Here is a 288,358-nt window from a genome sequence, read left to right on the forward strand (position 1 = left end):
CATATTTCTAATTATTTCTCCTCCTATAGGATATTATCTCCAACATCTGTCTGTCAGCTTGTTGTACTGTGCTGGCTTGCATGTTGCTATGATGCTGAAAGCTATGCCATCAGTATTTCTAATACTAGCAGGGTCACCTATGGTGGATAGGCTTCAGTGGAGCATATAGCTTATGGCAGACTAGGAAGAAAGGGCCTATGATCTACTTCTGTAAATTAGCCAATGAAAGTCCTGTGAATCACTACAGAATATTGTCTGATATAGTGCTAAATGATGAGCCTCCTAGGTTGGAAGGCATTCAAAGTACACAGTGGCCGCAACAATGGACTTGAGTATACCAATGATTGAGAACATTGTACAAGACCTGGCAACATTTTTATCTGTTGTACGTGGGTTTACCATGAGTCTGAGCTGACTTGACAGCAAGTACCAATAACAAGGATATTAGCCACTTTTGAGGGTAATGTGTAATCAGGTTGAGAAGCCAAACCTCAGGCCCTAGTTTATGCTCCTTCTGGTGAATTCAGAATGTGGGAATCAGAGGAGGATATGACATAAGGCAGAGAGCTCTTGCTTGACCTTTTTAAACTTTCCACCCCCTCTACATCCAGGGATTACGTTTTCCAACAATTGTCTCTTAAGGGCATAATTACTTAGCCCTCATTTGTGGAGGGAGTGGAGAGTGGCAGAGGGCATGCTCAGGGACTTGCTATTTTGTGTTTATTAGTTCTTGGTTGATCTCCATTCCACCTGGGCTTGTTATACTACCTCTATAATGATATTTGGCTAGTTTTGTAATTTTTTGGGCTCCTACTGGTGATAGGAGTGGACACAGACCAGATATTTATAGAAGAAAACTATGTTAAACATTGTATTTGTCAGGCAACAGTAAGGAGACAGAAACCACCCTATTATGTTAATAGTGTTATTCACTGGTGACGGTAGAGAATAATAATTTACCCAGCATAGAATGTAGTAGGACAGAATAGGACAACCAAAATGCTGCCCCACAATCCACACTTCTTCTGAGGTATCAGACCTTCTTCTACTCCAGGAGGCTTCAGCACAGATCCTTCTACCACACCTACTGATACTCAAATATTTTTCTCTTTTTTTTCTCATGGTTTTAAAAATTTTATTTTATTTATTTTATCAATATCTATTTTTCTCCTCTTTATCCTCTTCAAGGTTGTGCTGGGATGGAGAAGACAGTAGCTCGTATTAGTTTATCATCTTGCCAGAAACCAAAATCCTGCCACCTCAGTCTAGCACAATATTATATATTGAAGAAATATTCTGGGGGCCAAGTGAGTCTTAGAGATTTTATAATGATGGCTGTTTCATGAAGCTAATATTTTTCAACTTAGACCTAATTTGCTTAAGCCAACAAAATGTGTGAAAATTGTAACTTATGCACCAGTTAAATTAGCAAATGATTATTTGTCTAGCAAAATAATTCACCATAAAATTCTTCCAAATAACAAACTTCCCTGATGTATTTAAATGTGATATGATTCATCTAGTTTTCAGGAATATAGTTTTTAGAGTGTACTGTAAGGACCTGAATTTGGTTCTCAGCTTAGTCAGCTACTGAATAAATTCCTTCATTCCTTCTTTTCATTGTTCCTCCTTTGTTTTTTCATCCAGTCTATCATTTGTATGTTTGAGACAGATATAATGCTATTATGTCATCCTCTACACTCTGCTTTGTGATCCTGTTGCTTGAGCTCTGCAAACCACAGTTGTGCTCTGCTGTTGGGTTCTACTTTAGGGTCAGTCAGTAAAGTGGTACAGGAAGGAGACTGGAAAGTTAAAGGAGGAAGAAGGGATTTAATCCACCTCCTTAGAGGCCTGGATTAACCCTCTCCGCTCCCCTCCACTAAACTTGCAGATTTCCAGCACAGGCCAAGTAGCTCCTGATTCTCAGAGATCTGGCTGTCAGCTAGGTGTTATCTCCTCTCTAGCTTCTAAGTTTAAATAATTCCAACCTCTTCCTTGCTACCTTTGTGATACCGTAAACTGTGGCTGTTGAGTCAATTCCAACTCATAGCGACCCTATAGGACAGAGTAGAACTGCCCCATAGAGTTTCCAAGGAGCTGCTGGTAGATTCTCATTGCCAACCTTTTGGTTAGCAGCCATAGTTCTTAACCACTATGCCACCGAGGCTCCTGTGATAACTTAATGTTCTTTTTTTACACTTCCAGTTTTTCAGTTTGACACTGCTAAGATACTCAGTGTGATTTCTGTCTCCTGACTGAAACCTAACATATACAATGTTTAACATATTATTATTATTATCTTTTTTTTTTAATATTTGTTCTGTGTCGAACATTGTACTGGCCACTCTTAATGATGGTCAAGTCATTCATGTTCTTTGCATCAGTGTTTTTTTTTTTTAGAACATATTGATTACATTTTCACAAACTATTTTATAGTTATGCTTTTTTGTGTTTGTAGGGGTAGGTTATAAGTGGCAACGGGTCTGATGATACTGTGGAAACAGGAATACTTGACACGCATACAGTGTTCTAAAGATTTAAAGGTATCTCCATATATATTGGAGTCTCTGGTCAGCACCAAGCAGTTAATGTGTTCAGCTGCTAACTGAAAGGTAGAAGGTTTGAGACCACCCTGAGTCATCTCGGAAAGCCTGGTGGTCTACTTCCAAAAAAAAATTGAAAATTAGCTATTGAAAATCCTATAGAGCACAAGTCTACTTGACACACATGGGGTTGCCATGAGAATAAATTCTATGGCAACTGGTTGATTGGGGCTGTGTATATACTATATCTTGTGAAAGTGCAGGGCAGCAATTATCCATGTTACGTAGATGTGAAAACTAGAGATTTAGATAAGTTTTCTTCAAACTTTCTTTTTTAAGCCTTAAAGTCCTGTTCATTATTAAAATTACAACTTTAAAATCATTAAGCTTTTAAAATGCAAAAGCAGTATGAGACTAAAATCACACACATTCTCAAACTCCAGGATTTTTGTTTTTTTCTATAATACTGGAAAAATGGAAGTCATATATACAAGAAAAAATATAAATAAACACATGTATGACAGAAGATTGAAATAATTTTGGTGAGCCAATGATTTGTGTGTGTGTGTGTGTAATAAAATAGGAAACAGAGAAAAAAAATGGCAAATTCCAACTCTGTAAAAACACCAGTCTTGAAGGCTATGGCAATACCATTATCTATTCTGTCTTCTATTAAGGATGCATCCCTTTAATTCAACTGCAGTGCTAATACCATGGGTTTCCTCGTAACACAAAAGTACAAAATTTGACAGTCACTTACTGCCCATAAAATGTTCTACTTTCTAGGCTCACACCCAAAAACTAATTTTGGTTATATGTGGGTGTGACAAAATCTCCTAAAAGTAAATGTAAAAATCAAAACTTTTCTCCAAAATTATTTGGCAAATTGATTCTCTGGGGTGATGCAACATATTTATAACCTTGGCTATCCTTTTTCCCTGATAAATTGCTGCACATTTTTTTGTGGGCCCTCAGATTAAACATTTGAGACTTGTCTTCAAAATCAAGGTTTAGAAACGTAGAAATTAACCATGTTTTTCTTAGCTGCCATTGAGTTGGTGACCCATGTACAATAGAACAAAATGCTGCCCAGTCCTGTGTCATTCCCATGATTGGTTGTGAATCTGCCTGCTGTGATCCATTGGGTTTTCGTTGGCTGATTTTTGGAAGTAGATTTCCAGGCTTTTCTTCCTAAACAATGAACCATATTATTTATTTAGCATCAAAATTTTATTTCAAAGAGATAAATATTTCATAGCCTTTGTAAGAATAAATGCAGTAAGGCATCAACATGCTCCCAACTCTAGTTTTCTTTGTTTAAGCCATTTATTTTTGTTCGTGGAGAGTCTTGCTTTAAGAACTGAATATCTCTAAATATGCTTAAGTGTTTTCTTTAGCTAGTGATTCAGAAGGTCAGGGCCAGATGGAGCATTTGAGAGTGCTCAGAGGACATTCCAAACACTTCACCTCCCTTGCTCTTATGAAGGTGGCTTTTCAAATGATGTTTATTAAACATGGAGGACTAAGAAGAGAAAGAATGAGCCATTATTAACCAACCTTCCTTTGTCTCACGGTATATTTTTCAAGTGATATTTCTTTTAAATTGGTCAAATATTTTCAATAATCTGCATGAAGCTGGCTTTTTACTCTCCCTGCTCACCTTGTACTGTTTTGAATATTTTTTCCTACTTCACTGTGTAAGCCAGAATCTGATTTTAAAGTAGGACATTACTTTGACATAAATTACAGCATGCTAGAGTGCTTAATCTTCTTGGTCTGATTTTATTGCTATCCTGTATAAATAACACATAATAATTCTGTTTTATTAATATAGTGATCCATCTTTATTGCCCTGTGCTTGTTAATGAAGATTGAAAATGAAGGTCCTTAATTATAAATTAGAAGTGTTTAAACAACTGACAAAAGGATTCAAGTTTTCAAATATTAGATTTAGCTTTCTTTCACTGGATGTACTTATATATACAGTTCTGAATCCTCTTTGATGTTTTTGTTGTTTGAAGAGGTTTATATGTTCAGTCATATTCCTGGGTCTGCTTAGAAATAAAAAAATTCATGTGTTAGGCTAGTTAATCAGCACATATTCATTTCAGGGAAAGGATCTAAGGTGAGCTTTGCTGAGCCACTAGGATTCATTAATCTTATTTCATGGGTCAAGAAAACTTAAAACTGAAGCATTGAACACAGAAAGTAATTAGGAGTTTAGGTGGATCCCGTAAGGGCAGCATTTGAAAGGGAGAAGTCAAGAAAGATCCTGTGAACCTTTCTTCATTCATTTGTTGCCATTTACCTTCTTTTACTCTACAATGATAACGAACTACTTAAAGTTCTGGGAATGTACCAAACTTTCTTTCTCCTTGTGATCTTTACACATGTTCTTAACTCTCATGCTCACTGTGGTAGGCTAAATAATGCCCCCTAAAGATATGTCCATATCCTAATCCCCAGAATTTATGAATGTTACTTCATATAGCAAAGACTTTGCAGATGTGATAAATTTGAGGATCTGGAGATAGAGAGATCATCCTGAATTATCCAGGTGAACCTTAAAGCAATCACAAGTGTCTTTATAAGAGGGAAGCAGAGGGACATTTGACACACAGAGGAGAAGGCAGTATGACCATAGAGGCAACCTTAGGAGTCATGCGGCTACAAGCCAAGGAATGCTGGCAAGCACCAGAAGCTGGAAGAGGAACAATTACAAATACAGTCAGCCCTCTGTATCTGTGGGTTCCACATCCGTGGAGTCAATCAACTCTGGATCAAAAATATTCAATAATAATAATAAAAGAAGTTCCAAAAGGCAAAACTTGAATTTGCCACTTGCCGAGAACTATACTGAAGCCAAGCTGAAATACTGCATAGGGGCTTCATCTGGCCTTCTCTTAACTTCACAAGGGGAAAGAAGAATCAAGATCAACAGCCCAAGGCTGATTCCTATGAGGTGCAGGTCAGGCAAGCCTCCTTTCTCTGTCATCCTGCCATCTTACCAATTCCGACACCAACCATCCCTCCCAGGGCACTCTCTACTTCTCTCCTGCATTTGATAATTCATTTAAATGGTCACATAGAACTCACAGACAATATTCATGATTGCTTACTTGGACACAACACCAAGAGGGATCTATTGCTGGAGGACATCATGTTTGTTGAAGTAGAGGGCCAGCAAGGGAGGGGGATACCCTCAGTTGAGATGAACTGGTATAAGAGGCACAACAATGGACTTGAACATGCCAGTGATCATGAGGGTGATGTAGGACTGAGCAACATTTCATATTTTATATAATATCACCACGAGTCAGGAGTTGATTTGACAGCAGCTGTCTACCTATTTATAATTGCACTGTACCTTATAAATTCTTATGAGTATTAAAAGAGTTAATATGTGCATAGAAGATTATAACTTAGTGTTATATGATTGTTTATTTAAAAAAAAAATGTGGGAAGTTTATATTGGAGTTGCCAAGTGATTAGAAAGTGTTGGAAAGGCTGAGAGTACAAGGTTTCAAACCAAAACTTACAGGGGGTGGGACAGTGTCTGAGGCCCTGGTTAGAGTCTATGTTTCTCTTTTTCCAGCTCATTCTTGAACCTCAGGGCATCTAGATTCTTTTTGTTGTTAGTTGCCATCGAGTCAATTCTGACTCATGGTGATCCCATGTGTGTCAGAGTAAAATTGTGTTCCACAGGGTTTTTAAGGCTATGACCTTTTAGAAGCAGATTGCCAGGCCTGTCTTCCAAGGTGTCTCTGGGCAGATTTGAACTACCAACTTTTTGCCTAGTAGTTGAGCACTTAACAGTTTGCACCACCCAGGATGCCTCTACTTATCTCTGGGGCAATATTTCTCAAAAGAAAATCTTTTGACTTTCTGAATCAAAATCACTTGATTAGCTTGTTAAAATGTCAGTGTCCAGGCCCTGCTCAAAATTTCTTACAGGAGGGGCCTAGGAAACTGCATTTAAAAAAACACCACCGATATTCTTGATGCATAAAGTCTGAGAATCACACTTTGAGGTTCAATTCTCTGGACATATTTCCAGAAGCAGGGAAGGATGGGTGAAGTTTGAAAAAGACTCCTTGTTGATTCAGAAATGCTTTTTATCTCCCTACTGCTTTCAGTCAAATATTTATAGCTTTTATAACATTGCTTGCTTTGTGCCCAGTGTTTTGAAGTTTTCAAAAACGTAAGATATGAAGTGTGTCCTCAAGTGGGTTATGGTATACTTACATGAGAGATGAGTGTCAAGTATATTAAAAAATTGCATAACAGCTACAAGTGTAAGTTTACATATTGACTTTAAATATAATAACAATGTAAAAGAGAGGGATTAAGTGGGTTGGAGAAGTCCAGAAAGATATTGAAAAGTGAGTTGAGTAGATACGATTTATGCAGTGCTAAGAACATGAGTAAAGAAACAAAAGTGGATTTGAAGATGCAATATTTAGAGAAGAGTAAAGAGCCAGGATTGATCATCCATATTTAGGAACAGAAGGTAGTGGGTGGGAGTCAAGACACAAAACATTGTCTTCAATGATTCTCCATAATCTTGACAAACACAAAGGGAAGTCAAAATTTGATCAACTAGATTATATGGAATCTCTGGTAAGTCTTCCTTTCAGAGCAAAAATAAAACAAAAACTGGACTCTAGGCAGATTATGTCAGTACAGTAAATTTCCCATTCCCTCTAATAAAATATAATGTGCTTTCAAAAAGAAACAATCTTTGATGGTAGGAGGGAGAGGAGGGATGAGGATGGAAAAACACTAAGTAGACAATAGGTAAGTGGTAACTTAGGTCAAGGGCAAGAGCGTACACAGTACTGGGGAATCCAGCACAACTTATACAAGGCAAGGTCATGGAAGCTCCATAGACACATCCAAACTCCCTGAGGGATGAAATTCCTGGGCTGAGGGCTGTGGAAACCATGGTCTTGTGGAACATTTGTCTCAACTGGTATGGCATAATTTATAAAGAAAACGTTCTACATTCTACTTTGGTAAGTATTGCCTGGTGTCTTAAAAGCCTGTGAGCAGCTGTCTAAGATACTCCACTGGTCTCACTCCATCAGGAGCAAGGAAGAAGGAAGAAAACTAAAGATACAAGGAAAAGATTAATCCAAATGACTAATGGACCACATCTACCATGGCCTCCACCAGATCGAGTACAGTACAATTAGATAGTGCCCAGCTACCATGACTGACTGCTTTGACAGGGATCACATGGAAGGTCCTGATCAGAGCTGGAGAAAAATGTAGAACAAAATTCTAACTTACAAAAAAAGACCAGACTTACTGGCCTGACAGAGACTGGAGAAAGCCAGAGAGTAATGCCCTGGACACACTTTTAGCTTGGTAATGAAGTCATTCCTGAGGGTCACCCTTCAGTCAAAGATTAGACAGGCTCATAAAACAAGACAAAACGGGCACATCAGCCCAGGGGCAAGGACTAGAAGGAAGGAGGGGACAGGAAAGCTGGTAATAGGGAACCCAAGGTCAAGAAGTAAGTGTGTTGACATGTCGTGGTGTTGTTAAAATATACATATATATATATATATACACACACCCACCCACACATACAGTCTGCGCTTTCTTAGAGTATGTCACAACTAGTTGAAACAAGAGGCATTCCAAAACCAAACTAGTTGCCGTCGAGTCGATTCCAACTTATAGTGACCCTATAGGACAAAGTAGAACTGCCCCATAGAGTTTCCAAACAGTGCCTGGAGGATTAGAACTGCCAACCTTTTGGTTAGCAGCCATAGCACTCAACTACAATGCCACCAGGGTTGCCACAAGAGGCATTAGTAATTGCATAAAACCAAATAACCTAAATCAGTGTCATTTAGAGAAGGAGACAATTGCTAGTAGAAGGTAGGGATAGTAATTCCTTAAGAGATATAAGTTTGTGTTTCTGAGCGATATTTGTATTTGTTTGTGTGCGCATGTGCTGTAGGAAAAGAACTGGCTTGAAAGAAGATTTCTGAGGAGAAAGAGGAATTATAATAGTGGTCTGTATCCTAATGAGGAAATAGAGATAGAGATGATGGAGACATAGAGAGAGTGAGAAAGGGAGAGCAAGAGAGAACAATCAAGGTGAAGCTGGGGTAGTCAAGCTGCTAGGAACGTGTTCAAATAATAAAAGCAAAAAGAAGAAGAGAAAAAGGATAAAGACGTACTATCTTCTGCTCTTCAATTTACTTATGATTCAAAATCGTCTTGATGGCAGTGGGTTTGGTTTTAAGTTTATAAGTCTTTTTCTTTTAAAGGAGCCCTGGTGGCACAGTGGTTAAGTGTGTGGTGCTAACTGAAAGGTCAGAATTTTGAAACCACCAACTGCTCTTTGGGGAAAAGATGTGGCAGTCTGCTTCTGTAAAGATTTACAGCCTTGGAAACCCTATGAGGCAGGTTTACTCTGTCCTGTACGGTCACTATGCGTTGGAATCAATATGACGGCAATGGGATAAGCATTTTTCTTTTAAAATATAACATTTCTAAACCACTCAAGAACCTTGAAACGTATCTACTATTACCATGACAAATTGAGGTTCAGAGAGGATAGACAATTTGCCCAAAATCAAGGTGGCTAAGACAGGATGCCCCTACACATCTGTCAGTTTGTTATTCTGAAAACAAAAATCCTCACAACTGGACCAATAAACAATGTCATGATAAACAGAGAAACGATTGAAGTTGTCAAGGACTTCATTTTACTGGATCCACAATCAACACCCGTGGAAGCAGCATTAAGAAATCAGAAGACACATTGCATTGGGCAAATCTGTTGCAAAAGACCTCTTTAAAGTGTTGAAAAGCAAAGCTGTCACCTTGAAATCTAAGGTGCACCTGACTCAAGCCATGGTGTTTTCAGTTGCCTGATATGCATGCGAAAGCTGGAGGAGGAATAGGGAAGACTGAAGAAGAATTGACACCTTTGAACTGTGGTGTTGGCAAAGAATAGTGAACGTACCATGGACTGCCAAAGGAACAAACAAATCTGTCTTGGAGGAAGTACAAACAGAATGATCCTTAGAAGCAAGAATGGCAAGACATTTAGCATACTTTGGATATATTATTAGGAAGGATCAATCCCTGGAGAAGGACATTATGCTTGGTAGAGGGTCAAGGAAAAAGAGGAAGACCTTCCATAAGATGAATTGGCACAGTGGCTGCAACAATGGGCTCAAGCATAACGATTGTGAGGATTGTACAGAACTGAGCAGTGTTTTGTTCTGTTGCACGTAGGGCCACCATGAGTCGGAACTGACTCGACGACACCTAACAACATGATGGATGCAGTCTGAGAGCTATCTCTTTGTGAAGGTCATACAGTTTCCAGTCATCAACCAGTATTAAATCAGCTGAAAAAACTTTGACTTCAATTATTTATGTATTCTTCTAGTCTAAGGATCTCATGCCTGTTCGGCTTGCTTGATCTATTCCTTCAATTCTTGCTGTTCTCCTGATTCCAACTTTTGCTTGGGTTTTGGGATTTCTGCTTTGCTCTGACAGTCTCTATTCATCTCTCCCATCTCTCAGTTCTAATCCATTCTTTTTACAGTGACCAGAGAGATCCTTTAAAAGACAAATTCAGTCATGCCATTTTTATTTTTTTTTTCTACACAAAAGCCTTGCAGTGGCCTTCATGGCCTGGGAGATATCAACCTCCGCTAGCTCTTTGCCTTCATGTCCAGTCACTCTCTCTTTTTTTCTCTATGACCCAGTCATACTAGCCTTCCCCTCTATCCCCTAGATGACTCAAAGGCATTGAAGATATTTTTCCAGCTGCCTGAATCTGCTCTCCTCCAACTAACTTGTATTCACACTTCAGGTTACAGCATAAACATCTGGCCACTTTTGTAGGATACTTTACTCTGTGCCCCCAGACCAAGTTTAACCAAAACCAAACCCATTGCTGTTGAGTCCATTCTGATTCATAGCGACCCTATAGGACAGAGTAGAACTTCTCTCGAAGGGTTTTCAAGGCTGTAATCCTTATGGAACTGACTGCTACCTCTTTCTTCTGCAGAAAGGCTAGTAGGTTCAAACTGCTGACCTTTTGGCTAGCAGTTGAGCACTTTAATTGCTGCACCACCAAGGCTCCTTAGACCAAGCTTAACCCACCAAAGACCAAGCTTACTCACTGCTAAATGTCCATCACAGCACCCTGCACTTCTGCATATCACATTCCTTACTAGTCAATATCTGAGCTATCTGCTACATTGCAAGTTCTAAGGGTCTATCTTGTTCCCCACTTAGTCGTCACTAGATAAAGTCCATTGAGTGAGTGAATGAATGGATAACAAATTCAGCTGTTTGAAATGGCAGGTTCTCTTCACCCAAGGATCCAAGGCCAAATCCTGCTATTTTACGGGAGCCAAGAGAACTAAGAAAATCCTTTTTTTGTGGCACCATGCTTAGCTTTTGAGAATATTGTGTCTAAGGAATAAACAAACAAAACAAAACAAGATTGAGTTTAACAGTAAAGCTAAGCAACAGCTTTCTTTTCTACTTAACGTCTGCCCTTCCCTGTCAGCTTCTGTGGTGTCGACTTTGGCTCATGGCAACCCCGTGTGTGTCAAAGCAGAACTGTGCTCCGTAGTGTTTTCCAATGTTTGACTTTTCAGAAGTAGATCACCAGTCCATTCTTCTGAAGCACCTCTGGGTGGATTCAAACCTCCCACCTTTCAGTTAGCAGCCAAGAGCATTAAACTTTTGCATCACAAGGGGGCTAATAGAAAACCATAGGTTCAGTGAAGGGGGAGCTCCTGGATAATAAGCGTTTTAGAATTTGACGTTAAATCTGAAAATATATTTTTAAAATTTACTGGGGTTACACATATGCTGTTTACTGGATTAGGGTAGTAGCTTGAAGCACAGGCTTAGGAATGCAATAGACATGGATTCATGTCCTAATTTGAACACTTATCATCAAATGAACTTGATGAAATTACTTAAGCCTCAATGTTTATACAAGGTTAGTTAAGAAATTTTTGTAGACTCAGTCTGTTGGAACTGAATTAGGAGTTCGTATGTTTGAATGGATAGCTGTTTTACCTGGAAGTAAAAGATGTGAACTTGTGTGTCAAATGGAAAAGGACTACTTTTTCAAGGACTTAGGCTGTTCACGATAATGAGGGTGTTCAACACATGGCTGTTGATGGAAAGATGATAAACCAACAAGGAAGTGAGGACTTAAAAAAGAAAAAAAAAAAATAAGTGGAGACTTAGTTACTGCTAATTGAGAATAACACAATCATAATGAATACCATTTACTGAACACTTCATTTGGGCCAGGAAGAATTAATGACTACTAAATTGTACTTTCTTCAGTTCTAGTTAGAGAAAATACAGCAAACTAATTGATATAGTTATGTGGATACTATGTAAATCCTGCCTATAATCTTCATTTGTAAAACAAATATAATAATAGCTCTGCAGATTTGAACTGCCAACCCTTTGGTTAACAGCTGTAGCACTTAACCACTATGCCACCAGGGTTTCCCTCTATAGACAATTCATGGTGAATCAGAATAAAAATAAGATAGTATGTTTGAAATTGTTTTGTACCCTATGAAGAAAACAAAATGTCTGATTATTAGAAAGCTTGTGTCTACATGCTTCAACAACTTGAACAAATTTGTACTTAAAAAAACAAATCAACCAAACTGGTTGTTATTTGACATATGTAGACAAAACAATTGTCGATCTGACAATACTTCACATTTCAGCTGGTTGCTATGGCATTATGCTGACTGACAAGGAAAAGCGATTCTCTCTTCCACAATTTTCAGATCCCATAAAACATAAAAATATTTTTTAAAAAAGAGAGATCTAAAAATAGAGAAGAGTTTTCAAGTCTCTACTCAAGGCTTAGTCATAGAATGAACTTCAGGACATGCCTTTGGTGTGTCCAGCATAAGCTGATATTGAATATGCCCCATGCTGTTTGTCACTGGGAGATACCCTAATTTAGATTCTACCTCTGACCTTGTGGACAGATGTAGAATAGAAATAGCCATGGGACTGGCCAAAAAATGAACAATGGTGGTTTCTCTTTTAGTTACCAAGAACATAAATCAAGGATGATGCAATGTTACAATTGAAAATGCCTTTAAAACATCATTTATGCCAGTCTGCCCCAAGATACCAGTTAAAGTTAATGGAAGAGTTAGGACTATAATCTAGGTTTCCTAAAGCCAAGTTAAACACCTCCTACCCCCACTCTTTGCCCTTAATGGTACTGCACTATAAAAAATAAATGGAAATCATGTTGACTTTCGGCTACCTTCCCCTCCATTTGAATTCTGTATGAAAACAGAATGTAAAGTCTTCATAATCCTCAATAACTAGGCAGGTAATATGTCTAGATTAGTTTGCCTGAAGACACCGCATACCTTCCACACTTCCCAGGTTACTAGAAAGCTCCAGTTTCTTTCTGCCTAGTATGACATAATTGGAACTGTGCTTCAGCTACCCATTATGGTCTCTGACAAGTTCTTAAGAAGATCCCTTATTCAGTAAACAAAGAAACTGAAAGTAGAGTCTCCTGTAATCCCACCTAATGATAGGAAGGCTGATCACTCCCCATTTCAAAGCCCATTTATCTAGGACAGTTATTCTGAGTGGACGGATCACTTGGTTGACAAAAATGCTTATTTTCCTTTTATTCAACTTTTCCTGAGGCAATCAGGACATGAGTCATTCTTTATCTTTGTTAACAGAGGGAAGCATGAGCCCAATTTAAACATTGCAGTAGTGGCCAGTAGACTTACATAGCTAAGAAAAGAAAGAAAGAGACAAATGAAAAAAAAAAAAAAAAACACCCTTAATGTAGCATTGATGATGGCCAACTAGCTCTCTGAATGCTTTTGTGTGGAGAGAACTCCAAAACCACTTTAAATTGTGAACGTTTCAGTTAAGGCCAGCATTTTTTCGTTACTGACCATATTATAAGTATCAGGAAATAAGAGTTTATTTAAGTTCAAAGTTGACAAGTGTGTACCATGGCTATATATTATATAGAAAATTGACCACTTTCTTCTCTTATCGCCACAGATATAAAATTTATTTAAAATTACCATGGTGGTTGTCTCAGTTATCTAGCACTGCTGCAGCATAAATACCACAAGCGGTAGTTCCAAAGAACAGAAATTCATTCTCTGGCAGTTCAGGAAACCAGAAGTTCAAATTCAGGGTGTGGTTCTAGCGGGAAGTCCTTCTTTGTCAATTTCAGATTCTAGTAGCTTCTAGTACAGCAATCATTCTAGATGCATCTATTTCCTTTTTCTCTCTGTTTGTGTCTCTGAGTCTATATGCTGTTTTTATAACTCAGAAATGACTAGGTTTAGAAACCATGCCATACTGGTATGATTTAATTAATGTAACAAAGAAAATCCTATTTCCGAACAGTGTTATATCCAAGGATATAGGGGTTAGAATTCCAACACAATTTTGAAGGAACACAATTTAATCTATAACAGTGGTCAAGTCTGTTTCCAAAAAATTAAAATTTGCACAGTATTTTATAGCATGCCTCCCCAACACACAAACTAAACATGTATCTGTTTTAAAGGGATATGTCTATGTTACCTCAAAAGTCTTTACAAAACAATATTGAAGGTAGTTTCAGGGAGTTAAGTGGATTGCCTAAAGTACATAGGGAAATCAGATAGTCTAGGTCAAGAGTTCCTCCCAACATGTATATACAGCCTTTCTAAAAAATATTTTATTGTGTTTTTGGTGGAAGTTAACACAGGAAATTAGGTTCTCGTTTAACAATTTCTATGTACATCGTTCAGCGACATTGGTCACATTCTTCACAGTATATCAGCATTCTCGTTATTTCCATTTTAGTTGTTCTGTTTCCACAAAACTAGCTTCCCTGTCCCTTCCCTCTTGCCTTCTCATCTTTGGTCTAGGGTAAATGGTAACATTTGCTTTCATCTAGATGATTATTTTGAGAAGCAGAGTATTCACGAGTGATATTATTTATTTTATGGGCCAATCTGTCATTTGGCTGAAAGGTGACCTCTGGGAGTGGTTTGAGTTCCACATTTAAAGAGCATCTCAGGGGGATATATTGTTTCAGGGGTTTGTTTAGTCTCTATCAGTCTAGTAAGTAAGAATTTTGTTCTACATTTTTCTCTCATTCTATCCAGGACCATCTATTGAGTCCCTGGTTGGAAAGTTCTGTAGTGGCAGCTGGGCACCATCTAGTTCTTCTGGTCTCAGGGTAGGTGATGGAGTTGTTCGCATAGACTAGTGGTTCTGTAGACTAGTTTCTTCTTTGAGTCTTTGGTTTCCTTCTTTCTCTTTAGCTCCAGATGAGTAGAGACCAATAGTTGTATCTTCGATGGCTGCTTACAAGCTTTTAAGACCCCAGACACTACTCACCAAACAAGGATGTAGAATGTTGTCTTCATGAACTATTATATTATGCCACATTGTTGCAGGGCAAGGCTTCCCAGCTTGGGACCAAGTCCTGTTTAGGTTCTTGCCCTCTACTGACCAAGAATGACCAGGAGAGACTCAGAAGTTCCACATGAACAAAGGTTTATTAGTGACAGAAAAAAAAAAAAAAAAAGCAAAGGCTTACAAGGGAGGAACAGAAAGGGGCTTCTCCAGTTTCTCCCTGAATGGAGGTTTTCCTAGAGTTTATAAGGGGTTTTAGGTGGGAAGAATCTCATGTTTTATTCATTGCTTTTGGGGGAAAAAGGTGTGGCTTTCTGAGAAATAGAGGGGTTAAGAATTTAGGTGCGTGCACATCTGGAATCCAAGGTGGAGTCGTTTGGACAATGTCACGTCAGCACTGTGCAGTCTCAGCGGCCACTTGACAAGACTATCGGGTCACACCCATTCTCACTGCGCATGCCCCCGGGATCTGCTGTCCAGCCTTCTGTCCCTGTCTCAAGTTGACTGAGTTGTTCCACTAGACTGTGGTCCTAAACCCTCAAACCCAGTAAACAAATTCCGTGGAGTGTTTGGCTGTGTCTAGGAAGTATCCACAAGTGTGCCACCCATGTGCTTTATTTTATACTTGAAAATATATGCAGCACACATAACCTGTATGTACACATTTCTACAGTTAGTTATTCATGGAGCCCTGGTAGCATAGTGGAAACCCTGGTGGTGAAGTGGTTAAGTGCTATGGCTGCTAACCAAAGGGTTGGCAGTTCGAATCTGCCAGGTGCTCCTTGTAAACTCTATGGGGCAGTTCTACCCTGTCCTATAGGGTTGCTATGAGTTGGAATGGACTCAACGGCACTGGGTTTGGTTTGGTTTGGTTTTGGTGGCATAGTGGTTAAGAACTCAGCTGGTAACCAAGAGGTCAGCTGTTCGAATCCACCAGTTACTCCTTGGAAACCCTTTGGGGTAGTTCTACTCTGTCTTATAGGGTAGCTATGAGTCAGAATTGACTCAACAGCAATGAGTTTGTTCAACAGCTTTACAGTTGTTCATATATGCCTTCCTGTACATATTTATGCATACTCACATATCTATGTAACCAAGCACATATTTTTAGTTATTACTGTTGTTGAAATATTGTATATCTGTCAATGAATTTTTTTTACGAATTTCCACATAAATTATTCATTGACATTAGTTACATTTATCATAATTTGTCAGCATTCTCTTTGTGCCTATACCCTTCTATTTGTGCTCTAACACTTGTCTTTGCTATGGTTGTGCTGTGTTCACTACTTCCACACTCAGACCAACATTTACCATCACCAAAAGTAACAAGTTGCTAAGTTCTAAAGTGTACTTACCCTTCCCTCTCTCTTCTCCCTGGTAACCACCAACGAATATTGGTCTCTCTATATTTGTCTGTTCTTGTCTTCTTACAAAAGATGGAGCACAAAATATTTGTCCTTATATGCTTGACTTATTTCATTTTAGCATTGTGCCCTCCAGGTCCATCCATGTTATAATGTTTCATGAGTTCCTCACTATTCTTTATGGTTGCATACTATTCCACTGTGTGTATGTACTACAATTTGCTTATCCATTCATCTGTTGATGGGCACTTTGATTTTTTCCATTGTGAATAGAGCTGCAATGAACATAGGAGTGCATACATTTGTACGTGTCAGTAGTTTTAGGTCTCTAGGTTATACCTCTAAGGGTGGGATTGCTGGATCATAAGGTAGGTCTATTTCTAGTTTTTTTAAGAAATGCCAAACAATTCTCCATACTGGTTGTACCGTTTTACAGACCCACAAACATTGAGTAAGGGTTCCAGTCTCCCCACACCTTCACCAACATTTGTTGTTTTCTGTTTTTTTTAATCAGTGCCATTTTAGTAGGAGTGAGATGGTATAGCATAGTTGTTTTGATTTGCATCTCTGTAATGGCATTTCAACTGTAAACCCTGGTAGTGTAGTGGTTAATATCTACAGCTGCTAACCAAAAGGCTGGCAGTTCGAACCCACCAGGTGCTCCTTGGAAACTCTATGGAGCAGTTCTACTCTGTCCTATGGAGTTGCTATGAGTCAGAATCGACTCAATGGCAGCAGGTTTTTTTGGTGTAATGGCTAATGATGATAAGCATCTTTTCACGTGTTTGCTGGTTGCTTGGATACCCTCTTTGGTTAAGGTTCTGTTCATGTACTTTGCCCATTTTATAATTGGGTTATTTGTCTTTTAGTTGTTGAGTTGTCGAAGTTTTCTATACGTTTTGGAGATTAGACTCTTATCTCATAGGTCTTTTCCTAAAGTGTTTTCCCAGTCTGTAACTTCTCATTTTACTCATTTAATATCATCTTTTGATGAGCAGAAATTTATAATTTTTACAAGATCCCATTTATCTATTTGGTCTTCTTCTACTTATGCATTTGTTGCAATGCTTGTTATCCTATTTTTACAGAAGACTATATCCCATAGTTTTCTCCCAGGAATTTTATAGCTTTAGGTTTGATGTTTAGGTCTTGGTCATTTGAGTTAGTTCTTGTGTTTGGTGTGAGGTATGGATTCTGTTTCAGTTTTCTGCAGGTGGATATCCAGTTTTACCTGCACCATTTATTAAAGAGACTGTCTTTGACCTCTTGTCAAAATCAGCTGTATGTAGACATTTGGGTTTAGTCCTGAGTTCTCCATTTTACTCCAATGGTCCATGTGTCTATTGTTGAACAAGTACCAGGCTGTTTTGATTACCATGGCTATAGAGCATGTTTTAATATCAGAGAGTGTGAGGCCTCCTGGTTTGTTCTTTTTCTTCAATATTACTTTGGCTATTCAGAGTTTCTTTCCTTTCCATACGAAGTTGGCCATTAGTTTTCCATTTCAGTAAAGAAAGTTGTTGGTATTTGTATCAGGATTGCATTGAATATGTAGATTGCTTTAGGTAGTATTGACATTTTCACTATATTAAACCTTCTTATCCATGAGTATGAGGTGTCTTTCCATTTTTGTCGGTCTCTTATAGTTTCTTGTAGCACTGTTTTATAATTCTCATTGTATGAGTCTTTTATTATACACTGCTTTTTGGAAGACATTCACCAAACCCTGCCTTGCATTCTCCAGCCTAATTTTGAACAACTTCTGACTCCATTTTCTGGTATTTTTTTTCATGATGGCCAGGAGTCTACATAGTTTCTATTTCACACTGATTAAATTGTGTGTCACTTTTTAAAAGATTCATTCCTGAGTGCTTATTTTAGAAACAATTTTATATTGACTCATGTTGGGTACTCCATGACTTAATTAAAAAGCACCTTTCAGAGAATCCATGTTCAAAACATAAGCATTTTTGTTAATGTTTTGTGTAGCATGAAATACAAGCTTGTGGTACAGTTGTGGGCAACCTAGAAACTCCAGAGTTGACGTCAGCCAGAAGCAGGAATGAAAAGAAAAATTCCCTTATTTTCCTTCTTGGTGTCTATACTTAGGAGAATAATGTTGTTTTCCTTTTGTGGAGATTACAGTCTTATAGGAAAGACAAATATTAAATATGTGATTATAAACATGAGTTTCACAAAAGGCAACTATAGAGCTCTGTGGGAACATTTTCTATTGTGTTTGACCCATATATTCTGAATGGGTTCTTATTTCCTCTTTCTAAGCACAACAATATACATATTTCATGCAGATAGCCACTGCCTAGCCTCCATACTGGAAATGTTCAATAGATCATAGCTACCGTGTATATTGGTAGCTCTCATAGATGTTAATCTACATCTTATTGTTTTTAAGCCACAGTTTTCCTAACTTTCATTGGGGAAAACAATGGCTTGGGGGATAATATGGATTCTATAGACCTGGTTAAATTTCCAATTTCGCCATTTCATAGCTGTACAACTTTGGAAGAGCAGCTTAACTTCTCAAAGACTCAGGTTCTTCACATGTAAATCTAAGCTAATATTGATAATTACTTCACTTTTTTTTTCCTTTTGTTATGAAGATTATGTGAAATGCTGTGTGTTAAAATGCTTTCATATATAAACTACAAATATTAAATATTTTATCACCAGTTTTTACCATGTATCAAGAAACATGGTGATGCTAGCTTTGTACCGTTTCCAGTGTTGTTTTCTGATCTCTCCCTTGCTCTTTGTTCGCAATCAACTTATATTTCATGCTGGTCATAGCAGACGAATTTGGGGAAACATTTAAACTACAACCATGGGCAGAGATTGCACAGCAGAAAGAATGATTTCAGAAGGAGTGAGGCTGGAAGCTCTGAGTACATCGATCTTTAACATTGAACAGAATATGGAAAATTCGTACTACCTGTAGATTCATTAGGGGAGGAAATAAAAAGAGAGAAAGAGAATACCTCAAATTATCACTTGGAAGTCTGGATGGATCAGAGGGAATCTGAGAAATTAGAAGGAGAAATCCATTTGGTCTAACTTTGGTTTGAGCTGGACTCTTTGTCTTCTAAACATTTATTTTTTTGAGTAGTATTTGACCAAAAGAACTGACAAATCAAATACTTGGTCTGATGTGGCCATGATGAAGACAAATGTTCCTTGAAACATGTGGAATCTAAAATGAAAGTAAGGGGCTACAGAATTAATCCAATATATCACCTCTCTCCCATATGTCAGCTTTAAAGATTTGGTCCCTCAGAAACTAAAAAAGTGAGAGGCTGCCGAATTAATCCAGCGCATCATCACAGGGTCCCTGGGTATCTATTTGTAAATTCTTGCCTCCAAAAGTATAGGGGGCAAGTTAGTCATGTCAGAGTATTTACACATTGTACAAGTTTCACTTTAGCTCTTTCATTGGAAGTTTTCCATAAAATACAAGGACACAAGCTAAATTAACAGCAGCTTTATTCTGGAATGAAGTTTCTTCTAAAACTAAAAATAGGAAAAGTTCGGTTTCCATATTATAAAAATAAATTCCAACCCAATTGTTTTTATTTTTTCCTATTCAATTCAGTTACCATATTGTGTCCTTGGGCTGATAATGAGAGTTTTATATACATATATATGTTTTTGTTTTTGGTTGCTCTATCAAAAGAGATCCCCATGGGAGTGGAAAACGTAATGTCTCGTGGTTGTATATCCAAACCTGTATTTACTCCTGATGAGGCTGCTGTGTGTGGATTTGTTTGTTATAGAACATAGTTCCTCAAAAAAAAAAGTTTCTTTTTTTATTGATCAGCCAGTCAGCAGGCCATAATAACTAATTTTATAAATGGGTTAATTTATCCTTTGATTCATATTTATCTGAATTTCACAATTCAAATAAGAGAAAAACACATCCAACTTTTCTCAGGCTGGAGACACTGAGTGGGATATGAGATGTTACATAGTCATGAGACAGTTGGTCTGAATAATAAGTGAAAACCATAAAGCCTACAACATTTTGGCTTGAATAATAGATCATTAGGCACTTAGAAAAAAAAAAAAGGAACTGTAGACAGGATCTTGATGATAGAATTGGGCAAGACTCCTAACAATATATTTATGATACTTAATTCCTCTGAAAGTGAGAAACCAAAGCTTCCTTTCATCATATACATAATCCTAAGAACCATAGTTTCCTTTAATTTAGACCTAAAATTACAAAACTTAGCCATCCCTAATATTGGAAGTGGCAAATATTTCCACTAATGCAGAAAAATCACCTTGACTTGACAGTTCTGCAAACATACATTTGGGAGCAGAGGTTATTAGCTTTTTAACTCCTGGAACTAGAATGACAGCATAAATCCTCAGACGAACCTATACTGCAGTACACTCATTAATATACTCCAAAACTGGGTTGCTTAGTTATTGGGTGACAGTGCTATGATTTTCAGTGTTAAGGGGCAGTGGCGGCTGTCACAGAGAGCGGTAGGAGGCCGTGCAGTTGCTGTGTCTACACTTCTTTAACTTTTCACAATTATTTGAGTTAGCAGTTACACTGTCATACAAAAGAATCCCTGCCCTACTCTCATTTATTTAACAGATTTGAAGGGTATGTTGAGGTGAATTACCATCCCTTGGCACTGGGTTTTTTGATCAAATGGTCTCCTGGCATCTGGAGTTAACTTTCAAAGGGCAGGAGTTCAGTGCCCTGAGGGATTGAGTGGAAACCACATTGGTTTTAGTGGTGAGTGGTATTTGCCAAGAAAGAAAGGAGAGTGGAGAAGGATTCATGTCAGTACCTCATCTTGGTCTTAAAGTACCATAAAATATTCTTATTACTCAGCTGCCAATCCCAGTGGTAGGAAAGCAAACTGTTTGATTTTCCTTCAGGGGTAATCTAAAGTAAATGATATTTTAACCAGGACCATTTGGGATTGGATACAATAATATAAATCCATGAGGATTTTTTTGTGTTTGTTTTACTTTACTTTTCGATAGTTGTTGTAGCCCTACTGTAAATACTTGAGAACTTTGTCCTTACTATGCCCCCGTATGGTATTCATTAATAGCTCACCACATATTAGAAATAAAAACTTTTCTTTTTTGCCTATTTATTAATGACTTTTTTAAAATTTAATTGAGAGACTGTAATTACACATTGTCTTTAATACATATTTAGGTTGGCTAGACTATGTTAGGAAATAAATTAGTATCTGGACCCTGATAATCTATGTAATATAATATTATCCAGGCTCACAACAGGCACTCAAGAAATAGTTTTTTTTTATTATTGTTGTTCTTAATTTTTCTCTATATCTGATGAAATACCAGACATATTTCTTAGTTTCTGACTTCTTTAAATTTTCTTTAATTTTTTTGTGCTTTATTAGCATAAGTGGCCTTTGATGTTTCTTATTTCGGAAGCAGACATTTTTTTCTATGTGGACTTGACTGCCGTGTTCCCTCCTTCAATTTCTTAAAAGGTTGAAGACTTATCTTTTTTAATTTTTTTTTTGTCTTGTAATATTTAGATGAAAGAAGTGTTTATAAATCTTGAATCAAGGTACATGGTGTCCCGTAGGTAGCAGAAAGGAAATGATCTTAATGTTTTTCAGTCTGTTTCTTTTCCTGACAAGAACTAGCTGTCCCTTTGATGATCTTTTTTGTGTCCTCTGTAAAATGGGTTAAAGTACCTTCCTGCTGTAATATCTAAACCTCTAAGTACTGAGTATAAGATGGCAAGAACTAAGAGATAGAACCAATCTAAAGGTATTTATAAAAAACCTACTATGTGCCAGCACCTGTGAGTTAGTCATTGTTACAAGAGAAATGGAAGATTTCATCTTATCCTCAAGAACACAAAGGCTTACATTTAATGAAGTGCTGGGTTGAGTGATTCAGACTGTTGACACCACAGGAGCTCAGAGAAGAAAGACTGAAAATATCCCAAACCAGAATCATTGACTTGAGATGAGTAACTACAGTGCTTATTGACAACTTGTGTGAAGTCCAAATAATACAAATTGGCAACAAGATGAAAAAGCCGGCACAAGTACTCAGTGTTCACATGTAAAGAATAGACTAAATAGGTTGCTTGCATCAAGCTGTAATGTTGAAAATGCCACTTTTATTTGCTATGTATCATCACCTCTGAATTCTTTTTTATGTAAAATCCAAAGGTCACCTGACACACCAATAGGCAATTACTACTTCCTTCACCGTGCAAGTTAATGACTGATAAAGTCCGAATCATTGCAGTCAAGAATGCTCTGTTCTTTTTCTTTTACACTCTGGCACTTCCTTGGTGATATGCATACTATGTCAGGGGTAGAGAAATGAAGTTAGTAGGAGTGATTACACAGCTGCCTGCTATGAAGAAGAGTGAGTTTATTTACAGCACAGCACTCTGACTTGGCTCTAAGAAGATTGCATCAAATAAGATTATACATAATAGACATGGCAAAAACATAAGCTGTTGGTGGTCAGGCCTGATTATATCAAATAGAAACACTTGGAAAATAATGTTTTCAGGGTACCACAGACTCACCTTTGTAACAAGTGTGCACAGGACAGGAATCCTCACAGATCCTCAACTGCTGCTTAAATGCTAAGGGTTTGAGACAGAGGTATCCCGTGGCTTCACATGGAAAACGGTTATGTTAATTAAGATCTAGCTAAGTCTTCTAAGATAAATCAGAGCCTAAATGGAAATCATGTAATAAATTGATCCTTTCATTGTGATATCTTTACCAGAAATTTTGGAGGAACTTTTAGGCTCTGGATGTATAAATCAAGTTAGAAACAAATTGAAAAATAATACCCCAGTCTGAAAAATACATATTGAAAAAAAAAACCAAAAAAATTCACTGATAACAAAAAATTAGCATATAAGATTGTTGCTGTTTAGGTTAAATTTGCCATTTAGTTTTCCAAAACAATATGTTTAAGGCTTTAATGTAATTGCTTTTAAATGGATGGTTTGTGTATGTGGATATAACACCTGAACCTTAGTTGTAGCAGATAAATTCTATAAAAACCACTTGTTTGTTTGCCTGTTCTTTCTAGATTGTGAGCTTGACAGAAGCAAGGACTATCACCCATTTCTACCTGTATTTCCAGTACTGAGCACAATTCCCGGCACATGGTGTATGTTCAGGAGATGTTGGGTGAACTGAACTATGTATATACACATTTTTAGTGAGAGAATATTAGAATTTGTTCATTCATTCAACAGACACCTATTGAGAGCACATATTAGATAGCTAGAAAAGCTGAATATTTTATCGGTAAATATGGGAAGGGAGAGTCAATAATGACTTGTGGAAATACAGAAAATCAGTACGGGTACTAAAGTCTGGTGGCCCTATCTGCAAAGACTGTTTCATAGAATCCTGTTCATGTGAAAAAATACCAATTTCTTTTTTGCCAGTCCTGCATTCCTAACCACGTAGAAAAGGTTTATTTTAAAGTAAATGCTGAACAAAAGTATTTTCAAGCACAGGTTTTCTCAATAAGAAGGAAACAATAACCACCACAACAAAAAGGGATCGAGGCTTGACGTTTCTAAAGCATTAAGTTGTCTGAACAAAACAAGACCTGATATTCCATGTTGGCACAGCTCCATTTTTAATTAAGCTAGAAATGTAGAATAATGTAACAGTGTTAGAGGGTTAATGCAGTAATTCTTTTGTTCTCTTTTTATAGCAATAGGCAGGATTTTAAGACCCACTCAGATATAGTCTTCGATTCATTTTGGATTTGTCGTTTCAGCCACTTCTGCCACCTTGACCTATGTGTTTGAACTCTATGAGATTATTTTGCCATGTGGTCAGAATTCTTTGAACTTGAAAGGTCATAATACTGAAAATAAATTTGCAACCATTGATGAGAACCCTTCCATAAGGAAAAAAAAAAAAGGATCCAGGAAGTCGATGTGACCATCTATGTTGAGTGTTTAGTGTAATTATTCAAACAGATAGAGGAAGAATCTACTGAATTTTTGCTGAATTTTCCATTTGAAGATCTCAGCAATGTTATAGCATTGTCCTAAATATGTTCTAACCTATTAGGTTGTAATTCATTGCAGTGACTCAACCACATAAAAACCAAACCTGTTTCTGTCAAGTCCATTCCGACTCATAGCAACACCATAGGACAGAGTAAAATTGCCCCATAGAGTTTCCAAGCAGTGCCTGGCGGATTTGAACTGCCAACCCTTTGGTTAGCAGCCATAGGACTTAACCACTACACCACCAGGGTTTCTGTTTTCAGGAAAGGAGGTGTTTATTAGTTTTCTAGGACTGCTGTAACAAAATCCCACAAACTGGGTGGCTTATAAGCACAGAAATGTATTATCTCACAGGCAGCTGGATGATGCAAATGGTTAAGAGCTCAGCTGGGGAGACCTCATCAGGCACTAGAATTTAGAAGCAGAATTCTCCTTATTATTGCTCACCGCGACCCTACAGGGCAAAGTAGAATCGCCTCATAGGGTTTCCTAGGCTGAAATCTTTAGGGACACAGATCACCAAGTCTTTCCTCCCTCAGAGAGGCTAGTGGGTTTGATTTGCCCACCTTTCAGTTAGTAGCCAAGCACTTAATCATTGTACCACCAGGGCTCCTTTAGATAAGAATAACCAAAAAAAAAAAAAAAAAAACTCAAACCCATTGTCATCTAGTTGATTCTGACTCATAGTGACCCTATAGGATAGAGTAGAACTGCCCCATAGGGTTTCCAAGAAGTGGCTGGTATATTCAAATTGCTGACCTTTTGGCTAGCAGTCAAGCTCTTAACTACTGCGCTACCAGGGCTCCTGGGTAAGAATAAACCAAACCAAACCAAACCAAAACAAAACAAAACCCATTGCCGTTGATTTGATTAGGATTCATAGCGATCCTACAGGTAAGAATAGTGGAAAGTAAAAAGAAGGACCAGACCATTTGAGAGACACTACAGAAATTGACTTTTGCCATGATTTTTCAGCTGATTGGATATGGACATGACAGATAGAGAGAAGTCAAAATAATAACAGCAAGAGTGTAACTATTATTTAGTTAGCTATATGCCGGACACTGTGTTAAACCAGGAGGAACCCTGGTGTTGTAGTGGTTAAGTGCTACGGTTGCTAACCAAGAGGTCAGCAGTTTGAATCCACCAGGCGCTTCTTGGAAACGCTATGGGGCAGTTCTACTCTGTCCTATAGGGTTGCTATGAGTCAGAATCAACTCGACGGCAGTGAGGGTGGGTATATATATATATATATTCATGTGAATAGTTTAATATATATAATTTAATTATATATAATAATTACATTTATATATGTATGTATATATATTCCGACTCTTTTTTTAATGTATATATAATTTAATCCTCACCACAACCCATTATTATACACATTTTACCCAGAAGGAAACTGAGGCTCAAAGTGGTGATGCAACATGCCAAAGGTCATGATCAAAATCCACGGCCCATGTTTCCAACCATAGTGTTTCAAGTAAAGCTCTCCGATACCGTTTGTTAATGTTAAACACCCACTCAGGAAAACAGTAAACTTTTGTTGAATGTTTTCATATCTAATAAATTAAGTTTAGAATTTAGAAATCTCTTTTAAGACATTGGTATAGTTTATACATGCGTTTTACAAAATGAAACTTGTATGTCTATTTTTACATCCCTTAAAACATTTTCCAAGTATCAAAATATTTTTCAAGTATCATATTTCAGAGATGTGACAGAAGATAAACCTTATAATCAATAAAGTACTAAGAAATGCTGACTGACAATCTTTCTGGTTTATTTCTTTAATGCATGGAACAGTTTATGTCAGCTTTTTTCAAAGAAAGGAAGAGCAACAATAATGTAATTTCCTAAATTCCCTTACTTCTCCGAAAATGAAAGCCCAGTTCCAGATGACGAAGTTGAGCATGGTGAGATTTAGATTTTATCCAAATAAATTACATAAACTCACATTTATTTATTCTAATAAAGGAGAGGGATACCTGGATAACTGAAATCCACAGATAATTGAAAAACTGCATTTAGTAATATTTCCAAAACTCAATCCATACCAAAGTTTTTATTGGCATTATAACGAAGCAACAAAACCTTCTCCTTTAAATTTCTTCTCACTTCATGGGAAGGGAAATACCTAAATTAACATAGAAAAGAAGGTAAAAGACAGCTGGCTTCTATCAAGTGACAGGTCAGAGCCTGGGTGGTTGAAACATAGTATGTAAAACAAAACAAAACAAAAAACATAAATGAAAAGCTTTTAAACACAGTGAGTGGAAAGAGCTTGAACACATTGCAAATAAGAGAAAAGGACTTTAGTTGTATATTTTTGGGTAGAGGCTGAGCTTTATAATGCTTCAAATTGGAAAAAAAAATTCATACTGGCCTCATGTTGGTTTTTATCAGGCAATACAGTACTGTGAACAGAGTATAAGATGCATGACTGATTGTTCAGCAAGTTTTTTTTTTTTTTTAACATATCTACATCTCTGTGTGGGTATAAGAGGATAATGAAACCTATACTAAATTGGCAAATGGATATTATGCTTTATTCAGTAATCACAAATTGCAAGATTAGTTTACAACACTGAGTTTATTTGATATTATGTTTCATACCCCTAATGTTTTGTTTAATCATACAATGATCACTTGTTAAGCACCTACTACATCCCCAGGAGTTGAATGATGAATGAGACAGTTCTTGGACAACCGTCCTCAAACTGATATGTGATTCATCTTATGATAGGTAAGCAAACCATGCTAAACTTTGATTGAGGTCAATGACGGCTTTCTGAGCAGGTGATCTCTAAGGTCAATCTGAAAATAATAGGTTTAAAATCAATTGGCATTTAGATCAACTTGGTTATCCCACATTGTTTATACACTTTTCATTTGTTTGTTTTGCCAGGAGAGCTTCTTCAGATGAAAACTTAAATATCTTAACAATATAAAATCAGATAGTAGTGAATTCTTTTGACTGAAGCATGGGTAGGGTCCCGGACCTGTTTCTTCTCCGCTTTCCATCCACCTTTCTCTCTGTTCCTGTTTAAATTGGGGTGCATGTTCAGAGGTGTAGGGCAGGTAAGCAGCTCCCAGGGGCAATCTCTAAGTTTGTTCCCCGCCCTCGTCTGGTGTGCCCCCTTGGACTTATCCCCACTCTAACCGTCTCTCCGCCATGCCTCTATTTGTGTTGGGTTTAGGATGGAAGACTCTGAGCTAAAATAACTATCTACTTGATTATCTGAGCTAGCCTCACTTAAGATTTGTCTCTGGTTTCCTATCATCTGCATTGTGTGTGTTTTGTCACTTATTACTTCCTCTCAGTCCCTGGTAAGGACATGCAGATCCATGGCTCCTTTGGGCAGGGAGTTGTTCTCTACGTGGAGCGAAATTTTACATTGAATGATTGATTCATTCATTCATTGAACAAGCATTACTGAACAAGCTCTATGCTAGGTACTGTGCAAAATTTAGGGGTTGCAGAAACAGATAACTCTATTAAGGCTACAGAAACAAATAGCTCTATTAAAGCATAATTTAAGTGCCCTATATTCACCACTTTTATGTGTACAATTCAATAATTTTTAGTAAATTTACAGAGTTGTGTGATCACCATCAAAATTTAATTTTAGAACATTTTCATCACCCCAAAAAGATTTCTAATGACCATTTTCAGTAACTTCCATTCCGTCCCCCAGCCCAGGCGATCACTAACCTGATTTCTGTCTCTGTAGATTTTCTAGACTTTTACTTTAAATGGAGTCATACAATAGTAGTATTTTGCATTTGTCTTCTTTCACTTAGCATAATGTTTTTGAGGTTCTTCCATGTTGAAGCATGGATCAGTAGTCCATTCCTTTTTATTACTAAAAAATATTTTATCATATGAATATGCTACGTTTTGTTTATCCATTAGGATAATCTTATTTTGTAATTAAAAATAAGGTAAAGATTTTAATATGTTGTCTATAACAAGAATTTATTTTTACATGTTTAAGAAGAGAAGAAAATTGTTAAAAATTGTGTTTGCTGTGTAAATCAGGCTTTAGGGAGGCTTCTTGGGAAAAGTTTGAGGAAAGAGAAAAACCAGACAACAGCATGGAATTGTTACAAGACCATATGCTTGGACATGGAGAAGGAAAAGTGTGAGATTAGAGGACCCTGGTACCACTGAGGAAACCTGGTGGCACGGTGGTTAAAAGTTCTGTCACTAACCAAATGGTCAGCAGTTCAAATCCACCAGTGCTCCTTGGAAACCCTATGGGGCAGTTCTACTCTGTTCGATAGGGTTGCTATAAGTCAGAATCGACTTGACAGCAATGTTTTTTTTTTGGTTTGGCACCACTGAACATAACCTAGCAAGACTGGCTCAAAGCTAATGATGATAATAGGGATTCTACTTCCATAAGGAGCTCTATGATCCTGCTTTCAAGAGAAATAAGAATGTAGGGCAGAAAACAAAACAAAACAAATATATATACATATATATACATATATATATATATATATATATTCAGCCATTTAAAGTTTCTAAAAATTGTCCTAAGGGCATATAGCAATGCTACAGTGCAATGAATTACTTAATATGGTCCTTCTTCTAGCTATGCTTTTGTGACTCACACACAATAATTGGATGAAACTATGCAAATAAGGTATATGAAACCTGTAAGGGTTAGAGTTGTGTGTCAACTCGGCTAGGCCATGATTCCCAGTATTGTGTGGTTGTCCTCCATTTTATGTGCTGTGAATTCTAATCTCTACATTAGAGAGTTGATGAGGCAGGATTGGTGTGGGGTGTGTCTTGGGTTGTAGTGTTGCAGGAGGGCATGACTCAAGTTCCATTCTTACTCAAGTTACGCCCTTCCCTGGGGTGTGGCCTGTATTTAAGGCATATGTGTGTATGCCCTGACAGAGCTCTCTCTCTCTGCATCTGGATCCCACTCCCAGTTTGTGATCATCTAACCTCCAGTTCTTGTGACTTGAGATAGAAGCCTACCATCTGACCTGCTAATTCTGGGATTTGCCAGCCTCTACAGCCCCATGGGCCAGCAGCCTATCGTCTGACCTTATATGCCACCTTTCACAGCCTTGTGAGCCAACAGCATGTGGTCTGAACTGCCAGTTTGGGTTCTTCAGCCCCTGCATCCATGTGGGTCAGGAGAAGCCTATGCCTGACCCATGGATTTGGGACTTGCAAGCCTCCACAACCACATGGACCATTTCCTTGATACACCTCATGAGTTTTGTGAGATGTAGCGAATTAGGGAGCCCAAAGACAGGAGGGAGAATATTGACCAGAGGAGGAGTGATCGATGTTGGAGATGATGGAGTGGTACAGCAGTTTGCACAAGCTGGATGTTTGGGACATCTTTAATTTCTGCCTCATCGGGGCCAGCTCTGTGCTGATCCTTATAAAATAAATGAATCATTTAAGTGAAGAAATATTTATCAAAAAAAATCTAGTAAAATTTGGCAAGAATACTGAGAGTCTGCAGAAGATGAGCCACTCCCTTTTTCTTCCTCCCCCCACTCCAGCTCAACAGGACAGAAGCTCCACTACAGGTGGATGTGGCCAAGAAGACAGTGCTCCCTCTCCTTTCAGCTTCCAACAAAGAGAAATGGTAGCCTAAAGGAAGAGCAGGCCACCAGCATCTCTCATACCCACCAACTCCAAGCTGCAGAGGCTAAATTGCTGGTGAGTACAGCTAAGAGGTCAGAGGTTTCTTCCTCCACCCAGCGCACACTTACAGGGTGAATGCTCTAGCCAGTCATGGTAGGCCAATTATACTAAGGTACTTCCAACCCAGCTCATCCACGGAACATATTTTTAATGCCAGGAGAGGCAAACTGAAATGAACAGACGGTACTGCCCGAACCCAGTGCTCTGAGTAATGGCTTAGAGGTTTTGCCTAGGGGGAGAGGCAGTCCATAAGAACAAAAGCTCCAAAACTTTCACCAGATGTACTATGTAAAACAATGTGAATAAGTTCAGGACTAAACCCACTCTAAAGATAGGAATGGAGATTTAGATGGTAAACAATTAAGAGAGGATTGTTAGCTCTGTGAGAGCAATAAGCTAAAATGGAGGCCAGGTAGTTTACCAGAGACACATATAGAAAACAAGAACTAAAATGACAGTTATAAATCCAACTATTTCAATAACAACATCAAAGCAAATGGAATAAAAAAATCAATGAAAAGTCACAGTCAGGTAAAAATCAAGATCCAATTATAGGCTGCCTATAGAAGTCATAATATATATTCAAAGATACGCATAAGTTGAAAGTTAAAGGAAAGAAATGTGTCATGCAAATAGAAAATTTTAGAAAGGTAGAATGGCTATATTAGTATCAGACAAAATATACTTTAAAAGAAAAAAAATGGTATGAGAGCTAAAGAGAGTTTTTTATGCTGTTAAGAGGGTAAATCTACCAGTAATATATAACAATTATAAACATATATGCGTACATAAAGAGTCCCAGTTACACGAAGCAAAAACTGACAGACTTAAAAGGAGAAATAGACAATACAACAGTAGTAGATGAAGACTTCAATACTTTCCAAAGGGATGCAACTAGGCAGACAACAAGGTAATAAAAGGCTTGAACAACACTATAAACCAATAAGACCTAACAGACATATATAGAACAACAACAGCAGAATACAGATTCTGCTCAAATGCACATGGACATTCTCCAGGATGGACTATACATTAGGTCTCAATAAATTTAAAGGACTGGAATTGTACAAATCACATTCTCTGACTACAATGACCCACCACTGCCATCAAGTCGATTCCAACTCATAGCGACCGTATAGGACAGAGTAGAACTGCCCATAGAGTTTCCGAGGAGAGCCTGGTGGACTTGAGCTGCCGACCTCTTGGTTAGCAGCAGTAGCACTTAACCACTACGCCACCAGGGTTTCTGACTACAATGAAATGAAGTGAAATAAAAAAAAATGAGTTATGGAAAGAAATTTGGAAATTCACAATATGTGGAAATTAAACACATTCAAATAGGTCCAAGAAGTCACAAGGGAAACCAGAAAATATTTTGAGATAAAATAAAAATGGAGACAAAACATACCAAGATTTATGGGACACGCCTAAAGCAGCACTTAGAAGCTTTTATCTGTAAATGCCTACATTAAAAAAAAAAAAAAAACTCAAATTAATGACCTGTTCTTTCATTAAAAAAAAGAGAAAACTAAATCCAAGGCAAACAAAAGGAAAGAAGTAATAATCATTAGACTGGAAATTAATGAAATAGATATGGTAAAACAATGAAGAAATTCCACCAAACCAAAAGTCGGCTACTTGAAAGATCAGTAAAATTGACCAATCCTTAGCTAGCCTGACCAACCCCAAAAGAGAAAAAACTCAAATTACTAAAATCAGGAATGAAAAAGGGAACATTACGACCAACTTCATAGAAATAATTAAAAAATATATATTAAAAAAAAGCTACGATAGATTGTATGTCAACAAATTAGATAACTTAGATGAAATGGAGATATTCCTTGAAAGACACAAACTACTGAAACTTACTTAAGAAGAAATAGAAAATTTGAATAGATTTATAAGAAATAGAGAGTATGAATTAGTAAAAAAAAAAAAAAAAAACCCACCACCCCCTTCCCCCCAAAAAAGAAAAACTACACATTAAGAAAATCTCAGATCCAGATGGCTTCACTGGTGAATTATTCCACACATGTAAAATGTGTTATATCCATAAAAAAAAAAAAGAAAATTTTCTCCATAGAAAGTTGTTAGACAATGAAAAATTACAAAAAACCCCAATACCTGCTACAACATGGATAAACTTGAAAACATTATGATAAGGGAAAGAAGCTAGTCACAAAAGACCACATATTGTATGATTCGAATTGTATGCAATATTCAGGAAAGGCAGGCCCATAGAAACAGAAAGTAGTTTTGCCTAGGTATGGGATAGGGGGAGGGTGGTTTGGGGGAAATTGGGAGTGACTGCTAATAGGTATGGGATTTCTTTTTGGGGTGAGGAAAACGTTCTAAAATTGTGGTGATGGTTGCATAGCTTAGTGAATATACAAAAAAAAAAAAATCATTGAATGGTATACCTTAAATTGATGAATTTAAGGTAAGTTAATTACATCTCAATAAAGCTATTATTATTAAAAATAAATGATAATAAAAACAACAATGCCAATAATGATAATTAGTAAAAATGTTGGCTTGACTTGGACAGAACACAAAAATGGCCTAGGATTTTGTAGATAATCTCTGTTCTGAGTCAGGGAAGAGGGTGGTGGCTAAATGGTGAAGAAGGAGCAGTAGTGTTGAGCAAAGAGGCAAGAAAGAGCGACTTGCACCTGAGATAGATTCAGGGTGAAAGTCTTCTTCCAGTTTAGATCCAGCAGTGAAAGGTAAGTGCAGTAAGAAGTCGAAGATAAAAAGGAATGTATTAAGTAGTGAGAACGGTAAAATGGCATGTTGTTATTGGTTCTGTGAAGTTGATTCTGACTCATAACAACAGCACGTGACAGAGTAGAGCTGCCCCATGGGGTTTGCTAGAACGTAATCTTTACCGAAGCAGATCACCAGGTTTCTCTCCTGTCGAGCCGCTGGGTGGGTTTGAATTACCAACCTTTTGCTTAGTAGCCGCCAGGTGCCACCAGGGCAATGGTTAATAAAATATATTTGTATATGTTAAGGTAATAATTTCAGGCCAAATCTCAAAAAGTTTTACTTTTTTTTTCTAAATGCTCAATGAAATACTAAAGAGAAACATTATGGGTTGTATTAAATTTAATGACTCGAGAATGATGTTACTTTAGATTGTCTTTTATTATCCTATGTTGAACCCCGGATACTCTTATGCACTTATATAAAGAAAATAAAACACATTTTATAAGGTAATTTCCCACTTAAAACTTTTTCCTTCTTTCCTACCAAAAGGTTATTTTAATCAATTGTTCTCAGACTACTGCCTTAGATAGTTACAGAGATGTTTAACCATCTTGCATATTTGATAGAGTTGTTGTAATAACATATTTATTGTGGGAAGAGATCATATTTAATAAAAGAAATGATCTGATACTATATATAGTGCTCATTGCTTTCAGAAACCTCTAGAACATGTGCTGCCTCTGCGACAGTTTGCGATGGGAATACCAGATGTCAACTAATAAATCAATACAGAAGTTCCAAGAGCACATATTAAAAGATATTTCTATATTTTTCCACAAGCAACTACATTAATAATGAAATAAAACTGTGAAGATCATTCACTTAGGACTGGAAACAGTGAATTCCAAGATGGTCCCATGTGTGAATAATGCAGATGAAAGGGTATATAGGAAAGCCTCCACATGCTATTTTAACAAGTGTAAAATTCCTCCTCTTTGCACCTTTATTTGATAAAACAGAAATCATGGGAAATCTGATAAGCATGGTTAAAAATTCTCCCATAGCAGAATTACAATATTATTAGAAAATATTGTATATTCATTCAAAGAATCCTGTAGATTACCTCTGAATTTACGAAGGAGACTTTTCAATCAGGATAAAACTATGCATTAAGTCCCTATCTTTATTTATTTATTTAAACCATGGCGATCTATACCGCAAAGGTTAAAGATTTTAAATATTTAGCAAAATGTACCTTTTAACCTTCTCTCTCTCAGAAGGCAATCTAAACTCTATCCGAATCATTAAATTAATCCTTGGTGGCCCCAGCAGAATAAAGATTTCATTTCTTTAGCATGCAAATGGTGCTATTAATGTCTGGAAATGTACAACATAAAAGTCATTTTCTTGTCTAAGTGAATTTTGTTCTCAGACTTGCAATGTATTTCATATACAATCAATAGCAATTAAAAGCAGTGTAAAATTTAACCTGAAAGAAAATGCCAAACATTAGTTTTGTTTTTATGGATAAAAATTTGTTTAAAAAATTTTTTCGGAAAGATCATGAGGCATGTCACTTGGGCTGTGTTCTTTCAGCATCTTACAAGTTTAAAGGACTTGAGACCTTCAGGATAGAGCTTTCAATGGTTTTTGGAATGCAATATTGATGTCTATTCACTGATATTTCAAATCATAAACATATACCTAGCTCTGGAGGGTGTGTGTTTTAAATAAACTTTTAATTTTAGGATAGTTTTAGAGTTACAGAACTATTGCAAAGATGGTGAAGAGAGCTCCTGTATACTCTATGCCCCAAATCCCCTCTTATCAACAACTTCTATTACTATGGAAACCCAGGTGGCCTAGTAGTTAAGAGCTATGGCAGCTAACCAAAAGGTCGGCAGTTCGAATTCACCAGGTGCTCCTTGGAAGCCCTGTGGGGCAGTTCCACTCTGTCCTATAGGGTCGCTATGAGTCGGAATTGACTTGATGACAACGGGTTTGGTTTTTTGTTTTGGTTTACATTAATATGGTACATTTGTCACAGTTAATTAACCAATATTGATACATTATGATGGCAATGGGTTTGGGGTTTTTTGACTTTATACTTTATTCACATTTCTTCAGTTTTTTTCCAATGTCCTTTTTTTCTTTTCCAAGGTCATTTTCAGGATAAAACCAGCCAGTTGTCGTTGAGTCCACCCCTACTCATGGTGACCCCACGTGTGTCGGAGTAGAATTGTACTCCTTAGGGTTTCCAGTGTCTGATTTTTTGGAAGTAAATCCTTTCTTCCAAAGCACTTTTGGGTGGACTTAAGCCTCCAACCTTTTGGTTAAGTGTGTCTTGTGCTTGTTCCACAGGGACTCCGTGCACAGGTTATTACATTACACGCAGTTATCATATCTTCCTAGGCTGTGCACTTTGTTATAACAGTTTCTCAGACTTGTTTTTGAAGATCTTCATAGTTGTGAGGATTACTGGTAATGTGTTTTGTAAAATGACCCTCAGCTGAGTTCTGTCTGATATTTTTCTCATGATTACACCAGGGCTTGGGGAGGAAGACCACAGAGATAAAGTGCCAGTCTCATCACAGCATATCAAGGGTACATAATATCAATATGCTTATCACTGTTGACACTAACTTTGATCACCGAGCTTCAGGTGGAGTTTGTCAGATTTCTCCACTAAAGTTACTGTTTTCTCCCCTTCGCTTTCTGTACTGTACTCTTTGGAAGAAAATCACTATAAACAGTGCATGCTTAAGGAGTGTTGGAGTTTTGTTCCACTTCCTTAATAATCTACCTAGATTATTTGCAATTCTTTGCCCTGGATTTGTCTATTTCCCCCCATTTCTTTATTTACTCAATCATTTATGTATATCATTATGGACTTACAACTATTTTGTTTACACCTTGGGTTATACTCCAATACTAATTTATTTATTTATTTTCTTCCAAATAGTTCCAGCTTTGATCATTGGGAGCTCTTTTAGTTGACTGGACAATTTGCTAAAACCCCATCTGTCATGGATTGAATTGTGTGCCCCAAAAATATATGTATCAAATTTGCTAGGTCGTGATTCCCGCTATTGTGTGATTGTCTACCACTTTGTCATCTGATGTGATTTTCCTACGTGTTGTAAATCCTATCTCTCTGATGTTGATGGAGCCCTGATAGTGTAGTGGTTAAGAGCTCAGGCTGCTAATCAAAGCGTCAGCAGCTCAAACCCACCAGCCGTTCCTTGGAAGCCCTATGGGGCAGTTCTACTCTGTTCCATAGGTTAGTATGAGTCGGAATCGACTTGACTGCAATAGGCTTTTTCATGCTGTTGATGAGATCGGATTAGCGGCAATTATGTTAATGAGTCAGGACTCAATCTACAAGATTAGATTGTGTCTTGAGCCAATTTCTTCTGAGATGTAAAAGAGATAATAGAGAAGAGAGACAAGGGGACGTCGTAACACTAAAAAAGCAATGCTAGGAGCAGAGTGTGTTCTTTGGGCCTGAGGTTCTTGCACTGAGGAGCTCCTAGACCAAGGGAAGACTGAGGGCTAGGACCTTACGCCTGAGCCAATGGAGAGAGAAAGACTTCCTCTGGAGATAACGTCCTGAACTCGGACTTCTAGCCAACTAGACTGTTATAGAATAAACTTCTGTTTGTTGAAGCCATCCACTTGTGGTATTTTTGGTACAGAAGCACAAGATAACTAATATATATATATAGACATATATTTTAATTTGGACTCTTCAATATTTTCTAGCACCGCAAGATGCTCCAGACTCATATTGTATATTCCCTGCTCCATTCCTAGAATCAACCCTTTCCTCAAGGAGCTCTGCTTCTTTTTATTGGAGAATAGTGTTTGAAACCAAGATGGGGCTACTAGGTGTGCTAATTATTGTTGGTGTCTTGTTCTTCTAGGCTCCCTAAGCTGACAGAACAGGTAGATATATGTATGTATAGTAGCTCATGTATATACACATATCTATAAATATTTCTATATGCAGCCATCTGTATCTATATTACACTAAATGTGAGTTCATACTGATGTTTCTAACTCTAATCTATTGCCACATGAATCTTTCTAGCCTCCTCCCCTTGCTTATCCTCTGGCTTCAACCACTTGCCATCGATTTTCTGAATTGCTCAGTTTCAGTATACGTGTAGAATGTTTTTAGAATTGTTAAACCATATCATTGTGGGAAACATCAATAACTAGAGTATGGTACTTATGTATGGTTACTTTGGCCTTTAATTTTACAGATTCTGCTCATTTACAAAGTTACTTAGGTCAGCAACCTCCCTTCAGTGAGGTTGTTTTATACAATTATAATACTTTTAGATTTTGTCACATTCGGCATTGCATCCTGGGGTCCCTTGACACCCTAAAATATGCATTTTTAATTTACATACACCAAGATTCACTCTTTATGCTGTAAAATTTCATGGGTTTTGACAAATGCAACCTGTCATGCATTCATTAGTACGGTATATTATAGAATATTTGCACTGCCCTAAAAATGCCCTGTGTTTCACTTACTCAACCCTCTACCACCACGAACCTCTAAAAACCTCAGCTCTTTTACCTTTCTCTATAGTTTTATCTATTTCAAAATGTCATGTAATTAAAATTATGCATTATATAGTTTTTTTAGGTTGGCTTATTTGATTTAACAATATGCATTTCAGATTCACCCATGTCTTTTTGTGAGCTTGAAAACTGATAACCTTCTCTTGCTGCAGAGTATTCTATTACACGGCTGTACCAGAGTTTGCTTATTGCTTCCCCTAGTGTAGGTCGTCTTGGTTGTAACCAGCTTTTGATGATTATGCATAATACAGCTATAAACATCTGTGAGCAGGTTTTGAGTAGATATAGTTTCTCAAATCATTTGAAAAAGTAACTAGGAACATGACTATTGGAATTCATGGTTAAACTATGTTTAGCTGTATAAAAACTGCCGAACTGTCTTTCAAACTGGTTGTACCATTTTGTGTTCACATCACCAATGAATGAGAGTTCCTCTTGTCTCAAATTCTCGTCAGCAATTGGTATTATCAATTTTTTTTTTTTAATTCTAACCATTCTAATAGGTGTATAATGGTGTCTCATTGTTGATTTAATTCTCGTTTCCAAAATGAAAAGTGGTATTTTTTTTTCAGATTCTTATTTTCCTGGTGAGGTATTGAGATACTTTGCCTCTTTTTTTTTTAATTGAGCATTTTGTTTCCTTATTATTGTCATAAAATCTTTGCATATTCTGGATGCAGTCCTTTACTATATACTTGATTTATAAATATATTCCTCATTTGCTTTTCATATTTTCAAAAGTTTTTAATAAAGCCTATTTTTTCATGGATAATGCTTTTAGTGTTGTATCTAGAAACTCATCAGCAAACCTAAGGTCGTTTAATCTTTTTCTTAGAAATTTTTTGTATCTGTGATCCATTTGAGATTATTTTTCTGTAAGTTGTGAGGTTTGTATCTAAATTTATTATTTTTTGCATATGGATATCCAATATTTTCAATAGTATTTGTTGAAAAGACTCTCCTTTATGCCTTGAATTAATTTTATGCCTTTTCAAAAATAAGTTGACTATATTTGTATGGTTCTATTTTTTGTCTGTCTATTCTGTTTTATTGATCTATTTTTTTCACCAATGCCCTACTGTCCTGACTCTGTAGCCTAAGAAGTCTCCAAATCAGGTAAATTATGTCCTCCAACTTTGTTCTTCTTCTTCAGTGTTGTGTTGACTATTCTAGGCCCTTTGCCTTTTCATGTAGACTTTAATATAAATTTGTCAGTATCTACAAAATATCTTGTTGAGATTTTAATTTGAATTGCCTTGAATCTATAAATCAAGTTGAGTAATTGACATCTTAACAATATTGAGGCTTCCAGTACAAAAACATGTAATATCTCTTACTTATTTAGATCTTCTCTTTTAATCAGTAATTGTTTTATACATATAGTTCCTGTACCTATTCCTTCTAGATTTATACCTATGGATTTCATTTTTTTTTTGAGCTGATTATTATAAATGATATTTTTGTTATTTTAAATTCCAATTATTCATTCTGGAACTTAGGTAAGGAATTGGCTGTTTTATATTAACTCATATCCTGCAACCTCACTGTACTTGATTTTTAGTTCCAGAAGTTGTTTTGTGTGTGTGTGTGTGTGTGCTCAATCATTTTAGATTTTCTATATAGATACCCATGTTATCTGTGAATAGAGGCATCTTTTTATTTCCTTTTCTTGTCTTATTGCACTAGCTAGGACTTTGAGTCCTATACCGAATAGAAGTGAAGAGAGAATACAAACTTGTTCCTGATTATAGGTGGGGAGTAGGGGGAGAATCCAGTTTATCACAATTAAGCATGATATTACTGTAATTTTGTATAGATGTTCTCTATCAGGTTAAAGAAGTTACTTTGTATTCCCAATTTACCATGAGTTTTTATTATGAAGATATGTTGGATTCTTTCACTTGCTTTTAATGTGTCAATTGATATGTTCTTATGACTTTTTTCTTTAGCGTTGTCATGAGTTGAATTATATCCCTCTAAAATGTGTGTCAACTTGGTGAGGCCATGATTCCCAGTATTGTGTGGTTGCCCTCTATTTTGTGATCTAACTATCCTTCATTTTGTGATGTGCTGTAAATCCTAGCATCTATGCCTGTAGTTATGGCCCCATTTGGGAATGAGCTGTCCATCATGTTAATCAGTTAGGATTAGGTCATGTTAATGAGGATTAGGCTGGGATGTGATACCCTTACTCAGGTCACTGGCCTGATCTGAAGTAAGGGGAGTTTCTCTGGGGTGTGGCCTGCATTACCTTTTGTCTTACAAGAGATAAAAGAAGAGAGAAGAGAGCAAAGAAGAGGTCTGACTACCAATTAGAAAGAAGAGTCAGAAGTGGATTGCATCCTTTAGATCCGGTCACTGTTCTGAGAACCTCCTAAATCCAGAGGAAGGTTGATGCCAAAACACATGGAGATCTCCAAGGAAATTCAGGCCCACAGATGTTGAAAGGAGGCAAGGATTTTCCCCCAGAGCCGACACAGAGAGAATGCCTTCCCCTAGAGCTGGCACCATGAATTTGGACTTCTAGCCTCCTAAACTCTGGAAGACTAAATTTTTATTTGCTAAAACCATCCACCTGTGGTATTTCTGGTATATCAGCACTAGAAAAATAAGATAAGTGTGTTGATGTGGTAGACTGCATTGATTGTTTTTCAAATGTTGAGCTAGACTTGTACACATGAAACAAATAGCATTTGGTTGTGGTTATATTTCTTTTCATACTTTGTTGGTAATATTCCTTTGTTCTAATGTCTTTATCTGGTTCAGGTATTGGGGTAATGTTGATCTCATCAAATGAGTTATTAAGTACTCCCTCTGCTTCTATTTTCTGGATTGGTGTGGGAATATGCTATTATTTCACCCTAAAATGTTTGATGGAATTCACCAGGGAAATCATCTTGGCCTAGTGCTTGCTTTTTTGGAAGGTTATTAAATTTCTTTATTAGAAATGTGGCTATTTAAATAATACATTTCTCCTTGTATAAGTTTTGGTAGTTTACATTTTTCTAGCATTTCATCAATTAAACTAAGGTATTGTGGAGTTATTTATCATGTTTGTTTGTTGGTGTTGTTGTTAGGTACCATCAGACTCATAGTGACCATATGTACAACAGAACAAAACACGGCCTGGTCCTCTGTCATCCTCATGATTGTTGTTAGACTTGAGCCCATTGTTGTAGCCATTGTGTCAATCCATCTTATTGAGGGTCTTCCTCTTTTTTGCTGACCCGTTACTTCACCAAGCATGATGTCCTTCTCCAGGGACTGATCCCTCCTGATAACATGCCCAAAGTATGTGAGACAGAGTCTCGCCATCCTTGCTTTTAAGTAGCATTCTGGATATACTTCTTCCAAGACAGATTTGTTCATTCTTTTCGCAGTCCATGGTATATTCAGTACTCTTCACTAACACTGTAATTCAAAATTATTTGTTCTTCCTTATTTATTGTCCAGCTTTCTCGTGCATATGAGGTGACTGAAAATACCATGGCTTGGGTAGGCACACATTAGACTTTAAAAACATGTCTTTGCTTTTTAACACTTTAAAGAGGTCTTGTGCAGCACATTTGCCCAATGCAGTGTGTCTTTTGATTTCTTGACTGCTGCTTTCATGGGTGTTGATTGTGGAGCCAAGTAAAACAAAATCCTTCACAACTTCAATCTTTTCTCCATTTATCATGATATTGCTTATTGGTCCAGTTATGAGGATTTTTGTATTCCTCATGTTGAGGTGTAATTCTTATTGCAGACTGTAGTCTTTGATCTTTGTAAATAAGTGTTTGAAGTTCTCTTCACTTTAGGCAAGCAGTGTTGTGTCATTTGCATAACATAAGCTGTTAATGAGTCTTCCTCCAATTCTGATGCCCTGTTCTTCTTGACAGAGTCCAGCTTCTTGTATTATTTTTTCAGCATACAGGCTGAATAAGTATGGTGAAATGACACAGCCATAACACACACCTTTCTTGACTTTAAACCACGCAGTATCCCCTTGTTCTGTTTAAACAACTGCCTCTTGATCTATGTGCAGTTTCCTCATGAACACAATTAACTGTTCAGGAATTCCCATTCTTCACAATGTTATCCATAATTTGTGATCATTCACAAAGTCAAATGCCTTTGCTAGTCCATAAAAGACAGGTAATCATCTTTCTTATATTCTTTGCTTTCAGCCAGGATCCTCCTGACATCAGCAGTGACATCCCTCATTCCAGGTCCTCTTCTGAATTCAGCTTGAATTTCTGGCAGTTCCCTGTCAATGTAGTGCTGCAACAACTTTTGAGTTATCTTCCGCAAAATTTTACTTGTGTATGATATTAATGATATTGTTTGACAATTTCTGCATCCTGTTGGATCACCTTTCTTTTGAATGGGCATAAATATGGATCTCTTCCATTAGGTTGGCCAGGCAGCTGTCTTCCAAATTTCTTGGGTATAGACAGGTGAGCACTTCCTGCACTGCTTCTTTTGGTGGAAATATCTCAGTTGGTATTCCATCAATTTCTGAAGCCTTGTTTTTCACTAATATTTTCAGTGCATCTTGGATGTCTTTTTTCAGTATCATCGGTTCTTGATCATATACTACCTCCTGAAATGGTTGAAAATCATCCAATTTGTTTTGATGTAGTGACTCTGTGTATTCCTTCCATCTTCTTTTGATGCTCCCTGTCTTGTTCAGTATTTTGCCCATAGAATCCTTCACCACTGTAACTCGAGGCTTAAATTTTTTCTTCAGTTCATTCAGCTTGAGAAACACTGAGTGTGTGTTTCCCTTTTGGTTTTCTAACTCCATGTGTTTGCACGTTTCATTATAATATTTTAGTTTGTCTTTCTGAACTGCCCTTTGAAATCTTCTATTCAGCTCTACTACTTTATCATTTATTGCATTCATTTTAGCTACTCTTTCAAGAGCAATTTTCAGAGTATTTTCATTATTCTTTAATATCCATGAGATTAGAAGTTATGAACTTTTCTCATGTCTCATATTAGCAATTTGTGTCTTCTCTTTTTTTCTTGGTTTTTCTAGCCAGAGGTTGACAAGTTTTATTGATCAAAAATATCAAAGGACCAGTTTTTGGCTTGGTTGGTTTCCTCTATTGATTTTCTATTTCATTGAGTTCTGCCATAATTTTTTTATTATTTCTATCTTTTGCTTGCCTTAGGTTTAATTTGCTTCTACTTTCCGTAGTTCTCTAATGTAGAAGCATAGGTTATTAATTTTAAATATTTCTTCTTTTTTTAGTATATGCACTTAATTCTATATATTTTCCTATAAGCACTCTTCCACTGCATCTTTCAAATTTGTATTTTCATTTTCATTTAGTTTATTTTTTAAATTACTCTTCAGACTTTTTCTTTGACCAATATTTTATATAGAAGTGTGTTGTTTAATTTTTCAAATATTTATGAATTTTCTAGGTATCTTTGATTTATTTCTGTTTAATTAGATTGTAATTTGAGAACTCACTACTCTTCTGTGGTGGCTTTTGTGTTGCTGTCATGCTGGAAGCTTTGCCAATGATATTTCAAATTCAAGCAGGATTACCCATGGTGGGCAGGTTTCACTGGAGCTTCCAGACTAAGACAATTATGAAGAAGGACCTGTTAGTCTACTTCTGAAAAAATTGGCCTGTGAAAATCTTATGAATAACAGCAGAACATCGTCTGACATAGTGCCAGAAGAGGAGCCCCTCAGGTTGGAAGGCACTCAAAATATGAATAGGGAAAAGATGCCTCCCCAAAATAGAGTCAGCCTTAATGATTTGCACGGAGTCAAGCTTTCAGGACCTTCATTTGCTGATCTGGCATGACTTAAGATGAGAAGAAACAGATGCAATCATGCATTGCTAATCAGAACGTGGAATGTATGAAGTATGAAAATTAGAAATGATCAGAAATGAAATGGAACACATAAAGATCAATATCCTAGCTATTAGTGAGCTGAAGTGGACTGGTATTGGCCAATTTGACCAGTTAATAGGACTATTATTAAAATTTATGCACCAACTACTAAGGCAAAAGATAAAAATATTTGAAGACTTTTACCAACTTCTGCAGTTGAAATTGATCAAACTTGAAAAACAATTATCAAGATGCACTGATAATTATTAATGATTGGAGTGCAAAAGTTGGAAACAAAGAAGGACCTGTAGTTGGAAAATATGGCCTTGGTGACAAAAATTACATGGGAGATCACGATAGAATTTTACAATGCCAAAGACTTATTTATTTTTTGAACAACTTAAATGGCGACTATACACATGGGCTCACCAGATAGGAAAAACTAATGACCAGAGACCAAACAAGTTGTAGGATAACATCAAAAACATCATACATGAAGAAAGCAAAAGGTCATTAAAAATACAGGAAAGAAAGAAAAGGCTGAAATGGATGTCGGGAGACATTTTGAAACTTGCTCTTGAATATAGAGTAGCTAAAGTGAGTGGAAGAAATGAAGTAAAAAGCAGAACAGAAGATTTCAAAGGGAGACTTGAGAAGACAGAGTAAAGTGTTACAATGACATGTGCAAAGACCTGGAGTCAGAAAATCAAAAGGGAAAAACAGGTTCCAAATTTCTCAAGCTGAAACAAACAAAGAAAAAATTCAAGCCTTGAGTTGCAACGGTGAAGGATTCTATGGGCAAAATACTGAACAATGCAGGAGGCACCAAAAGAAGATGGAAAGAAAACAGAGTCACCATACAAAAAAAAATTAGTTGATTTTCAACCATTTCAGGAGGTAGCATATGATCAAGAACTGATTCTACTGAAGTCTAAGCTGCACTGAAGACATTGGTAAAAAACAAGGCTCCAGAAATAGAAGGAATGTCAATTGAGATATTTCAACAAACGGATGCAACACTGAAGTTGCTCACTCAACTATGCCAAGAAATTTGGAAGAGAGCCACCTGGCCAATTGACTGGAAGAGACCCACATTTATGCCCATTCCAAAGAAAGGTGTTCCAACAGAAAGTGGAAATTATTGAAAAATGTCATTAATATTACACACAATGCAAGTGAAATTTTACTGAAGCTAATCCAAAAACAGTTGCAGCAGCAGTACATTGACTGTCAGAAATTCAAGTTGGGTTCAGAAGGGAACATGGAATGAGGAACACCGTTGCTGATTTCAGAAGTATCTTGGCTGAAAGCATGGAATACCAGAAAGATGTTGGCCTGTGTTTTATTGACTACGCAAAGGCATTCAGCTACAAGGACCATAACAAATTACGTATAATATTGCAAAGAATGGGAACTCCCGAACTTTTAATTGTGATCATGTGGAACCCGTACATAGACCAAGAGGAAGCTATTCAAACAGAACAAGGGGAAGCTGCATGGTCCAAAATCAGGAAAGGTGTGTGTCAGGGTATATCCATTCACCATACTTATTCAATGAGTATACTGAGAAAATAATGCAAAAAGCTGGACTATATGAAGAAAAATATGGCATCAGGATTGGTAGAGGACTCATTAATGACCTGCAATATGCAGATTACACAACCTTGTTTGTTGAAGGCAAAGAAGCCTTGAAGAACATACTGATGAAGATCAGAGACAACAGCCTGCAGTATGGATTACACCTCAACATTAAGAAAGCCAAATCCTCATAACTGGACCAATCTGCAATATCAAGATAAACAGAGAAAAGATTGAAATTGTCAAGGATTTCATTTTACTTGGATCCACAATCAACACCCAGGAAGCAGCAGTCAAGAAATCAAATGATGTATTGCATAGGACAATGCTGCTGCTAAAGACCTCTTTAAAGTGTTGAAAAACAAGGATGTTACTTTGTGGCCTAAGGTGTGCCTGACCCAACCCATGGTATTTTCAGTCACTTATATGTATATGAAAGCTGGACAATGAATAAGTAAGACCGAAGAAGTATTGATGCCTTTGAATCAAGGTGTTGGCAAAGAATACTGAATATGCAATGGACTGCCAGAGAAATGAACAAGTCCGTTTGGAAGAAGTACAGGCAGAGTGACTTTCTAAGTGAGGATGGCGGAGAATCAGTCTCACATACTTTGGACATGTTATCAGGAGGGACCAGTCTCTTGAGAAGGACAGCATGCTTGGTAAAATAGAAGGTCAGTAAAAAAGAGGAAGATCCTTGATGAGGTGGATTGACACAGTGGCTGCAATAATGGTCTCAAACATAGCAACATTTATGAGAATGGCACAGGGCCTGACAGTGTTTCGTTTGATGTGCATAGATAGGGTTGCTAGGAGTTGGAAACCACTCAATGGCCCCTAACAACAACCACAATTTTCAGAGAATATACTTTGGATGATTTTTATTATTTTAGCTTTGTAAAATTATTTTTTATGGCACAGGATATGGTCTGTATTATTGAATATTCCATTTGATCTTGAAAAAAATGTGTTCTCCTGTAGTTGCAGGAGTAGTATATACATGTTGATTGATAGTGCTGTTCTGGTTAATTACATCTTTTTAGATTTTCTGCCTTCTTGATCTGTCAATTTCTGATGGCCCATTGAAGTCTTAAAACATAATTTCTCTTTTCAGTTCTATGAGTTTTGTCTCATATATTTTGTTCTTAATTATAGGGTCTCTAAATAAAAAAAATATATATATATTTTTTTATAAGTCATAGTTGATTCGGTGGCAACAGGTTTTTTTTTTTTTTTATTACTACGTACATACATGCTTAGGACTGTTATATCTTATTAGACAATTATCCCCTTTATCATTTTTTATCATTATGTAGTGCCCCCTCCTTTTCCCTAATACTTTTCCTGTTCTGAGGTTCTCTTTGTCTGAACTCATTATAGCTACTTAAGCTTTCTTTTGATTAGCATTAACATGGTACATTTTAATCCATCTCTTTATTTTTAACCTATGGATCTTTATGTTTAAAGTAGATTTCTTGACAAAAACAGTTGGCTCTTTTTTTTTATCAACTCTGAAATTTCTGCCTTTTAATTAGTGTATTTATACCATTCATATTTAAAGGGATTACTTACATATTTAGAGTAATTACTACCATATCTGTAATTGTTTCATTATATTCATTGAATTTGTTCTCCTGTATCTTCTTCCTCTTCTTCTCCTTCTTCTCCTTCTTCTTCTTGTATTTGAGCATACTTAAGGCAATTGTTTTATGGTCTTTATCTAGGAAGTCCAATGTCTTGGCTTTCTTAGGGGTGGTTTCTGTTTTTATTTTGTTCTTTAGAATGGGCCACTTCTCCCAGTCTCTCTGTGTGTCTGGTTATTTTTTGTGGAAAATAGGACATTTGAGTAATATAATGTGTAACTCTGGAAATCAGATTCTCTCCATTCCTCAGGGTTTGCTAGATTCCCTTCTTCCTTCTTTCCTTCATTCCTCTCTTTCTTTCATTGTTGGAGGTTGTAGTGGTCTATTGGTTTAGTATCTTTGCCAAACTAATTTTGCACAGCTGTGGTTACTTGATGTGTGCACTCACTCATGTCTCTGTTTCTTTAGCTTGTGTTCAGCTATTGTTCTGACTGAGGGTTCCTCAAACACCAGGAGTTAAAGGAAAAAAAAAAAAGAAAAACAATGGGGGAAAAAAAAGCTCTTGCAGTTATTGCAGATCGACTCTGCTGGGGCACTCCTTCAACACTTAACCAAACTGGACCTAGAGATCAGCCAAAGGTGAAAGTTTAGGCTTTTCTCAAATATGTTTGGAGCATTCATCTTTTCCTGGGCATGCATACAGTTTTCTAAATTCACTGGTATACAAAGGCACTTCTGAATATCTTAATTTCTCAAAAAAAAAAAAAAAAAAAAGAAAATTCTCTTCCCAACTCTTTGACCTTATCCCTAAGATTTTTATCATGTGCCTTAATCATCCTGTCTTGCCCCAGGAAGCTACAGACTTTTCAGTATGCCCATTTCTCCTCCTCCCTGCACTTTCTCCAAGAGGAATGAGACAGAGATATGTGTTCTGCTTCACTTCTATAGACAGCCATTGGACAGATTCGAACAGAGAAATGCGGTACTTTGTACATAAGGTATGGAACTACTCCTTTCAGAGCCCAAGAAAAGGGCCCCAATCAGAAATGTGGGCCACTGCTCAAACTGGCTACTGTGATAGGGTGGGGGAGAGGCAAGTCCAGTAACAAAAAGCCACAAAACTCTCCTACCATTTTCTTGGCATTGCCTCTTTCTTTATTCAGTGTTCATTTGATTTCGGTGAACTATTTACCAGAATTCAGGCAAGATTATTTCTGACAGTTCCTATGGTGGTTTTTGATGTTTCCATGGGGGAAGAGAATGTGGAGTTTCTTACTCTGCCGTCTTGTTGATGTTACTGAGAAAATCTTTTAACATTTCTTGCCGTGCATGCCAACTGGCAGTGAATTCCCTCAGGTTTTGTCTAAGAAAGTCTTCAGCTCTTTAATTTTGAAAGGTAATTTTGCTGCACATAGAATTTATTTTTCTTTCCATTCTAAATATTTTATTCACCAGATCTTATTATTTGCATGTTTTTTGGTGAGATTCATGCAGTAATTCTTACTCTTGTTCCTCTAAGTAAAGGTCCCCCCACCCTTTGGCTTCTTTCAAGATTTTCACTTTACCTTTTGCTTTCCATAGTTGGAAAATGATATGCCTAGATATTTATTTTTTTATATTTATTTTCCTTAATTTTCTCCAAGTTTCTTGGATCTGTGGTTTAATGTGCAACAATAATTTTGGAAAGATCTCAGCCATTACTACTTCAACTATTCCTTCTGCTCCATTCTCTCTTTTCCTTTTGGTGTTCTAGTTACTGGTACTTTATATCTTCCAAACATTTTCCAAAGTTCTTGGATATTCTGTTGTATTTTTTAAATTATTACTACTCTTTTTTTCTTTTTGCATTTTAGTTTGGGAAGTTTCTATTGACCTGTATTCATTGAGTCTCACTAACCCTTTCCTTGGTTGAATCAAGTCTCCTGATGAGCCCATTAGAAACATTAATCATTTCTCTCACAGTGTTTTTAATATCTAGTATTTTCTTTGGATTCTTTCTTAGTTTTTATCTCTCTGTTATCATTACTCATCTATCTTGCATGTTGTTTACTTTTTTCTATTAGAGTCCTAAACATATTAATCATTTTAAACTTGCTGTCCGATAATTTCAGCATCTTTTACATACCTGAGTCTAGTTTTGATGATTGCTTTGCCACATCAGAATGTATATTTTCCTGTCTTTCAGTGCACCTTGTAGTTTTTTTGCTGTTTGCCTTTTATTATTTTATTGTGTTTTAGGTGAAAGTTTACATAATAGATTATGTTCCCACTTAACAATTTTTATACAGCTTATTCCATGACATTGGTTACATTTTTCACAGTATATCAATGTTCTCATTATTTCCATTCTTTTTCTGTTTCATCTAGCTTCCCTGACCCTCCCTGTGTCTTCCTATACAAATATATGCATACATGCCTACCTATGTAACCACACTCACATATTTTTTGGTTATTATTGTTATTGCAAAATTGTATGTTATAGCCTATACCAAAATTTTCCCTAATCCTTACCTACTTCTTAGTGTCATCATTTACCTTGGACAAATTTTGCAGGCTTCACTCATATCAGGACTGCCTTTCCCATAACCAAAAATAACAAGTGCCTACTATCTAGAAAGTGATTTTCCCTCCTATTTCTGGCTTCCATCAAATAATGCATTGCTTTCAGTGTGTGTACCCATTTTGACTTCTTATAAAAATGAGACCATACAATATTTGTCCTTTTGTGATTAGCAAATTTTACTCAGCATAATGTCCTCCAGATTCATCAGTTCTGACTCATAGTGACCCTGTGCACAATAGAATGAAACACTGCCCAGTTCTGCACCATCCACACAATCATTGTTATGCATGAGCCCATTGTTGCAGCCACTGTGTCAATCCTTCTCGTTGAGGGTCTTCCTATTTTTCACTGACCCTCTACTTTACCAAGCATGATGTCCTTCTCCACAGGCTGATCCCTCCTTATAACATGTCCAAAGTAGGCGAGGCAAAGTTTCAACATCCTTTCTTCTAAGGAGAATTCTGGTTGTACTTCTTCCAAGACAGATTTGTTCTTCTGAAGTCCATGTTGTAGTCAATGATTTTTGCCAACACCATAATTCAAAAGCAACGATCCTTCTTCAGTCTTTCTTATTTATTATCCAGCTTTTGCATATACATGAGGTGATTGAAAGCACCATGGTTTGGGTCAAGTAAACCTTAGTCCTCAAAGTGACATCTTTGATTTTTAACACTTTAAAGAGGTATTTCTCAGCAGATTTGCCCAATGCCATACGTCGTTTGATTTCTTGACTGTTGCTTCCACAGGTTATTCTTTATAGTTGCATAGTATTCCATTGTATGTATGTACCACAGTTTGTTTATCCATTCATTTGTTGATGGACACTTAGTTTGTTCTCTTCTTTTTGCTGCTGTGAATAATGCTGCATTGAACAGAAGTGTGCATATGTCTATTTGTGTCCATGCTTTTATATCTCTAGGACACATACCTAAGAATGGAATTGATGGATCATATGGTATTTCTATTTCCAACTTTTCAAGGAAGCACCATACTGTTTCCCATAGTGGTTGTACCATTTAACAATCCCACCAGCAATGTATAAGAGTTCTAATCCCCCCACAAACTCTTCAGCATTTGTTGCTTTCTGTTTTTTCAATCATTACATATGGTATCTCATAGAAGTTTTGATTTGCATCTCTATGTCTGTCAGTTTGTTGTACTGTGGGAGCTTGTGTGTTGCTGTGTTGCCAGAACCTATGCCACTGGTATTCAAATAACAGCACAGTCACTCATGGCTGAGCTTCCAAGCTAAGACAGACTAGGAAGAAGGACCCAGTGGTCTACTTCTGAAAAGATTTAGCCAGTGAAAGCCTTATGAATAGCAGAGGCAATTGTTTTATATAGTGCAGGAAGATAGGCCCCTCAGGTTGGAAGGTACTCAAAAGCTGACTGGGGAGGAGCTGCCTCCTCAAAGTAGAGTTGAGCTTAATGACATGGGTGGAGTCAAGCTATCGAAACCCTCATTTGCTGCTGTGATATGACTCAATGAGAAGAAACAGCTGCAAACATCCATTAATATTTGGAAAGTGGAATGCACAAAGTATGAATCTAGGAAAATTGGAAGTTGTAAAAAATGAAATGGAACACATAAACTTTGATATCTTTGGCATTAGTGAGCTGGTATTGGCCATTTTGAATCAGGCAATCATATGGTCTACCATGCTGAGAACAACAACTTGAAGAGGAATGGCATTGCATTTATCTTCAAAAAGAATATTTCAAGATCTCTTCTGAAGTACAACACTGTCAGTGATAGGGTAATATCCATAAGCCTACAAGGAAGACCAGTTACTATGACTATTATTCAAATTTACACACTAACCACTAAGGCCAAAGATGAAGAAATTGAAGATTTTCACCAATTTCTGCAGTCTGAAATTGATCAAATATGCAATCAGTATTGCACTGATAATTACTGGTGATTGGAATGCAAAAGTTGGAAACGAAGAAGGATCAGTAGTTGGAAAATATAGCCTTGGTGATGGAAATAATGCCAGAGATTACATGATAGAAATTTGCAAGACCAATGACTTCTTCATTGCAAATACCTTTCTTCACCAACATAAATGGCACTTATGCACTTGCATCTGGCCAGATTCAGAATATACGAGAATCAAATTGACTACCTCTGTGGGAAGAGACAATGGAAAAGCTCAATATCATCAGTCAGAACAGACCAGGGGCTGAATGTGGAACAGACCATCAATTGCTCATATGCAAGTTCAAGTTGAAACTGAAGACAATTAGAACAAGTCGATGAGAGCCAAAGTATGACCTTGAGTATATCCCACCTGAATTTAGAAAACATCTCAAGAATAGATTTGACACTTAAACAGTAATGACCAAAGACTAGACAAGTTGTAGAATGACATCAAGGACATCGTACATGAAGAAAGCAAGAGGTCATTAAAGAGGGCAGGAGAGAAAGAAAAGACCAAAATGAATGCCAGAAGAGACTCCAAAGCTTGCTCTTGAACGTCAAGTAGCTAAAGCTAAAGGAAGAAATGATGAAGTAAAAGAGTTTAACAGAGGATTTCAAAGAGTGGCTCAAGAAGACAAAGTATTAAAATGACATGTGCAAAGACCTGGAAATGGAAAACCAAAAAGGAAGAACACCCTTGGCATTTCTCAAGATGAAAGAACTGAAGAAAAAATTCAAGCTTTGAGTTGCAATATTGAAGGATTCTATGGGAAAAATATTAAATGACTCAGGAAGCATCAAAACAAGGTGGAAAGAATACACAGAGTCACTATATCAAAAAGAATTGGTCAACCGTTTCAGGAGGAACCATATGAGCAGGAACCGATGGTACTGAAGGAAGAAGTCCAAGCTGCTCTGAAGGCATTGGCAAAAACTAAGGCTCCAGGAATTGATGGAATACCAACTGAGATGTTTCAACAAATGATGAAGTGCTGGAAGTGCTCACTATTCTATGCCAAGAAATATGGAAGACAGCTACCTGACCAGCCGACTGGAAGAGATCCATATATATGCGTATTCCAAGAAAGGTGATCCCATCGAATGCAGAAATTATCAAACAATATCATTAATATGACATGCAAGTAGAATTTTGCTGAAGATCATTCAAAATTGGCTGCAGCAGTATATCAACAGGGAACTGCTAGGAATTCAAGCCAGATTCAGAAGAGAAAGTGGAACCAGTGATGTCATTGCTGATGTCAGATGGATCCTGGCTGAAAGAAAGACGTTTGCTTGTGTTCTATTGACTACGCAAAGGCATTTAACTGTGTGGATCATAACAAATTATGGATAACATGGCAAAGAATGGAAATTCAAGAACACTTAATTGGGCTCATGAGGAACCTGTACATATATCAAGAGGCAGTCGTTTGAACAGAACAAGGGAATACTGGTTGGTTTAAAGTCAGGAAAGATGTGAGTCAGGGTTGTATTCTTTCACCATACCTATTCAATTTGTATGCTGACCAAATAATCCGAGAAGCTGAACTATATGAAGAACAGGGCATCAGGATTGAAGGAAGACTCATTAATGACCTGTGTTATACAGATGACACAACTTTGCTTACCGAAAGTGAGGACTTGAAGCACTTACTGATGAAGATCAAAGACCACAACCTTCAGTGTGGATTGCACCTCAACATAAAGAAACAAAAATCCTCACAACTGGACCAATAAGCAGCATCATGATAGACAGGGAAAAGACTGGAGTTGTCAAAGATTTCATTTTACTTGGATCCACAATGAACGCCCATGGACGCATCAGTCAAGGAATCAAATAACACATCACATTGGGCAAATCTGCTGCAAAAGACCTCTTCAAAATGTTGAAAAGCAAAGATGTCACCTTAAAGACTAAGTGCCCCTCACCCAAAGCATGGTTTTTTCAATATCCTCCTATGCATGTGAAAGCTGGATGATGAATAAAGAAGGCTGAAGAAGAATTGACACCTTTGAATTGTGATGTTGGAGAAGAATATTGAATATACCATGGACTGCCAAAAGAATGAACAAATCTGTCTTGGAAGAAGTACAACAAGAATGCTCTTTGGAGACAAGGAAGGTGAGACTACATCTCGCATACTTTGAACATGAAGTTGGGAGGGATCAGTCCCTGCAGAAGGACATCATGCTTGGTAAAGTAGAGAATCGGGGAAAAAGAGGAAGACCCTCAATGAGATGGATTGACACAGTGGTGGCAACAATGGGTTTAAGCACAAAAAAGATTTTGAAGATGGTGCAGGAGTGGGAAGTGTTTCATCCTGTTGTACATAGGGTCACTATAAGTCGGAACCAACTCAAGGGCACCTAACAACAACAATGACTAATGATCATGCAAAGGCATTGGACCGTGTGGATCATAACAAATTATGGATAACATTGTGAAGAATAGGAATTCCAGAACACTTAATCGTGCTCTTGAGTAACCTGTATATAGATCAAGGGGCAGTCACTTGAACAAAACAAGTGGATACTGCGTGGTTTAAAATCAGGAAAGGTGTGTGCCAGGGTCGTATCTTTCTCCATACTTGCTTCAATCTGTGTGCAGAACAAGTAATATGAGAAGCTGGAGTATATGAAGAAGGAAGCAACAGGATTGGAGGAAGATTCATTAACAACCTGTGGTATGTAGACGACGCAGTCTTCCTTGCTGAAAGTGAAGAATACTTGAAGCAATTAATGGTGAAGATCAAAGACTACAGCTTTCAGTATGGATTGTACCTCGACATTAAGAAAATAAAAGTCCTCACATCAGTTCCAATAAATAACACCATAATAAATGGAGAAAAGTTTGAAGCTGTCAAGGATTTAATTTTACTGGATCCACAATCAATACCCATGGAAGCAGCAATCCAGAAATCAAAAGATGCATTGCACTGGGCAAATACGCTACAAAAAGTCTTCTTTAAAGTATTAAAAAGCAAAGATGTCACTTTAAGGACTAAGGAGCACCTGACTCAAGCCATGGCGTTTTCAATTGCATCATAGGCATGTGAAAACTGGACCATGAATAAGGAAGACCTAAGAAGAGTCGACGCCTTTGAATTATGGTATTGGAGAAGAATATTGAATATACCATGTACTGCCAAAGGAACAAACAAATATGTCTTGGAAGAAGTACAGACAGAATGCTCCTTAGAATCAAGGATGGCAAGACTTTGCCTCACATAGTTTGGACATGTTATCAGGAGGAATCAGTCAATCATGCTTGTTAAAGTATCAGGGAAAAAGAGGAAGACTGTCAACAAGATGGATTGACACAGTGGCTGCAACAATGGGCTCAAGTATAACAACGATCATGAGGATGGCACAGGGCTGGGCAGTGTTTAGTTCTGTTTTACATAGGGTCACCATGACTTGAATTTTTATCAGGAAAGGGTGTTGGATTTATCAAATTTCTTTTCTGAGTTGACTGAGATGATCATGCTATTCTTTTCCTCTGTTTTATTTACGTGGTAAATTATGTCAGTTGATTTTCCAATGTTGAAATCTTCTTGTATCCCTGGTATAAAGTGCTCTGGTGGCCTAGTGGTTAAGAGCTTGGCTACTAACCAAAAAAGTTGGTAGTTTAAATTCACCAGCTGCTCCTTGGAAACCCCACGGGGCAAGTCTACTCTGTCCTATAGGGTTCTTATGAGTTGAAATCTATTAGAAGGCAATGGAGTTTTTTGGTTTTTGGTCATGATGTATTATTTTTTTGATATGCTCTTGAATTCTGTTGGCTAGAATTTTGTTGAGAAATTATATGTCTAGATTCATGAGGGATTGGTCTGTAATTTTCTTTTTTATTGATATCTTTGCCTGGCTTCTAAGAGCTATTGCTCTTGGAAGAGCTATTGCTGCTAACCAAAAGGTCAGCAGTTTGAATCCACCAGGCGCTCCTTGGAAACTCCATGGAGCAGTTCCACTCTGTCCTATAGGGTCCTTTTGAGTTGGAATAGACTTGACAACAATGGCTTTGGTTTTGCCTGGCTTTGGTATAAGGGTTATGCTGGCTTCATAGAATGAATTAGGGAGTATTCCTCCCTTTTCTATGGTTTGGAATAGTTTGAGTAGAACTGGCGTCAACTCTTCTCTGAATGTTTGCTAGTATTTTCCTGTGAAGCCGTCTGGGTTTGGGGCTTTTATTTGTTTGGAGTTTTTTTTTTTTTTTTTTAACGACATCTTCAATTCCTTCTTTTGTTATGGGTCTCTTCCAATTTCCTACCTCTAGTTGTGTTAGTTTAGGCAGGTAATGTGTTTCTAGAAATTTGTCTATTTCTTCTAGGTTTTCAAACTTATTTGAGTATAATTTTTCGTAATATTCTGTTACGATCCTTTTTATTTCAGGTGGTTCTGTTGTAATGTAATTCATCTCATTTCTTATTTTGGCTATTTGCATCTTCTCATTTTTTTCCTTTGTCAATTTGGCTAGTGGTTTGTTGATTTTATTGATCCTTTCCAAGATCCAACTTCTAGTCTTGTTAATTTTTTTTTATTGTTTTCTATTGCATTTATTTCTGTTCTTATCTTTACTATTTCCTTTCTTCTGTTGCCTGTGGGTTTCTTTTCCCACTCCTTTTCTATTGTTCATGTTATAGGGCTAAGTTATTGATGTCAGTCCTTTCTTCTTTTTTGATGTGTGCATTTATTATTATAAATTCTTCTCTGAGCACTACTTTTGCTGTGTCCCAAAGGTTGTGGTATGTTGTGTTTTCACGCTCGTTTGAATCTAAGAATTTTTTAGCCTCATTTTGAATTTCTTTGATTAGCCAGTAGTTTTTAAGTAAGGAGTTATTTAGTTTCCACATATTTGTTTCCTTGTTCTTTCTAATATTTCTATTTTTATAGCATTATAATCAGAGAAGATGCTTTGTATTATTTTGATGTTTTCAAATTTTTTGAGGCTTGCTTTGTGGCCCAATATATGGTCTATTCTGGGGAATAATTCATGTGCATTGGATAATAATGTGTACTGTGCCGCTGTTGGGTAGTATGTTGTGTTTCTGTCCATGAGGTTGAGTGGTTGATTGTGTTATTTAGATTTTCTGTATCTTTGTTGGGTTTCCTTCTAGTTGTTCTGTCCATCATCAAAAGTGATGTGTTAAAGTCTCCTATTATTATTGTAGAATTGTCTACTTCTCTTTTAATTCTGTTAGAGTTTGTTTTATGTATTTTGGAACTCTGTCATTAGGAGCATAAATATTTATTATAGTTATGTCCTTTTGGTGCATTGAACCCTTAATCATTATATGATGACCTTCCTTGTCTCTAATAATCCATTTTGACTTAAATTCTACCTTATCAGAGATTATTGTTGACACTCCTGCTTTCTTTTAGTTACTGTTTTAGTAATATTTTTTTCCCTATTCTTTCATTTTTAACCTATTTATAACTCTGTATCTGAGGTTGCGTTTCTTGTAGGCAACATATTGATGAGTCATGTTTTTTAACAATTTTGCCACTCTCTTTCTTGGCTGATGCATTTAAACCATTTACATTTAGTGTGATTATTGATAGATATGAATTTACTGCCTCATTTTGTTTGCTTTTTATTGTGATATTAATGGTTTCTTTGTTTTGCTTAATCTTCTGTGCTGAGTTCTTTTTGTTTATGGATTTTCTTTTCATTTCCTTTGTTGTTGATTTTATGTTTGCTGAGTCTTTTTGATTTTCTACTTTATTTTGGTGAGTAGACATATTAACTTTCTTTGTAGTTACTCTGAAATTTGCCTTTCTCTTCCAAAGTTTAAAAGTCTTTTATATCTTCTTATCACCTTGACTTCCTCTCCATATGCAAGTTCTACAAATTCACCATTTTTTCTCCCTTTTTGTTTTAAAGTTGTCATTGTTTACAGACTGACATCTTTGGTTCCCTGTTTTCAGTTTTGCAGCTTTCTTTTGCTTTTGAGAATTCTTTGTCTGGATTGGTATCTGGGTGATGCTGGGTGATATGTCTTCATCAGATGTTGTTGGTTCTTTGTCCTTTTAATCTTTCTTGTAAGGTTGGTCTGGTTTTTAAGAATTCCCTTAATTTCTGTTTATCTGGGAATGTTTTAGCTTTGACATTGTATTTGAAAGACAGTTTTGCTGGATATGTGATTCTTGGTTGACAATTCTTTTCTTCCAGTGTTTTATGTATGTCATCCCATTGCCTTCTTGCCTGCATGGCTTCTGTTGAGAAATCAGAGCTTAGTCTTTTTGGTGCCATTTGTAGATGTTTTTCATATTTTTTATGAGCTGCTCTCAGAATTTTTTCTTTGCCTTTGGTTTTGGAAAACTTGATTATGATATGTCTTGGAGACTTTCTATGAAATCTATCCTTTGTGGGGTTCGTTGAGCTTCTTGAATGGACCTTCTTGTCTTTCATGATATTAGGGCTGTTTCCTGCCAATAAATCAAGAATTCTTTTGGTGCTCTTTTTTTTTTTTTTAATCCTCTTGATCCAGTTATGCTTAAATTGTTCCTCTTTACAGAGTCCCACATATCTTTGAAGATTTTCTTCATTCTTTTTTCTGATTGTTTCTCAAACAAATTACTATTGATGGATTTTTCCTCTATTGTGCTCATTCTTTCTTTCATTGATTCAATTCTACTTCTATGTCCTTCTGTTGAGTTACCTATTTCTGATATTTCATTATTAATCTTATGGATTTCTAGTTGTTGTTTTTGTATGGCTTCTAATTGTCTGTTTATTTTGTCATTTTGTTCTTGTATTGGTTTCTTAAATTATTCTAGGGTTTTGTCTGTGTTTTCCTTGATCCTTTTGAGGATCCTATATATAAATCTTTTGATTTCCTTGTCAGGTAATTCTATTAATATTTTTTCCTCAGAAAGGTTTTCTTTATTTTGCTCACTTGTTTAAGCCATCTTATCCTGTTTCTTGATGCTATTTGTTATTGTCTGTGAGGCATTAAGTTTGGGGCTAGCAGCTAGTGTGTTTTCTGGAGGCTAGGGCAGAAAGTCTCTATATCTGCTCCGAGGGAGTGCTACCTAAATGGATGAGGTATGCCCACTGTGCATGCACAAATTGGCATCTCACTAGGTGGTGAGTCACCAAGGGGTTTCAGTGCAACTGCAGATGTCCTGCAGGAAATATTTGTGTGTGATGCATGCTGCGGCAGCCAAGTGGTTGTTAGATTAGGACAGTAGGATGTCCTGCTCATTGTTTGGCAGAGATGTAGCTGGTTCCTGTCAGGATGCGACTGGCATTGCTGGTGAGGTGATGTGTCTTTCTAGCTGGTCACCTGGTCATGGGTTCAGGGATCTTTCTTGGTGGTCAGTGGGCTGGGTGCTCTGTGTGCTCACCACTGGGTGCCAGGCAATTGGAGCAAGGGTGAATGGATCACCACCAGCAATGGGTGGGCAAGGTGGTGCAGGGGTGGTCAGAGAGAGCAAGTCTGAGCCTTTGAGTGCAGGTCCAAAGGGATGGAAGTATGCAGCATGGATGACCAGTGGGTGTGGCTGTGTAGGGATAGGCTGAGGGGGGCATAAGCCTCTGGTCACAGGTCCATTGGCATGGGAGTGTGTGAACCACAAATTACTGTGTGATGGTGGAGGAGGACTCACTTCAAGTCACCAGGAGAGTAGGGGAAATGAGTGGGGAGTGTGTTCCTCTAGTCTCTGGTATGGGCACCAGGATGCTCCCCACAGAATGCAGCCAGTAATCAGGACCCAGCCCCAATATTCAAGAAGAAGGGCTGTTCAGAGTCTAGTCAGGTGAAGGATCTCTAGCCACCACTCCAAGGATCCTCCACTCTACCAGTGCCACCTGGTGAATAGTAATAAAATATAATGATGGTGAGTAGTGGTGTCCCTATATTCTGACTCCTTACCTGCTTTATGGTCACCTGGATCCCTAGGGCTCTTGCCTACCTTCCTGTACTTTTCCTTCTTAGATCCAGTTTATGTTCTGTTCACCTTGCTTCCCTCTGGATTTGTCCACACAGTATCTCTGTCTCCTACTGGGGATTCTGTGAAGTTGCCTTCCTGTGCTTCTTACCTGAGAACACTGCTCACTTTGTCTCAAGATGATCAATCACACTGTGCTGGCTTGGCTGGTAGGGCTCCTAAGGTCTGCAAGTCTCCCCGTTCATTGTTTTGATTCAGTTTCTCCTTCCCTTCAGTGTTCAATCTAATTCTTCATCCTTTTGTTTGCTGTTCTGGGTGCCCATATTGTCATCTGTTTCTCTTTCACTTGGTTTCACAGTTCTTTGTTGCAGGGAGATGGCAAGGCGTGTGTGACTAAGCCACTGCCTTGTGCCATCCCCTGTTTGATTTGAAGTCCAGACATGCAGTACTAGGTAACAGGAACTGAACTACATAGACCTCTAGTGTGAAGATTTAAATTAATCTGGTGAGCATTGGGGTTTGTTTGATGTTTGCTTTAGCTATATGTCACAGGGTCTTTAAATTCCTCTATTATTTTTATTTTTTCTCTTGGCTTTGGGATCCACTAAGTTCCCCTTCTCAGATGAGTCTGTACCTTACAGCACTTTAAGCTGCAGTTCACTATTATTGTACTGGAGTTCTACTGATTAGGTAGTCAATGGGAGGGGGAGGGGGCATTCTAGAATCCTCAATTAAATCACAGTATTTTAGTGGACCTGAATTTCTTGTGCTGACCTTCACATGTGTTTCTTGTATTGATAGTCCCACCTGCTACTATAGGTGGGACAAGGTGGCTAGAAGTGGTTGCCATGAGAGAAATATCTTTACCATACGGTTCTGGGACAAGGCTCTGAAGTATTTCTTCTGGGAAAGCAGGTTCTGGTATGGAGAAGGTGCTTGCATATTTTACAATGATTATTTTTCTCCAGTCCCAGCCACATCCAGAAGGAGGCCTTTCTCAGACCTTCACTGTAAGAATCTGGTGGAGTTCCAGGCAGAAAAGCCCACAAAAGTGTGAGGATTCTTAAGCCTACAGCTCCTAAGGCTTTCTCAGGCTAGTCACATTCAGCCTTCAGTAATTCATCACAATTGGCATTTAAGCGTTCCTATCGGTCTTAGAAGAAATACAACCAAGTTGCTCCTTAGAAGTGAGGATGACAGGACTTTGGCTCACTTCCTTTCAACACATCATCAGGAAAGACTAATTACTAGAAAAGGACATTATGTTTAGTAAGCAGAGGGTCAGTGAAAATGAGGAAAACACTCAATGAGATGGATCGACACATAGTCACAACAATGGACTCAGATTCACCAGTGATCATGAAGACGGTGCAGGACCAGGAAATGTTTTGTGCTGTTATACATAAGGTCACCACAAGTCAGAGTCGACTCCACAACAACTGACAATGACAACAATAAGCAGTCTATGGCTGCAATAACTTCTTCTCTAAGTAAGCAGATCTAATCTATGACTCTCTGGATTTACCTGCCTCTACAGATTTTGGGGTACCTGTTTGCCCTGCAAATTACTTTTGATCGATCAAAGAAAAGTCATTGGTTTTTAGTGTGTCAGGATTTTGCTTGTTTCTTCCAAACATTTTACATGTTGGATCTGAAATAAGATGTCTCTGTTATGTTTTTAAAGCTGTTAAATTTCAGAAAATCATCAGAATTCTTTTTTTTTCCCCCTGAGTGCCTAATCAGTAAAAACTATAGCTTGGTAAAGCCCTTCAGCTTCAAATTTGTAATAAATTCTCACCTCGTATTATGATTGTAAGAAATTATTAACTCTTTCAGGATGAGGAAAGAAATTTCTTGCTCAGTGATTCCCCTAGACATCTAAAATGATTTCTTCAGTATTGCTGAGCTCCAATTTTGATTTCCGAGTTACATACATGTTAAATATCTACTGAACTGATTTGATTTCACTTTTACTAATGCATCCTTTTCAAATGAGACTAGATTCTGTGAGATGCAATTAAACATAGAAGTAATATTTCCAAGGAATTGTTAATTGAAACAATACATGAGGATTTCTTTGAATTAGAAAACATGTGTAAGGAATTTAATTTTTATCTGAAATTATAAGTGTTCAATAAACACATGATTAAAAAATATATCCCAATTGCCTCAATCCCTTGTATCTAGAACTGGCTTATCAAAATAAGGAGAAAATCTTTTTGGTTTCCCATGGTTCCTTTATCTTTCTTTTTAAGTACTGAGTTAACAAGGTTTGGAATTGGAATCCAAATGAAATAAAAGATGTGTCCTAAGTGACCCAAAAGCCTGATGGACTTTTAGGTTATGCTATGTTAATATAAAGACAATCCTCAACAATTTACCTGCAAAAAAAGAGGAAGTACCAAATTCTGTTGTATGGCATTCAAGGCATTCTAACATGTCTTCAATCTATTGCTCAGAACTATCTCCCTTTACATTTCCCCAGGTGATTTACAATAACAGACTTGTATGAACAAGTCAGTGCCCTCTTCTCACCCTAGAAAGCTCTCTATAAAACTCTTACACATCCTTCAAGACATAGATAATTTATATATTGATTCATTTAAGAAATAACTCATCATCTGTTAGATCAGAGGTTTCCAGTAGGTACAGGGAAAAACTGAGATGAAGATGCAATCCCAATCTTATGAGTTCACAGCTTAGCTTAGTAGGAGAGATAAAGAAGGAAGATAAATATTAGGATAGAGGTTAATGTAAAGTCTTCCCCAATCTCTATGATTGAGATAAATTATTTCTCTTTACTTATATGAACTTTATTTTACTTATTTATTTTGTATTATGATAAATTAGTTTCATAATATCTTAATTCAATATATCATAACATGCATGAAGATATAAACTATCTTACTCATTTCTTTACTTTCACAGGATCTATTACAATGCTTTTACCATTTTTTTGGCTGTTCAAATAAGTTTGTAAAATAAACCTTTAATATTTTACTAGTACATAAACTGATATTTCTTATCAAAATAACCTCTCTATAAGTAAGGACATTAAAATTTTTTGAAAGCCTTTATCTTTAGGACCACTTGATATAGCTTGTTGGTAGCTGTTTTATATTTAGAGCTATATTTCTCCTTTTAATGAAAGATTTTGATTTATGGCAGTATCATTAGAATTCCTGTAAAGAAAATGACATAGGATATACTCTAATGTAAAATACTCTTAAATAATATGACATAATTACAAAATGTAAAGACATTCGGTAAGCATTTCTCATGCTTTAAAATTTAATATACCTGAAAGAAAAAAAAAGATCAATCTGCAATGAATATTAAGAAAAAAAAATTTTAAAAAGTTAAAAATGAGTAGATATTATTCATACAATTAAGGTAATGAGATGAATGTTTAAAAAAGCTATTTCAAAGCATATGTTTAATGACTGATTTTAAGATACTATTAACATTAGTACAGATCAATGAGAGTTACAAAATAATGAGCTTACTAAATATATTTCATTTGTCTCACTTTTCATTTTAAAAGAAATAAAGCCCAATTGCCTTCATTGTATTGGTTGAGAAGAGTAAATTTTCTGTCAAATGTGAAATATACCTGTATAAATTAGCTGTGGCTATGAGATGATATTCAACAAAGAGAACAGTGCTGGCGTGGGTGGTGGTTACAAGGAACACATCAGAGTTGCTGTTTGAGGAACTGACTGTTAGTATGAAAGATTATTTTCACATAACATCATTTACTTGAATGATATCTTCATCCATGGTAGTAGATATGAGAGAGACAATTTTCTGAAGACATTTATATTTTAAATATGTGGATGTGATATCTTTATAGAATGAGAGAAGTAGTCTCATTTCTTCACCCATTGATTCACTCAGCATATAACTATTTAGTATATACATCTTTATGTGCAAAGCCCCGGTGGCATACTGGTTAAGAGCTCAGCTGCTAACCAAAAGGTCAGCAGTTTGAATCCACCAACTGCTCCTTGGAAACCCTATGGGGAAGTTCTACTCTGTTCTATAGGGTTGCTATGAGTCGGAATTGACTCAACGGCAACGGGTTTATGTGCAAGGCAAGATGTCTTGTGAGGCTAGGTATATGCAACTGTTACCTCCTTCCTCCTTCTGTTTCTCTCCTCTGTTCTCTTCCTTCCTTTGGAAAATGTGCAGTGGAGTATTTATTATAGAATTTTATCTGGATGTTTGGTTTACTTTTCCATTTTCTTTTGAGAATTGGAAATAACCAGGTACAGTGAAAGTTGTGGAGTGTCTCCCAGAATACTGGGAGAGGCACTCAAATTCAGGGCTGCCAGAAGGGTTGGTTGTTGGCAGCTCACAGTTGCATTCCTGTCAAGGATTGAATTGTGTCCCCCCTCCCAGAATAGAAGTCAACTTGGTTAGGCCATGATTCCCAGTATTATGTGGTTATCTTCCCTTTTGTGATTGTAATTTTATGTTGAGAGGATTAGGGTGGGATTGTAACACCACCCTTACTCGGGTCACCTCCCTGATCCAAGGTAAAGGGAATTTTCCTGGGGTTTGGCCTGCATCACCTTTTATCTCTCAAGAGATAAAAGGAAAGGGAAGCAAGCAGAGAATTGAGGACCTCATACCACCAAGGAAGCAGCACCAGGACACAGGGTCTCTGTGCTTGAGAAGCTCCTCGGCCAGGGGAAGATTAAGGACAAGGACCTTCTTCCAGAGTCGACAGAGAAAGAAAGCCTTCCCCTGGAACTGACACCCTGAATTTGGACTTGTAACTTACTAGACTGTGAGAAAATAAAATTTTCTTTGTTAAAGTCACCCACTTGTGGTATTTCTGTTATAGCAGCACTAGATGACTAGGACAATTACTCTCTCAGAATTACCATCAGCTAAAGTGTGTATGAGAGGCCCTGGTTGCACAGTGGTTAAGCACTCAGCTGCCAACCAAAAGGTCGGTGGTTCAAACCCACCATCTGCTCCATGGGGGAAAGGTGACAGCCTGCTTCCATAAAGATAACAGCCTTAGAAACTGTATGGAGCAGTTCTACTCTGTTTTATAGGGTCACCTATGAGTCAGAATCCACTTGACAGCAATGGGTTTTTGAGGGGTGTACCCTTTCCTCAGGAGCTGGCTATATTCAAAGTCAGGTTGGTGCAGGAAAGTAGGCCGGACCCCACTGCCTCAATTTGGGAAAACTCTGAAGTGCCTTCAGTGTCAGAGCTTCCTGTGAGATTGTTTGAGGGCCTGCAGCCTCTGCTGAAATTACACTGAACTTATCCCTCTGCCCAGGTCCACTTCCCTGCCTCCTTCCAGCTGTTGTTTACAAGTATACTAACTTGTAACATCCTGCACATCTCCTCCTCAGTTAGTTCCCAGGGAATTTAACCTAATAAAGTTAATACAGGAAGTTGCCTAGAAAGCAGGCTCTAAAATGGGATTTTGGAACTACATCACCTATCGGTCAACTGGCAGGGAGATCTCATTACTGGCAGTAGGTGGAAGCACCCTGGGGACGTTGTGGTGAGATAATTGTTAAGAATTTTACTGGTGGTGAATTGGACAGAAAGGAATGCATTAATAATTGCAATATTGCAAGTGTCTAAGAGGTATGAAAAAAGTAGTAATTACAAAGTCTATTGAATCAAATAGCTATATCTGGGTAATATTGACGTATTGGAGAAACACAGGCTGAGAGTAATTAGTTAACAATTGGGTGAAGGGTGAACGTTAGAAGGTTTCTTTGACAGCATATAGAAACTCTCGCCTCCTGAACCCAGAGGGCAGATGGAGATGAGGATGAAACCAAGGCATAGTTGTAAGGGTAGTGGAGCTCCAGAAAAGGCTGAATTCTGGACTCTGGAAAGTTTTCTGTAGAAGAGTTAGGGCTCTGATTGAGAAGAAATAGGACACTGAAACTCAGAATGGAGATATCTGAGATGATGCAGTTGAGACCTAGAAATCTAAAACACCTGATCTCTCCAGGGGTGTATAACTGGAACACTCTTGCCTGGTAAATTCAAGTAAGCTCCCTTGCCCAATGGGACATACATCACCCACTGACATTTTCCACCTCTCAGGTTTCTTGGGAAGCTGCTTTCTAACTTTTAGTGTGTACTTCCAGCAGGCGGGGACCCGTATAACTGTTTGAAATGGAAGAAATGGGCATGGGCCACAAACTACTGTTTTTGTAGGGTATTGTATGAGGTGGTGCGTCCTGGAGGTGTGATTGTGCGAAACTTTTGTCTCTTTTGGTTTTGTCTGGCAAGATAAGCCTTGTAAGTATATTTCTGGGATACTGCGTGTTATTTTTTTGGAGCCCTGTTGGCACAGTGGTTAAGGGTGTGGCTCCCAACCACAAAGTTGACAGTTTGAATCCACCAGTGGCTCCTCGGGAACCCTATGGGGCAGTTCTACTCTGTCTTATAGTGTCCGTGTGAGTTGGAATTGACAGGATGGCAATGGGTGGGTGTGTTATTTGGCAGTTGCATTCCTTGCAATGATTCCACGTTTCTGAGAATACCTGATTTTCTGGTGCCGGCACGAATTGCAGTACACCTAACATACCACTGATCCTACTTCCAGAGTTCACATGGACATACATAGTATGTATCAAAATCCATATTACCTACCAAAAATTCAGACATGCTCCATGATTCAGCATGCATTCCATTAATGAGAAAACATTATATGAACAAAAAATTAAAAGCAAAATATAAGTCAGTCATGAAAGGGTTAAAGAGGATGCAGAGACTTCTGTCTCAAAAGACAGCATATGCCCCACTTCAGCTAACAACTAACCAATAATCCATCCAAGGTAGTTCTAAGCCTGAAAATAGAGGAAAGGAACTATCTGCCGATAAAGCTACAGGATCTAGCCCAAAATACTGACAAGACCTTTAAGAGCACCCATGGAATGGATCTTGAAGCTGCTAGATCAAGGTGAAGGGTGGAATATAATGTTTGATAAACCAAAGTTTATTGATATGGAAATACTCTCTCAAGATAAGGATTTAAAGTATTTCATAGGATCTCTAGTGGTATTATCCTCTGAGGATAGCTCTTGGAAGTTAGGAAAAGTAATATCCTCAACTATATTAAGTAGAAATACACCTTAGAAAAAAAAAAAAGGGTTCAAAATATTGAGAGAAGTGGGTATTCTAAACCAAAAAAACCAAACCCGTTGTCGTCGAGTCGATTCCGACTCAGTGATCCTATAGGACAGAGTAGAACTGCCCCATATGTTTCCAAGGAGCGCCTGGTGAATTCAAACCACTGACCTTTTGGTTAGCAGCAGTAGCTCTTAACCACTATGCTACTAGATAAACTATGTAAGTCTGGGAAAATCCTTCAGCCAGCCATGACCCACAGGGCAGCCTAGAGGACATGCAATTTACCAACGTGATAAAGAATATGCTGGCGAGAATGTTACAAGCATGATTGTCAAAGTCAGTGGTAGCTCTTTCTGTAGGCCAGAGCTAAGGTTAAGTGGTTGATTACAAAACTGGGCTGCCTAGTAGCAATGGGCTTGATAGAATCTCACAATTAAAGAAGGGAGCATTAAATATCAAAAGCAGCATGAGTACCACTATTGTAATAATCGCCAATACTGGCATTCAGCCAGGGGACCTGACCCACAGAGAGCTATGAAGGTGTTTAATAGAACACAGTGTTCATACAGGCAAGATAGCTGGGCAGTCAACAGGATATTGCCTGATTTATACAATCAAAATAAACTAGAATGGATACCAGGAGAGGGAATGCAACCATCCTAATCAAAGGTCTGAGCCTTTGCTCAGTTTTCGGATCTGGAGTCCATTGACTGGAGAGGATGTGGCCCTGTGACGTAAAGCCCTGCAGCAGCAGGTATGTATGGTAGCTACCCCAAGTCCTTTCCCAAAGGGAACTTTGGCTATTTATTTACTCAAAGGAGAATGCCCATACATTTAGAGAACTATTGGGCAAAACATCCAAGTTGACACTGACAACTGGGGATCTAAAGTCCAGTGATGGCTCCCGGTTAGAGAGATGATAGGTATCAGTTGTGGCTACAGATGCAGAAACTGTAATTCATTAAACTAACTTTCTTGTAAGTTTTCTCAAATACAAAGGCACATCACTATCCTGACTGTGTGAAATTTTTGGTTGAAAGGAAGGGAACAATGTGGAGTGTCAGATGTGGACTGTAGGCGATGCTGTGGTGCACTCTCCAGATGCCACCTTCATAACGAAGGCACTACTCACCCAGCTTGCAGAAGTATTGGTTGCTAACATCTCACATCTGTGTCCCTTACTGGGACTTGCTCTTTTCTTAAGGAAAGTGTTTTTCACTCTCATTTTATTCCTGAAGCCAGCATGTAGATGTATCATTTTAGAGCTTACAATTAATCAGTTTAGAATCTACAATTGCAACCAGATGTTATCTGTTCCAGAACCTGTTGCTGAACTGTTGTTTCTGATGTGAACTAAGACAGAGGCCCTGGTGAAGTCAGTGAAAATCAGACAATCCAAAGAAATTATTTTGTTTATTTCTATAGCTGCTGCAGTTGGTGCTGAACTGCATAGCCATCTTGGATGATGTTGCCTGGCAACATATCGCTAACTGAAACTTTGAGGAAGACCTCCAAACCACTACAAGATGCTAGTCGTTCCAGAACCATACTGGCTTGTTTCATGGCACAGATTCATAATTAACACACACACATACACACCATTCAGTACAACCATTTCCCCATGATTTATTTATCTTGCTACATGATGGGCTTAGGACTGGACCAGATCACCTGTCTAGGCCCCTCTCCCAAAAAGGAAGGGGGAGAGATCTTAGTTATTTTCTTCCCAGTTGAGTTTTCACGGCTGATGCTAATTTTCTCACATAATACCCAGAAAAATTTAATTCTACTTGCTAAGATATTTGGAGTGAAGCAACTTCTATTAAAAACAATAAACTAAAATCTGTTGAACGTTTTCCCCAAAGTAAAGAATACTCACTGAGTATCACACGTTGTTGTTAGGTGCCGTGGAGTTGATTCCAATTCATAGCAACCCTATGTACAACAAAATGAAACACTGCCCTGTGCTGCACCATCCTTAACGATATTTACTAAGTTTGAGTCCATTGCCTTAGCCACTGTCAGTTCATTTTTTTGAGGGTCTTCCATTTTTATGCTGGCTCTACACTTTTCCAAGTATGATGTCCTTCTCAAGAGACTGGTTCCTCTTGATAACATGTCCAAAGTATGTGAGACAAAGTCTTTTCATCCTAGCTTCCAAGGAGCACTCTGCCTGTGCTTCTTCCAAGACATACTTGTTCATTCACATAGCTGTCCATAGCATGTTCAAGATTCTTCACCAACACCATAATTCAAAGGCATCAATTCTTCTTCAGTCTTCCTTATTCATTGTACAGCTTTCACATGCCTGTTAGTGATTGAAAATACCGTGGCTTGAGTCAGACACACCTCAGTCCTCAAACTGGCATCTTCGCTTTTCAACACTTTAATGAGGTCTTTTGCACAAGCAATACATCATTTGATTTCTTGCCTGCTGCTTCCATGAGTGTCGATTGTGGATCCAAGTAAAATGAAGCCCTTAACAACTTCAATATTTCCTCTAGTTATCATGTTGTTGCTTATTGGTCTAGTTGTAAGAGTTTTTGTATTCTTTATGTTGAGGTGTAATTCATACTGAAGGTTGTAGTCTTTAATCTTCATCAGAATGTGCTTCAAATCCTCTCGACTTTCAACAAGCAAGGTTGTGTAATCTGCATAACACAGATTGTTAATAAGTCATCCACCAATCTTCATGCCAGGTTCTTTTTCATATAGTCGTGCTTCTTGGATTATTTGCTCAGCATATATATTGAATAGGTATGGTGAAATGATACCACCTTGATGCACACCTTCCCTGACTTTAAACCAGGCTGTATCCCTTTGTTCTGTTTGATTAAGTGTTCTGGAATTACCATTCTTTGCAATGTTATCCATAATTTGTTACAATCCACACATGGAATGCCTCTGCATCGTCAATAAAACACAGGTAAACATCTTTCTAGTATTCTCTGCTTTCAGCCAAGATCCATCTGACATCAGCAATGATATCCCTCATTTCATGTCCTCTTCTAAATCTGGTTTGAATTTTTGGCAGTTTCTTGATATACTGTTGCAACTGCTTTTGAATTATCTTCAGTAAAATTTTAGTTTGTATGATACTAATAGGATTGTTGGATAATTTCTGTGTTCTATTGGATCACCTTTCTTGGGAATGGGTGCAAATATGGATCTCTTCCAGTTGGTTTGCCAGGTAGCTGTCTTCTAAATTTCTTGGCAACGTCAAGTGAGCAGCTTCAGCTTTGTATCCTGTTACTGAAACATCTCAGTTGGTATTTCATCAATTTCTAGCTTTGTTTTTCACCAATGCCTTTAGTGCAGCTCAGACTTGTTCCTTCAATACTGTTGTTTCTTGATCATATGCTACCTCCTGAAATGACTGAACCTCAACCAATTCTTTTTGGTACAGTAAATCTGTATATTCCCTCCATCTTCTTTTGATATTGTCTGAATCGGTCAATATTTTGCTGACAGAATCCTTCAAAATTGCAGCTAAAGCCTTAAATTTTTTCTGCAGTTCTTTCAGCTTGAGAAATGCTGAGTGTGTTCTTCCCTTTTGGTTCTTTAACTCTAAGTTTTTGCTGATTTCATTATAATGCTTTGTCTTCTCAAGCCACCCTTTGAAGTTTTCTGTTCAGCTCTTTTACTTCATCATTTCTTCCATTCATTTTAGCTATTCTACTTTCAAGATCAAGTTTCAGAGTCTCTCCTGACACCCATTTTGATCTTTTTTTTCCTGTCTTTTTAGTGATATTTTGCTTTCTTCATGTATGCTGTCCTTGGCCTTTCATCATTAGTGTTCAAAGCATCAAATCTATTCTTGAGATGGTCTTCAAATTCAGGTGGGATTTACTCAAGGTTTTAATTTGGTTCTTGTGAACTTGGTTTAATTTTCTTCAGTTTCAACTTGAACTTGCATATAAGAAATTGATGGTCTGTTTCACGGTCGGCCCCTGGCCTTGTTCTGACTGATGATATTGAGTTTTTCCATCATATCTTTCCACTGATGTAGTTGATTTGATTCCTGTGTTTTCAAACCTGTGAGGTCCATGAGTATAGTCACTGTTTACTTGTTGAAAAAAAGATATTTGCAATGAATAAATCATTGTTCTTGCAAAATTCTATCATATGATCTCCAATGGTGTTTCTGTCACCAAAGCTGTATTTTTCAAGTACAGATCATTCTTCTTTGCTTCCAACTATTTCCAGCATTCCAATAACCAGTAATTATCGAAGTGTTTTTGATTGCATGCTTGATCAATTTCAGACTGCAGAAGTTGATGAAAATCTTCAGTTTTCTCATCTTTGACATTACTGGTTGGTGCATACATAAACTTCAAAAATAGTTGTAGTAACTGGCCTCCCTTGTAATCATATGGATATTATCCTATCACTGACAGAGTTATACTTCAGGATAGACCTTGAAATGCTCTTTTTAACTATGAGCACACCACCATTCTTCTTTAATTTTTCATTCCTGGTATAGTAGACCATGTGATTGTAAAATTCAAAATGGTTAATACCAGTCCATTTCAGTTTGTTAATGCCTATGATATCATTCTTTATGTGTTGCTTTTCATTTTTGGTGACTTTTAATTTTTCTTGATTCATACTTCATGTATTCCATGCTCTCACTATTAATGGATGCTAGCAGCTGTTTCTTCTCATTTTGAGTCATGCCATATCTGCAAATGAAGGTCCCAAAAGCTTTAGTCCATCTAGGTCATTAAGGTTGATTTTTCTTTGAGGAGGCAGCTCTCCCTCAGTAGTATTTTTTAGTGTCTTCCAACCTGAAGGACTCATTCTCCAGAGCTATATCAGGCAATGTTCTGCTGCTATTCATAGTTTTCACTGCCTTCAGATCCTTCTTTCTAGTCCGTCTTAGTCTGAAAGCTCTGCTGAAACCCGTACATCGTGGATGACCCTGCTGGTTTTTGAAATACTGGTGGCATACCTTCCAGCATCACAGCAATGCACAAGCCACCACAGTACTGACAAACTGACAGATACCTGATGGGGATATCGCATAGCTGTTAATATGTTTTCTTTCTTTCAGTTTTGAAAGAACCTCTCATATGACCTGTTTGAATATCACGTAGCTGTTACATAAAAGCAGCCACATGAGAGATTCTTTCCAAAACAACAAAAAAAGTAGTAACAAGGAGGCTTATGTCTCTGTTATTAGAGCTAGAAGTTCTGGCAGCTTTAAATATCAAGTTTGTGCTAATCACACTAACAAAATGTTCAAGGTACTGCCTTACCAGCCATTATGTAATATATTTTAACTTTATTGTTGAGAAAGGAAAGACAAACCAGATATAAGAATTTAAATGTAGGTTAATCAATATTATGTTCTTATGTTGTGAAATTAACACAGGAAAATCCAGTCTAACAACTTGTTTCACTTAACTATTTCATTATTAAACACATTTACGGTCTAATATTCACCTAATGTTTACTACACAACACATCTTTTTTTTTTTTTTTTTTTTGAGTAGAATATAGTAGAAGCAAAGTAAATGGCCTTAAGTTTCCAATGGAAATGAAATATTTGAACTCTGTCTCTAAAGACAAATTAGGAGAGAAGCTCAAATTTAAATAATGTATTTTCCTCTGAAATACGTAGATTGGTTGTCTCACTTTGATAAATACATATTTCTAATTGCTTAAATCATATTTCAAACTGCCTGAATGAATACAGCCTCCTTGGAATATTTTAAATCCCTCAGTGCCTTTATTAGGTACCTATGTTGTAAAGTGTAAAACGATTATTTAATGAACTGTCTTTTCTGCTTGAGGTCCTAATATGATGTACCCCCCCTCCCAGCCACACTGACATGAAGGCAGTGTGTCATAGATAGAATATTCCTAAAAACTGTGATACAAAATAATTTAAAAATTTTAAGTTGCTAGCAGGTGATGAATGAGGCTCCAGATTCAAATAAAAAGACTTCGATTGCTGTTTTATCAGGGGTCCGTTTGTAGTCTATCTGACGGTGGGAATGGAACTTTAAAAAGTGTAGTCTGTAACCAGCAGGCAGCGTGTTACACTGGTTGCGTTAGGAGGTTCAGGACTTCTCTGTGGGTGAAGGTGACTTGGTTTGTTCATATACAAAATGAAAGCTCTTGATAAAAGGTCCAAAAAACCAAACCAAACCCAGTGCCGTGGAGTTGATTCCGACTCATAGCCACCCTATAGGACAGAGTAGAACTGCCCCATAGAGTTTCCAAGGAGCTCCTGGCAGATTCGAACTGCCAACCTCTTGGTTAGCAGGCATCGCACTTAACCACTAGGCCACCAGGGTTTCCAATAAAAGGTCAAAGACTATAAAATCTTTCATTCACTACAATGAAACTCAGAAAGAGCTGTGCGAGACATGCGAAAAACAAAAACCCATTAAGGAAAGGCAGAACAGTACACCACCATTCAAAGAGAGAGATACCATTTTCTAGTTGTGACTAAGCAGTGGGCTGCATTCTGCAGAGCGTATTGGGAGAAGAAAATCTCAGTAAATGCAACCAAAGGCCGTTGTTTATTGCATACAGCTCTCCCTTGTAATGTTTTGCAAGGATGAGAGTTTCTGGGAATGAAAAGAAATGTACAAAGGTGACTCAGAAGTTAGCCATTGATCCTTAGCCAGAATGAGGCTGTAGGGTGTTTAATGGGATATTAATAGGAAAAGAGAAGAAAATGGTGAGAAATCTATTCTCTGCAGGATATATTCCTAATGGTGCTGCCAATAATTCACTTTAAATATTTCTCCCTCTTTTTTGTTGCTCTCATGGGAGGATTAATCATCGTCATAGAACTGGTGGAATGTAGGTGGAAAGGGCATACAGAATGGATAAAGCACTTAATTCTGGTAAAATCTCTGGCACTATTCTTGACTTTTTTTTTTTCAACCAAATCAAACCAAAAACATTTCTGATTTACATACTAGCATCATGGCCAAGGAATCCCTAGGTGTACAAGGGGTTAATGTGCTTGTCCACTATCCAAAAGGTTGTTGGCTTGAGTCCGTCCAGAGGTGTCTCAGAAGAAATTCTTCCAAGAAATCAGCCACTGAAAACCCTGTGGAAGACAGTTCTATTCTGACGCACATGGGCTTGCCATGAATCAGTCGACTTAACAGCAATTGTTTTTTGTTTGGGTCACATCCAAACAATGAACAAGGCCCATTTTAGTTCAGAATAATTAATGATCTTTCATTATAACTACTTTCAGCTTAATTTTCTTTAAATATATATTTTTAAGTTTAAAGATCTAGAGCTAGAAATACAAAATTAGACCAGAATTGTACAAACTAACAAAATAAACAAATTTCTGGAATTATAGTGCATCTTATATCTTCCTTGATATAGCAGTTAATGAACTATTAAAAAAATTTCTAGCCAAGCAAAATATTTTATCAAATTCATTTTCTACTTTTAAAATATACATTTATTATTTTGGGCACATCAGGGAAAAGACAATTAAAAAAAAAGTCATTTAAAGTTTAAAAGGGTTTGTAATAGAGCACTGTTGGGTGCTGGAGGCAAAATGTCTTAACTGACATGTTGGAGAATCAGAAATGAAATAGGAAGAAAATTCCTGTTAAAGTAAAATTACAAATTTCTATTTCATAACACTATAAAGTATAAAGTTAACATGGTCCAGAATTGTCATTTAATTTTACCAAACAAATATCGATATCTGTAATGTGCCAAGCACTGTGCTAGTTACTTAGGATAAAACCATAAATAAACTATTTTCTGTCCTCGACTTGCTTATAGTGCAGCTGTGAAGTCAGGGACTCAATATAACAGTGTCCTAATGTCCATTGTATATTGGTAAATTTGCAAACTAACCCCAGTGCAAAAATAGGGCCAAAGAATGCTATACACATAGTTTTTGTTTTGAAGTCATGGCTCTTGAAAATCATGTATATGATTGCCAGTGGCTTGACGATCAGGCATAAGTAGGCAAGAAGACTATAGACAAAATGACAAGATAAAAAAAAAAAAAAGAGGACTATAGACAAAATGACAAGATAGGGACTGCCAAATTGCATCAGGGTTTTACAGCATGGCTTTATTATTTAAACAGTAGTAAAATTTCAGATTATTAGAAATACCTCTATGTAAAACTATACTCACCCCCAACAAAACCATGAAAAAATTTTAATTCTCTGATACTTTGTACTAATTCATGCTTCAGCTCCTCTCCATTAAAATAAAGATTGCATGTTGAACTCTGGTGGTCTTGCAGTCCATTTCCCCTCTGTCAGTGTGATTAAAAGTTGAACACACGTTATTTAGCCCCAGGCAACATCTTGCACAGGATCTTTGGCATTCAGTAGGAAATTATTTTGCAGTTAATGAACTACTAAAAAAAATTCTAGCCAAGCAAAATATTTTATCAAATTCATTTTCTACTTTTAAAATATACATTTATTATTTTGGGCACATCAGAGAAATGGCAATTAAAAAAAAAGTTATTTAAAGTTTTAAAGTGTTTGTAATAGAACACTGTTGGGCGGTGGAGGCAAGGGGAAGAGTCGAGTATTAAAACAGCACTGTTCCAAACAAGCATTAGCATACGCACCTCACTGCCAAACCCTCTCATGAAAGAGTCTGAATAGGCAGATGGCTTTGTATTTTGCTTAAAATATATGATGCATATTTTAATCGAACCCTGATGATATACATTGAGGCGGAGCATAATTAAAAAGGGAGTAACTTATTATTTTTTTTCAAATATAAATATTTTTGTTTGTTTTCAACTGTAAATGTCTTTCATGCTAATTGCAAAAACCCGAACAATATTAACATGCTCAGGTACGAAGGGAAAGTCAGCTCCTGTGGATGCCACAATTACCAGCTGGGTATCATTCACTCTGCTCCAGTCACCCTGGCCTCCTGCTCCTCCTGCTCCTCCTGGAATACTCTTAGCCTTTTCCAACTTCAGGGCTTTGTACTTGTAGTTCTCTTTGCTTGAGATTCTAATCCCTGGATACTTGGAGCTCTCACTCCTTCACTTCTTGCAGTTATCTTCTCAAGACCTTCTCATGACCACTCCAACTGAAATACCCATCTCTACCCCATCACTCAAGGAGCCCTGGTGGTGCAATGGTTAAGCACATGGCTGCTAACTGAAAAGTTGGTGGTTCAGATCCACCAGCCCTTGGTGAAAAAAAGACCTGGGGATCTGCTCCCATAAAGATTACAGTCTAGGAAACCCCGTGGGACAGTTCTACCCTCACATAGTGTTACTAGGAGTTGGAATAAACTCGACAGCATAGAACAAAAACAACCACCAATTACTCATTATTCTTCTTACCCTGCTTCATAAGGGGTGCATCTTCATAGCACTCATCACTACCAAATGGATAAGTAGCCTGTCCAAGTACACATAGCTAGTTAGTGACAAACCCAGGATTCTCACTCAAGTTAATTGACTTCAAGGTCAGTGCTGGTACCCATTGTGCTACACACTGTCCTTCCAGAATAGGCACTTAAGAAAGACTTGTCCGGTGGTTTTAATAAATATCCAGACACATTTCTACCTGCATATATTTTCATAGTATAAATTATATGGAGGCAGGATGAGAAGGCAGGAAGAGACAGGAACTTGTTGAATGGACACAAGAAACTCGGGGTAGAAAGGGGGAGTGTGCTGTCACGTTATAGGGATTGCAACTAATGTCATATAACAATATGTGTATAAATTTTTATATAAGGAATTGAGCTTAAAACTTTCACATAAACACAATAAAGAGAAAAAAGAAAAGAAAAAAGTATATATTTTGTTTATAATTATTATAAAATTATTTTATTTCTTTCATAAATAGAAAAAAAACTGTACTTTAACCTTAAAATCTATAAACTAAAAAAAAAATTCTATGCCTGTATGTGTGTATCTCTATCTCTATTCTATATTCTTACCTATATGCAGCAAAACCTGTGAAAGTTGGAACATGTATAAGGCTTAAACTTGTCAGAGGAGAAAAACTCAAATAGTTTCCACTGATAGAGAGTGATGGAGCCCTGGTTGCACAGTGGTTAAGAGCTTGACTAATAACCTTTAAAAGGTTGACAGTTTGAATCCACCAGCTGCTCTTTGGAAACTGTATGGGGTACTTCTACTCTGTCATATCGGGTTGCTATGAGTCAGACACAACTTGATGGCAACAGGTTTAGAAACCTTAAAGCTGCCTCATGGGATTTTCAGTGAGCAGGTGCTGGATTTGAACTGCTGATCTATTACCCACCACACCACCGGGTCTCCAACAGGTTTAGAGAGTGATAGAAAAGTGGTAAGACCGCTCACTTTCAAAGGAAGGAAATTGTTAAACCTGAAAAAACAAGGCCGTCCTGTCGAGTTCCAGGTCTCACAGACTTCACTGTATTTATCTATGCATCCTGGGATCTATGCATCCATCCACCAATCTGTCTATGCATCCACCCATTTATCTATCTATACAATTATTTTTATCAATTCATTATTATTGGGTACTTAAGTGGTGTTCATATTTTCACTAACCTTGTCATTGAAAAGACTTCTTGATTACCTATCTGATTATGTTCTCAGAGTAAATATCTAGACATGAGATTGCTAGATCAAAGTATAGGGACATTTTAAAGGCATTTAATCATTTTGAAAATTTTTGTCTAAAAATTTTGTACTGATGTGACATCCACCAGTAGGGCCCGAGAGTGTTTGTTGTTTTGCCCTGCCTTGGCCTTGTCCTTGCACTATGGCCAACACTCTGCCAGTTATTACTTGGTAGCAGGAAAGCAGTGAACTCTGCACTGATGCTAAACAAACAAACAAACAAACAAAACCAATCACTGTTTAGATGATTCCAACTCACAGTAACCCTATAGGGTAGGGGAGAACCGCCCCATAGAGTTTCCAAGGCTGTAATCGTTAAGGAAGTAGAGTCTCACATTTTTCTCCCATGGAGCAGCTGGTGGGTTTGAACCACCAAACTTCCTATTAGCAATTGAGCACTTTAGCCATTGTGCCACCAGGTCTCCTTTGGCAGTGATGCTACCTGGGTAAAATTCTAACCTTGGCATGCCTTTGCTTTCTTAGCTGAATTTTTTTAGATGTGTCATTTAACTCCCTTTCTTCTATTTTTGTTTTTCTGTTCCAAATAAGATTTTATTTGAAAACAGGGTTTAAAACTTACTCTAGTACAACATATAATTTTTTTCTTTCTTTTTGTTAATTGTACTTTAGACGAAGGTTTACAGAACAAACTACCTTCTCATTAAACAGTTAGTCCACATATTGTTTTATGTTATGACATTGGTTAACAACCCACGGCATGTCAGCACTCTCCCTTCTCAACCTTGGATTCCCTGTTACCAGATTTCCTATCCCCTCCTGCCTTCTAGTCCTTGCCCCTGGACTGGTAAACCCCTTTAGTCTCATTTTGTTTTATAGGCCTGTCTAACCTTTGGATGAAGGGCGAACCTCAGGAGTGACTTCATTACTGAAATAAAAGCATGTCCAGGGGCCATACTCCCAGAGTTTCTCTAGTCTCTGTCAGGTCAATAAATCTGGTCTTTTTTTGTGAGTTAGAATTTTGTTCTACATTTTTCTCCAGCTCTGTCTGGACCCTCTATTGTGATCCCTGTCAGAGCAGTCAGTGGTGGTAGACAGGCACCATTTCATTGTACCGAATTCAGTCTGGCGGAGGCCATGACAGTTGTGGTCTATTAGTCCTTTGGACTAATATTTCCCTCATGTCTTTAGTTTTCTTCATTCTCCCTTGCTCCTGAAGAGGTGAGACCAGTGGGGTATCTTAGATGGCTGCTCACAGGCTTTTAAGACCTCAGAAACTACTTGCCAAAGTAGAACGTAGAGCATTTTCTTTATAAACTCTGTTATGCTAATTGAGCTAGATGTTCCCTGAGACCATGGCCCCCACAGCCCTCCGCACAGCAATTTGGTCCTTCAGGGAGTTTGAATGTGTCTATGGAGCTTCCTTGACCTTGCCTTGTACAAGTTGCACTGGCTTCCCCAGTACTGGGTACTGTCTTACCCTTTACCAAAGTTACCACTTAACTATTGTCTATTTAGTATTTTCCATCCCCACATCTCCCCTCCCTCGTAACATCAAAGATTGTTTCTTTTTGTGTGTAAGCCTTTTCATGAATTTTTATACTAGTGGTTTTATACAATATTTGTCCTTTCGTAATTGCCTTATTTCACTCAGCATGATGCCCTCTAGATTCATCGTTGTTGTGAGATGCTTCAAAGATTCGTCATTGTTCTTTATCATTGTGTAGTACTCCATTGTGTGTATGTACCATAGTTTGTTTACCCATTCAGCTGTTGATGGGCACCTAGGTTGTTTCCATCTTTTTGCTATTGTGAACAATGCTGCAATGAACATGGGTGTGCATATGTCTATTCATGTCACAACTCATTTCTCTAGGACGTATTCCTAGGGGTGGGATTGCTGGATCATATGGTATTTCTATTTCTAGCATTCTAGGGAAGGACCACATCATTTTCCAAAATGGTTGTATCATTTTGTATTCCCACCAGCAGTGCATAAGAGTTCCAATCTCCCTGCAGTCTCTCCAAAATTTGTTATTTTCTGTATTTTTAATTTGTGTCAGTAATGCTAGGGTAAGATGGTATCTCATTGTGGTTTTGATTTCCATTTCTCTAATGGCTAGTGATCACCAACATTTCCTCATGTGTTTATTAGCCACTTTAATGGTCCTCTTTGGTGAAGTGTCTGTTCATTTCCTTTGCCCATTTCTTAATTGGGTTATTTGACTTTTTGTTGTAGAGATGTTGGATTTTCTTGTAGATTTGAGAGATTAGGCCTTTGTCAGATTTGTAATAGCTAAAATTTTTTCCCATTCTGTAGGTTCCCTTTTTACTCTTTTGGTGAAGTCTTTTGATGAACATAAGTGTTTAATTTTTAGAAGACCCCAGTTATCTAGCTTATTTTCTGGAGTTCGTGTGTTGTTAGTTGTCATGGATTGAATTATGTCCCCCCCAAAATGTGTGTATCAACTTGGTTAGGCCATGATTCCCAGTGTTGTATGGTTGTCCTCCATTTTGTGATTGTAATTTTGTTGAGAGGATCAGGTACCTCCCTGATCCAAGGTAAAGGAAGCTTCCCTGGGGTGTGGACTGTACCACCTTTTATCTCTCAGGAGATAAAAGGAAAGGGAAGCAAGCAGAGAGTTGGGGGCCTCATACCACCAAGAAAGGAGCACCAGGAGCAGAAAGCATCCTTTGGACCTGGGTTCCCTTCACCTGAGCAGCTCCTTGACGATGGGAAGATTGATGAGAAAGACCTTCCTCCAGAGCCGACAGAGAGAAAAAACCTTCCCCTGGAGCAGATGACCTTAATTTGGACTTGTAACCTACTAGACTGTGAGAGAATAAATTTCTCTTTGTTAAAGCCTCCCACTTGTGGTATTTCTGTTACAGCAGTACTAGATGACCAAGACCTTAGTTATGGTTTGTATCCTGTTAACGCTGTGTATTAGGGCCACTAGCATTGATCGTATTTTTTCTTCTATGAACTTCATAGTTTTTGGCTTTTTATTTAGGTCTTTTATCCAGTTCGAATTAGTTTTTGTGTACGGTATGAGGTATGGGTCCTGTTTCATTTTTTTCCTGATGGACATGCAGTTTTGCCAGCACCATTTGTTAAAAAAACTGTCTATTCTCCAATCAATGGACTTTGGGCCCTTATCGAAGAACAGGTGACTGTAGGTGAATGGATTTACATCTGGGTTCTCAATTCTGTTCCATTGGTCAGTGTATCTGTCATTTACCAGGCTGTTTTGACTACTGTAGATGGAAAGTAGGTTCTGAGGTCAGGTAGTGTGATTCCTCCTGCTTTATTCTTCTTCAATAGTGCTTTACTTATCTGGGGCTTCTTCCCTTTCCATATAGAGTTAATGATTAGTTTTTCTGTCCCTTTAAAAAATGTCGTTGGTGTTTGGATCAAAATTGCAGTGTATTTGTAAATTGCTTTGGATAGAATTGTCATTTTCACAATGTTGAGTCTATCTATCCATGAGCATGGTATGTATTTCCATTTATGTAGACCTCTTTTGGTTTCTTGCAGTAGTGTTTTGTAGTTTTCTTGGTATAGGTCTTTTATATCCTTGGTTAGATTTATTCCTAAGTATTTTATTTTTTTAGGAGCTATATTATAAATGGCACTGTTTTCCTGTTTTCCTTTTCATTGTTCTCTTTATCGGCATATAGGAATTCAACTGATTTTTGCATGTTTATCTTGTATCCTGCTGCTCTGCTGAACCATTCTATTCATTCCAGTAGTTGTCTCGTGGAGTTTTGGGGTTTTCTATGTACAGTATCATATCATTCATAAATAGGGACAGTTTTACTTCTTCATTACCAATTCGGATGCCCTTTATTTGTTTCTTGTCTTATTGCTCTAGCTAGGACTTCGAGCACATGGTTAATAGGAGTGGTGATAAAGGGCATCCTTGTCTTGTTCCTGTTCTCATGGGAAGTGTTTTCAGCCTCTCTTTATTAAGAATGATGTTGTCTGTTGGTTTTGTATAGATGTCTTTTATTATGTTGAGGAATTTCCCTTCTATACCTATTTTATTGAGAGTTTTTTTCAGGAATGGGTGTTGGACTTGGTCGAATGCCTTTTCTGCATCGATTGAGATGATCATGTGATTCTTTTATTTATGTGATAGACTACTTTGATTTATTTTCTAATGTTTAACCATCCTTTCATACTGGTATGAATCTCAATTGGTCATGGGGTATTATTTTTTTGATATGATGCTAAATTCTGTTTGTTAGAATTTTGATGAGAATTTTTGCATCTATGTTATGAGAGATATTTGTCTGTAATTTTCTTTTTTTGTGGTATGTTTGCTCATTTTGGTATCAGGGCTATGGTGGCTTCATAGAATGAATTCAAAAGAATCACTTCCTTTTCTACGTTGTGAAATAGCGTGGGTAGTACTGGTAAAAGCTCTTTTCTGAATGTTTAGTAAAATTTTCCAGTGAAGCCATCTGGGCCAAGGCTTTTTTTTGGTTGGGAGCTTTTTGTTTTTTTACCTTTTCAATTTGTTATATTTCTGTTGATATTTTTAACATCATTTTGTGTTAGTTTGGGTAGGTAGAGTTTCTAGAAATTTATCCATTTCCTCTAGGTTTTCGAATTTGTCGCAATATAGTTTTTCATAATACTCTGTTATGATCCTTTTTATTTCAGATGGATCTGTGGTAATGGTCCCTATTTCATTTCTTATTTGTGTCCTTTCCTGTTTTTCTTTTGTCAGTTTGGCCAGTGGTTTTTCAATTTTGCTGATCCTTTCAAATAACCAACTTTTGTTTTTTTGATTCTTTCTATTGTTTTTCTATTCTCTATTTCATTTATATCTCCTCTAATTTTTATTACTTTCTTCTGATGGCTGTGGGCTTGTTTTGCTGTTCTCTTTCTATTTGTTTGAGTTGCATAGCTCATGTTCTGATTTTGTCCCTTACTTCTTTTTGATGTGTGTATCTATTGCTATAAATTGACCTCTGAGCACTGCCTTTGCTGTGTCACAAAGGTTTTCATATAATGTGTTTTATTGTCATTTGATTCTAGGAATATTTTGATTCCATCTCTGATTTCTTCTATTACTCAGTGGTTTTTAAGCAGAGTGTTATTCAGTTCCCATGTAATTGATTTTTTTTTCCTTACTCTTCTGTTGTGAATTTCTACTTTGATGGTGTTGTGGTGTTGTGAGATAATACTTTGTATTATCTCAATATTTTGGATTTTGTTGAGGGTTGCTCTCTGCCCTAAGATGTGGTCTTTTCTGGAGAATGTCCCATGTGCATTTGCAAAGAATGTATACTTTGCAGCTATATTGAGTGGAGTGTTTTATATATGTCTATGATGTCAAGTTGGCTGATTATGCTCTTTAGCTCTTCTATGTCTTCGTTGAGTTTCTTTCTAGATGTTCTGTTTTTTCTACCAAAAGTAGTATGTTGAAGTCTCCTACTATTATTGTGGAACTGTCAGTTTCTCTTTTCAGTGCTGTTGGAGTTTGTTCTATGTACTTTGGAGCCCTTTTGTGGGGTACGTAGGTATTTATTATGGTTAAGTCTTCATGACGGATAGTCCCTTTAATCATTGTATAGTGCCCTTCTTTGTCTTTTATGGTGGATTTTGTTTTAAAGTATTTTTTGTCTAAGATCAGTATTGCTACTCCTGCTGTTTTTTCATAGCTGTTCACTTGATATATTTTTTTCCATCCTTTGATTTTTAATAAATTTACTTCTTCGTTTCTAAGGTGTGTCTCTTGTAGACAGCATAATGATGTATCCTTTTCTTTTTTAATCCATTCTGTTACTCTGTGTCTTTTTATGGGTGGATTTAGGCCATTTATGTTCGGTGTAATTGTTGATAGGTGTGAGCTTATTGCTGTCATTTGTAGTGCTTTTTTTTCTTTCAGTGCAGATGTTTTCTTTGTTCCTCTTCCTCCCCTATGCTGAATTCCTTTTGTTTGTGGTTTGTTGTTTTTTTCATTACTTTTGTTTTTGTATGTTTGTTTTCACTGAGATTTTATGGTTTTCTTCTTTATTTTGTTGAGTAGGTTAGTTAACTTTCTTTGTGGTTACTTTGAAATTTACCCTTATCTTCCTAGGTTTGAACCAGTCTGTTATTACTTGGTATCACCTTGCCTTCCTCTCCATTAGAAAGTTCTACACCTACGCTATTTATTCTCTTTCATTGTTCTGACCTTGTCATTTACAAATTAACCTCTCTGGTTCCCTGTTTTAAATCTTTTGGTTTTGAATAGTCCTTAAGAGTTCATTTCCTAGGTTGGTATTTGGCTAGTGTGATCTTGAGTCCTAGTTTCGGGCTGTGGTCTGACGTTGTTTGTTCTCAAACTGAAGGACTCTCTTTAATAATTCTTGTTAGTTTGGTTTGGTTTTTACATATTCCCTTAATTTCTGTTTATCTGGAAATGTCCTAATTTCACCATTATATCTGAGAGAATTTTGTTAGATATATTATTCTTAGTTCGCAATTTTTTTCTTTCAAGGTTTTATATATGTCATCGCATTGCCTTCTTGCCTGCACGATTTATGCTGAATAATCAGAGCTTAGTCTTACTGGGTTGCTATGAGTCAGAATCGACGACGGCAGTGGGTTTGGTTTTTGGGTTAGTCTTATTGTTTCTCCTCTGTATGTGACTTTTTGTTTTTCTCAAGGTGCTCTCAGGATTCTTTCTTTGTTTTTGGTTTCAGTCAGTGTGATTATGTTATGCCTTGGTGATTTTCTTTTGGGGTCTATCCTATATGGGGTTCATTGAGCTTTTTGGATGGTCAGCTTTCACCTTTCATGATATTAGGGAAGTTATCTGTCAGCACTTTTCCCCAATGATCTTCTCTGTGCTTTCTGTTTGCTCCTCTGTTCAGGAACTCCTATTACTCACAAATTTTTGCATTTGATTGTATCCCACATCATTCTCAAGATCTCTTAATTTTTCTTCATTCTTTTTTTCTGATGTACCTCAACTTTGTATCCAAGAACGTGTCTTCAATTTCACTGATCTTATGTTCCATGGTCTCAAACCTGCTCATCAACCCTTCTTTGAAATTGTCCATTTCTGAAATCTTGTTGTTTATCTTTTGGATTTCTAATTGTTGTTTTTGTATGATTTCTAGTAGTGAGTTTATTTTGACATTTTGTTTCTGTATTATTTTCCTGAATTCTTACATTTTTTTGTCTGTATTTTCCAGTCTTTTTCTGCTTTTTCCATGAATATGTCTTTTATTGTCATCTTTTTACTTCAACTGTTGGATAGCTCTGAATATTAGAGATTTGAATTCTCTATCATGTAGTTCTAATGCCTTTTACACTACTGGAAAGTTTTGTGGTATTTTTATTTTACATGCCTATTTTTTTTTTTTTAGTGGAACCATCCTGTTCTGTTTTTTTTTTTTTTTAATATGTTTTGATATTGTCTGCTGTCTTTGGGACATTCAGTAGCTATTGTCTTTGTTTACTGATTGTAAATTTGTTTGTTTCATCCTACCTTTTTGTTTTATTTGGTTATGCCTGAGCAGGCAGGCTGTGTGTTCTTTGTTGTTTGTTCATCTGTGGTCATGATATTTTTCAATTCCTTGTCCAGTGGGCAGGGCCAGTCTCTCAGCTATGGTGCAGCACGGCAGGTGTAGCTGAAGGAGAAGGGCTGGGATGGTTGTTTGTGGTATGTACTGAGGCCCCACATATCCGGTCACTGCAGGGCAAATTCTGGTATGCTGTGCCTGTGCTGCTTCAGGGTGTAATGTTCAGCACATAGTACAGGTAGGCATGAAGGAAGGGGAAGGTTATGATGTGTGGAGCTAACGTGGGTATGGGAAAAAACAGAGAGGAGAGAGAAACAGGAGACAAAGAAACAAACAAATTTAAAAAAAAGTCCTGAGGGAGCTTGCCATTGGCGTGGAGAAATGAGAAACCAAGAAATGAAGCAAACAAAAAGGAGAAATAAAAAAGGAGAGAAAAAATAAATAATTAAAAAAAAAAAATGCTTCCAGGGAATCTACTTGTGATAGGGAAGTGGCTTCCAGGCCTCAGGGCACAACCAGTATAGAAGGGGTGGAGATGGCACACAGCACCAGGTATTCAGGAGACAGGGAATGAAGGAAAGCAGAAAGAGATGAGAAACTGAGAAATGAAGAAGAACAAAAAGCAAAAAAAGGAAAAGAGAAAAGAAAGAAAGAAAGGCCCTCTGTTAACCCACTGGTGAGACTTCACAACCTGGGGATGTGACTCTCAAGCCAGGCAGTACAGCCTGGCTAGAAGGGGCAGAGATGGCACACAGCACCAGGTATTCAGGAGACAGGAAAAGAAGTTAAATAGAGAGAGATGAGAAACTAAGAAATGAAGAAAGATAGAAAGGAAAAAAAAAAGAAATGCCCCCAGGATCCCACCGATGTGGCTTCACAGACTGAGGAGGTGGCTCCCAAGCCTCACAGTACAGCCCAGCTAGAAGGGGCTCCCAAGCCTTGAAAAGAAAAAGAAAACAAACAAACAAACAAACTAAACAAAAAAGCCCCGAGGATTCCACCAGCATGACAGCGAAGACAAGAGAAGCAGTTCTTCAGCCGAGTGGCCCTTCACAGCCTGTCAAGAGGAAGCAAAGATGGCACATGGAGCCAGGTGTTCAAGGGAAAGGAGAGGGAGGTGGTCAGAGGCAGGCAAGGAACCAAAAGAAATAGAAAGAAGCAACATCAGCGACAATCAAATGGCACTGAAGGAGCCAGGGGAATGTGGGAGGGGGAAATCCAAGTGGCACTAAGTCGGTGTCTCCCAGGCCTCAGTCACTCAGCCAGTGCGAAGTGTCAGAGGACGAGCAGGGGGAAGAACAGCGGGGAATGGGAAAGTGCATATCACTGGTTATCAGGTATTCTGTCTCCTGCTGGGAGCTCTGTGAAGCTGCTTTCCCATACTCCCTGTCTGCCGATCTCCAACAGGAGTCCAAGACGCTGAATCTGTGCTGTGTTAGCTGAGAGGGGACCCATATCTCTGTTTTCTGTCAGTTTCTTATTCTATTCAGTGCTTGGTTGAATTCTTTATCTCTTCATTTGATGCTCAGGATTCCAAGATTGACATTTGTCTCTGTTTTACTTAGTTTTTTTGGGTCTTTGTTGTGGCGGATGGTGTGGTGCTTCTGTCTACAGTGCCATGTTGGCTCTGTCTCTACGTGTTTCTTTGAATATTTTTCCCTCTCCCCATTTCAGGATTCCAACTGCACATTTATTGAACCTCTTAAAATTGTTCCACGTCTCACTCATACTCTGTTCATTTTTTGTCTTTTTAACTCTTCATTTCTTTCTCTTTTTATGTTTTCAAGTTTACAATTTTTTACTCTATAATGTCTAATCTACTATTAATCACATCCAGTATATTTTTCATTTTGGACTTTTTTTTAATCTCTTAAAGTTCAGTTTTATTTTTAAGTATCTTTTCTGTTGCTGCTTACCATGTCCATACTTTCTCTACCTTCTTGAAAGTACTGAATATAGTTAGAAATTGCTTTATAAAATGTTCATGTGTTAATTCTATCCTTTGTGTCAATTTGGTGTCATTTCTATTGATTAATTTATCTCATCATTATGAGTCAATTTTATCTGCTTCTTTGCATGCTTTGTAATTTTTTTTGATTGGATACTAGTTATTTTGAATTTTACATTTATTGGTGCTGTATGTTTTAGATTCTTTTATATATACTTGAGTTTTATCCTGAGATGCTGTTAGGTTATTTTGAAACAGACTGATTTTATTCAACATTGACTTTTTAGCTTTGTTAGATGAAATCAAAATGGCCTTTACTCTAGTCCTTTAATCTTGCCCCACAAATGAAGCAATACCATGGGTACTCTTCATTGTATATCATGAGGTCTTTCCACTTCCTGTTTGGATATGTGCTATATATAGAAGTATGTTACCCCAGGTATTCTTTCCTCTGTTCTTTTCTTGTGACTCTTTTTCTCCTATTGCATAGTTTCTTCATATGCATTGATCAATATTCAACTGAAGAATCAAGTTTTCTCTGTGCAACCATATTCTCTCTAATTCTATGTTCTGCATATTCTGTCTGCCTTTCGTTTCCTGAATTCTCAGAAAATGTCTCTCAACTCAGGGAGACCACCAGGCTCTCTTTGTGTTCTTACTCACTACGTTGTGACCAGAGAATGCTCTCAACAGTCAGCTAGGGTAATTGGAAGTCTCAGCTTATTAGTTTCCCTTCTTACAATGGTATGTCCTGTACTATTACTGAAAGCCTTAAAACCATTGATTCAGGTATTTTGCCTGGTATTCTAGTGCTTAAGGTGGGGATTAAATCTTGTACTTATTATTCTGTCATGACTGATAGCTAATGCCACCGCAGATATAGCATTTTTTAGTTCCCAAACTTCCACTACATTCTTTTCCTAGTTTCCATGTTCACACTGAGATTCCCAATATGTTCATCCATCCTGTCCATCTTTTGCTATAAATCCTGTAACATATTTATTACGGTTCCTTTAAAATTCTTTTCTCCTACTGTCTACACCTGGGGCATCTGCTGGTGTGTGACTGTTGACTATATTTTCTCATGATTATGAGTCACATTTTTCTGCTTCTGTGCATGATCTAGTAATATTACATTGCAACCCAGACATTTGGGATGACATGTTGTAGTCACTCTGGATTTTATCATCTACTCTCAATTATGTTAAATTTTCTTCTGGCTGGCAGTTAAATTACTCATGGATCACCTTGCTTCTGTAGAGGATTGATTTTATGCTTTGAAAGGGCTTTTTTGTTATTTTTTTTTGTTTTTTTTCTTTAGACATAAGATTTAGTCCTTAATTCTTGGTCTTCTTTTAATATGTGGCCCCTCTGAATGTCAAAGTAAGCTTGAGGTGTTTATTGAACACCTATACCTTGGGAGGGCTACAATTTCAAATCATGTTTCCCTAATATCATATAGCTGCAGAAACCTGTACCCTCTTGCAACTTTTTACTGGGCTCTTCAGAGTCTCACCCAGGACATATGCAATTTAAGCAGCAGCCGAATAATTGAAAAGGATTTTTACGTAAAGTTAGGGGTGCCTCACTACGGTTCCTCTCTGTTCAGAATATTTAATTTTAATCTTTGCTAGCTCTGAACTCTGACTTCTGTCAAGTAAGACTGCTAATCTCTGTTTGAATTCTATTCTCCCAACATTGCTTTTAACTCGGAAAAGCCCTCAGGGGAAAAGCCAGTAAGTGTGATGCTCAGCTACTTTGTATTACTTTTTCCAAAGGTCATACCTTATCCAATTTTTGCTTGCTTTTATTTTCCCTAAATACCTTTAAACAATTGTGTTTTAAAAATATTTTTTGAGATATTATAATTGTATTGGTTTAGAGAATTAGTCTACTACAATCTATCCCACTATTTCTGCAATTAGAATTTTTGTTGCTGGTTTTTTAAAAAAAGTTAGCTGTTCTGGTAGGTAGGTAGTACCTCACTGCAGTTCCAATTTGTATTTCCATTATTATTATTGCTTTTTTTTTTTTTTTTTTAAGGCTAAATGACTTTTCACATAGGTTTTCCCATGTAAATACTCTTTTTTGTGTGAATGAGTTCATCTCATGCTAATTTATTCATTTTTTAAAAATTGATTTGTGGAATTTTGTTATAGATTCAGAATAAAAGCTTTTGGTGGTTATATGTGTTCCAAATATCCTTTCGATTTTGTGATTTACAGTCACATTCTCCTAATAATCTCTTTTGATTAAAGATATTCTTAATTTTTATGTAGAACAATTTTAAAAATATTTTAGAAATTATGCTTTATACATATTATACCAATTTATACTACCACCAAATGTGTATTCTATTTTCGTGAATACTTGCTAATACTGGATAATGACTTATTTATCCTATAAGAAATTGTACATAATATTCTTAATATATTTTTACTCAATAAATATTATTTAAGAACTTATTGTATGGCTTTTTTATTTTAGATTAATAGTCAATAGACTGTAAAGAATGAAAATGTTACTGTTCTCAATGATTTTGCATTCTAGTTCCAGGGTGACTTTGGGATGGAGTGAGAGAGCTAAAAATAAATCAACTAAGACATGTCACAGAGTGGTAAAAACTATGCAGGAAATTAAAATAGGGTTATGTAATATTCACTAAATAGTTGGCTGATTTATTTTGGGTAAACTAGAAATGCCTTTTTGAGAAGGTGATATTTAAACTGAAACTTAAAAACCAAGAAGGAGCCAGCCATAAGAAGAAGAAAGAACTATGAGGAGGAAGGAAAAGCTAGTGAAAAATACCTTATTCAACAATAAATTTTGTTTAAGAAACATGAGAGAAAAACAATGTGACTATGATAGAAAAAGTAATCAAGATCCAAATTTTGTAGCTGGCATTTTAAAGTCCGAGTATTTATATATGTATAAAACCCAGCAAACCCAGGGCCGTCGAGTCGATTCCAACTCATAGCGACCCTATAGGACAGAGTAGAACTGCCCCATAGAGTTTCCAAGGAGCGCCTGGTGGATTCGAACCGCTGAGCCTTTGGTTAGCAGCCATAGCACTTAACCACTATGCCACCAGGGTTTCCATATATATATATAAAACTCATTTATATATCAGGGAAGCACTGGAGGCATAGTGCTTAAGAGCTACATCTGCTAACCAAAATCCTCACAGTTCGATCCACCAAGCGCTCCTTCAAAACTTTATGGGGGCAGCTTTACTCTGTTCTGTAGAGTTGCTAGGAGTCAGAATTGACTTGACCGCAATGGGTTTATATATATACATATATATATTATGCATGTATATATGGAAACCCTGGTGGTGTAGCGGTTAAGTGGCTGCTAACCAAAGGGTCGGCAGTTTGAATCTGCCAGGTGCTCCTTGGAAACTTTATGGGGCAGTTCTACTCTATCCTATAGAGTTGCTATGAGTTGGAATCGACCCAACGGCACTGGGTTTGGTTTGGTATATATATATGAATATATGATAGTAAAGTTGCCCAGGATCAAGGGGTGAATCATACTTGGTCCAAATAAGGCATAGAAATCCAATTCCCAACTTCCAACTCCTCCTTAAATCTAGGCTTGTCAAAGCAAACTAGTTCTAGCCAATGAGACATAAGAAGAAGTCAGCTGGGGAGTGGGGCACTTTAGTAAATGTTTTTGATTTCTGATAAAAGGTAAGATTTGGACCTTACATTTCTTCATCACTGTTTCCTGCCTTTGAATTTCTGACAATGGGGAGGCCATCTTGAGGCCTTGAGCTGACAAGTTAGACAAAAATTAAAAACAACAATTTATTTATTCAATAAATATTGGTCTGAGGAATGGAAGAATGGAGTTTCCATCAGTTGAGATGAAATTCTGTAGTTGGCCAGACTTTCAATAATAGATGAGATGTTCAGTTTGAGGCATGTTGTATTTGTGACAGTCACTGGTCAGCCAAGCAGAGACGTCTAGTAAAGCAGTTGAAAACATTAGTATGAAGTTCAGGAGGGAAGTCGATCCTAGAGATATAAATTTTTGTTTCTTAGCATGTAGATAGCCTTGAGAGTCAAAGGTCTGTATAAAATCACTAGACAAGTGATGGAGAATAGACATGAAAAAGAAGGTAAAGAGCTGAGTCATGAAGCACTGTTAAACACAGAAAGGTCATACAGAAAAGGAGAGTTAGCAAGGGACACTGAAAAAGTAGCAAGGAGGCAGAAGGAAATAAAGAGAGTATTGTATCCTGAGAGTCAAGTGAAGAAAATTTATCAAGGAGAATGGGGTGATCAACTGAGTAAAATGCTACTGATGGGTTAAGTAAGATGACCACTGATAATTGACCAGTGGTTTTATTCACAATGAGAGTTGTTTTCATGGAGTGTTGAAGACAAAATCTGATTGGAGTGGATTTAAGAAAGAAGGAATAGAAAGAAACTCAAAGCAGGAAGAAGTTTGCTGTTAAGGAGGACAGAGAAATGGACAGTTACTTGGAAAATAATGTGGCATCAGAAGAGGTTATTGTTTTTTTAAGGTGGGAGATGTTATAACATTTATGTATGCAGATCCAGTGCTTCATTTGAGAGGAAAATTTACTGATGTAGGTAAAAGAGGGGAGACTTGCTGTGGTAATGTCCTTGAGTAGGTAAACGTCGAAGGAATCTAGTTCACAAATGTGGAAGAGAGCCGTGTGTATAGTTCCAGAGAGTGCATTCATTGATGAATTTATATGAGTGTGATTACAATGAAAAGTCATGAAATTTCAACCTGATGATGTTGGAAGTCAGGAACCAAGGAGAGCTGAGGGACAGTGAAAACCTAAGTTCAGTGGATTACAGTCCTTAGTCCTATAGAAATGAGATATTAAGCTGCAATGGCAGAGGATTGTTTTCCATAAGTGAATGCCTAAAATCAAGTTTGAGAATGAGGTTTGATTATCAATAATGACAAAGTTAAGGAAAAACCATGAGGTGGGGTAGCTAAGGAAGCAGTTTCCTCCAAGGAGAGTTGGTAAGGTTTAAAGCAATAAAGGGAAGGAACTATTATGAGAAGAGTTTGAGGGATTAGGGAATTTTGATGATGATGACCCTTGATTTGCAGAAAATATGGTAGTGAGATAAATAGGGAAGAGGTGGGAAATAGTATATCACTCTGAGAATGGATTTAAAGCAGCTGAATCTCTTCTGACTGTTGAATCCCTGACATACGTAACTTTAGACCTGTGTTATGTGATATTATTTGTTTAAGCATCTGATACTTGAGTTTCTCGTAACTTGTAGCCAAGCTGACCTTAATACAACAAATACTGGTTGGTTTTTAGTGGAAATCTGATTTAATTTGATTTGATTTTTGAAAAGACCATTCTAGCTACTTTTTGGACAATGGAATATATGCAGTAAAGGGTAGAGGTGAAATTACAACTGGCTAATAATTCATCAAAAGATACTCAAACTCTATCAATAAGTTGTACACCTGTAAAAATCTGAATTGCAAAAAAGTCATGTGATAGATATATTTACAACCAAAAACTAAATCACTCACATGATGGTGAGAACACAGAAACCAAAACCCGTTGCTGTCCAGTCACTTCCGACTCATAGTGACCCTAAAGAACAGAGTAGAACTGCCCCATAGGGTTTCCAAGGAGCGTCTGGTGGATTCAAACTGCAGACCTCTTGGTTAGCAGCCATAGCTCTTAACCACTACGCCACCAGGGTTTCCATATTTACAACAGAGACAAAAAAAAAAAAAAAAAGAGTAGCTGCGGAGGCTATTTATGTACAACTGAATGACTCATGGGGTTTAGTTCCTTGGTTTGGCTTGGTTTGGAGGTTTAGAGTCATGGCTTCATGGGACATCCCAGTTAATTGGCCAAATAACTTATTTAGTGCTTCTGTTCTACCTCCTAGTTAGTTGCATAGTGCCTGGGGATTAAAAGCTTGCACGTGTCCATTTAAGGCACAGCAATTGGTCTCTACTTGCCTGAAACAACAGAGGGAGAAGGAGAGTCAGACATAGGAAGCAGGAATGATGTGTGGCTAATTGCCTTCATGAACAACTGCCTCTTCTGCCATGAGACCAGAAGAGCTGGATGGTGCCAGCTATCATTACTGAGCATTTTGATAAAAATTTCTATGGAAGAATTCTGGCCAAAAGGGGGAAAATATAGAACAGAATTTCAAATTCTCATGGAATTCAGGCTTTCCAGAGCTATGGAGGCTGGATGAATCCCTGAAACTAATTCCTTGAGATAATTGTTAAACCTTAAACCAAAGATATCCCCTGAAATATCTTTAAAACCAAACAATAGTTTAGCTTAACTGGTAAAGAATGTCTGCCTTGAACAATATGCTCTTTTAAGATCTATCTATATGGAATCAAATTGACAACAACAACTTGAAAGATTAGACAGGAACCTTAGGGGGCAGTGAATATATGTTAATGGGGAAGGAACAACTCAAAAAAGGGGGATGAGAATGGTTGCACAACTAGAAGAATGTAGTCAATATTAATGAATTGTACAGGTAGAAACTATTGACTTGGTGTATGTTTTGCTGTGTATATTCTCAACAACAACAAAATAAAATAAATTATTAAAAACATGCTCAAACTCACTTTTAATATTTATTGATCATTTGCATTTGTTTTTATGTCAATTGCTTGGTCATGTCCTTTACTGGAGTGTTTACCTCTTTGTAAATACTGATTTGTAAGTTCCTTGTAAATTTACCTATGTTGATAACATCTTTAAAGTTAATCTTTATAATTTATTTACAGAAAAAGCAATATGGAAGAAATTATTTTGCAAATAGTTTTTCAAATAATATGTAGCATCATTTTATTCTTAGAAAGTATTTATTATTCCAAAATTATTTTTTAAATATCTCAATTTTATCATTATTTTTTATTGTGGTAAAAATATGTATATAATAAAATTTTTGCCATTTCAACACTTTTTTACATTACAATTTAGTGACAGCAGTTACATTCATCATGTGCAACCATCACCACTATCTCCATTTCTAAAATTTTCTGTCACGGTCAGCAGAAACTCTATGCTCCATAAGCAATAATTCTCTATTCCCACCCCCTTCTTCCCCTAGTAACCACTAATAAACTTAAAAAAAAAAAAAATTTTTTTTTTTTTAGATCTCCATAAATTTGCCAATTCTAGATATTTCATAGGAGCCCCTGTTCCCCCCACCAAAAAAATTTATTGCCATTGAGTCATTTTCAACTTACAGCGACCCTATAGGACAGAGTAGAACTGCCCCATAGGGTTTCTAGGGCTGTAGTATTTTACAGAAACAGACAACCAAATCTTTCTTCTGAGGAGTGGCTGGTGGGTTGAAACTGCCAACCTCTGGGTTAGCAGCTGAGTGCTTAACCATTGCTCCACTAGGGCTCCTTAATATTTCATACAAATGGGATCATGGAATATTTGTCCTTTTGTGATAGATACATATTTCACTTAGCATAATGTTTTCAACTTTCATCCACATTGAAGCATGTACCAGACTTCATTCTCTTTATGGCTGAGAAATATTCCATTGGATTTAAATACTACATTTTGTTTATCATTCATCTATTGATTGGTATTTAGGTTGTTTACACTTTTTGGCTATTGTTAATAGTGCTTTAATGAACACTGGAGTACAAGTATCTGTTTTTCTGCTTTCATTTCTTTTGGGTATATGCCTAAGAATGAAATTGCTGGGTCATATGGACAATCTGTGTTCACAGATTAGAAGATAATAGTGTTAAAACGTCAATACTACCTAAAGCCACCTACAGATCCAATGCAATCCCCATCAAAATTCTGCCAGCTTTCTTGCAGAAATGGAAAAGCCAATCCTCAAATTTATACGGAACTGCAAAGGGCCCCAAACAGCCAAAGCAGTACTGAAAAAAAAACAAAGAAGGAAAAGTTACATTTCTCAATTTTAATACACACTGTAAAATTACAGTAACAAAAAGTCTGGTACTGGCGAATGATAGCATATAGATCAATGGAATAGAAATGAAAGTAATCAACCTAAGTATCTATGGTCAACTGATTTTCAACAGGAGTGATTAGTCCTTTCAATGGGTAAAGGATAGCCTCTTTAATACATGGTACTGGGACAACAAAATTTCAATTATTTTTTAATATTTAAAAAAAATTAATTTTTTGGAATTCGTTTTGTTTGGAATCTTGATGATATTGACTTTTTTTCATGCCTTTAATCATTTCCACTTGTGTTTATTGACTACATAGTCAATCACCACTTTTCGTCTATTGCCTAGACAGGCCACCTAATGTGCTTTCTTCTTGGTTATCAGGGTGAACTAAGTAATTTAACATATATTCTCAGTAGCTTCCCAGTAAGCAGACTTGGGAGATTTCAGGGCTATTCCTTCTGGTCTGAAGTAAAGGTTCCTCCTGGGAAATTCTTCCCTTGTAAATATAGCTTTACTAGATGTGTATCTAGACTAATGTGAAATGAGTGCACTCTTGAGGGATTAAGGGAAGGAGAGAGCCTTGGGTGGAGGGCAAAGGATGGAGTATAGAATGGAAGAAACTCTTAGGCTCAAGGCTCAGGAGAAAAGTGCTGAAGACTAGAGTGTTCTTGAGCCAATATGAATCACAAATTGTCACTGTTTGCACATTGATTTTTTTTTTTTTAAAGGAATAAGGACTTTCAGTCTTATGGCTGGCAGTCAGGCTTCTTTTAGTGGCCATAAATCTCTCCCAAATGCTAAGAACCTGCTCAAATTTGGCAAGGCAGCTGAGTAAAAAGGTCATCTTCTTGCCTAATGGCAGATTCTGTAGTTTTTACCACACAATTCCCTTTATGGTCATAATTGTCCCTTGCAAAAATATAGTGTTACAGCAGAACCCATAAAACTGCTGCCTCTGGAATAAACAGGAAAGGGCACATTCTGATCTCAAAACAACTCATGCACCAATAGAGTTTAGCTTCCATTTAAAATGGAAAACAGCAATTCCATTAACAATGTAGTCGCTTTGATAGAGTGCCCATTTGACCTTTCGGAGCACAGATGAATCTGTTTGCACTTGTTTGGATAGGTATATCTTTTAGATTATATGTAGAGATCTGACTCTCATAGGTATTTACAGTTCCTGTAGGGAAGCTGTGCTGTCTCTTTTGGTTAGTCCAGGACTCATCACAGTTTTAAGTGCAAGGAGGAGCTTAATGATACATGTTTTCTGAAGATAAAAGCTGCTAGCATTTCAGTCCTGAAAAGAAGCAAAACAGAAAAAGAAAAATAAAGAGAGAATGGTGAAAATGGGCAAAGCTCTCAACCTGAAAGAGAATTTAAATTGACCTCCACACTTTGAAATCAGCCAGAACATGATGTGTGGGAAAAGAAAGAAGGAACAGTAGAAATCCACATATGAGAAACCATTTCTAAGTCAGGCAAGATTTTAATTGGTTATTTCACAGAAACAACAACCACAGCCTTCTGTTTTGATTGCGGGTATTGTAGCTCTTACATTCTGGGACTTGCAAAAGGAAATAAAAATCTGGAGGGGCAGGTTAGTTGGGCAGTGAGTCTTCCCAAGGAACCTGGCCTGTAGAGAAAAGAAAACCAAAAAAAAGAAAAATAAATAAAAAATAACCACTACCTTTAAGTCAATTCCGACTTCTAGCAACCCTATAGGGCAGAGCAGAGCTGCTCCGTAGTGTTTCCAGGAAGGAGCTACAGGATTTGAACTTCTGACCTTTTGGTTAGCAGCCAAATGCTTAACAGCAGTGCCACCGGGGCTCCACATAGAGAAAAGAGTAAATCTGTAGTTTCAGATAGGAGAGCCTGTTAGACCACGTGCAAAACAGAAGCTATCATCTAGCTTTTGAGTTTAAGCCTGTGGCCCAGTTGTACTTTGTTTTAGATGGACTATGACGTCAGATGGTATGCAATGATATGACAATACGAGGTCTAGGATGGACAGCCTGGATCCAAATCTATACCCTCAAATCTCTAATTGTGTGGGCAAGTTACTTATTTTTCAGTTCACTTTATCTGTAAAATGTGGCTAATGACGGTACTTACATTATGAAATTTATTGCATTTATAAGTGTAAAGCTCTTGTGTTAGTGCCTGGTACTGTGTAAGAACAAAAAAAACATTAGCTACTGGAAGTGGCTGTAGAAAGAATAATAAATGCCCACTCTTGAATGGTAGTGAGGTGACCAATTGTAGCCTTCTAAGAAACTCCCTTTTACTTTAGCCCGTTTGAAAGGGTTTCTCATGCCACTGAATAATTGCTGAGAAACATACTTTCTATAGGGTTGCTTGGAATCATAAACAATTTTATAGATGACCAATACATAGCACGTGCTTTGTTTATGAAGTGTTGTTATGTATTAATAAGAACCCATTTAATAAAAACTAGAATCTAAGAATAAGTCATGACTGGAAATAAACTGATTTGGTTTCATTGAAACCAGTTTTCTGAATATGGAAAGATAGTCCACATTCATCTCTTCATTAAGCTTCTTTTGCATTATCCAATAATTTATAAATTATGATTACATATTAATTTTTACAAAGTACAGAATGCTTATCAAAGACCGATCTAAACCATTGAAGCTCTCTCACCATGTCAAAGTCTGTTCATCTTTGCAAGCCCAGCGAAATGTGATCCTTTTCTTTCAAAAGTGATGCCACTGCCCCAACATGACCTTTGGCTGAGATTAGTGCGTTCATCCCCAAATTGAAAAAGATTCTCAAACATAAAATCAAAGGAATTTGGTAATATCCTTGATGTTAGTTTTGAAAACAAGAATTATGTTCTAACTTGGAAATTCTTTTATCTATGAGACAAAATGAACTGGGAACTTCATATTTCTCCTCCTCCCTCGTAGAACTGATGCTATAAGTTTCTTATGACTCTGCCTAAAGGTACCAATACATTTGGCAGATAAAGACCACCATAGATAATTGTAATTTTCTTTTATTTTAATTTTTTACCTGAAGAATTTCTTTTACTTCTTTCAAAGGAACTTTTTTTAATGATGTTGTTCTTGTTGTTAGGTGCTGTTGATAAATGTTCAGTTGTTATACTTGAGCCCATTGTTGCAGTCACTATGTCAATCCATCTCATTGACAATTTCCTCTTTTTCACTGACCCTCTACTTTACCAAGCCTGCTGTCCTTCTCCAGGGACTGGTCCCGTCCGTCCTGATAACATGTCCAAAGCACATGAGACAAAGTCTCTTCATTCTTATTTCCAAGGAGCACTCTGGCTATATTTCTTCCAAGACAGACTTGTTTGTTCTTCTGGCGTTCCATGGTATATTCAATATTCTTTAATGACACACAGAATAAAATTAGAAGGGAAATGAATCAGACCTAAGTTGCCTGGATTTCTTTCTTGGGAGAGCCACCCCAGGCCAAGTGATTCGGCGTGGCTTTGCCCACACACTATGGCCTCTGTGGACAGGTGTTTTAGGCCTGGGTTACCAAAAGTAGTCTATCTTTTCAATCATACTAATTGGGTTAGAGTAAGCTGGCAATTCTAATTGAGTCAGTCAAATCTTTCCTGGGATTGGGAACTTTTCTGTTGTAGTGGTTGCAAAATTTGTCTTTCTTTAATCTCCCTTATATCAAGAATTGTTTGTCCTAAGAAAGGAGGAGTTGGTTGAAACCATTATATTCATCCACACTGAGGGAGCCATTTGTGTTTCAAGACAATGAGGACAACATGCACAAAGAAGTATAACTTCTTGGGAAAGCTTTGACAGAGGATGAAGGGATTGAAGAGAGAGAGAGGAATATTAACATAATGACAAAACATAAGTTACCAGATCTAGAGAAGCCTTCAGCTAGCCCAATCTGGGAATTTTTGATTGTGTGAGCATATTATCTAGCTTTTTTGCATAAAGTGATCTCTGATGAATTTTAAATATTGCAACCAAAAGAATCCTAACAAATCTAGAACTTTTCCAAGGACTCATTTGTGGAAGATAATTCTTTTAAATATTGCATAAATTGTAAACCTCACACCATTGTATCTCACATTTGAGTAACTTTTGTGTCAATAAAAATTATAATAAAATAAATGTCATTAAAACATGGGACATTTCACATGGACTCAGACCAATTTTATATCCTTTTTAGTAACCAGTGGTAATGGGTGGGAGTTTATGGTTTTGATATTTAATTGTACTCTGTTTCTAACTTCAAAATGAGTGTGGCTTCATGTAATTCATAGAAATTGCAGAAATTCTGCCATTGTACAGATGATGAAATTGATGTTTAGGGGCCTTGTAGATATTTACTTGCATTATAGGGGCAGTTAATGCAAATCTGTTGATTATGATTCCAGAGAACTTTCTATCATTTTATGCTGTTCTAAAATTTTCCTGACTTCTTTCAGAAAATCATTAGGAAAGTCCTGATTCTAAATTTATCTGAACAAAATTAATGTCTTTTTTACATATATAACCAATATGCCATTTGGTGTACTATTTCCATGACCATGACCCATTTTTCAAATGTATTTTGTCTTCTTAAAGTCTGTTTTATTTCGAGTTGCAAAATGCAATGCCTACTATTGAGTATTTAATGTATACAGTAACAAATTTTATAAGATTTTTAGCTATAGGCCAAGTTATTGCCTCCTAAATGTTGTTGTTGTTGTTGTTGTTAGGTACCATCCAGTTTGATCCCATTCATACTGATCCTACGTATAACAGAAAGAAACACTTCCTGGTACTATGCCATTTTCACAATTGTTGTTGTGTTTGAGTTCATTGTTTCAGCCATTGTGTCAGTCCATCTCATTGAGAGCCTCCCTCTTTTTCGCTGACCTTCTACTTTACCAAGCATGATGTCCTTTTTCAGGGGCTGGTCCCTCCTGATAAGATGTCCAAAGTAAGTGGATGAGGTCTCACCATCCATGCTTCTAAGGAGCATTCTGGTTGTACTTCTTCCATGGTCTATTCAATATTCTTCACAAACACTATAATTCAAAGGCACCAATCCTTCTTCAGTCTTTCTTATTCACTGTCCAGCTTCCATGTGCATATGAGGTGATTGAAAATACCATGGCTTGGGTCAGGTGCACCTCAATCCTCAAAGTGCCATCTTTGCTTTCGAACACTTTAAAGAAGTCTTTTGGAACAGATTTGCCCAATGTAATGTGTTATTTGATTTCTTGATTGCTGCTACCAAAAGTGTTGATTGTGGATCCAAGTAAAATTAAATCCTTGACAACTTCAATATTTTCTTTTTATCATGGTGTTGATTATTGGTCCAATTATGAAGATTTTTGTTTCTTTTTGGTGAGGTGAATCTATACTGAAGGCCGTTGTCTTTGATCTTCATCATTAAGTGCTTCAAGTCCTCTTCACTTTCAACAAGCAAGGTTGTGTCATCTGCACATTGAAGGTTGTCAATGAGTCTTTTTCCAAACCTGATGCCACGGTCTTCTTCATATAGTCCAGCTTCTCGGATTATTTGTTCAGTATACAGATTGAATAAGTCTGGTGAAAGGATGTAACCCTGACTCACAAATTTCCTGATTTTAAACTACACAGTATCCCCTTATTCTGTTCGAATGACTGCCTCTTTCTATGTACAGATTCCACGTGAGCATAATTAAGTGTGCTGAAATTCCCATTCTTTGTATTGTTAACCATAATTTGTTGTAATTCCCACAGTCAAATACCTTTGCATAGTCAATGAAACACAGGTAAACATCTTTCTAGTATTTGTTGCTTTCAGCCGGATCCATCTGACATCAGCAAAAATACCCGTTGTTCCACGTCCTCTTCTGAATCCACTTGAATTTCTGGCAGTTTTCTGTCCATATACTGCTGTATCCATTTTTGAACGATCTTCAGCAAAATTTTACTTGTGTGTGATATTAATGGTATTGTTCGATAATTTCCACATTCTGTTGGATCGCTTTTTCCTTTTGGAATGGGCATGTATATGAATCACTTCCAGTTGGTTGGCCAGTTAGCTGTTTTTCAAATTTCATGGTATATGAAAGTGATGTTCCTAATTGCTCTTAATTGAGTAATACTAAGCATTGATACACACATAGTTTTTTAATACTTTACTGAACGTCATTTGGTTTCAGATAACACTAGGCATTTTCGCACATGTTATATCATTTAATTTATTTAATTTCCACACACACATGTACTGCACATCTATGAGACAGTTATTTTGGATGACAGAAACAAAATAATGAACTGGTAAGTGTCAGGGCTAGGTTTTGGCCAAAGAAATCATGACTTGAAGCTCAGACCTTTTTCCATTACAGCTCTAAAATATTATTGACTAGTTTGGGATAAAAAACTAGGTACACATAAAATAATAATAATATGAGGTAGTATAAATGGTAAATAAACTTTGTACACAATAATCTGATCCCCATTGGTGGAGATACTTTCTCCCCGTTTTGTTTTAAATAGAATTTATCTGTTCCTTATCTACAGTATTCATCATTTTATACATTGTATTTTTATTGTAGACATGGCCTGTATTGTCCTCTCTTTTTTATTAAATGGACTTCTGAAGAGTCCTTGAAGGTGAAGTCTGTAAGTGATTGATCTTTGTATCCTCTCAGTTTTTAGCCTATTGCTTTTTCTAGTGGAAACTCAATAGATATTAGTTGAGTAAATGGGAATAGGTAGGATAAAGGAAACTAATCTTTTAAAATAAATATGTTACTAAGTTGCACACACTGTAAACTAGGTGTTTTACATATGCTATATTATGTAAGCCTTGTCACACCTTTGTGAGATAAACAACTTTTTCTCCCTCTAGAGATAATTGAACAAAACTCAGAAAGGTTATATAATTTCATAAATGTCATTTATAAAAGTGGTGTTTGAACTCAAGGCTACCTAGTTTGGAAACTTGAAGTTCAAGTACCTGGTTTCAAAGCTTGATGTTCGAAAGGAATTCATCCAAAGGTGCAACGTTTTTGTCCGGATTTGTAAGGAGTGACCTAGTTATAAAGGTAGAATACTTAAGTTGAACTTTGAAGAATGTTTATAATTTTTATACCTAGGAAAGTATTAGGAAGATACATTTAAAAAAATCATATAACTTTCCTGTTCAAAACTCTCCAGTTGTTTTTCCTTTTGCTTGAAATAAAATCCAAAATCCTGACTCTGTTTTAAGAAGTTTTTCGTGACCTTTCCTTAGCCTTCTAGTTCAACCTAATCTCATCCCTCAACTTCAGTCACTCTTCTGGAGCCTCCTTTCTCTCCTCTAAACACAACAAATCCACTTCTGTCTGATTGCCCTCACACTAGCTTCCCCTTTCCCTGATGTGCTTTTCTGATCTTCTAGAGATCTGTCATTCAGACCTCAAAGCAAAGTGGTCATAAATCCAAAGCAGCTTCCTATTCACCTACATCCTATAAATCTGTTTTAATTTTCTGCTTAACACTTTACACTACTTGACATTATTTTCTTTCGTTAATTTGTTTACTTGAATGTGTTTATTTACTTCTATTTCCCCAGCAAGGAGCTCTGGTGGTGCAGTGGTTAAATGCTCAGCTGTTAATCAAAAGGTCAGGGGTTCGAACTCACCAGGCCCACCAAGGGAGAAAGATGTGGCAATCTGCTTCTGTAAAGGTTACAGCCTAGGAAACACTATGGAGCAGTTCTACTCTGTCCTAGAGGGTCGCTATGAATCAAAATTGACTCTATGACAACCAGTTTGGGTTTTGGTGGTTTTTATTCCCTCATCCCTTCTCAAAGGAATATAAACTCCTGAAAAATAGATCAATGTCTGTCTTGTTGATGGTTGCATTTCCCTTCCCAGCTCTCTGGTAATCACAAGCCCTCAGTAGATATCTGTTGAATAAATGAATGCGAATATACTAGCTTGGAGTGAATGCAGATTGGCAGAGCCCATAGTAATTGAACTTAAGCTCAAATGTAGCAGATTAAATATTTGAGAGTAGTTGGCTACAGTACAAAGTGCATTAAGGATGGCAGGATATAAAGTAGGATATTTTCATGTGGCCATTTTGATGCTGTAGTTTTTTGATTCATCTGCATCAAAATGGTTTTGGCAAAATATACGTGAGAGTGACAAAAACATCACCTGGTCAGTATTCATAGTCTTCTCTTCTGCCTGGAAAGGAAAAACCTGCATTTTCACTATTTGGCTTCTGAACTTGTGTTAATCAGATAATGGGAGTAGAGAATAATTGGAGGAAAGAAAAGGCATAATTGATTTACATAAGAAAGGTCATGCAGTGAGTCATGGGAAAAAAAAAGTCATCAGGAAGGCAAGGAGTGGGAGAAAGGGGGTTGATGTTCAGGGATAGAAAAGCGATTTAAAAAGTAGTAGCTGCCCTGCAAAGAGGGGTAGCGAGGAGTTAGATGGGTAAATAAGATTGGTTACGACATTTGAAGTGTTTTGTGGGATATGCTTCTCCAGTTTCAACCACCTCTTCAACGTATGCCAGCAAAGAATTGCATGAGTTTTCAAGGCTCCTGGAATTAGATTTGTGTTACTTCTAGATGTGACAGAGCTAAGATGGCCCTTTAAAATAGGAGTTAAAAACAGGGGTTCATTTGCATATACTTATTTTATTAGTTAGCCATGCTGCAACACATTGACACTGACTTCTTTGCTAATCCTTAATCTTGTTACTTAGTGAGCATTTCTTTTTACAACAAGGAAACAATCAGTATTAGGTCAGCAATTTAGGGGTTTGACATCTGATGCTTTTCCATTATAAAAATATATGTATGCCACTGATTATTAAAGGGAATGATAGAAATGTTATAGGGAATGTTCTGTGCAATTTGATAATGCTGAGATAAGTAATCATATTATGACCCAACTCTCAGTGTCCTTTCCCCATATGTGCCCTCTTTCTCTTATAGATATTCTCAATGAAATAACATGGGCCAATGCAGGAAGCTTACCAAAAACAGAGCTTCATATGTATATGTATATGTATATGTATATGTATATGTATATGTATATGTATATGTATATGTATATGTATATGTATATGTATATGTATATGTATATGTATATGTATATGTATATGTATATGTATATGTATATGTATATGTATATGTATATGTATATGTATATGTATATGTATATGTATATGTATATGTATATGTATATGTATATGTATATGTATATGTATATGTATATGTATATGTATATATTACCATTATTAGGCTGAATATCATCATATTTCAATCTGAAAAACATGTTCTTAAGTGGGAAACCAAAAATGGAGAGCTGGGCAAAACAAGGTGTATGTTAATATGCATAGAATAAACACTTCTGTTGATTAATGGTTTCTCTTGAGATAAGTGTGATAATATGACTACTGCTTATGTATGATTTGTCTACCAGATGGTGCAAACACACCCTTTTGCTCTTCAATTCATTTCTAGCCTCGTCCCATTCCTGACTTCAATCTTATTTGAATCTCTGCCTTCGGGGTGAGGGCTGTTTATAAAGCTGTGAAGTTTACAGAGTGAGGCAGAAGGATGAGGTAAAAATATAGGTTTTATAGACTTGAAATGGTAGAAATTTAACAGTTTCCTTTTTTGTTGTTGTTCACTTCAAAATTACCATATCAAAAACATTCAATGGAAATGGTCGTGTGGGAATTCCTTTGCTATCAATAAACTGCCATATCAATGTAGCCTCTCCAAGTGCCATGTTCCCAAGAGGAAGAGCTAGGTAAAGTTCAGAAACATTAGGATTAGATTTAAAAGTTACATTTGTGTTATATCCTGAGTGCTGAGTAAAAAAGTTGTTCATTTGGCCTTGTAGGAATAAGAACTAGTGAAATTAGTCAATTTTTCTCTTAATCCAATACTGATGGGGATAAAGTGGCAGTTTTAGACCTGTGTTCAGCAGAGAATGGCCCATAGTTAGTTTCTTGAGTATTAAAACATCACTGGGAAGAATAAATTGTGTTCCATTGCTAAATTAGGCACAGCTAAACAGATATCCAAACTATAGGCCTTCCAGGGCCTTCAGAGACTGCTAATATTCTACATAAAATTTTCCAGAGAAGAGTGTTTCCTCAGCTTGGGAACTACTCTTCTAAGACCACACTTTAATGAGTACTGAACTAGAGTGCAAATCATTTTGAGGATAAACATGCTGGAAGCTGAGAAAACAGTAAAAAGTTTATCTTAACAGCTCAGACGGAGATAGTTATATTCTTCCTTAGAAGTGGTGTAATGATAGATTGGGAAGGAATTTCTCAATGCTGAGGTATAAAAGAAGTGTTAAAAAAAGGTAGTATAAGCTGGACTTTCTTGAGGGTTTAACTATCCCAGACATAAGTCTATATTCCTATATCCCTGATCTTTCATTAGCCTATATTTCCTATTGTCAATTGAATATCTCCTTCTCCAATTAAATGTGACATATGCCAAACCCCTTAGAGCTAATTCTACCTACTCTCTTCCCTTTCTAACGTATTGTTCTTATACTCCAATCTCAGAAGCTCTAAAATCCTCAGGTTCATCTCTGACTCCTCCTTCTCACCACCTGAAAACTAACCAAAAACCCATCAATTTTACCTTGTAATTATGTTGTTAGTCTTTGCCTACTTCTCCATCTCCTCTTACTTCCTCTCGTGTATTATTTCCGAAGTTATTTTCTTCAAAACTAGTCTGACAGGGTTACCTCAACTACATGCTTGAAAAGTGTAGTTCCCTGCTACCTAAAAGAAAGAGTCATACTACTAAGTGGGGATTTACATGGTCTGGCCCAGACTCCACTCTTGCTGCTTCTGTCTCACCTGAGTTGAGGCTGTTTCTTGACACAGCATTGTCATGTCTGTATATCCATGCACATGTGGTCTCCTCTACCCAGACTGTCCATTTTTTCTTTCCTTATCTGGTGAAAGCTCACTCCTTCTTTGAAATTGTTCACTCACTCTTTGATATCAGTTATAAAAATCTTAAATATATCTGTTGTGCCTCCATGCTATTTATACAGACAAAGAAAAATAGTATTATCCCACCTTGTTTCCTCTGTTGAAGTCAGTTTTCTCTTCATGAGCACACTTTCTCTAATCTTCTAATGAATGTGTTGACTTGGAACTTTTCCAAGACTTTCTAAATATTGAAGGAGATTATTCCCATTGGTTCCCCTTCTGTTCCCCATTCTTCAAAATATATATACCACTTAGTTAAATGTAAATCCACTTTTTGGTCCTTTCTTACCTTTCTAAAAAAACAACCAACAACTGTTTATTTCTTTACTAATATTTACCACAAAATTCACTAATTTTTAATTCTGAAGGCAGCAAACCAATTCCAAGGTCACTTTTTAAATCTTTTTCTAAAAAAGGAGATGGCAATGTGCCAATAGTTTGGTGCAGTATCCAATTCTAATGAAAGATTAAACATTTTAGCCAGCAATTCCAGTGTCCTCTGGCTACTTTAAAAACATTTGGTTGAATGCCATCAGTTCTTGGTGATTTATTTATGTCTTGTTTGTCAACTTGTTCTAAAGTATCCTCTTGACTTATTTATTTATTGATCAATTCTTCTGGCCTATGCACTATGAAAGACAATAGGAAAGTAACAAACACCTAACTTGTGCCCAGCACAGTGCTTGGTAATATAAAAAATACAAAATATTTTAGGTACACATCTGAGAAATGCTGAAAGAGATCACTGATCCTACATAATCAAATATCATTTACTACTGAATCAACTTGCCATGCACCTCAATTAATCCTAGTCATGACCCTTCAAGGTGGGTACTATTATTCATGTTTTTCAACAGAGTGTACTAAAGTTTATAGAAAACCAGCTCAAGTGTACAGAACTAGTAAGATTCCATTATTAGGAAATGTTGGCAGACTATTCTGTGAGTTGGAAATTGTAGCAGTTTGATTGCTTTAATTTACATTCCTTTTCGCTATTTAAAAAAGAAAAAAAAGTAATATTTTGATTACTGAGAAATCAACAAAGTGCATTTAAGACATGATAGAAGCTTAAGTTATATTCACAGTGGCTGATTGGTCCCTCCCTCAGCACCCTCTTTTTTTAATCCTAATGTAGCCCTCTCAGCCAAATTTTAAATTGATAAACAATAAGGCCACTGCTCAAATCAGGCATCATTGGCTTTAGAACTTGTCACGTCTTAATTTCTGATTGGCAAGTGAATCACAGCCAAGTACTTATTAGGCTGTTAGGCTCCCTTCCAGTATAGTCCTCAATTATCTTTGTTATTGTACAGCAAAGAACATTTGCTCGATAAAGTAGCACTGATTTGGTTATTGTATGTCTCTGCATTCTCGTTAATCCAATTTTGCAATTTGCATTAGTTTTCTAGTTATTAGTGTGAATTCATGACAGCATGAATTACTGCTCTCTCCTAGAAGTCCCTGGAGCCCTGGTGGCACAGTGGTTAAGAGCTGGGCTGTTAGCCAAAAGGTCAGCAGTTCTAATCCCCCAGCAACTCCTTGGAAACCCTATGTGGCAGTTCTACTCTATCCTACACGGTCAATATGAATTGGAATCAACTCGATGGCAATTAACAACAACAACAACCAAGCAGTCCCTAACCCTTTGGAATATGCAGGACACTGGACAAATCTCCTGGCCCTGAAGTTTTTGCAGGCTAATACTATGAATGACTGAACTACAGCAAGCAAAGTGTGCTGATGTTTTAACTGGTGGAACTAATTAGTGAATAGGAATTCATTAACATTCTTAGTCATCAAAGCAGCCTTCTTTTCCTTCTCATCACTGAATGTAGTTTCAAAAATGTACCCTCCCATGTTTGTGGATTGTCATTTCTTCACTTTAGTCCTTTGGCCTTTTGGTAGTATATTCTACAATGATGCTAAACCCAGGCTCAGTTTTACTGTAAGACTTTAATTGTGGATTCTCTTGAGCCTTCTAACAAAGAGTTCCCGGTTGGGTGACCCACATGAACTCTCCAGCTTATAATTAAATACTTATTAAGAAATGTTCTTTTTATGTCTGTTCAGGAGACCTAAACAATCAAAAGGCCACATTCTTGGACTTTGGGGATGAGCTGCCTTTTCTGTTCATTGGACTTCCCTAAGCATCTGAACACAACATGTTACTGAGGACAAACCTGTGCAGGGGTCCTGGCCTCCCTTGAATACAACCCCAAGAAAAAAAGAAACAGTAATTAAGAAAATTCAAGGACTTTCTAATCAATTACTCTTCTTCTCAGCAGTGTACTGTTTCCACAAGACTGCCGAACCCTTGCTTCAAGGTTTGAGAGATATGTTTGGCACACAATACAGGAATTCATACAGAGAATGTAATGTTGTAGCTTGTAAGTCATATCCAAATGACAGGCTACTGGCAATATTTTATTTTATTTTTGAATCAAAAGGTTCTGTTAAAGAGTGGATTTTTAGAAGGGGATTGATGGAGAAAACAAAATGTTCCCTGGAGGAAAGTGATAATGATCAAAACGCCTATGTCTTTACACGTGAAAATGTCTTTGGGTTTAATCTCTTAGAAAACTGGAGTCCCATTTTTTTCATGCATATATCTTGAAGGAAGGGAAAGTATCCTCGTTAATTTATGAGCCTTAAGTCTTTCGTACTTTGATAACTGATGTCCTTGAGTGGTACAAATGGTTAACATACTCAACTGTTAACCAAATGATTGGAGATTCAAGTCCATCCAAAGACAGCTTGGAAGAAAGGCCTGAAGAGCTACTTCTGAAACATCAGCCATGGAAAATCCTATGGAGCACAGTTCTACTCTGATGCTCATGGGCTCACCGTGAGTGTGAGTCAACTTGACAGCAACTGTGTTTGTTAAATGATGATTTATGATCTTGTGTCTTTTGGTGTTGAGTATTAGACCCTTTCAGATGCCAATGGGAAGTGACCATTTCACCATCTCTGATCAAGTCTTATGATACTCAGTATTGTGAAAAGATGTCCTGGGAAGCAAAGCGTATGAATAATGATGTTTTATAGCTGCAATTATTCCGCGGTTGATTATTCATTACTCATAGTGTGAACTCTGAGTGAAATTTACATTCTTTTCCTATACTTAAGTGCTACTATCAATTTAGTATTATAAATTTCTGTTGGATGTAATCATGTCTCATTTCCAATATTGAATTGTCTTTAAATGAGTGATCATGTCTTTACCAAGCCATTTCTATTAATTACTAATATTTTCAAGCTTATGTAGTACCATAAATCTTGATCATTAAATGAAAAATCGTGGTTAAATCTGACTCATTAAATGAAAATTAATGTCTAAGTCTAACTCAATTTTTGATACTATCTTTCTAAATTCTATGTTTGCCCAATTCTCCATGAAACCAAATGCATCTACATGCTTGCTTCACATTTGTGTTTTAGTCTGTATCTTAGTTTATTCTATCCCAAATTGTTTCAGATTTGTACCTTGAATTTTTTCAAAAGGCTTTTAAAACAGTTTTATACTGAGTTCACTAAGGCCTGCTTGTCTTTTTCAAATTTTTCAAATTACTTTTCAAATCTCTCTTCCCAGGAAAATCTTAATAGCCTAATTTTCACTTCCTTTTCACAATATTTTGAATCAATTTTTTTGTTTGTTTGTTTTCAATACCAAAATGTGTTACACATTTGGCCATAAATAAATAAATAATTATATAAGACATTCATTATAAATGGGTAAAATTTTTTTTTTAATGTTTCTTCAATCATAAATTGCCTGGTTATTGTCCTTTTTTCATGTGTCCATTGGAGTTTTCATCATCTTATTAATTTATAAGAGATATTCATAAATTTGTTGTTATTCATAAATTTGTGTCATTAATCACTTGACACATAATCTTTTCTAGTTATTTGCCCTTTAATTTTGTTTATTTATATATTTTGATACACAAATTTTATTTGGTCAAATCTATTAGTCTTTTCTTTATATATATTTTTTACTTTTCTTTTAAACCAAGAATTTATTTATTAATCTCAAGGCTAAATTAATACTTAACCTATACTTTATTTCTTCACTTTCCTCTATTTGCCACATTAATAAATTTTATCCACTTTCTTCTAATACTCATTCTTCTTTTTATTTGTTACTAATAGCTTTACTGCTCTACCTCCAACCAGTCATTAACACAAATCAGAGGTGCTGGGGTATAATAGGCAGAGTGATGTCCCCCCCACCCCCACCAATATGTCCATATCCTAATCTCCAGAACATATGAATCTGCTATGCTACATGGGAAAGGAACTTTGAAGATGGAATTAAGGTTATAGACCTTAAAATAGGGAGATTATCTTGGGTTAACTGGATGGGTCCACTGTAATCACACAGGCCCTTAAAAGTGGAAGAGAAGGCAGAAAAGAGAAATATGTGATGGAAGAAGAGACTTAAGAGATTTGACGTGTAAGAAGGACATGACCTTCTCACATGACCACGCGGCTGAAAAATGTGGGTAGTGTCTAGAAGCTCGGAATAGTCCTCAGCTGATAGCCGGCAAGGCAACGCAGACCTCAGGCCAACAACCACAAAGACCTGAATCCTGCTAACAAGCTGAATAAGCAAGGAAAGGATTCTCCCCTGGAGCCAGGAAGTAACGCAGCCCTGCCAAACCTGCATTTTAGCCTGCCCGTGACCTTTGCCTCTTGGTCTGTACATAAGATAATATATTTACTTTTTTACGCCGCTAATTTGTAACAGCACCAATAAGACACTAATACATGAAGCCTATGGCTAATGTACTGAGCATATCTGGTTCAAATTCTGGATCCATCCTTTAAGACCTGAGTAACTATTGAGCTTTTGTCATGGATTGAATCGTGTCCCCCCCAAAATATATGTCAATTTGATTGGGTCATGAGTCCCAGTATTGTGTGGTTGTCTTCCACTTTGTAATTGTAATTTTATGCTGAAGAGGATTAGGGCAGGATTGTAACACCACCCTCACTCAGGTCACCTCACTGGATCCAATGTAAAGGGAGTTTCCCTGGGGTGGGGCCTGTACCACTTTTTATTTCTCAAGAGATAAAAGGAAACGGAAGCAAGCAGAGAGTCGGGGACCTCATACCACCAAGAAAGTAGCACCGGGAGCAGAGTGTGTCCTTTGCACCTGGGTCCCTACGCCTGAGGAGCTCCTCAACCAGGGGAAGTTTGAGGACAAGGAATCTTCCTCCAAGGCTGACAGAGAAAGCCTTCCCCTGGAGCTGATGTCCTGAATTTGGACTTGTAACTTACTAGACTGTGAGAGAGTAAATTTCTCTTTTTTAAAGCCATCCACTTGTGGTATTTCTGTTATAGCAATATTAGATAACTAAGACAGCTTTTTCACTATCTACCTCATAGAAACCGCAGAGTAGTTACGATAATGACAATAAAAATAATAACAATAGTAATAAAAATAATAGCAATGATAATAATAGTTTAACAGTATGTTTATATAGTACACGTGGCAATGCAATATTGTAAAAATAATAATCATAGGTAGCACTTATTGAGGGTTTAATATGTGCTAGACAATTTTCTAAGCACTTAATTTGGATTTTTTTTTTAATCCTAACAATATCTCTACCAGGTAGTGTAATAATTCCCATAAATTTTTTCACACACATAAAAGAGTTATTAAAAATAGCAGTGTGGCCCAGAACCTCCACCCTTAATCATCTTGCTCTAGCTGCTCCATTATTATTATTGTTATTGTTAACCACTATGTCACAGCTGATCATTTATTATCATTTTTTCTCTTGTAGTTATTATGTTATTATTTTATCCCAATAACAGCCCACAGATTATACAAAGGAAAATTATAGGAAGACCTACAGGTGGAGTATTGACCTGAAACAAAGATTGCCCCGAGCCTGCTCTGTGGTCTGATCAAGGAGCAAGTTCAGCTGCATACTGCCTGATTAGTTTTTGTTGAGTTGATTCCAACTCATACAAACCTGATGTGTGTCAGAGTAGAACTGTGCTCCATAGAGTTTTCAATGGCTGATATTTTCAATGGAGATCACCAGGCCTTTCTTCAGAGGTGCATCTGAGTGGCCTACAACCTCCAACCTTTTAGTTAACAGTCTACTGTGGTAATGAAACTTTTGTACCACCCAAGGACTGTAGACCTGGTCTAGGGACTCAAGAGATTTGCCTTCAGTACCCGAACCCATTGCTGTTGGGTCAGTTCTGTAGGACAGAGTAGGACTGCCCCATAGCGTTCCCAAGGAGCAGTGGGAGGATTTTGAACTGCTGACCTTTTTGTAAGCAGTCAAGTTCTTAACCACTACACCACCAGGGTTCCACCTTAAGTATCAGCAATTATAAATTGCTCTGTGAGTTTTCAATAGTTCATTCAACTTGCATTATCTTGTCCCATAACTAATCTCCCTAATACCATGAAATGTTTTTATCATAAAGATAAATCAAATCTATAGCTGTTAAAATTATGAAAATGTGATATAAATCACTCAAATATAAGGGTTTACAGCAGCGTAACTTTTTAAAGGATTCATTTTGGAAAAGGACGGAAAAAGCAGTCATTGGATTTTTCACTTACATCAAGGGTCTCTCTGTTTTGTTCATCAGTGTATTTGCTTTTATAACACATTTCCTCTGGTTTTCACAGTGTTTATCCATGGGACTCGTGGCTGACAAAGCAGAAGTGTGTGAGAAGTGAGACAGTGAGAAGCAGTGACCAGCTGTTCAATATTATGATACTGCTGAAACGAATAAATCTTTCTGTGGGAGACAAGAAATACCTTGCTCTAAAGCAGCAATGTGTGCAGAGAGGAGATACCCTGAGCGCTATGTGATGTGATGACAAGGACAGACTTGAAAGCCGCAATTGAATTCTCCACCAGGTAAGACCCCTGACCCCCACTAAGTAAATGCTGTACCCAGTTAGCTGTCAGCATCCCACAGGTGGTGCTTGCTTTTCACTCACTGAAAGGGCAGCAATCACATTTTATCCCCTGCTCTGAACAAAAAGGATAATTGGGAGCCCTTGGGACTGGTAAGAGAGGTGAAGGAAGAGAATATTCCAGTCAAACCTGGGATCCTGACATACCCGGGCCAAGGAAAAGCAACGTTATTCACTCTGTGCCACCTCCTCGCCATGTGCAGTACTCCTCTAGCTTTTCTATTAGGGTTTACGTTATTTGGCATTCTACCTACTCTGCTTATGGAATATGCTGTGAGTTGGAATCAACTTGGTAGCAGTGGGTGTTTCAGTCACAGGGCATGAGAACTCAACACCTCTCATGTAGAGATTTCAACATCTTCCTCATCAGCCTTCTGGCTTAACTTTACCAGCCACTATTCACTCATAAGCCACTGAGATGTTTCTTAAAAGCAGTTCTGAATGTGACCCTCTGCCCCAGCCCCCAAGTTGAAATCAAAGTCTCTTTATATCAGTCATTTTACTCTGAGGAAAATTCAATGTTCTTTAATACATCCTCAAAAGTCTTCATAGCCAACTCACTTATCCCTTGTTAACTTCTCCAGTCTCATCTTTCGCTGTAAACAATTTTCCACACTTTACCTTGTGTGCACTCTACTCCAGCCATGATGGACCAGGTTCTAGTCGTCAGTGTTTCCTGCTTCTTCTTGCTTCCGTGCGATTGCATTTGGTCTTCTCTCTGCTTGTAACGTTCTCCCACCACAACTCGCCCATACCTGATGATTGCCTCTTTATACTTCATCCCTCAGTTTAGGGGTTTCTTAAACTCTCAGATGGATTTAAATGCCCTTCAACTGTAGCTGCAGCAGTATATCAACAGGAAACTGCCAGAAATTCAGGCTGGATTCAGAAGAGGACGTGGAACCAGGGATATCATTGCTGATGTCAGATGGATGCTGGCTGAAAGCAGAGAAGAGCAGGAGGATGTTTACTTGTGTTTTATTGACTATGTAGAGGCATTTGATTGTGTGGATCATAAGAAATTATGGATAACATTTCAAAGAATGTGAATTCCAGAACACTTAATTGTGTTTCATGAGGAACATATACATAGATCAAGAGGCAGTTGTTCGGACAGAACAAGGGGATACTGCATAGTTTAAAGTCAGGAAAGATGTGTGTCAGCGTTGTATGCTTTCACCATACCTATTGAATCTGTATGCTGAGCAAATAATCCAAGAAGCTTGACTATATGAAGAAGAACAGGGCATCAGGATTGGAGAAAGACTCCTTAACAACCTGCATTATGCAGATGACACAACGTTGCTTGCTGAAAGTGAAGAGGACTTGAAGCACATTCTGATGAAGATTAAAGACTACAACTTTCAGTATGAATTACACCTCAGCATAAAGAAAACAAAAACTCTTACAACTAGACCAATAAGCAACAACATGATAATTGGAGGAAATATTGTAGTTGTCAAGGATTTCATTTTACTTGGATCCACAACCCACACCTATGGAAGCAGCAATCAAGAAATCAAAAGATACATTGCATTGGGCAAATCTGCTGCAAAGGACCTCTTTAAAGTGTTAAAAAGCAAAGACGTCACCTTGAAGACTAAGGTGCATCTGACCTAACCCATGGTATTTTCAGTCGCATCACATGCATGCAAAAGCTGGACAATGAATAAGGAAGACCAAAGAAAAATTGATGTCTTTGAATTGTAGTATTGGCGAAGAATACTGAATATACCATGGACTGCCAAAAGAACAAATAAATCTGTCTTGGACGAAGTGCAACGAGAATATTCTTTAGAAGCAAGAATGGCAAGACTGCGTCTTACACACTTTGGACATGTCGTCAGGAGGGATAAGTCCCTGGAATAGAACATCATGCTTGGTAAAGTACAGGGTGGGTGGAAAAGAGGAAGACCCTCAATGAGATGGATTGATACAGTGGTTGGAACAATTGGCTCAAGCACAACAACGATTGTGAACCTGGTACAGGACTGGGCAGTGTTTCTTTCTGTGGTACATAGGGTCTCTATGAGTCAGAACCAACTCGATGGCACCTGACAACAACAACAACAACTGTGTTTCCATTGTGCCCTGTATCTCTGCTATTTTTTTTTTAATAACTTTTATTAAACTTCAAGTGAACGTTTACAAATCCAATCAGTCTGTCACATATAAATTTACATACATCTCACTCCCTACTCCCACTTACTCTCCCCCTCTTGAGTCAGCCCTTTCAGTCTCTCCTTTCTTGACAATTTTGCCTGCTTCCCTCTCTCTCTATCCGCCCATCCCGCCTCCAGACAAGAGTTGCCAACACAATCTCAAGTGTCCACCTGATATAATTAGCTCACTCTTCATCAGCGTCTCTCTCCCACCCGCTGACCAGTCCTTTTCATGTCTGATGAGTTGTCTTCGGGGATGGTTCCTGTCCTGTGTCAACAGAAGGTCTGGGGAGCATGGCCGCCAGGATTCCTCCAGTCTCAGTCAGACCATTAAGTTTGGTCTTTTTATGAGAATTTGGGGTCTGCATCCCACTGATCTCCTGCTCCCTCAGGGGTCCTCTGCTGTGCTCCCTGTCAGGGCAGTCATCGACTGTGGCCGGGCACCAACTAGTTCTTCTGGTCTCAGGATGATGTAGGTCTCTGGTTCATGTGGCCCTTTCTGTCTCTTGGGCTCTTAGTTGTCGTGTGGCCTTGGTGTTCTTCATTCTCCTTTGCTCCAGGTGGGTTGAGACCAATTGCTGCATCTTAGATGGCCGCTTGTTAGCATTTAAGACCCCAGACTCCACATTTCAAAGTGGGATGCAGAATGATTTCATAATAGAATTATTTTGCCAATTGACTTAGAAGTCCCCGCAAACCATGTTCCCCAGACCCCCGCGCTTGCTCCGCTGACCTTTGAAGCATTCATTTTATCCCGGAAACGTCTTTGCTTTTGGTCCAGTCCAATTGAGCTGACCTTCCATGTATTGAGTGTTGTCTTTCCCTTCACCTAAAGCAGTTCTTATCTACTGATTAATCAATAAAAAACCCTCTCCCACCCTCCCTCCCTCCCCCCCTCGTAACCACAAAAGTGTGTGTTCTTCTCAGGTTTACTATTTCTCAAGATCTTATAATAGTGGTCTTATACAATATTTGTCCTTTTGCCTCTGACTAATTTCGCTCAGCATAATGCCTTCCAGGTTCCTCCATGTTATGAAATGTTTCAGAGATTCGTCACTGTTCTTTATCGATGCGTAGTATTCCATTGTGTGAATATATCACAATTTATTTACCCATTCATCCGTTGATGGACACCTTGGTTGCTTCCAACTTTTTGCTATTGTAAACAGAGCTGCAATAAACATGGGTGTGCATATATCTGTTTGTATGAAGGCTCTTGTATCTCTAGGGTATATTCCTAGGAGTGGGATTTCTGGGTTGTATGGTAGTTCTATTTCTAACTGTTTAAGATAACGCCAGATAGATTTCCAAAGTGGTTGTACCATTTTACATTCCCACCAGCAGTGTATGAGAGTTCCAATCTCTCCGCAGCCTCTCCAACATTTATTATTTTGTGTTTTTTGGATTAATGCCAGCCTTGTTGGAGTGAGATGGAATCTCATCATAGTTTTAATTTGCATTTCTCTAATGGCTAATGATCGAGAGCATTTTCTCATGTATCTGTTGGCTGCCTGAATCTCTTCTTTAGTGAAATGTGTGTTCATATCCTTTGCCCACTTCTTGATTGGGTTGTTTGTCTTTTTGTGGTTGAGTTTTGACAGAATCATGTAGATTTTAGAGATCAGGCGCTGGTCGGAGATGTCATAGCTGAAAATTCTTTCCCAATCTGTAGGTGGTCTTTTTACTCTTTTGGTGAAGTCTTTAGATGAGCATAGGTGTTTGATTTTTAGGAGCTCCCAGTTATCGGGTTTCTCTTCATCATTTTTGGTAATGTTTTGTATTCTGTTTATACCTTGTATTAGGGCTCCTAGGGTTGTCCCAATTTTTTCTTCCATGATCTTTATCGTTTTAGTCTTTATGTTTAGGTCTTTGATCCACTTGGAGTTAGTTTTTGTGCATGGTGTGAGGTATGGGTCCTGTTTCATTTTTTTGGAAATGGATATCCAGGTATGCCAGCACCATTTGTTAAAAAGGCTATCTTTTCCCCAGTTAATTGACACTGGTCCTTTGTCAAATATCAGCTGCTCATACATGGATGGATCTATGTCTGGGTTCTCAATTCTGTTCCATTGGTCTATGTGTCTGTTGTTGTAACAATACCAGGCTGTTTTGACTACTGTGGCTGTATAATAGGTTCTGAAGTCAGGTAAGGTGAGGCCTCCCACTTTCTTCTTCTTTTTCAGTAGTGCTTTGCTTATCCGGGGCTTCTTTCCCTTCCATATGAAATTGGTGATTTGTTTCTCTATCCCCTTAAAATATGACATTGGAATTTGGATCGGAAGTGCGTTAAATGTATAGATGGCTTTTGGTAGAATAGACATTTTTACTATGTTAAGTCTTCCTATCCATGAGCAAGGTATGTTTTTCCACTTAAGTATGTCCTTTTGAATTTCTTGTAGTAGAGCTTTGTAGTTTTCTTTGTATAGGTCTTTTACATCTTTGGTAAGATTTATTCCTAAGTATCTTATCTTCTTGGGGGCTACTGTGAATGGTATTGATTTGGTTATTTCCTCTTCGGTGTTCTTTTTGTTGATGTAGAGGAATCCAAGTGATTTTTGTATGTTTATTTTATAACCTGAGACTCTGCCAAACTCTTCTATTAGTTTCAGTAGTTTTCTGGAGGATTCCTTAGGGTTTTCTGTGTGTATAATCATGTCATCTGCAAATAGTGATAACTTTACTTCTTCCTTGCCAATCCGGATACCTTTTATTTCTTTGTCTAGCCTAATTGCCCTGGCTAAGACTTCCAACACGATGTTGAATAAGAGTGGTGATAAAGGGCATCCTTGTCTGGTTCCCATTCTCAAGGGAAATGCTTTCAGCTTCCCTCCATTTAGAGTGATATTGGCTGTTGGCTTTGCATAGATGCCCTTTATTATGTTGAGGAATTTTCCTTCAATTCCTATTTTGGTAAGAGTTTTTATCATGAATGGGTGTTGGACTTTGTCAAATGCCTTTTCTGCCTCAGTTGATAAGATCATGTGGTTTTTGTCTTTTGTTTTATTTATGTGATGGATTACATTAATGGTTTTTCTGATATTAAACCAGCCTTGCATACCTGGTATAAATCCCACTTGATCAGGGTGAATTATTTTTTTGATGTGTTGTTGGATTCTATTGGCTAGAATTTTGTTGAGGATTTTTGCATCAATGTTCATGAGGGATATAGGTCTATAATTTTCTTTTTTTGTAATGCCTTTACCTGGTTTTGGTATCAGGGAGATGGTGGCTTCATAGAATGAGTTGGGTAGTATTCCGTCATTTTCTATGCTTTGGAATACCTTTAGTAGTAGTGGTGTTAACTCTTCTCTGAAAGTTTGGTAGAACTCTGCAGTGAAGCCGTCCGGGCCAGGGCTTTTTTTTGTTGGGAGTTTTTTGATTACCGTTTCAATCTCTTTTTTTGTTATGGGTCTATTTAGTTGTTCTACTTCTGAATGTGTTAGTTTAGGTAGGTAGTGTTTTTCCAGGAATTCATCCATTTCTTCTAGGTTTTCAAATTTGTTAGAGTACAATTTTTCATAATAATCTGAAATGATTCTTTTAATTTCATTTGGTTCTGTTGTGATGTGGTCCTTCTCATTTCTTATTCGGGTTATTTGTTTCCTTTCCTGTATTTCTTTAGTCAGTCTAGCCAATGGTTTATCAATTTTGTTAATTTTTTCAAAGAACCAGCTTTTGGCTTTGTTAATTCTTTTGATTGTTTTTCTGTTCTCTAATTCATTTAGTTCAGCTATAATTTTTATTATTTGTTTTCTTCTGGTGCCTGATGGATTCTTTTGTTGCTCACTTTCTATTTGTTCAAGTTGTCAGGACAGTTCTCTGATTTTGGCTCTTTCTTCTTTTTGTATGTGTGCATTTATCAATATAAATTGGCCTCTGAGCACTGCTTTTGCTGTGTCCCAGAGGTTTTGAGAGGAAGTATTTTCATTCTCGTTGCTTTCTATGAATTTCCTTATTCCCTCCTTGATGTCTTCTATACCCCAGTCTTTTTTCAGGAGGGTATTGTTCATTTTCCAAGTATTTGATTTCTTTTCCCTAGTTTTTCTGTTATTGATCTCTAGTTTTATTGCCTTGTGGTCTGAGAAGATGCTTTGTAATATTTCGATGTTTTGGACTCTGCAAAGGTTTGTTTTGTGACCTAATATGTGGTCTATTCTAGAGAATGTTCCATGTGCACTAGAAAAAAAAGTATATTTTGCAGCAGTTGGGTGGAGAGTTCTGTATAAGTCAATGAGGTCAAGTTGGTTGATTGTTGTAATTAGATCTTCCGTGTCTCTATTGAGCTTCTTACTGGATGTCCTGTCCTTCTCCGAAAGTGGTGTGTTGAAGTCTCCTACTATAATTGTGGAGGTATCTATCTCGCTTTTCAATTCTGTTAAAATTTGATTTATGTATCTTGCAGCCCTGTCATTGGGTGCGTAAATATTTAATATGGTTATATCTTCCCGATCAATTGTCCCTTTTATCATTATATAGTGTCCTTCTTTATCCTTTTGGTGGATTTAAGTCTAAAGTCTATTTTGTCAGAAATTAATATTGCTACTCCTCTTCTTTTTTGCTTATTGTTTGCTTGATATACTTTTTTCCACCCTTTGAGTTTTAGTTTGTTTGTGTCTCTAAGTCTAAGGTGTGTCTCTTGTAGGCAGCATATAGATGGATCGTGTTTCTTTATCCAGTCTGTGACTCTCTGTCTCTTTATTGGTGCATTTAGTCCATTTACATTCAGGGTAATTATAGATAAATAAGTTTTTAGTGGTATCGTTTTGATGCCTTTTTATGTGAGTTGTTGACAATTTCATTTTTCCACATACTTTTTTGTGCTGAGGCGTTTTTCTTAGTAAATTGTGAGATCCTCATTTTCATAGTGCTTGACTTTATGTTAGTTGAGTCGTTATGTTTTTCTTGGTTTTTATCTTGAGTTATAGAGTTGTTATACCTTTTTGTGGTTACCTTATTATTTACCCCTATTTTTCTAAGTAAAAACCTAACTTGTATTGTTCTATATCGCCTTGTATCACTCTCCATATGGCAGTTCAATGTCTCCTGTATTTAGTCCCTCTTTTTGATTATTGTGATCTTTTACCTATTGACTTCCATGATTCCCTGTTATGTGTATTTTTATTATTATTTTTTTTAATTAATCTTAATTTGTTTGTTTTTGTGATTTCCCTATTTGAGTTGATATCAGGACGTTCTGTTTTGTGACCTTGTGTTGTGCTGGTACCTGATATTATTGGTCATCTGACCAAACAATCTCCTTTAGCATTTCTTGTAGCCTTGGTTTGGTTTTTGCAAATTCTCTAAACTTGTGTTTGTCTGTAAATATCTTAATTTCGCCTTCATATTTCAGAGAGAGTTTTGCTGGATATATGATCCTTGGTTGGCAGTTTTTCTCCTTCAGTGTTCTGTATATGTCGTCCCATTCCCTTCTTGCCTGCATGGTTTCTGCTGAGTAGTCAGAACATATTCTTATTGATTCTCCCTTGAAGGAAACCTTTCTTTTCTCCCTGGCTGCTTTTAAAATTTTCTGTTTATCTTTGGTTTTGGTGAGTTTGATGATAATATGTCTTGGTGTTTTTCTTTTTGTATCAGTCTTAAATGGGGTTCGATGAGCATCTTGGATAGCTATCCTTTCGTCTTTCATGATGTCAGGGAAGTTTTGTGTCAGGAGTTCTTCAACTATTTTCTCTGTGTTTTCTATCCCCCCTCCCTGTTCTGGGACTCCAATCACCCGCAGGTTATCCTTCTTGATAGAGTCCCACATAATTCTTAGGGTTTCTTCATTTTTTTTAAGTCTTTTATCTGATTTTTTTTCAGCTATGTTGGTGTTGATTCCCTGGTCCTTCAGATGTCCCAGTCTGCATTCTAATTGCTCGAGTCTGCTCCTCTGACTTCCTAGTGCGTTGTCTAATTCTGTTATTTTATTGTTAATCTTTTGGATTTCTACATGTTGTCTCTCTATGGATTCTTGCAACTTATTAATTTTTCCACTATGTTCTTGAATAATCTTTTTGAGTTCTTCAACAGTTTTATCAGTGTGTTCCATGGCTTTTTCTGCATTTATCCTAATTTCATTTGTGATATCATTAAGCATTCTGTAAATTAGTTTTTTATATTCTGTATCTGATAATTCCAAGATTGTATCTTCATTTGGGAAAGGTTTTGATTCTTTTGTTTGGGGGGTTGGAGAAGCTGTCACGGTCTGCTTCTTTAAGTGGTTTGATATGGATTGTTGTCTCCGAGCCATCACTGGGAAACTAGTTTTTCCAGAAAATCCGCTGCGTCCAGTCCAAATCCCTGCGGGACGGTTCCCTGGCTCGGATGCTGCTCTTTCTGCTCCAAGACCAGTCACTGCCTCCCGGGGACTTCTCCTACCGGCTGCGTCCCACGCCGCCCATGGAACCGGCTGGTCCCCCTCCCGGGGTTAGTTCAGGAGGGTGGAGCAGGTCTCTGTGCTTGTGCCGTACCTGACTGGTACGCTGGCTCCAGGCTCTGGAAACAATCGCTGCTTCCCCGTATTAGTTCGTTCTCCGTCTCTAAATCTGTGTTTGTTGTTCAGGGTTCATAGATTTTTATGTATGTGATCGATTCACTTGTTTTTCGGTGTCTTTGTTGTAAGAGGGATCCGAGGTAGCGTCTGCCTAGTCCGCCATCTTGGCTCCGCCCTATCTCTGCTATTTTAACACTTCTCACAGTGAATAGTATTTTTCTATTTTTTGTATCTTCCAGTACACTACAAGTTCTCTGAGAACATGGATTATCTCTTGTATACTGTTCAACCTCCGTTGCCAAACACAGTGCTGAGTACACTGGACAATGAACATCTCTTTTCGTTAAGTCTTTCTATTAACCTTTTACTTCATCACTGTCCAGTGTGTGGGGGAAGGATGCAGGTTGATTAGCCAAATCTGTAAGACAAAAAATTCCAAAGTCATGTTTAATTAGGCTCCAAGCTGCCTTGACACTATATACTATATACCAAAATGAAAAGCAAACCTGCTGCCTTTGAGATGATTCCGACTCATAGCGACCCTTAGGAGAGAATAGAACTGCCCCATAGGGTTTCCAAGGAGCAGCTGGTGGATTTGAACTGCTGACCTTTTGGTTAGCAGGTGAGCTCTAACCACTGCACAAATATTTGAAATCATGAATGGATGATTCTTTTTTGCAATGCTTTTCCAATTTACTATGTGTCTGCATGAACAGGAGCCTTGAAACTGCCTAATCTGATAGAAACTGTTAACATCGTATTATATAATTGTTATTTTTATTATAGTAATCTTTAGCAATTTAGTATAGGGTTTCTATGGGTTGGGATTGACGTGATGGCAATGGGCTTTAGTTTTAGAATTTAAAAAAAGGCTATAAAATCTGTAAACTTTTCCTTTTCCTTTATGTGTATATGTATCCATTGTGGATAGAAATATGTCCCCCAAAAAGATATGTTTAAGTCCTAACTCCTGTACCTGTGAATGTGAACTTGTTTTCAGATAAGCTTTTTAAAGATGTTTTTCAGTTAACATGAAGTCATATGAGAGCAGGGTGGATCCTAGTCCCATCTAAGTGATGTCTTATACAAAAGGACAACAGACACAGAGAGATAGACAGAGGAAGGGTAGCTATGTGGCCATGGAGGCAGACACAGACGCAAGTCAAGGAATGTCAAGGATTGCTAAGAGCACCAGAATTTAGGAGAGGCATGGAACAGTTTCTCTCTCAGAACTCTCAGAAGAAATCAACATGGCTGATACCCTGATTTGAACTTTTAGCCTCCACAATTGTAAAACAATAAACTTCTGTTCTTTAAAGCATCGATTTTGTGGTATTTTCTTACAGCAGCACTAGGAAACTAAAACAGCATATATTATGGAAGGCTCATGGTAAATTCACATGCACTGTGCCATTTAATCCTCACAAAACGTCCTTAATGTGGACAGTACAATTTTTGTTATCTCTATTTTATAGACAACTGAGGCAATGTGGTTACTGTTTAGCCTGTGTCGCCAGCCAGTAAGTGACAAACTAAAAAAAAAAAAACCCATAGCCCTCGAGCCTATTCCAAATCACAGAGATCCTGTAGGACAGAGTAGAGCTGCTCCATAGTGTTTCCAAGGAGCAGCTGGTGGATTCGAACTGGTGACCTTTTGGTTAACAGCCTATAGCTCGCCATAGTTTTTAACCACTAGACTAAACCCAAAAAAACCACACCCGTTCCTGAGGAGTTGATTCCAACTCATAGCTACCCTATAGAACAGAGTAGAACTGCCCCATATGGTTTCTAAGGAGTGCCTAGTAGATTCAAACTGCTGGCCTTGTGGTTATCAGCTGTAGCTCTTAACCACTACACTACCAGGGTATCCACAGCTAAACTAGGTACATTTAAATCTCTATGTTGTGTTTACTTTCCTTTCAATTTTGTCTTGTCAGAAGGCCTGAGTTAAAAATAATAATAATATAGACTGTAAATCCCATAACAGCTTGGATTATGTCTGTTTCCTTCAACACTGTATAGTCATCGTCCATCCTGAGTTTGGAATATAGTAGGTTCTTAATAATTTTTTACTAAGTGAATGAATGAACCTAGATTTGCAACCCTTTTCATTGCTTTTTAAGCCTTTCATCATTGCGAATGGCACGTAGGGAAAAGATGTGCTTCTCTATGTTTCTCACATGGGAGAGGGATGCTTTAAGGTGTAGGGGAGGAGACAGACTCAGAGTAGAATTCTGGCTCTGCAATTTATTAGCTATGTTCTTCAGGACCATTATTTCCATTCTGAATCTCAGCTCCATCCTCTGGAAGTTCTTTGATCTGGCTGGAGAAGAAAGAAAATATTACTTGCCTCTTTTGGTTTTTGTGGGAAATAATGAGGTAATGTATAAAAAGCATGTAGCACTGTCTAGCATTTAGTAGATGCTAGAGAAATATTAGGAGTTCACTTACCACTGTGATGGAGAGGCTTTAATTCATATCTATTTAGGTCAGCAATAGATCCAGTCATCTTTTTTAATAATTTTTTTTCTAAATAGTTATTACAGATTTATAATTCCAGGCTGTGTGATTTAGATGTGCCCCTGTTAGCTATTTCTAAGCAGTTTCCAGGTTTGCATACTCCTGGAGTTTATCTCGTTTGGCTATATAGGTTGACAATAAATTTTAAAAATTGTACCAATATAAGTAAGTCAACAATCTTTCAGGCTGGCGTATTTAGTTGTGAATTTTATTTTAGCTAGGAAAAATAAAGACAGTAGTAAAATGTTTAGTAAATCCATACCTGATTGGTGAAAGGATATTAGGAGTTAAGCCCTCGATTTTAATATATCTGGGCATTAAGCTACCTTTTGTATTTTGTGTGGTATGCTAATCCCAAGAGAAAGCATCACAGGAATTTTGATTTTATGAAACCCTCTCTAAATGTTTCTTTTAACCATGTGAGTGCTGAAATGTGAAGTTTTGCGATCCTTTCTAACTACTTGAATATTCAGAAAACGTTAGTTTTACTTTCAAACAGAAATGATTCTAGCCGTGTGTAGTGTTTACAGGGTTAAAAAAAGACAAATATTCTTTTTTTTTTTTTTAATTCCTTTGTGTTGCCATATCAATTAAGGTAGTTCCATTTGCTCCTTTTCTTCGAATGCCTTTTTATTTTTAAATGAATTGAAGAAAATGTGCTCTTCTTGGTAATTTCCTGCACCTTATTATTGCAGCATGTTAGGTTTTGGAGAGCCCTTTCCCTGGTGAAAATACGTGTACATTTCTGAAGCCCAGCACCGTCTACATCGGCTGTTCCCTGGAGAGTCTTTGCAGTCAGACTGCCCCTGGCTTTAATACTGGCTTGGACTTGTTAGCTAAACTAAAGTCACTGATCTGAGTCTCAGTTTCCTCATTGGTTAAAAGCAGCGATTAATATGCACCTAAATTTAACCAGTTTGTTATGTAGATCTCTGTGCATAGAGCAGGAGCTCTATAAATGTTAATCACTTCTCCACTTCCCTCTGTTGGGTATTCTTTTAACCATCTATGTGCTGCTGATGGTTTTATGTCTAGTAATAATACCACTTTGCATTTATGTACCACTTTCAATTTTGCAAAGCACTCTCCCTTGCTCTCTCTTTTAATCCTCATAACAAATCTGAGAGGTGGTAGCACAGTTATTACCATCTCTGCTTCGGACACTAGAAAATTCATTAAATTGTAAACCTCTTAGATGCAGTGGATTATATCTTTTGCTCCTTTCTTTGCCCCTGAGGCAGGGCCTTAAACAGAGCTTGGTAGGCCTTAAACCAGATGCTGTCAAGTTGATTGCAATTCTCGGAATCAGAACGCCAGGTCTTTTCTCCAAGGTGCCTCTGGGTGGGTTTGAAATTTTTAGCTTTCAGTTAGGGCTCAACCATTTAACCGTTTGTGTTATTCAGATACTCCTTGGCACACCTTACCGGTTATATAAACATTTTGTTCTGAACTTATTGGCAGGAAGAGAAGTAACTTGTCCAAGGTCACACAGAAAAGTAATGGCAAGGCCAGGACAGAGATCCTCTGACTTTCAGATTTTTTCACTTGACAAATGGTGAGCAACATTTTAAAATTTTTTCAAAAGGGTCAATTCAGGGAAAATACAAAGGTTTATGTGGCACATTATTTTTTTCCAATTAAAATCAAAATAGCTTTATTGAGTCTCAAGGAAAAATGTATTCCTTCTCCTTAAGTTACTTACTTCTGCAGTAGAAAAACGCCAATGAGAAATATTAGAGCTCCTTTTTCACCACTAAAATGTTAATATCTGGGCACATTTGAGATGGAGGTACCCAGAGGCAGCTTTCCAATCTTTTATCCCTTATATTTGGAGAGCACTTTAGAGTTCACAAAGTGCTTTCATAGGCATTCTCTAATTACACTTTTGAAACAATCCCAGAAAAAGGTATTATTACCAACCACGCTTTACAAGGTGAACACTGAAGTTGAGAGAAGGTAAATGACTAGCGTAAGGCCACACAGTACTTGATGCCCAAGGGTAGGTGTATTGCATTTCATACCATGTATACTGAACAGCTGCTCTCTTGGCTCTGTTCTAGGCACTGGGGGTAGATATAAAACAGAGCACACTCCCCCATAAAAGAATGTGAGTATCTCTCTCTCACCCTCAGCCCCTGCCCATGTTTTTTTGTTTGTTTTAATCCACCTGAGTACAGGAACCAGGAATGAACTAGTCCAATCAGGACATTACCTGAAGACTCTCTGCCCTCAGTTCTCTGCTTTGTATGAGCTGAGAGGCAGCTGTGGGATTTAATCTGTGAGCTACAAAGTGAAGCTCAAGGGTCTTCAAGCTGCTCTGCATGACCTAGCTGAGCGTGTGACGCTATGAAGTCAGATGTTTTTACTGATTTATGGAATGCCAATGATTCAGTAGAGTTTTGATTTGATAATTTAGAAATTAAATTTGTAGTATTATTCAAATAAAACAAGACCTTACACTTTTTAAATTAAATATGCATGTGATGATCTTTGTTTCTGGTATTTATCCATCCTGTATTTTTCATCTAATCCTCGTTTGATTTTGTTTACCTGCAACCAAAATTTTCAGTAAAATACATTTCTTTGACCTAAATGTGGGTAAGTGAACAGAAGCTTTTTTTTTTTTCTCCTCACCGTCTCTCTTTAGACATGGAGGGATTTGTGGAAATGTGCGAGGCAGGTGCATATTTGCATAAAGTGCTGAGCTGGGAAGTGTGAGAAGGGAGTGGGGATGGGGGGGGAGGTATTGGCTTCCTGATGAAGTAACTGTCTCATTGCACGCAATCTCACCCTGTGCTGTCCTTCTTTATCTCCCTTGTGTGGTTTCTCATTTGTTACAGCTCCATGAGGTAAGCATTAATCTTCAGGGTTTAAAAATGTATATATATATATTTTTTGCATCTACATCTGGTGCCTCCCTCATTTACATTTCTCAGTTTATCTGTTGAGTGACATCATTTTCCAGATTCCTTTGGAGAACACCAAACTGTCTATAGTTGTGATACTAATGACATCTTTTTTTTGGAGGGGGGTATAATGGATTGAATTATGTCTCCCCAAAATATGTGTCAACTTGACTAGGCTATGTGTGGTTGTCCTCCATTTTGTGATTTTCCTATGTTTTACAAATCATAACCTCTGACTGTGGTTAAAAGGATTAGGGTGAGATGTAACAGTCTTGCTCAGGTAACCTCCCTGATCCAATGTAAAGGGAGTTCCCTGAGGTTTGGCCTGTACCACCTTTTATCTTACAAGACATAAAACGAAAAGGAAGAAAGCGGAGAGTAGGGACCTCGCACCACCAAGAAAGCAGTGCTGGGAGCAGAGCGCTTCGTTTGGATCCTGAGGTTCCTGTGCTGAGATGCTCCCAGACCAAGGGAAGACTGATGACAAGGACCTTCCTCCAGAGCCAACAGAGAGAAAAAGCCTTCCCCTGGAGCTGGCGCCCTGCATTTGGACTCGTAACCTATTACACTATGAGAGAATAAATTTCTCTTCGTTAAAGCCATCCACTTGCGGTATTTCTGTTATAGCAGCACTAAATGACTAACATGGGGCATTATGGAAAATATGCATTGGCCTCACATGACTTACCACTCTTGAAGAAATCCAGAGCTGGCTTTATATTTGATTTTCTGATTTCTGTCTCAGCAGAAATAATCATTGACTTGTTTTAGATATGGTTGTGTCTGCTAGCTGATTGGTGAAGTCCACATTTAGGGGATTTGCTAGGTTTTTCTGTTTGTTCTGTGAGTAATGCTGCTGAAAGTGAAATCAGACCCTCCACAGCAGGTGCTATTTCAGTGGGTAAGTGGCTAGATTTAGTCTGTGGTTAGGGAGGTCACTTTAGACTTGAGTACATCTAATTTTTTCTTCTCGTATTTTCAAATATGCATTTCTAAAAATTGTTATACATTTCAGCACAAAAAGTAGAAGTGAAAAAATAAATCAATAAGGAGTCCATTTAATTGGAAATCTTCACAGTCTCTAATTTGCTACCATTGTGTCTCTTTTGTGTTTTTCATCTCTTTCCATATTCTCAGTGTGCTTCAAATAAAATTTTCCTCAATATATTTCTATTATTAAGAATCCAAATCCTGCAACTTTATTCTCAATTCTAGAAGGTATTTAGTATAACCGATGAAAAAACCTTATATTTTCCTTGCCCCAATGTGGTAACTCATCTTATTATCAAAGATAAAATTCAGTCCAATATTATTCACATTCAGCAAATATTTATGAAACACCTACTGCCTAAGGCACAATGCTCAGCCCTAAGAATACTAAGATGTGTTCTTAGAGTATGCAATAGTGTGTTAACTGGTTTCCTTGCATTTGGTCTCTATGTCTACAATCAATCCTCTACATTGAGAATTTCTTCATGAATTCATTTCTGATTTCTCATCAGATTTATTTCAACCTTTCTGCGTCTATAGCACTATATTTATTCTTGTTTTTGGATATATGCTATCATTAGATACATCTAGTGTGGCCATCCCTGTGTTCTCCTAGAGCTTTAAGTAAACTTCTAAGTGTAACATATATACAGAGAAGTACATGGGTCAAAAATATACTTCTCAATAAATTTTCACAAAGTGGACACATTTATATAACTACAATTCAGAGTAAAGAAATAGAACGTTACTCTCTCTCAATCACCACTCTCCTCACCAAAGGTAACACTACCTTGTCTCCTACTATCGTAGTTGAGTTTTAGTTTTTTGTGTCTGGATTCTTTAGTTCAATATTATTTTTGTGAGCATATTTATTATTAATAGTACATTTAGTAGTGCTGTTTTTGATATTTCATTGCACAAATAAACTAGAATTGATCTATTCATTCTACTGTTAATGAAAATTTGTTTTTGTTTGCTTCTTTTGCTTACTACTTTGAAACTATGGCCAGGAGCTGTGTGCATTCTGATGCATAGCTATCAGTAAGCATATATATGGATTTAGGCTTATTAATTGATCTTCCTTTTAGAATACAAAATTGCCAACATGGAATCAATAATTCCTTTTTACATTTTTTTTTTTTTTTTTAAAGAAGGATGTGTGGCATAAATATTTGAGCTTTGAAAGCAAAGAAACTTCTCTTGGAGTCCCTGGGTGGTGCAACCTGTTAAGTGCTTGATTAGCTGAAAGTTTTGGTGGTTTGAATCCATCCAGAGGTGTCTCGGAAGATAAGCCTGGTGATCAGTTTCTGAGAGGTCACAGCCTTGAAAACCCCATGGAGCAGCTTTGCTACATACATGCAGTTGCCATGAGTAGGAATCTACTTGAAGGCCTCTAACAACTAATAACAAACTCAAGCTTGTCTACTTCTCAATCCCAAACTCCCAGGCTTTTAAATAGGTCTCACATCCTATTACCACGAAGTGAGCAAACTTGTTAGTAGATAGTATTAGTTTAAAGAATATTTGGTCTCAGTTGAAAAAAGAAACATTCAGAAATATAAAAAAAAGGGAAATCACAAATATATTACAAGTACCCGGTGCCGTCGAGTCAATTCTGACTCATAGCGACCCTACGGGACAGAGTAGAACTGCCCCATAGAGTTCCCGAGGATCGCCTGTTGGATTTGAACTGCTGACCCTTTGGTTAGCAGCCGTGGCTTTTAACCACTACGCCAACCAGGTTTCCTATATTACAAGTAATATGAACTAAATTCATTCTTTCATATGAATTCCTAGAAAATTATATAAGCACCAATGCTTAGTGAACTGAAACTGGGTCTTAACAATGAACCCAGAAAAGACTAAAATGATTTCTTATAAAAAATAATATCACTATTGAGGACATTTAATATAGTGTTTTTTTTTTTTTTAGTAGAATTGTTCTAGAAAAAAATAAGTGAAATAGAAGATAAACTGAAGTAATTTTAAGAATGTATGTAAATAATCTCAAAAAAAATGGAGAATGGTAATATACTATGTAATAGGAGTCTCAAGAGAAGAACACAGACTAAAAAGGAATGAAAAAATAAGCAAGGATATAATAAAAGAAAACATTTCAGAACTAAAGTAAGTAAATAAATAAATTTCCAAGATTGTGAATTGAGAGAAATCAAAAGGACCTAGTATGGAGCGCCAAGTAAAATGTGTAAATGTAAACCACTACCAAAAGACATTAACAATTTTAACTGTCATTTTCGGTGCCAATAGGCAATAAAATAACACATCAAATGGATAACTACTGATTAAGTAATTTATTGATTTTTTTTTTTTTTGCTGAATAAAGCACTGAAAGATATAATCTAGAATCTTAAAAAGTGGAATTCCACACTTTTAGTTCAGCACCAATGTATTTTCTGTTTGCATTTTGTAACACCTAGTTCACTTAGTCTGTGTTCTTATTTCTTTCATTTGGATCATTATATTTTGTAGCAATACATATTATGCAGGTTATATCTTAATATGCCTAAAGACATAAAAAAAAAAAAAGGATCATAGGGTCAATGGTGAGCATTCAGAGCTTAAATAGTGCTGATATCCAGAAAGATAGATACAATTTTGTACCAATAACAGAATACCAACTAAATGTGGCTATTGTTTTTGAAAGGAAACAATTTAGACTTAATTAAACAACATCATCAAGGTGGAGAAAAGACTTATAAAAAATAAATTAGAATACCGGTAACCACTTGCCCTCAATTTCATTTCAACTCATGACAGCCCCACGTGTGTCAGAATAGAACTGCGCTCTGTAAACTTTTCAGTTGCTGATTTTTGGACATAGATTGTTAGAACTTTCTTCTGAGGCACTTCTGTATGGACTTGAATCTCTAACCTTTAGAATACAGGACACCAAAATTAAAGGAGAGCTTGACCTGAAAAATCCTAAGTGGTGTAACTGCTGAAGTATAGTAGGACATAAAAGAAAAAAAAAAAAAGGAAAATTAATGGATTCTACCTTCAAGATAATGATTTATGGGAATTGTTGGATGGTAAGAGAGACACTACAAAAGTATTCAGTGTTTCCTGTTATTTTAGTACTTTAAAACTTGTAATAATTTTAAGATAATTAATTATGATGTTAAGAAGGAAACAGTAAAATAAGAACATAAAATAGGATTATATAAGATGACACTCAAATAACAAGTAGAACAATAAATTTAAATGGTTTAAAATATCTATAAAAAGGTGAAAGATCTCAAATTAGATAGATGCAATATATAAAGTAAAAATTTTAAATAGTAAATGTATATATATGCATGTGTGTATACATATGTATGCATGTATTATGTGTGTGTATATACATGTATATATATGTATATATACATGTATATACATGTATATATATATATATATGTGTATATATATATATATACCTCAAACCAAACCCAACCCGTTGCTGTCAGGTAGATTCCAACTCATAGCGACCCTAAAGGACAGAGTAGAACTGCCCCATTAGGATTTCCAAGGAGTGCCTGGTGGATTCTAACTGCCGACCTTTTGGTTAGCAGCTGTAGCTCTTAACCCCTACACCATGCGGGCTTCCATTTTACACACATGCACACACACATGTATACACTTATGGGTCCTATAGGTTTAAAAATAAAGAAGGTATGCAGAATCCAGGTTTTCTTTTTGTAATTATTTTTCCAAGTATCGAAATTGTATCAACATTTCTCAGGTTGGAGGAAAATAAGTAGCTTCTTTTTTTTTATCTGATTAAAACACAATCCTAAATACAAAGTACTAAACTAAACTCACAGTTTTCTACCCTGAATTTATCATATTAAAAATTAAAAAAAGAGAGAAAAATAAACATTCAACTTATACTCGTAAAAAAGGTAAGTATACAAATAAAAACAAGATAATTTCAACATCTCTTTTCAGCATAATAGCCAAAGTAGACAAATTTGCCTGTAAATAGTGAGCAAAGTACCTGGCTAATCACCTTGACCTCAATTTGTGAAGTATACCCGTTGCCTTCGAGTCGATTCCTAGTCGTAGTGACTGTATGGGACAGAGTAGAACTGCCCCGTAGGGTTTCCTAGGCTGAAATCTTTAAGGGAGCAGATCACCAGGTCTTTTCTCCCACAGAGTGGCTGTGAGCAGCACAGCACTTAACCATTGCGTCATCAAGCCTCTTTTGCATAGTTTTAATACAACTGGACAATATGGTATTAATTTTTACTTAGATTTCCAGATTATAAATTGGGGGTGTTGCAAACCATATAAATTGGGGGAGGTTTAAATCAGATGACTTTGGCTGTGCAATAGATTAAATGTATGTCATGAGCCAAAGGCGTCGATTGTGATACAATGTTTAGTATGGTTAAGCTCATTAATATAGTCATTAATATCTTCTTAGGTAGTGATCATGTTCACAGTTGCTATGAATGAAAATTGCCAGCATAAGATTTATACTAACTCAATTGCATACTTTTCATATTATTATATCCATTTTATACATTTATTGTGAACATACCAGACAAATTCATCATGAGATAGAGTCTTGAAAGCTGTCTTTTCCCTTGTTTATAGATGTGTCAAAAATTCCAGGAGTATTCATGAAAATGAATGCAATAATATAGGAAATAGTAAGAAATCCATTTTATGCATCAGTTTCTTAAGTACTTTTTTGAATGTTTTTCATGCTCAGTTACGTCAATCTCAGAGCAACACGTATTATCGTTTGGTTTAAACATCTACTCAGAGTATTTCCCTGGTAACAAATGTATCTGACACTATCACAAATGAAATTTTTCTTTGGTTCATATTAACTTGCCATTTCCCCAGTGCTTTGTTTTAATATATTGAGAGTGGTTTTATATAGAATTCATGCCAATCTACCTAAACCATGATGAACTATAATCCAAAATTATAAACTACAAAATTTGGTAAAATATTTTCAAGTAATGATATGCTTTTAATCTTCACCTAGGAAGTAGGTTTGAAAGGTTATTTGTCATAGCAATTTTGAAACACCAGATATTGAAATTATCTTTCCTCTGTTTATGTTCTTTACAGTCAAAATATATCAGATTAATCATTTTCTTGATGAGTTTTCTTACATCTATTCTTAAGTAATACTTTTTCACTTGGTCACTTAATATATTTAAGTTCACTGTTAACCATTTTGAATAGTTTTAAAAATACATTTCATTTACTTAGTTATCAAGTGTTGCTATAACAGAAATACAAGTGGACGGTTTTAACAAACAGAACTTTGTTAAACACCTGATATACTCTCATAGTCTAGGAGGCTAGAAGTCTGAATTCAGGATGACAGCTTGAGGGGAAGACTTCTTCTCTCTGTAGGCTCTAGAGGAAAGTCCCTGTTATCAATCTTCCCTGGTCTAGGAGCTTCTCAGTGCAGGAACCCTGGGTCCAAAGGACGTGCTCTTCTCCTGGCCCTTGTTTCTTGGTAGTATGAGGTCCCCAGGCCTCTCTGCTTGCTTCTCTTTTTTGTATCTCAAAAGAAATTGGCTCAAGACAAAATCCCATCTTGTAGATTGAGTCCTGCCTCATTAACATAACTGCCTCTAATCCTGCCTCATTAACATTACAGAGGTAGGATTTACAACACACAGAATAATCATATCAGATGACAAAATGGTAGACAGTCACAGAACACTGGGAATCATGACCTAGCCAAGTTGACACATATTTTGGGGGGGCACAATTCAATCCATGAAAGTGATACACACTAGATTTAATCTTGATGTCTTTGCTTCCAAGTTTTGCATTCAGATATACTAGAAGTAGTGATTAAGAGCTATGGATGCTAACCAAAAAGTTGGCAGTTCAAATCCACCAGGTGTTCCGTGGAAAGTCTATGGGGCAGTTCTACTCTGTCTCGTAGGGTTGCTATGAGTCAGAATTGACTCAGTGGCAATGCGTTTGGTTTTTTGGTTTTATACTAGAACTTACTATGGGGAGTAAACCATTTTTTAAGATGATACATATACTTGATATAAATTAAGTACAATGCAATGGACCTGTAGAAAAACAGTAGAAAAAATGTTTCCCTCTGAGAATCAAACTAGTAAAATACAAAGAGTTTGGTTATAGGTTTTTGGTTATTATTATTTAAGGCAGGATACTTGAATATTTGCATAACACAGAAAATAATTTGGATATGGGGGGTGTTACAGTGAGTAATTCATAGCCAAGACCTCCTGGGAGAGGAGCCAGGAATCTGTATTTTTAACCATCTTCCTATGTGATTTTTATGTAAACAGTGGGAGTATGTACATGATTTAACTCTGATACTTATATTTTGCATATCTTTATGTGAAATTAGTTTTCCTGGAGTTTTAGGAAGCATCTTGGCTTAATTAGTGTCTTGTCTGAGTTCACAGAATTTTTTCTTTTTCCTTTTGCTTCTGCTATCCTATTCTGATCAGTTTTGCTCCCACAGTCCATAGCTATTTTATAATGTGGATTCCTATTCTGGAAGGAAATCTTGGTGAATCTGTTTGAGAGTATATAGGGGAGAGTATATAGCTCCAGCCCTCTCAGACCATCTTGCTGTGCATCCATTGAGTTCACTCACCTGTTATTGCAGGGGGAAAAAACTCTCATTTTAGCTACCTGTTGCTGTCCAGTCAATTGCAACTCATAATGACTGTATATATATATAAAAACAGTGACTGTACAGGACAGAGTAAAACTGCCCCATAGTGTTTCCAAGGCTGTAAATCTTTACAGAAGCAGACTGCCACATCTTTCTCCCCCATTTTTAGCTGCCCTTCTTAAATTGGCCTGCTTTATGTTCTAGGAAATAACTGTTGGCTATTTGAGGTTCTCTTCTTCTCATGTCTGTCAAAACATCTCATTACTTCTATTAGACCTCATGACAGTAATATGTACTTCTTGTGACTGTTGGAAATTCATCCCTATCTGCTGATAGATTGGGGTCCATAGGAATATCTTGTCATCCATCCTTCAGAATGGATTATACCTCAATATAAAACAAAAATCCTCACAACTGGACCAATAAGCAACATATGATAAATGGAGAAAATATTGAAATTGTCAAGGATTTCATTTTATTTGGATCCACAATCAACACCCATGGAAGCAGCAGTTAAGAAATCAAACAACATACTGCAACGGGCAAATCTGCTGCAAAAGACCTTTTCAAAAAGCACAGATGTCACTCTGAGGACTAAGATGTACCTGACCCAAGCCATGGAATTTTCAATTGCCTCATATCCATGTGAAAGCTGTACAATGAATAAGGAAGACTGAAAAATTGACACCTTTGAATCATGGTGTTGGCAAAGAATATTGAATATACCATGGACTGCCAAAAGAACGAACAAATCTGTCTTGGAAGAAGCACAACCTGAATGCTCTTTAGAAGCAAGGACGACGAGACGAGTCTTGGAAGGGACCAGTCCTTGGAGAAGGACACCATGTTTGGTAGAGGGTCAGTGAAAAAGAGGAAGACTCTTAGCAAGATGGATTGACACATGGCTGCAACAATGGGCTTGAGCATAACAACAATTATGAAGATAGCACAGGACTGGACAGTATTTCATTCTGTTTTATATAGGGTCGCTATGAGTGGGAACTGACTCTGTGGCACCTAACAACAACAACAATAGTTTTACCATAAATGCTATCCATATGTTTTTGATTTTGCTATCTAGTTACTTTACCCATTTTTATGTGAGAATTCAAAAAGGTACTAAGTTATGTAACTGTATTCTAAATGTATATTTTAAACAGCTCTACAGATTCTTCTTATATACTGCCACACTACTTCATGATATTTCATCTCCAGTGCCTCCCACCAACTAACCTCAGTCTGTGCGTATTTTAGTTTCAATATATGGGAGAGAAAGTTTGGGTAATTATTAGCCAGGAAAGGTTTTGTTGTCCTCAGATCTGATGTCCAACCATCATCTAGTTAGCAGTGAGTGGGATAGAAACTGCGTAGCATTTCTGTTCAGAGACTGAGCGTTATAGATCAACAGGGAAAAAAAGAAATGGCTGTCTGACATTTATTATGGCCTTTTATCGTGGTTTTCTCTGAAATGTTAAAACACGTGACTGAAAATGTAAAGAAGACTTATTTTTCATGCTCTTGCCTCTGCTTGAGTTCACCCCATGCTGTACTGTTCAGCTGACTGATTCCAACTTTTTTTCACACATCAGCCCTGATCCCTTCTAGAAACACTTCTCTGACTCAGCCTACTCCCTCAGTTTGAGTTAAATGTTTTCTCATTTATTCACTACCTTTTAACTTCATCTCGTGTCTTTATTTATATCAGACACTAAATTCCTTATTATAGAAACTGTGTCTTTACTCTCCAATCTTTAGCACCAAGCATGATGTCCTAATCTCAGGAACCTATGAATGTGTTATCTTATATGGTAAAGGTTACTTTGGACATGTGATTAAGTTAATGATCTTGAGATGAGAAGACTATCCTGGATTATCCAGATTGGTCCTAAATGTAATCTTAAGGATCCTTATAAGAAGGATAAAAGAAGGTTAGTGGGGATTTAGAGATGAGACAATGGAAAAATGAAGCTGGAGTTATGTAGGGGAAAGGCTACAAGTCAAAGGAATGCAGGCAGACTCCAGAAATTGGAAAAAAAAAAACACACACACACACAAAAAAACTATGAAACGGATTCTCCCCTGAAGCCTCTAGAAGGAATGTAGCCCTGCTGACACCCTGATGCTATACTTATGATCTCCAGAACTGTTAAGAATGAATCTTCATTGTCTTAAGTCACTTATTTTGTGGTAATTTGTTACAGGACCATAGGGAACAAATATATATTTTAGTACCTGCAAGTGGGGTGCTGCTGTAACAAATAATTATGAATGTTAAAGTGGTTTTGGATTTATGAAATGGAAAGAAGTCATAAAAAGTTTGAGGAGCATGATAGAGATTATGGCCTTGAAAAGACATTGATAGAAATATGAATGTCACAGGTGCTACTGGTAAGGTTCAGAAGGAAGTGAGAACCATGGTAGAAAATGTATATTCTCTTAGAGAATACCTACATAGTCATAAATAGAATGTTTGTAGAAACATGAATATTAAAGATGCTGTGATAAGGGCTCAAAAGAAATGAGGAACATCTTATGGGAAATGAGAGGGAAGGAGATTGTCTTGGTTTCCTAGAGCTACTGTAACAAGATACCATCAAGTGAACAGCTTTCAATAGTAGACATTTGTTGTCTCACAGTTCTGGAAGCTGGAAGTTCAAATCAGGGCTTTGGCTGTGTTGATCCATTCTGAGGGCTCTGACAGAGGAACTATTCCATGCCTCTCTTCTAGCTTCTGATGGCCCCTAGCAATCCTTGGTGTTCCTTGGCTTGTAGATGTATTTTCATGTGATGTCTCTGTGTTTTTGTGTCTCTTTTGTAAGACCCCATTCTCCTCCTGTATAACCTCATTAAACCTAATGATAACATCTTCAAAGAAAGACCCTACTTCCAAACAAGAGCACACTCATAGTTACAGAGGTTAGAACGTCAACAAATTCAATATATAACAAGGATCCCTATTATGTTAACACAGAATACATTGCTGAACTACATCCTGCAGCTTTATAGAAAGCAAAATTTGTAAAAGATGAACTTGGATATTTACCTGAGATGATTTTCAAGCAAAATGTGGAAATGACAGCTTTGTTTCTTCTTTATATTTTTAGTAAAATCAAGAGATAAGTTGAGGAAAAATTGTTAATCAACAGGGAAGCAGAATTTAGAAAATGAATTTAGAAAATTCTCAGCCTATCCAGATCTCAAAAGATATTAATATTAGGAGATTTACTGTCAGAAAATTGTGCTCTGGAGAGAAATCAAGGGTGAAGCTTGATAATCTTTCCCTAGTGTCTCAAAAGTATCCAAAAGTCAAAGTATTAAGTCAAACAGAGTGCTTTAAAAAAGATTAGGCATTTGATTTATAGGTCCTCTCAGCGAGAGAATAGAGATAGGATTATCCAGGAAAGATCTGTAGAGGAGCTTTTTGCCTAATTGGGTAAATCCCAGTGACATACAAAGAGACCCACAGAATTTTTGAGAATGTTATATCAGCAGAAACACTGCCAGCTTGGATGGAAAGGAACAGAGAGGATGAAACGAAAGGAAGTGGTCAGACACCCAAAATTCTACAGGCAGGAAACAGACTGATAAAACAACCTGGGTTTGAACATGTGCTACCCTTCATGACAAAGAGAGAATGATAGAAAAAGAGAGCAGCAGACCCAGAGTGCAGAGCTGTTAGCCTAGGTGGCAAAGCTATAAGCCCAGAAGGCAGAGGCCTGGATCGCAGAAGATCATTCACAGGCCTTTAAACCTAATGGAATTTGTCCAGTTGGATTTTGAAATTGTTTGGGACTGGTGAAGCTTTTTTACTTTCATTTTTCTTTCTTTTTTGCGTGATAATATATACAACTATTATCTTATTCCTGTCACTATTGTAATTTGGGAGTGAATAACTTGTTTACTAGTTTCAAAGGTCCACAGATGGAAAAAAAAATTTTGACCCAGCATGTATTATATCCAGAGCCTCATCTGTAACTAATTTAGACTATTTAAAGGATGAGATTTGGATCTTTTGGAAACCTTGGGATGGGCTGAATGTATTTTTCAAATGGAATGGGCATAGATATTTGGAGGCTAGAGGGCATATTATAGTAGGCTGAATGATGTCACCCTGCCCCCAAAAATGTCTACACCCTAATTCCTGGAACCTGTGAATATGTTACTTTATATGGCACAAAGGCCTTTGGGGATGCGATTAAATTGAGCATCTTGAGGTGGGGAGTTTATTCTGAATTATCTGGATAGATCCTAGTGTAATCACAGGGGCCCTTTTAAGAGGGAGACAAAAGGGTGAATGAAGGAGTAGAAGATACAAAGAGTGATGCAAAATGTAAGAATAACGCAAACAAAGGGTCACAAATCAAGGAATGCAAGCAGCCTCTAGAAACTGAAAAAGAGGAAGAAACAGATCCCTCCACTGAAGACTCCAGAAAACCAAAAAACCAAACCAAACTCATTGCCATCGACTCTATTCCAGCTCATAGCAACACTATAGGACAGAGTAGAACTGCTCCATAGAGTTTCCAAGGAGCACCTGGTGGATTTAAACTGCTGACATTTTGGTTAGCATCTATAGCACTTAACCACTTTGCCACTCCAGAGTGAACACCGAAATCTTGATTTTAGACTTTTGACTTCTGGAACTATAATAGAATAAGTTTGTGTTGTTTCATGACATTAAATTTGTAGTTATTTATTACAGAAGCAGTAAGAAACTAATGCATTGTTGTGTTTTGCTTGTTGCCTCTGATCAATATAATATACTTTTAGGCTATATAAAAAATAGCTGGTATTTGTTTCATGTTCATTTAGAGAATATATTCCCGGTCTTCATTTTAATAACTGCATTTTTCTTTGAGTTTTCACAAGATACTTAGGGATAGATTCTAGTCCCAGAAATATGATAGTTGCTATCAGATGTGTCTTTTCTGGTGGAATGTTTTGCCATAGGCAAGCTTTTATCTTCTTCCTCACTGTCACTGTGTGTTCTCAATGTCTGACCTTCAGCGGTTGAGACACTGAAGCATCTCTCAACATACATTAGACCACACATGGGCACTTAATCATGTAAACAGTGAAATCAGTGTCACTGCTAATCTCTCATCTAATGACAAATTTCTTAGCTGTGTGTACTTTGATGGTGGTGATGAAAGGAAATATTTTTTATTATTCTACAATGCACATTCCAACTTGAGGATCCCAACATGCACTGGTTGTAATTATAATAATAACAGTACAACCTTGTTTCTTTTTTTCTATCTTGACTGTAGAAACATTAGCTTTACTTTGGAATACAATGTCCCTCCAATTTCACCTTTTTTTTTTAGATTTTGTAATGTGGCATAAAAAAAAAAAAAAAAAAAAAGATGACGCACAAGTAATATTTTATCCATGAAAAGGACATGAGTTTTTCCTTTTTGCTTTTGTTATGTTATGGGCTATGTTAGATAATGGATTACAGTGAAACTCTCTTCACTGTGATTCATCAATCATGGTGGGGGGGCGACATCCACTCCTATCTTAATGATTGGTTTCTAAGTGACATGACCTTTTGTACCATGAAAAAAGAAGCTAGTTTCAAAGGTTCGAGAATTACATTTACCAAGAAGACAGAAAATGCACTTATTGTCAATGAGTAAATTAAGATGAAAAAAAGGATGTGGAATTGTTTAGGCTCCTTCCCTTTTGGAGAAATAAAGAGTAGAATGGTTTCTTATATGGTCACATAGCCACAGCCCTGGTACCTGTAGAAATATTAGGCAACAAATGCAGTTTGTGTTTTGGAAGACTCCATATTTATTAGAGCAACCAAACAGAGCTGCTTCTTTTAAACCACCAATCTTAGATCTGCGGCTTAACTCTGATAGAAAGATTTAGTTCTAAATCTGATTAACCAGTTACTCAGTTTAAATAATCAGATTATTGACCAAGTAGTTAAAACAAAGTAATTAAAATAAGAATTAGATAAATTCTTATTTTAATATGTTAATCTTCAAAGTTTAAAATGCTTTGATTATCACACATGGTAGACTCTCACATATCAAAGATGCTGATTGCTATTTTCTTAGCAAGGTTTTAAATTCTTCATGTTATTCATTTTTTCCATCCTATTAATGGATCCCCTTATTGGCCTCATTTTTATTTTCTTTTTTGCAAAGTTTAATATAGTCGGAGGTTATAATCCATATGTGTAAGACCCAGAAATGAGTCTTTTCAACTTTAGGTTCTAAAAAGACACTTAATTTTGAATTCTGGAAGATGACATTTCACTCATCTCCTAGACAACAAATTTATTTTCCAATAACTCCAATTTATCTTTGGACAACTCCTTGCTGCTTTGCCATCTCTTAGGTTATATTCCTGTTGTCAAACCAATGCTAATAGTCATATGCCTCCTGCTTACTATTTCAGCGAAGAACTACAAAAGGGAGAAATTAAATGGCTGGAAGAATAGGGATACAATCAGAGGAAACTACTTACCCACCCACACCTCTTCTAGTATCTGACCTCATTCTTGCAACCCCTTAGATTTCAACAAAGTTTCTTGATTAATTGTTGAAATACTGGGAAGATTATTATGTTAATTAGTCATTATTTTTTAAAAAAAGAAATTTGTTTCCCTTAGGCTTTCTAATTTATTCCTTTGAACAGATAATAATGTGCAATTATGCAGTATTTCTGATGAAATGAAAACCATGACCATCCTGATGAGGCCTCCTACAACTCTCCCAAGCTGACCCCTTTAAGAGCCTTGCTAGTTTTATATGAGAAAGCACACATTGGTCTCATTTACTCTCTGGAATGTTTCATTATCCTTGACAATTGGACCTACCAGTGATAGATGAATTTACTAGATTTAAAAATTTTCTAAATGCATTTTCCCTTTATGCAAATTTGGAGTCAAAACTACCCAAATCCTTTCACAAGAAACTAAAAATAAATTAAGCATTACTTCCTCTACTCTCCTAAAAAAGGGAATTTAAAATTCCTCCTAAGATGATAGGAGAAATAAATAACTCTTTGTTCTTAAGCTTATTCATACTGGGGCACTAAAAATGAAGAATTTTATTTTTGTATATTTAATGAAAAAATTCTTTAAATTAAAGCAAATATTCTCTCAGGCTCTTTAAGGTAGAGAAAGCTGGAGGGTATACCTGTTAAGGACTTTATCTTTGGTGTCAAACTGACTATAACTGATCCAGGCTCAACCTCTTCATTTGAGAAAGTTACTTCACCTCTGTTTCTTTTCCCAGAAACTCTAGATTATAAAAATTCCCACCTTATTGTGAGGATGAAATGAGACAAGTTATATAAAACACTTGGTGTAACGTCTGGCACAAAATAAGCACTCAATGTGTTAGATATATTTATTATTCATGATCACAATATTCATGGTCATAGACTGGCATTCCACATCTGTTATCAAAATGTAGATTATTCAGAGCAAAGAACCTGGTATGAGCTAACTCTTAGTTCTGTTCTATAAAAAAAAACTCATAAAATAGGAAAACAAACAACAAAAAAAATGAATTTCTGCATTATAAAAATGGATTGAACTCTCAAATTCCATTGTTTCATTACTTTCTCCAGTGCTTTTAAAATATGATTCAATTTACAGACATTCAACATAAAGAAAATTTTTCTGGAGCCCAACTGCTTTATTGAAGTGGAAGGCCTCTTTTGAAAACAGGTTGATGTTATTTTTCCACTTCTTTTAGTGGTGGTTACTCTGCTGAGTTCAAGGTAAACCTCCATGAAGAGTTCAAGTCAAATGGTTTTTTGTCATACTTTCATCATCCCATTTTGCCTGTCTTTAACATACAAGAAATTCTTGTTCATTCCCCCCATCCTCCACCACCATTAAAACAAGAAGGCTGATGGTTTGGAAGAAAATTAATAGAGCAGGTTTTCTTGATGGGGACAATAGTATATTTTCTTGTGTAGGAACACTCAGATGAATGTAACACCTAGTAGAAACTACAGTGTCTCTAATTTCTCCCACAACATTCTGTGTGCCTAGAATTGCATTTTAAAACATATAATCATTAAAATAAAAAAAGTTATTACTGATTAAAAGATATTTTCTTGAATATACATATCAAATTTTTATGTCTTTTTTTTTCTTTGAAAATGTCAATATTTGGGTAGGAGGTTTTGAAAATTACACAATTACAGGAAATTTATTCAAATTATTTTGTGTAATTTAACAACAAACTAAAAGAACAAAGGAAAACACATGCCGGAAATTCTTCTAGAGCTAAATTTTTAAAAAAAATTTTAATTTCTTTGTGAATTACTCTGATTAACATAATTTAATAAAGTAAGAGAATCACACATTTTTCACTGTCTGCTTTCAATATGACTTTTGACTATGACATTTCTGATTCATATTTAAGTATGCTCCTACGGTCTAGTGAAATACACCAAGTCACACATAAAGCATACATTTTAACAAATTATCGGAGGTCATGAGTTTACCTTCATATATCTAAATTTCACTATCTTCCATGCTCTTGATATCTTTACTACCATTATTAGTATTATTTATTAAGTGCAAGTGCCTATACTGTAAGAAATGTTTTATACAATTAACTTCATTTACTCTTCACAATAAGACTTTTTGTTAGGTAATTTTCCCATTCAAAAGATAATACCACTAAAACTAAAGCAGGTTAAATAACTTGCTTGAGGTTTTACGGATACTAAATGATGGAAACAGATTTTAAACCAAGTCTTTCTAATTGCAGAGCAATTTAATTATGATTCTAATATTCCAGTAATACTATTAGCCATTGAGGAGAGAGACAAGTCATATATAATTACTACTCTCTAAGTCTAATTGGGAAACCCTCGTGGCATAGCGGTTAACAGCTACAGCTGCTCTAATGGCCAGCAGTTCGAAGCCACCAGGCACTCCTTGGAAACCCTATGGGGCAGTCCTACTCTGCCCTATAAGTCAAATTGTATGATGTAGGTGATATAACAGCGAGATCAGAGAGTAGAACGAAAACTCAGGTTCACCTGGAGGCATTCAAAACATTTTCATAGATGGGGGTGACAGTTGAGGTGAGACCTGACGGATGAATGAGTATGTGCCAGGCAATTAATGGTTTCTGAAAAATTGTCCTAACTTTGAAATGGGCAAAAGAGATTGCTGGTTGTCCCTTCAATGGAGTGCTGAGTGATATCTATGGGTCAGGGCCAGGCAGCTTTGATTAACTTCCTATTGGCTAGGCTATTTTCAACTCTGTAGGGGGTAGAAGCTAACTTTCAGAAAATTAAGAGTAATACGAATGATTGTTATTCATATAAATAAAATGAACATTGTCCAGTAGAAATATAATTGATTTCTATCTAGTACAAATGATAAATGACAACCTTAAGTACTGCATTTCTTTGCCCTATGGGTTATTAACTAGTGCACCTGTTTGCAAATTCATTTCAGCTCTCCTGATTGACTACATTTTATATACACAAGTGTGAAGCCCATCTTGATTTAATAATATTTTTTAAAAGTATGCAAAGTACATAGTATGTAATAAATGCTCAATATATGATCATTGTTTTTCCTAATTATTCAAGGTTTGAAATACCTGCAATGTATTATTGCAGCCTGAGAAGAGAAATAGACATATGTTTGAAAAACTCATTTCCTGTTTCATAGTCATAATTAACAGTGATTTTAAAGATAATTTAAAAATAACAAAATACATATATGAATACTGTTTTGAAGGTTTCTAAACATCTATATAAAAACACTTCTGCCATAGTCATATTGAACTATTACATATTTTTGATTTTTTATTACTAAACCGATTGGAAATTAATTTTGTTTCTCTTTTCTTTCAGTTCCCAGGCACCAACCTAATTGATACTCTGTTTCTGCTTCAGTTGATTAGTTTTGCTGTTTATATGCAATTTGAGGTTTGAAGGGAAACAAGATAAGCAAATTGAGTGTCAATAAGTTTATCAACATATGGCTTTCCTGTCTGAATTGAACGCGGAATGAAAAAATCATTAAAACTCACTTCTGAAACCTACAAATAAACAGCTCAAAAATATTTAATAAGATGCTAACAGAAATTATCCAAATATAACTTTAGCCATTACAATCTTTATTAAACTGTAACAAACTAGTTTACACATTTTTCTTTCTAATAGAGGTCAAAAAACCTAAACCGAAACCCATGGCTGTGAAGTCGATTCCGACTCATAGTGGCCCTATAGGACAAAGTAGAATGGCCCCACAGGATTTTCAAGGAGTAGCTGGGGGGTTCAAACTGCTGATCTTTTGATTAGCAGCCAAATGCTTAACCACTGTACCACCATACATGAAACTAACTCCTAACTCCTAAAGGCAAGAAGAAGTGCTTGTATTCTCCTTGCTTACCTGCTACCAAGTGTTTTGTTTTGTTTCTTTCTCGCTCTTCTTTGAATTCTATGCTCCACAACCTTTCCGCAATTTTCGTTTCTGTTGTCACACACCCATCCCCCCCAAAAGAAGAAAGTTTTTTATGTATGGAGCACTGATGGCACAGTGGTTCAGAGCTTGGCTGCTAACCAAAACTTTGGCAGTTTGAATCCACCAGCTGCTCCTTGGAAACCGTATGGGACAGTTCTCCTCTGTCTATAGGGTCTCTGTGAGTCAGAACCAACTTGACAACACATAACAACAATATTAACAGATAAAATACACCAATTTTATATATATACATTGCATTGTGTATATATATTATACATATATATAATGCACAGTATAATATTATGTACCTACTCCTCACTTATTGACTATCTTGTTATCCTACATTTGGTGTTTACTACAATAGTAAAAAATCTACTATCCTACTATTTTGCATAGTAACCGACATACATCTGGTAATAAGATCGCTAAGGTGAAAGGTGAGAGTAACCTTGGTTGTGATGGTTAAGCTTATTTGTCAACTTGGTTTGGCTATGATTATCAGTGGTTCGGCAGTTGTGTAATGATATAGTCATCCTCCATTTTGTGATCCGATGTGGCCACCCTCCATTTTCACATAATGCTGATTTATATATGTATATATTTTGTATATATATATATATATATACACACACACACATATTACATATATATATATTCATGTTCTGTGTGGTTATTTTTGATGACTTTAAATATCCATATCAATGACTTTTCCATTGCCCTGGCCTCTCAGTTACTTAATCTCCTAAATTTCAATGAACTTTTTTACCATTCCACTTCAGTAACCCAATAATGCCTTTAAGCTCATTATCAAACAACCAATAAGATACAACCAAACAAAACCCTTCTACTTCTAAGACATAAACTCTGAATTTCCTTTCTAAGGAGTTTGATTTAAAAATAATCTCATTTGCTCTCTATGTACTTTTATCCCTTTATTTTGTAAAATACTGCCCATTCATAGCTAGAAAAAATTCATTTGAACTTGTTAAAAGACTTCACTATGCATTTATTCAGTCTGATCTCATGTGGGCTCTTAAACTGCTCAGCAATCCCTTAATGTATCTATAGTCTCCTTTGAAGCTATTCCAAATCTTTTCCAATTGCATCTAGCTCCTAAGGTACTTTGTTAACTCTTGGCTTTAATAGCAGACATTACGTATTATGTCACTCAAAATCTTAAGACCATCTGGGAGTGGTTCCTCAAACCTCATTTTTTCCCATCATTTCATGTTTCTTCACTTATTTTTTTATTTTTTTCATTCTACCATCTAGGATGGAGCCCTGGTAGTGCAGCAGTTGGGTGTTCAGCTGCTAACAAAAAGGTCGGCAGTTCAAATTCACCAGCTACTCCTTGGAAACCGTATGGGACAGTTCTACTCTGCCCTATAGGCTCACTATGAGTAGGAATCAACTCGACGGCAACAAGTTTTTTGTTTTACTATCTAAGATGAAGAAGTATCATGTCTTTACTGCCATGTCTTCTCAATTTGTATGTTCATTCTATCACTCCCTTCTTCCTCCTAATCTACCTTGATTATTTTCTAACCATTTTGAATTTTTCTTTCCTTCTACCTTTCTCTCTCCCTCTTACCTACAAATACAGTTATCATTTCTATTCTAAATCAAAGGCAAAAACACCACTTTTGTACATATTACTACTCAATGAATTCATTGGAAGGGTTATACCATCTCTGTATCTCAACAAGAACATTTTATAGTGTTGTAACTTTCATGCTTACTTTAATATTACTTCAAAATAAATATTAGTGTTATGACTCAATATAAATCAAAGAAATGGGAAAATCTCTCTCTTTTTTTTATCGACTCCTGAGTTTTACTTTTCACACCAAATTTGGAATGATGTATGGGATAAGATTGGTGAATCATTCATTTATGGAATATATTCCCCTGAGCCTTTCAATTAAGAAAACAAAATTTTCAAATCTCAGCCCTAGTATCTTGATAATTTAGCATCATTTTTCTCATGCTAGTCACACATACTTTTGAAAAGTTCACTTGACTGTTTTCCTAGATCTTTGTCTATTTTCTCTTCTCCGCATCCTTTAGCAACTCCTCTTTTTCTTTCCCTCTCTAAACATCCACAAAGTCCTGTCTCTAGGTTTCTTTCTTCTTATTTCCCTTGGTGATTTCAGTGACTCCCACAGTGTTCATTTCCTTCAGAGAAAAATGACCAACATATGTATAACTCAGACTCAATCTTTTCTTCTAGTTCTTTTGAGATATAGGGTAAACGCAATTGGCTGGCTCACCGCAAACTGAACGTTTTCAAAACTGCACATTTTACCACCCTCCCTGTCTTAGTTTCCTAATGCTGCTGTAACAGAAATACAATAAATTGATGACTTTAAAGAACAGAAAATTATTTGCTTACAGTTCTGGAGGCTAAAAGTCTAAATGATGGTTTTGGCCATGTCAGTTTCTTCTGCGGATCTCTCTCCTAATCCTGGCATCTGCTGGTGATCTTTGCTGCCTTTGTTTGCAGTTGATCTGCACATCAAATCTATTTTCCCTTGTGTGTGTGTCTCTGTGTCTAATCTGTTTTTACAACTCAGAAGTGATTAGATTTAGAATCCACCCTCCTTGAGTATGGTCTAATTAACATAACAAAGAAAGCATTATTTCTGGACAGAGTTTCATCCAGAGGTAGAGCGGTTAGAATTCTGTCTTAGTCTAGTGCTTCTATAACAGAAATACTACAAGTGGATGGCTTTAACAAACAGAAGTGTATTCTCTCACAGTCTAGTAGGCTAGGAGTCTCAAATCAGGGTGCCAGCTCCAGGGGAAAGCTTTCTCTCTCTGTCAGCTCTGGAGGAAGTTTCTTGTCATTGATCTTCCCCCGTCATGGAATTTCTCAGCGCAGGGATCTTGGGTCCAAAAGACACGCTATTCTCCTGGCTCTTGTTTCTTAGTAGTATGAAATACCCCATCTGTCTGTTCACTTCTCTCTTTTATATCTCAAAAGAGATTGATTTAAAACACAACCTAATCTTGTATATTGAGTCCTGTCTCATTAATGTAATTGCCTCTAATCCTGCCTCATTAGCATCATAGAGGTAGGGTTTACAACACATAGGAAAATCAAATCAGGTGACAAAATGGTGGACAATCACACAGTACTGGGGATCACAGCCTAGCCAAGTTGGCAGATATTTTGGGGGGACACAATTCAGTCCATGACAGATTTCAGCACATATTTTGGAGGGATACAATTTAATTCACCATACTCTCCAACACTGTTCCTCTTTCTACCATTTTCACCTCAGTTAGAAGAGCAAAATATTCTTCCAGTGCAAGAAGTCTCCAGGCCATCTTTGATTTCAACATCCTCTAAGTGCTGCATCAAGACTCTTACCTAGATGCTGTAGGCTTTACATGGGGATGACAACGTGACTCTCTCCAAAAAGCTTAGATATTTTTTAGTTAAACTATAATACAGAAATTCTAGACTAGGACCTAGAAGATAATCTTAAAATAATTTTATTCCCAGGACTTACTGAAAGTGTTAAAAACATTTAAAGAAAACAAGAAAAAGTGATGTCAATTCAGGCGGATGGGTCAGCAGGGCAAGGACATAAGAGAAGGGAGACATAAGAATTTCCAGCCATCTCCCTAGAAGATATTGGTCCAACTTTAAAACCCAAGTATCCAAAACTTATTTCTCTGTAGTGGTGACTGGTGAATTAAACTATCAGCGCTCAATGATGCCAGTCATTTCATCATAATAACGCTAGTTATCTATGAGTTCTAATTCTCCTTTCATCAAGTCACTTTCTATATTTGGACTTTCTATGTAGTTTTACTTAGAGATTCAGATAGAGCAATTGTTCAGTCTAAATGATAGACATATTTTTTCACTATAAATTATAGTATTGGCCTTCTGTGTTTTATATCATGAGTCTGGTGAATATTGGTACATTTCAGAGTGATTAGTCAACTTTTTATTTTGATTTTTATTGAAATGCAATGTATTTACTGAAAACAGCACAGAAACTGAAAATGCCCATGTATCCGGAATCCTAATCAAGAAACAGAAATGATCAGGCCCCCAGAAGCCACCCGTTCAAAGCTTTTGAAACCTCTTACCTAGACAAGTATAATAGACTTCAAAGCTTCTCTTCATTGACACTTTCTAAAGCATAGTTCTTATCACAGAATTCTTCTGATTAGACACTCAATGGCTTCCCCACTGACTAACTTCTAACATACTTAGAGGTCCTTATCTACTTTTCCAGCTCTAAATTCCACCACTTACCTATCTAAACTGAATAACTTGTCAGACTTAAAGACTCATCAGGAAAGCAAAGCAATGAAATTACATAAATATAGAGAAACAGGGACAGCCACCATACCAGTGATTCTTGACCAATGTTGCAGTTTGGAAATTTCAGAGAAACGTTCACAAATATACACATCTGGCCTGATGTAGCTTTTTGACTATTCTCATTCTCTCACATCTGACAGCCAGTCTGCTAGCCAAGTATGTTAGCTCTACCTCCAAAATATACCGAAAAGCCAGCCACACTTTACACGTTCACAGCTGGCACCCCAGCTAATATCATTTCTCACATGGAACATCGCAATAGTCTCCTAGCTGGAGCTCTAATTTACCCTTTCCACACTTCAGTCTTCTTAACACAGCAGCCTGAGTGATCCCGTGAAAATGTGTGATTCAAATCATGTCTCTTTTATGTTCTAAAAACCCTCCAGTATTTTTCGATCTCAGAGTAAAATCCAACATCCTTACAATAGCTTTTAAGTCCCAAGACTTACACTGTCCAGTACTGTTGTCACTACCCACTGAGCACTTCAAAGTTGTATCATCTAAATTGAGATAGGCTATAAGTATAAAATACACACTGGATTCTGAAGACTTAGTATTAAAAAAAAAAGTAAAATATCCCAATAATAATTTTTATTAATTACATATTACAATGAAAATAATTTGGATATGTTGTGCCCAATATGTAATGTAATGACAATGTGATTACTAAAATTAACTTCACGTATTTCTTTTTTCCTTCTTTTTTTTTTTTTAAGTGGTTACTAGAAGATGTAAAATTACATATGTGACTTGCATTGTTAATTGTACCAGACAGCACTACTATAAACAACTAGCCTCCATTAACTATCTGACCTCCGTCTGCTGCTACTTCTTTACCATTTCCTACCTTTCTCTGTTGCTTCCTTTCCTTGCACATTCCAGTCAAGGTCCTGCCGCAAAGTCTTTGCATTTTAATTTTCATTCTGTCTGGAAGGTTCTTCCTCCTAACATTTCATGGTAAAACAAAACAATACAAAACAAAAAGCCCATTGCCGTCGAGTTGATTTCAACTCATAGTGATCCTAGAAGACAGAGTAGAACTGCCCTATAGAGTTTCCAAGGAGCACCTGGTGGATTCGAACTGCAGACATTTTGGTTAGCAGCCGTAGCCCTTAACCACCACTCCACCAGAGTTTCCACATTTCATGGTATCTTCCTTCATTTTTTAGTCCTGTTCTCTAATGTTATCTTTTCAGTGAAACCTCTCTGGCCATTTACTCTAAGATTGAAATCCACGGAGCTTTCCACTTCCCTTTGGTACTTTATTTTTGTTTTTCCCATCAGTTCCAATCCTTATGTAACACAGAGTCATGTGATAGAGCAGACTGAATATTGGAGAAACTCTTTCAGTTTTGGTGTGCAGCAGAGGCAGCTTCTGTGGGCCAAAGCAAATAATATTCTAAATAGATTTCCAAAAGACAAATATACAATGTGTTATGTACTGCCTTAAGTTAAGGGTTGAACAGAAAGGTGGTATTAAGGATTGGGAAGAGAAAAGATGTCACAAAATAAAATATAAAGTGCCAGAGGGTTGTAACTTTTTAAAAACTAGGACTCATTTGCCTCGTAAAGTATGGGTAGAAGAGGAAGTGTCTTTGGGCAGCTTCCTTAAAATCTCTCATCCTCATTTTCCATAGATGTGAAGTGTATCTACATCGTGTAGCTGCTGTGAGGAGAAAATCATATAATCCACGTAGAGTACTATGTCTGATCCATAGTAACCATTCCATCAAAGTTTACTTTTATTATTACACATATTATTGTCATTCATCTAATGGATGGATTCATTCCTGATTCTTCACCATCTTTAATGAGTGTATCAAATAACTAAGTTTTACTTCTACCATTACATCCCTTTAGCAGTGATGCTACAATGCTATCATGAAGGAGAAACCACTCTTCACAAAAAGTTCCTGTTTTGCAATAGCCCTTCACAAAAAGTTCTGTTTATACAGAGTCCTTACCTCCTAGGAGTCTGCAATCTAATCAAAGAAGTAATATTTATCCACATGAAACAACTTAATACCAATATTAAGGGCCATCTTGCTAAGGGTGGGCTCCATTAGAGCAATGATCATTTTTTATGTAACAATGACAAGAAAAGAATAAGGAGGAGGGGGAGGAGGAGAAAGAAGAGAAAGATAACTTTATGGAGTGTTTACTATATGTCAAAGAAGTGCTGAACATTTTACATTTATTTATCATATTTAGCCCTCATGGCAAAATGCATAGGAAGGCACTATGGCCCTCCCATTTTATATATAATAAACTTGGGTCTTGGGGACATTAAGTATCTTGCCCAAGATCTTGTGCCCAAAATCAAACCCATTGTCATCGAGTCGGTTCCAACTCATTGCATCCTCCTAGGGCAGAGTAGAACTGCCCCATAGGGTTTCCAAGGCTGTAAATCTTTAAGGAAGCAGACTGCCACATCTTTCTCCCTCAGAGTGGCTGGTGGGTTCAAACTGCTGACCTTTGGGGTTTGTAACCAAGTAGGTTTAACTGTTAGTGTGCTTAACCACTTTGCCACCAGTGCTCCTCAGGTCACATGCTAGAAGTGAAAAAGTCCAGATGTAAACTCAGTCTTTCTGACTGCAGGAGTCCGGACTCTGACTTAGACAGCTTAGCTGTTCATGACTGTACTCAGAGGGACTAGCATTATGCCTGGAATTTAGAGAATCAAAAAACTTATTGAAAGAATGAATCAATGGATTAATGAATATAGTGTGAGGTAGTGGCTACACATGCTTATAGGAATGCTGAGAATAGAGAGATGCTTTTATTTAACAGTTTACTCAATGTACGTTTATTTACCAAACCTCTACCATATATGAGGCATGGTAATAAAACTTGGAAACTGAAGGAAGGATGAAATATGATTTGTGCCTTCATGAAATTCATACTCAATAAAGAGAATAAATAATTTTGTTATACTGCCATAAGCTCTGTAACAGAAATTCTCCAAGTGCTGTAGTAAGATGACTGAAAAGGGGATCTGTCTTGTCTATGTTAGGGTGGATAGCGAAAAGTCATTAGAATGTCTCACAAATGAAATGTTTCCCAAGTAGAGGCAAAGAAAGAGACATCCTAGGCAGAGAAGACAGTGCATTCAGGCACTGGGAGTTGGGAAAGAGTATAACTGCTTTGGAAAATTGATCATATCTGAGTGTCTGGTGTACAAGTAGGGTAGGAAAATGGGAGGTTAGGAGTAACCTGACATGCAGCTGGTCCACTTGCGTTATGCAGTGGAAGATAGCTTGGAAAAGGAAAGTCAACACATGGAAACAGGTAAAACCTCAGGACACAAGTCATAAATATCCTAGTAGACTTCCTAGGAGGTAGAAATGGAGGCCAAGATCTCACCATCTCATACAGCTGTTATCAGCAAGCTTTGGACCAGTTACTAACCTTGCTAGAGGAGAGATAGGTGTGCCCTCATCATATGGTTAAAATTCCACAGCCCAAGGGCCAAGGGCCAGGACCCCTCTCCCTGTATACTGGTCCTGTTAAGTTCTTTTGTGCTGCCTCAGAGCCCCCAGGCAATAAGGGGATAGTGAATATGTGACTAGATATTTTCTAATAAACATTGTTCCAGGCTTGGTGAATGTACTGCATTGTCGTGTACTCTCAAATGACCAACAGCTGATGAAGCTAGAAAGCAAGTTGGAAGCAGGTTGGAGACATTTAATGAGGGACATTAAATGTCTACTAAGGATTAAAAATGTAGCTTAGCTGCAGCGGAGAGATAGTGATGCGGTGTGAGAAATAAATGTAAGCCTGAATTGTGAGGCAGCAGGGACTATAAACAAACCTTTCTAATACCCACCTCCATCCTTTTCTGAGATAATTCGTCCTTCACCTCCAGTTGCTACTAAGCTTCCGACAGAAAAATGTACTTTGCAAGAAAACAAAACACATTTTCAGTAAAGGACTGAATATGTTTTCCACAGCTACTGGTGATGCAATGGTTAAGTACTCCGCTGCTAACAGAATTTATGACAATTCGAACCCACACAGAGGTTGTGCAGGAGTAAGACCTGGCAATCTTCTCCTGTAAAGATTGTGGCCTATAAAGCCCTAAGGGGCAGTTCTACTCTGTCACGTGGGGTCACTATGAGTTAGAATTAAGTTGATGGCACTCAACAACAATATTCTCATAGTAGAAGATATCTATATCTATCTATCTCCACCCATCCATCCATCCATCCATCCACCCATCCATCCATCCATCTATCATCTATAGAGACTAAAATCAATGATAAACAAAAGGGAAGAAATCTGATCTTGAAACTTCAGTCATTAGATGGGGACTTTTTAGGAAGAGGAATTTCAAATTCTTGAAAATACTTAAAATAGCATTAAAACCAAAGAAACCACTGTACTCATATATTGCCCTATCTTCTTTTAGGAAGTCCAAATTGTGGATATGGGCCTTGACATTAAATAACCCTCCTTTCACTTAGTGGAAGAGGCTCTCTTGCTTCTTTTCAAGCCTCATGAGTTTATTTTTGCTTGAAATCATAGCTCCCTAGAAACATCACTCAAGCAATTAATCCCTCATTTATTTCTAACTTTATATTTGTTCTAATAATTTCTCATGTTCCAGTCTTGCCTATCTAAAGCAGACAGACAAATAAATAAACAAGCGGACAAACACAATCATGAACCAACCTATTTCACAAATCCTGCTGCTTTCTCCTCCACCAGGGCAACAAAGCTACTCTTTCAGTTATCTATCTCTATTTCCTCTTCTCCCAACCATGCCTTCACATAGTTATCTGCTTTCAGCCCTAAAAACTCTACTACAACTTCTCTAATCCAAGCCACTTCTCACCTACCAGATGCAACATCTAAAGAACATACTCTATATTTTATTATTGATCAATTTATATATTTAAAACTTTAAAGCATTTCTTACTTGACAATATTTCTTACCTCTCCACAGGTTTTGCTTCTTCAGCCTGTCCCTGGAAATCTGGTCCTCCTCACGGTTCTTCCTTGTTGTTGTCCTCTTAATCTACGCATTATAACTGGGTGGTCACAACTACTTTCATGGTTTCGTCTTTCAAGCTAGCAAGTTCTACACTTAAATATCCACATAAAATCTTTCTCCTGAGTGTAAGTCAGACATTTTCAACGGTTTACTGGACCTGAAATTGAACTATGTGGGAAACTTTGAAAAGATGATTTAATTTCTTTAAATTTTCTCATTCATAGAATGAAATAATAATAACAATAGAAATTTTCTGGAGGAGAAAATTAAATAAAAATGTATAGTGCAATACCTGGAAGTTGATGTTGGCATCATTTCAGTATTATTTCACATCCGGTTTTATTTTATTTACTGATCAATTTCCTACAAAATCTTTTGCTTCCTTAAGTCCATATTTCTGTCAAGAGTGGCATCATCCATATAGTTGTTCAAATCAATGACTTGGCAATCTTGTGGTTTTCTTGCTCTCTATTACCTTCCTCATCTTGTTGGTCACCAATTTTGTTGACATATTTAGGATCCATCTGTCTCTATTCTCACCACCATCACCTTAATTCAATCACTCATCATTTCTCCCTGGGAAAGAAATGCATTTTAGTTGCCTCCAAATTAGTCTTTTGTTATTGACTTGATTAAATGTATTCTCCACGTTGCTGTCAGAGCTCTTTATAAAATACAAATGTGTTCATTTTCTCCTCTGTTTAAATACTTCTTTGACTCATACTAATGTTTTTGATAAAGTTCTGGCTTGGCAAGCCCCACAGTACCCTTTAGAACCTAAACCCAGCCTACTTTTCTGATCCTCTCCCCCATAACATAAAAACCAAATCCATTGCCTTTGAGTCAATTCCAACTCTTGATGACCCCATGTGTTACAGAGTAGAACTGCTCCATAGGGTTCTCTAGGCTGCAATCTTTATGGAAGTGGATAGCCAGGCCTTTCTTTTTTGGTGCCACTGGGTGGCTTCAAAGTGTCAACTTTCAGGTTAGTAGATGAGTGCGAACAACTTCTGTCCCCCATAACATATCCTGTTTTTTATGTAATGCTCCCTCTTGCTAGAATTTCTATCAACGCCTCTTTGCTTAAATATATTTTTTCCTGGATGTCCCTTGGATATCATTCAGTTTGAGCTGGGAACAACACCCATTATACACTGTTTTTACGTCTATTGTAACACTTAACACTCTGTGGTATCCTTGAAAATAATATGTGATGAAACAACATGAGAAAAGGTGTAGAATTGAAGTGACACCCTGTGTTTCAGGGATAATGGGAAAAACAATCTAGGTGGGGAAGGCTGGCTGTGTTGGGAAGTTCTCGTGCCTGGGTCTATGCTTGGTTATATGCCTGGCTCAATCTATTAATTTTGGGTAATCTGAAACAAAATTTCAGTCCCTTGAAACAGAAAAAAAAAAAAAAAATTTCTGGTAAATTGGGTACCTAGATGGTAAGATCATCATTACATCAGACTGATTTATATTAAAGGAGATTTTATAAGTAATTCTTTCTTTTCTATTCCTTTAACGAGGGGAAAGTATATTGAAGACACTTTCATATATGACACATGGAATAGAAGGGTTTAATTTTTTAATTCAAAATATTCCTTGGAAACATATAATAGCTTCTTGCAAGTTTTTAAATAATTTATGGTGTGAGGACTCAGATCTCTTGACAGAAATATTAAGTTGCCCCCTGCTTTTTGTATTTCCTTTCAACTGGATTATGTAAACCACTTAACATATATTGGCCTTATTTTATAATAGATTTTGCTTAAAATAAAAACACTGCAATATTTTTGCAGTAATTGGTATATGTCTGGTAGTTTCCAAAGGTTGGCTTAAATAAAAAATCACTGCAGACCTTCATATGAAGGTCCCTTTTTATAATTCATGTTAAACCATTTGTTGTGGAATCAATTCTGACTCATGGCAACCCTATGGGTGTCAAAGTAGAACTTTGCTTCGTAGGGTTTTCAGTGGCTGATTTTTTGGAAGTAATTGGCAAGGCACCTCTGGGTGGGTTAGAACTGCCAACCTTTTTGATAGTAGCCAAGTACTTAACCATTTGCACCATTTAGGGACTTCTAATACTTCGTGTTAAGAAAATGTAAACTGGGTTTCTTTTCTATTGCACTCAGTTTTATCTCTCTATAGGAAAAAAATTGGGATAATGCAGGGCCTTATAACAACTGATAATACTGCCACTCTTATGTATTTTCCCAAAAGGGTACAAATAGAGTTTTCTTCCTTGTGTGGCATGGTAGTCCATTATCAGTCTGCTCCCTGAAATTCCTCTCTGGAAATAAGTGGAATACATGCAGGTCAGACTCACATAGAGAAGGGCACACTGTCCGTGCCAGCACAACAAAAATTTGAAGACCCAGGTCTTGGAGAGTAGGCCCGGTAATGTGTATTCCTGAGTTGAAGGATATAAACTGATGTGCTATTTTGGCATGGCTATGAATGTAACAGTCAGGTAGCCCACCTCTCCCTCATTTCTTTGTCTCTCTCCCACGGGACATTTTTTCTCCACATAGACTCTGGGAAATCTGAGCATGAGAACAAGACTCGTAGGAATACAAAGAGGCAATGGCAAGCTGCCTTTATTTAGTTGAGATTCGTAGCGCAACTCATCAGTTGCTCAGGGAGTGAAAAATGGCAAAAGCAAGCTTTAACTGAACCCATTCTTTGGACTATGACCAGAGTTTCTGATCTGTTAGTCACTAGATTGAAAGACTAAATGCTGATGGATAATCCTAACTATAAAACCTATTATTTTCAGACCCTTTTTCCATCCCACTACCATATCCCAGAGGAAACAAGATCCTGGAAGTTTCTCACATACATTTCTTATTCATAATCATTACACATGTGTGGAAAAACAGAAAATTAGTTTTAAGTAGCATTTTCGTCAGAAAAACTGTATTAAAGAACAAAGTTATTTGAGACAAAAATCTTTGCATCACAAGGCAGAAGGAAAAAAAAATCAGTAGATATGCTATAATTAGATTTCTCTGGAAACCAGAAATAGTCTTCATAATTTTAATTTAGAACTATGGCCAAGTGTCATTTACTTAATGCTTTTAGAGAATATTTCTTGAAGATATCTCCTTTGCTTTCAGAAAAAGGACAAATGCATATCTTGAAGGTTAAGGCTTGGGGTCAATTACAGTTATGAGTATTTTGCTATTTGTTTAAATGTTTTTAATTGGAAAGTAGTAATTAGCTCAGTTTTCATTCTTGGTAAATGCTCCTTATTATGTCTCTTAATATTCTCCATGTGATCGTGCATATCTTTGGTAGTTTCTTGGTGGAAAATTACTGTAATTTGTTTTTGCACACTGTCCTTTCTGTGTTTGTGGTGTGTGTGAGTGTGCGTGTGCACGTGCGTATGCATGTATATGACTAAATGGTGGAACTTCTGTGTGTTTATAGATTTTTTTTTTTCATAGAAAATTCAACTCTAATGCAAATAACCTGAATGTGAGAAAATGGGTATTAAGAAGCTCAGCTTCCTGTGGGGCGGTCCTTAGTATCACTGCACCTACAGGAGGCATAAGTTTTTTCAGCTCTCTCTTGGCACTGTTCTGGCTACTGTCAAACCTGACCCTTCCATTTCTTTTTATTGAATAAGTACAGGATGGTCTTTGACTCCTCTCAGGACAAAGGGATTGGGCTTATGATTTGTATTATTTGTAAATGAAATATTTGTATTGGTTTTATTTGTACTCAGACGTAAATCTCAACCACAAAATCAAAGTACCGGTGAAACAGTGCTTGGAAAATACACATTTTAATATTTATCTTTCATATCGAATGTCCATGAAAACATAGCATTGTGGGTAGGACAGGGTAAGAAAACAGATATGGAAGAAATGATGGGGCCAAGCAGAGCAGAAGGAAGGGTGATGCCAGGAAATGGGAGATCTTCTTTCTGGGTTAAAAGCAAACTTCAAATCTCTGGGCATTTGTTTCTTCACCTGTTATATTATGAGACTGAATGAGATTCATTTCAAAGTTCATTCCAGATGTAAATAATTAAAAAAAATAATTTACATTCAAATGTACTTCTACTCATAGATTTTTATTTGCAATCGAGTGGTTTATATAATGGCATCCACTTCAGAAACTCTTATTAAATCAATATGATAATTAAGAGATTTATTCAATAAGGATTTATTCCATGTTTACTATATGCTAACTATTAAGAAAGATACAAGATTTAACAGATGAATCACACTCCCTCTGCCCATGAAACTAACTCAGAAAAGCCAAAGAGATGTGCTTACTATTGTACACTCTGAAAAGTGCTTAATGGAAATACACAAATAAAGCCATGGGCTTTTATTTAAGGAAAGGGTGAGATTTTCTGGGGTAGGAACTTAAAAGCTTCACAGAGAAAATGATATTTGAGTTGTGCCATAAAGAATGAGAAGGCACAGGACAGATAAGCAAATGAAGAACTGTATTTGAAATAGCATGAACAAATACATTGGACAGTTTATGTACATGACAGGAAACCACAAGGAGTCTTCTTCCATTACTCTCATTTTGATTCACAGGGCAATCATTGCTTGCTTTCCATGTTCTAGGGAGTGTAGTTAGCTTTGGAGAGGGAAAAACGTTGAAAGTGCTGTCTACTGGGGAGTATAAACAGGCAATTCCAGTAAAAGATATTAAATATGATGGACAGGAGTCTAGGGTGCTATAAGAATACAGTGATGGAAATCTTACCCAGTTCAAGAGGAGACAACACTTGGCTCTGCCTTAAAAAATTAGTAAAATAAGTATGTCAAAGGTGAAAGGCATGAAGGAGCTAAGAAACAGAGGTGACAAAGAGCAGGGTAAGAAGGGTAGAGGACTGCCAGGAGGTCATTATTGTTGGAATATAAAGGTAAAAATAGAGAATATGAAAAGTGAGGCTAAAGTAAATGAAAGAGGCAGATTATAGAAGTTCTATGAACTACAAGGTAGCATTTGGAACGTACCCTCTCGGCTTTGACGAAGCTATTGGAAGCTTTTAAACTAGGGTATGACTTGGTCAGATCTGCATTTTAGCAGTGTGGAAGATAGATAGGAGGGAGAGAGACCAGAGCTGGAAAGATCGTTAGATCACTGCAATGCTCAAACAAGAGGTGAGGAAGAACAAAATATAAAGTGAAAGTAGAGGAAAAGAAGAGATTAATTAGATTTGCATTAATTATATTACACTTAAGAATAAAATCAGAAGAATTTTGCAAGCAAGTATACGACGAGTTTTAAGAAAAAAGGAGATGACGATGACTCATCATCGCCATTTTAATCCCTCCGCATTTGCACGACCCCTTAAACTTAAAGAAACCTAGGGCTCAGTCCCTGGGACTCTCTTTCTGTCATTCTCTTTTTTATAAGTAGACCGGGTAGGTAGGTAGGTAAATAGGAGCCCTGGTGGCGCAGTAGTTAAAGCACATGGCTGCTAACTGAAGGGTCAGCGGTCAGAACCCACCAGAACCTCGGCAGGAAAAAGATGTGGCAGTCTGCTTCCATAAAGATTTACAGCTTGGGAAACCCTATAGGGCAGTTCTACTTTGTCCTGTAGGGTTGCTATGAGTTGGAATCAACTTGACAGCAATCGGTTTGGTTCTGGTTAGGTAGGTAGATAAACCAATCCCTGGATGGTGTAAATGGTTAATACACTGAAATGTTGGAGGTTCAAGTCTACCCAGAGGTGCCTCTGAAGAAAGGTCTGGCAAACTACTTCCAAAAAATCAGCCCTTGAAAACCCGATGGAGCACAGTTCTTAACTCTGACCCACATGGGGCTGCTGTGAGTCAGAATTGATTTGATAACAGCTGGTTTTTTTGGATAGATTGATAGATAGCCACTCTCTTGGTGACTTCATCAAGTCCCGTTCTTTAAATGCTGCCAGTCAGGCACCATCCAACAGAATTTTGTGTGATGATGGAAATGCCCTATATCTGCACTGTGTCATACAATAGTCACCACCCTTATGTGCTAATTGTCACACTGAACACTTGAAATATGGCTGGTGTGATTAAGTTTTTATTTTATTTCAATTAATTTAAATTTAATGTGTCTAATGGCTACCATGGAAACCCTGGTGGTGTAGTCGTTAAGTGCTACAGCTGCTAACCAAAAGGTCGGCAATTCGAATCTGCCAGGCGCTCCTTGGAAACTCTATAGGGCAGTCCTACTCTGTCCTATAGAGTAGCTATGAGTCAGAATCGACTCGATGGCAACGGGTTTTTTTGTTTGTTTGTTTTTAGTGGCCATCATATTTGGCAGCAAAATGCCAGCTACTCGACATATGTATCCAGCTTGGGTCTTCCTCCTTAACAGCAGACTATATTTGCCTGTCCACTCAATACCTCCACAAGGGTGTCTAATCGAAATCTCAACTTAGCAGTTTAATATCCAACTCCTGATCGTTCCCTGAAAACTGTTCCTCCTAATGTCTTTCTCATTTCGGTAAAGAATAACTCAACTTTCGAGCTCTCCTTGAGTTCTCACCCTTTCTAGTTGCCTGTCAGATAATTAAATCAATTAAGTCAATGACATACAATCAGAATCTCACCAATTCCTTTCCACTTGCCTACTTAGTACAACTTAAGTATAATTGTGTACTTAGTCCAGAATAATATCAGCTCTTGTCAGGATTATTGCAATAGCTTCCTGACTGACCCCTCTGCTTTGATCTTTGTGTTTTGTGAAAGTCTGTTAAAATAAATAGGTCATATAGTGTTATTTTCCTGCTCAGAATTCTCCCCCTGAGTAAAACCTAAAATCCTTACAATAGTCTACACAACCTGGCCCTTTATTTCCTCTGTTATCTTCTATTCTCTCCCTCATGCTCACTCTGCTCTAGTCATTGGATTTCCTTGCTGTTACTTGAATATGCCAGGCACGTATTCAAGGCAGAGCTTTGCATATACACACTTTCCTCATCCGTTGGATGTCTGCACAGCTTGCTTATTATCTCCTATATGGCATGTTCAAACACTATTGTAAAAGTAAGATTTTCCCTGACCACATTGTTTAAAATTTCATTACCCCCCCAAGCTTGCACTCTTAATCACCTCCTCCCCTCTTTATTGTTCTCTACAGTACTTAGCACCATCTGGCACAACACATATTTTATCTGTTTTATTTATTGTCTGTGGTCTCCCTACCTAGAATATAAGCCTCCCGTGGGTGAGGATTTTTATCTGTTTTATTCATTGATACAGTTCCAGTAGTTAGAACACCATCTGAAACCTGAAATCTGGTAGGTGGTCAATAATATTTTTATTGATAAAATGACTAAGTGGTTTTCAGATTTATAATTCCTGTTGAATGGTGGTATCACTAGAATACAGGGATATAGGAAGAACTGGCATGATGCATAGTAGGAACTTAATAATTATTTGTTGAATGGAATTTTTAAATGAATCCATAAGAAGCAGTATGGGATGTTTAGTCCTTTGTGGTAAGAAGTGAAATAAATGGGGTGAAGATCAGTCTGGTATGAGAGGGTTAGTGTAGCAAAAGATAAGGCTTAGAAGGGGGAACCATTAATGATTTTAAGGTGTGAAATGACACCTGTGGATTCTGACAAAGCAATAAACTGTGTTTGCATTGCCTCTTTTGACACCCAAACTAATCTCTGCCATCTCAGGTCCAGTTCAGGTCCTCATCCTTTCTTACCTGAACTATTGCAATAAGCTTCCAACTGATCACTGTGTCTCCAATTTTTATTCCTTAAATCCATCCATCATCTTGCCACATATTGATTTTCTAAAGCGTATATTGGCTTATATAGTGTTGACTTTCTGCCCTCCTGACATTTCTCATCTTTATATATAAACCTGCAGCCAGCTGGCTGTGATTCTTCAGGGGCAACTAACAATATACTGAGGAAAGTTGTTATTATGGGGTAAGGGTTAGAGTCTCATATAGAGTCCAGGACTTCTCTTTACTTATCAATATGTGTTAAAAATAGGTATTTATTTGTGAGGTTCACCTCCTTCAAAAATATCCTGCCATAGTTGCTATTCTTTAAAAGTACTTCAAGTGTAGACCCTTGCCAAAAGTCACCCATATTCTCGAATGAATTTTGCTTTATGATCACAAATGCTTGGCATTTTGAAGCTGGGCTTTGGGGGATAGGTATGAGGCATATCCCTAGCACATGCATAATGGGCACCTTCACCTGCTCCAGTGGTAAGGTGTTTCTGCCTCAGCCCTGTAATTAATGAGAAGGCATTTTCTGTGGTGAACATCAGTAATTTGGCAATGACAGAAACATATGCCTTGTTTGATGAACCTGAAAGTGAGAGGATGTAAGAGCAAATTTTCTAGAACGCTTATTCCAGTTGACAGTCTTCCCCTGGTGACATTAATGAAGCTTTAAATATGTTGATATAAATAAAGATATAGCCAGAAGCAAGGCCAAGGCAACTTGAAGAACCTGTGAACTCGGCTGTATTACTATCCCAGGGGCAGATGAAGCAATGATGGAAATTACCAACCTCCTTAGACAATCAGCTAAAGAAAAAAAAAAAAAATCCAACATCTGCTGTCTCAACCAAACAACCCTGATATCCAGAAGAGAGCCAGGCGAATCAACTTGTGAAGATACCAGTTGCCTAAATCAGAAATCTGGGAGTCAAGCTCATTTTCTCTCTTACCTTGCATATGCAGTCGTTTCAAAATTTTGTAAATTTTACTTTTAAATATTTCTCAACTCTTATGCTGCTTCCTTTCCCTCTCCCTAATTGCCTACACTTGACACACATTTAATAGTCTTCTAACTGGTCTTCTTGCTTTAACCATTTTCCTCCTTTGAATCCAGCCACTAAAATGGTAACAGAGAGAGACTTGGCATAAAAATTACTCAGGGGCAACACACTGACGTCTGGATCAAAATAATGACTAATGTTTAATTGGTGCTTATGTATCAGGCACTATTCAAGTAATTCACACATGCTATTTTATCTAAATAATAAGTCTCTGAGGTAGGATTATTATCCCCAACAACACATAAGGGAACTGAGTCACAGAGCAGTTAAATAACTTATTCATATTCTCAAATCTCTTAAATAGAAGCACTTAGATCTAAATCCAGGTAGTTTGTCAGCAGAACACGTGCTTTTAATCACTATGTGATAATTTTTTCTTAGGATGGCACATGGGTGATCAGGCACTTCCTACCTATCTTAGTAATCCCTTGCACACCATCATACTCACCCTATATCTCAGCCACCTTCATTTACAATTTCTGGAGTATTCCACTCATGCCTTAATCTACATGTCTATCTGTATATTGGGATACTAAGTTATGTAATCAGCTTCTCCTCTTCTTTTCTACCTGGCTTGCCCTTTGTTGTCAGGTCAATTCTGACTCATAGTGACCCTGTAGAACAGAGTACAACTGTCTCACAGGGTTTCCAATGCTATAAATCTTTACGGAAGCAGGCTGCCACATCTTTCTCCTGCAGAGCAGCTGGTGAGTTCCAAAGAAAGGCCAATCTTTTGGTTAGCAGCTAGGGCTTCTTTCCACCTGGCTTATATATTATCAAATGTTATCTCCAGGAGGAAACCCCCTTTTTACCCTTCCTGCAGACTGAATTCATAGTTTGGTGTCCTGTTACTTACATTGTGGTCCTGGGCCCTCTAAGAATTGAATAATTGCTTTAAAAAAAACAATTCTGAGACTAATCTTAGATCCATTGGAGAAAGGTCCCCAAGAATCATATTTTTAAACTCACTCTCCAGGTAATGCTGTTTCACTTTCATATTTGAGAGTCACGTGTCTAGTGATTTATGTGTTTGGGCTCTAGAATTAGGCAGATAAGAGTTCAAATCCGTTCAGTCACTTACTATGTGACCATGAGTTGGTTGCTTAAACTGGCTTAACCTTCCTTTCTTTAGCTATAAAATGCAGCTATGAACAATGGCTAGTCCTAGGATTACAGGGAAAACAAAAGAAAATCAATGTAATAGGCTTTGCAGAGGGCGTGGCACTTAGTAAAAGCTCAGATAATGCTGGCTGTTGTTACAGTTGCCTCTGTTTGCTTAAGTAGCACTTTGCTAATGCCATTAATAGGAGAATTCTTAAACTGTTTGACAATTATGGGTTACTTGTTTATCTCTCACATTGGACTGAATAGAAGTGTCTTTCAGTTCTGTTCTCCCAACACCCAGCACAGTCGCTCACATACTATAAGGGTATAATATATGTTAAATGAATGCATGATTAGATAATTTCTGAATGTCCCACTTTTTTTTGTTTTGTTTTGTCATAGTTTTCTTTTTTTGTGTGTGCTTTAAGTGAAAGTTTACAGTTCAAGTTAGTTTCTCATACAAAAATTTATACACGCATTGTTATGTGACCCTAGTTGTTCTCCCTGTAATGTAACAGCACATTCCTCCTTTCTATTCCAGATTTCCTGTATCCATTCAACCAGCTCCTGTCCCTTTCTGCCTTCTCATCTCACCTCTGGACAGAGCTGCCCATTTAGTCTTATGTATCTAATTGAGCTAAGAAGTACTCTCTTCACTAGTATCATTTTATGTCTTATAGTTCAGTCTAATCTTTGTCTGAAGAGTTGCCTTTGTGGATGGTTTCCATTCTTGGCTAACATAAAGTCCAGGGGCCATGTCTTCTGGGGTGCCTCCAGTCTCAGTCAGACCATAAAGTCTGGTCTTTTTACTAGAATTTGAGTTCTGCAGCCTACTTTTCTCCTGCTCCATTAGGGAGAGTCTGTTCTGTTCCCTGTCAGGGTGTCATTGGCGGTAGCCAGGTACTATCTAGTTCTTCTGGTCTCAATCCGATGGAGTCTCTGGTTTATGTGGCCCTTTCTGTCTCTTGGGCTCATGTTTTCCTTGTGTCTTTGGTGTTCTTCATTCTCCTTTGCTTCAAGTGGGTTGGAACCAATTGATGTATCTTAGATGATTGCTCACTAGCTTTTAAGATCCCAGACACCATTCACCAAAGTGGGATGCAGAATATTTTCTTAATAAACTTTGTTATGCCAAATGACCTAGATATCCCCTGAAACCATGGTCCCCAGACCCCTCCCCTGCTACTCTGTCCCTCCAACTGTTTGGTTGTACTGAGGAAACTTCTTAGGTTTTTGTTTAGTCCAGCTGTGCTGACCTCCCCTGTATTGTGTGCTGTCCTTCCCTTCCCTAAGATAATTCTTATTTTTATCTAGTTAGTAAATACCCCTTTCCCTCCCTCCCCAGCCTCCTGACCATCAAAGAATATTTTCTTCTTTGTTTAAACCATTTCTTGAGTCCTTATAATAGTGGTCTCATACAATAATTGTCCTTGTCCCCCAAAAGGAGGGGGATTCCTGGATCGTGTGATACTTCTATTTCTAGCTTTTTCAGGGAGTGCCAAATCAGTTTCCAAAGTGGTTGTACCATTTTACATTCCCACCAGCAGTATATAAGTGTTCCAGTCTTTCCATGACCTCTCCAACATTTATTATTTTGTGTTTTTTGGATTAATGCTAGCCTTGTTGGGATGAGATAGTATCTCATGGTAGTTTTGATTTGTGGTTCTCTAATGGCTAATGATAATGAGCATTTCCTCATGGATCTGGTAGCCACCTGAATGTCTTCTTTGGTGAAGTGCCTGTTCATGTGCTTTGCCTTTTTTTTAATTGGGTTATTTGTCTTTTTGTTGTTAAGGTTTTGCAGTATCCTATAGATATTAGAGATTAGACACTGATCAGATTTATTGTAGCTAATCTATAGGTTGTCTTTTTACTCTTTTGATGAAGTCTTTTGCTGAGCATAAATATTTGATTTTTAGGACCTACCAGTTGCCTAGTTTCTCTTCTGGTGTTTGTGCATTTTTAGGAATGTTTTGTACTTTGTTTATGCCACATATTAGGGCTCCTAGCATTGTCCCTATTTTTCTTCCATGATCTTTATCATTTTAGATTTCAAATTTAGGTTTTTGATCCATTCTGAGTTAATTTTTGTGCATGGTGCAAGGTATGGGTCTTGGTTCATTTTTTTTTTGTCAGTAGGTATCCAGTTATGCCAGCACCATTTGTTAGAGATTGTCTTTCACCCAATTAACAGACTTTGAGCCTTTGTCAAATATCGGCTGCTCATAGGTGATTTTCCATCTGGATTCTCAATTCTGTTCTATTGATCTATGTATCTGTTGTTGCATCAGTACCAGGCTGTTTTGACTACTACGTTGGTATAACAGTTCTAAAATCAGGCAGTGTGAGGCCTCCCACTTTGTTCTTCTTCTTCAGTAACACTTTACTTATCTGGGGCCTTTTCCCTTTTCATATGAAGTTGGTGATTTGTTTCTCCATCTCATTAAAAGATACCACAGGAATTTGAATCTGAATTGCATTATATCTTTAGACTGTTTTGGGTAGAATAGACATTTTCACAATGTTGAGTCTTCCTATCCATGGTCAAGGTTTATTTTGCCACTTAGGTAGGTCTATTTTGGTTTCTTGCAGTGGTGTCTTGTAGTTTTCTTTGTATAGGTCTTTTACGTCTTTGATTAGATTTATTCCTAAATATTTTATCTTCTTGGGGGCTATTGTAAATGGTATTGATTTGATGATTTGCTCTTCGAAGTTCTCTTTATTGTTGTAGAAAAAGCCATCTGATTTTTTATGTTTATCTTGTATCTTCATACTTTGATGAAATCCTCCATTAGTTCCAGTAGTTTTCCTGCTGATTCTTTGAGGTTTTCTGTGTATAAGATCATATTATCTGCAAATAGGGATACTTTTACTTCTTCTTCCTTACCAGTTTGATGCCCTTTATTTCTTTTTCTAGCCTCATTGCTCTGGCTAGGACATCCAGCACAGTGTTGAATAAGAGTGGTGATAAAAGGCATCCTTGTTTTCTTCCTGTTCTCAAGAGGAATGGTTTCAGACTGTCTCCATTTAGGATGATGTTGGCTGTTGGCTTTGTATAAATGGCCCTTATTATGTTGAGGAATTTCCCTTCTATTCCTATTTTGCTGAGAGTTTTTTTTTTTTTAATCATGAATGACTGTTGGACTTTGTGAAATGCCTTTTCTGCATCAATTGATAATATCATGTGGTTCTTGTCTTTTGTTTTATTTTTGTGATGAATTACATTGTTTTTCTAATATTGAACCATCCCTGCATACCTGGCATGAATCTTGTTTGGTTATGGTGAATTATTTTTTTGATATGTTGTTGAATTCTATTGGCTAGAATTTTGTTGAGGATATTTGCATCTATGGTCATGAGGGATATTGGACTGTAATTTTCTTTTTTTGTGGTATCTTTACCTGGTTTTGATATCAGGGTTATGCAGGCTTCATGGAACGAGCTTGGGAATATTCTATCCTTTTCTATGCTCTGATATACCTTTAGTAGTAGTGGTGTTAACTATTCTCTGAAAGTTTGGTAGAATTCTCCACAGAAATCATCAGGGTCAGGGCTTTATTTGTTGGAAGTTTTTAAATTACCTTTTCAATCTCTTCTTTTGTTATAGGTTTATTTAGTTGTTCTACCTCTGTTTGTGTTAGTTTAGGTAGGTAATGTGATTCTAGAAATTTGTCCATTTCCCCTAGGTTTTTTAGAGTATAATTTGTTTAGAGTACAATTTTTTGTAGTAATCTGTTATGATTCTTTTAATTACAGTTGAGACTGTCGTGATATTGCCCATCTCATTTCTTATTTGTGTTATCTGCTTCCTCTCCTCTTTTTCTTTTGTCAGTTGGCCAATGGTTTACCAATTTTGTTGATCTTTTCAAAGAACTAGCTTTTGGTCTTGTTAATGCTTCCAATTACTTTTCTATTTCATTTAATTCTGCTCTAATTTTTATTATTTGTTTTCTTCTGGTGCCCGAGGGCTTCTTTTGCTGCTTTCTTTCTATTTTTTTTTTTTTTTTGAGTTGTAGGGTTAATATTTTGATTTTGGCCTTTTCTTCTTTTTGGATGTGTGCATTTATTGCTATAAATTGACCTCTGAACACTGCTTTTGCTGTATCCCAAATGTTCTGGTGGGATGTACGTTCATTCTCATTTGATTCTGTGAATTTCTTTATTCCATCTTTAATATCTTCTATAGTCCAGTAGTTTTTGAGCAAGATGTTGTTAAGTTTCCATGTGTTTGATTTTTATTTTCCTTGCTTTTTCTGTTATTGATTTCTACTTTTATAGCTTTATGGTCAGAACATATTCTTTGTAATATTTCGATGCTTCGGATTCTGTTAAGTCATGCTTTATGGACTAATCTGCGGTCTATTCTGGAGAATGCTCCATGTGTGTTGGAAAAGAAAGTATACTTGGCTGCTGTTGGGTGGAGCGTGCTGTATATGTCTATGAGATCAGGTTGGTTGATTGTGGCATTTAGATCGTCCATGTCTTTATTGAGCTTCTTTCACTGAAAGTTGTGTCCTGAAGTCTCCTACTATTTTTGTGGAGTTGTCTATCTCTCTTTTCAATGCTGTTAGTTTTTTTTATGTATTTTGGAGCCCTGTTATTGTGTGCATAAATATTTTTATGGTTATGTCCTCCTGGTGTATTGCCCCTTTAATCACTATATAGTGTCCTTCCTTATCCTTTGTGGTGGAGTTAACTTTAAAGTCTAATTTGTCAGAGATTAATATTGGCACTCCTCCACTTTTTTGATAGTTGTTTGCTTGACATATTTTATTTTTTTGCATCTTTTGAGTTTTAGTTTGTGTCTTTACGCCTAAGGTATATCTTTTGTAAGTAGTGTACAGATGGATTGTGTTTTTCATTCTTCCACTCTCCGTCTCTTTATTGCTGCATTTAGCCCATTTACATTCAGCTTAATTATTGATAGGTATGAGTTTAGTGCTGACATTTTGATGTCTTTTCTTTATGTTGTTGATAATTTCTTTGTTCTACTTAATTTTCTGTGCTGAGTTGTTTTCTTTATGTATTTTCTTTTCATCTTTTTCATTGTTGTTGATTTTGTATTTGCTGAGTCTTTATGTTTTTCTTGTTTTTTTATTTTGATGTGTAAGATTGTTAGTTTCCTTTGTGGTTACCTTAATATTTACCCCATTTTGTAAGTTTAAACTAATCTTTTATTTGTTTACATTGCCTTGACTTCCTCTCCATATGAAAGATCTATGACTACATATTTTAGTCCCTTTTTTTTTTTGATTTAATGTCATCTTTTACATAATGACATCTCAGTTTTGAGCATTTTAGCTTTGATTTATTTCTGTGATTCCTCTATCTGGGTTGGTATGTGTTTGCTCTGTCCTGTGTTCTAGTCTTAGGTTGTTATCTGATGTTATTGATTTTCTGACCAGAGTACTCCCTTTAGTATTTCATTTAATTTTGGTTTGGTTTTTTCAAATTCCCTAAACTTCTTTATCTGGAAATGCTTTAATTTTGCCATCATATTTAAGAGATGGTTTTGCTACATATATGATTCTTGTCTGGCAATTTTTTTTTTTTTTCCCTCAAAGCTTTATATATGTCATCCTGTTGCCTTCTTGCCTGCATGGTTTCTACTGAGTAGTCTGAACTTAGTCTTATTGGCTCTCCTTTGTAGGGTGACTTTTCTTTTATCCCTAGTGGCTGTTAAAATTCTCTCTTTATCTTTGATTATTTGTCTAGGTGACTTTCTTTTGGGATCTACCTTGTGTGGGGTTCAGTGAGCAACTTGGATAGATATCTTCTCATCTTTCATGATATCAGGGGAGTTTTCTGCCACAAACCTTCAACAATTCTCTCTGTATTTTCTGTTATGCGTCCCCCCCCCATTCTGGTACTCTAATTGCTCATAGGTTATTCCTTTTGACAGTGTCTCACATAATCCTTAGGCTTTCTTCATTTCTTAAGATTCTTTTATCTGATTTTTTCCTCAGATCAATTGATGCCAAGTGCTTTATCTTCAGTCTTACTAATTCTGACTTCCATTGCCTCAATTCTGCTTCTATGACTTTCTACTGAGTTAATTAATTCTGAAATTTTATTGTTAATCTTCTGGATTTCTGTTTGCAGTCTCTCTATGAATTCTTGCAGCCTGTTAAATTTGTCATCGTGCTCGTCTCTAATCTTCTTAAGTTCCTTTTTTGCTTTATCTGTGTGTTCCTTGGCTTGTTCTGCATTTTGCCAGATCTCCTTCCTGATCTATTGAAGAGTTCTGTATATAAATCTTTTGTATTCTACCTCCAGTAATTCCAGGATGTTCTTGTCTTCTGGGAGATTTCTTGATTGTTTGTTTTGGGAGCTGGTCGAAACCATCATGGCCTGCCTCTTTATGTGATTTGATATTGACTGTTGTCTCCGAGCCATCAACAATTTATTATATTTATTTATTTTACATTTGCTTACTGTGACCTAGCTTCTTGTTTCATTTTGTTTTGATATGCCCAAATAGGCTGCTTGTGTGAGCTATTTTGATTATTGGTGCCTTTGAAGCTCTAGCATCTGGTCACCAGGAGGTTAGATTTTTTACTAGGCATGTGAGCCCAGGAGTTAGTTTACTTTTCTTGTATGAATTCAGCTCTGGTGTCCAGATAGTCAGTCGCCAAGTGTGTGGTGCAGGCTCTTACCTAGAGTCCTAGATGGTCAGGGGTTATTGGAGTAGACATAGGTATCTGGCTGCAGTAGGGGGTCATGCACTGAGCAAGGCAGGGGGCTGATGGCTGCCTCTGAGTGTCTGGGACGAAAGCATGTCTCTAATCCCTAGAGTGCGTAGGTGGGTGGCTTTTACAGCCAGGCTATGGGCACCCAATGCTGTTGCCTGTAAAGACTGGGAGGGACCATTTATTCTTGGACCCCTGTTGCAGGTGGCTATATGGTATGGGTGGAACCACCAGTCCTCAGGTCTCTGATATGGGTAGATGAGGACCCTGCATAATGGGCACAACAGTGTCGAATGTTATGAACCTACCACTCCACCATATAGCTGATGCAGTGAAGTTAGGCTTCAGGTTTATACCCTGTTTTACTGTGCTGATCAGGGCCTATGCTGTTGAAATAGGCCCACACAGGTCTATGAAGGGGTGAAAGGCATTTGAAGTCTGTGAACCTCTTATGTCTGTGCCTAGACAAAGAAGCAGTACCTACCCTGAGTTCCCACCTTAGGGGAGCTGGCAGATTATTTTTTCCTGTTTGTTAATTTGTTCCCTTTCCCAGACCAGAAGAATGGCAGAGAAAGCATAATGGGCCCTACTTCTGTCCCAGGGGAAGTGGCAATTCACAATCGCTGAAGCTGGCCTGGGACCTGGTGAGGAGCAGGGAGGGAGCAGAGAGAGTGGTTCTTCCCAAATGGTGTGTTTTTTAATCCACGAGAGGTTAGATCCATGTACTTATCTTTTGCTGATTGAGGGCTGCTTCTCCCTGGTTCTGGAGGGTTGAGCAGACTCTCCACTGCTAGGTCTCTCTCGATGTGGGAAATGCATCCTGAACCCCACTGCTTGGCTCACTGCACCTGTCAGCCTATCCAGCCTGCAGGATGCCAATTCCCGCTGGGTCAGGTCTGGCAGTTCCTTGATGCTTCTGAACCATCTCTCCCTCCCCTGCTACTCAGTCTGATTCCTCAAGTTTGCCTTTGATGTTCAGGACTCCCAGATTGACACATATAATCAACTCACTTGTTTTTTCAGGTCTTTGTTGTAAGAAGGACCCCTGGAAGCATCTGGCTACTCCACCATCTTGGCCCTGTCTCCTGAATGTTCCCTTTTAGTTAAAAAAAAAAAAAAAAAATTTCAAATTTAAATTTAAAATAGAGTCATGGAATAAAGGGAACCCAATCATTTGTATATTAATAGTTCATTTAAAAATTATTGTTGCTGAACCCTGGTGACATAGTGGTTAAGAGTTATGGCTGCTAAGCAAAAGGTCAGCAGTTCAAATCCACCAGGCACTTCTTGAAAAACAAATGGGCAGTCCTACTTTGTCCTATAGGGTCACTATGACTCAGAATCAACCAGATAGCAACACGTTTGGTTTTCATTTAAAAATATGTTATCTGAATTTTGTTTTAAAGCAGCTTTAAAATAAGATATATTCATGGAAAAAAATCTTGAAACTTTACCAAAATTTTCTTTCACTTAACATATATTTATGGAAAGTCTATTAAGTACTTGGTAATCTTGTAGGTACTGGAGACACAGTAGTTTAAAAATTAGGAAAAAAAAAATCCCTTCTCTCATGGAGCTTAAACACTGGTGTGTGTGTGTGTTGTAAGGGACAGACAATAGATAGGTAGATGATAGACAGATAGATGAAAGAGAGATAAATAATATACTATATTTGTTTTCTGTTACTGTATAACAAATTACTACACACTTAGCAGCTTACAACATGCATTTATTTTATCTTAGTGTCCATGGGTTAGAAAGTTGGGCAGAGCCTTATTGGGTCCTGTGTAAGACGGGCAACCAGGTTGCATTCCTTACTGGAACTCAGGGTCCTCTTCTAAGTTCTCATTATTGTTGACAGAGTACAGTTACTTGAGATTATAGTACTGAGGTCTCCCTTTTCTTGGTGGTTCTCACCTAGGGTCACTCTCAGCTATTAGAGACTCCCATGCCCTCTGGTCTTTTAAAAGGCTTACGTCTTCAAGGCCATCAAAAGAATCTTTTGCTCTAGTCTGCTAAAAAAGAGTCTTATATAATAAAACCTAATCAAGGGAATGACTATCCCTTCATTTTTGCCGTTTCTATTGGTGAAAAGCACATCACAGGTTCTGCCCATATTCAAGAGTAAGCAGTTTATGTAATAGCATGAGTCATTGAGGGTCATCTTAAAATTCTGCTTTTCACATGGGTGTGTTAGTGATGCAAACTATGGAGAAAAATTAAAGTGGGGAAGAGAGACAGGGTATGTCAAGGTTGGGGGTGGAGTAGGTGCAGTATGAATGTGAGTTGCAGGGAGGAAAAATTCTCTTTGTTATTTTGGCTAGAGTATTTTGTATATTGTCTTAATTGCTTCTAACATAAATGATATACCATTAATAGGGAGTAAAGAACTGGTTAAATATGGGAGCATTGAGTAAAATTGAGATTTAATAAGAACAATTATATGGCAATCTTCTCCATGCAGACAAATCTGAGAGCAGAAAAGAAGTAGCTCACACAATAAAATAGACATCTTAGAAATCAGTGTCCCACAAAAGGAGAAAAGTACAAGTGAGCACTTTTCTCCTCAGGGATTTCTATTCATTGGTTAAGAATGTGGCTTTCTTCTTTTATTACTTGCAATTCATCTTGGAAAGTTCTTTATTCCCAAGAGGAACCATGTTTTACTCATGCCCACTCGCTGTGGGATTGGTCCCTATGATGTGGTTATTTTTAGTCAATAATTTATACTCCTAATTTGTTCCCAAGTATTATCACCCACAAATCTTCACAAGCTGTATTTATATCCGAATCAAATGAGAATCTTAAAAGTCATCCCTTTCAGAAGATTTAACTTGTTTCCTTAATAAGTTTCCTTTCTTGTCTAGATAGAAAGAAACTTGATATAATAAGAGATGTCTAAGCCATACGTGTTGTTGTTAGCTGTCAATGAGTCGATTTTGACTCATGGTTACAACATGTACTACAGAGTAGAACTGCCACATAAGGTTTTCTAGCCTTTAAAACCTTGTGGGAGCAGATCCCGTTGCTGAAACCTGTTGCCGTGTGGGAGCAGATAGCCAGGTCTTTTTCCCACAAAGCCTCTGGGTGGGTTTGAACCGCCAACCTTTTGATTAGCTGCAGAGCACTTAACTATTGTGCCACCAGGGCTCTTTGAGCCATATGTACCATGCTGCAAACATCATCAACAGCCAAAACAGCACCAACCAACATGGGGCATTCTCCCCCAGGCACACTGGAGACTTTCATCTTTCCACAGGAGCAGTGAATGTTGTCCCTACTCTTGTTTTTCTTGTTCTTTGGCAACAGAGATATTTTGATCTCTGCGGGAGGATTTTCATGGAGTGAGTGGGAGGTGGACAAAAGAAGGTAGAATTAAAACCAGTAAATTTTGTTACCAATCATCAGCACTACTGGATGACTTGGTGAAAAAAAAAAAAAAAGAAAGATTAAAAACAAACAAAACAAAATAAAAGTTTAGATAGGAAGAAGTTTTGAATTTATTTTCAGCTTTTAAATATTTAATGCCTATCCACATTATGGAAGCCCTGGTGGTGTAGTGGTTAAGAGCTGTGGCTGCTAACCAAAAGGTAGGCAGTTCGAATCTACCAGGTGCTCTTTGAAAACTCTATGGGGCAGTTCTAATCCATCCTATAGGGCTGCTATCAGCTTGAATTGACTCTATGGCAATGGGTTTGGTTTTGGTTTTTGGTATCCACATTATAAAAGATAAAATTAAGGAAATAATACTATTTTGTACAATTCTGTAAGGAGCCATAGTGGTGCAATGATTAAGTGATCACCTGCCATTCTAAAGATTGGCTGTTCAAAACCACTCAGCAGCTGTACAAGAGAAAGGTGTGGCAATCTGCTCCCATAAAGGTTACAGCCTAGAACACTCTATGGGGCAGTTCTACTCTGTCCTAGAGGGTCATTATGAGTTGGAATTGACTCTACGGCAGTGGATTTGCTTCTTTTTTTCACATTCAGTTACAGACCCAATGTAGATTTTCACATCTTTTAGAGTACGTCAACAGTTGATGTTTGATTTGATAAGTATTGTCTGATCACCAGATTTTTAAGAAAATAATGTGTGCCATCTAAGTTTGTTTGTCAACCACTCCCTCCCCTCCACGATGAGGTATTTTCTTAAGAGAGCTACGCGGACCACACAGAGGGAGGGAGCAGTTGGCAAACAAATGTAGAAGGCACATGCTATTTGTGTAAAAATATGGTTCTGAGAAGAACACATATTTTGTGGTTACGAGGGAGGGGAGGAAGGGAGGGTGGGAGAGGGTTATTTACTGATTAGTTAGTAAATAAGAACTACTTTAGGTGAAGGGAAGGACAATACTCAATACACGGAAAGTCAGCTCAACTGGACTGGACAAAAAGCAAAGAAGTTTCCGGGATAAACTGAATGCTTCAAAGGTCAGCGGAGCAAGGGCGGGGGTTTGGGGACCATGGCTTAAGGGGACTTCTAAGTCAATTGGCAAAATAATTCTATTATGAAAACATTCTGCATCCCACTTTGAAATGTGGCGTCTGTGGTCTTAAATGCTAACAAGCAGCCATCTAAGATGCATCAATTGGTCTCAACCCACCTGGATCAAATGAGAATGAAGAATACCAAGGCCACACTATAACTATGAGCCCAAGAGACAGAAAAGGCCACATGAATCAGAGACTTACATCATCCTGAGACCAGAAGAACTAGATGGTGCCTGGCCACAACCAGTGAGTGCCCTGACAGGGAGCACAACAGAGAACCCCTGAGGGAGCAGGAGATCAGTGGGATGTAGACCCCAAATTCTCATAAAAAGACCAGACTTAATGGTCTGACTGAGAATATAGGAATCCCGGCAGTCATGGTCCCCAAACCTTCTGTTGGCCCAGGACAGGAACCATTCCCGAAGACAACTCATCAGACATGGAAGGGACTGGACAATGGGTTAGAGAGAGATGCTGATGAAGAGTGAGCTACTTGTATCAGGTGGACACTTGAGACTGTGTTGGCATCTCCTGTCCGGAGGGGAGATGGGAGGGTAGAGAGGGTTAGAGACTGGCAAAATTGTCACTAAAGGAGAGACTGGAAGGGCTGACTCATTAGGGCGAGAGTAAGTGGAAGTGTGGAGTAAGGTGTATATAAGCTTGTATGTGACAGACTGACTTGATTTGTAAACGTTCACTTAAAGCTCAATAAAAATTATTTTAAAAAATCCATATAAAATTCGTTATATAAACAATCTTTTTTTATATATTTTTTTCACATAATAATACTGTTTTAAATTACTTACCATTGCACACATACGCACAAACTGATACCTCCGGTAAAGACAGTAAAGCTTAGGGCCGCACCGGCACATTAAATACCACTGAGTAACCCAGTTTTAGAAGAACAATAAAAGAGTCTAACCAGGGCATCAGTTTAATGATCAAATTGTTGACAGTGTCTAAGCAAAACTTAGGTATTTTGAACATAACCCTTATTGTGATATCAGTTTTTTACTTGAGCATTTATCTGTCGTGTTACTATCGTGGATAGACTTCTGGCTTAAATGTATCGACCATTTGTATTCAGCAAGGAAAAATACACACGCACGAAAGCTTTCAAAAGCAGAGTTTTGTTCAGTTCTCTAATTCTTTCTCACACAGGGAGTCAGGTAGAATTTACCAACCCAATTTGATTTGGATGGTTTCTCAGCCTACTTCTCTCTCATTCTTTTCTTTTCTCCCTTGTCCCATTTTCTGTCTGTTCTTCACTTCTATCTCACAGTGTCATCATCAAGCTCTGTTTTTATCCCATGATCTCTTTTGCCATTTTAATAAATCCTGTTTCACTGGTTTCTTCTTTGTTCATGGTTTTATCGTCATCTAATTCTTCTTTTCCTGCCTGTTTGCATTTTTCCTATTTATAGCATCATTTGCATCGAGTTGTGTCTTCAGATTTTCTTTAGTTCTTTCTGCTTTGGCTATTTGTTTGCCAAAAGAAAATTCTTCATTTGGTATTTACTAGTTTCTTGTTTCTTTACTTCAAAATAATCAAGAACGTAGTTTTGTGGCCATAAAAATGTAGATATTCATAAAGTTTAACTCATATCTTTAACTAGAGTCAGTCCTTCAGGCAATCTTACAGACCTGGTGGTCTATTAGACATCCCAAACATAACAGCAGAAGAGATCTTGGGTTTTCTGTGCTATGTTAAAGCCTTCTATTTAGGGCCTCAGGAGTAAATCCTAAATGCCCATCGCCTATCAAATTACAGCTTTCACCATGAACGTCTACTGCGTTTACTCATTTTGTATAATGGGGTTTGGTTTTGGCTTCTAGACCGAACACTCATTTGTCCATTAGACTTGTAACCCAGAATCAGAATTCTATCCAATTTGGTAAAAAGACAGATTTTCCTGAGTGATCGTTTTGAATTCATACCCCCAAGAGCTAAATCCCTTTCCTCAAGTCATGGCAGGAATCTGGACAGACAGACCACTCACAACCATGAAGCTACCAGTGTCATCATTCTTAGAGATTTTTACTTCATGTTCAACCTGTGAAGTCAGATTCAGCTTGGAGCAAACAAGAGTTTGCCATGATACCTAGACACCCTGATTCAGTCGGTACCATGCAGGAGCCAGGCCCTCCGCAAACTTTTCTCCCTAGTCTGCAACTTTCACATTTTTAGCTAAATTTTTCTAGATTGACCTGACATTGAGACCCTTGTCTTATTTACTGACTTCTTGGTTTGGAATCATCTCATCAGAGAAAAAACAGTAGGGACATCAGCTCGGCTTTTTCACATTGTTAATTAATGGCAATACATAGGTTCCATGATGATATTTTGTTAGGCCACACTTTGATTTAAACCTTAATTGTCAATGGTCATGTTGAGGATTTGGAGACTATAAAGTACTATTTGAATGAGGTCTTACCTCACTATTTGTTTATTTTATATAAACACAGAATATGTATATGTGTGTGTCTGCATGTAGGCATATGTCTGTATCTTCATATGTGTATGTGTGTATATATTTTATCTACATACCTATACCTTCATATTACCTTCAAGCCAGTTTTAATATAAGACCATGTTGTTGAAAGAGTAACTTTTTTCTTCAGTTTTCCAAAATATTAGTCAGCTTTATACTATTCTTCAACGGGGTTATGATTCTAAATGTATGATAGTATATCTTTAATTAGAGTCTGTATTCAAACTACTGGTGATGTCGCAGCAAAATGACATAAAATCAAGGACATTATTTTTCTCTTCAAACATAGGAGAACACTTTTGAGCATTAGTTAATGAACGATTAAAAGAAATCTTTTATTTAATATGTCTTATTCAGGGAAATGGAATGTTTTGCCTTGAATGTTAAATATGTGAGTAATTGGGAAAAATGATCAATTCCAGTAAATAATGGAGTAACTCTTCAAGTTGTTTGCTTCTGGAAACAGCTATGTTGTCTTTAATCCTCTTAGTATTTCCACCTATACCTACTTCATGTTAAATCTATTCACAGAAGCTAGAAATAGAAATGGGTAACAATAGACCATCCTTCATATTCTTCTGCTAGCACAGTGTGGTTTCCTGCATTTTAGTTTGGGGAAAGATATGCATTTACATGTCTCTTATGTTAGATTTACTAGACAGCAATTTGTCAGACTCTTAATACTTAATAAATTTTAAAAATTTCTTAAATTTATGCAATATTTCACTTATGTGCTATTCAACTTTTTTCCTAGCCTTGTTTCTGGGATGATACCACCTTGTGATTGCTTGCCCACTGTGATGTTTCTACTTCCAAGTATTTGTAGCTATCCAAGTTTCTCTCTCAGCCAATCTGTAAATATTTTCTTCTTTTATCTTAATGTCTTAGTTAAGTACTTTATTCCTTTAATCAGATATCATCTACGCTTAGTTTTTCTTGATATTTTTTGAATATATTACAACTTTAATGGCCTATGGCCATAAATTCAGTTAATCTGTGGATATCTTTGCTAGAATGTAAGCTTCATGGCTTCGGGAACCTTTTCTTCTTTTGCTCACTGACAAATGGTAAGCACTTTAGGAGAGGAAAAAATTTTTTGAATGAGTATATCTTGTCCCATTAATGTGTTGACCCTAGGGCTTAATAAATTAATTGTAGTTTAAAAATCCTTAACCTTTGCTACTTGTTTTTAATCTGTTTTATATATTTAAAAAAACTCAATTTATATGTGGATCTCATAGGAATCTCTAGTAAGCCTCACAAATAGGGAAGTGTTTATTCATATTCTCAATAAATTTTTATTCAGCACCAACCATATGGCACTATGTGCCACGTATTTTGCTGAGTTCAAGGGGTTCGGCTAGAAAAACCAGGAACGGTCACTACTCTCATGGAGCCTAGAGACTAGTAAAGAAAACAGTCATTGGCCAAATCATTATTAAAGCAATAATTAGATGTGTACAAGTTTGATTTGTGCTATGCAGATTGAGCACAAGTCAATGCCATGCCACACTCCTCCTTATTCTAAACAGGAACAGGCTAGGCTAAACCCATTTTTGTCATACAGAGGCAGGTGTTTGACAATAAGCTCACTTATGTATGCCTTGTAGGTTCTTATACAATCTTATAGGTCTCGTTTGTAACACTAATTACAAATATAATTATACATCAATCATTAATTGTACATTTAGTTGACTAATAGCTATCTCTCCAAAATATTAGCTCCAAGAGGGCAAGAGCTACGTAGATCATATTCAGTTCTGACTCCCAGTGTCTGACATAGTGTGTTATACTCAGAAGATGCTTTATAAATATTTGTTGCAGAAATGAGTAAGCCATATTCATCATCTAAAACAATCCTGTGATATGTGACCACAGATTGAGGCTTTATTGTCCCTGCTTTTTCAGGAACATATTGCTGAGCTTGTGTCTACTAGCCAGGCTGCTTTCTATGGTATAGTTGAATCTGTGGGAGAGAAGTGTTAAATTATCCAATTTATTTGTTCAGCTGGTATTGTGTACTTACTAGATATGATACAGGTTCTAAAAGCTGTTGTGAATAAGAAATAAACAGAAAACAAAGGATTCTTAAAAGCCATAGCTCCTAAGCTTTGGTGGTTACTGTGGGTGGGGTGGGGTTGAATTAAACTTTTTGCCATCTTAGGTATTAGAAAGTGAGAGGGCACTGACAATGGCTTAGAAGAGCAGATCTCTCTTTTTTTTAGTCTCAGGATCCATTTACCTCCTTAAAAATTATTGAGAACACCAAAGTGTTTTTGTTTATATGGGTTATATTTACAGATATTTTATGTATTAGAAATTAAAACACAATTAAAATATTAATTCATTTAAAAATAGCAATAACAAACCCATTGCACGCTGATATAAATAACATTTTTATGAAAAATAGCTGTATTTTCCAAAACAAAATAAAATAATCAGGTGAGTGCCATCGTTTCACATGTTTGCAAATTTCTTTAATGTCTGGTTTAATAAAAGACAACTGGATATTCACAGAGTAAGAAAGGCAGAATGAAACTTTGTAGTTTAAATACAAGGCATGAGCCATTTTATGACTGGGGGACGAGGTGTAAATTTTAGGTGCTGATGCTGTTTGTTTCTGGCCTCCATCACTCAGTATTCCTAGCTCCAAAAAAGTACATCCTAATTTGTACGCTACTTTCCATGTTTCTGTTTTCTGCTTGGAGTTGCATACACAGAAGTAAATATTCTCTCTGATATCTGGATTGTTGGCAAAATATCATGGTTCTACTCTCCTGGGAAATTCCCCATTTTCCCTTTGCAGCATTTTATTTCCTTCCTTAATGTCCTGTCTTTCAGTTCTTGACACAAACAACAGCAACATTTGCCCCCAAGTCCTGTTGTTTTGGCCTGTTCTATATGAGGCTGGGGGAACCTGGTGATGCATTGGTTAAGAACTACGGTGAGCTACCACTGCTAACCAAAAGGTCAGCAGTTCAAATCCACCAGCTGCTCCATGGAAACCGTTTGGGACAGATCTACTCTGTCCTGTAGGGTCGCTATGAGTTGGAATCAATGCAAAGGCAATGGTATGAGGCTGGCTCATTAGACACAATAGCTGTATTAAGTTTAAAACACATTTCCTTTTAGACTGATGAAAATCACTATCTTAAATTAGCAAAAGTTTAAACATCTTCCCAAGTTGAAAGGAAGAGACACTGGTGGTTCAGGGGACACCAGTAGTTTAGTGGTAGAATTCTTGCTTTCCATATGGGAGACCCGAGTTTCATTCCCAGCCAGTATACCTCATGTGCAGATGCCACGTGACTGTCACTGGAGGCTTGCGTGTTGCTATGATGCTGAACAGGTTTCAGCACTGTTTCCAAACTAAGACAAACCAGGAAGAAAGACTTGGCAATCTGCTGAAAATCAGCCAATAAAATCCCTGTGGATCACAGCTGTCTGATCTGCAAGCCGTCGTGGGAATATTGCAGGACAAAGCAGTGTTTTGTTCCCCTGTGCATGGGTCACCAGCAGTCAGTGGCTGACTTGACATAGGTAACAACAACAACAACAACATTATGTGATTCAATATAAAAACCTACTGGCTATGTACATGTATATGTTCTACAGGGCTCCTACGAGTAGGAATTGACTCAATGGCAACAGGTTTTTTTTTTTTTTTGGTACGTATATATGATGGCATGGAAGGGCAAAAAGCAAATAATGTATTTTATCAACACATTGTTTCATTTACTCTGCTTAATTATTTTAATTAAGTAAAATTAATGTTTTGTAGGTGAATTTCCATATTGAATCTAATTAATCTGTTGGTTCATGTGCTTATTATATAGGAATCAAACTGCATTGTTTTTCTACTCCCATTGTGGTTAACATATCCAAATTTTGTGTTATCTGAAAATAACATGAATGGTTTTCACCTCTCTTCCAAAGAACAAATAAGAAGGTTACATCATTATATTTCAGCTCATCCCTGTTATGTCCTAACTACTGCTTCTTTTATCTAGATTCAATTTAATTATTACTTTTCTGAGACCTCTCACCATGTGCAACTCATTCTGCATACAGCAGTGAAAAACCGATTCTTAAATCATCATTTAGACCCTGGTGTTTTCTTTCTCAGAAGCCTGAGATTTTCTTTTGATGCCTAATTGTCATTAGAAAGCCCTCTACCTAAAGTTTCCTTCCTTCTTAGCTTCTGGTCTCCTGCTGGTACATTCAAGGTACATTCCAGGCAAGAGTCTTCTGACTTCAGTCTCACAGTGTATATGCTTACATCTCTGCCTTTCTCTCACCCATTGCTTTAAATTTTATCCTGAGATCTTTGTTTAAATGCTTAAAGTTGTTTTCCTCCAGAGGGTTATTAAGTTACATTACAAATATTAAAAAAAAAAAAGACTCTCTGCCAAATGTGTTTAACTTCCAGCAGAACTTAGTAGATTTTTAGAGAGATCTGGAGTCCTTTTCCAGCCAAATCCATTAATTCTCTTAAAATCTAAAATGGTTGCTCTCTTGAATTTATTTGCCTTTCTTTCGTATTTTGTTTACATATGTCTTTGTTCACATTTTCCCAATATAGTTCATCTCTATACCAATTAGAGAATAATAATACTTACTTTTTTTAGAAACACTTCTATGAAACATTGTTTTCTAAACATTATCTTTAATTAGCATGGCTTCTGTGACAGAACTATTATCTAAATAAGGTGATATAGGACACCTAGCCTCACCCTGTACTATAGTGAAGAGTGTAATTTGAAATGTGTGGGTGAGCAAGCATGATTTTGGTGTCAAAATAGGAAGCACTTTGCGGACCGTCGTCTAAATATATAAATGCAGGAATACCTAATTAAGAACTGTTGGATGGCTGCACATACACACTGCTTCCCTTCTTGAATCCGGTCAGGTGTAGTTGTATACCTGTCCTGTTCTGCTACATGCCAGGAGAAGGAGAGAAATCTGAGAAAAAGGAGAAACCTGATTTCTTAGTGTCCTGTGAGACCTGGCTGGGACTGGAGCCCCCTGAGCTTCCTAATGCTGGAAGTGTTCTTGCTGACCTAGTTTCACCCAGGATTGTTCAACCTACTCAGATGGGTAGTAGGACAGGAAATAAGAGTAATAACAGTGAAAAGAACAACAGTAAGAATTATAACATATAGGTATCCAGAGATCTTTGCTATGTTTGAAGTTATTTCCCCCCAGGATTATAAAGTCATATTACAAATAAAAAATAATAATTTAAGATTTTCTGTCCAAATGTATTTAATGTCCAGGAAAACTATAAACACACAATATATATAATTATATATTATATACCCAATCTCTCTATTTCTATCTCTGTGTCTGTCTGTACACAATATCTTATTGATCCTGTTTCTCTAGGGAACCCTAAGACACTCTTAGTCTCTGAACTTCTTTTACCTTATTGAAAATCTTATTCTCTCTGATCATGCTTTTGCTGACAAAAAAAGAAACAAATAGGAGAAGTGTATGGGGAGATGTTACTCTCACTCTCATGTAGTCATGTTTTTTTATTTTATTTTTAAGTATATTGTAGTTTGTGATAGAAATACACAGTGACCATGAAATTTATTGTCCAATCCTAGACTCTTGAATCTCAAAGGAGATGTGGAAAACCTGCCAACAGGTGCCAACTGATTTACAACAGGAACTGTCACCAGGGAACTGTTGTATGTGGTCACCTTCTGTCTAAGCCATTGTTAGATAACTGTATAATATTAAAAAATTTTCAGGACACAATTCAAACAGCTGAACATATTATTTGTCTATTACATGAAATATATATAATGAAAAACCAAAACATTTTCAAAATTACAAATTGTGCATTTTATTACCCAATTAATTAGATAACACAGAAATAATTGATAGTCAAGCTTTTTTCAATCCCACTAGTAATATTTACTAAAAATTACATTTAGCATTTTACATTAGCAAGTTAGATTAAAAAATTATTGACCATTATCTTCACCTCATTACACAAAGTGAGACAAAATAAAATTTCTAAAAGAAATAAACCAAAATACCAATTACTAACAGTATATGATTTTCATACCTTTAAAATATTGCTTATTAATATTTAGCTTTTATACCTCATTAATACACTCATTGGATTGTCAATTTTCTGCTTGGAACTCTTCAGTTTTTTTGGATTGCCTATAGAAAGTATTGTCTCATTACTCTGGCATCCAGAGCATTCTAAAAACTTTTCTTTTTTGTGCTATCCAATATGTTAGCCACCACAACTGGCAATTTGAATTTAAAATGAAATTAATTTAAATTAAAATTAATTCCCCCATAGCAAGTGCCTATGTGGCTTGTTGTTGTTAGTTGTCATCAAGTCAATTCCAACACATGGTGATCCCTTGTGTGATTTTCAAGGCCATGACTTTCTGAAAGTAGATTGCCAGGCCTGTCTTCCAAGGCACCTCTGGGTGAGTTTGAACTGCCAATCTTTTGGTTAATAGTTGAGGGCTTAACCATTTGTACCACCCAGCTAATGGGTACCATATTGGACATTGCAAACATAGAATATTTCTATCGTCACAGAAAGTTTTGTTAAATAGCCCTACTTCATAGTCTTTCTAGTCTTATTATCTATAGCTCTTCTCCACCAAAGTTTCTGTTCAGGGCCAATTAGACTAATTTCATTTCCACTAAATACGTCATACTTTCTTTTTTTAGCCTTTTACTCAGTTTAATACTATGACTTAGAACACCCCCACTACTTCAGGAATTTACATATTCATTCATGCACAAAATTTGTGTTTTGTGGTACCAGGAAGTTTGTTAGGTATTGGAGAAACAAAGACAAGAAGCATAGTCCTTGACTTCCAAGAGGTCACATAGCCGCTAAAATAGAGGTAGGTGCAGTGTTCTATGGGAGTAGGTGAATATTCCTATTAGAAATTAGAAGAGAATTAAACTAGGCTTTCTGAAAAAGGTGCAAAAAATATAAGCTCAAAAGTATAGCAGGAGTTAAAAAAAATAGAATGGAGAAAGTAGAGAGATTTGAGAGTATGAACCAATTGGGAGTTGTACATTGTTTGCTACGGCTCAACTTTAGCATGCAGGGGGATCACACAGAGCTCAAACGCCAAGCTGAGCATGTTGGACTTTATTTGAAAACCTAAAAAGCCCCTGAAATATGGAATGCAGGGAGGTGACAGGATCAGTTTATGTTTTTGCAAAGATCATCCTAGAAACAGAGAGGAAAGGAATCGGAGGAGAAAGGCTTTGAGAAGCTCTTTTCAATAATCTAGGAAGGAAATAATAAGGGCCTAAATTAAAATGGCACTGGGTTTTCTGGGTTAAATTAAAATAGTGGCTGTTGGGTAGGAGAGAAGGCTTTGAGAGATTAAAAACACATACTTAACTGGTAATGGTTGTGTATTGGAATGAGAGTCTGTTTTCAAACTTCTATCCATTTTGAAAGATCCAATTCAGATGTCATCTTCATATTCTAGCCTTCCACATCTGGGAATCTTGGCCTTTCAATTCCTAGGGCATTTATTTACTCATTTTTAGTATTAGTTAGTTACCACTACTGAGCTCCATGAGGGCAGAGGCTAAGGTATACGTTTTAGCATCCCCCATGGTACCATCCACTGGAAACCCTGATGGCATAGTGGTTAAGAGCCATGGCTGCTAAAAAATATCAGCAGTTCGAATCCACCAGATGCTCCTTGGAAACTGTACGGGACAGTTCTATATTGTCCTTTAGGGTAGCTATGATTTGGAATCGACTTGACGGCAATAGGTTTTTTTTTTTTTTGGTTATGGTACATAAGCCAGTTCTTTGTCTTAAGGGCTACTTTATTAATATTTGATCACTGATAGATTATTTCTGAATAATAAAAAAAGAGTAATATTTTTAAGCAAGTGCCTAAATGAATGGTAGTAACAAAGGGAGGTGATGAAGGAGGTGACGGAAGCAGAGTGGCAAGTTTGGTGCTTTCATAGCACATTGTGCTTCTTGGCCAAACTTTTCACAATTGTAGTTAAATAATAAATTGTGTAATTGTTTGTTAAGCCTAGGTCTTCCCAAGGCTTTAGCAACCCATTGCTGTTGAGTCCATCCCTTCTCATATCGACCCTGTAGTACAATGCTTTATTACAGTATATAAGTTTTGGGAGAATAAGAATCACATTTGTCCTGCTTATTGTTGGATTCTAAAGCCTAGGCTGGTGTCTGAATCAGAGCTCGTGTTTAGTAAGTATTCAGGAAATGAATGCACATGAAATTTACAGATGGAAGGGAGGTCACCATTTATGGACCACTTATTGTTTGTCAAAGGAGCCCTGGTGGTGCAGTGGTTAAAGCAATTGACTGCTAACTGAAAGGTCAGTAGTTCAAAGCCACCAGTGGCTCGAGGGAGAAAGATGTGCAAATCTGCTTCAATAAAGATTTATAGCCTTGGAAAACCTATAGGGCAGTTCTGAGTCATAATCAACTCCACAACAGTGGGTTTAGGTTTATTATTTGCAGGCATTGTCCTACGTGTTTTTATAGCTCTAAAAACATTATCTGTTTCATTTCTCAAAATACTTGTAGGTATTAGTCATATCAGAAAAATAGATATTATTATCACCTTTTTATAATTGAGAAAACCCTGGCTCAGAGACCAGGGGTGACTTATAGGACGGTCAATTAATAGCTGTCCTGGAATTTGAAGACAAATCCCTCTGTTTCCAAACTATGGATTTTTGCCATAATAAATTGCCCTTTATCTTCTTTACGTAAATTCCTTTTGGGAAAGGATAGTTGAAATGCCTGAGTATCACTGAGCATCAGATCTGCATAGTGGACTAGTGTTCAGATTAAGAACCACATACTCAGTGCCTCTAAGGTACCAGGTATGATCAGGAACAACTGAAATGAATAATAGATGGACCCTTTCTTGAAAAATCTCATACTAGTGACGGAGACAAATGCTTAAGCAGATAATTTTGATTAAATAAAAAATACATGTGCACGAGCACACAAACACATATTCAAAGGGCTGTGGGCATACGCAAAGAGGTGAGCTTATCCTAATCTTATGCGTTAAGAAATCTGCCATGTCCTTTATTGAAATGTGAAATACGAATTTAAATCTTAAAGAATAAGTAAGAATTATTTGGTAAAGAAGGGGAAAGTCAACCAGAGAAATAACTCAGCTTAAAATAGTATGAGTATTTAGTAAAAAACAAGTACAGTTGTTTAATATTCCATAGCATTAATGAATATTAAAACAAGAAGTGAGATGAGACAAAGTTAGGGAAGTTGATTAGGTTTTTTATTCCAAATCACAATGCTTGAACTAAATAATTTACTCAGTGGGAAATAGCCATTTTACTCAAGGTATTGAAATAGTTGTATTTGTGTTTTATCTGATTGACTCAGGTTGCAATTTAGAGAAAGGACTTGAAGGATGTAAGATTGGGAAAAGGGAGCAGTAAATACCCAAGCTAAAACCATGGTGATTGTCATGGTAAAGGTTGTGTGTCAATTTGGCTGGACCATGATTCTCAGTGATTTGGGAGTTATGTAATGATGTAGTTTGGCAGTTATGAAATGATGTAGTTATCCTTCATTTTGTGATATAATGTAATCACTTCCATGATGTGATCAATCAGTTGTAAGGAGAGTTTCCTCAGGGCTGTGGCCTCTATCCAATATATACGAAAGGTATGGCAAAGTTCTCTGGCTTTTCTCTCTCTGGATCCTGCATTTGGTTCATTATCATCTTACCTCCATTTCTTGAGATTTGTCAGCTCCTGTGGCCTGTGAGCTAGCAGCCTACCATCTCACCTGCTGATCTTGTTCTCATCAGTCCCCTCAGCCTGTAATTCAGCAACCTGCCTTCTGACCTGCTGATCTTGGGTTTGTCACCCTTTGCAGCTACATGACTCAGGAGAAGCCTCCAGCCTAATGCCTGACCCACAGACAAGGGAATTCCCAATCTCTATAACCACATGACCCATTTTCTTGAGATAAATCTGTGTGTGTGTGTGTGTGAGTGTGTGTGTATGTATGCTTAACTTGTTTCCCTTCTCTAGAGACCCTAGCTTAAGACAGTAATAGAGATGGAAAAGAGGAGCTGAATACAAGAAATCAGAGGCAAATTTAGCAGTTTGTGAAAAAAGAATATTAATGACATGAGAGACAGAGGAGTCTAGAAAAGTTTCCATGTTCCAATTTTAAGGGATGGAGTTGATAGTGGTGCCTTAACAGAAATACGGAACCAATATTGTATAGCTTTATCTATCTTAAAAACACAACCAAACAAAACACATAAATTCTCCCTTGACTTCATTTCCTTTTCTAGCTACCACTTCATTTCTCTGCTACTTCTGATTATAAAAATTCTTGAAAGTATCGTCTAGTACTACCGACTCCATTTCCTCTCACTTTGCCTCCTCAGCTCCTCTAATAAGGTACGTGTCCTCATCCATTTTGATGAGACAGTCCCTGTGTAGGTTACAAATGACTTTCAAGTTGTCCAAATCAAATGTTCTCATCACTAATCTTATTTTACTCAGAACATCATTAGACCTGTTATTCATTCCCTCCTTCTTAAAACACTTTTTCTTTTTTAATCTTCACTTCTGTGGTATTATACTACTCTGGTTTCTCTTTTCAGTCACCTTTGCTAGCTCCTCATCCTCTTCTTGACACTAAACCTTGGAGTAAACCAGTGCTCCATTTCCTCTCCCTTTATATCAACACGAAATCCCTAGTAGATCTCATCCTGTCACCCAGCTTTAAATACAAGTCATATGCAGTAACTTTTAAATATATACCTTCTGTATTGAGCTTTTCCTTGAATTCTAAACTGGACTATTTCAAATTCCTAACTGATGCCTCCACCGGCTTGTCAATAATGATCTCAAACATTGTCAAAACAGAATTCTTCGCCACTCATCCATCCCTCATATAAATGATAGAAGATAGGAACTGTGATCATTAGGTTTAACAAAATAGATGGTCTATTTTCTCATGACTTTGCCCAGATCAGTTTCAGAGAAGTAGAGACAGCTGAAAATAGAGTGAAGAGACCGGAAAAATAAATAGAAGGAAAAACAGGGAGAAAGTAAGAATAGTACTTTTTCAAGAAAATTGACTGAGAAGGAGGAGATATGGAATGTCAGCAAGGGAGGGACTCTGGATCAAGAAATGACATAAGGTGCTGAGAGAGACATGAGGGAAGGTAAATAATAGAGAGAAGGATCATGAGGCTATAAGAAGAATGAAGCAAAGAACCAAGGAAGGGAAAAGGGAGTGGGACTAAGAACATAGACGGAGAGTTGGTCTTAAAAGAAAGATAAATGAAACATAGTTGCATCTAGTTCATGTTGGTAGTTCATGCTGATGCTTTCAATTTTCTTGATTAATTGGGTGGCAAGCCTTCTGAAAAAGAGAGTTGAAGACTGAAAGACTGGTTGCAGAGAGTGATGAAGTCTTGGGTTTTTTTTTTTTTTTTTTTTAAAGAGAATAAGGTAAAGATCTGACCAAAAATGATAACGATATTTTAATGTGTTCTTGATCGAGACTCATTGATGTTGGACATCATCCACAAAATTGTATGACAGTCTCTGAAAGAGCTTAGTGTGCTGGGTACAGGGATGGATGAGAGGAATTTGGAAATTGGTTAAAGACTAGGAAATTCTTAGGAGGTTCTTTCATAAAAACAGAGACTTGAGAATATTGGCAGAAAATAGGTGATTACCACAAAAAAAGAAAATTACAGACCAATATCTCTAATGAATATAGATGCAAAAAATTCTCAACAAAACTCTACCCAATAGAATTCAGGACCATACCAAAAAAATAATACACCATGACCAAGTAGGATTCATATCAGGTAAGCAAGGATGGTTCAACATTAGAAAATAAATCAACATAACCCATCATGTAAATAAAGGGAAAGAAAAGAATTACATGACCATCTCAATCAGCAAAGAAAAGGCATTCAACAAAACCCAACACCCATTCCTGATAAAAACTCTCAATAAAATAGGCACAGAAGGGAAATTTCTCAACATAATAAAGGGCATCTATGCAAAACCAACAGCCAACATTGTTCTCAATGGAGAGAGGCTAAAAACACTCCCCTTGAGAACAGGAACAAGACAAGGATGCCCTTTATCACCACTCCTATTTAACATTGTGTTGGAAGTCTTAGCTAGAGCGATAAGGCAAGAAACAGAAATAAACGGTATCCAAATTGGTAATGAAGAAGTTAAACTGTCCCTATTTGTGGATGATGTGATACTAAGAAAATCCGAAAGACTCCGTGAGAAAACTACTAGAACTAATAGAAAGTTTCAGCAGATTAGCAGGATCTGAGATAAACACACAAAAATCAGTGGGATTCCTATACACCAATAAGGAGGACGATGAAAACGAAATCAGGAAAATAATACTATTTATAATAGTCCCTAAAAAAATAAAATACTTGGGAATAAATCTTACCAGGGATGTAAAAGACCTATGTAAAGAAAACTACAAAACACTACTGCAAGAAACTAAAAGAGATCTATGTAAATGGAAAAACATACCATGCTCACGGATAGGTAGACTCAACATTGTGAAAATGACAATTCTACCCAAAGCAATCTACAAATACAATGCAATACTGATCCATACACCAATAACATTCTTTAAAAAGATGGAAAAAGGGGGGGGGGCCAAGATGGCGGACTAGGTGGACGCTCCCGCGGATCCCTCTTGCAACAAAGACTCGGAAAAACAAGGGAATCGATCACATACATAACAATCTATGAACTCTGAACAACAAGCACAGACTTAGAGACGGAGGACGAACAAATACGGGCAGACAGCGACTGTTTTCAGAACTAGGAGCCAACGCACCAGCTGACTACTTGGAAAATCTAGTTTCCCAGTGATGGCTCGGAGACAGCAGTCCATATCAAACCACATAAAGAAACAGACCATGACAGCTTCTCCAACCCCCCAAACAAAAGAATCAAAATCTTTCCCAAATGAAGATACAATCCTGGAATTATCAGATACAGAATATAAAAAACTAATTTACAAAATGCTTAAAGATATCACGAATGAAATTAGGATAAATGCAGAAAAAGCCAAGGAACACACTGATAAAACTGTTGAAGAACTCAAAAAGATTATTCAAGAACATAGTGGAAAAATTAACAAGTTGCAAGAATCCATAGAGAGACAGCATGTAGAAATCCAAAAGATTAACAATAAAATTACAGAATTTGACAACGCAATAGAAAGTCAGAGGAGCAGACTCGAGCAATTAGAATGTAGACTGGGACTTCTGGAGGACCAGGGAAACAACACCAACATAGCTGGAAAAAAATCAGATAAAAGAATTAAAAAAAAAATGAAGAAACCCTAAGAATCATGTGGGACTCTATCAAGAAGGATAACTTGCGAGTGATTGGAGTCCCAGAACAGGGAGGGGGGACAGAAAACACAGAGAAAATAGTTGAAGAACTCCTGACACAAAACTTCCCTGACATCATGAAAGAAGAAAGGATATCTATCCAAGATGCTCATCGAACCCCATTTAAGATTGATCCAAAAAGAAAAACACCAAGACATATCATCATCAAACTTGCCAAAACCAAAGACAAACAGAAAATTTTAAAAGCAGCCAGGGAGAAAAGAAAGGTTTCCTTCAAGGGAGAATCAATAAGAATAAGTTCAGACTACTCAGCAGAAACTATGCAGGCAAGAAGGGAATGGGACGACATATACAGAGCACTAAACGAGAAAAACTGCCAACCAAGGATCATATATCCAGCAAAACTCTCTCTGAAATATGAAGGAGAAATTAAGATATTTACAGATAAACACAAGTTTAGAGAATTTGCAAAAACTAAACCAAGACTGCAAGAAATGCTAAAGGAGATTGTTTGGCCTGATGACCAATAATATCAGGTACCAGCACAATACAAGGTCACAAAACAGAACGTCCTGATATCAACGCAACTCAAACAGGGAAAGCACAAAAACAAACAAATTAAGACTAATTCTAAAAAATAAATAAATAAACAAAATAATACACACAACAGGAAATCATGGAAATCAATAGCTAAACGATCAAAATAACCAAAAAGAGGGACTAAATATAGGAGGCATTGAACTGCCAGATGGAGAGTGATACAAGGCGAAATAGAAGGATACAAGTTAGGGTTTTACTTAGAAAAATAGGGGTAAATAAAAAGGTAACCACAAAAAGGAATATCAATTCCATAACTCAAGAAAAAAGCCAAGAAAAACGTAACGACTCAATAAACACAAAGTTAAACATTATGAAAATGAGGATCTCACAAGCTACTAAGAAAAACGTCTCAGCACAAAAAAGCATGTGGAAAAATGAAATGGCCAACAACACACATAAAAAGGCATCAAAATGACAGCACTAAAAACTTACTTATCTATAATTACGCTGAATGTAAATGGACTAAATGCACCAATAAAGAGACAGAGAGTCACGGACTGGATAAAAAAACACGATCCATCTATATGCTGCCTACAAGAGACACACCTTAGACTTAGAGACACAAACAAACTAAAACTCAAAGGATGGAAAAAAGTATATCAAGCAAACAATAAGCAAAAAAGAAGAGGAGTAGCAATATTAATTTCTGACAAAATAGACTTTAGACTTAAATCCGCCACAAAGGATAAAGAAGGACACTATATAATGATAAAAGGGACAATTGATCAGGAAGACATAACCATATTAAATATTTACGCACCTAATGACAGGGCTGCAAGATACATAAATCAAATTTTAACAGAATTGAAAAGTGAGATAGACACCTCCACATATATAGTAGGAGACTTCAACACACCGCTTTCGGAGAAGGACAGGACATCCAGTAAGAAGCTCAATAGAGACACGGAAGACCTACTTACAACAATCAACCAACTTGACCTCATTGACTTATACAGAACTCTCCACCCAACTGCTGCAAAATATACTTTTTTTTCTAGCGCACATGGAACATTCTCTAGAATAGACCACATATTAGGGCATAAAACAAATCTTTGCAGAATCCAAAACATCGAAATATTACAAAGCATCTTCTCAGACCACAAGGCAATGAAGCTAGAAATCAATAACAGAAAAACTAGGGAAAAGAAATCAAATACTTGGAAAATGAACAATACCCTCCTGAAAAAAGACTGGGTTATAGAAGACATCAAGGAGGGAATAAGGAAATTCTTAGAAAGCAACGAGAATGAAAATACTTCCTATCAAAACCTCTGGGACACAGCAAAAGCAGTGCTCAGAGGCCAATTTATATCGATAAATGCACACATACAAAAAGAAGAAAGAGACAAAATCAGAGAACTGTCCCGACAACTTGAGCAAATAGAAAGTGAACAACAAAAGAATCCATCAGGCACCCGAAGAAAACAAATAATAAAAATTAGAGCTGAACTAAATGAATTAGAGAACAGAAAAACAATTGAAAGAATTAACAAAGCCAAAAGCTGGTTCTTTGAAAAAATTAACAAAATTGATAAACCATTGGCTAGACTGACTAAAGAAAAACAGGAAAGGAAACAAATAACCCGAATAAGAAACGAGAAGGACCACATCACAACAGAACCAAATGAAATCAAAAGAATCATATCAGATTACTACATAAAATTGTACTCTAACAAATTTGAAAACCTAGAAGAAATGGATAAATTCTTGGAACAACACTACTTACCTAAACTAACACATACAGAAGTAGAACAACTAAATAGACCCATAACAAAAAAAGAGATTGAAATGGTAATCAAAAAACTCCCAACAAAAAAAAGTCCTGGCCCAGATGGCTTCACTGCAGAGTTCTACCAAACCTTCAGAGAAGACTTAACACCATTACTATTGAAGGTATTTCAAAGTATAGAAAAAGACGGAATACTACCCAACTCATTCTATGAAGCCACCATCTCCCTGATACCAAAACCAGGTAAAGACATTACAAAAAAAGAAAATTTTAGACCTATATCCCTCATGAACATAGATGCAAAAATCCTTAATAAAATTCTAGCCAATAGAATCCAACAACACATCAAAAAAATAATTCACCCTGATTAAGTGGGATTTATACCAGGTATGCAAGGCTGGTTTAATATCAGAAAAACCATTAATGTAATCCATCACATAAATAAAACAAAAGACAAAAACCACATGATCTTATCAATTGATGCAGAAAAGGCATTTGACAAAGTCCAACACCCATTTATGATAAAAACTCTCACCAAAATAGGAATTGAAGGAAAATTCCTCAACATAATAAAGGGCATATATGCAAAGCCAACGGCCAATATCACTCTAAATGGAGAGAACCTGAAAGCATTTCCCTTGAGAACGGGAACCAGACAAGGATGCCCTTTATCACCGCTCTTATTCAACATCGTACTTGAAGTCCTAGCCAGGGCAATTAGGCTAGACAAAGAAATAAAGGGTATTCAGATTGGTAAGGAGGAAGTAAAGCTATCACTATTTGCAGATGACATGATCGTATACATGGAAAACCCTAAGAAATCCTCCAGAAAACTACTGAAACTAATAGAAGAGTTTGGAAGAGTCTCAGGATATAAAATAAACATACAAAAATCACTTGGATTCCTCTACATCAACAAAAAGAACACCGAAGAGGAAATAACCAAATCAATACCATTCACAGTAGCCCCCAAGAAGATAAAATACTTAGGAATAAATCTTACCAAGGAAGTAAAAGACCTATACAAAGAAAACTATAAAACTCTGCTACAAGAAATTCAAAAGGACACGCTCAAATGGAAAAACATACCCTGCTCATGGATAGGAAGACTCAACATAGTAAAAATGTCTGTTCTACCAAAAGCCATTTATACATACAACGCACTTCCAATCCAAATACCAATGTCATACTTTAAGGGAATAGAGAAACAAATCACTAACTTCATATGGAAAGGAAAGAATCCCCGGATAAGCAAAACATTACTGAAAAAGAAGAAGAAAGTGGGAGGCCTCACCCTACCTGATTTCAGAACCTATTATATAGCTACAGTAGTCAAAACAGCCTGGTACTGGTACAACAACAGGCACATAGACCAATGGAACAGAATTGAGAATCCAGATATAAATCCATCCACGTATGAGCAGCTGATATTTGACAAAGGACCAGTGTCAGTCAATTGGGGAAATAATAGTCTTTTTAACAAATGGTGCTGGCATACCTGGATATCCATTTGCAAAAGAATGAAACAGGACCCATACCTCACACCATGCACAAAAACTAACTCCAAGTGGATCAAAGACCTAAACATAAAGACTAAAACGATAAAAATCTTGGAAGAAAAAATAGGATCTACCCTAGGAGCCCTAATACAGGGCATAAACAGAATACAAAACATTACCAAAAATGATGAAGAGAAACCCGATAACTGGGAGCTCCTAAAAATCAAACACCTATGCTCATCTAAAGACTTCACCAAAAGAGTAAAAAGACCACCTACAGACTGGGAAAGAATATTCAGCTATGACATCTCAGACCAGCGCCTGATCTCTAAAATCTACATGATTCTGTCAAAACTCAACCACAAAAAGACAAACAACCCAATCAAGAAGTGGGCAAAAGATATGAACACACATTTCACTAAAGAAGATATTCAGGCAGCCAACAGATACATGAGAAAATGCTCTCGATCATTAGTCATTAGAGAAATGCAAATTAAAACTACGATGAGATTCCATCTGACACCAACTAGACTGGCATTAATTCAAAAATCACAAAATAATAAATGTTGGAGAGGCTGCGGAGAGACTGGAACTCTCATACACTGCTGGTGGGATTGTAAAATGGTACAACCACTGTGGAAATCCATCTGGCGTTATCTTAAACAGTTAGAAATAGAACTACCATACAAACCAGAAATCCCACTCCTCGGAATATACCCTAAAAATACAAGACCCTTCACACAAACAGATATATGCACACCCATGTTTATTGCAGCTCTGTTTACAATAGCAAAAAGCTGGAAGCAACCAAGATGTCCATCAACGGACGAATGGGTAAATAAATTGTGGTATATTCACACAATGGAATACTACGCATCCATAAAGAACAGTGACGAATCTCTGAAACATTTCATAACATGGAGGAATCTGGAAGGCATTATGCTGAGCGAAATGAGTCAGTTGCAAAAGGACAAATATTGTATAAGACCACTATTATAAGATCTTGAGGAATAGAAAAAACGGAAAAGAACACATACTTTTGTGGTTACAAAGGGGGGAGGGAGGGAGGGAGGGAGGGAGAGGGCTTTTTATTGATCAATCTGTAGATGGGAACTGCTTTGGGTGAAGGGAAAGACAACACTCAAAACAAGGAAGGTCAGCCTAATTGGACAGGATTAAAAGTAAAGAGGTTTCCGAGATAAAATGAAAGCTTCAAAGGATAGCGAAGCAGGGGCTGGGGTCTGGGGAACTTGGTTTGAGAGGACTTCTAAATCAATGGGCAAAACAATTCTATTATGAAAACACTCTGCATCCCACTTTGAATTGTGCCACCTGGGGTCCTAAATGCCAACAAGCAGCCATCTAAAATACATTAATTGGTCTCAACCCACCGGGAGCAAAGGCAAAGGAAGAACACCAAGGTCACACGACAACTAAGAACCCAAGAGACAGAAAGGGCCACTTGAACCAGAGACCTGCAATATCCTGAGACCAGAAGAACAAGTTGGTGCCCGGCCACAATCGATGTCTGCCCTGTCAGGGAGCACAAGAGACAACTCCTGAGGGAGCAGGAGACCAATGGGATACAGACCCCAAATTCTCATTAAAAGACCACACCTAATGGTATGATTCCGACTAGAGGAATCCCAGAGACAATGCTCCCCAGAACTTCTGATGGCACAGGACAGGAACCAACCCCGAAGACAAATCATCAGGCATGAAAAGGACTGGTCAGTGGGGGGGAGAGAGATACTGATGAAGAGCGAGCTAATTAAATCAGGTGGACACGGGAGAGTGTGTTGGCAACTCTTGACTGGAGGGGGGATGGGAAGATAGAGAGAGATGGAAGAAGGTAAAATTGGCACGAAATGAGAGACTGTAAGGGCTGACTCAATAGGGGGAGAGCAAGTGGGAGAAGGGAGTAAGATGTATGTAAACCTACATGTGACAGACTGATTGGAATGGTAAATGTTCACTTGAAGCTTAATAAAAATTTAAAAAAAAAAAAAAAAAAAAGATGGAAAAACTTACGATTAACATTATATGGAAAGGGAAGAGGCCCCAGATAAGTAAAGCACTACTAAAGAAGAAGAATAAAGTAGGACTCACACTACTTGATCCCAGAACCTACTATACAGCTATGGCTGTCAAAACAGCCTGGTACTGGTATGACAGATACATTGACAAATGGAACAGAATTGAAAACCCAGATGTAGATCCATCACCTACGGTCACCTGATCTTCGGCAAGGGCCCAAAGTCCATCAAATGGGAAAAGACAGTGTTTTTAACAAATGGTGTTGGCAAAACTGGATGTCCATCTGCAAAAAAATGAAACAGGACCCATACCTAACACCATATATAAAAACTAACTCAAAATGGATCAAAGACCTAAATATAAAGCCAAAAACTATGAAGTTCATAGAAAAAGTAGGATCAATGCTAGAAGTGCTAACACACAGCATTAACAGGATACAAATCACAACCAACAACACACAAGCTCCAGAGCATAAGCTAGATAACTGGGATCTTCTAAAAATTAAACATTTATGCTCATTAAAAGACTTCACCGAAAGAGTAAAAAGAGAACCTACAGACTGGGAAAAAAAATTTGGCTATTAAAAATCAGACAAAGGTCTAAACTCTAAAATCCACAAGAAAATCCAACATCTCTACAACAAAAAGACAAATAATCCAATTAAGAAATGGGCAAAGGAAATGGACAGACACTTCACCAAAGAAGACATTCAAACGGCCACCAGACCCATGAGGAAATGCTCACCAACTCTATGCCATCAGAGAAATGCAAATCAAAATCACAATGAGATACCAGCTCACCCCAGCATTACTGGCATGAATCAATAAAACAGAAAATAACAAATGTTGCAGAGGCTGTGGGGAGATCAGAACTCTTATGCACTTCTGGTGAGAATGCAAAATGATACAACCATTTTGGAAAATGATATGGTGCTTCCTTAGAAAGCTAGACATAGAAATACCATATGATCCAGCAATCCAACTCCTAGGAATATATCCTAGAGAAATGAGAGTTGTCAGATATATGTACACCCATGTTCATTGCAGCATTGTTCACAATGGCAAAATGATGGAAACAACCTCGATGCCCATCAACAGATGAATGGATAGACAAACTGTGGTACATACACACAATGGAGTATTATGCAACACTAAAGAACAACAATGAATCTGTGAAGCATCACGTAACATGGATGCATCTGGAGGACATTATGCTGAGTGAAATAAGTCAATCACAAAAAGACAAATATTGTATGAGACTACTACTGTAAAAATTCATGAAAAGTTTTACATGCAAAAAGAAAACAATCTTTTATGGTTACAAGGGAGGGGAGGGGTGGGGATAGAAAAACACTTAATACACAATAGATAAGCAGTAACTTTGGTGAAGGGTAAACCAAAAAAAAAAAACCAAACCCAGTGCCATCGAGTCAATTCCAACTCATAGTGACCCTATAGGACAGAATAGAACTGCCTCAGGATTTCCAAGAAGCACCTGGTGGATTTGAACTGCCGACCCTTTGGTTAGCAGCCATAGCACATAACCACTACACCACCAGGGTTTCCTTGGTGAAGGGTAAGACAGTGCAAAATACTGGTGAAGCCAGCACAGCCTCTACAAGGCAGGGCCATGGTAGCTCCATAGACACTTCCAAAGTCCCTGAGGAACCAAATTGCTGGGCTGAGGGCTGTGGGGACCATGGTCTCAGGGAACATATAGCTCAACTGACATAAGAGAGTTTATAAAGAAAATGTTCTACATTCTACTTTGGTGAGTGGCGTCTGGGGTCTTAAAAGCCTGTGAGAAGCCATCTAAGATACTCCACTGGTCTTACCCTTCGGGAGCAAGGAAGAATGAAGAAAACTAAAGACAAGAGAAAGATTAGTCCAAAGGACTAATGGACCACATCTGCCACGGCCTCCATCAGACTGAAGCCAGTACGACTAGATGGTGCCTGGCTAGTACCACTGACTGCTCTGACAGGGATCACAATAGAGGGTCCAGACAGAGCTGGAGAAAAATGTAAAACACGATTCTAACCCAAAAAGAAAGACCAGACTTGCTGACCTGAGACTGGAGAAACGCTGACAGTATTGGCCCCTAGGCACCTTTTCAGCTCAGAAATGAGGCCCCTCCTGAGGTTTACCCTTCAGCTGAAGATTGAACGGGCCCACGGAACAAAACGAAACTACAGGGGTGCACCAGCCTTGGGGCGGGGACTGTAAGGTAGGAGGAAACAGGAAAGCTGGTAATAGGGAAACCAGGGTTGAGAAAAGACAGTGTTGACATGTGGTCGGGTTGTTAACCAATGTCATACAATGACATACTGTCTGATGAGAAACTAGTTTGTTCTGTAAACCTTCACCTAAAGTTCAATTAAAAAAAAGTTTAGGTGATCAATCATGTGGTCAAAATTAGAAAAGCTAGGCTAGGCCAATAAAAAAAAAGTAATTATTGGTAGTATTTATTATGGCAAATTTGAATCAAACGTTTAAAATATAAACTGAAAAATTCATATGGGGTATGGTTATTTTTTTATTTTTAAGATGTAAAGAGCATGTTTCTTTTATGATAATATATATCCAGGTTAACGTACACCACCACTTAGAGGCAGGCACTATGTATATTGTGTAAACTGTGCACTACATGCAGGCACCTGGCTCCAAGGATCAATGGAAACTAAAACCTAGCCTGCACTCTGCACCGGAGTTGCAATTGCCTTTACAATTGGTAAAGGTGCCATGACAGTCAGTATTGGCCATAACCAGAGGTAATCACTGTTAATGTTTTAGGGATATCTTCTAGACATTACTCTATGGCTATATGCATGCACAATTTTCCACAAATGGGATTATATCGTGCGTACTGTTTTATAAGCCCTTTTAACACTCAGAAAATATGTATTTAAAGTACTTTCCATGTCGATGGGTATATTTACGGTAGTTAATTTTGGAAGGCATTGCATGGTACTGTATTTATTTAATGGAGTTCCTAATGATGGATATTTGAATTCTCAAGAAAATTATTCCATTATCAACTCCCACCAATAGCATATGACAGTGTCCAAATCTTCTCAATCTTATCCAAAATATAAGTATTGTTAACTTTGATAATTTTGACCATTCTTATAAACAAAAAAGGAATATCTTGATGTTGTTTTTAAGTGTTTGATTATTTGATATATTGGACATATCCATTTGTATTTCTTTTCCAGCAAATTTCTATTAATTACTGACAATCAGTTAAGTGCAGAGATGAAGCTCACAAATTCTGATGTCAGCCTATCTAGGTTTGAAAACCAGTCCTGCTACTTAATAGTTTTGATATCTTGGTTGTTACTTAGCATTTCAATCTCCTAAGTTTTTTTTTTCTGAGTATTAGATGACTTAATATAAGTAAAATACTTAGAAAATTTTCTGAAAGAGAGTAAATGTCAGATAAGTGCTAACTATTATTACTGTTCAAATCACTTTTTTTTTTCTTCTGAGGATAGTAGTATAGTTAAGATCGTGGGTTCTGTAATTTGTAATTCTGTAAGATTGAATTTGGACACTGATTCTCCAATTACTGGCCATGTAACTCTGAGCAAGTTACTCAAAGTTTCAGTTTATTTGTTTGTAAAATTGGAATCTTCCTAAGGTGGTTTTGAGAATTAGTGGATTAATTCTTGGAGAATTGAGAAGTAACTGGCACAGAGTAAATACTCAATTAATAGCAGCTACTGTTAATATTACAATTATTGACATTTAATTTTGTGTCAGTTATACACATTTCAATCTCTTTCCTAGCAGATTTGTTAGAATTCCCACAGAAAACACATGGCGCAGTCAAATCAGGATATTTTGATTGAAAAAATGTATGGGGAAGGAGAACCATAAAAGCTGCCTAGGGTGAAGAGAAAAGGAGAGGGAGAGGTTTCTCCTGAGAGCTACCATAATGTAGTTAGTGGGTTTGAGAAAAACAGTGACCCTTGAATGAGCAGCAGAATAAGTTCAGATGACTACTGAAGGAAGAATAGGAAAATAAAAACCTGACGCCACTCTCTTCCCTCCCTTATATCATCAGCTGGAGCTCTCCATTGACTGAGCCTGAAGAAAATTCCAGGACACTAGCAACCACTGTTTAGGATGATTCCATTGGTTCCCAGTGATCCACTATTTAGGTAGCAATTTAGAAAAATGTGTAAAGTAGATCTCGAGGGGGAAAATCTATAGTGTTACATTTTTCTTTGTTCCTGTTGTCTTTGGGTTTCTTGTTGTCTTTCCCAAATATATTTAATTTTTCTTTAATCAAACTGGTTAATCTTCCTTAAAATTTCTAATGTTGATGGCATATCCAAGATTATATTTAAAAAAATCCCTATTTCTATTTCTGTAATTTTATAATTTCCTTTCTTAAATTTAAATATCTGATCCACCTAGAACATGTTGAACATTGTTTTGATTTTGTTTCTCAAATATCTAACTATTTATCTGAATACAGTTTATTATTCATTTTGGGGGATATCCTCTGACTGGATGTTTTATTGTGACTGAGTGAGAACACAAAAGACAGAAGCTAGAACTAAGCATTAATTTTTTAAATTGTACTTGGTGATTGGTGAGGAAAAGATGTTAATAGAAGAATAGAGAATCTATGGAGACAAGAAGTATTAGAAAATTAAGGTGAGATAAGTAATCATTTAGGCTTTCAGAAATGCTCTTTCCTCCCACCCTCTGTACTCCTTGCCTTTTTCTGCTGCTGGGCTTTGTCTTGTCCTTTTAGGTATACTTCAAATGTCAACTCTTTTGGGGTGTGGTTTCCTTCATTTCTCTCTAGTCAGTCTCTCCCTTGTGCTGCCAAGTGCTTTGTACACTTTTATTTTTATTTTTTTGCACATATAACACTTTAATGGTTGCATAGATGTTTGGCTTCCTGGCTAAAATTTGCCTTGAATGCATGGGCACATCATATGCTTTGATTTTCCAGTGTCCAAATCGTGGTTTGAAATGTCCACAGATAATGCCACAAATGTGTGTTAAATAGTAAATAAGACTGACCTAGGTGTTAATTGATGATAACTAACAACAACAGGACCTAACTAGTAGTCCCTGGCTGGTGCCAGTTGTTAACTCGTGTACTGCTAACCAAAAAGGAAAGGTTGAAGGTTCAAGTCCACCCGGAGATGCCTGGGAAGAAAGGCCTGGTGATCTACTTCTAAAAAATTAGCCACTGAAAACTCCATGGAGAATAGTTTGACTCTAAAACACCTGGGTCACCATGAGTTGGAGCTGGCTCCATGGCAACTGAGTTGAAGTTGACTCCATGACAACTGGTAGTGCAGGGGCTAATTGAGTACATGGATATTCTCCAGGGCTGAGAGGCACATCCCGTGGGGAAAGTTAGGTTTAGTGGTGAGACATTTTATAAAGCAGAAGTTAATTGGGAAAATGGGAATCTGCCAAGCAGGTTTGGAATTAATAGGAGGATCTGGCCTTGGGAGGGTACCTAGGTGTGTGGAGGAGTGAAGGTCGGCAGCAGGGTGTTCGCTGAGGTGTGACAGTCCAATGATCATGGGACTCAGTGAAGAGAGGGTCTGTGCAAGGTCAGAAGGGAAACGGCCTTCTGAAGGAAAAAAAAGAGAGCCTTATTTTCCTTCCCCAAATTCTGCCATTGCCATTTTATATAAAGGCCTTACTCATTTTGAAAGTTTAAAATTGTTTCCAAATGCGATTTCATTTGCAGTAGACATGCAATTATAATGGCTGCCATTGCTAGGATGAGTGGGTGGGCAGGGTTGTCCAACTGGGGGAAAAGGGAGAGCCATGGGAAGGACGCTCACCAAGCAGGAGAAGTGCAGAGCCAGACTAGTGGCTTCCAGTGTGTGTTCTCATTTGCTGGCCATTTCAATGTGTCCTTTGACTTCCTTTTTAAATATATCTGAAATTGGTCTCTGCCTAACAAGTTGCTCTTAGTCTATTAAAAAATAAAATGGCATTAATTCATAAAATACTGCCCTGTCAATAAATGTTTATTTTCAATGATGATTTTTACACTATCAGGGATTAAAAAAAAAAAAAAAAACCAGGGATTAAGATTACTAAAATAAACCAAATCATGCTGACAAAGAGCTCCCCTTACATATAAATTTATTGTGCTTATTTATTTATTTTTTTTATTGTACATATAGTCTTTTATCCCATTCATTTCACTCTATTTGTTGGAAATATGTATTGAATTTTAAGTGGAAAGAGTAAGTATGTTTTTCATCAACAGAATCCAAAAGTGTATCTATGCTTTCTATAATGGAAATCTCTTTGAGTCGGAATTGACTGGACAGCAACAGGCTTGGTTTTTGGTATATTGAAAATGGACCGTGCACAAAATCCACAAATTGCCATCCATATTCTTCAGATATAGAATCAGTTTATAGGCTTTATTACCCCCTTCTCCAACGCACACAATTTGGTATTCAGTTTCTTCTATGCTAGGAGCTACTGTGGTGCAATGGGTTTCCTTTTTTGGTGCCTTTCCGGCCGTGGGGTATTTAGGTCTCCAAAAAGGACTGGTCTGGCTGCAATCTGCAACAGAACTGGCCGCTTGCTATTTCCAGAAGTGGCTTGCAAGAATTGGTCGGTTTGTTATTCACCTCTATGCTGATTGACTGGGAGTGGGGCTCTGCCCAGTAGTTGACCATTACGGGGATTGGCTGAGGGCCCTCCCAGTGACTGATAAAAACCCTGGAATGCCTAGGCTTAGATGGGGCTTTCTGATAGAGGAGAACTAGGAAGACAGCGCGTCCTTAGGACATGGGTCCTTGCCCTGAGAACCTGGTGGAAAAGCTGTAATACAAGTCAAGGGCTGTAGACTGAGAGAAATGGTAGTATGCATATTGGAGCCGAACGGCAGAGAAACCGTGGCAGTGTTTTGAGCGGCAGGAGCTGCTAGACCAGCAGATGATGGCGGCGGGCAAAGTCGGCCCACAGAGCGGAGCTGGGTACCTTTTGGCAGGAGTTTTCCAACGGAGAAAGGACTTGGGCATACACCATACCAGGGTTGCCCGGTGAAAGAATTTTGCCTCTAGAGCTGTGGTAATGCTGGCTTAACCCTGGCGCTGGCCCAGGGTTGTCCCAAAGCTACTGGTAGAGAGATGGACCAGCAAGCACAGGGGGCCATCCCTGGCCAAGAAAAACCACGGAGAGAGAAAGAGAACGAATGCAACCTTGCCGCCTGTGGCCTGACCTGACAACACACCTGCTGAGAGAGAGACAGAGAGAGAGGGACACCGGGTTCCAAGGTGTGCCTGCTCAGTGACACAGAAATGGAGATGGGTAATTTGTAAAGAAGGAGGGAGTGTCCTTCTATACATTAGTAGGTTCCCACCCTAAGACCCTAAGGGAGGTACTCATAGAGGCGGAGGAGGCCCTGTTCACCTCAAATCTGTTACAGTTATTTACTGTTTTCTTTCTATAAATAATTATAATGGCTTTCAGTTGCCGACACTGTGTGTCTCGTGTGTACAACCCAGTCGGATTGGGTTGTAGAGCCCTCATCCCAGTAATCTATTGCTGCTTCTGATTTCGAGGCAAAAGTTCGGCTACATAATTCTGTCAACGGCAATACTAATACTGAACATTTTAATAATAGTCAATCCTTTCACAGCCCTTATTAGGTACTAGGCATTTTTTTTCCATGCTCTGTGTATACATTATTTAGTCCTCACTTCTATTCTATGAAATATGTATAATTATTATCCTTATTTAAAAAGTGAGGAAACTGAGGCATAGAGAGACTAAGTGACTCATGAAAGGTCACATAGCTAGTAAGAAGAGAGGAACTTGAACTCAGGTGGTCTGGCTTCAGATTCCAATGTTATACTGCTCCCAAGATGCACATGTAATCCAAATTATGATGGCACAAACCCTCATGTGTTGGAAAGTACTGCCAGTACAGTATTTTCCAGATGGTCCTGAGAGTCTGCCCAAGAATTCTCAGTTGTGCTGACAATTGAGGATAGCTCTTCTCCATTGATGGTAGCCTAATTACCCCCACTCTGCTCTTCTTTATGTGTGTGGTAAGCTTCCCCTCTTATTTCCCACAGCGCATATGGGTTAAGCCCAGACCATAGCTTTAATATTTTATTAAAGGTTAAAGGATAAGTACCATATAAATTAATTTTTAACCACTGCAGCGGCTCTCTACTATGTTCTGCTCCTTGTCTTATTTCTGACCCAACTTCCTGTGGCCTTGAGAAGCAAAATCTATCAATAGAGTTGTTCAGGCTGCCTCTCATTTAATTGGTGCTGGTTGCTTGAGCTGCTGACAAGTTTTTTTTTTTTTTTGAATGGTCATTTATATAGTGAATTAGGGAGGGCTTATCTTTTTTTTTTTTTTTTTTTATCATATGTGGTTACAGCCACACCGTCTTAACCTGAAAGTTCTTACATTTTCGATTTTGCAACTTTCCTGTACATTATTCTTTTTTAAAAAATTTTTATTGTGCTTTAAGTGAAAGTTCACAAATCAAGTCAGTCTCTCATACAAAAACTTATATACGCCTTACTATATACTCCTACTTGCTCTCCCCCTAATGAGACAATACACTCCTCTCCACACTGTGTTTCCATGTCCATTTAGCCAGCTCCTGTCCCCCTCGGCCTTCACTTCTTCCCCCTAGACAAGTGCTGCCCACACAGTTTCATGCATCTACTTGATCCAAGAGGCTCAGTCCTCACCGGTATCATTTTCTGCCTTATAGTCCAGTCCAAACCCCGTCTGAAGAGTTGGCTTTGGGAATGGTTCCTGTCTTGGGCTAACAGAAGGTCTGGGGACCGTGACCTCTGGGGTCCTTCTAGTTTCAGTCAGACCATTAAGTCTAGTCTTTTTACTGAATTTGAGGTCTGGACCCCACTGTTCTGCTCTTTCAGGGATTCTCTGTTGTGTTTCCTGTCAAGGTAGTTATCCATTGTAGCAAGGCACCATCTACTTCTCCTGGTCTCAGGTTGATGTGGTCTCTTGATTTATGTGGCCCTTTCTGTCTCTGGGGCTCATAATTACCTTGTTCTTCATTCTCCTTTGCTCCATGTGGATTGAGGCCAATTGATGCATCTTAGCTGGCTGCTTGCTGGTGTTTAAGACCCCAGACACCACTCTCCAAAATGGAACGCAAAATGTTTTCTTAATAGATTTTATTATGCCAATTGACCTAGAAGTCCCCTGAAACCATGGTCCCCAAACCCCTGCCCTGCTACATTGGCCTTTGAAGCATTCGGTTTATTCAGGAAACTTCTTTGCTTTTGGTTGAGGCTAGTTGTGCAGACCTCTCCTGTATTGTGTGTTGTCTTTCCCTTCACCTAAATTAGTCTTTGTCTACTATCTAATTAGTGGTTCCCCTTTCTCTCCCCCCTCCTTGTAACCATCAAAGAATATTTTCTTCTCTGTTTAAACTGTTTTTTTGAGTTCTTATAAAAGTAGTCTCATACAATATTTGTCCTTTTGCAACTGACTAATTTCACTCAGCATACTGCCTTCCAGATTCCTCCATGTTATGAAATGTTTCACAGATTCATCACTGTTCATTATCGATGCATAGTATTCTATTGTGTGAATATACCATAATTTATTATCTATTCATCTATCTTTTTTATTCATCTATCCCTGGGCACCTTGGTTGCTTCCATCTTTTTGCTGTTGTAAACAGTGCTGCAATAAACATGGGTATGCATGTATCCGTTCCTGTAAAGGCTCTTATTTCTCTAGGATATATTCCAAGGAGTGGAATTGCTAGATTGTATGGGAATTCTATTTCTAGCTTTTTAAGGAAGTGCCAGATTAATTTCCAAAGTGGGTGTACCATGTTACAGTCCCACCAGCAATGTATAAGTGTTCCAGTCTCTCCACAAACTCTCCAACATTTATTATTTTGTGTTTTTTGGGTTAATGCCAGCCTTGTTGGAGTGAGATGAAATCTCATTGTAGTTTTGATTTGCGTTTCTCTAATGGCCAATAATCATGAGCATTTCCTCATGTAACTGTTTAATGGCCAATAATCATGAGCATTTCCTCATGTATCTGTTAGCTATCTGAATGTCTTCAGTGAACTGCCTGTTCATATCCTTGCCCATTTTTTAATTGGGTTATTTGTCTTTTTGTTGTTGAGTTTTTGTAGTATCATATAGATTTTAGAGATCAGGTGCTGATTGGAAATGTTATAGCCAAAAACTTTTTCCCAAACTGTAGGTAATCTTTTTACTCTTTTGGTGAAGTCTTTGGATGAGCATAGGTGTTTGACTTTTAGGAGCTCCCAGTTATCTAATATCTCTTCTGTTGTTTGTGCATTTCTAGTAATGTTTTGCATACTGTTTATGCCATGTGTTAGGGCTCCTAGCATTGTCCCTATTTTTTCTCCCATGGTCTTTATCGTTTTAGATTTTATATATAGGTCTTTGATCCATTTTGAGTTGGTTTTGTGCATGGTGTGAGGTATGGGTCTTGTTTCATCTTTTTGCAGATGGATATCCAGTTATGCCAGCACCATTTGTTAAAGAGACTGTCTTTTCCCCATTTAACAGACTTTGGGGCTTTGTCAAACGTCAGCCGTTCATATATAGATGGATTTATGTCTGTATTCTCCATTCTGTTCCGTTGGTCTATGTATCTGTTGTTGTACCAGTACCAGGTTGTTTTGACTACTGTGGTGTATAATATGTTCTAAAGTTAGGTAGTGTGAGGTCTCCCACTTTGTTCTTTTTCAGTAATGCTTTACTTATCCAGGGCCTCTTTCCCTTCCATATGAAGTTGGTGACTTTTTTCTCCATTTCATTAAAAAATGTCACTGGTATTTGGATGAGGATCGCATTGTATCTATATATTGATTTGGGCAAAATAGACATTTTTACAATGTTAAGTCTTCCTATCCACGAGCAAGGTATGTTTTTCCACTTAAATCTCTTTTGGTTTCTTGCATAGTGTCTTAAGTTTTCTTTGTATATATCTTTTATATCTCTGGTTAGATTTATTCCTAAGTATTTTCTTGTGGGCTATTGTAAATGGTATTGATTTGGTGATTTCCTCTTTGATGCTGTCTTTGTTGGTGTAGAAGAATCCAGCTGATTTATGTATGTTTATCTTGTATCCTGATACTCTGCTAAACTCTTCTATTAGTTTCAGTAGTTTTCTTCAGGTTTTTTTGTATATAGATAAGATCATATCATCTGCCACCTTACAACGCCAACAGCCCACATTATCCTAAACGGAGAGAGACTGAAAGCATTCCCCTTGAGAACAGGAACCAGACAAGGATGCCCTTTGTCATCACTCTTATTCAACATTGTGCTGGAGGTCCTAGCCAGAACTATTAGGATAGATAAAGAAATAAAGGGCACTCGCATCAGCAAAGAAGAAGTAAAAGTATCTCTGTGGCAGATGATATGAAATGCCCTTTATAATGTTTAGGAATTTTCCTTCTAATCCTATTTTGCTGAGGGTTTTTAATCATGAATAGGTGTTGAACTTTGTCAAATGCCTTTTCTGCATCAATTGATAAGATCATGTGGTTCTTCTCTTTTGTTTTATTTATGTGATAGATTACATTGGTTGTTTTCCTAATGTTGAACTGTATCTGCATACCTGGTACGAATCCCACTTGGTCGTGGTGAATTATTTTTTTGATATGTTGTTGAATTCTATTGGCTAAAATTTTGTTGAGGATTTTTGCATCTAAGTTTATAAGGGATATTCTTCTAAAATTTTATTTTTTTGTGGAGTATACCTGGTTTTGACATCAGGGTTATGCTGGCTTCATAGAATGGGTTTGGGAGTATTGCATCTTTTCTATGCTCTGAAATACCTTTAGTACTAGTGGTGTTAACTCTTCTCTGAAAGTTTCGTAGAATTCTCCTGTGAAGCCATCAGGGCCAGGGCTTTTCTTTGTTGGGAGTTTTTTGAATACCTTTTCAATCTCTTTTTTTTGTTATGGGTCTACTTAGTTGTTCTACTTCTGATTGTGTTAGTTTAGGTAGGTATTGTGTTTCTAGAAAATTTTCTGTTTCCTCTAGGTTTTCAAATTTGTTAGAGTACAACCTTAGATAGTACTCTGTTATGATTCTTTTAATTTCAGTTGGGTCTGTTGTGATATCTCCCATCTTTTTCTTATTCAGGTTATTTGCTTCGTCTCCTGTTTTTCTTTTGTCAGTCTGGTCAATGGTTTATTGATTGTTAATCTTTTCAGACAACCAGCTTTTTGTCTTGTTAATGCTTTCAATTGTTCTTCTGTTTCCTATTTCATTTAATTCTGCTCTAATTTTTATTATTTGCTTTTTTTGGGTGCCCGAAGGTTTCTTTTGTTGCTGTTTTTATTTGTTCAAGTTGTAGGGATAATTCTTTGATTTTAGCCCTTTGTTCTTTTTGTATGTGTACATTTCTTGATATAAATTGACCTCTGAGCACTGCTTGTGCTGTGTCCCAAAGGTTTTGATAGGAAGTGTTTTCATTCTCATTGGATTTTATGAATTTCTTTATTATGTCCTTAATTTGTTCTATAATCCAATCATTTTTGAGTAAAGTGTTGTTCAGTTTCCATGTGTTTGATTTGTTTTCTCTGATTTTTCTGTTATTAACTTCTAGTTTTATGGCTTTATGATCAGAGAAGATGCTTTGTAATTTTTCAGTGTTTTGGATTCTGTTAAGGCTTGTTTTATGGCCTAATATGTGGTCTATTCTAGAGAAAGTTCCATGTGCATTAGAAAAGAAAGTACACTTGGCTGCTGTCGAGTGGAGTGTTCTGTGTATGTCTATGAGGTCAAGTTGGTTAATTGTGGCATTTAGCTCTTCTGCATCTTTATTGAGCTTCTGTCTGGATATTCCGTTCTTCACTGCAAGTGGCGTGTTGAAGTCTTCTGCCATTATTGTGGTGCTGTCTATCTCACTTTTCAGTGCTGTTAGAGTTTGTTTTATGTATCTTGAAGCCCTGTTGTTGAGTGCATAAATATTTAATATGGTAATATACTACTGGTATATTGTCCCTTTAATCATTATATAGTGTCCTTCCTTATCCTATGTGGTAGATTTAAGTTTGAAGTCTGTTTTGTCAGCAATTAGTATAGCAACTCCAACTCTTTTTTGATTGTTGTTTGCTTGATATATGTTTTTCCATCCTTTGAGCTTTAGTTTGTTTGCATCTTTAAGTCTAAGGTATGTCTCTTATAGGCAGCATATAGAAAGATAGTGTTTTTTTAATCCATTCTGCAACTCTCTGACTCTTTATTTGTGCATTTAGTCCATTTAGTCCATTCAGAGTGATTATAGATAGGTATGAGTATAGTGCTGTCATTTTGATGCTTTTTTGTGTGTGTTGTTGACAATTTCATTTTTCTAGTTATTTTTTTGAGCTGAGTGGTTTTTCTTTGTAAGTTGTGTGTTCCTCTTTTTCATTGTAGTTGATTTTGTTTTTGCTGAGTCTTTACGTTTTTCCTGTTTTTTATTTTGATGTGTAGGATTGTTAGTCTTCTTTGTGGTTACCTTAATATTTACTCCTATTTTTCTAACTTTAAACTTAACTGGTATCTCCCTATATCGCTTCGACTTCCTTTTAATATGGAAGATCTATGCCTCCTGTATTTAGTCCCTCTTTATTTATTTAATGTTGTCATCTTTTACGTAATGACATCACTGATTCTCTATTTTGAGCATATCTTTTTCTTCTTGATTTATTTTTGTGATTTCCCTATCTGGATTCATATCTGGTTGCTCTGTCCTGTGTTCTAGTGTTGGGGTGATATCTGGTATTATTGATTTTCTAACCAGAGAAGTCCCTTTATTATTTCTTATAGTTTTAGTTTGGTTTTTGCAAATTCCCTAAGCTTCTGTTTTTTTTTTTTTTTTTCTGTTTATCTGGAAATGTCTTAATTTTGCCTTTGTATTTGGGAGGCAGTTTTTGCTGGATATATGATTCTTGCCTGGCCATTTTTCTCTTTTAATGCTTTACATATGTTATCCCATCGCCTTCTTGCCCGCATGGTTTCTGTTGAGTAGTCTGAGCTTACTCTTATTGATTCTCCTTTGTAGATGACTTTTCACTTATCCCTGGCCGCTCTTAAAATTTTCTCTTTCTCTTTGTTTTTGGCAAGTTTTATTATAGTGTGTCTTGTTGACTTTCTTTTAGGATCTACCTTTTATGTGGTTTGATGAGCATCTTGGATAGATATTCTTTCATCTTTCACAACGTCAGGGAATTTTTCTGCCAACAAATTTTCAACAGTTCCCTCTTTAATTTCTTTTATCCCTCCCTGTTCCGGTATTTCAATGACTCACAAGTTATTCTTCTCGATAGAGTTCCGCATGATTCTTAGGGTTTCTTCATTTTTTCTTAAATTCTTTTATCTGATTTTTCTTCTAATATATTGTTGCCAAGTGTTTTACCTTCAGTCTCACTAATTTTGCCTTCCACTTCCTCAATTCTCCTCCTTTTTTATATGAGTTGTCTAATTCTGTAATTTTATTGTTAATCTTCTGAATTTCTGATTGCTGTCTTTATGGATTTTTGCAACTTATTAATTTTTTCATTATGTTCTTGAATAACCTTTTTAATTTCTTCAGCTGCTGTATCTGTGTGTTCCTTGGCTTGTTCTGCGTTTTTCCTGATCTCATTCCTGATTTCTTGAAGAGTTCTGTACATTAATCTTTTGTATTCTACATCTGATAATTCCAGGAATACATCTTCATCTGGGAGAGTCCTTGATTCTTTGATTTGTGAGTTTGTTGAATCAATCATGGTCCGCTGCTTTATGTGATTTGATATCGATTGTTGTCTTTGCACCATCTATAAGTTATTGTATTAATTTATTTTATGTTTGTTAACTGTGTCCTAGTTTCTTGCTGTTTTGTTTTCATTTACCCAAATAGCCTACTAGAGTGAGCTAACTTGATTATTGGAGCCTTTGAAGCACTGATGTCTTGTTACCAGATGGCTAGAGCTGTTACCAGACATATAAGCCTAGGAGTCCATTCACTATTCTTGTACAGATTTAGCTCAGGTGTCCTGATAGTCAGTCACCTACTGTGGGGTATAGGTTCTCACCTACTATCTTAGAGGAGTAGTGGTGATTGGTGTCAGTACAGGATGTCACACTCTGAGGAAGGCAGGGTGCTGACAACCTTCCCCTGAGTTTCTGTGAGGAAGAACATCCCAGTTCTCTAGAGCACTCTGGTGGGTGGGCTCTGCAGTCTTAACATAGGTACCCAGTGCTTTTACCTGTAAGAATTGGTAGGCACCACTAACCCTTGGAGCCCTGTAGCAGGTTGCTAGGTGGTGTGGTTGGGGCTCCAGTCCTGAGGCCCCTGCTGTGGGTAGGTGAAGGCCTTGTTTAATAGGCAGAGTGGTATCAGATGTCTGAAACCTGCCTTTCCACCGCATAGCTGAAACAGTTACAGTCAGGCCTGAAACAGATTTGTCCTTGCAATATAATAGCCAGATCCTATCTGGTGTAGTCGAGCCACCTAGATCCTTGCAGGGGTGAAATACAGAGTCTGTAGATTATTTGTACCTGGAGTAGAGCCTTTTCTGCTCTGAGGTTCCAGTTTATGGGAGTCAGCAGAGTAGTTTTCCCCCATTTGTTAATTTATTCCTTCTCCAAGGCCAGGAGAATGGCTCAGAGAATGCAGCAGGACCTATCTCAGGCCTGGGGAAATCAACTGTTAATGAAGGCAGCTGGGGCAGAAAGAGGAGGGATCAGATAGATAGGAAAGAGTTCTTTCAAAAGGAGGAGCTATTAGATCTGCATGGTAAATTAGACAAAATCACTTATCTTGTGCCGGAAGCGCTATTTTATCTCAGATTTCAGAGGCTTGTGTAGCCTGTGCATGCTGGCTGGGTCCCCGCCGAGATCACCCCAGGGGTTAGGGTTGAATCCCATGCTTGCCTTCTTTCACTGAAGCTGTCTGGTCCTTAATACCATGACCAGCCCTGCCACCACCACACCAGAGGATCAGAGATGCTGGCGCTTCAGTTTCCTTCTTTTGTTGAAGCTGCTGCTTCCTGAACACCGTGGCTCACCCCACTGCAGACATACCACAGGGTCAGTGGTGAGCCACTTTGCTTGCCTTCTGTTGCTGAAGTAGCTGTGTTTTTGAGAACTACCATCAGCCCACTGCAGTCACACCCAGGAATTGGGCTGAAGCGCTTCTGTAGGCTTGGCAACTCCTCACTGTTTCTGCACCGTCTCTCCCTCTGCCGTCACTCAGTCCAATTTCTTAACTTTGCCCTTGATACTCACGATTCCTAGCTTGTCATGTATATAATCAATTCACTTGTTTTTTTGGGTCTTTGTTGTAAGAGGGATCACCGGAAGCATCTGACTACTCTGCCATCTTGACCCCACCCACCCTGCACATGATTCTTATAGGATGTTTTTATAAGCACAAATCTTTGGAGTTAGCAATCTTACTATTTTTCTAAGGAAAAAAAAATGGCTGTTTATTGTTGCTGTTTTGTTTTTGTCTCTTTTTGCCTCATTCATTTTTAACATAAAAAAAGTAAGCATTGAGTGTAAAGTGTTGGAACTTGGAATTGAATCCACATCTGGTAATTTATCAACTATGTGGCCTTTGGCAAGTACTTTGAGACTATTTCATTGAATGTAAAATAATAAAAAAAGTTATACAATATATTTTAAAGGTATACTCCAAGAAAACCCAACTTAGAGCGAACATATTTATAAAGGCAATTGTTTCCATAAAACTAAATGTAAAAATCAAGACAGAATCTCGGATATACATTATTCAACAAATGTTATCTACTGCCTACCTCTCCCTGCAAATGCTTAAATTGTATGACTTTTCACCTCAATGAACATACAATCCAAACTCCTAGACCATGCCACTCAGTAAGTCATGCATCATGTCTGCTTACTTTCCTCTACTTGATTTCTTTTTACTTGAACTCTTGCTCATCTGCTCTACCCACATGAGCTTTTGTTCTGTTCTTTCAAGATACCACACTCTTTCCTCTCTTACAGCTGTTGCAATAAACTGTCCTTTCTACCTGGAATATTCTTCCTCAGATGTATGGATGTCCCTTTCTTTTTACTCTAATTTTAGCTCAAATATCACCTTCTAAGAAAGCCCTTCCCTGAGCACTAACACTGTCATTTCACTGAAGATCTCAATGGCTTGTTTTTGTTTCTCCATAGTACTTACCACTACCTGAAATTATCTTATTTGCATGCTTTGCATTGTCTGTCTCCCACAACTAGAATGTATGTTTCTTGAGTGTCTGGATTAGAATGTATGTTTCTTGAGCGTGTGGATTATGTCTTCCTTTTTTCACTGTTATATCCTAGTACAGTTTGTCATACTGTGGTGGCTTGCTTGTTGTGGCTACAACACCAGTATTTCAAAAAGGAGCACGGTCACCTACAGTGGACAAGTTTCAGCTGAGCTTTCAGACTAAGACAGACTAGGAAGAAGGACTTGGCAGTCTACTCCTAAAAAAATTAGCCAGTAGAAACCTTATTGATAGCAGCGGAGCATTGTCTAATATAGTGGTGGAAGATGAACCCCTCAGATGAGAAAAAAAAAAAAAGGCGCAGCAAAAAAGAGGAAAACCCTCGTGAGATGGATTTACACACTGGCTGTAATAATGGGCTCAAGCATAACAACTGTGAGGCTGGCTCAGGACCTGGCAGTGTTTTGTTCTGTTGTACATAGTGTCTCCAAGAGTTGGAACTGACTCGATTGGCACCTAACAATAACAACAGCATCCTGGTGCATAGAGTAGGACCTGACACATGGTAAACCCTCAATAAATATTTGGTAAATATTGCTGAACAGATTAGAAATAACTAAAATTGTATTATTCTGTGAAATTATTATTGACTTAAAATGTTGACTCTTGGTTTGATGGGAGAATTATGCAGACCCACTAAGATATTGTCCCAGAGAAAGTGATTACAGAAATAGATTCCTAAAATGGAGTGAATTAAGTATAAGATGAGTGCTTGCAAAGGATCATCAACATCCACCTTCATCAACTCTATGTCTACATTCAGTAGAATTAGGATTTGTCAGAGATCAGAAAGCCCTACATTCTGTTCCTCCTTCTTGAAGACGGTGAACAAAAAATGAAGTATACATTGATTTGAAATTATATTTGGAATTGTAGTTTTAGGAAGTATATCTTAATGGGGTTCCCATTTATTCCCAGCCAAAGTACTTCTATGATTTATACCAGTAATGTTACAGCAAAATATCAAAAACAGATTTCAAAATATCAATACTAATAAGAAACTGACATGTGTAAGTGAGAAATGTTAAGCATGAAAGGAAGTACAATGGGCTAACACAATGTAGCCAGATCTCCTTCACCTAACAGATAGTGAAGTCTCACACTCAAAAATTCTGACTTTATAGGACTGGTTGGGGCCTGGCCACTGGTATTTTTGGTAAGCTTTCCAAACTCTTCAAATGAGCTACCTTGATTGAGAAACACTAAATTATACCAACCTCCTCCAAGTTCAAAATATGAATCAGAGACCCAGGAAATGTCTTTACATAATGTTTTCTGTGCTTTTTTTATTGATTTTTGTATTGGATTTTTTCAAGATTTTTAAAAATCACAAAGTTAGGTCCAGTTATAGAAACCTGATGATAAAAATTAGACATTTTTTAAGCCTCTTCGATTACATTACAAATTTCTGACTTTTCATTTAATCAATATGTGAACATAGTAAAGAATGTCCTTTCTTTTTCTTCATATTCTTTTAAGAGTTTAATATAAAAAGCTTTTCACAGAAACTTATCAATAAGGAATAATTAGATAAAAGTAATAATTTTTCTAAAGGTTTATGTTCTGAAGTAAAAAACTCATAAGTTTTCCATTTTTGCACATACATGCCAAAGATGATTTTTTATTCACAATGCTATAAATAATTTTAGTTCTTTAATAGAGATTAATGCATAAAAATACCTTTTTTTAAATGACATTTTAAAACTCTCCCCACTAGAATTCAGGTGATGTTTTTAAAACCAATGAGGGCTCCTCTGAATAATATTATTTTTTTTCATGCCTAAAGTGAGGTTCTTAGAATGTTTTAAAAATAGAACCTGATATGACCCTTAATTTTCTCCCTTGTGCTCTAGTGCTTAGCAGTAGAATGCATTGTTTCATTAAAAAAAAGGTGATAGTAATTGACCATCTACATGTGGTGGAGGACTAGCCACTAGGAATGATAGTCATGAAAAATATAGCTAGGATTCCTGCTCTCCTGAGCCTTATAGTTAAATCCAGTGTGTCTCAAACTTCGTAGTTCATACAAGTCACCTGCATCTTATGAAAATCCAGTTTCTGATTCAGTAGGTCTGGTGCATCTTAGTTTCCTAGTGCTGCCATAACAAAAAAATATCACAGGTGGGTGGTTTTAAAAAACAAGAATTTATTGTCTCACACTTCTGGAGTTTAAAATCTAAATCAAGGTCTTGGCAGTGCTAATTCCTTCTGTGGGCCTCTCTCCTAGTTTCTGGAGGCTACGGGCAGTACTTGGTGTTCCTTTGCTGCTTATAGATGTCATCCGCCTCGATTGTCACATGGCATCTCTCCCTGTGTGACTCTGTGTATATTCCACACTTTTAGTAAGACACCACTCAGCAGTGATTAGGTTTTGGACCCACCCTACTCTAGTATGCTCTCATTATCCTAACAAATGGAAACCCCTATTCTAAACAGCGTCATATTTATATATACAGGGGTTAGGACTTTCACATGTATTTTCTGGAACACAGTTCAATCCATAACATAGGGAATGACTGAGACTGAGCATTTCTAATAAGCTCCCAGCCGACCCTAATGCTGCTGGTCTGTGGACCACATTTTAAATAGCAAAGGTTTTGCCCTTCCTTGGTCACTTTAGGTGTTAGCAGTTCCTATTGTTTCATTAATACAGACCTACAGATTTGCTGTTGTTATTAGGTACCATCGAGTCAGTTCAGACTCATAGTGATCTCATGTACGACAGAACGAAATACTGCTTGATGCTGCACCATTCTCACAATTTTTGCTATGTTGAGCCCATTGTTGCAGCCACTGTGTCATTCTACCTTGTTGAGGGTTTTTCTCCTTTTTTTCCCCCTCTCTTTTTTTTCATTGTGCGTTAAGTGAAAGTTTACAATTCAGGTCAGTTTCTTATACAAAAACTTACAAACACATTGTTTTGTGACCCCAGTTGCTCTCCCTACAATGTGACAGCACACTCCTCCTCTCTACCCTGTATTTCTTGTGTCCATTCAACCAGCTCCTGTCCCCCTCTGCTTTCTTATCTCACCTCCACACAGGAGCTGCTCACTTAGTCTCATGTGCTTACTTGAGCTAAGAAGCATACTCCTCACCAGTATCATTTTATGTTTTATAGTCCAATCTAATCTTTGTCTGAAGAGTTGGCCTCAGAATGGTTTTAGTTTTGTGCTAATAGAGAGTCTGGGGGCCATGTCTTCTGGGGCCCCTCCAGTCTCAGTCAGACCGTTAAATCTTGTCTTTTTACTAGAATTTGAGATTTGCATCCCACTTTTCCCCTGCTCCATCAGGGATTCTTTGTTGTGTTCCCTGTCAGGGCAGTCGTTGGTGGTAGCGGGGCACCGTCTGATGCGGCCTCTGGTTTATGTGGCCCTTTCTGTCTCTTAGGCTCTTATTTTCTTTTTGTCGTTGGTGTTCTTCATTCTCCTTTGCTCCAGGTGGGTTGAGACCAATTGATACATCTTAGACAGGTGCTTACCAGCTTTTAAGACCCCAGACGCACTCACTCATAACTTTATCATGCCAGTTGACCTAGATGTCCCCTAAAACCATGGTCCCCAGACCCCCGCCCCTGCTACTCTGTCCCTCAAAGGATTTGGTTGTCTTCAAGAAACTTAGCTTTTGGTTTTATGCAGTTGTGCTGACTTCCCCTCTCTTGTGTGTTGACTCTCCTTTTTGTTGACCCCTAGTTTACGCTGGTGGTGTGGTGCCTAAAAACTTGGGCTGTTAACAAAAAGGTTAGCAGTATGAATCCACCAGATGCTCCTTGGAAACCCTACAGGGCAGTTCTGCTCTGCCCTATAGAGTCACTATGAGTCGAAATTGACTCAACAGCAAAGGGTTTGTTTTTTTCTTTCTTTTACCAAACATAATGTCCTTCTCCAGACACTGCTCCATACTGAAACATATCCGAAGTATGTGAGATGAAGTCTTGCCATTCTTGTTTCTAAGGAGCATTCTGGCTATACTTATCCCACAACAGGTTTGTTTGTTCTTTTGGCAGTCCATGGTATATTCAATGTTCTTCACCAGCACCATAATTCAAAAGCATCAGTTCTTCTTCAGTCTTCCTTATTCATTCGTTGTCCAACTTTCACATGCATGTGAGGTGACTGAAAATACCATGGCTTGGGTCAAGCACATCTGAGTCCTAAAAGCAATATCTTTGCTTTTTAACACTTTAGAGAGGTTCTTTGTAGCGGATTTGCTTAATGCAGTATGTTATTTTATTTCTTGACTGCTGCTTCTATGGGCATTGATTGTGGATCCAAATAAAATGAAATCCTTGACAATATCAATTTTTTCTCTGTTTGTCATGGTGTTGCTTATTGGTCTAGTTGTGAGGATTTTTGTTTTCTTTATCTTAAAATGTAATCCATACTGAAGACTGTGGTTCTTTGATCTTCATCAGCAAGTGCTTCAAGTCCTCTTCACTTTCAGCAAGTAAGGTTGTGTCATCTGCATAATGCGGGTTGTTAATGAGTCTTCCTTCAATCCTGATGCCACACTTCTCTTCATGTAGTCCAGCTTCTAAATTCATTTCCTCAGCATACAGATTGAGTAAATATGGTGAAAGGATACAACCCTGACGCACACTTTTCCTGATTTTAAACCATGCAGTATCCCCTTGTTCTGCCCAAACCACTGCCTCTTGATCTTTTGTACACAGGTTCCTCATGAGCACAATTAAGTGTTCTGGAATTCCCATTCTTCAAAATGTTATCCATAATTTGTTATGATCCACATAGTCGATTGCCTTTGCATAGTCAGTAGAACACAGGTAAACATCTTTCTGGTATTCTTTGCTTTCAGCCAGATCCACGTGACATCAACAATGATTTCCCTCAATCCAGTTTGAATTTCTGGCAGTTCCCTGTCAATATACTGCTGCAACCATTTTTGAATTATCTTCAACATAATTTTACTTGCTTATGAGATTGATGATATTTTTCCATACTTTCTGCCTTCCTTTGGATCACCTTTCTTTGGAATAGGCATGTATATAGATCTCTTCCAGTTAGTTGGCCAGATAGCTGTCTTCCAAATTTCTTGGCATGAAGAGTGAGCACTTCCAGTGCTGCATCTGTTTGTTGAAACTTGTTTTATGACAGTGCCTTCAATGCAGCTTGGACCTTTTCTTTCACTACCATTGATTCTTGATCATATGCTACCTCCTGAAATGGTTGAACATTTACCAGTTATTTTTGGTATAGTGACTCTGTGTGTTCCTTCTATCTTCTTTTGATGCTTCCTGAATTGTTCAATATTTTGTCCATAAAACCCTTCAAAATTACACCTCAAGGCTTGAATTTTTTCTTCAGGTCTTTATGCTTGAGAAATGTGTAGTGTATTCTTCCCTTTTGGTTTTCTAACTTCATGTCTTTGCACATTACATTATAATACTTTGTCTTCTTGAGCCATCCTTTGAAATCTTCTGTTCAGCTTTTACTTCATCACTTCTTCCTCTTGCTTTAGCTACTCTACGTTTCATTCTCTTCTAACATCCTTTTTTGGTCTTTTTTTCTTTTCTGTCTTTTTATGACTTTTTTTTTTTCATGTATAATATCCTTGATGTCATCCCACAACTCTGGTCTTCAGTATTTGTGTTCAATAATGTTCACTGCGTCGCATCTAATCTTGAGATTGTCTGTATCCCAGCTATTCAAGTGGGATGAAAATGTGCTATTTAAATCATTCTTTTTTTTTTTTTTTTAAATCTTTGGCATAATTTTGAGTATAGCTGTGCTCTCTAATGCAATCATAATGTTCTTGAAGGCTGGAACCAAGTTTTTTATTTCCTTATATGTAGTAATGCTTACTGTAGTACTGGGATCAGAGAAATTACTCAAAGAATACTTAATAGGTGATATTGAATGATTTAGGTTTAACTTGTATAATGGCTGAAGGGAGGATTACACAAATTCTCTAAGAACCTATTGATGATAAAATGGATTTGGAGATGATAACCTTTGTAGATTGAAAAGGCTGCTGACTCCCACTCTACATTTCACTCTTGAGAGTCAATCTCCTTTTGACTTCCTGCATGCATTTCAAGTACATGATATGCTCAGCAAGCGGCAGCAGTTTCTGCACTACAGAAACCCCTCTCACCATCACAAAACAGCTCTCAGAAAAAGTGCTTTATGGATAGGAAGGTTTGTGGAGATGAACCAATGGTGTGCCTAATCTGTAGGAAATATTTGTAAGAAAATGTAGGTTTTGATTATTCCCACAGTGCCTCTTCCAATCTGAAGTGGGCACTGGGGGCTTCCTTTGGTTATTTTAATTAACCCTAAGAAGTGCATACAGATACCAAAGGAGTTAGAAAGCCCAGTCTTCCATGCGTGTATTTCACAGGTCTGTAAGATATGGCAGCTGGCTTTCAGATTTCAAATAATTTCACTCCAGGGCTTTGGTTATTTGTTACAGTAATGCCAGTGTGTATATGAACATGTACTTACTTATTACGTAAATACCCACCAAACACTACTCATTTTTATTTATTAATTTTTTTGAGAAATGCCTTCTCTCAAGTTGACCTTATAGAAATGTATTCCTACGTGTTAAACTGCCTTCTCAGGGCACTGATTCTAACATGCTCATGAAGAAATTTCCATCATTTTGCAAAGAGCCCATTTTCTTTGGTGACATGGAGCCATTCTGAACCGCTTCAGACATGCAGCTGCCTGATGCGTTGAGACAGTCACTGTCACCTGAGGAGTGCTGCTTTTTATTTCTCTAGCATGAGTGACTCAATGTGACAATGGCAATTAGTGCTCAATGCTGAATGAATTATAGACAAAGCACAGAAAGCCAAAACCCAAGAAGCAAGGTGCTGTTTGAAGGATGGTGACGTTTATTCTAAAACGGTATTTGTTTGTTTTTAATCACAGATGAGTAACACCAACAGAATCTTCTCATACACGTTGCCTGCAAGAGCGTGGTTTTGAGCGTTGAGTCAATGCTCAACACGTTATTTAGATTGCAAATTATCTTGCTACCTCAGCAGACTGCAGAATCCACGGAAAGCTTCTCAGCATTTAATTAAACAGGACAAAAGAAAGTCCCCATAATAACAGTGTGACACTGGCAGAGAAAAATTGTGAATACAAAGGGAGAAATCATCAGTAATTAACCTCAGTCGGAGACTACAGAGCAAGAGGGAAGCACATGCAAATAAAACTAACTTTGCTCCTCTTGAATGGTTTCATCATGTTCAATTTAGCTGTAAATCCACACAAACAGTGGTCCAGTTGCAAGGACAAAAAAAAAAAAAAAAAAGTTCCACGTAGCTATTCCCCAAATCTCAGTAGGTCAAAGGAGTTTCACAACTAGTGTGAGCTTTTCCCCTGCTTAGTGGTTAGCTTTTTACAGTAATACTTTAAATGATTATTCCTTGCTGAGATATTGTGGGGGAGAATGAGATCATGGATATGGTGATTTGGGACTGAGGAAGGGAGGGAATTCTGCCTAAGTCAATCTACAAAGTGAAATCTGTTAGCATCCTGGAAAACCATAACCTCTTCCCTGGAGAACTCTTTTTTTTTTTAATTCTAGGTTATATACTATCTTCTTTAATGATACCTTCCCCTGAGTTTGTATATCCTTAGCATTTTGAACCATCTCTCTTATTTAGCATGTCTTACATCACCTTATGAGTAGAGTCTGGATCTTTCTTATGTTACTTATCCTTGTATTCCAGCACCAATACCTTCTTAACAAAGGCTTTTGAATTTTAAGTGATGAGTTTTTCACCCCTATGCTGTTATATACATGCTGTGTTAGATTAAATGCCCTCCAGTTGATTCTGACTCATAATGACCCTATGTATAACAAAACAAAACCCTGCCCCGTCCTATGCCATCTTCACAGTCATTGCTATGTCGAGCCGATTATTGCAGCCACTGTGTCATTCCATCCTATTGAGGGTCTTCCTCTTTTTCACTGACCCTCTTCCTTACCGAGCATGATGTCCCTCTCCATGCACTGATCCCTCCTGATAACATGTCCAAAGTAGAAGAGGCAAAGCCTCACCAACCTTGCTTCCAAGGAGCGCTCTGGCTGTACTCCCAAGACAGACTTCTTCGTTCTTCTATACACTATAAATGCAAAAATAATTGGAGTTATTTTACACAATACAGTAATATTAATTGAATCTTATGGTGAGTCAATTTCCAAAAGACACTTGCCCTAAACACCACAAACATAGACTGAGGTTTCAAAAGAGCCATCTTGAATGCCATGAATTGAAGAAATGCTTGCTCTCTAGGCACTTATAACACCTATACATTGCTGTGTGGATTGTAAGAGTTCAGTAAATAGGGATTAATTGTAATGGAGATTTGCTTTATGCTGTCTGATTAATAATTATTGTAAGTGTAAAGATAATGCATAGTAATGAGTTTTGCATTTATGACTTTGAGATTTGTGTTGTTAGCTGCCGTTGAGCCGGTTCTGACTCATAGCGACCCTATGCACAACAGAACGAAACACTGCCCGGTCCTGAGCCATCCTTACAATCGTTGTTATGCTTGAGCTCATTGTTGCAACCATTGTGTCAATCCACCTCGTTGAGGGTCTTCCTCTTTTCTGCTGACTCTGTACTCTGCCAAGCATGGTGTCCTTCTCCAGGGACTGATCCCTCCTGACTACATGTCCAAAGTATGTCAGACGCAGTCTCGCCATCCTTGCTTCTAAGGAGCATTCTGGTTGTACTTCTTCTAAGACAGATTTGTTCATTCTTTTGGCAGTCCATGGTATATTCAATATTCTTCACCAACACCACAATTCAAAGGTGTCAACTCATCCTCGGTCTTCCTTATTCACTGTCCAGCTTTCACATGCATAGGATGCAATTGAAAATACCATGGCTTGGGTCAGGCGCACCTTAGTCTTCAGGGTGACATCTTTGCTCTTCAACACTTTGAAGAGGTCCTTTGCAGCAGATTTGCCCAATGCAGTGCATCTTTTGATTTCTTGACTGCTGCTTCCATGGCTGTTGATTGTGGATCCAAGTAAAATGAAATCCTTGACAACTTCAATCTTTTCCCCATTTATCATGATGTTGCTCATTGGTCCAGTTGTGAGGATTTTTGTTTTCTTTATGTTGAGTTGTAATCCATACCGAAGGCTGTAGTCTTCGATCTTCATTAGTAAGTGCTTCAAGTCCTCTTCACTTTCAGCAAGCAAGGTTGTGTCGTCTGCATAATGCAGGTTGTTAATGGGTCTTCCTCCAATCCTGATGCCCCATTCTTCTTCATACAGTGCAGCTTCTCGTATTATTTGTTCAGCATACAGATTAAATAGGTATGGTGAAAGTACAACCCTGACGCACAGCTTTCCTGACTTTAAACCAATCAGTATCCCCTTGTTCTGTCTGAACAACTGCCTCTTGATCTATGTAAAGGTTCCTCATGAGCACAATTAAGCATTCTGTAATTCCCATTCTTCGCAGTGTTATCCATAGTTTGTTATGATCCACACAGTCAAAGCCCTTTGCATAGTCAATAAAACACAGGTAAACATCCTTCTGGTATTCTCTACTTTCAGCCAGGATCCATCTGACATCAGCAATGATATCCTTGGTTCCACATCATCTTCTGAAACCGGCCTGAATTTCTGGCAGTTCCCTGTTGATACACTGCTGCAGCCGTTTTTGAATGATCTTCAGCAGAATTTTGCTTGCGTGTGATATTAATGATATTGTTCTATAATTTCCACATTCGGTTGGATCACCTTTCTTGGGAATAGGCATAAATATGGACCTCTTCCAATCAGTTGGCCAGGAAGCTGTCTTCCGTATTTCTTGGCATAGACAACTGAGCATCTCCAGCGCTGCATCTGTTTGTTGAAACATCTCGATAGATATTCCATCAATTCCTGAAGCCTTGTTTTTCGCCAATGCCTTCAGAGCAGCTTGGACTTCTTCCTTCAGTACCATTGGTTCCTAATCATATGCCACCTCTTGAAATGGTTAAATATCAACTAATTCTTTTTGGTATAATGACTCTGTGTATTCCTTCCATCTTCTTTTGATGCTTTGTGCATCATTTAATATTTTCCCCATGGAATCCTTCACTATTGCAACTCGAGGCTTGAATTTTTTCTTCAGTTCTTTCAGCTTGAGAAACACTGAGCATGTTCTTCCCTTTGGTTTTCTATCTCCAGCTCTTTGCACATGTCAACTTTACTTTGTCTTCTTGAGAGGCCCTTTGAAATCTTCTGTTCAGTTCTTTACTTCATCAATTCTTCCTTTTGCTTTAGCTGCTCAGCGCTCAAGAGCAAGTTTCAGAGCCTCCTCTGACATCTGCCTTGGTCTTTTCTTTCTTTCCTGTCTTTTCAACGACTTCTTGCTTTCTTCATGGATGATGTCCTCCCACAACTCATCTGATCTTCGGTCACTAGTGTTCAATGAGTCAAATCTGTTCTTGAGATGGTCTCTAAATTCAGGTGGGATATATTCCAGGTCATATTTTGGCTCTCGTGGACTTGCTCTGATTTTCTTCAGTTTCAGCTTGAACTTGCATATGAACAATTGATGGTCTGTTCCACAGTCGGCGGCCCTTGGCCTTGTTCTGACTGATGATATTGAGATTTTCCATTGTCTCTTTCCACAGATGTAGTCAATTTGATTTCTGTGTGTTCCATTTGGCAAGGTCCACGTGTATAGTCACCATTTATGTTGGTGAAAGAAGGTATTTGCAATGAAGAAGTCGTTGGTCTTGCAAAATTCTATCATTCGATCTCCGGTGTTGTTTCTATCACCAAGGCCATATTTTCCAACTACTGATCCTTCCTCTTTGTTTCCAACTTCCGCATTCCAACTCCCAGTAATTATCAATATGTATCTTGATTGCATGTTCGATCAATTTCAGACTGCAGCAGCTGATAGAAATCTTCTATTTCTTCATCTTTGGCCCTAGTGGTTGGTGTGTAAATTTGAATAATAGTCGTATTAACTGGTCTTCCTTGTAGGCGTATGGATATTATCCTATCACTGACAGCATTGTACTTCAGGATAGATCTTGAAATGTTCTTTTTGACGGTGAATGCAACACCATTCCTCTTTGAGTTGTCATTCCCAGCATAGTAGACTATATGATTGTCCGATTCAAAATGTCCAATTCCAGTCCATTTCAGCTCACTAATGCCTAGGATATGAATGTTTATGCGTTCCATTTCATTTTTGACGATTTCCAATTTTCCTAGATTCATACTTCGAACATTCCAGGTTCCGATTATTAATGGGTATTTGCAGCTGTTTCTTCTCATTTTGAGTGGTGCCACATCGGCAAATGAAGGTCCCAAAAGCTTTACTCCATCCACGTCATTAAGGTCGACTCTACTTTGAGGAGGCAGCTCTTCCCCAGTCATCTTTTGAGTGCCTTCCAACCTGGGGGGCTCATCTTCCAGCACTATATCAGACAATGTTCCGCTGCTATTCATAAGGTTTTCACTGGCTAATGCTTTTCAGAAGTAGACTGCTGGGTCCTTCTTCCTAGTCTGTCTTAGTCTGGAAGCTCAGCTGAAAACTGTCCTCCATGGGTGACCCTGCTGGTATCTGAATACCGGTGGCATAACTTCTAGCATCACAGCAACACACAAGCCCCCACAATACGACAGACTGACAGACACGTGGGGGAGTTTGGGATTTAGCAAGGTTAAATTTACTAAATGTTGCTACAAATCGCAGAACGGATACCCATAGAACATTATCAGTTACACAGCTTTATATGGTATTTTATTCATGGCATTTATATATATATTTAATTTATATTGGTCTCTATCCCTGTACTTAAGTAAATCCAACTTTTGAAACTTGTGAAATGATTTATTCACCCTAAAGTCCTGGGCAATGCAGAGTTACCTCTGTTTTCAAGCTAAAATACAAATCATATAAGAAATTGGTTTTATTTATATGCCTCAATGTGAGTGATACACAAGTAGCGCTTTGTATTTTCTTGACCATAAAATAGCAGCTGTCATTTTCTGTAAATTAACTCCCAGTTTATAATCCTGATGCCATTTCCTCAATGATTTCAGATTTTTTTTTTTTTAACGAGTTACCAATTTATGGTTGGAATGGTGTCTGTTGTTGAATAAGTGCGCTTATTATTTAAATAGAAGACACATTGTCAGCGTTTACAGTGATTCAAAGTATTTTTTTTAAGTGGGGTGTTATTTTGAAAATAATTTCCTTCACCATTGTTAAACTGTTATTTTGAGAATTAAGGGGAATTTGGTCTAATGATTGTTTAAACAAATTCTTGTGCTAATAGCATTCAACCATTGTAAATATCAGCTCTGAATGACATTACATATTTTAGTAAAAATAACCCCCTGGTAATTGATTCTTGATGCTTATTCTTTAATTTATTGTGAATTGGGATTAGTCTCAGTTGCTTAATTTCCCTGCCTCTGTGCATTTGCTCAAATTCTTCTCTCCACCTGGAATACGCTTCTTCCCTAAGTCTGCCTATTTAAATCCTTACTGTTTTTTTTTTTTTTTACATTTCAGCTTCATTATCATCCAGCTTAGTGTGTGCCAACTTAGTGCCATACCTTTGCAGGCATGTACTAAATATTCAGAGACTTTTTCTCTTTGAGGAAGGATTTGTAGTCCGGTCCATAGTAATTTCTCATTCCGGTAGTCTCCTTCAGCAATTGCATTAAATAATTCACTTAATAATGCCAGTTAAGTAAATGTGTGTAGGTGGGGTTTGGGAAGGGGAGAGGTCAGAAAGATTATCAATAGAGGATGATGCCACATTCCAGTCTTCAACCATATTCTCTTCTCCAATTATAGCCCATTACATTTGAAGCAAGTGTCCTGAATGAGTGAGTTCACCACACTCTTAGAGGTTTTCTCAATCAACTACCTCTAAGAGTATGAGATCTCACCATCATGTGAATTCAGGCAACATGACCCCTACAGACAGATGTATGCTTGATGTGGTGTTCAACAAATAAAATCCACCTCAACTTTGAAGGGAAACCTGACCAATGAGTTTTCATGAAAGACTCAATCTTCAACAAGGGATCTTCTTAAATAATTTTGTAGGAATTTTTTAATCTATACAATTTTCCTCTTACTGCTTTTATATCCTAACCTTCACCTTAAACGTGACTCCATTGTGTCCTATGATAAAGATTTTTTGCCTATCTATTTTCTCTGTTAGATTATTGCAGTTGTTTGGGTTAACATTTCCAATTCTCACACTCTTCATCTCCACATTATACTTCCTTACACTTGCAATGGCTTCAGTGGCCAGGGTTTAGTTCCTCACCCTTTGATACTGGTCTTTTGACACCAGCAGAGACTTTGTAATTTGATACAACCAAGAACTTTAAATATGCTTCCAAGGTTTGGCTTTCCTTCTGTGATCTTATGGTTCACCATGAGAAGTGCAGAGTTCAGGTAGCTGCTGTTCTAAGGAGAATAAAGAAATACCTGGAGTAGTCCTGCACCCAACCTACAGCCTGGAACTGAATCATTGATCCCAGCCAAGTCCATCAGACCTATAGCCAATCAATTCTGGTATGCCATTGAACTTTTGAGGTTTTTGTTACAAGCACAAACCGATTAACACAGCCAATACATTTACTGAGGGCAGGTACCTGGTTATTCTCATGGTTGTATCTCTTATGGTCGCCAGCATGCATTTACTCAACAATTATTTATTTAAATATTATTTGTCAGATGCTGTGCCAGCAGCTGCATTTATTACATAAATATTAAGATGAAGTTCTTTAACAACTCCCTTTATTAGGCTACCAATTAATAGGCCTGTATTTTTTATCTCTATAAGGTGAATGCATTTGCTCAACCTGAGTAATCTTTTAATAAAGAGACTTTCTTTTTTTCCATTTTACCTGCGATGTAATATCATCTGTGCATCTGAAAGCCAATTTTGGATATACCCTTAGATAAAAACAGTGAACTGGTTTTATGGGGTCAACATCAAAAATACATATATCTGGTTACTTCATTTATAATAATAATTTTTGCCTTTTATTTGATGCCTAATAAGAGTATTGGTTGAAGAACTGAGTTTCATATATTGACATACAGAGCTAGGGGTGGTGGAGTTGTGTATCTTGCTCCTTAATCTGCGAATGCCACCTACACTGATTTTTTTTTAATTCCTCCAACATATTTCATCTCTGACACTGTGATTTCACCCAGTTTCTTTCTTTTTCCTGGTTGATTGGAAGAAGGAGTTGAGGGAGAGAGCGGAGTCTAGAATTACTTCAGGTATTACATTGCAATTTAATTATAATGCATTGTCTTTCATTTCTCTGCCTTTGTATATATTGTTCACTTTGTGGGAAATACTTTTTCTGACTCCCTTCTTCTGGCTAATTTTTACTTCTTTATTAACTATAAAACTAAACCAAATCAAAACTGTTGCTATCAAGTTGATTCTGACTCATAGACACCCTATTCTCCATAGGGTTTCCAAGGAGTGGCTAGTAAATTTGAACTGATGACCATTTGGCTAGCAGCCAGGCTCTTAACCACTGTACCACCAAGGCTTGGTACTTATTTATTATCTCAAATGCATATTATCATACATTATACTATTGCATTGTATTGTCATAAATGCATACTACGATATCTATTCAATTTCATTAATTTACTAGTCAATTTAAGAAGCTCAGTGGCACAACACTTAAGTGTTTGGCTGCTAACAGAAAGATCTGCGGTTCAAACCCACCAAGGGGCTCTTCCGGAGAAAGACCTGGCCATCCGCGCCCATAAGGGTTACAGCCTAGAAAACCCTATCGGTCAGTTTTACTCTGTCACGTAGGGTAATTATGAGTTGAAAATCAACTGGGCAGCACCTAACAACAAAAACATTTGTCAATTTAACACTAATTTCAAATGGTAAATCATTGTGACTTTATGAGATACTGTTATTTATATTTTTAAAAATTTAACTTCATTATAATATTTTAAAGCACCACTCTACATTAGTATACAAATGCTTTAATTTGTTTAGCAATCATAGATGCCTAAAATAATCTAAATAGAAACTTCATGTAAGTATATGAACTTTTAATAGATTCCAATAAACTTCTGCAAGCTATATGAATTTTTTTATTAGTTTATTTACTTATAATCCCACTGGCTTACAAATAATTTATAATTATAAATAATTTAAATTATAATATAAAATATAATTTAAATTATAAATAATTTATGTCACATGTCTGTCAGTTTGTCATATTGTGGTGGCTTGCGTGTTGCCATGATACTGGAAGCTTTGCCACCAATATTTCAAATACCAGCAGGGTCACCCTTGGTGGACAGGTTCCAGCTGAGCTTCCAGACTAAGTCGAGGAAGAAGGACCTGGGAGTCTACTTCTGAAAGAATTGGCCAGTGAAAACCTTATGAACAGCAACAGGACTTTGTCTGATACAGTGCCAGAAGAGTCCCTCAGGTTGGAAGGCACTCAAACTATGACTGGGGAGGAACTGCCCTCACAAAATATAGTTGACCTTAATGACGTGGATGGAGTCAAGCTCTCAAGACCTTTATTTGCTGATGTGGCTTGACTCAAGATAAGAAATGGCTGCAAACATTCATTATTAATCATAATGTGAAATGTATGAAGCATGAATCTAGGAAAATTGGAAGTCATCGAAAAAGAAATGGAATGAATAAAGATCAATATCCTAGGCATCAGTGAGCTGAAATGGACTGGTATTAATGATTTGAATCAGACAATCATATGGCCTACTAAAGTGGGAATGACAACTTAAACAGAAGTGGCATAGTGTTCATCATCAAAAAGAACATTTCATGATCTACACTGAAACACAACACTGTGGGTGACAGGATAATATCCATACACCTACAAGGAAGACTGGTTAATATGACTATTATCCAAATTTATGCACTGACTACTAAGGCTGAAGATGAAGAAATTGAAGATTTCTTTTATCAACTCCTGCAGTCTGAAATTGATTGAACATACAATCAAGATGCATTGATAATTAATGGCAATTAGAATGCAAAAGTTGGAAGTGAAGAAGGATTGGGAGTTGGAAAATATGGCCTTGGTGATAGAAATGACTCCAGATATCGTATGACAGAATTTGCAAGGCCAACGACCTCTTCATTGCAAATATCTTTTCAGCAACATAAATGGTGACTGTGCACATGGGCCTGGCCAGATAGAATACACAGAAATTAAATTGACTACATTTGTGGCATGAGACAATGGAAAAGCTCAATATCATCAGTCAGAACATGGCCGGGTTCTGACTGTGGAACAGACCATCAATTGCTCATACGCAAGTTCAAGTTGAAGTTGAAGAAAATTAGAACAAGTTCAAGGGAGCCGAAGTATGAACTTGAGTGTATACAACCTGAATTTAGAGACCATCTCAAGAATAGATTTGACATATTGAACACTGATGACTAAAGACAGATATTCTTGGAATGACATCAAGGACATCATACATGAAGAAAACAAAAGGTCATTAAAAAGACAGGAAAGAAAGAAAAGATGAAAGTGGATGTCAGAAAACACTCTGAAACTTGTTCTTGAACATAGAGTAGCTAAAATGAAAAGGACAAATGATGAAATAAGAGAGCTAAACACAAGATTTCAAAGGGTGGCTCGAGAAGACAAAGTAAAGTATTATGAAGACATGCACAAAAACCTGAAGTTAGAAAACCAGAAGGGAAGAACATACTTGACATTTCTCAGTTAGAAAGAACTGAAGGAAAAATTCAAGCCTCAAGTTGCAGTATTGAAGTATTCTATGGGGAAAATATTAAATGACCCAGGAAGTACCAAAAGAAGATGGACCAAAGAGAATTGGCTGACATTCAACCATTTCAGGAGGTAGCATATGATCAAGAACCAATGGAACTGAAGGAAGAAGTCCAAGCTGTACTGAAGGCATTGACAAAAAATAAGGCTTCAGTGATTGACTGAATACCAATTGAGATGGTTTCAACAAACTGAAGCAGTGCTGGAACTGCTGACTCATCTATGCCACGAAATTTGGAAGACAGCTACCTGGCCAACTGACTGGAAGAGATCCATATTTGTACCCATTCCAAAGAAAGGTTATCCAACACAACGCAGACATTATCGAACAATATTAATATCACACACTAGTAAAATTCTGCTGAAGATCTTTCAAAAGTGGTTGCAGCGGTACATTGACCAGGAGCTACTAGAAATACAGGCTGGATTCAGAAGAGGACATGGAATGAGGGATATCCTTGCCAATATCAGATGAATCATGGCTAAAAGCAGAGAATATCTGTATTTTAATGTATTTTATTGACTGTCCAAAGGCATTTGAGTGTGTGGGTCATAACAAATTACAGATAACATTGTGAAGAATGGGAGTTTCAGAACACTTGATTGTGCTCATGAGGAACCTATACTTAGACCAAGAGACAGTCATTGGAACAGAACAAGGGGATACTGCATGGTTGAAAATCAAGAAAGGTGTGTGTCACAGGTGTATCCTTTCACCATACTTATTCAATCTCTATGCTGAGGAAATAATTTGAGAAGCTATATGAAGAAAAACATGGCATCAGGATTGGAGGAAGACTCGTTAACAACCTGTGATATCCAGATGACACAACCTTGCTTACCAAAAGTGAAGAGGACTTGAAGCACCTACTGAGGAAGATCAAGAACTGTAGCCTTCAGTATAGATTACACCTCAACATAAAGTAAACAAAAATCCTCTTAACCGGACCAATAAACAACATCCTGCTAAATGGAAAAAATATTGAAGTTCTCAGGAATTTCATTTTACTTGAATCCACAATCAATGCTCATGGAAGTGGCAGTTAAGAAATCAGATGATGCATTGCATTGGGCATTTCTGCTGCAGAAGATATCTTTAAAGTGTTAAAAAGCAAAGATGTCACTTTAGCAACTAAGGTGAACCTGACCCAAACTGTGGTGTTTTCTATCACCTCATATTCATGTGAAAGCTGGACAATGAATAAGGAAAACTGAAGAAGAATTGAAGCCTTTGAATTATGGTATTGGCAAAGAATATTGAATATATCATGGACTGCCAGAAGAACAAAAAAATCTGTCTTGGAAGAAGCACAGCCAGAATGCTCCTTAGAAGCCAGGGTGACAAGACTGTCTCAATTACTTTGGACATGTTGCCGTGAGGGACCAGTTCCTGGAGAAGTGTATCATGCTTGATAAAGTTCAGGATCAGAGAAAAAGAGGAAGACCCTCAATGATATGGATTGACACAGAGGCTACAACAGTGGGCTCAAGCATAACAACAAATGTGAGTATGGTGTAGGACAGAACAATGTTTTGTTCTGTTGTGCATAGGGTCACTATGAGTCAGAATGACTTGATGGCACCTAACTACAACAATATAAATAATTTATAATCCCATGGACATCCAGAAGAATGAACAGATCTGTCTTGAAAGAAGTACTGACTTGATGGCACCTAACAACAACGACAATTATTATCATTACAATTTTAAAGCACAATTTAGTCACCTTGCATATAATATCCCATTTAACATTAAAACAATTTTATGGGATAAATACAGTCACTATTTTCATTTCGCAGTGAAAAACTGGGGCACGGAGAGTTAAAAAATCCATTCAAGGTCAAACAGTGGCAAAGTAAGACTCTGACAGGACCCTGTTGAATCTCAGCTTCACTCCTAGACACTGCCATCTTCCTCATGTCACTTTTTCTATGGGCTTAAACTTTTAGAAACAAAAGATAAGAACCCTAGAGTACTACTTCAACTTCTGACTGATCACATAAATACCCTAAGGCAATGAGGAACAGAGCCAGCTAGCTGCCACAATGGAAGGAAACAAGAGAGAAATTACACAGGGAAGAATAACACCTCAAAATTTTAGGCAACCATGTTAGAATTACTGAGTAACTATTTACTTTCAGTGTTTTTCCTTAGCGGGGACATGGCAACACTTACAAAGTTCATCCTAATGAATTTCCTTTTCCAAATGTGGCTACAGAGGATTGAGATATTCATCAGTGAAGGAAAGTAAAAGATACTGCCTCTTTATATGTAAATTTATTAAAAATATTTACATTTGTATATGTAGATGTTTAGCAATCGAATTTCTGAACAAGTTAAACTCTAATATTCTCTGAACATTGAATTTTCCTATGGATTCTAAATCACTGGTTTAGATAACACAATATTTTATCTAATGTCAACATAATGTTCAGCTAATAGTTTCTGAAACCATCTTGTTTTCTCAAAGGCATTAGTAGTTGGGTGTGGAGGGAAGGAAAGCATACATCTTCTGTACTAGGACTATGGATATTTCTGCAAAAGATTATTTGTTTCATTTCAAAGTTATATTGGAATCCCAAGGGAATCTCACTGCACAGTGAGATCTGCTAAGGGCTTCAGTTCCATAAGATTTGTAATATTCTCTTCTTAGTGAGAGGAGAACACCCAGCTGTTCTGGCAGATGTTTGGACATGACTATGGCACTAGAGAAGGCCTGGTGGCGAAGTGGTTAACAGCTCATCTGCTAACCAAAAGGTGGGCAGTTCAAATCCACCAACTGCTCCTTGGAAACCCTGTGGTACAGTTCTGCTCTATCCTATAGAGTTGTTATGAGTTGGAGTCAACTTGATGGATAGGCTTTTTATGGCACTAGAATGTCTTTGGTAATCTCCTTCAGAAGAGAGTGCTCCTTAAATTGTTGAAGGATATAATCCAATATTTATGACATCCTGCCCTTGATTCTAACTCACATTCACGTAAGTCAACAGGTTGGGAAAGGCAATAGTGACCAAGGTTTCCCAGCCTACCCACGGGCTAAGATCTTCAGCTGCTTGTTCACTGGTAGAGAGGAGATTTGTCCAACATTTACAAACACTACTTATTGTCTCTCCCCTGTATATTTATATTATATGAGCTCTGGAAAGAATCTGGAAGATGGCCTATTGGTACAGTGGCTAAAGCACTCACCTCTAATTGAAAGGCTGGGAGTTTGAAACCACCAGCTGCTCCACAGGAGAAAGATGTAGTGGTCTGCTTCCGTAAAGATTTACAGCCTTGGAAACACTGTGGGTCAGTTCTTCTCTGTCCTACAGGGTTGCTATGATTCAGGATTGACTCGATGGCAATGCCTTTGGATTTGGGGGGAAAGAATCTGGAAAATGGGCAGTCCACTCTAAGGATCAATGTCCCCACCATGAGGCCAATAAGAGTTCCTTTTCAGCACACCAAGTTTGAGACCTGGTAGGAACCATCTTTGCAAAGATTTAAGGTATCTGAGAATTGAAGGGAAGTCAAGATCGTTAGGCATAGTCTACTCCCCTTCATTCCTTCACTCCCCAGTGGTAGAAATAAAGGTGACATTAGGTCAGATGCTAAGACAGGAGGAAGCCAAGGCTCTGCATTTTCCTTGAAATTTTCATTTTGTTTTGAATTCAAAATGTTGTGTTCCCAGTTTGGGTACAAATACTTAGAAGTAATTGTTTGGAATGATATTGCTCAATTTAGCAAGCTGAAACATGTTTTCTAAATCCCTAGAGAAACCAATGCAATCCCACCATGGCACGTATTACAAAGATTCTTTTGGCATTGAGATTTCTCAGTAGCATCTTTCATTTGTTTCTAAGGTGGAAAAAAAAAATTAAACCAAAATTTTGCCTTTAAGTGTATATGGTATTATTCTGCTAATGCTTTTTCATCTGTGGTCTTTTTGACCTAAAAAGAATAAAGCAATATCACAAGAGAAAATATTAACATAAGGTAGGTAAAGCATATAAAATTAGGGAATAGAATATACCAGATACCAAAGAGAAGATATTTTGAGCAAGATTTCTGATATCTGATGAAAAGACTGGCTCTGTGGAGAGGGTGGGGTGTGGGGAATTGAACAAAAATCTGTAAGTTTACAGAGAAAGAAGAAATTCTCAGAAAGATGTTCAAATTGAGGGAGACTAACCAGAAACCAGTTGCCATCAAGTTGCTTCTGATTCGTGGCAACCCCACGTGTGTAGAGTAGAACTGTGCTTCATGGGGTTTTCAGGGCTGTGACCTTTTAGAAGCAGATCGCCAGGACCTTCCTCTGAGGTGTCTATGGGTAGGTTTGTGCCGCCAACTTCCCTATTAGCAGTCGAGCAGCTAACTTTGCATCACCCCGGACTTCTTGAGGGAGAGTTAAACAAACAAACAAAAAAACATTACCATAGAGTCAATTCTGACTCGTAGGAACCCTAACTACTAAATTCTAAGAGGTGTGGTTATTACCAATTGCTGTCATCTACCCATGATAATAGAAATAGGAACTCATTCGTTCTGGCTGGCTACCACTGCCTGAAAGATACAGAGAGTAAAAACATTGTGGTGAGGATGTAGAGAGCCAGACCATGCTTGTGACAACACTTTGCAGATTGTCCCATATTACCTTGTCTTTGCTGAAAGGGGCTTACTTAGGTCAGGCTCTGAAGAATTAATCTGAGGTCTCAAGATGAAATGTCCCACCCAGCTTAGTTTATATCCTTTCAGATGATAAAAATTAACGTGCGTCCAGATGACCTGACAAGATAGACATACTCCAACAGAGTTAATCCTTTACAGATCTGATAGGGATTTCTTCTTGATGTCCACAGGCCTGCTGGTTTCTGGAACTTGACTTCGAGAAACAGAAGCAGCCTATGCCAGTAAAAGAGAACTTTTAGATGAGCTCTAGAAACTCCAGCTACTTATTCCAGCATATTTTGTCAAATAATGCTTTTCATTTTCATCAATTCCAGGGACCACTGGCAGAGAAGAAGGTGGAACCCATTCCACTAAGGCAGTGGTTCTCACACTTCAGTGTGCATCTAAATCACCTGGAGAGCTTGTTGACACACAGATCTCTAGACTCTACTTCCAGAGTTTTTGATTCTGTAGGTCTGAGATGAGGCCAGAGGTTTTTTTCCCCAGATGATTCTGATACTGCTAGTCTGGGGACTACACTTTGGGAACCACTGCAGTGGGGCATGTAGAATTTGTTCTTAACCCCACCCCACCACCGAAACAAAACAAAACAAAACATTGCAACTCATAGCAGCCCTGTAGAATTAATATAAATAGAATTTGTTCTTAGAGATCCCAGAAGTGCTTTTGCTGGTGTCATGCAATTTAGTTACCTGTAAGGGAAAGTGAGGTTCAGAGATTAAGGTTGGAATATGTGTGTCATCTGGGAACGAGGGGCACCCAGGCCTCTTATGGCTGGTCCTTCAGGCAGGATCACTTCCAGCAGTTTGCCTACATGAGGAATCTACCTTTAATACCAGCCTTAAGTATTCTATATACTTTTTATAGGAGATGATTGAGAAGTCATCTCAGTCACTGTCTAGATTCACAAACACTTGGCAGCGGTGGTAGTGGGGAGAATGAAAAGGCAAAAATGTCTGGTTTTAAGGGTGAGCCATTTCAGGCTCCAGGCAGCCCCTCTGCCGGGTTGAGTGCAAATGGGAAACAGTGGCAACATTTACACTTGTAGTTTACTTGACTTTTTCTAAATTCCCTTCCCTTTCCTTGTCTCCTCTCCTATTCCCTCCTTTCTTTCTCTCTTATATACATGTGCAAAGTGAGCAGGACATTGTAGGAACTATATACTTACAGGAAGGCAGACACAAAAAATAGGAAAAAATACTATGTTTATAATGTGCATCTGCCAAACACTAGTGTAAGACAGTATGCTCTAAAAGTAAACACTTGATCTTCTCACTCGGAAAGATTTGCTCCTTTATAGCATTCCACTAGGAGTACATCCTTATCCCCCTTCCCCGCAAAATCTTCCTCTTCTAAGTAGGTAACCATTTAGCTTCTAATGTGAAGTAGCTAATAACCATCTCTTCCTTTTCAAAAGACTGAAATCACTGTTGAAGGCATGGTTAATTTTTAATGGGCTTTCTTGAAAAGTTAGACTTTTAAAAACTCAAGGCAGAAACTAAAATGGATGTTATCCCACGGATGGATGACACCAGTTGAAATGTATTTTTTTTTTTTTTCTTCAAGGTGATTGATGTAATTTTCTATTAAAGTGACCTTTGCTAGAAATGTTTTCCCTGTAATGATTTCCTGTCCTTTTGGCTCAGCAGCCAGAACAGAAAAACTGGCATGAGCCTGTTTCAGCTACTTGATGTTGAAATGGGAAGCCAACTCTGAAGTGAACGTAGCTGAGATACCATGTTGATAGCTGATCCCAAACCAGCCTTCCAATTCCCAGCACCATAGCCCTCCTTGGTCATCTAATACTTACATCTACTGCCCAAGGAAAAGGGCCTGTATCTTTAATGCGACCCCATTTCCTTTTTGTATAGTGAAGCATCTGCGATCATGGGGTTACACCCTTAGAATTTCAAATGAATGCATTAATGTAACTACCCCTAGTTGTTGTTATTGTTGCTGTTGTTAGCTACCTTTGAGTCAGTAAGGACTCATGGCAACTCCATGCGCAACAGAACGAAATGCTGCCTGGTTCTGCACCATCCCACAATCGTTTGCTGATCGGACTGCTGTGATCTATAGGATTTTCATCGGCTGATTTTGGGAAGTAGATAGCCAGACCTTTCTTTTTAGCTTGCCTGATTTGGAACCTCTGCTGAAGCCCGTTCAGCATCATAGCAAGCTTCCACTGACACATGTGTGATGGCTATGCATGAGGCGCCTTGACTGGGCATCAAACTTGGGTATTCCCCATGGAAGACAAGAATTCTACCACTGAACCACCATTGGCCCCGGGTACCAGGTGTAGGGGCATAAATACGTGCAGGATGACTTAAAGAAGGACTAGGAAAGAGGAGGCTGAGAACTGGATAGGGAAGTGCAGTGTTGGAGGATGGAGTAGATGTATACATACAACTTGGAATAGTGGTATTCTGTTCTTGGGTGTGTGGGTGAGGGATCAGGATGTGTGTGTGTGTGTGTGTGTGTGTGTGGTAGGACGTAAGTCAGCTCTTCCTCCTTTTCTAGTTGCAAACATTCTTTGTTCAGTCTTTTCCCGTCTTAGCCTCTGTTTCCTGCTGCCTTCTCCTCTGCATCATATTCCGTCACCTCCTGTCTGGAGTACAGCACTAGCTCTAGTATAGAAATCCCTCAGTGTATTACTGATTGCACCTCCGAATTAGAGGCTTCAATCCCTTTGGTAATCCACAAGTCACACTACTTTTCTGACCCATGTCTCTAGTACCATAGGATCACACACACTGAAAACCCAGCAGTATTTCCTGGCTTTTCAGGCTGACTTAAGTTTTAATTGTGAAGGAGGATTGTTTTATATAGCATGGAACCCTATGTTTTTTATTTTCTTCATAAGAGGTAGAAGCATTTCTGAGTTAGCCTCTGCCAATAGGATGTGCTGTGATATAAAAATCTTAGGCTCTCACGTTTTTCTAAGAAATGAACTAGAAGTAGTAAACAGAACCAGATAAGGAGATCTGCTTTTAAGTAATGCTATATGGTAAACAGTCTTTATGATTTATAAATTAGGTTCTATTTCACCACTCATATAAAAAAATCTATGGGTAGATTTACTTGGAAGCATATTGATGTTCTTCTCTCTTCTAATGCTTCATGCTGGGTTGGCTAAATCCACCCTGCCTGAATACAGACACACACACACACACACACAGGCACGGACACACACACACACATACACAATACATATACATGCACACACACTCGTTACCACCACTTTCTTAGGGATAAGAAATACCAAATAATGTATGATTCTTCTCATTTAAACGTATGCTTTAATCGTTGAAAAGCCTCCCTTTAGCCTAAACATTGTGAACTTCGCTGAGCACACCAGCCAGTCCCCCCGTAAATATTTATCCTTGATCTATAAATACAGATCCTACCTAAATTTGAATTGGTTGAGGTACAGAGTAATGGGATTAAGACATAGAATGAGCTTAACCATGAAACCGCTTTTGTCCAGTGCTTGTATGTAGGATGATTTCTGGGATAGATATACTATTTCCTTGTATTAGAGACATTTAATCCATAGGTCTTAAATACAATATTCCATCCAAACTGGTTTATGGCAATTGAATTGATTTCAAATAGCTGCAGAAAAAAAGAAAAGCAACAATTTTGTGGCAGGGAGATCTGATATATATATATATATACACACACACACACACACATACACACACACATATATACACACATATATATATGCATTGCCATCAAGTCGATTCTGACTCATAGCAGCTCTATAGGACAGAGTAGAACCGCCTCATAGAGTTTCCAAGGAGTGCCTGGTGGATTTGAACTGCCAACATTTTGGTTAGCAGCCGTGGCACTTTACTACTCTACCAGGGTTTCCCTACATATATATATAGACACATCTATATATGTGCATGTATGTATATATATACATACATATGTGTAGATATATATACACACACACATATACATATATATACAAAAAAAAAAAAAAAACCCAATTCTGACTTAGAGTGACCCTATAGAACAGAGTAGAACTGCCCCTTAGAGTTTCCAAGGAGCGCCTGGTGGATTCAAACTGCTGACCTTTTGATTAGCAGCCATAGCTCTTAACCACTATGCCACCAGTGTTTCCTATACATATATACATATACGCACATATATATACATAAATATATATTTGCAACTCAGCAAAAAATACTCTATATAATGCAAAAAGGATTAAAAAAGGAACAAAAGTAGGGGTTAGACACTGTGCCCTGGTCCCCAAGTATCTCCAGATACATTCATGATCTAAAGATTCTACATGATCCTGGGTAGCTGCTCTTGTTTGTTTGTTTGTTTGTTTCCAGCTACTTTGCTACGTTGAGACCTCTTGTATCTGTCGACAGGCACAGGCGGTAGATCTTGGCACTTCAGATATGAACACAAAAGGGAGTTGTGAGGTATTTCTCCAGTAAGCTCAGTCTGACTTGCTTGTCCTGCAAAGGCCAGAGAAGTTGTGATTACTTTCAGTCTTCCTGTGGCTTGTAGTTGAACTACATTCACTAGATACCCGAGAGGCTTGTTTGGAAGTGAGGATGCTTCCCAGTGAATTCCTTTTTATCCAAAAAAATATAATTCTCATGAGCTAATAAATTCTGACTTCAAAACCTTTAGCAGCAAGTTACAGATTTAGATGTGCACGGATGAGAGTACGTAAGTATCCGACATACCCATAATTTATTTGTTATGTATTTTTTTATCTCTTTGAAAGCTCCTTTGACTTTACTTTGGCACTTTCTGCCTTGCATTGTTTAGATTATTTTATTACATGAACCATTGAAAATCATAGATTCCACCTTGTATAAAACTTTATTTTTCAAACCCTGATAACCCTGTTGCCATTGAATTGATTCCAACTCATAGTGTCCCTATAGGACAGAGTAGAACTTCCCCATAGGGTCTCAAAGTTGCGGCTGGTGGATTTGAACTGCTGACCTTTTGGTTAGCAGCCAGATGCTTTTCAAAAAGAATATTGAAACTAAAACTGCATATTGGCATATTTGAGAATTTTTCAGAGATAAAATTTGTAGAAGTAAGCATTTTAATTAAACATCATTCATTTAGAGATCATTTTCATTGGAAAGAAATTATACCAACTCTGAAGACTTGTTTGAATGAGAGATTCCTCTTATCCACAGAACCATTTCACAACTGGGCTGAAGAGTTTCGTGCTTAATCCTGCTATGTACTAATCAGAAAAAAATCTAAGAGCTGCAAATGAAGAACTTGATTGTTCATAGATCCAAGTGAGAAAGAATACCATGCAAGGAAGATAATCTTTATTTTTGCACAAATAGCTCTGCCGAACCAGGCATATTCCCCAAGACACCAAAGTTGCAAGTGGAGAACCTGAGAGGCTATCTTATTCATGCTGATGTATGATGTAATTTCAAGTTTTTCACTTTGTAAAAGTTCTTGTTTCAGGGAAAGCAATTCTCCCTGCGTACACCCTATTTTCATCTTTGAAATGAATAAAAAAAAATGCAAGATACCCTAGGAATAGAACTTTTTATTATTATGAGCTGACTCTGCCCTTCTTTGAACTATAACTGCCGGTCATCACTTATCAATAAATCATTCCGATGGCTCCCATCACCCCTTCTCAGGCCAGAAAGTCACACTTTGTCTAGTCTGACAAACCTTTTGGGTTACCTCTTCTTTAATGTATGTCAAGTGCATCTGCACATCAAATGACATCTCGAGTTCCAAATATCTCAAGCCTTAAACTTTTTTTTTTAAACTAGAATGTTCTAAAATAGATGACTTCTATTTTTTCTTTTAAAGAGATAAGAGATGCAGCTTTGAGATATTTGTATATTTTTGCCTCTCTCCCCTACTAGATTGTGAGCTCTGAGGAGCTGGGTCTCTGCCTTAATTATTGTCTTTTTTTTAACACTGTCCCTTGGTAGAGTGCTTTGAACACAGCAGAGGATCAAGAAATTTTGAGTTGAACTTTGAAATTTCTAAATTTCAAGAAGCATTCTGCTCCCACAACCCCCTTTCCCAAGGAATATGGTCAAAAGGAGAAGCAACAGGAAAGATCTCACCAACCACATTGAGAAATTTGAGGAAAAAAGTTTTGTTTTCTTCAACTTCTCATTTCCCCAAGTCACAGAAACATACACACAAACACATTTTGTCCATCTTTACTGTAATCCAATATTAATATTAATTATACATTCTATGATTTACTTTCTTTGCTTTTTTTTTTTTTTTTTAACTGCCTACGTATACCTTACTCGTATCTGTTATTGAGTCAATTCCAACTCAAAGCCACCCTATAGGACGGAGTAGAACTGCCCCATAGGGTTCTGAGGCTGTAATCTTTATGGAAACAGACTGCCACATCTTTCTTCCACCAAGTAGCTGGTGAGTTCGAACAGCACACCTTTTGGTTAGCAGCTGAGCACTTAACTACTGTGCCACCAGGGCTCCTTGACTATATATAGGGTGGGGTAATATTAGAGATAATGTTAGAGATTCGACTTAGTAAATTGTCTAATGGCACAATCCCAAGTATTAGAAAGTGAAATTGAATGTAGTATTTGTATCTTTGCATTTTTTCTTCTAGATTCCATGGGTGAGGTGTCTCTTGTCCTGCTCCTCCTACCTGTTGCTGCTCTTCACCTCAACTCCTCTTGTTCCCTCTGACCTTGATCTATCATTTCCATTATCATGCCAACTTTTTCAAACTTTCCTATTCTACTGTTTTTTTCCTAAGCTTGCTAAGTGCTCTAGCACTCTAAATTTCTCTATCTATAGCCCTGATTTCCCTCAAGACAATCCAGCTTGCTGCACATTTCACCGCAGACATGCCAAAATGCTTAGTATTTAACAGGTTCTTAAATATATTAATAATTTTCTCCTCCGGATTTTCTTTTTCTTCCATGTGCTATAGATATGTATAAAGTATCACTGTCCACCTGGTCTCCCAATATGGGAATCACCATTGAATCCTTATCTCTTACCCACCAAATCCAACCAGTTGCCAAATCCTTCCAATCTCACCTCTTAAATTGTTCTGAAATCTATTTCCTACTTTTCACTGCCACCACCTGATACCAAGTTCAAGCAGGTGTTTGTGTTTATTAGCATGGAATAGTGAAAGAGTTAACTAACATAACTCATCCCCTTCAGTGGTGCCCCTTTCTCCCCTCCTCAGCAGATCCATCCTCTATTTTGCAGCCAGAATAGCCTTTCAAAAATGAAAATCTGTCCATGTCACTCTCCTAGTCAAAAGCCTTCAGTGGTTCTTCATCACCTACAGGCTTAAATCCAATCTTTTTGGCTTGGTATTAAAGATTTGCACAAACTATTGTTGTTTACAGATCTCAGTGCTTTGAGGTCTCTTTAAGGTTAACATTGTGCTCATTGTATCTATAATAAATTTATCAATTTTTTTTCATTTCTCTTATTTATGTTCATTCTTAGAGATTCAGGTCAATTTTCTCCCCTAGGAAGTCTGTGTCTCATCACAACTACCTCTCATTGGCCATCTTGTAATATTTTATGTATAGATCTATCTATAGCTTTACCACCTTATATTAAAATAATTTAGGTGTCTTTCTTCTCCACTAGACTATAAGCTCCTCTAGGTCAGGGATGATGTCTGATTTGTCTTTGTATATCTGTGTTCTCTCATGCTTCACACAATATGCCCAGTAATCACAAGATGCATCAATAAACACATCTTGAACTTAATTGGCATTTTTGAATGATATTTCAGTTATTCCCTGTATTATTTAATGCTTCAGAGTCTTTTGATAATTTTTCCTACAATATACAACTTTTGCATATTGTAAAACAATTTCACCTTATGTATCTTGTTCACCACAACTCTATGAAGGAGATAATGTAATTCTCAGGTTGCATGTGAGAAAATGAAATCTCAGTAAGATTAAGTAATGTGCCAAAGTCTCATACAAGTAAGTTGAAGTGCCCAGATTTGCATCCAGGGAGTCTGTCTGCCTCATAATGGAATCCCTACAAGAAATTCATCAGGTTTTTGTTTACATACTTTATATATCTTATTAAAATTAAGTTTTATTTTTTGTCTTATTTGTTCTCACAAATATTCCTTTGATGTAAAATAGGGTTAGATTTATTCTAATTCTTTCATGGATAACAAAATTGACTCTCAAGTAATATTAAATTGAATTACAAAGATATGCAGGAAGAAAAAAACAAAAAACCCAGTCCATCAGAGTCATTGCAACCCAGTGTCCAAGAAAGAGGCTTGATGTTATGCCCAGAACATATCATATGATATAGGAAGCCATATTCGTATTTCAGCAACTGACATAATTCATTGAAAACATAGTTACCGAATATTTCCTAAGTATCATCCATGCCCTAAGTATTGCAGGTACAGCAACTAAAAAAAAAAAAAGTATAATTCAACTCAGCCAGAAACTTGAGGTTAAGTTTTGAAAATTTCCTTTCTTCTACCCACATATTTATTCAGACATTTGCTAATTCTATCTCCATAGTTCTATCTCCCACCAAATCTTCTAAAATGAGTATATCTGTCTCATAGTTATTAGAAAGAGGAAACTTAGGTGAAATTTCTCATACTAAGTGTGGTACAAACAAGGTGCTCAATAAATATAAATTTCTTCCTTCTCCTTCCCATTCCTATCCCCTTTGTCTTCTAGATTGCTCACTGGGTTATTGCCAGAGGATCTTCAATAGTCTCTCATTCTCTACCTTCTCTTCTTTTTCAATCCATCTTTCAAACTGATATCTGGGCACAAAGTGTGCTAATTACAAGGCCACTGGAAAGATCAGGCTACTAATTCTCAGACATGGTTAGTAATAATGAATTCTAGCATGGAATCACATTTATATTGTGAATATTGGAAGAAACATATGAGAAATTTGTGAAATAGTAGTCTAAGTCATTTTCATGACACAATCTGAGGATCATTCCCCTACATATTAAACAAGAATTAGCATTATTTTTTTTCTCTTTTTGCTGAGGAAGGAGAAAACATGTGTGTCATTTCTACTTGAATGTCTACTCTCATTCGGGTCAATTTATTTTAAAAACCGGTGGACTTATTACTGTATATGATTTAGAAATCACAAAAACAAGATCTTAAATCATAGTGAAATATTTTAATCCTGTACAATTGTGTGTGTACGTGTGTATGTGGCTGTGACTGTTTTTCATGTAGCAAAACACCTTCATATAGGGCAATGGCAAAAATTGATGGAATTATCTTCTGCCTCACCCCTTGCAGAGTTAGCTCCCTCCAAAGAAGCCTTTGTTTCCATGGGCAACAGAGCTGCTGTGGCACACTGATTCCAAAGCACTTGGATTGACTCTCATGCCCCCAGGTAAACAGTGCCTGCTGTACTACATAAATACTGAAAGCAAAACTCTCTTGGTAAAAGACCTGACCAGCATGAATTGAGGGGGTAACAACAGTCTGCTCCAAAAATCCCACCTCCAACAGCTCCCTGACAAAGGTCCCCAGAGAGAGTGCTCTATGCCCTGTGGTGTCAGTAATTTCTGCCATTTAGGGAGGGGAGTTTTTTGTCAGATGTTTGCAGCTTTTATAGCGGTTTGACATAGAATAGAATGTCATTAATGTCATCATTGCCCTTCAAATTCCAGGGAGAATACAATTTCCAGCAAATTTGTTTCTAGATCAAGGTAAGTTAGAGGAATTTTTATCTTGTTTTAAAAACAAGGGTTTTGGGCATGTGTGTCTATCATCACAAATTCTTGGCTACAAACAAAAATGGGGGTAATTATTTTAACATCATTCACATTTAATCCTTTTCTCATCTGCATGTTCAGATATGTTCCATTGTATGAGCTAGGCTATTACGAAATAGTATTTAATGATAATTTCAAATTTTAGGGGATCTCAGCAATATTGTTTTTATATTGTGGGCTGTCTGAATAAGAGCTTGGCGAGTCCATGTTTTCTTCATTTTCTTAACTCATCATTAATGTTTCAGTGGGAAAATGAAGATAATTGCTTTGGGTGGGGGAGATTTCTAGAGTCTGGTAGTGTTGGGTTTTATGGGACTTCTCTTTGATAGTAACGTAGTTTCCTTATTCTCCAAACAACTGTACCTCAGTGAGGACTGAGTAGTAAAGAATAATTTTGTCATATTCTGAGGGTATATTTATTCTATGATAACAGGGGATAAGACATTTAGCCCACCACTGTAGTTTCATCTCCCAGTATAACTTGGCACTTAGTTATGATACTCACTGATACTTGCTAAAGGCCTGGCATGCCAATTAACAGAGGTGTTCACAGAGACCCTAAAAAAAAATTAATCCACACTGCCTACACTGGAGGGTGAAGCATTAAGTCGGTACCTATAACATATAAGTGTGGTAGAAACATACATTTATCTAGGATTCTGCCATCAATGTATGAAAAAAATCAAAATGGTGAATTGATGCTCAGCAATATTACCTTACATTTGTTTGATTATTTATGACGCATATCATCTCATTTCATCATCACTTTGAGCTAAGAAGAGAATCTCATTTAATGGTATGTAAACTGAAAAATAAATTTTATTTAAAAAAACTGAAAAAAAAAAAAAAAAACTTTTTTTTTTTAACTGAAGTTAAGGGAACTTGAATTGTTTCCCTAAGGTCACACGGCAGTTACTCAGGTCCTGTGGATCCTTTCTCAGTACTCTGTCTGTTTTACCTCTACTTCACCAAGTTCTCAGCAGAAAAAATGAGGATGAAGGCTTTAGAACACGCCAATCAGATGACACAATCATTTAGTTAGAAATAGCCATTTAACCACACAGAGTTCAGATAAAATGCGTCCAAAATATTCAGAAGAACTCTTCCGTGTGGAGAACTGTAGACCATTGATAGACTTTAGGCTACGTTGCCAATGTGTTAAAAGAGATACTAATGAAAACAGAATTTTAAGAAATAAATGCCGTAATACAATAAGCAACATTTGTAAAATGTTTTGAAACATCTAAAGACCTTTTCTACTTCATTATCTCATTTGTTTTTCATAGAAGTCACCTAGGTGGGATCTAATGGAACAGGGCTACACTTTCAGCTGACCCTGCACCTTTCCACCCCAGATATACTGACTCAGAATCTAGAGTTTAACAAGATCCCCAGGTGATTCTTACATATAACTTCCTGGGAACTTGTTAGAAATGCTTATTTTCAGCAAGTGTTTGAACCAGAATGAACTAGTTTGAATACCTGGTTCTTTTCACTTCTTAAGCTGATTGGCAAAACATCCTCAAGGCCTTAGCAATACTGCCAGTGTGGTTTACAACCACGGCTAAGTCCTCGTCTGGGTCCATTTACTTCCTTCAGAGACGTGGGCTCCACCTGCCCAGCGGCTTTTTGCAGTTAGCTCTCCGATTTATCAGTAGACAGGTACAACAGTGTAAGTTTGTCAGTCCAGATCCATCCCATGTAATGGAAAAGTGTTCATTCAACATTTACTGAATATTTGATACATGCCAGGCATTGTGTTAGATATCAATCTTCTTTCTTTCAATAAAATGGAAAAGACTTAGTTTCTGTTCTCGACCAGATTATAACCATATAATTGTGTCCTCACCTATTTATATAAAAAGAGAAAACATAAGGTAACAACAATTAGGAAATATGGAAGCTTCTAAAGAATGAATTTGCTGGATGAAGTCATAGCTGTTGATGTTATTATTAGATTGCTTATCAGCGAAAATATTTGTCATAAGAATTCAAATTTAGTCTGCAGCTGTCAGAAGAATATTCTATTTAAAGTTACGGTTTATTATAATGAGTTTTATAAGCATTTGGGTCAAAAAATTTTTTTTCCTCATTGGTGAAAAGAGCTTATTTTGTTTTCCTGGGACTGTCTGTGATCCCAGGGTCAATATCATTGCTAGTCTGTTAGGATTTGTTCCTCTAACTGATATCCTGGTTTCAGATTATTCAGTAGCTTCCTCTTTTCCAACTGTTTGCAATTTTATTTTTCTGATATTTCTTCTGGTACTTAAAAATATATATATTCATTACAATCTCAAGTCATATTTTTAAATATGTGTTGGAAGCAGTATAATGAAAAGGGAGAGCCTGGGCTTCAGAGTTGGTTAGACAAGATTCTAGAACAGGTGAATATTTGTTGTTTTCTTCAGGAGGTGGGCTAGCTTCTCTAACCAGTTTCTTCATCTTTAAATAGAAATAAAACCTATTATCTCTCTAGGTTTTATTATGATTTATAAAGCATATAACAAAATATTTATTAAAATATTTATCAAACAAAATACAAAAAATGGTTATCATAATCCATTTGACAGGTGGCTTCCTAATTCTTTAGTAGTTCTTATATTGATAGATTAAAAAAACAAAAAAACAAACCTCTCGTGGCGTAGTGGTTAAGTGCTACAGCTGCTAACCAAAGGGCTGGCAGTTCGAATCCACCAGGAGCTCCTTGGAAACTCTATGGGGCAGTTCTACTCTGTCCTATAGGGTCGCTATGAGTCGGAATCGACTCGATGGCACTGGGTTGGGTTATATTGATAGATAATGGCAGCTACCAAGGTAACTCGTATAACAGAGTGATGCTTTCATTGAACAATGCGCTTGTAGAATTTAATCTTAAGGCTGATCTCCAAAGAGCAGACAAAACATATGTGTGTTCTTCTGTTTAAACAGATTTTATCAATCTTCTTTCAGTAACCCTGCTACTGAGTTCCTACTGGCTTTTATGCAGCTAAAGTGAATATTGGTTATTCATTGATGCGTTCAGCTGATGAATAAACACATTCAATTCATTAATTAAAAACATCCAATAAATAGGTAAAGGTATCACAAACCATGTTTTTTAGGCAATGTTGAATATTTTAATGCTTTCTCAGTTGCATTGTCAAAAGTGCCCTTGCTTGGTTTCCGTTTTCCTAGGATTTCATGATTCAATGAAACTTTTTTGAAAACAGAATACTATACTCTTTTATATGCCGGTGCTCATGGCAGGTCGTAATAGTATGTAGTTGTATTGAGATCTGTAAAATACTCATCCATGTAACTGATGTTTATGAAGTGCCTATCATGTGGTGGCAATGTGGGGCAGTTTACTGTGTGCTGTAGGTTGGCTATGCATCAGAATTAACTCCGTGAAAACGCTTTTTTTTTTGTTTTTTTCTTAATGTTGTGGTACTCTGCTCAGCACTGTAGAAACAGCAGTGAGTGAAAACAGACAAGATTTCTCTCACCCACCGAAGCAGACACTGAACAACTCCGCCAACAGCCAGGTCCCTGCTATATCACCCAGTCCTGGAGGGCATTACTAACTGAGCCAGAAGTCAAGATAACCTGACCCAGGCTTGGCCATTCAGATTTTCTACAGAGAATTTGAAATTTAAGAAAGAGGCATCAAAACGTGGAGCTGATTGAGGTTGAGCCACATTGTCACTCGAGAAGTACCACAAACTGATACAGAGAAATGCCTCAAACTTCCTGATCTTAATCTTCCCTGAGAAGCAATGCTTTAACCCTCCCTTTTTCTGTTTCATTGGGCTAAGCTAGTCTACTTCCAGCAGATAACACATTTGTGTTTTAACCCACTAAAAGCCATCGGTTTCTTTTACCCACTTCCCCCTCCAAAAAAAAATACTAAAGTGATATATAGACTAATAGTTCCTCAAAACCTATAATGTAAGAAACTGTGTAACATTCAGGTTATACTCTATATTTATTAGTTAATTAATTTTAATTTGGTAGTACTCATCCTTAAAATCCCTTAGGAAATAATTAAAAAAAAGAAAGTATTCTCACTTCCTGTGTTTTAGTGCTCTATGTGTCTAAAGGAAACCCTGGTGGTGTAGTGGTTAGGTGCTACGGCTGCTAACCAAAGGGTCGGCAGTTCAAATCCGCCAGGCGCTCCTAGTAAACTCTATGGGACAGTTCTACTCTGTCCTATAGGGTCGCTAGTGATGTTCTAGGCCTCATGGTAAATTAATAACTTGAATTATACTGTGTGTGAGGAAGCTCACTACCCTTCTGAATTTAAAACCACTTTGTATCTGGACAGACAAAGTTCTTTCCAGTGACTTGATTTTCATTATAGTAAGAAACTTAATATCCTCCTAAAAGTAAGTTTTAGGTCTTGAAGGCATACATGCTTAGGATGAGCAAATGTTTTAAATATTTCAGCAAGATATTATTCGTGGACCTTATGGTAATGTATCTACAGAATCCTGGTGGCTCAATGGTTAAATGCTAGAATGCTAACTGAAAGGTTGGCAGTTCAAATCCACCAGTGACTTCATGGGAGAAAAGACCTGGCAACCTGCTCCTATAAAGATTGCAGCCTAGAAAACCCCATGGGGGTAGCTCTGCTCTGTCCTATAGGGTCACTTGGGAGGAGGAATCGACTAGAAAGCACATGACAACATATTTATATCAATCCCCATTATTTCATATTCTCCTGACCTACTTTGGTTTTCTTCCTAATTGCAATTTGATTTTTATACGTTTCTTACTTATTATCATTTCTCCCCAAATTAGAGAGCGAGCTGTAAAAGAGTAGGGACTTGGCTTTGTTGCCATCTGTATCCCAACACCTGGACTGTGCCTTAGAGTTCTTAGGCACCCAGTCTTTAACTATCGAATGAATGAAAGAATGAATGAATGGATGAACAGGGCACACATACATTAAGATGATTAGGTGCACAGGCTTTGGCGCTAACCAGTCTTGGGTTCAAATATTATTAGCTTGTTGCTTCTTAACCATGCAAGTTGGGGGAAACTAACTGCTCTAGATCTCAATTTCACCATTTGTAAAATGGGTATAATCATCCTTGCCTCACTGGTTGTTTTGAGCTATGAATTACATAATATAGTTCTGTGCCTGGTTCATCATAAGTGCTCAAAAATGGTAGATATTTTTATTTAGATATTAGCTTTGGGAGCACAGAGAATCTGATTCACTGTTCTTTCTTCTAATTTCCCTGAACATAAATAAGTACTTTGTTTAGTTTTGATTTTTATTTCAGTTTTTGACATGATGAATGTAGCACAAATGTTCCTCCTTTTTGCTCTTGACCTATGGTCACTTTCTTAGGATGATAATTCAAAGTTGCAAATCATGCCTTTATATTTTATTTTCTCTTGACAGGAATAAAGCAATATTGGATTCTCTTATAATGAGGCTGGAGAATTGAGCCTACTGATTTTAACTGATTCTCAGTGATCAGGTTAATTACCATCTAAGTTTACCACCACCTCATAGAAATATCCAGATGAATTGTGTGAAAGAATAAATATTTTAAATACCAGGATATTTGTGTTTTCTTCCTAACAAGAAAAAAATATATATTTTAAAAGAAAAACGACAACAAATTTATACGTAAAAAAGTGGACTCTTCAACGTGTAAGGCAAATATATACTTATATTTTATTTATTTATCCAATAAATACTGCACACTGGTATGATATGGCTTATGATGTAGGAGTTTGTTATAAATCATTGTAGCATCCAGTATAGTGTGGTATGTGTAATTAATACCCAAACATTGTTACTGTCAATACTTGAAGGGAGAATTTTCAGTGGTCAAGTTTGCTGGAACAATAGTATACTAACCACAAGAACATATTTGTTAATTCACTGAGCATGACTTGAGTATAGTGACTATGAAATTAAAAATTAACCATAATTTTGAGTTATGGGAGTTTATTTCTAGGTATTGTACCAGGAGATACATTCATTCAGGACATAAATGCTTATTCATTACTTAATATGTCTAAGGCACTAAGCTAGGTTACTTCCACCTTGGTCTCTTGGGGTCGTGAGCTGCCATGAAAAAAGTTCTACTGCCTTACATGACGGACTCTGTTGAGAGGCCTCTCAGTTTACCCAGAGAAGAAGGGCCTCAGCTGAGCCCAACCTTCCATCTATCCCCACCAAGGTAACAAATATGTACCAAGCCATCTTGTTCCTTCCAAACGACCCCTGGCATCACTAAGTGACCCCAATTAAAAACATAAGGAACAAAAGTAGCACTCAACCAAACCCTGCCTAAATTTCTGACCCCCAAAATCATGAAAAATAGTAACATCTGGGTTTTTTTTCAGCTGATAACTTTTTGGGCATTTTGTTAACCAGCAATAGATAACTGGAATTTGAAATGTGAAATGTTTTCCGAATTAATATGTATTTATAAACTGTGATAACTGCAATGAATGGAGAGATGCAGGGTGCTAAGATTATAACGGAGAGCCTAGCGTGGTGTCTGCAATTTTTTCAAGCCTTTCTCCATCATGAGCAAGCTGCCAGTAGTATCAATTTTGGAGTTGGGGTGACTGGTAATGGGCTTTAAGATTTTAAAAGCCATGCATAAATTGGAAGTAAGGGGAGATAAAGGTTAATATCGTTCACTTCATAATTCTCCATTAACCATCACTATTAAAGTACCTTGAAGAAATGCTATTTAAAAATTGCTATAGAGTATCTATTTTACATTTAAAAAGAGCTTGAAAAAACAAAATTCAATCATTTCAGAGCTGTTAACTCTGTCAGGAAAGAGATATATATTTAAGAGACATATGTATCTAAAAACATACCAATCAGTAATCTCCAACTATGTATTAGGAACTAAAATCATAAACCTCCTACAGTCATTTGTTCTTTAAATTCATTTAGAAACACCGGCTCTTTTGAGTTGTTAGTATTTAACTGATTTTTATCCTGCTTTACTGATTTTTTTTTTTTTTACTGATGCTTCAAAGACTTAGAATAATGGGTTTCTAATTGTTTTTTTTTTAATTTTCTCAAAGCCTGCATATAGTTTGCAGGGGACAAACCTAGAATTCAAGTTCTGGCTATTTAATACCAATGTCTTTTTAGAACACTCCATTATTTTTACTTAAAAGGAGCATAGTAAAAAAAAAAAAAAAAAAAAACCAGTTGCCATCAAGTCGATTTTGACTCAAAGCAATCCTACAGAACAGAGTAGAACTGCCCCACAGGGTTTCCAAGGAGTGGCTGGTGGATTCGAACTGCCGACCTTTGGGTTAGCAGCCACAGCCCTTAATCACTATGCCACCAGGGTTTCCAAGAGGGGCATAGTAGTTAAGACAAATGCTAATCATAATACCCAGACCTGGGACTGTGGTATGTGAACAGTAACTGAATAGGAGGAGGTTTATGTTGCTATCGAGAACCAATTAAGGTTTTTTCTTATGTTTTTATTAATGTGGTCCGTTTTGCTTTGAACTCTGAAGGTGAAAATGTGACTTTCACACAGCTACTAAGACACACACACAGTTGCACACACACAAACACATACAGACATTCCCCTGAGGTTTCCTCAACAACTTTACATCAATTGCTCCCTTAACCTAAGGAAAAAACTTTGAGGAAGATCTGAAACAGACAGTGCAGCAGGAGCTCAAAAGAAAGGCAAATCAAATAAACACTCTGTGCAATTGCAATAAAAAAAAAAAAAAAGGAAAAGAAAAAAATGTGAGTTGGACTGCACAGGGCTGGCTGCAATATTCCTTTGATGGTGAATATCTCAGAGATTCTTTCTGTTCCCATTTTATTTTAACTACATTTGGACACATCTCAATATATTCCAATTTATTGTTCTGGAAAATAATAAAAGGGAACATGACTAAATCATCGCCCATTGCTCAGGTTACTATTTGGGTAAACCTAAAAACCAAATCCGTTGCCGTCCAGTGGATTCTGACTCACAGTGAACTGCCCCACAGGGTTTCCAAGGAGCAACTGGTGGATTTGAACTGCTTGGTTAGCAGCCCGGCTCTTAACCACTGCACCTAGTACTTTACGTAAATTAGATTAAAATTTAGCATACTAAGATTAATCAATCTGTAATTTCTGAACCGAGTTAATGTGTTTTACACAAAAATTTTTTTTTTTTTTTTACTCAGCTAGAGGAGCCCTGGTGGTGCAGTGGTTAAGAGCTAGCTTGCTAACCAAAAGGCCGGCAGTTCGAATTCACCAGCCACTCCTTAGAAACATTATGGGGCAATCTATTCTGTCCTATGGGGTCACTATGAGTTGGAGAGGAATGAACCAATGGGCTTGGTTTTCTCTGGTTTTGCCTTCCTGGATGCACATTTAGAAGGCAGGAATATATGTATGTAGTACTTTTGTATAAGTCTCGCATTTGGGCTGCTTCTTACCAAGCTTGATTTTAAAGTAGTTGTTCAAGACAGCTGTGGTAGAACCTTCTCTACTGCCAAGCACATCTGTTTTAATGGTTACACTCAGAAGGTAGAGATTCCATACCCCTACATCAGGTCTGCTAGAAGGGAGCTAGAGTCACATAAAATTCATGGTAGAGTACAGCCAACTTTGTTTCATCTTTGGTTCTTCCTGATATTAGGAGGTCTCATACATGTTTTTCTGCAGTAAAAGAACAAGACCTTAACTTTTTAGTGACTCCTTGCCATGGCAAATACAAGGAAAAGTAGAAGAAGTCTCTTGTTAACAGAGGCAATAACGTTAAAAAAAAAAAAAAAAAGAAACAGTGAAACTGGTATTCCTATATCAAAGAGTGGTGTCCATGCTGTCCAAAATTCTTGTGAATTTCATAATCCTACACTGTTTTAAGATTGGTATGGCTGATACCACCGATATAATTTCTAACTCAGATAAAATAATATATTTGTCAAGTGATTTAGGAAAAACGGAACTGAGTTCAAAGAACTATAAATACAGAGATGAAACATATACCATCAGTCATAATGCTGGTGTTGCCTATAGGGCTTTTTGCCATGGATAGGAAATGTGGATATTGACATGAATATGTATGGGATTGGCGGCTAACTCTAGGAAAACTGGTAATTATTTGGTTAGATATTTGTAGAAATTCAACACTCCTCAATTAAATGCAATAACTTGAAGCGTCCGGCACAGTGACTGATACAGCAAGTACTTAATTATAAGATATTTGGAAAGCTGAATGTGAGGCGATTCTGTTGTTACGTATTTGTTGTATCTGTCACATGTAAAAGGCAAATAGGCAGTCCTTTCTTATCAATTAGTAATATGTATAGTATGATATGGTTTTCATGTGGCCGTGGAGAGCCTGTGTAGACTCAGTAGGCAGACAAGGTACAATTGAGATTTGGCCTGAATCTCACCTTTACGATCTGTGTGATCTGGAAAAGAGCTGAAAAGAGTCTCATAAAGGGAATATTTACAGAGATGGCCAGAGTTTAGGAAACCCAGTAATGGATAATGTAGTACTCTTGAGCTGGCCACAGATAGGAACCATTACCATCCCTAAACCTGAAAGGGTAGGGAAGGAACTGCCAAAATTCCACGAAGGCTGCCTGACAGGTAACTTGTAATAGATGGACACAATGACAACAATAGGGACCAACAGTCACCTAGTAGGGAGGGATGTAGAGAAATATGTACTGTGATCTTATTCTCCTATGGCTGGCCTTCAAATTGGACAAACCTACATAAGGTAGAGGTTAAAACACACTGAAGCAGGACATAAAGTTCAACTGCTCAGCAAGATGGAGGCACATGGAGAGGGGATCATAGAAAGCAGGGGAGTATATCCAGTACCCATGCCATGTGTGAGGGCATTAGATCACCAAAGAGAAACACTTTTTCTTTTCTTTTTTTTTTTTTTTTGAGAGGAAAGCTAATGACTAATTTTATTCATAAAAATTGGATAAGAATCCTAAACAAAACACTAGTAAGTCAATCTATCTTTTTTTTTTTCTTATTTTACTTTAAAGAAGTTTTAAAGAACAAACTAGTTTCTCATTAAAGAGTTAGTACACACATTGTTCTATGACATTGGTTAACAACCCCAGCACATGTCAACACTGCCGTCTCGACCCTGGGTTCCCCATTACCTGCTTTCCTGTTCCCTGGTGCCTTCTAGTTCTTGCCCCTGGGCTGGCTTGCCCTTTTAGTCTCATTTTGTTTTATGGGCCTGTGCAATCTTTGGCTGAAGGGTGAACCTCAGGAATGACTTCATTATTGAGCTGAAAGCGTTTCTGGGGGCCATACTCTCAGGGTTTCTCCAGTTTCTGTCAGGCCAGCAAGTCTGGTCTTTCTTTTTGAGTTAGAATTTTATTCTACTTTTTTCTCCAGCTCTGTCCAGGACGCTCTTTTGTGATCCCTGTCAGAGCAGTCGGTGGTAGTAGCTGGGCACCGTCTAGTTGTACTGGGCTCAATCTGGTGGAGGCCATGGTAGATGTGGTCCATTAGTTTTTTAGACTAATCTTTCCATTGTGCCTTTAGTTTTCTTCATTCTTCCTGCTCCTGAGGGTGTGAGACTGGTGGAGTATCCTAGATGGCTGCTCACAGGCTCTAGAGACCCCAGACACTACTCACCAAAGTAGAATGTAGCACATATTCTTTATAAACTCTGATATGCCAATTGAGCTAGGTGTTCCCTGAGACCACCGCCCCCACAGCCCTCAGCCCAGCAATTCGGTCCCTCAGGGAGTTTGGATGTGTCTGTGGAGCTACCATGACCTTGCCTTGTGCAGGTTGTGCTGGCTTCCCTGGTATTGTGTACTGTCTTACCCTTTACCAAAGTTACCACTTATCTACTGTCTACTAAGTATTTTTCCATCCCCACTCCTCCCCTCCCTGGTAACCATCAAAGATTGTTTCTTTTTGTATGTAAATCTTTTCATGAATATTTACAGTAGTGGTCTCATACACTATTTGTCCTTTTGTGATTGATTTATTTCACTCAGCATAATCCCCTCCAGATTCATCTATGTTATGAGATGCTTCACAGATTCATCTTTGTTCTTTATCATTGTGTAATACTCCACTGTGTGTATGTACCATAATTTATTTATCCATTCATCTGTTGATGGAAATCTAGATTGTCCATCTTTTTGCTGTTGTGAACAATGCTGCAATGAACATGGGTGTGCATATACCTATTCGTGTGACGACTCTTATTTCTCTTGCATATATTCTTAGGAGTGGGATTCCTGGATGATATACTATTTCTTGCTTTGAGAGAGAAAAACTTCTGTCATTCAATCCCAGGAAGAGGTGTATCTCTGTTTTGTAGTTCCACGATGACCCTTTCCATCTTTACACAATCCTAAAAAGGAAATTACTGAATCCACCATGTTTTCCTTTACGAATCGGTTGCCAGCAGGAAACCCAACAGTAAAATCAATGATCAATAGTAGTAAATATAGTAACAATAACTGTAATTTATCAATGATATTAATGATATTATTCAGGAATTTCTGCATTTGATTGAGTCACTTTTCTTTGGAATAGGCATAAATATGGATCTTTTCCAGTCAGTGGGCCAGGTACCTGCCTTCCAAATTTCTTAACAGAGACAAGTGAGCACTTCCAGTGTTGCATCCATGTGTTGAAACATCTCAGTTGGTATTCCATCAATTCCTGGTGCCTGTTTTTTCCCAGTCCCTTCATTGCAGCTTGGATCTCTTCCTTCAGTACCATAGGTTCCTGATCGTATGCTGTCTCCTGAAATGGTTGAATGTTGATGAACTATTTTTGGTACAGTGACTCTGTATTCCTTCCATCTTCTTCTGATGCTTCCTGCATCATTTAATATTTTCCCTGTAGGGTCCTTCAATATTGCAACTTGAGACTTGAATTGTTTCTTAAATTCTTTCAGCTTGAGAAATGCAGAGCATGGTCTTTCCTTTTGGTTTTCTATCTCCAGGTTTTTGCACATGTCACTATAATACTTTGTCTTCTCAAGCCACCCCTTGAAATCCTCTGTTCAGCTCTTTTACTTCATTTCTTCCATTTGCTTTTGGCACTGAGTTTCTGGGTACTCTATGTTCAGAGTCTCTTCTGACATCCATTTTGCTTTTTTTTTTCTTTCTTTCTTCTCTTTTTAATGACCTTTAGCTTTCTTCATGTGTGATGTCCTTGATATCATTCCACAACTCATCAGGTCTTCCGTCATTAGTGTTCAACACATCAAATCTATTCTTGAGATGGTCTCTAAATTCAGGTGGGACGTATTCAAGGTTGTGCTTTGGCTCTCCTGGACTTGTTCTAATTTTCTTCAGTTTCAACTTGAACTTGCATATGAGCAACTGATGGTCTCTTGCACAGTTGGCCCCTGGCCTTTTTCTGACTGATGATATTGAGCTTTTCCATTGTCTTTTTTCCATAGATGTAGTCGATTTGATTCCCGTGTATTACATCTGACAAGGTCATAAAAAGGTCATAGCCACCATTTATGTTAGTGAAAATAAAGCACTTACAATGAAGAAGTCCTTGGTTTAACAAAATTCTATCATGTAATCTCCAGAATAGTTTCTGTCACCAAGGCCATATTTTCCACCTACTGATCCTTTTTGTTATTTTTAACTTTTACATTCCAATCACCAGTAATTATCAATGCATTCTGATTGCATATTCAATCAATTTCAGAATGCAGAAATTGGAAAAATCTTCAATTTCTTCATCGTTGGCCTTAGTGGCTGAAGTGTAAATTTGAAATAATAGTCATATTAACTAATCTTCCTTGTAACCCAAAAACACCCAGTGCCGTTGAGTCGATTCCGACTCATAGCGACCTTGTAGGCATATGGATATTATCCTGTCACTGACAATGTTGTACTTTGGGGTACATCTTGAAACGTTCTTTTTGATGATGAATGCAATGCCATTCCTCTTCAATTTGTCGTTCCCGGCATAGTAGATTGTATGATTGTCTGATTCAGAATGGCCAATACCAGTCCATTTCAGCTCACTAATGCCTGGGATATTGAAGTTTATGCATTCCATTTCATTTTTGATGATTTGTAATTTTCCTAGATTCATACTTCATACATTCCATGTTCCCATTATTAATGGATGTTTGCAGCTGTTTCTTCTCATTTTGAATCCTGTCACATCAGCAGATGAAGATCCCGGAAGCTTGACTCCATTGACATCATTAAGGTCAACTCTACTTCAAGGAGGCAGCTCTTCCACAATCGTATTTTGAGTGCCTTCCAACCTGAAGGGCTTATCTTCTGGCACTATATCAGACAATGTTCTGCTGCTATTCATAATGTTTTCACTGGCTAATCGTTTTCAGAATTAGACCACCAGGTCTTTTTTCTTAGCCTGTCTTAGCCTGGAATCTCAGCTGAAAACTGTCCACTGTGGGTAACCCTGCTGGTATTATTGAGAAATATCATTAATATCACACACGAGTAAAATTTTGCTGCAGATCCTTCAAAAGTGGCTGCATCAATACATCAAGAGGGAACTGCCAGAAATTCAAGATGGATTCAGAAGAGAGTGATGTCAGATGGATCCTGACTTAAAGTGGAGAATACCAGAAAGATGTTTATCTGTGTTTCATTGCTATGCAAAGGCATTTGACTGTGTGGATCATAACAAAGTGTGGATAACATTGCAAAGAATGGGAATTCCAGAAGACTTAATTGTACTCATGAGGAACCTGTACAATGGAACCAATAATCAACATCTTGATAAACAGAGAAAAGATTGAAGTTATAAAGGATTTCATACTACTTAGATCCACAACACCCATGGAAGCAGCAGTCAGGAAATCAAAAGACACATTGCATTGGGCATATCTGCTGAAAAGACCTCTTTAAAGTGTTGAAAAGTAAAGATATCACCTCAAAACTAAGGTGCTACTGACCCAAGCCATGGTGTTTTCAATCACATCATATGCATGTGAAAGGTGGATAAGGAAGACCTAAGTAGACTTGATGCTCCTTAGAAGCAAGGATGGCGAGACTATGATTCATATACTTTAGACATGTTATCAGAAGGGATCAGTCCCTGGAGAAGGACATCATACATGGTAGAGGGTCAGTTAAAAAGAGGAAGACACTTGATGAGATGGATTGACACAGTGGCTGCAACAATGGGCTCAAGCATAACAACTAATGTTGAGGATGGCACAGGACTGGGCAGTGTTTTGTTCTGTTGTACATAGGGTCACTATGTGAGGAAACTAACTCAATGGCACTTAACAACAGCATAATTGATTTTGTTTGTTTGTTTTCTGTTCTTATTTATGCCTTTAAATTATTTTTTCCTTCAATTTTCATAGCTTAAGTGGGCTTTTTAAATCACTGTCTATATACTCAGACCGAATTCAAATACAACTCCATTGCTTACTAACTGTGAACTTGGACAAACTACTTGTAAGACTTCTTAGCCTTAGTCAGCTCATCTGAAAAATGAAGAAAATTATTATATGGGTTTCTGTTTTCTTTTTGTGAAGATTGAATAATATAACCTGACATACAGGAAGAACTTAGTAAATGTTAGTTGTAATTATTGCTTCTGGGATGATATGTAAGAATAATTAATTCAACCACATTTGTTTAAATAATAATGAATTATGAGCTAACCATGCGTCCTTAACCTGAACATGTTAATCTGAACATACGAGAAAGGATATCTTTCTCACAGCATTGTTGTGAATACCAAATGAGATAATACCTAGAGAATGTTTTGTAATCTATTAAAAAAAAACCATTGTCGTCAAACTGATTCCAATTCACAGAGATTTATATGACAGAGTAGAACTGTCCCACAGGGTTTCCAAGGAGCGACTGGTGGATTCGAACTGCTGACCTTTTGGTTAGCAGCCAAACACTTAAACACTGTGCAACCAGGGCTCCTTGTAATCTGTAAGGCATTGTAAATGCTGGTTCTTGTTTTTATTATTATTGGCAACAATAACGCCTTCTTCTTCACAGTTAAGTTCTCTCTCATAAGAGGAGTGGGCGCCCTGGTTAAGCTTTGATCATGTTGTCTTTAGCAGCTCAGCACAGCGTGTCCAGTGTCCCTAATACCACCTTTGGGAGGAGCTCAGTCAGTGCCCATCTTTATAATCTCCATGAGAGAAAATGAAATCCTTGGCCAAAAAGAGAGGCTGATTTAGGAATATTTCTTCGCAGACTGAAAATGAAAATTGAAGGGGTAAAGAAATGAAGAGAAAGTTTTATAAATGTACTTACCCGAAGATGTTTAAAATAGTTAGAACTAAGAAAAGCAAGGCACTTTTTCAAGGTTATATTTTAAGTGGTATGCCAGCAAAGAAAATAGTAAAGGACAACCCAAGAAACAGCAGAATAATAATGGTATTTCTTTGGCATAGATATTAAAGTCCAGTTACAAAGCAGTTATGATTTACTATTCTCCCTTAATGGAAGTATTAAAATATATATATGCTATTTATAATATATACAAAGCTGTTGTTAGGTACGATTGAGTTGGTTCTGACTCATAGGGACCCTATGCACAACAGAATGAAACACTACCCGGTCCTACATCATCCTCATAATTGTTGCTATGCTTGAGCCCATTGTGGCAGCCACAGTGCCATTTGATCTCGTTGAGGGTCTTCCTCTTTTTTGCTGACCCTCTATTTTACCAAGCATAATGTCCTTTTCCAGGGGCTGATCCCTCCTGATAACATGTCCGAAGTATGTGAGTCGTAGTCTCACCATCCTTGCTTCTAAGGAACATTCTAGTTGTGCTTATTCCAAGACAGATTTGTTCATTCTTTTAGCAGTCCATGGTATATTCAATATTCTTCACCAAAACCACAATTCAGAGGTGTCAATTCTTCTTCTGTCTTCTTTATTCATTGTCCAGCTTTTGCATGCATATGAGGTGACTGAAAACACCGTGGCTTGGGCTGGTAGCACATTAGTCTTCAAGGTGACATCTTTGCTTTTCAAAATTTTTAAGAGGTCTTAAAAAAAAAAATTATTTTTTTTTCTTTTGCAGCAGATTTGCGCAATGCAATGCATCTTTTGGTTTCTTGACTGCTGCTTCCATGGGCATTGATTGTGGATCCAAGTAAAATGAAATCCTCAACAACTTCAATCTTTTCTCCATTTATCTTGATGTTGCCTATTGGTCCAGTTGTGGGGATTTTTGGTTTCTTTATGTTGAGGTGTAATCCATACTGATGGCTGTAGTCTTTGATCTTCATCAGTAAGTGCTTCAAGTTCCCTTTTCTTTCAGCAAGCAAGGTTGTGTCATCAGCATAACATAGGTTGTTAATGAGTCTTCCTCAAATACTGATGCCCCACTTGTCTTCATGGAGTCCAGCATCTCAGAATATTTGCTCAGCACAGAGATTGAATAGGTATGCTGAAAGAATACAAGCCTGACACACACCTTTCCTGACTTTAAACCACTCAATATCCCCTTGCTCTGTTTGAATGACTGCCTCTTGATCTATGTACATGTTCCTCATAAGCACAATTAAGCATTCTGGAATTCTCGTTCTTCACAATGTTATCTATAATTTGTTATGATCCACACAGTCAAATGCCTTTGCATAGTCAATAAAACACAGGTAAACTTCTTTCTGGTAATCTCTGCTTTTAGCAGGCTCCATCTGACATCAGGAATGATATCCCTGGGTCTGTGTCCTCTTTTGAATCTAGCCTGAATTTCTGGCAGTTCCCTGTTGATATACTGATGCAGCCACTTTTGAATGATCTTCAGCAAAGTTTTACTTGCATGTGATATGAATGATATTGTTTGATCATTTCTGCATTCAGTTGGATCACGTTTCTTGGGAACAGGCATAAATATGGATGTCTTCAAGTCATTTGGCCCGGTAGCTATCTTCCAAATTTCTTGGCATAGACGAGTGAGCACTGCCAGTGCTACATCCATTTGTTGAAACATCTTAATTGGTATTCTCTCAGTTCCTGGTGCCTTGTATTTTGCCAATGCCTTCATTGCAGCTTGGACTTCTTCCTTCAGTACCATCAGTTCCTGATCATATGCTACCTCCTGAAATTATTGAACATCAACCAATTCTTTTTGGAATAGCGACTATGTGTATTCCTTCCATCTTTTTTTGATACTTCCTGCATCGTTTAATATTTTCCCTTTAGAATTCTTCAGTACTGCAACTTGAATTGAATTTTTTCTTTACTTCTTTCTGCTTGAGAAATGCCAAGCATGTTCTTCCTTTTGGTTTTCCATCTCCGGCTCTTTGTTCATGTCATTAGAATACTTTGTCTTCTCCAGATGCCCTTTGAAATCCTCTTTTCAGCTCTTTTACTTCATCATGTCTTCCTTTTGCTTTAGCTACTTGACTTTTAAGAGCAACTCTTGGAGTCTCTTCTGACATCCATCAAGGTCTTTTCTTTCTTTTCTGTCTTTTTAGTGACCTCTTGCTTTCTTCACGAATAATGTCCTTGATGTTGCTCCAAAACTTGCCTGATCTTTGGTCACTAGTGTTCATCGAGTCAGATCTATTCTTGAGATGGTTTCTAAACTCAGGTGGGAAGTACTCAAGGTCATACTTGGGCTCTCGTGGACTTGTTCTAATTTTCTTCAGTTTCAGCTTGAACTTGCCTATGAGCAATTGATGGTCTGTTTTGTGTTTGGCCCCTGGCCTTGTTCTGACTGATGATATTGAGCCTTTCCATCGTCTCTTTCTCCTGATGTAATTGATTTGATTCCTGTGTACTCCTTCTGGCAAGGTCCATGTGCATAGTAGCTATTTATGTGGGTGAAAAAAGTATTTGCAGTGAAGAATTAATCGGCCTTGCAAAATTCTATCCTGAAATCTCTGGCATTGTTTCTATCACTACGCCATTTTTTCCGGCTACTGATTCTTCTTCTGCTGACCAAAAGGTCAGCAGTTCGAATCCACCAGGCACTTCTTGGAAACTCTATGGGGCAGTTCTACTCTGTCCTGTAGGGTCATTATGAGTCGGAATCGACTTGATAGCAATGGGATTGGTTTTGGATCCTTCTTCGTTTCCAAGTTTTGCATTCCAATCTCCAGTAATTATTAATGCATCTGGATTGCATGTTTGATCAATTTCAGACTGTAGAAGTTGGTAAAAATCTTCAATTTATAATTTCCTAAGAGAACTCATGTATCTTACCAGAACAAAATTCTGGGGGAAATCAATCTACTGAAATATAATTTCTTTATGATCCATACAGGGGTCTGTGTAACCCCACCAAAAATATCTTGACATGTCTTTGAGACAACACAGATTGCTCTCTGCGTGTGTGTATGTGTGTGACAACCAAAAAAAAAAAAAATTGCTTTTCAGTCAATTTTAATTCATGGAGGCCCTGTAGAACAGAGTACAACTGCCCTTTGGGTTTCTAAGACTGTGATCTTTACAGAAGCAGAATGCCACATCTTTCTCAGGCAGAGTTTGAACCACTAGCCTTTCATTAGCAGCCGAGTACTTAACCATTATGCCACTAGGGCTGCTGTGTGTTTGTGAAAGAGTGTATGTGTGTGTGTGTGTGGCTATGCATGTGTGTGTGTGTGTGTGTGTGTGTATACATTCCCAATGCTGACTAATCCACAAATCTTTCAACATTTGAGGAACGTTTGGGAATTTTTCTGACCTGGATAAATCTGGAATGCGAATCTAAGGCTGTTTTGCAGTTTGGGGCTATTAAAAAAGGCCTGTTGTGTTTTGTCATATAACACCTTCATGGAATGGTAGGATTACAGTGAAGTAGTTTAGGAGCTCTTGGTTAATCCCAGTACAGTCATAGGTGGGTACTGCAACCTTGGACAAAGTCAATTAACCTTGAGTCAGAATTGACCAGATGGCAATGGGCTTGGTTTTGGGTTTTTTGGTGCCTATGTTTATTTGTCTGTAAAGCATGGAGGTTGAACTCTGTGATCTCTAAGGTCCTTACATGAGGTAAAATTTTATGATTCTCTAGGAGTTTAATTATAGAGCTCTTTTTGTGGTCCAGTTTGCAATCTGCATTGTTTAAGACAGTAGTAAACAAGAATGACCTTTACTTCAAAATTAGAATATTCTGTAACTTACGAGAAATAGATGGCAATATTCTAAGGAAAATATGATTACATCATTTGATCTAGGCATGAAGCTGGAAAGTTCTAAACAAAGCCTGTTTGCCATCTCCTTAAGTGTTTCCCTTGTTCAAAAATAAATCAAGACAAAGACTCATTATTCCCTATAGCTCAAAGCTACTTAACACTGTGGGTGCTTCTGTTAATGCCTTTGCTGAGTCTGACAGTGTCTTCGGATTCTTCCTCTGTTCCTTGTCAGTGCCAATGACAAAGCCTGGCTTCTCTTATATATGCAGAGTGGATTTAAAAGGAAGGCATGACACATTGCTACATCTTTTCTTTTCCTTAGATTTCTTTGGTTGCACATTATTTCTCACTTCCCTAGTGTGAGGCCACTGGCCTATGTTCCAAGTCTAATTCCCTCACAGATGTTAAAGAGACTAATAATATCCCCAGGACCTGTCTTAGACAGAATAGCACAGGAGACAAAAGCTGGCTTTGGAACCCTTTAACTTCCCTTTTCAGAACCATCACCAGGTGCCTAGCCTGTGCACCACTCTTTCAGGGCTAGATTTCAATACTGCATTATCTGTTAGCTGGTCATTGTTTAAGATGGTTTGCCTTATGATGGTGGATTTTCAGAGCTCCAAATCTTTTGAGAACCAAAGAAATTAAGGGGTATAATTTTACTAAAAGTGAATGCCATTTACAAAAACAAGAAGTCTCCTCAGGATAGGTAATTAAGATAAAAGACACTGTAGATATATCACTTACCCACATACAGATCTATTTAGGTATTATATATCAATAGATGGATTAGTGAATAAAATGGCACATTGGGAATGGCAGACCTAGGTTTAAATTTTAGCCCCTCAGCAGGGTTTCTTTTTTCCACTTCTCTGAACTTCAGTTCTCTCATCAGGGAAAAAAAAAAAAAAAAGGAAATTATGTAACTCTCTGCTGGCTTGCTATGAGGTTTAACTAGAATGATTTATTTAGAGTTCCTGGCAAAAATACCTTGAAATTTGTGTATGAGTGTTTACTAAATATTACTCCCTTTCTCTTAGAAAGCTATTATATAAAATAAGCAGCTGACCATTTGCATGTTTTTCATAACAAAAACTACAATTAAAAGTGGCATAAGCACATTTTCTTATGTAACAAGAAATCTGGAAGCAGGTGGCTCAGGAGCTCCGTAATATCAGTGTTAGAATTTCTACAGTTATTTTGGGTTCATCTTCCTGAATACAAAATGGCTGCACCTTTTCTGGGCCGCACTTATATATTCAAAAATGAGTAACGGTAACAGGTCATTTGTTAGGAAATTATAAAGATTCCTAGATATCCTGCAGCAGATTATCCCTAAATTTCACTGGGCAGATTGGGTCATGTGGCTAGCCTTTGCTGCAAGGGAGGTGGAGATGAGGAACAGAGTTTCATGCCAGAATTAAATCAATAATGACCCATTGCTTAGGTTAACATAAACTAACTCTGTTCTGGAAATGTGTTTCCTATTTATGTTGAAATGGAGAAACAGTGTGTCCTGGTGGATGTATTTCTCCAAAGCAAAGCTAGAGAAACTACAGAAATCTAAGAGACCATGCACTGAGAAGTTACTGAGAAGACTGAGGGCTGTTGGAAACTGGCGTGGTCCTGTGTGGCACTTTGTGGAGGGAAAGCTACAGCTTGGCACAGACGGCAGCTGGAGGTAGCAGGGAAAGGCTGTGAGAAGAAAACTTTAAGTTCTATCTCTTCATCTTCCCTACATTGCCTTCTGTTATCATGGCCTGCTCCTTAAGGACAGAAATTAGTAGTAACAACATGTTTTGGCTGAGTATTTTCAGGGCAGCCAAAAACCTGGCTAAGGGGAGGAAAACAGGTATAGGCTGAATTTCTTCCCCTCCAACACCAAGGGTACTTGAATTACAACCTCAAGGAATTGCCTTTGCTAATGTTGCATAATTCTAAGAGCTAAAATCGGAAGAATTTCTTGGTGGAACAGCTTGTTCTCTGGTGCTCGGAGCCTTCCACTCTGAGTTTTATCCCTTCCATTCTATTTAAATTTACATTGATGGATGCAACATAAAATTTGGCCTTTGGAAATTTCCAAGTACCATTAGCAGAGAGGGTAGCTTCTAGCCCTAGGAGGTAGCAGCTCGCAGGATAAAAAAAGTAGACATATATGAACTTAATACAACAAACTTAACAACACGTACAACATGAAGCTGAGTTGTTAGAACTCCCAGAACCATAATTTAAGATAAGTATGAGTTGGAATCGACTCGATGGCACTGGGTTTGGTTTCCTTTTTTGGTAATAAATTTACTCCAAGAGATAGAAGAAAAACACACACAGCATCAGGATCGGAGGAAGACTCATTAACCTGTGTTATGCAGATGACACAACCTTGCTTGCTGAAAGAAAAGAGAGGTTGAAGCACTTACTAAAGAAGATCAAAGACTGCAGCCTTCAGTGTGGATTACACCTCAACATAAAGAAAACAAAAATCCTCACTACTGGACTGATAAACAACATTGAGATAAACGGAGAAAATATTAAAGTTGTCAAGGACTCCACTTTATTTGGACCCACAATCAATGCCCATGGAAGCAGCAGTCAAGAAATCAAATGATTCATTGCATTGGACAAATCTGCTGCAAAAGACCTCTTTAAAGTGTTGAAAAGCAAATATGTCATGTAGAGGACCAAGGTGCGCCTGACCCAGGCCATGGTATTCTCAATCATCTCATATGCATGCAAAAGCTGGACAATGAATAGGGAAGACCGAAGAAGAATTGACACCTTTGAATTATGGTGTTGGTGAGGAATATTGAGTACACCGTGGACTGCCAGAAGACTGAAAAATATATCTTGGAAGAAGTAAAGCCAGAATGCTCATTAGATGCGAGGATGACGAGACTTTGCCTCACTTAGTTTAGATATGTTATCAGGAGAGATCAATCCCTGGAGGAGGACATTATGCTTGGTAAGGCAGAGGGTCAGCAAAAGAGAGGAAGAGCCTCAACTAGATGGATTGACATAATGGTTGCCATGGTGGGCTCAAGCATAGCAATGAGTGTGAGGATGGTGCAGGACCTGGCAGTGTTTTTGTTTTGCTGTACATAGGATTGCTATGAGTTGGAACTGACTTGGTGGAACCTAACAACAACAAAGAGGTAGGACTATATTAGCCAAAAGGAGAAGGGAGAAATCATAAAAAGAATCAATGAGAATATTAGATACGCTAAGTATAATCCTTAAAATAATTGGAAGAATGAATACAGCCAAAAAACAAATTTAGTGAACTTGATGGATGAGGGACTCTTCCAGAAGTCAGGGAATAGTACAAACAGATAGGAATTAAAAAGAAAGGATGAAAGAGAGAAATCAATGATTGTAGCAAGCTGAAAAATAGCCCTCAGAGATCTTGCAAGGTTGCAAAAGTAGTTTTTGCCCCCCACTGCCTATATAACTTTTGCCCTGAAGTTGTAGTGAAAGAATGTACCCTGGGGAAAATAGACCCCTTTTCCTAGTACCTTAATTTTTTTTTTAATTATAAGGTCCCCTAGTACCTTAATGGTAAGGTATATGATTAACTATATAACTGCAGGCTGGCAAGATCTAATCTTAGATCCCGGAAGAGGAGGAAAAGTTCTTTCTTTGACTCCACCAAGGTTGACCACAAGACTGTCATGCACCCCGAACCTAGACTGCATTAAGGGGAGCCTCCCTCCTTTTTACCTTCGCCTTTTCCTATGCATGCAGAGCCCTGTGGTCTAAGGTATATGGACACCCCAGGGCCTTTTTCCTCTTAGTTTCTTTCACCTACGATACATTGAGGCGCTACGCATGTGTAGAAGAGGTTTCCTTGCCAATTTACCCTGGGAATATGACCTTTTCAGTGGAAGCATGTCCAGGATAGAATTTTACCCTTTCCTTTCTGTCCCAATTACAGTGTAAGTAATACAGCATATGAAAATGTCACTGATAAAATGTGAATTATTTGCTGAGAGTTACAGCCTTGCATAAATTTATTTTTCATTTGCCACTCGTCGCAGATCTCCATATCATAACATGACAAAAGAAACTTTGCAGATGTGATTAAGTAACGCTCTTGAGGTGGAAAGATTATCCTAGATTATCCAGGTGAGCCCCATATAATCACAAGTGTACTTCAAAAAGAGAGGGTGATCTGAATGTGGAAGTAGAGAGAGTTTGAAGATGCTACCCCACAGGCTATGAAGTTGCAGGAAGGGGTCATGGGCCAAGGGTTGCAACGAATACAGTTCTAGAAGCTGGAACAGACCAGGGGATAGATTTTTTTGCCCTGTAGCCTCCAAAGGGAGCATGGTCTGCTGACACCTTGGTTTTGACCTAACGATACCCGTTTTGGACTTCTGATCTCCAGAACTATAACAAATCTGTGTTTTTTTTTTAAGCCATTAAGTTTACAACATTTTGTTACAGCAGAAGTATAAATACAGATTTATAGAGAATTGACATAGAAATGTCAACATTTTGAAATTAGGAATCTCAAAAGAAAGTAAGAAGGAAGACAGAAAATATTTATAAAAGTGGAAAATTTTGTTTAATTAATGGAGACATATTTGTCACAGTTATATATGGAGAGACAAGAAACACCCACGTTATAAAATTATATAAAATAGAGTATGTAGTAGATCATAAAAAGAGCTTCATTAAGTTCCAAAAAATTAATATCTTACAGATTTTCCTCTCTAACTGAAAGACAATAAAATTAGAAATGAATATTTAAATAGCAGCTTTAAAAATGTGTTATTTTTTAGAAACAACATAGTATATAACTAAATAACCTTTAGGTTAAAAAAGAGATCATAAAGATACTTTAAAAATTAGAAATAGAATTATTTGATATTTAGTTTCTGTGAAATTCTGTGAGACAGCTAGAAGCTCACTCCTCACCAGCATCCCTCTTCAACCCCTTGTCCAGTCCAATTCCTGTCTGAAGAGTTGGCTTCGGGAATGGTTCCTGTCCTGGGCCAACAGAAGGTCTGGGGGTCATGACCACCGGGGTCATTCTAGTCTCAATCAGATCATTAAGTCTGGTCTTTTTTTGAGAATTTGGGGTCTGCATTCCATTGCTCTTCTGCTCCCTCAGGGGTTCTTTGTTGTGTTCCCTGTCAGGGCAGTCATCTGTTGTAGCTGGGCACCACCTAGTACTTCTGAACTCAGCCTGATGTAGTCTCTGGTTTATGTGGCCCTTTCTGTCTCTTGGGGTCATAATTACCTTGTGTCCTTGTTGTTCTTCATTCTTCTTTGATCCAGGTGGGTTGAAACCAATTGATGCACCTTAGATGGCCACTTGCTAGCATTCAAGACCCCAGACACCACTGTTTAAAGTGGGACCCAGAATGTTTTCTTAACAGATTTTATTATGCCAATTGACTTAGTTGTCCTCTGAAACCATGGTCCCCAGACCCCTGCCCCTGCTACTCTGACCTTCAAAGCATTCAGTTTATTCAGGAAACTTCTTTGCTTTTGGTTTAGTCCAATTGTGCTGACCTTCCCTGTGTGCTGTCTTTCCCTTCACCTAAAGCAGTTCTTACCTACTATCTAATTAGTGAATACCCCTCTCCCACCCGGCCTCCCTCCGCCGCTCATAACCGCAAAAGAATGTCTTCTTCTCAGTTGAAACTATTTCTCAAGTGCTTATAATAGTGGTCTTATACAATATTTGTCCTTTTGCAACTGACTAACTTCACTTAGCATAATGCCTTCCAGGCTCCTCCATGTTATGAAATGTTTCACAGATTCCTCACTGTTCTTTATCGATGCATAGTATTCCACTGAGTGAATATACCATAGTTTATTTATCCATTCATCCGTTGATGGGCACTTTGGTTGCTTCCATGTTTTTGCTATTGTGAACAGTGCTGCAATAAACATAGGTGTGCATGTATCTGTTCATGTAAAGGCTCTTATTTCTCTAGGATATATTCCAAGGAGTGGGATTGCTGGATCGTATGGTAGTTCTATTTCTAGCTTTTTAAGGAAGCACCAAATCGATTTCCAAAGTGGTTGTACCATTTGACATTCCCACCAGCAGTGTAGAAGTGTTCCAATCTCTCCACAGCCTCTCCAAAATTTATTATTTTGTGTTTTTTGGATTAATGCCAGCCTTGTTGAAGTGAGATGAAATCTCATTGTAGTTTTGATCTGCATTTCTCTAAAGCTAATGATCGGAACATTTCCTCATAGATCTGTTAGCTACCTGAATGTCTTCTTTAGTGAAGCATCTATTCATATCTTTTGCCCATTTTTTAATTGGGTTATTTGTCTTTGCAGTTGAGTTTTTGCAGTATTATGTACATTTTAGAGATCAGGCGCTGATCAGAAATGTCATAGCTAAAAACTTTTTCCCAGTCTGTAGGTAGTTAGTCTTTTTACTCTTTTGGTGGAGTCTTTGGATAAGCATAAGTGTTTGATTTTTAGGAGCTCCAAGTTATCTAGTTTTTCTTCTACGTTCTTTATAATATTTTCTATACTGTTTATGCCATGTATTAGGGCTCCCAGCGTTGTCCCTCCTTTTTCTTCCATGATCTTTATTGTTTTAGATTTTATATTTAGGTCTTTGATCCATTTTGAGTTAGTTTTTGTGCATGGAGTGAGGTATGGGTCTTGTTTCATTTTTTTGCAGATGGGTATCCAGTTATACCTGCAACATTTGTTAAAAGGACTGTCTTTTCCCAATTTAACTGTTCTGGGGCCTTTGTCAAATATCAACTGCTCATATGTGGATGGATTTATGTCTGGATTCTCCATTCTGTTCCATTGGTCCATGTATCTGTTGTTGTACCAGTACCAGGCTGTTTCGACTACTGTGGTGGTATAATAGGTTCTAAAATCAGGTGAAGCACGGCCTCCTACTTTGTTCTTCTTTTTCAGTAATGCCTTATTTATCCGGGGCCTCTTTCCCTTCCAAACGAAATTGGTGATTTGTTTCTCCATCTCATTAAAGAATGTCATTGGGATTTGGATTGGAATTGCATTAAATGTATAGATCGCTTTTGGTAGAATAGACATTTATATAATGTTAAGTCTTCCTATCCATGAGCAAGGTATGTTCTTCTACTTTTGGTTTCTTGCAGAAGTATACTGTAGTTTTCTTTGTATAAGTCTTTTACATCTTTGGTAAGATTTATTCTTAAGTATTTTATCTTCTTGGGGGCTACTGTAAATGGCATTGATTTGGTGATTTCCTCTTTGATGTTCTTTTTGTTTGTGTAGAGGAATCCAACTGATTTTTGTATGTTTATCTTGTATCCCGATACTCTGCTGAACTCTTCTATTAGTTTAGGTAGTTTTCTGGAGGATTCCTTAGGGTTTTCTGTGTATAAGATCATGTCATCTGCAAATAAAGATACTTTTACTTCTTCCTTGCCAATCTGGATGCCCTTTATTTCTTTATCTAGCCTAATTGCTCTGGCTAGGACTTCCAGCACAATGTTGAATAAGAGTGGTGATAAAGAAAAGCCATAATTTTTTAAACATAAATATATCTTTGGCAAGACTAATCAAGAAGAAAATAGAATAGGTACAAGTAAAGAAAACACAGGGGAAAAAAAAGGAAATATCTACTGATACAAAAATCTTTAAAAATAAAACTGTGTTATGAACAACTTCACAATAATAATTGAATTGAGCTTAGTATGATTTTGATTCCAACAATTGGATAAAGATAACACAAGAAAATAAATTCATAGGTCTATTTCCTTTATTAAGGCAATGACAAAGATCCTAAATAGCTTATTAGCTAAGGGAACTCAACTGTGTATTAGAAATTAACACAGCGTGATTGTCTTCCTTGGATTCCCCCAGAAGCAGAAGCAGAGACAAAGATCCATGTGCAAGTAGGCTATTTAGGAGGTGATCCCAGGAAACATTGGTAGTAACATGGGAAAGTGATTCAGGGAAGGAAAAACCAATGTTAATAAAGGGTTCGTTAGCAAACAAGTCACCACTGCGGGCTATTAGGACTATTTCAGGATTCTGGGACCCAGTGCAGGACACGTGTTCCTGAGAGTAATCTCACCTGTGGAGCATGGAAATTCGGGTGCTTAGAAACGAATCCCATCCTTTTTCTGTGAGGGCTGCTCTCCCGGGTTATTATTAAGGTGTTACCTAATAAATTAGTATTTCATAACATTGAATATTACCTGAAATGGCCTGAATCAGTTAATGCAATTCAAAATATATCCTTTTTTTCAGATAGCATCTTATCCAAGAAGACAAACTGCTTTTCCTCTATACAAAATAAGTATGCAAAATACATGCACTAGGAATGTTTTCTTCAGTTTTTGGCATGATTTGGTTTTCATTTGCTATTACATGTGATTAAAACTTTGGATTTTTTGAGGAATTTTATTTTTAAGGAAAATAATGCTATTAGTAACTTTTCATGGAAGAATATTGCCTTTTTTTTCTTTAAAAGATTTAAAGTGTCATCTTAACATCTTTTTTTTTTTTTTTTTGATTCTCCTTTCAAGTGAAATTCAGTTTAAGGGTGAGAAGTTGAAGAGGAAAAATCTCTCTTGAATACACACGCACACACAGTGCAGTCTTTGAATTACACTGCCGAAATGTTCTCTATGTTTGGAGATTGCTTACGGCTAGGTCTATTTTCCCTGCAATGCCTCATTAGCTCTGAACACATTTTTCCCTAGATAAATTTAAAAGCTCATCCTAATTAGACTTCACTGGGGTGGTCTGAATTATTTGATCCATTCAGAAAAAAGATAGAAAAAAAGACTACCTTGGGCAGCTAGCACAAATGATAGGATTACAGCGGTGATTTTAATATTTCGGTTAGGTTATATGGAATTTTCACCAATCCAGCCTCAACCTAGGCAATAAATAGTACTTACAAGCAATCTTTCTCTTTCATCTTATAAAGTGCTTTTATAACTGTCATTTTGTTTTTATCTTCCTTGTAACCGTTTTGTTCCTGACACCACCCTATCCTGCCAAATCGTGCATTATTTAATGGTAAGTGTACTTGTAGATCTGTAATGTTGCATTTTAGGATGCCTCCCTCTCCAATTGTACTTATCAGTATCCTTCATGAATGTTCTCCTTCCATTGACTATCGCAAAGACTTTCAATCTATCCTTTATACTGATGGCAGAGTTCTTTCTCTAGCACTGCCCATGCTCGGCACTGACTCTAGGTGCTTAGAGTACTTGTACTTGCTCCATGATAAAACCTAAAACATTTTCTTTCAGTTTTTTGTTTATTAGACTGTATCCCCCGCATAAGGGCCCATAGTGGCAAGGATCATATATGTTTCTTTTCCAGTTATATAGTTAAAAACCAAACTCGTTGCTGTCCAGTGAGTTTCTACTCATGGCGACTCATGTGTTACAGAGTAGAACTGAACTTCATAGGATTTTCTTGGTTGTAACCGTTACGGGTGAAGATCACTAGGGCTTTCTTCCGTGGCACTGCTGGGTAGATTCAAAATGCTAACCTTTCAGTTAGTAGACAAGTGCCAGCTGTACCGCCCAAAGAACCTCAGTTATATAATTAAACCAAAAAACCCATTGCCTTCTCGTTGATTCAGACTTATAGTGACCCCATAGGGCTTCCAAAGCTGTAGTCTTTATGGAAGCAGACTGCCACATTTTTCTTCTGAGGAGCAGCTGGTAGGTTTGAACCATGAACCTTTTGGTTAGCAACTGTAGGGTCTTGCATATGGGAAGTAACAAAAAAAAACCCAAAACCAAACCTATTGCTGTCGAGTAAAGCCTAACTCATAGTGACCCTATAGGATAGATTAGAACTGCCCCTTTGGGTTTTCAAGGAGGGGCTGGTGGATTTGAACTGCCAACCTTTTGGTCAGCACTTGAGCTCTTAACCACTGTGCCACCAGGGCTCCATGGAAAGTACATCCTGTAAAAATGATTAAATAAATGGATTTACCTGATTTGAACATGTCACATTAATGTTTTTTCCAAAGTCTAAAGTATGCCACATACATTCCTTTACAAGCTAGTTCTTTTCTGATACATTACTACTTAGCCCTTCAACAAATGTTAAGCTCAGTGACACCCAGCATTCCTGTAACATGTGATTCTGTTTCCTTTCTCCATGCTTTATGCCCACATCTTATTATAAAATTGATCAGACGCACAGAAAATTTGTACGAAACATCCATGAACACCCATATACCCTCTCACTTAAATTCTACAATCAACATTTTATTCTTATCACATATCTATCCGTCTGTCTGCCCATCTATCAATCCCTCTTATTTTTATATTTGAAAGTAAATAGACATCAGTACACATTATGTTTAAATCCTTCAACATGCTTATTATTATAAGTTCAATTTGTTGTGTTTTCTTTTAGGTAAAATTATCATAGAGGGAAATGCAAAAATCTTAAAAGTACCATTCAATGTTTTTTTGATAGATACATACAGCTGTGTAACCCAAATGTTACCAAGATACAGAACATTGGCCTTATTTTCCTTCCCAGTCAATTCCCACCTGTACTCTTCCATAGGTGATTTGTATTCTTTACTGTTCTGCTTTTTTTTTTTTTTTAACCATTGATTAGTTTTGTCTTTCCTGTTGTTGTTAGATGCCATCAAGTCAGTTCCAATTTAAAACGACCCTATGTACAATAGAATAAAACACTGCCTGGTATTGTACCATCCTCACAACCATTGCTATATACGAGCCCAGTGTTGCAGGCCTTGTGTCAGTCCATCTCATTGGGGGTTTTCCTCTTTTTCCCTGACCCTCTACCTTACGAAGACTGATGTCCTTCTCCAGGACTGGTCCCTTCTGTTAACACGACCAAAGTATGTGAGAGAAAGTCTTGCCTTCCACGCTTCACAGGAATGTTCTGGCTGCACTTCTTCCAAGACAGTCTGTTCATTCTTCTGGTAGTTCGTGGTATGTTCGATACTCATCGTCAACACCATAATTCCAAGGCATCAATTCTTCTCTGGCCTTCCTTACTCATTGTCCAGCTTTTGCATACATATGAGGTGGTTGAAAAGACTGTGGCTTGGGTCAGGTGCACCTTAATCCTCAAAGTGACATCTTTACCTTTTAACATTTTAAAGAGGTCTTTTTCAGCAGATTTGCCCAATGCAATACATCACTTGATTTCTTTACTGCTGCTTCCATGGATATTGATTGTGGATCCAAGTAAAATGCAATCCTTGACAATGTCAATATTTTCTTCATTTATCATGAAGTTGTTTATTCATGATCTATATTAACCCAGTTGTGAGGATTTTTGTTTTCTTTACGTTGAAGTGTAATCTATACTAAAGGCTCTGTTCTTTGATCTTCATCAGTAAGTGCTTCAAGCCCTCTTGGCTTTCAGCAAGCAAAGTTGTACCATCTGCATATTGCAGGTTGTTAATAGTTTTCTTTATCTAGTTCAGTTTCTCGGATTATTTGCTCAGCATATGGATTGAATAAGTATGGTGAAAGGATACAACCCTGATGCACACATTTCCTGATTTTGAAATAGACAGTATCCTCTTGTTCTGTTTGAAAGCCTGTCTCTTTCTGTGTACAGGTTCCTCATGAGCACAAGTAAGTGTTCTGGAATTTCCGTTGTTTGAAATGATATCCGTAATTTGTGATGATCCACACAGTCAAATGCCTTTACATAGTAAATAAAGCAAAGGTACACATCTTTCTGGTATCCATGCTTTCAACCATGACATCAACAGTGATATCCCTCATTCCTCGTCCTCTTCTGAACCCATCTTGAATTTTTGGCAGTTCCTTATCGATGTCCTGCTGAAACCATTTTTGAATGATCTTCAGCAAAATTTTACTTGTGTGGGTTATTAATGATATTGTTTGATAATTTCCACATCTGGTTTGATCACCTTTCTTTGGAATGGTCACAGATATGGATCTTTTCTAATCTTTGGCCAGGTAGCTGTCTTCCAAATTTCTTGGCATAGATGCATGAGCACTTGCGGCGTTGCATTTGTTTGTTGAAACACCTCAATTGATATTCTGTCACTTTCTGGAGCCTTGTTTTTTGCGGATGTTTTTTTCAGTGCAGCTTGGACTTCTACCTACAGCACCATCTTTCCTAGAGCTTCATATAAATGAAATAACTGAAGTATGTACTCTTTTGTGTAAGACTTCTTTCACTCTGAATAATGTTCTTAAGATTCATTATTTTTTTAATTGCTAAGTAGTTTTTTTTTTTAATTTTGTTAACTTAGTACATTGTTTATTCATTCTCCTCTTGATGGAAATTGGTGCTATTTCCAGTTTTTGCCTGTTGTGAATAAAGCTGCTATTAACACAGTTAATTTATGTCTTTTCTTTAGCATTTGCTTTCATTTCTCTTTGGTAAATACCTAGGAATTATTGGGTCAGAAAATAGTTGTATATTTAATTTTGCAAGAAAGCATGAGAACTTTTCCAAAGAAGTTGTATCACTTTGCACATTCACCATCCATGTGTGAGAGTAGGATCTGCTTCACCACCTTGCCCATATTCAATGAGATCACACTTTTCAAATTTTAGCCATTCTGCTGCCTGTGTAGTGATGTCTCATTGTGGTTTTAATTTGCATTTCTTTGATAACTACTGTTGTTGAGCAGTTTTTTTCCATGGTTATTTGTACATATTCTTTTGTGAAGTATGTGTTAGTGTCTTGTCCATTTATCAATTGTTTCTTGTTATTTTATTGTTGATTTGTAGGGATTCTTTCTATATTCTGAATCTAAATCCCTTATCAGATATATGTGTTACGAATGTTTTCTCCCAGTCTGTGATTTGCTCATTTACTTTCTCAAATTGTGTCTTTTGATGAGAAGTTTTAATTTTGATGAATTCTAATTTACTGCTTTTTTCTTTTATGATTATTGCTTTATGTGTCTTGCAAAGAAACACTTTGCCTATCCCCAAGTTGCAAATGTATTTTTCTCTGTTTCCTTTTAGAAACATTATAGCTCTTGCTTTTATGTTTAGGCATATGATTCATTTCAAATTAATTTTTGTGAATGGTGAAGTAATGATCAAAGTTCTTTTCTCTTTGGATACCTTTATCAACTGAATTACTTTGGGAGCTTTGTTGAAAGCTAAATGACCTTGTATGCCTGGGCCTATTTTTGGAATTTCTGTTTAGTTCAGTTGATCTAAATATTTATTGTTTTTCATACTATAGCATCTTGATTTCTATAACTTTTGAGTAAGTCTTGAAATCAGAGAGTATAGTCCTCTATTTTCTACCTCTTCATGATTGCCTTGTATATCCTAGGTCCTTTGATTCTTTACATACATTTTAGAAGTAGTTTACCCATTTCCACAAAAATATTTGCTAAGATTTTTATTAGGATTGCATTGAACCTGTAGAGCAACTTAAGGAAAATTGACATCTTAACCGTATTGAGTCATCTAATCTATAAACATGCTATATATCACCATTTATTTAGGTCTTCTTTGACTTTTTTTTTTTTTTTTCTCAGCAGGGTTTTGCAGTTTTCGGAATGAAAGTCTTCAAACCATTTTAAAATGTACTCCTAAATACTTTGTGGTTTTTGATGCCACTGCAAAGGGTATTGCTTTTCTTTCTTTTTTTTTTTTTTTTTTTTGTGGGTGTGTGTCAACATTCTTTTTGTGTTCTGGTTGTTCCATTTCCAGTACTCTATTTTCCCCGCCCCCTTGTCTTGTCAGATTTGTTTTGGATTAAATGTTGACCCTTTGGATTCATACAGATTTTTTGTTTGTTTGTTTTGTTTGGTAGAGCACCAATCTAACAGATAATATCCTTTATTTTTGTGTGTCATTCTGTATTTCTGCTAAAGGTAATTTCAGGGGATAGTTTTGGTTGAATGCTTAAAGAGAGTTTCAGGGCAACAGTCTCAAGGAGTATTCTGGTCTCAGGTGGTCCTGTTCGTCTGACTATTTTAAAAAAAAAATTGTGTTTTGTTTTGCATTTTTCCCCCATTCTAACCAGGATCATCTACTATGCCCCCAGTCAAATCAGTTAGTGATGATAGTTCTTCTTCTGGTCTAAGGGTTGTTGAGGTTGTGGATCCTGTAGGCTGCCAGCCTTATGGGCTTGTTTCTTCTCTGTGATTTTGGTTGCCTACTTTGTCTTTCACTCATGATGAGCAGAGACTATTAGTTGTATCTTAGATGGCCATTTGCAAGCTTTTAAGACCCCAGACACTACTCACTTCACTAGGATGCAGAATATGAACTTTGTGAACTATATTATGCCAATTGGCTGAGTCATCCCATGAGACTATGGTCCTGAGCTTTTAAACTTAGAAAACAGATCTTGGAAGGTGTTTGGTGATGTCTAAAGATGATTTGTAATTGTGTCTTCAATGAATGTGTGTGCCTGCCCACACATATCTGTATTTACACATACATATAGATACTATCTGTTCTCACATATGAATACACCTGTACCTACCCATATATGTACATGCCTATACCCACCCATATGTGATCCTGAGCTCATTTTTTATTCTTTGTTGGAGTTGTTGCCCTCTTATATATGTCAAATTCTTTGGTATAAGCATCTTTTTCTCACGAGTGCTTCTCAACAGCTTCATTTACTTTGGTCATGCTGCGCTCATTACGCCCATATTCAGTGCTACTTTTCCCAATACCAACAGTAACAAGTATCTACACTCTGCAGCGTGCTTCCCCCACCCTCTCTTCCTCCCCCTGCTAACCACCAGTGAACAGTGGTCTCTTTATGTGTATTTTGCCATCTTATAAAAGAGGGATCATAAAATATCTGTATGTGCTGGACTTATTTCACTTAGCATTATGCCCTTCAGGGCCATCCATGTTATGTTTCACGGATTCATCATTGTTCTTTTTGGTTGCATAGTATTCCATTGTGTATATTACCACGTTCTGCTTATCCATTCATCCGTCGATGGAGATTTTGGTTGTTTCTATTTTTTGCTTATTTGGATAAAGCAGTAATGAGCATTGGAGTTCATACCACTACTTTTAGTTCTCTAGGGTATATCACAGAAGGATGTTTACCTGTGTTTTATTGACTATACAAAGGCATTTGACTGTGTGGATCATAACAAATTATGGATAACATTTCAAACAATGGGAATTCCAGAACACTTAATTGTGCTCATAAGGAACCTGTACATAGACCAAAAAGCAGTTGTTCCAACTGAAAGAAGGGGATACTGTATAGTTTAATGTTAAGAAAGGTGTGTGTCAAGGTTGTATCCTTTCATCATACTTGCTCAGTCTGCATGCTGAACAAATAAACCAAGAAGCTAGACTACATACAGAAGAATATGGCATTAGGATTGGAGGAAGACTCATCAACAACCTAATACACAGATAACACAACCTTGCTTGCAGAAGTTGAGGAGGACTTGAAGCACTTACAGATGAAGATCAAAAACTAAGCCTTCAATATGGATTGCACCTCAACATAAAGAAAAAAAAAATCCTCGCAACTGGAGCAATAAGCAATATCATGATAAATGGAGAAACTATTGAAGTTGTCAAGGGTTTCATTTTAGTCGGATCCACGATCAATGCCCATGGAAGCAACAGTCAAGAAACCAAATGACTTATTGCACTGGGAAAATCTGCTGCAAACGACCTCTTTAAAATGCTAAAAAACAAAGATGTCACCTTGAGGACTAAGTTGCGCCTGATCCAAGCTATGGTGTTTTCAATCTCCTCGTGTGCATATGAAGCTGGTCAGTGAATAAGGAAGACCGAAGAAGAATTGATACCTTTGAGTTATGGTGTTGGTGAAGAATATTGAATATATCATTGACTACCAAAAGAACAAACAAACCTGTGTTGAAAGAAGTACAGCCAGAATGCTCCTTAGAAGCAAGAATGGTAAGACTTCATCTCACTTAGTTTGGACATCTTATCAGAAGGAACCAGTCCCTGGAGAAGGACATCATGCTTGGTAGAGAAGAGGGTCAGTGAAAAAAGGAAGACCCTCAACGGGATGGATTGACACAGTAGCTGCAACAATGGGTCCAAGCACAGCAATGATTGTGAGGATGACTCAGAACCGGGCAGTATTTCCTTCTCTTGTACATGGGATCCCTATGAGTTGGCACTGACTTGATGGCACCCAAAAACAACATCCCTAGGAGTGGGATTGCTGAATCACAGGGTATTTCTATTTCTACTTTTTTGAGGAAGTCCTATGTTGTTTTCTATAGTGGTTGTATCATTTTACAGTCCCACCAGCAATGGATAAAAGTTCCAATCTCCCTACATTCTCACCAACATTTGTTGCTATTTTTTTTTTAATCAGTACTATCTTAGGTGGGATGCTATCTCATTATAATTTTGATATGCATCTAATGACAGTGAGCATCTTTTCATGTGTTTGTTGGCTGCTTGGTTGGATGTCTTCTTTAGTGAAAGGTCTGTTCATGTCCATTGCTCATTTTATAATCGAGTTGTTTATCTTTTTGTTGAGTTGTTGAAGTTTTCTATAAATTTTGAAGATGAGACCCTTATTAGATGTCTTTTCCAATTTTTTTTTTCCCATTCTGTAGGTTCTCTGTTTAGTCTTTTTATAATATCTTTTTTTTTTTTTTCTGTCTTCTAACCACTTTTTGGAAACCCTGGTGGCATAGTGGTTAAGAGCTAAGGCTGCTAACCAAAAGGTCCGCAGTTCAAATCCACCACCCACAGTTCAAATCCATGGAAACTCTATGAGGCAGTTGTACTCTGTTCTGTATGGTCACCATGACATGAGTCAGAATCAACTTGACAGCGATTGGTTCTTTTTTTTTTTTTGTCTTTTTAAACCATTATTATTCACAACACATCGCTGAATTCTAGCACATTGCCTTTATTCCCATACATGCTCTGCTTTACATTTCCAACACAAAAATCTTCTACCTTCCTCTCTTCTCTGGATCTAGACCATCTGCTGAGAAATTTAATTTTGAAACTGCAATGAAAGCGAAAGTGCACATGTGATATGACTACAATTAATGGGGTCAGTCTCATTTCCTTACAGTAACTCTTCCCTTAGGCCAGCCTCTTTGTAATATCTTCTGATAAGCATAAATTTTTAATTTTCATGAGGTTCCATTTACTATTTTTTTCTTCTATTTGTGTATTTGTTGTTATATGTGTTATCTTTTTTTATATATATACAAAAGATTGGGTCCCATTGTTTTCTCTCTATGTTTCCTTCTGGGAATTTTATAGATTAAGATTTATCATGTAGTTTTTTTTTTTTTTTTAAATATGTTTTGAATTTTTGTATATGGTGTGAAGTATGGGTATTGTTTCATTTTTCTGCAGGTGGATATTCAGTTTTGCCAGCACGATTTTTTAAAGAGTCTGCTTTTGACCCCATAGAATAGACTTTGATCTCTTGTTGAAAAATCCATTGTTCATAGATGGCTGGATTTAATTCTGAGTTATCAGTTCTATCCCACTTGTCTACGTGTCTATCATTGAACCAATTCCAGGCAGTTTTGTTTACAGTGGCTGTATAGTATATTTTGATATCGGGGAGAGTGAAGCCTCCTGCTTTGTGCTTTTTTTCAATATTGCTTTTTTCCTTTCCATATAAAGTTGGTCACTAGTTTTTCCATTTCAGTAAAGAATGTTGTTGGAATTTGTATTGGAATTGCATTGTATCTGTAATTCATTTTAGGTAGAATTGGTGTTTCACTATATTAAGTGAAAAGACAATCCATGGGCATAGGGTGTCTTTTCATTTTTGTAGGTATCTTTTTAGTCTGTTGTAGTAGTGTTTTATAATTTTCATTGTATAAGTCTTCATGTCCCTTGTTAGGCTAATTTCTAGGTATTTTATCATTTTGGGAGCTATTGTAAATGGTACTGTTTTCTTGATTTGTTTTTTGGAGTACTTTTGTTAGTGTGAAGAGTCCAACTTTTTTGATCTCTTACCCTGCAATGTTGCTGAATTCTTCTATTGTTACTATTATGTGCCTTAGAGTTGGTTCTGACTAATAGTGACCCTACACACAACAGAACAAAACACTACCCAGGCTTGCACCATACTCACAGTTGTTTCTATGACTGAGCCCATTGTTGCAGCCACTGTGTCAATCCACCTCGTTGAGGGTCTTCCCCTTTTTTGTTGACACTCTACCAAGCATGGTGTCCTTCTCCAGGAACTGATCCCTCCTGACAACATGTCCAAAGTGTGTGAGATGCAGTCTCACCATCCTTGCTTTTAAGGAGCACTCTGGTTCTTCTTTCAAGACAGATTTGTTCGTTCTTTTGGCAGTCCTGGCTATATTCAGTATTCTACACTAACACTATGATTCAAAAGTGTCAGTTCTTCTTTGGTCTTCCTTATTCATTGTCCAGTTTTCCCATGGTTATGAGGTGATTGAATAGATTGTGACTTAGGTCAGGGGCACCTAAGTCCTCAAGGTGACATCTTTATTTTTAAACACTTTAAAGAGATCTCTTGCAATGCATCTTTTGATTTCTTGACTGCTGCTTCCATGGATGTTGATGGTGGATTCAAGTAAATGAGATCCTTGACAACCTCAATCTTTTCTCCATTTATTGTGATGTTGCTTATTGGTCCAGTTGTGAGGATTTTCATTTTCTTTATGTTGAAATGTAACCCATACTGAAGTCTGTGATCTTTGATCTTCATCAGCAAATGCTTCAAGTCCTCTTCACTTTCAGCAAGCAAGGTTGTGTTATCTGCATAATGCAGGTTGTTAATGAGTCTTCCTCCAATCCTGATGCCCCGTTCTTCATCTAGCCCAGCTTCTCAGATTATTTGCTCAGCATGCAGATAGAATAGGTATGGTGAAAGGATACAACCCTGATGCACACCTTCCCTGACTTTAAACCACGCAGTATTCCCTTGTTTTGTTGAAAGAGCTGCCTCTTGATCCATGTTCAGATTCCTAGTGAGCACAATTAAGTGTTCCAGAATTCCCATTCTCTGTAATGTTACTCATTATTTGTTATGATCAACAAAGTTGAATGCCTTAGTGTAGTCAATAAAACATAGGTAAACATCTTTCTGGTATTCTCTGCTTTCAGCTAGGATCCATCTGACATCAGCAATGATATTTCTGGTTCCACGCCCTCTTCTTAATCCAGCTTGAATTTCTAGCAGTTCCCTGTCAATAGACTACTGCAGCTGCTTTTGATGATCTTCAGCAAAATTTTGCTTGCATGTGATATTAATGATATTGTTGGATAATTTCCGCATTTGAGTGGATGACCTATCTTGGGAATAGGCACAAATGTGGATCACTTCCAGTCGGTTGGCCAGGTAGCTGTCTTCCAAATTTCTTGGCATAGACAAGTGAGAACTTCCAGTGCTGCATCCATTTGTTGAAACATCTCAATTGGTATTCCGTAAATTCCTGGAGCCTTCTTTTTCAGCAATGGCTACAGTGCCGCTTGGACCTGTTGCTTCAGTACCATTGGTTCCTGATCATATGTTACCTCCTGTAATGGTTGAAGGTCGACCAATTCTTTTTGGTATAGTGACTCTGTGTATTCCTTCCATCTTCTTTCAGTGCTTTCTGTGTCATTTAATATTTTCTCTGTAGAATCCTTCAGTATTGCAACTGGAGACTTGAATTTTTTCTTCAGATCTTGCAGCTTGAGAAACGCTGAGGGTGTTCTTCCCTTTTGTTTTCTATCTCCAGGTCTTTGCACATCTCATTATACTTTACTTTGTCATCTCAAGCTACCTTTTGAAATCTCCCATTAAGTCTGACTTCATCATTTCTTCCTTTCTCTTTTGCTATTCGATGTTCAAGAACAAGTTTCAGAGTTTCTTCAGACATCCATTTTTGTCTTTTCTGTCTTTTTAGTGATCTCTTGTTTTCCTCATGTATGATGTCCTTGATCTTATTCTGCAACTCATCTAGTTTTTGGTCATTAGTGTTCAACATGTCAAATCTATTCTTGAGATGGTCTCTGAATTCAGGTGGGATATATTCAAGGCCATACTTTGGCTCTCGTGGACTTGTTCTAATTTTCTTCAGTTTCACCTTGAACTTGCAAATGAGGAATTGATGGTCTGATCCACGGTCGGCCCCTAGCCTTGTTCTGACTGATGATATTGAGCTTTTTCATTGACTCTTTCCACAGATATAATCTATTTGATTCCCGTGTATTCTGTCTGATGAGGCCCGTGTATATAGTCGCCATTTATGTTGGTGAAGAAAGGTATTTGCAATGAAGAAGTCATTGGTCTTGCAAAATTCTATCATGTGATTTCTGGCATCCTTTCTATCACCGAGGACATATTTTCCAATTACTGATCCTTCTTTGTTTCCAACTTTCACATTTCAATCACCAGCAATTATCAGTGTGTCCTGATTGCATGTTCCATCAATTTTAACAGAAGAAGTTGGTAAAAATCTTCAGTTTCTTCATCTTTGGCCTTAAATTGGTGTGTAAATTTGAACAATAGTCTTACTAACTGGTCTTCCTTGTAGGCATATGGATATTATCCTATCACTGACAGCATTGTAATTCGGGATAGATCTCGAAATGTTCTTTTTGATGATGAATGTGATGTCATTCCTCTTCAAGCTGTAATTCCAGGCGTAGCAGACCATTGGATTGTCTGATTCAGAATGACCAACATTAGTCCATTTCAGCTCACATGCCTAGGATATCGATGTTTATGCGTTCCATTTCATTTTTGACAATTTCCAATTTTTCTAGATTCATACCTCATAAATTCCAGGTCCCGATTATTAGTGGATGTTTGCAGCTGTTTCTTCTCCTTTTGAGTTGTGCCACATCAGCAAATGAAGGTCTCAAAATCTTGACTCCATCTCGTCATTAAAGTTGACTCTACTTCGAGGAGGCAGCTCTTCCCCAGTTGTCTTTTGAGTGCCTTCCAACCTGGGGGGCTCATCTTCCAGCACTATATCAGACAGTGTTTGCTGCTATTCATAAGGTTTTCACTGGCTAATTCTTTTCGGAAGTAGACTGCCGGCTCCTTCTTCCTAGTCTGTCTTAGTCTGGAAGCTCAGCTGAAACCTGTCTGCCATGGGTGACTGTGGTGGTATCTGAGTACCAGTGACATAGCTTCCAGCATCACGTCAACACACGAGTTCCTACAGTACGACAAACTGACAGATGTGTGGGAGGAATTCTACTAGTTCTGGCAATTTTTCTTGTGGAATCTTTAGGGTCTTCTATGTGCAGGATCATATCATCTACAAATAGAGATAGTTTTACTTATTCCTTTCCAATTTGGGTACCTTTTATTTCTCTTCCTTGCATTATCGCTCCAGCTAGGACTTCCAGGACAATATGGAATAAGAGTGGTTATAATGTGTATCCTTGTCTTGTTCCTGTTCTCAGTGGAAAGCTCTCAATCTTTCTCCATTGAGTATAATGTTGGTTGTTGGTTTTGCATAATTATGTTGAGAAATTTCCCTTCTATTCCTATTTTGCTGAAGGTTTTTAATAGGAGATAGTGTTGAATTTTTATCAAATGCCTTTTCTGCATCAATTGATATGATCATATAGTTCTTTTCCTTTGCTTTATTTATGTGGTGAAATATTTATTTATGTGGTGAGTTACACTGATTGATTTTCTAGCGTTGAACCATCCTTCTAATCTGGCTATGAATCTGACTTGATCATGGAGTATGATTTTTTGGTGTGTTGCTGCAATCAGTTGGCCAGAATTTTGTTGAAAAATTTTGCTTCTGCATTCATGAGGGGTATGGGTCTGCAATTTTCTTTCTTTCCTTTTTCTTTTTTTTTGGTGATTTTTTTTTTGCCTGGTTTAATTATCAGTGTGATGCTGGCTTCATAGAAAGAGTGCAGTAGTATTCTTTTCTCTTGTATATTTTTGAAGAAATTGAGTAAATTTGATGTAAACTCTCCTCTAAATGTTTGGTAGAATTCCCCAGTGTAGCCATCTGGTCTTGGTATGTAGTGTATTTCTAGTAATTTGTCCATTTCATATAGGCTTTCAAATTTTTGTGAGTGCGGTTTTTCATAGTAATCTGTTATGATCTTCTTTATCTCAGTTGGATCAGTTGTAATGTCCCCAGATTCATTTCTTAATTTGGTTATTGGCCTGTTCTGGTATTTTTCTTTTGTCATTCCAGACAGTGGCTTGTCCATTTTATTGATCCTTTCAAAGAGAAACTTCTGGTTTTGCTGATTCTGTCTGTTGTTTTTCTATTTTATTTCTGCCCTGATTTTTATTACCTTTTTTTTTTTTTTTGGTAGCTTTTAACTTCTTTTGCTCTTCCTTTTCTATTCATTCAAGTTGTCAGTTTAAGTTTTGATTTTGGATCTTTCTTCGTTTGTAATGCAGACATTTATTGCTATGAATTTCCTGCTGAGTACTGCTTTTGCTTTGTCCCAAAGGTTTTGAAATGTTGTGTTTTCATTTTTGTTTGATTCTAATAATTTTTAATTTCATTTTTGATTTCTTCTGTAACCCAATAGTTTTTTAGTAATGTATTATTTAGTTTCCATATAGTCTTCCCCCCCCGCCCCTTGTTTTTCCTCTTGTTGATTTCCAGCTTCATACTGTTTTGGTCCAAGATGATGCTTTGCGTGATTTCAATATTTTCAAAATCTATCCAGACTTGTTTTGCATCTTAGCATATGAACTATTCTGAAAAACGATCCATGTGTGCTGGAGAAAAATGTGCCTTGCTCAGTTGATGGGTGGAGTGTCCTATATATGTCCACTATGTCAAATTGGCTTTTGGTTTTGTTTAAGTTCTCAGTGTCCTTAGTGATTCTCTTTTTAGATGTTTTATCATTGAAAGTGGTGTGTTGAAGTCCCCTGCTTTTATTGTGGAGTTGTCTATTTCTCCTTTCATATTAGTCAGTATTCGTTTCATTTATTTTGGAGCATTGCTGTTAGGTGCATATTTTTTTATGATTGCTATGTCTTCTTGCTGGATTGATCCTTTTATTATTATTTAATGTCTTGCTTTATCTTTTGGAATGTATTTTTGACTTGAAGTCTATTTTATCTGATATGAATATTGTTACCTGTACTGTTTTTTGTTTGGAGCCCTGGCGGCATAGTGGTCAACAGCTTGTCTGTTAAGCAAAAGTTCAAATCTGCCAGCTGTTCCTTGGAAACCCTAGGGGACAGTTCTACTTTGTCCTGTAGGGTCGCTATGAGTTGGAATCAACTCGATGGCAGTGGGTTTGGTTTTTTGGTTGCATGAATATTTTTTTCCATCCTTTTATTTTCAGTCTGCTTGTGTCCTGATGTCTAAGGTGCATTTCTTGTAGACAGCAAAAGGATGAGTCATTTTCTGTTTTTAATCCACTCTGCCACTCTCTGCCTTTTGCATGGGAAGTTTAGCCTATTTACATTTAAACTTAATACTGAAAATGAAGTGTCTACCTCATTCATTTTGCTATTTGCTTTTTGAGGGTTTCATATCTTTTTTTAAAATAATTTTTCTGTTTTTGTTTGTATTTGGTGCTTTCTTGTGATGAGGCTTTTTGCTTTATTCCTTTTTCTGTGTATTTTTTCTTGGTGATTTCTTAGTGATTACCACACATGCTACATTGTACAACTTACATTTGTAACAATGTTTAAAATATGAACAATAGACAACATACAATGTTATACAATATACAACATAAAATGCATATTAAATCTATTCCTGATATGCTCCCCCCCATATCTGTTGGTGAGTCTCCATTAACATCATGGTACATCCCATAGTGGATATGTTTGTTTTGTACCTATTTCTCAGATTTGATATTGTACCGTTTGTGGGATTATATTATTGAGTTTATTCCTTAAAAATATCAGGTATTTGGTCCTTATGGTTGCTCACATTGCATTTTTGGAGATCTCTTCCTCTTTTATTTATTATTTGTTTATTTTTTTTTTTCTATGTATAGAATCGAGAGTCTTTTTAATGTTCTTGTCTTTCTATTTGGAGAACTCCCTTGAGTAATACTAGTAGACTTGGTATGGTAGTGGCAAATTCCCACAGCTACTTTTATTTGGAATTGTCTTCATTTCCCCCTTGTTTTTGAATCACAGCTTTGCTGGGTAAAGGATTTTTTGGTTAGCAGTTGTTTTCACTCAATATTTTATGTATGTTGATCCATTGTCTTCTAGCCTCTAGAATTTCTTGGGAAAAATCCACATTGATTCTTGCGAAGGACTGGGTATATTATATTGTGTTTTTCTCTTGCTGCTTTCAGAATTCTTTCCTTGTCTTTGATTTTCAAGACTTTTATTAGGATGTGACATGGAGTTGACCTTTTTGTATTTCTTCTACTTGGGTCATTTAGCTTCCTGTATTTGTGGGCTCGCTTCTGTGTTCAGTCCTGGGAAATTCCGATTATCTCTTAGAAAATTCTCTCTATGACTTTATTTGTTGTCATGGTGTTCTGGAATCCCAATAATTCTAATGTTAAATTTCTTAATTGAATGTTATATTCCATTTGGATTTTTTTATTCTTTTCTCTTGTTTTCTTTAGACTTGATGAGTTCAGTTATGTTATCTTTTAGTTCACTTATTCTAACTTCCATCTGTTCAACTCTATTGATGAGTGTTTCTCTTGCTTTTTAAAAATTCTCCAGTTCTACTAGTTATCTTTGGTTTGTTTGTTTGTTTGTTGATGTTTTAATTTTCCCAGTTGAGTCTCTCATTTTGTTCCTCCATTTGTTTCTTGATCTCCATTAGTTTGCTTTCTGTGTGTTTTTTGCATTCTTTAAACATTTTTAGTATCATTGTCTGAAAATTCTCTATTTCTTACATTAACCTGGATTCCATAGGAGAAATTTTCTCTTCTTGACGTTTTCGTTTTGATTGGTCCTTCTTTTGT

The sequence above is a fragment of the Loxodonta africana genome, chromosome 3 (assembly GCF_030014295.1).
Source record: "Loxodonta africana isolate mLoxAfr1 chromosome 3, mLoxAfr1.hap2, whole genome shotgun sequence".
Taxonomy (NCBI): Eukaryota; Metazoa; Chordata; class Mammalia; order Proboscidea; family Elephantidae; genus Loxodonta; species Loxodonta africana.